The 285,951-nt window shown below is 38.2% G+C and overlaps 13 protein-coding genes and 1 long non-coding RNA gene across 23 annotated transcripts; 9 read left to right on the top strand and 5 right to left on the bottom strand.

The window, feature by feature from the left end:
• The first annotated feature begins 4,860 nt into the window (after window positions 1–4,860).
• On the top strand, window positions 4,861–7,312 carry LOC129351571 (tubulin beta-1 chain). The gene is made up of 4 exons (XM_055020490.1): window positions 4,861–4,994; window positions 5,784–5,892; window positions 5,970–6,080; window positions 6,161–7,312. The coding sequence occupies exons 1-4, from the start codon at window positions 4,938–4,940 to the stop codon at window positions 7,219–7,221; spliced, it is 1,338 nt and encodes a 445-aa protein (XP_054876465.1). The 5' UTR covers window positions 4,861–4,937; the 3' UTR covers window positions 7,222–7,312.
• A 24,425-nt stretch (window positions 7,313–31,737) lies between these two features.
• On the bottom strand, window positions 31,738–36,843 carry si:dkey-90l8.3 (LIM domain transcription factor LMO4). The gene is made up of 5 exons (XM_055020493.1): window positions 36,472–36,843; window positions 35,739–35,974; window positions 35,541–35,628; window positions 35,090–35,248; window positions 31,738–34,202 (listed from the first exon to the last, which is right to left on the bottom strand). The coding sequence occupies exons 2-5, from the start codon at window positions 35,951–35,953 to the stop codon at window positions 34,194–34,196; spliced, it is 471 nt and encodes a 156-aa protein (XP_054876468.1). The 5' UTR covers window positions 35,954–35,974; window positions 36,472–36,843; the 3' UTR covers window positions 31,738–34,193.
• Window positions 36,844–40,977: 4,134 nt separating this feature from the next.
• On the bottom strand, window positions 40,978–58,973 carry fkbp15b (FKBP prolyl isomerase family member 15b). 2 transcript variants are annotated; one of them, XM_055020478.1, is made up of 28 exons: window positions 58,841–58,973; window positions 57,037–57,140; window positions 56,898–56,964; window positions 56,689–56,758; window positions 56,541–56,615; window positions 56,334–56,432; window positions 55,201–55,350; window positions 55,054–55,122; window positions 54,175–54,318; window positions 53,937–54,076; window positions 53,796–53,844; window positions 53,594–53,713; window positions 52,172–52,283; window positions 51,983–52,083; window positions 51,826–51,895; window positions 51,512–51,621; window positions 51,322–51,420; window positions 51,140–51,234; window positions 50,918–51,020; window positions 47,918–48,089; window positions 46,940–47,076; window positions 46,153–46,308; window positions 45,871–46,023; window positions 45,642–45,755; window positions 44,476–44,583; window positions 43,058–43,680; window positions 41,647–41,749; window positions 40,978–41,563 (listed from the first exon to the last, which is right to left on the bottom strand). In XM_055020478.1, exons 1-28 carry the CDS (start codon window positions 58,888–58,890, stop codon window positions 41,486–41,488), a joined length of 3,471 nt encoding a protein of 1,156 aa, XP_054876453.1. In that variant the 5' UTR covers window positions 58,891–58,973; the 3' UTR covers window positions 40,978–41,485. The 2 variants fall into 2 exon arrangements, with proteins under 2 accessions (XP_054876453.1, XP_054876454.1); XM_055020479.1 differs by having other exon boundaries at window positions 53,594–53,710.
• A 678-nt stretch (window positions 58,974–59,651) lies between these two features.
• Window positions 59,652–63,774, bottom strand: fgf17 (fibroblast growth factor 17). The gene is made up of 5 exons (XM_055020492.1): window positions 63,743–63,774; window positions 63,624–63,660; window positions 63,248–63,425; window positions 61,753–61,859; window positions 59,652–60,016 (listed from the first exon to the last, which is right to left on the bottom strand). Exons 1-5 carry the CDS (start codon window positions 63,772–63,774, stop codon window positions 59,729–59,731), a joined length of 642 nt encoding a protein of 213 aa, XP_054876467.1. The 3' UTR covers window positions 59,652–59,728.
• A 21,657-nt stretch (window positions 63,775–85,431) lies between these two features.
• On the top strand, window positions 85,432–93,600 carry LOC129351569 (ectonucleoside triphosphate diphosphohydrolase 2-like). Its single transcript, XM_055020487.1, has 9 exons — window positions 85,432–85,593; window positions 88,126–88,243; window positions 88,840–88,990; window positions 89,132–89,291; window positions 89,557–89,784; window positions 91,125–91,397; window positions 92,340–92,459; window positions 92,799–92,942; window positions 93,026–93,600. The coding sequence occupies exons 1-9, from the start codon at window positions 85,477–85,479 to the stop codon at window positions 93,206–93,208; spliced, it is 1,494 nt and encodes a 497-aa protein (XP_054876462.1). The 5' UTR covers window positions 85,432–85,476; the 3' UTR covers window positions 93,209–93,600.
• Window positions 93,601–93,785: 185 nt separating this feature from the next.
• Window positions 93,786–102,910, top strand: nelfb (negative elongation factor complex member B). Its single transcript, XM_055020486.1, is given in 14 exon segments — window positions 93,786–94,041; window positions 94,916–95,076; window positions 95,179–95,278; window positions 95,860–96,090; window positions 96,331–96,516; window positions 96,601–96,683; window positions 96,685–96,711; window positions 96,789–96,891; window positions 97,845–97,940; window positions 98,804–98,946; window positions 99,116–99,222; window positions 99,365–99,506; window positions 100,614–100,722; window positions 102,461–102,910. Coding segments are annotated over 14 exon segments (1,752 nt in total). The 5' UTR covers window positions 93,786–93,939; the 3' UTR covers window positions 102,623–102,910.
• Window positions 102,911–103,032: 122 nt separating this feature from the next.
• Window positions 103,033–106,848, top strand: LOC129351572 (P2Y purinoceptor 4). The gene is made up of 2 exons (XM_055020491.1): window positions 103,033–103,090; window positions 105,803–106,848. The coding sequence occupies exons 1-2, from the start codon at window positions 103,033–103,035 to the stop codon at window positions 106,846–106,848; spliced, it is 1,104 nt and encodes a 367-aa protein (XP_054876466.1).
• A 5,396-nt stretch (window positions 106,849–112,244) lies between these two features.
• arrdc1a (arrestin domain containing 1a) lies at window positions 112,245–125,178 on the top strand. Its single transcript, XM_055020488.1, has 8 exons — window positions 112,245–112,405; window positions 115,308–115,418; window positions 115,656–115,706; window positions 119,049–119,203; window positions 119,842–120,024; window positions 121,287–121,463; window positions 121,553–122,090; window positions 124,448–125,178. The coding sequence occupies exons 1-8, from the start codon at window positions 112,288–112,290 to the stop codon at window positions 124,483–124,485; spliced, it is 1,371 nt and encodes a 456-aa protein (XP_054876463.1). The 5' UTR covers window positions 112,245–112,287; the 3' UTR covers window positions 124,486–125,178.
• A 775-nt stretch (window positions 125,179–125,953) lies between these two features.
• On the top strand, window positions 125,954–143,993 carry ehmt1a (euchromatic histone-lysine N-methyltransferase 1a). 6 transcript variants are annotated; one of them, XM_055020484.1, is made up of 23 exons: window positions 125,954–126,172; window positions 127,643–128,025; window positions 128,226–128,361; window positions 129,243–129,325; window positions 129,900–130,110; window positions 130,189–130,325; window positions 132,426–132,569; window positions 132,897–133,195; window positions 133,298–133,366; window positions 133,454–133,542; window positions 133,850–133,956; window positions 134,576–134,698; window positions 135,812–135,913; window positions 136,014–136,118; window positions 137,289–137,443; window positions 138,994–139,161; window positions 139,602–139,746; window positions 139,836–139,913; window positions 140,987–141,102; window positions 141,517–141,603; window positions 141,707–141,785; window positions 142,633–142,808; window positions 142,879–143,993. In XM_055020484.1, exons 2-23 carry the CDS (start codon window positions 127,645–127,647, stop codon window positions 142,973–142,975), a joined length of 3,087 nt encoding a protein of 1,028 aa, XP_054876459.1. In that variant the 5' UTR covers window positions 125,954–126,172; window positions 127,643–127,644; the 3' UTR covers window positions 142,976–143,993. The 6 variants fall into 6 exon arrangements, 5 of the variants coding, with proteins under 5 accessions (XP_054876459.1, XP_054876457.1, XP_054876458.1 ...); XM_055020482.1 differs by lacking the exon at window positions 125,954–126,172 and adding an exon at window positions 126,602–126,629; XM_055020483.1 differs by lacking the exon at window positions 125,954–126,172 and adding an exon at window positions 126,695–126,924.
• Window positions 136,793–168,078, bottom strand: LOC129351575 (uncharacterized). Its single transcript, XR_008604752.1, has 3 exons — window positions 168,016–168,078; window positions 160,710–160,828; window positions 136,793–136,863 (listed from the first exon to the last, which is right to left on the bottom strand). It is a non-coding gene; the product is annotated as an uncharacterized LOC129351575 (long non-coding RNA).
• On the top strand, window positions 145,098–231,818 carry cacna1ba (calcium channel, voltage-dependent, N type, alpha 1B subunit, a). Its single transcript, XM_055020477.1, has 47 exons — window positions 145,098–145,996; window positions 154,204–154,309; window positions 156,589–156,728; window positions 170,071–170,162; window positions 171,643–171,795; window positions 172,203–172,390; window positions 173,463–173,566; window positions 179,005–179,120; window positions 179,235–179,324; window positions 179,579–179,662; window positions 180,755–180,961; window positions 181,962–182,074; window positions 182,193–182,305; window positions 182,386–182,517; window positions 182,812–182,884; window positions 182,995–183,112; window positions 183,276–183,343; window positions 184,688–184,794; window positions 186,550–186,585; window positions 187,266–188,009; window positions 189,214–189,377; window positions 189,553–189,673; window positions 190,429–190,558; window positions 191,065–191,124; window positions 192,139–192,245; window positions 197,992–198,088; window positions 198,858–199,018; window positions 199,117–199,254; window positions 199,825–200,026; window positions 201,195–201,359; window positions 201,457–201,567; window positions 201,647–201,730; window positions 204,127–204,243; window positions 204,402–204,467; window positions 204,598–204,689; window positions 206,122–206,272; window positions 206,796–206,923; window positions 208,032–208,128; window positions 211,709–211,814; window positions 213,294–213,401; window positions 215,740–215,846; window positions 216,346–216,485; window positions 216,675–216,807; window positions 218,360–218,473; window positions 221,787–222,009; window positions 223,685–223,887; window positions 224,894–231,818. Exons 1-47 carry the CDS (start codon window positions 145,761–145,763, stop codon window positions 225,422–225,424), a joined length of 6,876 nt encoding a protein of 2,291 aa, XP_054876452.1. The 5' UTR covers window positions 145,098–145,760; the 3' UTR covers window positions 225,425–231,818.
• Window positions 231,819–234,020: 2,202 nt separating this feature from the next.
• man1b1b (mannosidase, alpha, class 1B, member 1b) lies at window positions 234,021–250,057 on the top strand. Of its 2 annotated transcripts, XM_055020519.1 has the most exons (15): window positions 234,021–234,253; window positions 234,800–234,912; window positions 235,555–235,588; window positions 235,766–235,874; window positions 236,034–236,152; window positions 237,223–237,356; window positions 238,088–238,197; window positions 238,833–239,012; window positions 240,997–241,145; window positions 242,241–242,429; window positions 243,232–243,422; window positions 244,387–244,507; window positions 246,171–246,365; window positions 247,225–247,356; window positions 248,000–250,057. In XM_055020519.1, the coding sequence occupies exons 2-15, from the start codon at window positions 234,878–234,880 to the stop codon at window positions 248,216–248,218; spliced, it is 1,917 nt and encodes a 638-aa protein (XP_054876494.1). In that variant the 5' UTR covers window positions 234,021–234,253; window positions 234,800–234,877; the 3' UTR covers window positions 248,219–250,057. The 2 variants fall into 2 exon arrangements, with proteins under 2 accessions (XP_054876494.1, XP_054876493.1); XM_055020518.1 differs by lacking the exon at window positions 235,555–235,588.
• Window positions 250,058–253,458: 3,401 nt separating this feature from the next.
• On the bottom strand, window positions 253,459–262,246 carry dpp7 (dipeptidyl-peptidase 7). Its single transcript, XM_055020572.1, has 13 exons — window positions 262,070–262,246; window positions 261,761–261,884; window positions 261,543–261,682; window positions 259,916–260,079; window positions 259,697–259,832; window positions 257,894–257,975; window positions 257,578–257,744; window positions 256,384–256,444; window positions 255,888–256,006; window positions 255,066–255,222; window positions 253,920–253,984; window positions 253,778–253,848; window positions 253,459–253,694 (listed from the first exon to the last, which is right to left on the bottom strand). The coding sequence occupies exons 1-13, from the start codon at window positions 262,154–262,156 to the stop codon at window positions 253,550–253,552; spliced, it is 1,518 nt and encodes a 505-aa protein (XP_054876547.1). The 5' UTR covers window positions 262,157–262,246; the 3' UTR covers window positions 253,459–253,549.
• Window positions 262,247–264,908: 2,662 nt separating this feature from the next.
• On the top strand, window positions 264,909–283,834 carry noxa1 (NADPH oxidase activator 1). Of its 3 annotated transcripts, none has more exons than XM_055020513.1 (16): window positions 264,909–264,983; window positions 267,004–267,192; window positions 267,958–268,040; window positions 269,463–269,571; window positions 270,784–270,918; window positions 271,942–272,049; window positions 272,564–272,623; window positions 272,986–273,023; window positions 273,127–273,265; window positions 274,082–274,141; window positions 274,302–274,389; window positions 276,048–276,154; window positions 277,099–277,256; window positions 277,379–277,487; window positions 282,450–282,573; window positions 282,687–283,834. In XM_055020513.1, the coding sequence occupies exons 2-16, from the start codon at window positions 267,019–267,021 to the stop codon at window positions 282,788–282,790; spliced, it is 1,596 nt and encodes a 531-aa protein (XP_054876488.1). In that variant the 5' UTR covers window positions 264,909–264,983; window positions 267,004–267,018; the 3' UTR covers window positions 282,791–283,834. The 3 variants fall into 3 exon arrangements, with proteins under 3 accessions (XP_054876488.1, XP_054876487.1, XP_054876489.1); XM_055020512.1 differs by having other exon boundaries at window positions 277,096–277,256; XM_055020514.1 differs by having other exon boundaries at window positions 264,923–264,983; window positions 267,064–267,192; window positions 277,096–277,256.
• Window positions 283,835–285,951: the final 2,117 nt, after the last annotated feature.

Below are 285,951 nucleotides of genomic sequence, written 5' to 3'. Positions count from 1 at the left end.
ATGCAAAGTGACTTTGATGGTGTAGTGGATAGCAATCTTGTCTTTAAATGCAGGAATCTGAGTTCAATTCTTAGTAGGACCTTCTGGTGTTGTACCTCATCTTTTGCATGAAGCAGCATTTTCCATTCTGAACTTGTTCTCGGGTTTAGTTTGTGGACTCTAGTTTGAACTCAGGAAGGATTGACAATTTTTTCATCTCCAAGTTTCTGTGCTCTGTGAGAGAATCGCATGCCATCACTAAAATTTGCTTTCGACAAAATGTCTTCTAGTTTCCTAGGAGCTACCCATAAAAGATCAATTTCTATATTGTAGTGGTTATCTTTGCTTAATATGCAAAATGTCTCTGGTTTGCAACCAGACAGAAAAGTTTTGGGGTTTTCTTTCCCAAGTTATGTTTATCACAGGGTGTTAAATGTAACACCCCTGTGATACACATGTGTGATCTGATACATGCCAAGAGACTTCTATGGTTAACACTCTGGCCTTTGAATCCAACCCCCAGGAGGATGTCCTGCTATTGTACCTACAAATTTGCACAAAGCAACACTTTCAGTTCAGTATCTGCTCTCACTCTTCACTTATTGACTAACATTAATCAGGTAGAAATAGAGGTTTTGACAGTTTGTCCACCTACTTACTCTCAAATTAATATTTGGCATAGTCTACAGCCCGTCATTAAAATTAACCTTTTACAATTTTTCTGTCTTCTACCTAGAAGATCGAAAGATCAGTTTTTGTATTACAGTGGCCAGCATGTTTAATTATTTTATCTTAACTGTTTCTAAATCAAAATATTAGCATGAACTCTGGGCTCTTGGAGGGAAGTTATGCTTCTTTGAAGATTACACTTTGCTTTTCTCCAGATGAGCTGTTGTGTTTCTCATTGGGGTTTGATGAAGCTCCCAGGGTGTGACCAGCAGTCAGACAAAACACATTGTCTCATGTGTGTCTTGAGTGAATTCTGGTCTGAAAGCATTAGGCAGACCGTTTTTTTTTTTTCTGGATGCAATGGCTCAGAGGTTTTCATTACCGACATTGAACCAGCAGTTCCCATCTAAGTGTGCTTTCACAACAGTACTCACTGGTTATAACCGGACCTTACTTTTTTAAATTTGTTCGGCATCCCAAGTTTCATAAAAGTTTTTGTTCATTACTCTTTTTAGAAAATTACAAATATAATGGTAATTAATGTAATTCATGCATTTGAAATGTAATCAATTACGAATTCAATGACAGCACTTACATAATGTAATGTTTTGATTGTTGATTCTATATTGCATGACTTTGTTTTTGTGCTTTTTATGATGTAAAGCACTTTGAAATGCCTTGCTGCCAAAATGTTCTATACAACTAAAATTTGATTGATTGATTGATTGATTGATTGATTGATAATTGTGTTCAATATAATTTGAATAGAACAACATGGGCAGCCTGCAGACTAGGACATAACTAGCAGTAAAGCAATACGTTCAGCTCATGATAACATACTATCCATAATGTAAATTCACAAGTTGAGACATCACGCTGAATTTCTGTTCAGTGTAGAATAATCTAGACCAGGTTTGACCTGTCAAAGTATTTTCGATCTAGAACAAGAGATGGTGAAATTGTAAATAGACAAAATTTTAGTTTTTAGTCATACTGACCCCTCAAAGCATTTTAGACTTCAGCCACATTCACCTAAAAGTGCTCACTCAACACGGCACATACTCATACACAAATCAGTAGTCAACTTAGGGTTAATGCTCTCTCAACATGTGGCAGGGAGAAGCTGGAATAAAACCAACAACCTTCTGATGGGAAGAAAACTCCTCCACCCACTGAGTCACAGTTACCCTGTGATGAGCCAATATGGCCCAGATTCTTTATAAAATGTTCAACAGGGCTAATGGACAGTGCATGTGTGAATTCTCTCCAGATACTGCGATATGAGGTTGTCTGGAAATCTGTCCAGCGTCCACCCTGCCTTTGGCGAAATGAGCATTGGAGAAGGCACAAGCTCCCATCGAGAGCATGGCCCTGCATGGAAAAGCAAATTGTATACAATCGATGGATGAATGAACTGAATCTTTCGAATAATTTTTACCAAAACTATTCACATTAAATTTAATTAGTCTGTTTTGTTCGATATGTACCATGTTGGACCAAAATCCAAAATTTGTCCCATGTTTTATGGTGACATTAGACTTGACTTTTAAACCAAATTTTTATAATAGCTTAGAAGAAGCAAAAGGGAATTCCAATTTGTCCAACAGACTTCACAAAAGTACAATCAATCAATCAATCAATCAAATTTTATTTGTATAGCACATTTCAGCTACAAGGCATTTCAAAGTGCTTTACATCATAAACACAAAACACAAAGGCATGCAACATAGAATAAAATACCAAGGTTTTTTTTTTTTTTTTTTTTTTTTTAAGAAGCAACACAAAGCTTCTTGCAGCTTCATACACTTATCTATTCATTTTATGTTTCTCTCCTATTTGACAATTGTGTTTTTTTTTGTTTTTTTAAAGTAGCCATACTACTTTAAAAAAAGTAGTATTTCTGCATGTTCAGAAAATGTCTGCATTCTCTTGTAATAGCATTATGACTTCAATGTTTGTCCAATCCTCTTTTGTAATATTTATTTTATGTGTTGTCAGAGTGGGAGTGCTGGATGCTGCAGTGCTCTGAAAGATGCTGAATCATGACAAGTATAGCTTGCAGTAGATCAATGCAGTTTCACACTGCACACACCCTACACTGGACATGCTCTATTGTCACAACGTAGCACTGTACTTAGGATCAAAAGGGAAAATTAGCTGATTGTATTGGAATCAGATATTTTTGCTTCTCAGAAGGATGTTTCCTCTGATTAACTTCCTGCTGACCTGGTTCAAAGTGTCACTGTAAGCCCAAACCACACACCAACATGTCCTTCCCAAAGAAAGAGATCAATGAATAATTGATTAGGTTCTGCTAAAAGGATATAGACTGCAAGAAAGCAGAAAGAACAGAGATTATTAAAAAATCCACAATTTCCAGAAACTCCCACTGAAATAACATAAGTAAAGATTTTATAGGAAAGTGCAGTGAGATTATCTGGTAAGTGTTGTAACAATTGTAACATGAAACTTGATACTTCCAGTAAATTTTACAATCCACCTCTTCTAATATGCAGGTATTTAATTTGAATGATGAGTCCAAACAGTAGTGTCAGTCAACCAAAAGTTTGAAATCCAGGTGGTATGTGTTGGGTTTCCACCTATACAGATTAGTGATTGTCCCTCTCAAATGTCTTAGTATGGATAGGTTTTAGCATACATCCATAAATAGATAAAGCGAGAGAGAAACTAGTTGCTCATTTGCTTAAGTTTTGCCTCATCTTCTCTGCAACAGCTATTACACAGAATTAAAAGAGAGGGCCTTTGTAGATGACCTTACAATGCAAACCGTGTTATGTCCTGATATCAAACCTAGGCATTTTCTGATAGAACAATGAATCACATTTAATGAGATTTAACATGCTTATATAAGAAATCATGAACATAAAAATTATGGTCTGAATTGTTACTGTGTTACTGGATGTGCAGGTTCCATGGAAAACCTACACTAGGTTCAGCCATACTCAACAAAGTAAAAAAAAAAAAAAGCAGGAATATGTAGGGAGAAACAATAAATGTTCAAAATTATGCACTGGAAATGCCTTACTGATGCAGCAACAATCACCCAGGGACATGTCTGTATTCACAAACGCGTGAGGAACTGTACCATTCAAAATACTTTGAACAACTTGTGACCCATGTACGTCCACTATAACAGCAAAAATGTGTCCCTTGAACAATGTGCTTAAGTTCGTTCATGGTCAGAAATTAGCTTAGCCCATACATGTGTGGAATACTTTAAGAGCAGTATGGGACAGAAAAACAAACTGGTTTCTTAATTAAATTGACCACAGCAACAAATGAATTCAAATTTACACACACATCTTCCACCTTAAAGTCTATTTTTTTTCACTTTTTCTTCTAACTCAGGTTTGCATCAGTATGTTAAAGAGGTCAAACCAAACTTGAAGCTCATCATTATCATAGGTAAATGTTTAATACTGTAAAAATATACAGAAAGATGCTCACTAATTATTTTTTGTCCATATAACATCTTAAATATTTTTTGACATACTACAAACATTTCTATTTGAAATTTGGTTATAAAATAAAGATTTTATAATATGGTCAAATATTAAGTTTGATTTTTGCAGGTGAATCACATGAAAAAAACGATCCTTTTATTTTTAATCTTTTCAAAGACAGACGGCAGTCCTAATGTGATTTGGTCGTTTGAAACACCTTTTCAGCCGCCCACACAAATCTCCAGATTACAGTTAAATATCTGCTAAAACAGATACTTTGTTACAGTCTGGATTAAGGCGGAAGCTGTGCCACTCCCTTTGCTCCATTCTGTTACAACAGCTTCCGCTAAGACGTGCTTTTTGACCCACGTGGTGTGGGAAAATGAAGTATCATCTGACTTTTTCTTGAGTTAAACTGTAGTTTACCAGGCTATTCTGTCTTCGGTTGCAATATAGACACTTAACGTAATCAAATGTGTACCATGACATACAAAAGCGCGGTTGTGAAGAACCGGGTAAAAGCTGTTCGCCGAGGTGCATTTTTGTTCTGCAGTCGTTGGATAAAAGGGGCGGGAATGGAGGGTGAGGCCTAACGTCTCCAAAATGAATTTGATTGACAGCTTATCGGTCCAATCGCACATAAGCAGGTTAAAAATAATTGGCAGAAATCTACATCTGTAAAAACCCCGTACATAAGATAGCCAATGGAAACGTGAGGTGGGAGGCTCTATCGTTCTATAAAGGAGAAAAGCGACACAGTTAGTACGCATTTACAGGCAAACCATAGCATATTCAGTTGACGTGGTACACCGAGTTATCAGCAAAATGAGGGAAATTGTGCATCTTCAAGCTGGCCAGTGCGGAAACCAAATTGGTGCCAAGGTAAGCAAACCTGTGATGCAAATTGATTTTTTTTTTCATCAAATGTTTTTGTTCTTTGTCAAATAACCGGCTCTTTGTGCTTCCTGCGCCTCCGCAACCACACCCTGGGAATATCACTGTGGCCTACTTTCTCGACTCGACCATTAACTTGCTCTAAAACATAAATAGATGTGGGTTAAGCCGTAGAAAAAAATATTTTTTTGCCACAGTAACTGCAGATGTATCCATTTTAAGGATTTTTTTTCCCCTGTTTTTTTTTTTTTATTTTCTTTTTTTTCCGTTTTTCGATTTTTGTTTTTCAATGTTTAAAACTGTTCAATAGGAAATGTATCTTGCGGGTTCAGATTGAAACTGCACAAATGGCACTTGAAACGCCATTCTTTATTCCTTAGTCGTTTGAAAATGTCATGGTGGGGAAAAAAGGAAGTAGTCAGTAAGATGTAGACAAAAAAAAAGCTCATCACATTGTGGTGCGTAATGGCCGATTATGTAACTTCAAGAACATTTAAGGCCTATCTTAGATCTTTCTTTTTTATTATTTGAGGCGACTGAGGCCTACTATTTGCTCGCTTTGAATGGCGCCCGGCATCTGAGAGAACGGTTAGTGACGTAGCTGGGAGGTTTGAAATTCATAACCTCCTCAACCAATAGGGGCGCGAAGCTGCGCGCTGCGGCGGGAAGGCACGTCAATGTTGAAATGGCGCCGTAATTGTTTCTTTTTTTTTGTTTGTTTGTTTTTCCAAGCTGATTTTACTTCTTTGTATATACATAAATTTTTTTCTGTTCTAGTTCTGGGAAGTCATCAGTGACGAACATGGCATTGACCCAACTGGTACTTATCATGGAGACAGTGACCTGCAGTTGGACAGGATCAATGTCTACTACAATGAAGCTTCTGGTAAATATGACTTTTTATTTGGCTCAATAGACCAGTGTTTGATTCTAGCCTAATGTTGTGCTGCCTCTACTGTAAAGGTGGAAAGTATGTGCCACGTGCCGTGCTTGTGGATCTGGAGCCAGGAACCATGGACTCTGTGAGGTCTGGACCCTTCGGCCAGGTCTTCAGGCCAGACAACTTTGTTTTTGGTACGTTGCTTACAATTAAATAAAAACTTGTGCGACCTGTGAAGATGTCTTGAGTAAAAATTGTGGCCCTTTGTTTGCAGGTCAGAGTGGTGCTGGCAACAACTGGGCCAAAGGCCACTATACAGAAGGTGCTGAGCTGGTGGACTCCGTCCTGGATGTGGTCAGGAAGGAGGCCGAAAGCTGTGACTGCCTGCAGGGATTCCAGCTGACACACTCTCTCGGTGGCGGTACAGGCTCTGGCATGGGTACCCTTCTGATCAGCAAGATCCGTGAAGAGTACCCTGACCGCATCATGAACACCTTTAGTGTAGTTCCTTCCCCTAAAGTGTCCGACACAGTCGTTGAGCCCTACAACGCCACATTGTCAGTCCATCAGCTTGTAGAGAACACAGATGAAACCTATTGCATTGACAATGAGGCCTTGTATGATATCTGTTTCCGCACACTTAAACTCACAACCCCCTCATACGGTGACCTTAACCACTTGGTCTCTGCCACCATGAGTGGTGTCACAACCTGCCTGAGGTTCCCTGGACAGCTCAATGCTGACCTGCGCAAGCTGGCTGTGAACATGGTGCCATTCCCACGTCTGCACTTCTTCATGCCAGGTTTTGCTCCCCTTACCAGCAGAGGCAGCCAGCAGTACAGATCACTCACAGTACCTGAGCTCACTCAGCAGATGTTCGACGCAAAGAACATGATGGCTGCCTGCGACCCGCGCCACGGCCGCTACTTGACTGTAGCTGCCATCTTCCGCGGCCGCATGTCCATGAAGGAGGTGGACGAGCAGATGCTCAATGTCCAAAACAAGAACAGCAGCTACTTTGTAGAATGGATCCCAAACAATGTCAAGACTGCAGTCTGTGACATTCCTCCTCGTGGGCTCAAAATGGCTGCCACGTTCATCGGCAACAGCACAGCCATCCAAGAGCTGTTCAAGCGCATCTCTGAGCAGTTCACAGCTATGTTCAGGCGCAAAGCTTTCCTCCACTGGTACACCGGTGAGGGTATGGATGAGATGGAGTTCACTGAGGCAGAGAGCAACATGAATGACCTGGTGTCTGAGTATCAGCAGTACCAGGATGCCACTGCTGAGGAGGAGGGAGAGTTTGAGGAAGAGGGTGAAGAGGATTTGGCCTAGCTTCTTCTATCAATGTTGTTCCTGTTTGTCCTGTTAACTTGTGACCTCTTGCAATTTTCTGTGTTCTAAATAAATGAGTTCTCAACACAAATATTTTTATGTTCTGCACTTATTGGTTGGATTAAGTCAGACCATTTTCTTTTCAGGTATAATGCATGAAGGATTGAGACATTATAAGGGGCATGGTGGAGAAACCCTATAAGCCAGTTAAATGAAGGTTTGTTATTCCAGTTAAGACTTTAGGGTGCCTTGCAGCTTAAGACTTTTCAAAGAGGATAGAAGACCTACAACAAATATTCTAAAAGGACAGTTCTACAAGTATTTATAGCTAGTTTGTACTGAAGTGGAATTTTTCTCCCTTAAAAACCGAAAAGGTGCATATGTGAAAACTTGCCAGTCTTTTGACAAAACACCAAAATATGCAAATTTCTTTGTCAACAATTTAGAATCGACTTTACGACTCAAGTTTCCCTTCTAAGCCCGTTAAGATGTAAAATGAGTCCACTAGATGGCAGTGTTGGTCATGCTTTAGTCAGAAGTAATGTGTCCTCAAAGGCCTGATGAAGTCCCCTCCCATTGCAGTGGAAAACCATCAACATCACTGGTGGGGGACGGTTCCCTGTAGGGAATTTCAGGGAATGACTGTGAATTGGGATGAAGTGCAACCAGCAAATAGGAAGTTGAGTAGGATTGCTTGTAGAAAACCTTTAATCTTAAAATCTTCCTACTATCTTTGATATTCCAATGAATGAAAAATTCAAATAAAGTTTAAGCAAAACCTACAAAATTTTCTCATAGAGTCAAGTAGGGATATTGGGTAAGACCACATAGTTATTGTAAAACAAATTTGTTTCAGTAACAATATTGCATAAGATCTTCCTGCCAGTAAGATTGTCTTGCAAATGGCTGCCATTTCAAAAGGCTGAGACTTGTCACTTTAATTTTCTTGAAGCGATAAAGCGGGTCTCAGTTGGATCCTATAGCCTGCACATGGCAGAACGTAACCCTCCAACCTATTAGTTTATTCTTGAATATCCTGCTTAGCATGAGATTGTACAACATTCAACCTGCAGAAAAGCATACAACAGTCTCTTAACAGAAACTCATTGTTACTTGCATGGTTTCAGTGGCTTGGAATGAAATGTGACTGAATTGAAATGATTTTTTTTTTTTTTTAATTTTACAAAATGGCATGAGACAACAATTGTTCTGAATTGATTCTACATAACTATACCAAATTAAATTGTATTAATAGAATTATTGTGGCTGTTAACATTTACACTTATGTTTTTTTACAACTAAAAACTTGTTTTAATTGGGATTTTATGTGACAGACAAAAATCAAAGTGTATATTTGTAAAATGGAAAAAAAAAAGACAGCTTCCAATACTTTACTAATTCAAATCTGAAAAGGGATTGTGAATTTGTATTCAGCTGCCGTGTCCCTGCAGGTCTTGGACAGCCTTCCACGTTTACAAAAAATACGATTTGTAGATGTGCAGGTAAGGTCAAATACAGTCAGACTGTGTGGAGAGCAGCTGTGAACATCATTTTTCATATTCTCCCACAAGTCCTCAACAGTCCATAGCAGCACCCTGGAACTATAGAATAACTGGAATTATTCATGAATAGGATTTTAATCTTTGTGTCTCCATCTCATCTTTAGAAAGAAACCATTATGGCTCAGAACTTGTGAAAAAATAAATATATATATTTTTTCTGATCTTACTTCATGCATCCTCACATAAGAAACGTTTCACAACAGGGGGGCGCTACAGAGGTGTGTTTCAAAACAGCTATTACAAAACTTTTTTTCTTATATATTTTGACACTTGTCTTCTTGTGGGTTGACTTTAAAACATCTTGTTTGTTCTACTCTAAATGAAAATATGGAGACTTGTTTTAAATGGGGTTCAATAAATGAGACATTTCTGAAGATTTTCTGTGAAATCTCTTTTCCTGTAAAATCTACACTGCTAAGTCTTTACAGCTTTTATTGACAGGCCTTCTGTAATACAGAGGAACTATTCTAATTACCTGTAGCACAAAATATTTTCAGTTCATAACAAACATTTTTATTTAATTTTTTTACTACAGCCGCAAACTTAAATGTATCTTATTAAAATGTTATGCTAAATATAATTACAAAGTAGTGTATGATAGTAAAGTTGCAGAAAAATTAAACCAAATTTTACATTTTTTAGTCATACCTGAAATGTGTTCAGGCTCCCTTAGTCAATACCTTGTAGAATCACATTCAGCTGAAAGCCCAGCCCCACGTCTTTAGGGTTATGTTGCTGCCAGAACTGAAGTTCTACAGACTGACAAGGTCTACTATTCCTCTTCGCAAAATAGTTCAAACTCCGACAAATTAAAAAAGAGCATATGTGAACATAACATTTCAAGAATTGCCATTGATTCTCAGTTGGATTTAGGTCTTGACTTTGACTGGGCTAGTCCAGTATAACCCTAACCCCTAACCCCATGAAAATGCTTTGATATGTTCTAGTTGTATGTTTCAGTTGTTTGGTTGAGAGGGAGACTCCAATGCAGTCTCAAGTTTTTTGCGTCCTTTGAGAGATTGTCTTTCAGGATTCTACTACATTTAGATCCATCCATTTTCCCATCAATTAAGACAAGTTCACCTGTCTTACTGAATCAATGATCCCCACAGTATGATGCTGCCACCATGATCTTTCATCATGGGAATGCTGTGTTCTGATCTGCTCTACAAGTTTTCTGCTGAATATATCCATCAGCTTTCTCAGTGCCTTATCGGCCATGTTCCTTGTTGTTTGTTCATTAATGTTCTCTAAGAAATTTTTGAGGCCTTCAAGGAATGCCTGGATTTGTATTGAGATTATGCAGTTAAAGCCACAGGTGGGAAGGTGGCCATTTTCTAAGCATGCATGTTTTGGTTTTAGCTTTAGCTTGTTAGGTTGCATGGTTTTGAGTATTTGTTTTTACCCATGTCTAGTCTCCTTCCCAGCTCGAGTCAGAGGCTGCACTGACTACTTACCCAGGTATCTTCCAGCTGATGTAATGGAAGATGCAAATAAAAGAGCAGCTGGAGAGAGAGAGCTGTAAAGAGAAAGAGAGTGATTGGAAGTTCGACTCTTTGGCCCCACCCATCTAGGTACCGGATCTATGCGATAGACTGTGGAAGGACACTGGGCCGGAGCGGCAGGCCCTCACCACACCTTTACAATTAAGACTGTTGAACATCTAGAGTTTTTAGGGCGCTTCTGCATTTTTAATAAAGATTTTATACATGTTTCACTCGTTGTTTACTATGATATGTTCATAAATATCCGCAATTTTTTAATCTTGTCTGGTTTTGAATTTGTATTTTTTTGCATTTCCTACTTTTACCATGATGTTGCTGGAACAACAAAAATTAACTTTCATTTTCTGTTTACTTAAAACAGTAGCACGACTGCCTAACCACACATACACTGAATAAAAAGACATATTTTTAGAGTCCAGAAGAGCAAAGCGCTGCCTAAGTCTGTTGTAATCATTATGTCATTATACTTCCATTGGCTCCAGAGCTCACCATAAAAAACAAAACTTTTTTACCTCCAACACGAAAACTCACCAGGACACCAAACCTCTGACACTCTATTATGATGTCATCATGTTTGGCTTTTTGTAGTTCTTACCATATTTAACATTACCACCTCTGCTCCAGTTCGGTTCGTCCTTAGGAACAGGCATCACGTCCTTAGGACGCGATGCCTGAAGGCGTCGCGTCCGTCAGTTCAAAAAGTTATATGAAAGTATATCTAGAAACAAAAGTCACTGACTCTGCAGTAATCGCCCCTCCTATGCAAACATGCATTGACAGGTTGTTTAATAGATCTTGACAAATTTCCAGCTATGGTCAAACATGTTTTTCAAATTAACCTGAAATGGAAAACCAATTTGGTTTTGTGTAATGTTTTGTGCATTTTCTTTAACTCACCTGCAGGCCTGTTGGATCCTGACTCAGGTGAACACACACTGACAATCAAAAAAATGTTTCACCCAACCCTTATATTGAATTCCCTCGTTGCTCCTACAATAGTTTAACTTGCCAGGAGGGGCAGGTACTTTCATCAAAATGCTGAGGGGCTTTCAGAGCAATGTAGCAACACAAAGTTTCTGCCGTAAGTTTGAGTTTTTGATTTTTTAGCTTTTTTTTTTATTTAAAGGCAATCAAAATCATTGAGATTAGAAGTTCTATGCTGCTGTCAGACTAAATTTAAACACTGTAATTCAGAAGCAGTCTGTTTCCTACTGAATGAGGTAAGCCTCTGCTTGTGTGTGTGTGTGTGTGTGTGTGTGTGTGTGTGTGTGTGTGTGTGTGTGTGTGTGTGTGTGTGTGTGTGTGTGTGTGTGTGTGTGTGTGTGTGTGTGTGCGGAAGTTTTAGGCTGCACAAGAGTATCTCTTGCTCTCAGGAAGCAGCTTATCAACATCCAGACACAAGTTGAATTGCTGTCTGAAGTTTCTGTCTGTTGCAAAAGAAAAAAGAGAGAGACAGAGAAAGAGAAAGGGAACCAGTGCAGAAGATGCAAGGTGACAGAGAAAGGTTGAACAAAGCATCCAGATGAAAACTGACCTCCTTCTGCTTCTCCCCTCCAACCTGCAGTCAAACAATTGCGATCTCCACACCCCTTTGTTCAGGACTCTCATCAGTCTCGCAGTGGGAGGTGCAGTCAGAAAGAGGAGGAAATTGCTCTGAATTTGGAGGTAATTGAAAACACCTATATCCCCCCTGCGTCTCCATCTTTATCTGCTTTATAAACCTTCACACCCTTTCTTTCTCTGTGGCGCCCACTTTCTACACCAATACTGTTCTAATGGCACCCCATACCTATCCTGCCCTCCATCTCCTATTGGACTGAATTGATGCAAACGATTGTGTGTCCATTTGGCGTCTGAAGGAGAGGTTACCCACTTGTGTGCTATGCCCACTGTTTTCTGCCCTTCTTTCCCCAATTGCAGGTATTGATGCCCTGCTATTGTTCCCCACTGCCCAGGGGGTGGAGTGGTTTGTGGGAAAATTGGGGTCCCCTCAGGTGTTTGATGGCTTTTATTGATTCACACCAGACTCTCTATCTCTTATTTACCGAGCGCTACGCTGTGCAAGCTTTACAGATAGCAGCTAAACCGCAGAGATGGTTATTGTTAAACGGCATTATTCTGTTTTAAAAGGTAGAGGAGCACTTTTTGGCTTTGTGGGTGTGTAAGTGTGCATGCTGTTGATCGATGCTGTGTCAAATTAAAGATGTTCTGATTTCTAATGTCTAATTAATGTAACTCCTGGTCACTCAGAACTCCTTTTCAGCAACAAATCAAGCACTTTAAACTTTTCATCCATGAAAAATAGAGCTCTAATAATCCCAGCCGTTTTCATTCCTTGTTCATGCTGTTCTTTTCTCTGATGTTACAGTTGGGTGCAATGTAATTATGTTTGTGAAAAGTCTTCTGTTTTTTTTTTTTTTTTTTTTTTTGGGGGGGGGGGGAGGTTGGTCTTTTTTTGTACTCTTGAGTGTCTTAGATTATTAAACCAATTTCAATATCAGACAAAAAAACCCAGAAAAAATTAAATAAGCATTATTCTATCTGGTGCCATTAGTAAAGTTATACAGCAATAATGAACACTTTATTGCTGTTAATTAAGGCTATTTAAGCTGTTGCAAAACAAATGTCCAGTTAAGCTAAATATTTAGCTAGCATGGTTAGCACATTTCTTAACCAATTGAATATTTAACTCACTAGCTAAATTAACTTCAAACCAAATCATTAGCTTTAATCTCAATATTTATCTTGCTAGCTAAATATTTAGTTTAGTTTGCTAAATATTTAGTTAGCAAACTAAATATTAAGTTTAAATTTATTGCTGTGTAATTGTATTATTTAGTTTTAAAAAAAGCTTTCTAATCCAGTCTGAGTCAATATCAAAAATAATTGCTCTCCTTGGTAAATTATGAATTAATTTCTTTTAAAAAACTTACTTTAAATTTTTCACCAATTTTTGATTTATTGTCTTTATCAAAGAATCAAGAAAGCACTTCCAATAGAACTTATGTAAGTGAAGAAGGCAAATAGATCTAACTAGAAATTAATTATGCCCCAATCTAAACAAATTCAAGAACAAATGAGAAACAAAGTCATCAAAATCTAAAAGGGCTTCACAGGCATTCCCAGGGCCAGTCCAAGCCTCCATGGGGCCCAAGGTGAAATGTGTTTTTGGGGCCCTCTATTTCTGCTGATTAATGTGAACTGTTTGAAATCAACAGTCAGGCGATTAGATCATTCACACACCTGCTACATTTATTGTACTGTTTACATTACATACTATATGCACATATAATATAGGATACATTTATCGTCCAGTCAATTTATTGCCCTTCAAGGAGGCTTTACAATAAAATCAGTCATTCCCCACACATTCACACTGATGATGGCTAGCTATAAAAGTGCAGCCACAGCTGCCCTGGGGAGTCCCACAAACTACAGGGCAAAGTCCTACCTCTGTCGCCACCATCACTCCAAAAGATAAACTGAGTAAATGCAAAATGTAAAAAAATAAATAAATCCCTAACATTGAAATGGCCCCTGAATCTTATAAATGCATGTACCATCCATGTGTTAACTGTGAAAGAATTTTGTTCCATCCGTCTTCTCACACAACGGTTTAAATTCAGTCACACTGCAATGTTTATGACAATGATCAGTCTGTTTCAGGTCACACCACAGTATCATATTTAGGTTTAAGTCAAGCCTTTGGCTAGGCCACTCATTCCATAATCTTCATTTTAGTTTGAGATTTTTGTTCTTGTCTTTGAAGGTTGGACATGCCACAGAGCTTTGAATCATTGTTCTACTGTGTAATCTAAATGTGCTTCATCTTAAGGTCCCACTCTGTTTCAGGGTCTTCTGGTAGAACAGAGTCTTCTAGGCCAAGTAAATGACTGACATTCTTTATGCAAACTGGGGACAACATTCCTCTAGTCAGTTGGTGGTGATGGACATTACCCAGAGATTTGGCCTTTTTATTTTTTTTCTGACATCAATAAATCTCTCTTTTATGTATTTGTTGTTTTCTCATTTTAAATTGTTGCTGTCAATGATGCTCGATCATCAAGCTCTGTTCATGACAGGGTAACATGTAACTACTGAGTTAAAGGCTGTGGAACATCTGAGGTTCTTCCATTTGTATTTCCCATCATGTTGACATTGTTTCTGCCTGCTTGTAAGTTTGATAATGACTTCATCATCTCATCTACACAGCATCTTTGTGTTCAGTCTGTTTCTACAGAGTAATTATTGTCATAATGACTTAGACTTCTGACTTTCTTCTGTCTCAGAGTTTCTGCTCTGCCTGAAACTCAAACTAGTGTGAGAAACAGTATCTACATGGTTGAAGACACAAAGACTTGCCAGGGAGAGAACTCCGACTTCAGAAATAAATGTAAAAAGACTCATGGGTGCGAGACTCAGTCACTGATCTCAGGGGGAGTGTGGAGCAGAAACCGGATTAATGAGCACTTAGCAGCAAACATGTAGACAATGTCAGACAGGGAAATAACAAAGATCCTGCAGATTACCACTTTAGCAGGCTTTTCAAATGTAGAACGATAAGCAGCAGCGTGATCCAATTGGTGGGTACAGAAATAGAACAGTTAGAGACGCTTGTGTTCAGCAGCGTGAAGAAGAGGTGAGGTGAGGATTCACAGAGTGCAGGCTCTCCATGCCGATAACCAGCTCTTCATCAGCACCCTTTTGACACCAGCATTCACCCACTGGAACATATCATTTTCAAAATGCATGATGTATGCTCTCCTGCTATTACATTTTCAAATTGAGCTGCACTTGTTTATATAACAAACCCCTCAACTCAATTAGGGTGCCCTGGGGTGGGAGGAAGTACGGCTGCATATCTATGATCTCTCTCACTTTTTCTTGCCTCTCAAACACACTGATGTTTGCACTGTCACACACTCTGAATCTTTATCAACCTGCAGAACAGTTTTGGAAATGATTGGAGTAAAAACATGTTCCATCTATCAATCAAAAATCTGAACATGTTTATTTTATCGGGGTGATGAGGGGGGCTGGTGCCTCTATCCAGTCGTCATCAGGCAAGAGAATATGTGTAAAATAGTAAAAATGATTTCATAGAAGAACTTTTAGACAAAGAAGATGAACATTTTTGCTTTATTGAATGTCATACTTGCTTGGCAAGGCCTTTTTGCTTCAGCCCAAGTGTCCTTTTCTTTTCAAACTGCCCATAATGATGATGTGATGCCACACCCCTTCCCTCTTCTGTACTAAGGTTTACAGCCTGGGTAGTTTTCTATCTTATCAGGCCACATCAATCATAATCCCACAATCCAAAAATGAAAAATAAAAATAACTAGTCACCCAGGTTAAATTGTTCAAGAATAAAAATATACATCCCATATTCTACACTGTCATTGTTTATTACTCTTTTTCTGGTTCTTTTGGATTTAGCAGGGGACATAACAGGTTCATCAAATTATAGTTCCAACTTGACAGTTTCCAGTTTTCCTAGGACTAAACATCCCAGCAGGATAAGACAGTACAGTGCTGTTCAAATACAAGTCCTGCAGCATACAGTCTTGTTCAAGGTGGGAGAAATGTTGAGCTTCTATTATCTTTGGATTATGGAATCAAGAATTTTTAGATATTTACAAATCAGATTTGCTTGGCAAAAAAGAAAAAAAAACTTTTTAGGGCCAAGAAAGAAATTCTTGATATTTTTGAAAATAACTCTAAAGCTACACCATATCAGATAAATATCTCTCTTAACTATGTAAATCACTCCACTATTTACAAGCAGGAGCATAACATACTGATGGAAAATAGAGGGCAATCTGATGTTGGAATGGATGAATGGCAGGGCAGTTTGCTGCCCTCAATAGGGGGCAAGAAGCACCCCCTACTGGAGGGAATTCAGCTGGAAGAATATAATTTGTTATATTTGCACACGATCCAAAAGACTGAGGCTCAGCCCTGATAGTCGCAGAGCTGCACCCGACGCCCCTGGGGACTCATAGTGAACAAGGATTCACATGTTTTGGTTACAAGCATGCAAAAAATTGAGAACTGGGACAGCACGCCTCTGCATCTCAACTTTGACATCTAGAACAGCGGACCTGGTCAGGTATTTGTCCTGCTAAAGCAGGAGTGTCCAAAGTTGGTCCTCGAAGGCCAGCATCCTGCATGTTTAAGTTCTCTCCCTGGTTTAACTCACCTGGATCAAATGATGGCTCATTTGAGTCATTAGGAGACATGCTGAGAAGGTCGTTACTACCACCAGGGAGGGAACTTAAACATGCAGGATGCCGGCCTTCGAGGACCGACTTTGGAAACCCCTATGCTAAAGAGTACAACTACAATAAAGAAATTGATTTTAAATGTACTTTATGGGTATTTTTGCTTTCCAAAATCACTGCTGGAGATATTTGACTGGTCCAATGTGTTTTACTATGATTTGTTGAATAAAGAGCAAAATGTATTCACATATGTTCAGTAGAGTAGTACAAAAATAATTTCATTACTTTACATTTCAAAACTGTTGCCTTATCAAACAATATAAAAAAATGAAAGAATTAATAAAAACAAAAATAATCTACATTTCCACATTTATAATTCAAAATGTCACATGCATTTAGTGAATTGTAGTGAATTGTGGGCAATACACTTCACCAAAGTCTGCGGGTATAGCAGAGGTGCTAAAATAAGACACAAAAGCCGGATGTGGAGAATTGGGACACACAGCACACTCAAACCATCCAACGTGAGCGAGCATTTGAAGGACACAAGGGCAAAGCAAGGGTGGAGGTGAAATTATCAATGTTGATGATCAGTTGAGACCAGTTGCATGGCAGGAACCTGCTGGCAAAGAACCATTTAGTTTTTCACGCATAACCTCACAGACTTTTTTTTTTATGAATACTTACAGTGTAGAAACTGTTGAACACTAATTCAAAAGTTAGAACACAAATGTCTATTAAATTCATTTTAGCTTCTAGTGATGCTAATAAAGTCCTCTGCTACAAATGAGCTGAAGCACTGAGCTGAAGTTCTCTGGAGCTTTGAAAAAAGTTGTAAAGTGCGTGGAATACATTAAATGTGTCCAGTTCATCCTACACATAACTTCATCTAAGAAATGACATAACTTCATCTAAGAAATGACATAACTTCATCTAAGAAATGACATAACTTCATCTAAGAAATGACATAACTTCATCTAAGAAATTACATAATTTCATCTAAGAAATGACACATAATGCATGCAATTAGTTTGGTTTGACACAAACCAAACAAATGTAACCATTCTGCAAGAAAAAGCTGTCAACATAGGTGTTTCCATTTAATATATAGCATGTTGTGAATAAAGAAAAATAAGCTTGGGAGGTCGGTGGCACATATACTTATTCTTTGGGAAAAATATGTCTACAATAATAATGCTTATATTAAAAATAATACAAATGAAAAACTGTGGAAATCAAAAAATACAATAGGTGTTCAGTTTTTTGTAATTAACTGATTTTATCAGGTCCAGTTCTGAGCATCACAGATCTGGCAGCTTGACCTCTTTGACGATCCAGCAGCATTCACCTCACATTACAACACACTGCAATCATTTGCTCTGCTTGGAGGTAATGTACTATATTAGTACGAGCATTGGGTATCAAGCTGTGCAAACACAGCCGACAGGATGTGGAGGGATTGATCTGAGGCTAAAGGTGAGGAAGTGGTGCCAACAGGTCTGGACCCCACAGAGTGGAACCAGTCAAATTGACTAATATTTGAGTTTAAACTAAGCAAAGATTAGCACAGTTTGTGACCTTGGGAATGATACTTTATTGTTGATTTTTTTTTCATGAAATAGAGACACTTACTGATGGAAAAATATGCGTTGCGAAGCTTTCTCCATGTTCAGATGGAGACATTTGAAGGTTTCTTCCTGCTTTTGCTTCACATATGCACTCACACTTTTCATCTACTGTCGGCAGGCAAATGTGAAAACACTATATAATAATATAAACATATGAAGTTTTTGTCCTGTTCAAATTATCTTCACATTTAAATTTGTTCATATCCCAAACCAATGCCATATCTCGGAGGAAATACCAAAATGTGTTCAAAATAATCTTTATTGTCTGCTGAAGAGTTTTTAGGATGTAAATAATACAAAGGCATTACTGTGCAAAAGTCTTCAGCAAACATAATGCTGGAATCAAAAATAGTAGGCTGCCAATGTTCAAATGTTTACTTTTTATATTTTCTCATGATTTAGTCTGATAAGACAAAGTACATCAACTAGAAAGAAAGTGAAGTTTTTCTTACATACATTTTCTAATATTAGAAACTTGTAAACTCTGAGTGGGTGAATTTGATAAGTACTATTAAAGTATCTGAAGAATCCAGCATGAGTAAAAATGTGCTACATAGCTTCAGTTTGTTTACTTCCTTCCACTGCAGTGCTAGTTGCAAGTCTATTGGGGGTATTTTAGGATCTACATTCTAGCTCAGGGTAGAACAAAAAATATGATTATCTACCATAAATACAAAAATGATACACAGCTCTACATTACAATGTCCCCAGTTAATTCCCATTTGCGCACTGTACAGATGCTTAGAGCAGATAAATGTGTGGATGTGCCATAATTTTCTCCAGCTAAACAAAACAAAACTGAAGTTATCATCTTTGGACCTAAAGTGGAATGATCTAGAGCAGGATTCTGCAACATGTGGCTCTGGAGCTGCATGCAGCTCTGCGTACTGTTTGACACACAAACAGTCCGCAGTCCTAATTTTATTTTATTTTTTTAAGAAAGACCAACTTCCCAGAAGAAATGTATCAAGACAACATAACATTTGTGCCTCTAAGTGAAAATATTATCCAGACTGAGGTCAAGAATGGCTCTCTGTGCTGCAAAGGCTGAAGACGCACGGCTTAATTTATGACAGCTGGAAACTAAAGATCAGTCAGAAATGCGGGTGTAGTGATAGACTCTGACCTGAACCTTCATGTTCACATAAAAATAGTTCAGTGATTCTTGAGAAGAGGGACAAAACAGGTCCTAAGAATAAAGCACACAATTTCAATAAACTATACACAAAATGCAATGCAGATATTTTTCTGATATCTGACTAAACTAACCTGGGCCATGTGAGCCCAACAATGTATTTTTCTCGTGCTTGCTGAATTCTTTTAATTTTAAACATTTTAGGAGATCTTTAAAATCCTTTTAAATTCCTGGAGCAGAACTCAACAAATTATAATAGTATAAAACATTTAAAGGAATACTAAGTTGACATATTATGATAATTAAGTATAAGTATTCAAATGAATAATAAAAAAAATATCAATAAATTGAATTAAAAATCATTTTTTATATATTTTCCAACTCCATTGAAATTTGTCCCATGTTTTTGTCAACTCCATCAGATGGACTTTTTTTTGTTTGTTTTACATATTCCTTTTGTTCCTAGAAAAGCATTTGTCTGTAAAACAGTAAAAATATCACTAATGGGGTCATTAAGAATAATTTTATATTTATTTTTGTCAGGTGATGTTGACAAAGTTCTAAGTCAGACCCATTAAAATTATAACTTTCAAAAAAAATGTTGCAACTGGGAGCCTGTGCCCTAGCATCTTTACATTTCCAAAACATTTGTCATATTTGTATACATTCGCTTGAGGAATGATTAAAAAATTTGGGGGGAATATTTAAACCGATTTTGTCCCAGTTCTCAAGAACTAAATGTTGTCACATTATAACCACAAACATCTTCTGGAATGAAAGGCCAATATAAAGTAGAGCAACATGTAAAGCGCTAAATAAAATCCAGGGCAGCCCTTCAGAAGTCAACCAAACACAGGCTACCTGTGTGTAATTTATTCCCATCTGCTCTGTGAAGGCCTCAAAGATTTGTCAGAGAACATTACTGAAAAAAACAGCATCATAAAGACCAAGAAACACTACAGACAGATCAGGGAGAAAGCTTTAGAGAATGTAAGAGAATATTCAGAGCAGAAAAGTAATAACCTTAGTTAGAAATCAGCAAAGAGTCTTTCTCTGACCCGCCACAGCGGCAAACTTACTTAATGTTGCTGTGCCAAATGTAAACTTCTTCCACTTTTCCAATAATTCATTCTTTCCTATCTAAGGAATTACTTATCTACCCTCCTGAGTCAGAATTAACTTATAATAAAGCCTTTAGGGGATGGCTTAAGTGTTATTATTTACAGCTGTAGGTGGAAGCAGAACGAGTTGCATATTATGAGTTCATCCTTGGTGGTCTCTGTGGTTAGCAGAGGCCTGAGGCTGAGCCGAGTGCTTCAGGGAGGTGTTCTCCTGCTGCCTCGACCAGCATCAAACACAACCAGATGTGTTGAATTATGGATAATTAGCAGTGTGATGTAAATGGAGCGCCACTCACACACCTCTCTGTGTTATTATTGCAGCTTTATCTAAGCTGAACTCAGACTTGATGCCTACCAAGTTGGGCTTTTTTAACACTTGTTTGACCACAGATGCATGAACAAATTGTAAAACTAGATCTGAGAGCTGTAACAAAGACTGAACTGAATAAATTGTTCAAACTCTGTGGCTCAGGTCAGGAAACAAGACTAAGAGAAGGCTCTTTACCTCCAACTGGATAAAGACAACATGCAGAGACAAGCGTGTCCTGTAGCTGAAAAGTGGGATCAAGTCCTGCACAAGAATGTTGCTCTTGCCCTCCCACCTTCATTTACTCTCCAACTTTCTCCCATCTAATCGTTCTCTGCATTACTTCCTTGGCCTTTTCTTGACTCCGTCTGTGATGGTCCACTTCACCCTGCTCATAAACAATGCCCACAGTTCCTTCCACACCTTCATTCTTCCTGCCTGACTATCAGTGCCGACCTTGCAATGCCGTGGAAAACTATTTGTCTTTTGTTTTGGTTCAGCTATTTTTCGGCACACATATTTCAGACTAAATACATTTTAATACCAAATAAAAAAACAACTATCAGACAATGACTTTTGTATTTCCTTCAAGGACCTCATGAATTAACCATGAAAGATCACTTCCACTATAGGCGATCCACCAAAAAATCCACCAAGTCCAGAGCAAATGATCATTTCTTCTGGCCTAAAAGATCTCCAGTCGGGTTCAGTAACCATAAAGAAATCAATTATTTTTGCATTGAGGCCTGGTTACTTTAAAATTAAGAAATGACTTAAGCAAAACCTGGAGAAAATTCCCTCTGTGATCATTCTGAGGAGTGGCCAGCCTCACAAAATTAGCACATCATCTGGAGATCACCAAAGGACCTAGAACAACACCTTAAGCATTCCATGTGCAATGTGTCTTAATAAAGGTCAGTGTCTTTCAATAAGAAGAAAGAGACTGAGCAAACATTGCTGCCATGGGAGAACTCCAAGGCCTGAGCGTCCAGGTCTTGGGTTCTTTAAGTTGTTTTGGGGTTTTCTTATTGTTCTATGTTCCTTAATTCCTTTCTTTAACTAAATAAAAATTATTTCTGTTTTACCTTGGATCAGTTCTTAGTTATACTAGCATATTATTATTATGTTTATTTCTTCTTTATTACTCTTGGATTCATTTTGTTAATTTCCTTATTTGCTCTTCCTGCAAGCTGTTAGCAGTCCAGATATATTTGTCCAACATTCACCCCAACATGATTTAAAAAAAATCTCCTGTTCTCACTCTTTGCTGGTTCTTCCTGTTACTTCCCTTTGAATTCTTACTATCTTTTGCGCTGGGTTCCTGTTTTTTTGTTGGTGTTGATCTGCTGTGGTTCCCTGTGCTCCTCGTCTTTTCGTTTCATAAAATGTTCATGACAGAAGGAGCCCATCAACAGAACTCAGCTGGTTGGCACAATTCCCAGGCAGGATCTTGTCACTGTCAGACACAGTGAAAAAGACCCTGCAGTGCCTACGATGTGTGTGATAACAATGCAGGACTGGACTCCTCTTCTCCTTTCCCTGGGCTTGATGGAGTTGATGGAGGAGGCAGAAATGGCTATTAAACGACCTTCACCTATGCCAGCACTCCCAGCTTATTACCCTTCACCCTCCTCCACAACCCCTGCAGCTCCTTCCTGGCCTCTGCCTCCAGTGTTTGCATTTTCAACCTCTGCTTTTCCGATTCCATCATCCTCCCAATGCAGACATGCTGCCACCACTGCACGCATGCCTCCACAGCTTCTTCAGTGAGGCTGCAAGCTGCCCCCACTGCCTCTTGTTGTGTCTCTCACTTTGGGGCAAGGTTTTAGCTAGCTCCAAAGCTAAAACCTTTAAAACCTGTTTCTTGCTGGTTTCTGAGGAAAGAAACCAGCAACATATCCAGCAGCTGCAGTCACACCAGTCGCCGACTCTCAGCCTGCTGCTGCAAAAACAACAGCAGCTTCTCCATTGCACGTAGTCACAACCGAAGCTCCAGATTCCTCTTTGTGGGTCACTCCATCAGTGCTGGCACCCTCCAGAGTTCAGAGTCCTCCTTCGTCAGGGTTCTCCACAGTTCCTGCTCCTGCACATTAATATAAAATTGACTGGCATTTGTCCCAAACACTTGATTTGTTGCAAGCAGTTATGTTTAGAGGGTGATTACTTTTCACAGAGGATCAAGTTGGAAATTTTTTTCCATTAAGAAAAATGTAATCTGAAAACTGCCTTTTGTATTTATTTAGGATGTTACTCTGGAAAAAAATGCTAGATAATCTGAACCATCTGTCTGACAAAGCATAGCAAAATACGTTAAATGTTAAAAATGTTAACGGGTGCAAATACCTTTGCCACCTTTAATAAAAAGAACCACAGTAAATCATGACAAACTTTTCAACAGTTTTCAGTCAGGACTCATCAATCTATAGCAATCTCTGGAAGATGGAAAAGGTCAAGGTAAAGCTGCAGTTCTTAGGCCATGCTGAGATAATGAGAGATCATCCAGTTTTAAACAAAGCTCAGGCTGGGTGGCAAAAATAATCACTGGTGCAACCAAAATTGCAAGAGAACTGAAAAGAAACAGAAAAGGCAGCAGCTGTTGTACCAGTCAATTGTCTGAGTAGAAACTGATGGGGAATTATGTTTAGATCAATGCAATTACAAGTATGAAAATAAGGTTTTCCTGCAAGGTTGTTGCTACACCCAGGCTATACACTATTTTTCTGTGTTTTCAAACTGCAGAGGGAATCGTTTTCAGCTCACTGCTCTGTCCCAGAGGGCACCAGCCGCCAACAACGCTTCAACAACGTTCAAAAGCCTCTCATCGAGAACTCCTTCCCCTAATTGTCCCTACAATGCTTATCAACGCTGCCAATCCCAACTTGAGCGGAAAGAGAGAGCAATTTCCCCATTACGGCGGGAGCAGAAAATGGAGGGGAGACAGGGGAGCCCGGTGTCTCCAGAGAGCAGCACAGATGGCTTCATCTCCAAGTTCAAAAACAGACAGGAGGGATGGGGCCGAGGGACGCCACACACACTCACTTTTAATGTCCTTGTGTGCAGATATGCTGCAAAGGCAGAGCTGGAATTTATGCACTCTGATAACATGAAATCAATTAGAGTCTAACCTTCTTTTTGCATCCGGTTTCTTTAATGGCTGTAGCAAATGCAGAAGTAAAGGGTTCAGTGAGAACGCTGCTGTGAGCTGATCGACCTTGTGCCGCAGCAGCACTGTCTGTCTGAGTTCTATCTGCTCCATTCCAGCGGTGCTTCTGAAATGTTCAGAGCTCCTCTCACTCGAAATCTGAAATTAATTTGATCCAGGAACTCCACTTCTTCTGTAGGCAGAAGTCTGTCCAGGAATCTAGTATCACTGTGGAGGCCTGGTTGGAGCAACAAATGATGTCCGGAAAACATCATAGCATCAGGATTCAATGATCTGCAGCAGCTCTGACCAGATTCAGGTTTAACGGCTCAGACAGACAGAAATTATGGGACAAATTCTCCAGGTGATGCTTAACAGGTCCTGGAGCTTAACGAGGACTTATGCTAAGTTAGATTTATTCTTTGATTGACTTTCGATTTGTTTAGTTGTAATGTATGTATGTAAATATTTATTGGTACTACTTAATGCTTTGGTGTTATGTTTGTGTAAATAATCTTTTTTTATTATTATTACTAATACTCTTTTTCTTGTTTGGTCAAGCTGGCTTTTGACCAGGGTATAAAAACCAGCGACTTGCTGTCATTGTGTAATGATGTTGGTGGAAATGTGAAGTGCAGTTCTTAAATAAATCCATCTTAAGTTCTTTTTGTAATGCCTCCTCTTAAACATTGAGCCTCAACGTGACACCAAGCTTTTGAGGAACTCCTCATCAGAAAAGGAATTGAACTCAGATTTAAAATTTTTATTCGCCTAAAGAAATCTCCATCATCACTTCAGTATATCTGCTTTTTTGTGGCAAAAGACAAGGATATTGGTAAACTGAAGCAAAATAGTTATGAGTTTCTCTCTGCTTGACTTGATGGGCAACTTTGCATTTGGATGTTTCTGGGTTTTGTTGATGTGGTGCAGAAATAAATCAGTTAGTGTAAAACAGTTACAGTTCTAGACTAGATTGCCCTGTTTAGTGAATTCCCCTCTCAGTGTTTGTGTGTCTTTGGAGGAGGAGAGGCAGCCAACACTGAACCCTCCCTTTATTATCAATGCAGTCATCTTTAAGAGTCTGCCGTCTGGCTCCACAAGGCTTATCATATCCTCATTGGCTTACACAATTACAGAAGACACACAAACATGCCTAGCCTCACATATAACCAATCTTATGGCTCTGCACTTGCAGGCACATAGGTGTCAGGAGGCATTAAGAACTCCAGAGACCAACTGAATCTTCTTGAAGTAGCAGAGTGGTTTCCCAGACCACTATAGCACAAGCATGCAGGCCTCTCAGACAAATACTTGACAAAAAAGCATCAACTGCTGACACAAACAGGATTAACCTTCTACTCTCTCTCCTTTTTGAGGTCAGGGCCAAAGATGTAACCACAGATGAGCTGTTGGCCTAATTTTTTTTTAATTTTACTTTTATCTGAATGTAACTTTGCATAAATTCAACTCTACAAAGAAAGCTCCATGGTCAGAAGTGATAAACGTTAAAACTTTAAGAGCTGCTGTATTTGTTGATATTATTTATCAAAGACATCCTTCAACTGGAACAACTTCACCGCATTGTCTGCTAGGCCTGTCTTTCTGTTAGCCTCTTCACCAACCACACACACAGAGAACACACACATCCTGCAGGTGTTTGGATGCAGATAAGAGTCAGAACTGCCCCATGGTTCATGGAGGTGAAGCAGTGTTCTGCTGAGCTCTGCCCTCACCTCCTTTCTGGCATTTCCAAGTTGAGACTGTTCCACTGAGGACAGCAGAAGTGACAGCGCTTATCTGTCCAGTAGCTGAAGACCAGTCACAAAGCAGAGCCAGGGGGACTTGAACTTCTGGCCTGCATCCCAGTGACTTGGCTGCCTCTGTCTAGAAGCAGGGTCACATTTAAGCCAGTGGAACCACAAGTCTATCACTCCAATAGTAAGACTCAACACCCACCCCTGCTCTGAAACCATGCTCTGTCCTCCAAACCCCGCTCAGCTATGATATCTCTGTCTGAAATGCCAAACCTCACACCTCTCACTCCCCACCCCAACATGCACACTCATAATCACATGAACAACACACTGACATTTCAGACTCTCTTCCTGCCATCAACACAACTGTTCTAGCAGTTGGTTCTTCCCAATAACACACTGCAGAGTAACTAGAGGGTGTGGATGAGGTAATGCTATGGTAAGACTATTTTGGGGTGAGTAATAATGTTGCCTCATCAACCAGAAGAATGGTCAAAATAAATGAATGAGTATATTAAACTTTTCAAGCTTCGAAATCACTGGCAAACAGTGATTATGATATGTTTTATTGGAGAAGTAAGATGCCTCAACATCCACACAGCCAAAATGATACAAACATGTTCAAATAAATACATCCATAAAGAGGTTATCAAGTGTCCAGGGAAGTTCTAAGTACTCACTTATTTACCAAGACTATAACATACAAAGCTGTCACATTCCTAGGATGACTGGATTTTGGCTTTTACCTTGATCATTTTCTGTGACTGATATATGTTGCATAGATCATCATATTATCAGTGTTCAAACCCATTGCTCAATATTTTGCTGAAACACCATTAGCACCAATCAGAGACGTAAGTATTTTTAATATTTCCCCCTTCTGCTCTTCAGATCCTGGTGGAGTGTTGGTGGGCAGCCTTTTGTTGGTTCTTCTCTGAAGGTTGAATGACGATCAAACAGTTTACTGAAGTCTCCATCTGGCTGCTGTCATCTTATGTCCTGCCACAAAATATCATCCCATACCATGATAGTGCCACCACTTTGTTTTACATCAGGGAAGGTTGTTAGCCAGTTGTATGCAGTGTCTTTTTTTCTCTCTCTGACAAGATAGTTGGAATTCAGGCTTTTAAAATGTTCAAATACTAAGGCAACGGCAAGAGACCTTCCGAACTCAAAGACATGCAGCTTGTAACCAAAGATCAATGACCAAAACACCAGTAGAAACATGTTGACACTGAGGCTGGTTCATGTAAAGCAATGAAATACTTCATTACTTTAGAAATAACTGCTGAAATCTTTCAATAAATATAATCTCTGTTTAAAATTGATACTTAATTTTAGTTTGTCATATTTGTCAAATGCATGTTTCGTTTAACAGACTTATTGTTCCAAGGAAATTCATTTTAAATCTTAAAAATTTGGTTTGACTGTTTGAGTAGTCACGGTTCTTCTTTTAGCCCCTGTTATAGAAAGACCTTGGATGTATTGAAACTATACATCTTAAGCCCTGAGAGACAAGCTGTCTTGTGATTATTGACATGTGGGGAAACATGTCAACCTAAACAAATTTCCTGCAACTAATTGTGTTTGAATGAAGTTTATGTGTATTTAGAGATTCAACTGTAGCTGACAGGTGAATGTAGCACCTCCAGGCATCGGGAAATGTGACCCAGTGATGAACCAGACTTATCGAGATACCACAATTCCTGGTGTTTTGAATCTTGTCTATTGATTTTAGTCTCACTAAATATCAGACAGTTAACACTGTCTTTTTAAAAAGCATTCAACAAACTGTTTTGTAATATTCTGGCCAGTGCACTGGCCTGAATATAAATAGACATAAACATGAACTTTTCTGGGACATGAATTTGCTTTAAAGCATGTGACTATTTTTTTTCCTGAAGCACAGTGTATAAAAGCAGGGGAGTCACAGGCACTTTTTTTTCTTTGCATCTGCTCCTCATTAAAGCTTGCTAATAAACAGACCTGTGGTTCCACCTGGTCTGGTGGGGTGAGGAATGGAGAACATTAGGAGGATTTGGCCTTTTCTAGTTCACCTATCATACCAACTGTCTCTAGACAAACAACCCAGTTTGATCCCCAGACATTAATATGACACAATTTTTCCTGATCCTCATAAAGGTTTTGCATCGAGTCTTGCTGTTGACGACTGTGACTTTAGAATACAGAAGATTTCACCTGCAGATGAGGATCTAAATACATCGAGAAATGTTGATGCATTGCTTAAGTGTGCTAAGTTTATCAGTGAAACAGTAATTTAAGACAAAAGTTAGTAGATGATGCATTTGTTTGGACTGTTGTTTTGCAGCAGAAAAGTAATTTTATTGAATCCCGGCTTGAGGTCTTTCTGTGTGGAGATTGCACATTCTTCCAGTTGATCCATGGGTTCTATTGGGTTCTATGCACAGCTCAAAGACATGCATGTGAGGTTAGCTGGCCTCTCAAACATTCTGAGAGTACTTAGAGAACATCAATGAACAAAACAGGATCATAAAGTAACACACCAAGAAGGTCAGGGAAATGTTATCAGCTATGTTATGATGAAGTCCACCCACCATACTGAAATATGGTGGTGGCAGCATCATGTCAGCAAGGACTGTGGAACCAATTTGAGTTCATCGGAGGTTGGATTGAGTTAAATACAGAGTTTACTGACCAAAATGTTGTGACATGTTTAAAATGCATTCCTCCTTAATGATGCTTAAGGAAGAATGCCTGCTAACAGATGAATATACTTAAAACCTGACATTATAGAGGTTTTTCTGAGTAATTCTTTCTAGGTCCAATTCCAGGTTATTCATCCCAACCAATCTCAAAACAAAGTGAGTTGAGGGATTTGGATTTGGGATCAATTTGAATGTGATTTCTTTTTGAAGAGGTTTGTGTCTCTACAAAGGAGAGTGACTGAGATTGCAACAGACTACAATCTCTCCACACTAAAAAGACCAGCAGGACGGCTCAGAAGTGTGATGTACGCTGCATGGAAAACAGAAGCTCAAATGGCAGCAGATGTCCAGGTGGACATGTGCAGCCCAGAAAGTTAAAAGTGCTTTGCATCCACATGGACTCCAATAGATGTAGTAAAGCAAGTACCATATTTCCAGACTAAAAGTCGCAATTTTGTTTCATAGTTTGGCCGGGTGTGCGACTTATACTCCGGAGCGACTTGTATGTGGAAATTAACACATTATGTCATATCACATGTTATTTTAACACTAAACCGCAAGAGGGCGCTCCAGGCCTGTGTTATTCTACTTCCGGAGTTAGCGGAGTTGTTTACAAGTGACACCAACGACGAAGATTTCATTGTGTTCAGAGATTTGGTTTGGTAAACTTAGCATGTTATTTATGCTATAGTTATCTGAATAACTCTTAATATGTTATGCTAACATACCAGGCACATGTTTGTCATGTAACGTTATCATGCCGTACAATTCTTCAGCCTGTTGTTGCCTCTGTTCTATTTTTATTGCCTTTCAAGATGACATGTCTGTTCTTCCAGAACAGACATGTCCAGATTAGCAAAAATCAGTGTGTGCTGTTTCTGGGTTGGATTCAGTAAGAAGAGGCTGATTGGTGTTTGATGTTCCCAATCTTTGGTTCAATGAAACCATTTTAAAGTTGCAGTATGTAACTTTTACAAAAAAGATGTATATTTGGGTGTTGGGTGTTGGATAAAATTCAACGCCCAAATGGTGTTGGATTTTATCAAATAAATTTCCCTCAAAAATGCGACTTATACTCCGGTGCGACTTAAAGTCCGGAAAATACGGTACAAGTGTCACACCGTACAGACAGAACACACTGTCTCTCTATCCAGACGTCTTTGTTAATATCAGACTTTAGCTCTGGTTTTGACTCCATGTGAGTGGCGTTGTGCACTCAAACTAAGGTGAGTGTGTTATTGGGAGGGCGGGGAGGTGGGTAGCAGGCGGTGTTAAGTCAAGCAGGAACCCTCAATGTTGCTAATTTATTTACAGATTTAATTAGATGGATAGAGCCCTCACTGATATAAGAAAGAGAGGAGAGATGTTGCCAGCGTTACAGCACTTTAATTATGGTAGCAGGCTCCTGATCCCTGCGCTCTGCTGTCTGGGGAGCCAGTTAATTAAAATCCTCATTATTTTACTTTTAATTAGTTCCCCCCTCTTTTGTTTCCTTTCACCATATGGCCATGTTCCGTGGTCAAATTAACGTAATTGAGCTAATTAAGCCGATCACTTTAATTATTCAAAGCGTTCCGATTGGCCAGGAGAACTTTTCTCTCTCCCCTCACTGACATTCCTGAATGAGGCTTTGAGTTGAAAAGTCGCCCTCTTTGTCATCGTGCTCCTCTGCTGTGAATTATTGCTGCAATAGCTCAGTTCCTCCATGTTCCTAGTCTGTCTCATGTTTCACTACCACACAATAAGGGGTATGCAATGCAGCTTTGTGGCTCTCAGGGTGTTCAAAGAAGATTCTGAAATATCTGGAACATTTAACACATTACACTGTTTGCTTCAGCAGTCATCTGGCGCTTTAGAATTTTAAGTTTCAAAAAGCTGTTAGCAGCTTAAGAAGCTTTTTGAAGGGTTGTCAACACAGTAAAGATCTTTCAGCAGCATGCTACCAGCCGGATGGTGTTTTTAGAGGATGTTAGGGAGAGTGCAGTGCCTGAGGGTGGATGATGCCTGTCTGTCAGCATTCTTCTAGGGCTAAAAAAACACTTGTGAAGTGTTCTTTAATTTCATCATTTCTTCTCAACCTGCTTCCTTGCTTTGTTTTAAGGGATGTATCTGACTGCAGGGCCCATTAGCTCTTCATTCATTCCTTTCTCTCTTTTCCCAATACCTAAACCTAATTTTAAACTTGACACCTACTTCTAATAATAACAGTTAAATTCTATATTTCTTATTAAGCTCCGTACAGCTATGAACTGCAACAGATAATGGATAGGAAGGAATGCCATGCTTGAGCCAGAAGAGACCGTGAAGACTCTGGTAAGAAGGCGTTCACTGCAGATTCTGCATTCATTCTCAGACTCTCTTTCCCAAAAGAAGGGATGTGATCCTCCAGTTTAGGGATGATAACTGTGATTTGCTCCAGTGTAATTACACAAAGTATTTACCACCAAAATATTAATGAGGGAGATCCTCAGACAACAAGCTTTGGACTTCTAGCATCTCTGGATTGTTCACAGGATGAAGCTGGAAAGAATCGTTCATCATCAAATATATCTTGTTGATTTAACTCTGCAGAATTTGCTGTGCAACATAACTGCTATGTGGACATTCAGAGGGTCAGTCTATCAAAATCTGATTAAAGGTTCCCCAAATCTAGTCATGTTTTTTCTTAAAGCGGTAGTATCATGTAAAATTGACTTTTGTGAGCTTTATGTTATGTTCTTCCCTCATCCTTTTATCTCCCAGCAGCCATGTGGGGCGCCTAAGAGCTTGCTCGCACCATGCATCACTTTTTCCATACCGCTCCTTCTCAGAGCTGCTACCTCAAGCCGAGTTTCCGCTCTACAAAGGTTTTCCCACATAGCTCCTTCAGACTAGCCAGCAGCAATTGGTAACACCTGGTGGAGCTGCTGAGCTCATAACATAAACTACTTCTAAAAAATGTTGTCTTCAAGAGACAAGGAAAATAAGTCATTTTCACCTGCTCAACAATAAACTTAGCATGCAATATTTTATTAAATCAAAGTAGTCCCAATTTTTGGGAGGAAATCAGTTGGTAATCTTGGACCAAAACCTGAAAATGAGATTTGCATGTTTGTCTCATTAAAAGAAACAGATTCATCTTGAATTTTTTTTTAGAATTTCTGTATAAAAAATATTGTGAATTCTCATCACAAGATTTGGATAAAAATGTCTTTGCTCAAGTTTAGTAAAATAATTGAACACAGATTTGGGTGAATTAAAATCTAATTAAGAGTAAAAATCACTGGTTAAATGTGGACAGATTTATTATGAACAGATGAATATTGTGTTGTACCTAATTGTTATTTGTCTCTTATAATTTTGTCCTAATAAAATAATTACTACCTTTATCAACCATCAATTTATTCCATTCTTAAATTGCACTCAGGGGCCATACAAAATCAGCCCTGGGGCCACACTGTGGACACCCCTGATGTAGACTAACCAAACTGGCTGCCCTCTAATAGTTTGTTCTTGACCTCTGAATCTTTACCGTTTCCCAAAAGAAGAATAATAATGTAAAACAAATCTGGAAGGAATTTGTTTACTTGCAGTAACATTTCTCAGTCTCTGCTACCTCAGTGGTGACCTCTTGGTGACCTCAGTGGTGATCTGTGAGTCTTACATTGAGAAGTTAGCATTCCAGCTAGTTTACCTTTTATACAAGATGGCACAATAAAACTTACAGACCACTGATTTTAATTATATAAACACAACAAACATTCAGATTAAAGACCTTATGTTGAAAATTTCACTTGGGGATTTTTTTTCCTTGGTACATTTGTTAGTCAAAGTTTCTTTTTTACAATTTAATTTACGCTTAGTGACAAACCAATCACAGAGGTGCTGTCATCTCCTGCTTCACCAAAACTACTCTTCCACTCACACAAAGGAAGGCAAAGATGTTGGCTCTTCATCTCAGGAAGGTTGGATGGTATGCATAAAAAAGGAAGCTTCGTTGGTCTTCATCTTCTTCATCATAAGCACATAAAAATACCCCGGCATCTTCTCGAGTCTTCACACAGTGTGAGGTGAAGGAGCTTCGGCAATTACACTCGTGCATGTGTTAATATGATTAATTAGCATGAATAAACACTTTCCTATGACACAGGCTACATGGTGAACCACACACCTGCAGAAGCTCTGATAAAAGATAACGCCTCATGGCAGAGAGCTTTTTCTTGAGACCTGCTAATTGGCATGTGAAAACGGTCGGGCTAATTAGGAGAAGGCAGATGATGCTTGATTAGTTTGAATGCAAAGTGCAACTTGTGGTGCGTTGGGACTCAGGAGTGTGCCGAGGTTGTATTTTTTTTACCGTCGCGATACAAAGATAATTGTAATTGTGATCATTTGCATACGTTAATGAATTTGCGTGACGCTTCTTGATCAGACGTGGAATAAATAATTGATGCAGCATCAGCCTAGACCATGACAAGTGGGACGGTTTGAAATAGCTAAGCGCATTAAAAGGGAAGTTTGATGGCAAGCCGCACACCCAGGCAAGGTGTGAAAGTAGAGCAGATGCTATCGCTTGGTTTCCTGCACGCAGCGTGCTCTACCGCCGCTATCACAAAGATTAAGGCGCCACCTTGGATGGTATGCTGGGGCTTTAACATTTGCACGCAGCATAAGAAAGGCATGAAGCCGAATTAGGTGCAGTTCTTGGAAATCATTTTCAGAAGCCATGCAGAGTGGCACAAACCAAAAGGCGCTGTGTGACCAACCAAACCGGGCTGTGTGGGAGCTCTAATTGAAACAAGATAAAAAGTAAATACATCAGATTGTTTAAAATGCCCTGGCTGTTGGGGATGGGGGCAGGGCTGGGGGCCCTCCCCTTTAATTAGCCCCTTTCAGATTAGGCTTTATTAGAGGCAGCCATCCAGTCAGCCACACAGCATATGCCCTAAGATCAAGCTCCCAGGAGCTCCAGTAGCACAGATACAGGGCTCATGCTTAATTGTTTCTGTAAATGGTCAGAGCTCAAGCCCCCTAAATCCATTCCTCGGGGTAATCAGGCATGTTTTCACCATACAGGGCTAAAGAGGGCGAGAGAGAGAGCGGGAAAGAAACATCCACCATGCCAGGTACCAAGCAACACAATGGCGCACTAATGCCGCAATGACCTCAGGTCGCTTCGTGACATGTTACAGGAAAATTGTTTTAATAGGATTTTTGTTTTCATACCCACAGACCCCACCTCACCACCCATAAACACATTACACAGGCATCTGATAGAGAAACTGTACAGAAGGAAAACAGTAAAACCATTACAGGAATATTGCACATCTTTGTGCAGTCTGAGGCATGGATGAGCCGTTTATGGCGCATACAGCCATGGATTACATCATTTAATGGCTCCCTACAATTGATCACTGTCAGTTACACAAATCATTCTCAGTGCTTGGATCTCATGACCAGCTAAAAAGATTAAAAAAAAAAAAAAAAAACAAAGGAGGAATAATATGACATGGCAAATGTAGTTCCATCACTTTCTGTAAGTTCACAGCAGCCAATCACACTTCTACAGTGATGTTTTTTGTTCCCTCTGCAGTTTTATACAGCTTTTCTGAGTCACAATTTTCCTCCAGCTTTGTTCAGTCTTGAAGGAGACTTTTTGCCACTGCAGCCCCCACATAGTCTCAAGTCTTTACACAGACCACTTTGCCATTGAGTGTTAACAGAATGGAGATGCTGTTCTATACAAAACCTCTGAAATAGTGAGGGAGAAGACCTCTTACAGGAGAAAGTGGAGCCTTGCTGGGAAAAGTGAGACTGGAGGCTCCCCAACAACAAGTACAACAGCGACAGTCGCAGTGGACGAAGGAATACATGGAGGGAAGGAGAAGGCTGAGAAGGGAAGGAGATGAGGTCGCTCTGGATTCTTCCCACTTAGCATACCTGGACATGGGACAGGACAAGGAGGAATGGGTCACAAAACACATCAGCTCTCTGATTGGATAGTCATCTTTACTTAAGCAAGATGAATTAAATCACACATTACAGAAAAAGTAAAAATGTGATCCACAACTATTTAAAGCTTAAGATGGCAATAAACAAACATTTTTTTCCCCAAAAGCAGCTTCCAAGAACATCCATACAAAAGGGTTTCATAGCAAACTAATGTTATAAATTGAATATTACTTCTGACTTTAAAGGTCAAGTAGTTGCTTCACCAGTTTGGACCCTCAGCAACAATTTCATCCCTCCATTTTTTGACTTGATAAACAAACCATTTGGTATCCATTTGTTTCAACAAAAGTCACCGCTGATTAAACCCAAATGAGGGGCACATGATTGATACGAAAGTCATATGGTAGTTTTTAATACAAGAAAGAGGCCAGTGCTCCATAACCAAACCTGCAAAGGAGCAAAATGGCAACAAGGACAAAATGCAGCCTAGTGATCCACATAAACACCTTGCTTTAGATGAATGGCTCCTGCCAGAATGCAGCAACATTGGGAGATCAGTACTGCAACACTGCATCAGGTCAGGATGGAGCACTATCTTTTGTTGTGTTAACATGTTTTATAGTGTTAGAGGTTAGGGATGACGTTTCTTTGTAAAATATAAAGAATGAATGTGTGAAAAAACTATTCATTCAGTGCCAAACTATGTTCCTTGATGTATTTTCCAAACTCATGTAAAAGTTATTTTTTCCTTTTATGGTCAGTGTTAAAACTTGCATCTGACAGACTTTTCTTTCCCACCGGCGTTAACTTAATGTCGGTTAGTTTTCTCTTGCTGCATGACTCTGAACAATCATCTCAGTAACCCTTTTATTTACCTTCTGGTCCGTCAGCACTGAGCTGCTCTGAAGTGGGGCCAGGTGGCTGTTGTGCAAAGCAGCACCGGGCCTGTCATGTTCACAGAAGATTGTACCGTTGATGTAATGGAAGCGATCCCCGGGAATTAGTCGGTTTCTACAGGTGGCACAGCTGAAACACTGCAAGGGTGTATGGGGGGAAAGGAACAGAGTCTGAATGAATAATAATAAAGTCAATAAAAGAATCAGAAAAGATGCAGATTAGGAAAAAAAAAGAAACAGCTGGTCTGCAAAGTCAGCCAAGGTGAAGCAGAATAAACCAGAAGGCTCAACATCACGTAAAATATAACAATAAGTACAACCGTTGGAAGGACTAAGGGAAGGAAAAAAGAAATACCGTTCCTTCTGTGTTCACACTAAACGTGTCTTCCACGTAACAGGAATCAGAGTGAGATGCAGATTAGGGATTTACCTTGATGTGATAAACATTCCCCTGTGCCCTCATCACCATCTCGTTTGCTGGGATGGACTGACCACAGGCACTGCACGCCCCAAACAGCCTGGAAACACACACACACACACACACCACTTTGCTTCACTGTACGACTACTGAAACAATCTACATCGGGCAGCACTGTCTCCTCTGCCTCCTTCTCCTCCTTCTTCTCACTTGATGTAGTCAGTGCGACACAGAATCATGCCCCCTTTGCTGTAGCAGGTGGTGCCGATGTCCCCCAGCTGGGCCTGGCAGCAGGAACATTTAAGGCAGCGTGTGTGCCAGTAGCGCTCCATGGAGAAAAGCAGGAAGCGGTCTGCGATTTTCCCCCCGCATCCAGCACATGACCTGGGAGCTGGTGGGACACTTGACGCTTGGCTGTTCACCATCTTGATGGGGCCCTTGGGCTCCTGGAAGAGTTCAGATAGGTTGATGACTCTGTTAGGTTTACTTTACAAAGATTAAACTGAAAATACATACAGTAAGCTCACCTTCCTGTGAGAACTGTTTTATTACAAGTTATCATAACTTGCAAGGATGACTGGTAGGGATTTCTTAACCTTTAACCTTAAAAACATTCCAAATGACTGATGTTGCTCCAGTGAGAGGCTGATTTAAACTTCACAAACTGATACAGCTTTTAATACTTAACATAGTGCCAATCAGTGAATGGACAAATGCAACACAAGAAAAAGCTGTGAACCAAAAAATTATTATTATTAACAAACCAAACCGGAGAGGCGGGTTTTGCCCATGTTTATGACCAGATAATGGAGGGTTTTCTTCCCAACAGTATGTAGCTTTGAAATGTATGGACATTTCAAAGTTTAGAAGGAGCGCGAGCTCGTAGAAGAAGCTGCACGCTGGAATGCGCGCGAGGACTGAAAACAAGAAAGAGCCGCGTTACCTTATTAGGACAAAGCGTTTCCTTCTTCCGTCACAACTTTACAGAAACTGGAAAAGTGTTGAGAGAACCTTTGGCACGGTCACGGGGGAGTTGCTTTAAGTTTCCACGTCCACAACTGTACCCACAGACTTCCATATAAAAAATGAAAAAAGAACAAAATATATCAAGGAAAACCACGACAGCGTTGAGAACAGGATGACGCGGTGGTGGTTCTGCTGCTTCTCCGTGGCATCCGGCTCTGCGGATTCAGAAGTGGATGGAACTTGGCGGAGGAGCCATGCTGCGGCTGCTCTCCTCTCTTCTTCTCTTGCAGCTGCCTGTCTTCAACAAGCCGTCCTCTTTCCACGCATCTGACAGCGACTCTATTCATCAAATTGCGCAAGGGGCCTTAAATGACCAGAAAGGAGAGGACAGCCTACAGAATGAAAGCTGCAGCCAATCAGAAAGCAAGAGGCGTGTCTCCAATCAAGATGATTTGTAGGTTTATAGTAGCCGTTTAAAATGAACTTTATATCTCTTAAACTTGGCTACATGACTTTAGTGAGACTCAGTAAACATCTATTAAATATTATCTAAAAGAGAAACTTTTGACAATAGTCAAAAACACGATGGAAAGTTGTTTGAATCGTTCCAGTTTAAAACATCTATTACATCAGTGAAACATTTAGTTCTAATGTTATTGCAATTGTTTTAACGGGAGAAGGAAATGTTATTTTTCCACCACACTCAGCAGCACTTATCTGACCTTTATCCTTTGTTTGACTACAAAGCTAATATAAAGAGAACAATCACTAGTTACTTGCAATGCATTGTTTACAAATACAATTTCTTTCTTTTCTTTGACTTGCTGGGTTTTGTGAGGCACCCAGTGCAATGCATCTGGAACACATCAAATTGTCTTTTCATGTCTATTTCATGAAACATGTAAATTGTTATGGCATTTATGGGGCTTAATGCCTCTTTTAATAGATAAGCATTTTTAAGTGTCTTCTTCTTGAGGTCTAACTGTGCTTTTGGTTTTCAGTTTCCTCAGCTCTGGAATCAACTCCCTGAAAACACAATGCAAGCAAACTGTTCATTCCTTACCAGCAGAACTGAAAACATTGCTTCCTGCAGCTTTCCAGTAAATGTCAAATATAATTTTAGCAGTTTATTTTTATCATATTGTACATTTTAATTTCAAAGCCACACTGACTGCTTTGAAAAAAATTTATATCACTTTTCATAAAAATTAGCTGCAAAACAACCAAATTTGGCTGGCTTATTATTATAAAAACTTGTGCATTTGTCTTAAATGAGTATATGGAACAGATTTGAACACTTTTATCTCCTAATTTTTAAAAGTTTCTTGAATGCGTGGGTGTATTCTGAAATAGGGATGGGGCAGAAGTCCACTTTAATAAGTGATCAGTGTTGGAAGAAGCTGAAGCTGGTCCACACAGTTTGGCTGTCAGAAGGGGCCAAAAACCACACAAATAGCCATTCATCCTGCAAAGCCAAGTATAGACTCACTAAACAAGCTACCATCCATTTTTTGCAATACAGAGAAAATCCACAAATGTAATTCTGGCTTCTTTACAGCAGTGTTAACTAACAAACATTTTTATTTCAATAATTTCTTCTATAATATGTATGAAGGCATATTAAGGCCAGGTTGTGGGAATTTTTGTTTAATTATGAGAACATAGTCTATTGGCAAAATAAAGAAAATTTTACCTAATATTATGATTTTATTCTCATGTTTTTCACAGCAATAACAGCCAAGCCTGGCCCTAATATTTTGTCAGAGTAAACCTGAATTCAGAGTCCAAATAAATGGAAGTAAAACATGCTTGTCAAACCAGATGGTGCACTGGTTTGACAATAGAAGGGAAACACGATGCACGCAAACTGTTCATTCCTTATCAGCAGAACTGAAGTGATACAGTTCCCCATTGTTTCCTCTAGATGGGAGTGAACATTCCCAATAAAACAATCCCACATCCAGAGTATCATAATGACAAAGGCATGCTGAGTGAAAGAAAAACTCCCTGTTAATACCTAGAAACCTTCAACAGAACCAGAACAATGGTGCTTATCTGTGTCAACCTGGTAGACTGTATCAGTGTCTTATGTATGATATGTAGGCCAAAGTGCCAAATCACAAAAAAAATAAATGCCTTTTATTTGTGTATTTACGTTATTCAGCACTTTTCACACTCTTTACTATGATTCCACCTGAATTCGTGGTTTATGTGTCAGCGTAATGAGGAGTCAGAACTTCAGGCCCCTGACTGTGTGGCTGCTTATGGTACTGGCTACAGTCGTCACTGCCAGTCTGCATTTCTGTTTGACTCTCCCATTAACGAACGTCATGAGTTCAAATGTTAGTTTAAATGTACTCAACTAAAAAGTGAATATGATTTTCATCTTAATTGTGCTATTTATTAAACTCATGGTGAGATTTGTGAACATGTATAGGATTTTGTGGCTTTTGGACTTACTCTCAATGTTGATTGTCAACCAAACATGTTTTCTTAACAGACAATAATGTTTAGGCTGGATCAAATAAGTAAACATGAAGAGTACATAATAAATAAATAGCCATAAATTGGAAAATATTCAAGAAAAGCCCATTGCTATTCAATATGGAAACTGGATAAAAAAGTTACTGTAATAATTAATAGTCGTTTGATTTTCATGCAGATATGTTTGCTATGTGGTTAGTTGACTGTTCACTGGGTGAGAAGTTCCGGCTCAAACAATTCTGAAATGTTTGTTTGGCTTTGGCTGAGGTCAAACTCAGTGAACTCCTGTCTCACTTGCTGACTTCAGTCTTCATCCACTTTCAGTCTACCAGATTGTATCCAGGGGAAATTTTAAACAGTGTCCCTATAACTTCCAGCCATGTTTTATTGAGCTGTGAGAGGAACTTGTATAGAAAGACCCCAATCCGAAAGCCTAGTCAAAGTCAGGACTTTTCTGCAACAGGTCAACTGGTGCACTGCCTCCACATTTCTCCCTACTTAAAGGGGCAGAACTTTGTGACTTCCAAGCACACAGAGATATTTAATGGCACATTCAAGTAACTATGTTGCATTCATTCTGTGGAGAAGCTAGGTCCATCCTGTCGTTTTAAGTTGAATGGTTGCGATGGGGATTAAAAGCCTTCTCAGATATGCATGAAAGAATCAAGGCAACACTCCAGGCTTATTTTTTATGGGGGAAAAACATGAAACGATGTAAAGGTAAATATATATATATATATATATATATATATATATATACATAACATTTGCCCTTTACATGGCTAAAATCACACACAATGGTTACGTCGATGAGAAACAAATCTTCTATATGCTATATGCCAGACTGCAAAATTATATTCCTTTTGTTTACATCAGACATGCAGTTTAAAAATGAATGTAAATATTTATTTTTCCTAGCATCTGCTGTTTCTGTCCTCAGGAGACAATGACTTGGTCTTCCTATCATCATGCCCAGAGTATCAGTGAAATTAACTTAGTCCTGGTCTCTGATGACTATTTCTCTTTGATTTTTTTCTTCCATGTGTTGCTATCTGAAACTTATAGACATCTCCCTGTAGCAGAGATGCTGTAGAGTAACAGCTTTAGATGTGGCAAAGTTAGTTTAGTAAGACCAAATTGAAGTATTGTGACTTAAGAGTTCAGGACTGATTGCTGTGAAATTATTGGGGAAAAAGAAAAAGGATGATGCAAGTCACAGCTCTCTGGCTGAGATGAACTTCACTGAACTGAAACCAACACGGCATCAGCTTAGTCTCTACTTCAGAAATTAGGGCTACAGAAAAACACAAAACAAAAAAAAACATACCCTTGAATTCACCAAACTCCTGGAGAACTAGTCTCAACCAAGCCGTTTCACAATTTAGCTATTTTGGTCAGGCACAGAGAAATTAATAATTTGATAAAAAAATTAATAATTACTTCAGATCCCAAAATACAAGTAATGAGAAACAACTACAGTAATAAACAGAGTAGATTGTTTTGGTATTTTCTCCCAACAGAACCTAAAAGTCTTGGGCACAGAGAAAATACACATCTAAAGATTTCTGAGTTAACTGGATCCATCTATGGATGGTATGCAAACCCATCCATGAAGATAGAAAGAAAAACAGCTGGTTTTGACTCCAGTCATACAAGAACTGTTTTGTGCTTTTACTATGGTATTCTTAGATATAGGCTACTTGAGAATTAAGCTGAGATGGAGAAACTCTACAGAAACCTTTGGTTCTTCACTGGTCAGAGCTTTGTGGGATCGAGGCAATGAGAAAAGTTGTTGAAGAAAACTAAGATCAAGGGTGGACTAGAGCTTCCCTTAAAGCCATCTGGGAGACTCCAAAGTCAAGAGGAACAGATTTAATGATGAGGATGGGAGAGTCAGTAATTGTTTAAACATAGTACTGTATACTCAGTCGCATTTGACTAAATGTTATTTTGGACTCATAACATTTCACAAAAGCTGTTGGAAAAAAACATGAAAAACTTGTATTGTAGGAATCATTTAATGACATTTTGGAAAGACAGGCTTACCAAATTATCAGAAGGGTGACATCCAGTAGTTACATTTCTGAAGTCTCCATTATGAAAATGCTCACAAGGAAAAGTTTAACATTCAAAAACAATCCAAGGTCGGGGCAATTACTTCTGACATGAAACCGTTGTTAGTAAAACTGTAAAAGTTCTGTTCTTAAAAACTGTATTGTCACTGTTGTTTAAAACCCTGGGAAGGTCAATGATGCTGATTAAAAAAACTAATCTGATCTGCTAAGTGCTATGTAAAAAAGAAGATATTCAACAATTTCTGTAAGAATTAAATAAAGAGATTCGATTGTTTTCTGAAGTGTTTTGTGGACCAGAACCAGGGCTTTCTGAGGCAGCAGCTGAACCAAGGAGACGCACCGCCTGCTCTGCTCTGTCCATCGGTACAGCGTCTCATCACATCTACAATCACGGCTGATTCTGGCTTTGGGAACAAGAACAGGACTGTGAAGTCAGCTCAGCCAGTCCAGATCATCATCTTCATCATCTTCACCGAACAGAGGCGCCGGCGGCGGACGGCCCTTTAAGCTCTAGACAAAATAAAGAAGAAAACACTCCTGTGAGTCTTAGAGACATTAAAGACAAAAGGTTGAGAAGATATGTCCTTCCTGACCATGTCATCCTCCTCTTCCTCTGCAGAAGCAGGGGGCTTGGCAGGAGGCGTGCTCTGGATAAAGGATTCTTCTCCATTTTCTTGTCCTGATCCTACAGTCAAACTGAGAGAACAGCAGAGAGAGGGTGAGACAGAACACTTCACCTGGATAAAAGGAACTTTGAGAACAATTAGCTCTGTGAGAGTCAGTTAACAAGTTAAGAGGAGGAAAGACAGAACCAGCTGAAGTTAGAGGATTCCCTCAATCAGGGCATGAATATCACTCAATATTTGGGCTTTTAATGATTTGTGTGGAAAATTCTTCTTCCAAATTGGAATGCTTAGAGGAAACAAGAGTTGCAATGAATTTTAGAATCACAAAAATGAATAGACAGACATTTATATCCAGAAATAATCAATTTTCTTTTGTTCCAGCTTTAATTCAAATTGTTTTAAATCTTTCCTCAAATTTTTCCATACATTTACCCTGCTAAGACAATGTGCTTATGGCAGAATTTGTAGTTTTTGGCAAGTTTATTAAAAATAGAAAGCCAAGGCATCCCATTTGTAGAGGTAATTTAGTCATTTCCACTGATCATGTCTCTGTAGCTTAAATGGACTCCACCTCTGGTTAATTTGAATGACTCAGACAAGGCCATATGAAGTCCCACAGTTAACAGTGCAGATCAGAGGTCAAACACCTAGCATAAAGTCAGAGGAACTATCTCTAGATCTCAGAGACAAGATGGTCTTGAGGCACAAATCTCAAGACTCAGAAACATTTCTGCTGCTCTGGACGCAATGATGGAGGCTCAGCGGCCTCCACCATTGGTCAGTTGAAGATGTTTGGAAGCAGCAGGAATCTTGGAGCTGACCGAACTGAATGATTGGGGGGTAGGGCTCTCTTTCTCCGGGAAAGAGAGGAGAACTTTCCAGAAGGAAAACCAGGTGAATTAAAGTACTAAGGTTAATAAGTGATCATAGACAGCTTTTATCAGAGGCCTCAGATGAGGTAAAGATATTTATGACCCTTGACCTATAGGTTACTTCAGGATAAGTAATCTAACTTTGCTGTTTATTCAGGAAGTCACTGGACTGTAAATGAGTACATGTCATGATCTTTTCGGTGTTATGGCTGATGAAGGTTTTCGGAGAAGACCCATACAAACACATTCCCTCTAGTTTAGTAGAAAGGTTTTCTGATTTCACTTTTATTACAGCATTGTAAATCTAGACCTAAAAGAATTATAGCTTTACTATACGTCTCAGCTACATAGTGTCTGTGTGTGTGTGTTTATTATCTCCATCTCTATCTTAGTGAGACCCAGGCATCCTCTCACTAGTCTGTGGTTTTCCATAAATAGCTTAGTCTAGGACTGTGGTAATGTAGGACTTCTGGGCGTAGAGATCAGACAATGCCACCAAAACTCACCTTGTGTCGTTTGCAGAGCTGTTCTGTTTAACAGCTGGAGGTGGAGGTGGGTTAGTTGGGGGTCCGAATGCTTTCGGAGGAGCAGCAGGTGTTTCTCTGACCTGATCTTTGTCTTCCACCTCACTGCTCCCTGCAGCCTCCTCATCTTCCTCAGGTTGAGGGCTCTCACCAGGTCTAGTATCAGCACCCACACACTGGTTCACCTCTGATTCTTTAGTACATGACTCAGAGGCAGCCGGCTGCTCCTGGTGCTGCAGGGCTGCAGGTTCAGCTGGTTCCGGACACTGGGATGCAGGCTCAGCACTGGAAGCGAGTTGGAGGTCAGGAATGTCCAGAGTCTCTGAGTCCTCCGCCTGGCTGGACATCTCAGATGTAAATACTGGCTCTGGTTTCACCTTCTGAACCATCTGGGCCTCGTTGACTTGGTCATGAGCTGCATCGTCCACATGTTCCTCCTCTACAGTCTCTGCCTCTTTCACTTCCTGTTCCCCGTTCACATGGACATGAGATCTGTGCTCCAGTTGCTTTCCATCCTCCCCTTCACCGCCTTTATCGTCCTCTTCCTTGTTATCTAGTTTCAGAGAGGAGCGATCCGCGCCACTGAGCAGCTGCAGCGTTACATTCTGAAAAAAAACATCCATCAGCCATTATGAAGGAAAGGTTTCACTCATACAATAAGTATATTTGGTTATCCCTCGAGTCTTTATGAGTTGACAGATTAGGTCAACATGACAGCATGTTAGGACACTACCGCTTTAGGCAGTCTGAAATATGAGACATCTCTATGGATCGTTTTGTTCTTAAATTTGTTAAGCGGTCATAGCTTGACCCCATTAGGTCTGACGCTGTGATTTGTTCTTCTTCTACTTCTTGTTTAATGGCGGTTGGCAAACAACTTAATAGAGTATTACTGCCACCAACTGGTAAGGATTGTGAACTGGGGGTGGGGATTTTCACGTTATTTATCATTTGTTGTGAAAACCTTTATAACAATTCAAAGTTTTACTTTCAATAATTTTTCATAAATGCTGCAGTATGTAACATTTATAAAAAATATTTTGTTACATATTAGCTGAACCTTTCACTATGATATGATAGTACAAGCATGAAACAGTCAAACAACATTGTCATGACATGGTGACCGTTTTAACAAATATGTAAAAGAAACCTTTATAAAAGTTACATTCTGCAGTTTTAATGTTTAAAAAAATATACATCAAAAACGTTTTTTTTTTACTTTTTTTTCCATTGTTTGTTCCACAAGAGCATCAGTAAATAGTGAATCTGAAAATATGATTCAATGTAGTTTAGTGATATGACACTTCTTTAACTGGCTTCATGAAGAAGCCAGTTTAAAATGGGAATGTTTCATTCCACCATCACTTTACACCAACAGAAAATCTTTGTTGAAGGTTTACCTTAATAGTGGTGACGATGACCCCCAGCACAGCCTGTCCACTGTAGGACTCACTGAGGTCAAACTCTGCTCTGAGGGAGTGAAACACTCCATTCATCACTCGCTTGACCTGCAGCAACACAAACCTCATGCTCAGGTCCAGAACCTGACAATTCAACATACTTCAACTCACAGGCCTTCATCTAAATATATAAAGTATGCTTTATATAGCTGTGTTCCCGTTGACCACACAATTGCACAAACTGGAATTACGGAACTGAGTTTGCTTAATAGGAAACATGCCAATTTCAAGAAAACAAAAATTTTAATTCTATGTTTTTGCGCCAACAAGGGGCGGTTTCTCCAGCTTGTGTGCTTCACAAAACTGCAATTAGAGCATTTTTTTTCTATCCAGAAGCAATGCACTTATTTACAGGAACTTGCTTATTTGTCTCCATAAGAAAGCTCACTACAGAAGTGCTTAACTGACACAACTTGGAAATAAATTTCGGAGGAGCATTTCCCTATAATCAGGCAAGTTTAACATCACTTTCCAACACAAAGTTTCTCTTGCTTAAACAAGAACTTATTTCTAAGTTAAACTCTTCTCTCAGCATTGCACAGTTCAACAAATATTAATGAACTGTCATTCATTTTTGATCCATAGCTCTTCTGTGAAATCAGATGCTATAATTTGCCCAAGACGCAGGATATGCATGTGGCCACATATATATGTTGTCACTCCAACACCTGGATAAGAAGCCTGATCTTCTCTGACGAGATCTAATGTCATGGCTGAAATATAGATATACATCTCATGAGAGTTTTCATCAGTCTGGTTAATAATTTTTAATGATGCATCACATGAACAGACTTATTCACATGTGATTTTCATTGCATTTCATGTGTAATGGAAATGCTACATTTCTATTACACATAAAACGGAAAACAAAAAAGCAAAATTGTGGTTTTTGAACACACAAATTTTTAATGGAATCGGCTGGAGGTGATCTGGAGCAGCAATAGTCAGTGAATCTTCTGAATCCAGTAGGATTTTCATTTGTGGGCGGTCCTCCAGAGAACTGGTTGTGATAACCTTTATGGACATCTCATCAGAAGTCAGAGCAGCTGTAAACCTACAGGACACTCTGGTTTGCCTAGATTGTTTTGTCGTTTAGGACTCCTTACCTCTGCTGCTGTGTCCTTTGAACTCTGCTGTTCTTCCACAGTCCTCTCCAGGTCAGCCACTTGTCTTTCCAGCTGTTCTTTCACAGCGCCTCCATGCCGTTCCAAGGCTGAGAACTTCATGAGAACACACAGAAATGAAAGATAATCAGGAACTGCCAAGTTTCAGAAATTTAACAGCAAAGCCAACCATCTGTTAACAGCATTGCTACATCAAAGATATGAAGTGCACCTTTTCTTGGAGTCGAGTTAGCTGATCCTGAAGCACTTCCCTGCTCTCTGCTAACTCAGACAGCTCCCTGCGGTGCTGCTCTTTAGCTATGGCCACCATCTGCTCACTCTTCTTCCTCCATTCTTCCTCCAGCTCTGCCTGCAGCTGTGACAGCTGTGACATAAATCAGGACATCTTAGTGGAACAATGTAGTGGAAGCATTTTGGTCACCTGAAAGCATTGGTCTCGCCAACAGTTCCTCTCAGGCTCAATATTCGTCTGGATCCCTCCTCCAGGATGTACCTGCTCAGAGGCTGCCGAATCGCTGCAGGTCCTGGCTTTACGCAGCTGAGCTCGCAGGCTGTCCAGCTCCTGCTGGCTGCTCCTCCGGAGCTCCTCCACCTCCTCATCCCGATGCTGACGCTCTGCCTGCCACTTCTTCTTTCGCTCAGCTAGAGCCTGAACATGGAGGAAGCAAAGCACTTACCAGAATGGCCCATCTCCAAAACTCCAGCCTGAAACAAGTTGGTATTAAAGGGCTGGGTGATGAGTCCATGCTTTTGAATCTTTTGGGAAAAATCTGGATTTCTTTTTACCAATGCACAATTTTATTGTGATATAAGAAGTAAAAAGTAATTTTATGATAACTCCAAAATAAATTAGGATGATGAATGTTGAGAATTTTGTGAAGGTATACTTTGGTATAAGTTTTACAGATGATACTTATTCATTAAATTGTTGTAAGTAGCAGAACTTTGAGACGATCATACAAAGAAAGAACTTCATAAACTGAGCCGCTCACATCAATCCTGGAAACTATAAATAAAAGTCACTTTTTGACAATATGTTCAGTCACTTCTAAAAAAATGTTTCAAGAAAAGAAAGTAAGGGGAAAAACCAATAAAATCACATCTGGTATGAAAAATAATCTGAAATATTATTTTGAAGACATATTGCCTAGCCAAAGTACTAACTTCTACTTGGGAAGATATTGACTATACATTAGGACAATTACTGGAAGCTTATGGCATTAATTGAAGGATTGTTATTCATGTCTGCGTTCACTGAGATAAACATGAGCTGCACATACTCTTCCTAAGTTCTCTTTATCAGACTTCAGGTCCTGTAGCTCCTCTTCTACAGCACTGACTCTCAGCTCCATCTCTTTGCGTCGTTGCTTCTCTGCGCGGTACTGGCTCTGAACCCGCTCTGCCGCCTCCTTCAGTTCTGAAAGTCCACAACACAAAGAGAATCCATTGGATCTGGAACATGTAGTTGTGTATGATCTGTAGTCATCAGCAGAACACACTCAGAAGTCCTGAATAAAAGCAGAACTCCCCAGTCAGCTGTGTGTGACTTTTACTCAAACTACACATGACATTTCCCATGCTCATGAACTCATTTCATACTTTCTTCCAGATTCTGATTTAATCCTATCAGCATGGTAACCCTCCTCCAACTGTGAAATTATTCAAGTCTGGCAAGAAAAGTAAAAGAATGTAAAAAAAAAAAAACACACAATTGTGTCCTTTTAAATTCTGCGGATTGGAATTTGTGGTGCTGTCCGGCCACTCTGCCTGGTTTCTGTTGCTCCTTTTGCCCTGATCTCATGATGCAGCTTTTTTTAAGCTTAATTAAATTTCAATGGAATTTTTGAGACTGTTTGGAATAAGCTCTATTGGGAAAAATGTGAATATGCAGAAATGATGAACAGAATTTAAGCAGCCATTTTCTGGTTGTGCCCTCCAAGCCCTGTCTCATGAGGCGTTTCTTTCAGATAAACATTGGCAGTATAGTTAATGTTTAGTTCAGGTATTATGTTCTGAAACACAACACCTGTTTTAAAAGTGCATTTAATTTCATCTTTCCTCTGAATAAATTGTGCAAAACAGTGAAATTCTCTTGCAGGTATTTTTCTTAGCTTTGTGTACCATCTGAGACTGTATCTGACTGCTCCCTCCACTAGAACTAGCAACACTGAGTGCAACTAATCAACAGTAAAGCCTTAACAGATGCAATGAAAACTAAAAGTGAGGCTTGAAATGCCATTCTTTCCAGTTTTCCATGCCTTCCAGCTGGGCTTCCAGGGCAGCGATGCGCTGGCAGCGGCTCTCTCTGTCCTCCAGTGCTGAGCTGAGTTCACCCTGCAGCTTTGAAGCCTTCTGCTGGTGAGCCGTAGCTTCCAGCTGCAGCTGGGAAACCCGAGCTGTGGAGGAAGCCAGCTCCTCTGTCAGTCGGACCTAGTTCAGATGGAGAAAGTGGAGGAGGAAGGTGAGCTGTCTGAATGAAGGAAAACTTCCAGAGACAACAGACTGGTGTGAAACCTGGGTGAGTGGCAACTGGCGATCATTCCTGCGAGAGGAAAATAGCCAATGGCTGAACTGATGGAAAATGAGAAACCAGAAGAAAAACTTGTTAAAATGAGTATGATATGAGGAGGATGATCCAGTGACAGCAAAAAGACTGGGGTCAAATAGTCTGAACCACCAATTAGATTGTTCTTTACAGCTGGAGTCAAGATAAATAACTCACCAAAGCAAATGATGGTGTCTCTAAATCTCTGAAATGATTTTAGAGAACATGCATTATGCATTTTCCAGGCACATACCACAAATAACAATGTTACTTTCAGTTGCTATAAAAATGCTATGTACATTAATATGACTTACTTTATTCACCCAGATGTTTTGTATAGCTGTATGGTTACCATGGAGATTAAATCATTTCTCAAACATGCATAAAAGAATGAAGGAAACACTCCTTCTATTCTTTAATGAGGGAATAACATAAAATGAAGTAAAGCTGAAAAAGGTAATTTTTCATAATACTGCACCTTTAGTAGAAACTTATTATATTCAGAGTTAAACTGTCACATTTGGTTGTTCTTTTGGTTTATTTTCTAAGTGCTAGATGACCCCAGTCTGGTGGCAGAACACCGAGAAGCGGCCTCACCTGGCTGGAGCCACAGTCCAGTGGCCAAGCACGCTGCTGGGAAGAGAGAGCAGTGAATGCTAAACAGTAGCATCAGCATGGCTAGCACTTTACTAAAGTGCACTTTGATTAAAACTTCAGATTTTATCACATTATACCAACAAACTTCTATGAATTTTAATATTTTTTGTGACAGATCAACAAAGTCGTGCCAATTGTCAAGTAGAAGGAAAAGACATGGTTTTCCCATTTGTCTTGTGAGTTCTGCATGCATCAGTTTTCAACTAATGCAACAGATGACAGATAATCATATGTATGAAGCATTTCCCTGTTAGAAGTCTTTCCACAACGAGAAAGGAAAATTTCACCCACGGTTCATTGCTCTCGAACAGAGACTGACTGGACAGAGTGTGTCAGTGAGTATTAAACTGCAAGTCTTTCAATATGATTTCAATCGTATCAGTCTGGACTTTGACTGGACCATTATCAATGTGTTTCCGTCTAAACCATTTCATTGTAGTTCTGCTTGGATATTTTGCAGGTAGGCACAGTCACAAGTTCCTGCCACAGTCACAGGTTGCTTTAGCAGCTTTTCTTGGCCCACATTCTTAATGGTGGAGTTAGCATGTCATGGCAGTGGTCCTCAAAGTGGACTCCCTTACTCTTGACTGGGTAAGGGGGTTGCAAGGACCTTCTAATACATTTAAATAAAGGGGATTTATAAAATTACACTTTTCAGACTTCACAGTTCTGTGCTACTTTGGTTGATAAATCACATAAAACCCCAATAAAAAACACAGACGTTTGTGGCTGTAACATGACAAATGTGAAAAGGTTAAAATATTATGAATATTTTTGTAAGGCACTGTAAATACTGTAGATGTAAAAAATACTGAAGGATGTCAGCACAGTTCCCTCTGAGAGTGGCAGACTAAGTATGCACAGGATTTGAATATTTTTTGAATAGTGTTAAAACCACTGTTCTGAAATGTCAGCTTCTTTTGAGCGAAGCCAGTCTTTCAGCTTTTTATCAGAAAAACTTCAACAATTCCATAAACCCAGTTTATTTAAAGCTAGTCCTATCCTTGGCAATAGATAAACAAACAACAGCCCTCTGTTCAAATTTTCATCAAGTCTTTGGAGCTGTGTAAGATTCCGTTCAGCTCCAAACACTCCACCATCGTCCTGCTCCCCAACAGATGCTTCATTATGGGCTTAGAAGACTACAGACCTGTTGCCATGACGTCTGTGGTTATGAAATCCTCTGAGCAACTGGTGTTCTGCATTTGAATTAGAAATGGGTTTACAGACGATGCAGTCAACTCCCGGGGACATACTCCAAGATGGTGTTTGTGGAATTCAGTTTGGCCTTCACTCCTATCAAACCCATTAACACAGAATCATCAGCAATGGCGCACCCCGGTGGTGTATCCTTGCCCTCTCCCTTTTCTCACCTCAGCAGACTCAGCAGACTCTGCTGTGAAATCCTGTTTCAGAGAACACCATTGGAGGACAACAACAAGTGTAACTGCTAACATGATGTGGATCTGAGGATCTGCTGGTGTGGTCAGAATCTTGACTATCCTTAAATCATTTTTTGGCAGCATTTTGGAGTTGATGAATGGCAACAAAGTGATAAAGACACGAACAACATGCAAGAACTACAAATTCTTCTGGTGCTGAAAGCATCGCACTAACAACCAATGGGTAGACATATGTTGGGCTACATCACAATAACACGAGTACACCATATCAGCAGCAACAAGGAAATGGTAAATGTACGGCCTACCGTACATTTACCATTTCCTTGGTAAATGTACTAATTTTGCATTTTTCAATGCAAAATGAGAAACATCACTTTGTGATAAATGTAAAACAAAAATAGAAAAAACTAATTTCAGGATAAACTTGATTTTAAAATGTTCTTCAAAGTAATATTACAATCTTGTCTGTGTGAACTTTATTCACACGAACAAGATTATACATATTATGACATGTCCCTTTTCATACACAGAACATGTACAGTTTGAGCTGCAGCAGAGAAAGTTTGTTCCTCAGGCTGTCTGAAAACACCAACAACTCCCACAGATATTAGGCATATTTGCACCAATAATACAGGAGGAGCACTGACTCTCACCTTGTCCTGCTCAGCCTGCAGTAGCCGGGCCTGGTTATGTTCACTGGAGGACTTGAGGGAGTCGTTCCTCTGCTCCAGCAGCTGGTGGCTCTGCTCCATGTATCTGGCAAACCAAACATCAGGTTTGATCACACAAACCATAATCTTTCCCTGGAAATTCTTTGAGCAACATAACACCCCTTCTCCGCCAAACTTGACTCTATTTCACCCTCTGAGACTCACTTCTGGTTCTGGTTGATGAGATCTCCGATCTTACGGTTCTGCTCCTCAATACGAGAGCTCTTCTCAAACATTTCCTTTTTCAAAGATTCATTTTCCTAAAACCAAAATGTGAGCTATCGGAGCAAGTCAAGATAATATGAAGCATAGTCAAATAAAAACAAAAGACCTCTGCATGTGTGTACCTGAACAATTCGGTTAATATTGTGCACAATCATAGAGGTTTCCATCGTCATACCAGAAACACCAACAGACTGAGTTCCCTGCTTTTCCAGATTACTAATCTGTTAGAGTGAGAAAAGAAAAAGCCAAATATTAACTTGATAAAAAATAAAAATAAAACAGATGTTTACTATAATTATAACCAGTTCACACCTTGGAGGCCAGTTGATCCACCTTATCTGCTACTTTTCCTATGGATAACCTGATCTCGGTGTTGTGCTGCCGAGCCTCCGTCATCAAGAAGTTAGTCAACTCCCCAGAACCTGGAAATCAAACTAATCAGTTGCATCAAAGTGGTTTTGTCTGACTTGCTGAAATTATATCAATAAACCTCAGAAATCTATTTTCTTCAAGAAACACAAACCTGCTCCTGAAATGTTAAGATCCTTTAAAGCCAGAGAGTTAGCTACAAGCAGCACTTTGTTCCAGTCTGAATCAGTCCATATAAACATGGTGAGCTCTCTTACCCATGTATGGGACAGTCTGAGGCGCATAGACCTGGCCGATGGCCTGCATCTGAGATGGAGCTGCAGAGGTCTGTGAGTGGGAGGTTTTCAAACATTATTATCGGACTTGTTTCTGTTTAATTATAGAATTTTGTCAACAGATGTAAGCAAGCATCACCTGGAAAGAATGGCTGCTAGCTGGCAGCCCAGGATAAGGGCCGACTGAAGGAATGACGGGAAGTAAGGCAGAAGACGAAGCTGTGTGAGGAAGAGGATGGGCTGCAGGAGAAATGCTACTGTTAGATGATTCTGATGAGCAGGGAGATGAAACTGGGCCACCTGGAAAGAAAAGACGAAGGAAGCTCACCGTGTGCAGAACCTGGAGCGGCAGAACCTGGAGCGGCAGAAGCTGGAGCGGCAGCCGCGATGGGCCCCTGAGGCAGAGCTGCAGGATCATCCTTCACTCTGATGCTGGTATCCTGAAGATGAAGATACAAAGAAAAACACAGCTGAGACTGAAACTGATTTATTGTTCTGAATTGATTAATCGCCAGCTACTTCAATAAACCACTAATCATTGAGTGCTGAAGTCCCTTTTTAAAATTACCTTTTAAAAAGGAACATTTGTTGAAAGAAAAACACACTCAGAGCAAATAAATGAATTTCTTCCCCAAAAAATACACATTTTGTACATAAGGTAATAAAAAAAAACTTTCTATAAATAAGTTCTACTCAGAACTCTTCAAGAGGCATAGTGTTAATTTAATTATAAATTATTAATTAGTGAATCCAAAAATAGTCAACAGATTAGCTCTCTACCTATCTGATGTTAGGTCAACCAATAAGGGCTTTTTATACTGATGTTAGAAATGTTTTTAGCTGCAGATGCAGCCTATGCTACACATTACTAATCATTTACTGAAGGAATGCTGTTACTGTATTTCAGGCAATAAAATGCTTATTTTATTAATTAAAAGAAGAATTGAAGTGTTTATTTACATTTTTAATACATATGAAAAAGGCTTAAGTGATGTGCAAAAGAAAAATTTGCAGAATGTGCCAATTTTTTGATCCAATTAATTAAATATTTTGATGATGAACCAATAGAATAATTGATTAATAAAATAGTTGTTGATTGCTGCCCTAAGCATCACAGAACATTACAATGGATTTGATGATCCAGTGAGATCAGAGCTGGGGTGTTGTCATAGCTCAGCTGAGGTGATGGTGGGTTCCCCTCATGTCTGTCTGAGCCCTGTGTCATCTAAAAGCATGTCATGGTGTAAACAGAAACAGAGCTGCTGCTCACCATCCTCAGGGTGTTACTTGCATCACATAGCAGAATGTGATGCAGGTAATGCAGTTCTCACATTAGAATGTGGAGGATCAGAAAGCTGTGCTGCTCTCTAGGAACACAGAGAGCAGCTACTCTCCCAACTTTAGATGATGCTGCTACTCTCCCAACTTTACATCACTTGATTCCATCCCACTGGGTAAAGTGTCTGAAGTGCATGTTCCCTACAGACAACGTTTAACTGCTTCTCCTGATACACCAAATCTCTATGACCACAGCGCTTTAGTTGTAACAATAAACTCTGACAGCTTTGTCAGAGGCTCAGTTCCTGCAGGTAAAGGGCGTTTGTTTCAGTACAAATTGTGACTGGTGATTGGTCAGCTGCTGATAAACCCACTGGATTGATTGCAAGGTGGCGTCATGCTAGCCTATTGTCCCTTAAAGGTTGCTATGGTGATGGGTGTAACCACCACCAGGATGGCCGTAAGTACCAACCTCCAGCTCAGAGTCACTAGATTCAGGCTGGCCTGCAGCTCCGGTCAGAAAGGGCAGCATGGGCTGCCCCATCTTCGCCATGCGGGAAATCAGCTTGGCTTTAGTGGCATCTGGGTTCTGCTGTTCAAACAGAACAATTTTTATCCATCAAACCTCCACAGTAATTAAAGATTCTAAAAGTTGAATGCAGTGAGATTTTTACCCCCAGCTGCTCGGTCATAGAGTTCGACTTGGATCTCAGTGGCGGCTCCCTTGGGAGAAAACAAACCAAGGATAAAATCAGTTACAACAAAGTAATATAAAAGTTGATGTTGACGCCTCGTTCTCTGCAGCCAAGTCTCACCCTGGTTTCCCCGAAGCTGATGAAGGTTCTGAGATCAGACTTTCTACACTGAGGGCTGCAGACGGTGCTGGGGAGGGAGCAGCAGATTCTCTGGAGCTGGTGCTGGCCTGATCAGAACCACTATCTTTGGAAAACTTCACCTGCAAGACGAGCTTGATAAGCTTCTTCACAGTTCAACATGAGGGACCAACCAGAGAGGCTGTGGAGGTACTGAAACAAGTGAGGCATAACGCAATACCCGCCGCAGCTCCACTTCAAAGATTAGCGTGCTGTTAGCTGGAACTCGATTGGGAACACCCTTGGCTCCATAAGCCAGGTTGGGTGGGATGATGATGAGACGACGGCCAGCTTTCTTCATCCCCAGCATTCCTTCCTCCCATCCCTGTCCACACATTCACCACAGGAAGAGAACAAATCAGCTGGAAAAACATGACATGTTGATGAACACTTAGGTTGGTTGGGGCCGATCTCCAGTGACCAACCTACATGCACTGTGGAATCCTTCATGACTTCATTTTATATAGATTTTAATGATTTCTCTCTTCAGTTTTTAGGATTCTGGATTTGTAACCTTAAATTCAGCATTAGGACTATTCACCATCAAAGCCACCTGAACTACATAAATGGCGTCTTCCAGTTATTAAAAGTGGCCTCACTGGAATCAGAACCCTGTAAATGGTGATGTTAAAAGTCAGATGACAGAACTGCTGCTTTATGTCTTCTTTAAGCAGCTCCTGCCTTCATTAGTTGGTCAGGAGCTGCAGCTCCCTTTGCTACAAGGGAGTTGTCTTTAGTGTGGGAGTTTTACTGAGTGGGGAAGGCTTAATGTTAGCCATTTGATATACTTGCGAGGTATTAAAAGTCAGAGAAAGGCCAACAGGCAACCAAGTAGGAATGGAATAGAATTATGTATCAATCTGTCTGTAACAACAGTATTTGTGTTTGTGGTGCTATGATTCATACAGTTGATCAAAAATATAGTTCTTAAATTCACTTGTTATCACAATATACATTATCGTCCTAAAACTTTAATCCATATCACGCACACGTAATTCCTCACATTGCATGGTTTAATACAACTATTATTACTATTTCACTTGACTTTGTGTCGACTCACCTTGATGACTTTCCCAGCTCCAATTTTTAGTCGCAGCAGCTTGTCTTTGTTCTGGTTGGAATCAAACATCTGAAAGAAGACACCGATGCCGGTCAGTTCCATCAAGCCACTGCACCAGTGCGTGCTGAAAAGGTTTTAGAGTGCCACCTGTCCGATGGCGTGGTTCTGCAGCAGCCAGCCCGTGTATACCACCTCCATGGAGTCTCCAGTCTCCACTGCTTGACCCTCACCGACAATCACATCCTGAGTCACCACAGATTCTAGAGAGGATGAACTGTTTGCTTTGGCCAGACACACCTAGGAATCAAAAACAAACACTGAATCATTTTATACAGTGAAGACTGTAAAGTGTGAAAAAAACGACCTTGAGCTGCCAGTATAAACAGCTAGCTTACTTGTTGTGTTGATCAAAGCAGTGGCGGACTGTACTGTTTATGATTTGTAATATTTTACACATAAACCATCATGTCCTATAATCCATAGTGAAAATAGCTTTAGAACAGATATGCTCACGTCCTTCTACAGCAAAGCTTGTACACAATGGCAGCTTTCTGCTAGTGGCCGAAAAACAACACGAGGCTACAGAAAAACCATTTATGCATGGCCAGGTGGCTAGGTTAACTAGCCTGAGCATTCACAGCAGACTCTGATGTGAAGAAAGGAGCCATAATGGAGTAGAAAGCAAGGGGCAGGGTGTCAGCATGAGATTGATTGACAGAGCCAAGACCCTCCTCCTGGCTCTGATTGGTTGTTTCAACAGAGCTGAGTATTTCTACAGATTTCTGTAAGGCCACAAGGAGGAGGTAGAGGAGTTGGATTTTATTCACAGATTATTTGTCGCATATTAAACTGTCAGGACATGGTGACAGTTTTAACAAACATGTAAAACAAAAACAAAAAACAAAAAAATAAAAGAAACATTTTCATAAAATGTACTTCCTGCAGGTTTAAGCTCAGTGAGAACCTTGAGTAAAGGTCTGAGAGGCTGTGGGCTTGTCTCTCTTGGAAAAACCAGGAGACTTGAAATGACAGTTTAGTACAGTAATCTTCCCTGGTGCTCAAGACACACTGCCCTGCATGTTTCATAAGTTTCCCTGCTGTAACACACTTGATCCAGATAATTCCAGTTCGGCAAAGCCTGTTATCAGTCACCAATTGAAATCAGGTGAACTGACCTAGGAAAACGTCTAAAACATGGGAGGTGGTGTGTCTGAAGGATCGGTGTTGGGAAACACTGCTCTACAGGAACTGAGGATGGGCGCGCACTCTGTGTTGCTCACCTCTTTGCAGAAGGCTGATGCATTTTTCTCTGAATCGAACATCAGTGACCAGTTCTGCCTCTGGTCATCATAAAAAGTGCAGTAGTTGTTTAGCTGTACCTACAAAACAAGAACAATATTTGAAACCAAGTTTACGTCTTTCTGAAAGAAAACCACAGAAGTTTGTAACCGATTCTATGCTTGTTCGTCTTTCATGATGCTACCAACCGTAAAAATAAAGCCCATGTGAATCCTGGCAGCAGTCACTTGTTTCTGTTGGCTCAAATATAGCAGAAGCTTGTACTAAAAAAAAAAAAATCATTAAAACAAGAAGTCCCATCAATAATCTCAAAGGAGTGACGAGATCAAGGCCAACCTCTTTTGTAGCGTGGTTGGCCAGCACGGCTGCCCCCAGCTTGCCCTGTTTCATGTATTGTCCATTAATACTGGATGAGACAGAAGCAGCAGAAAAGAACTTAGAGAGAGGATTTGGTGAGCTGCCACTTTAATTTGAGAATGAAACATTTCTACTATTTCAAAGCAGACTTAAGAAAGAATGAGCTACATAGAGATGATTAAACTGACTATTTAAAGGCCTGAACTGCCGAGGCCAGTAGGACTGCAGGACCTGCAGGCTGCTTCTGGTTCTCTGCTGCAAGGATGAAAAGGACCGCGTCAGTGCAACTTCCACATCACAATGAGGTATTTCTTCCTCTGGTCTTACCCTGAGTAGTGGTCTTCCTGGGCTGTTTAGGGGCTGTGTACTGGAAGGATTCATTTCCTTGACTGGATTCCTGGTCTAGTCCAAAAAGGGAAGCCAGCTTAGCTCTATGAAAACAAAAATGTGAGAAATTTCTAACTATGCATACTTTTATTAAGAAATGCATAAACTGCTGTGGGCTGTTCTTTCTATTCTTCACTGTAATGGTCAGAGGATGAAAACCCAACCTCTGACACACTGAAACACTGGAAAGTCGAATGTCTAAAACAGATTAAAAAGTACAAATATCTTTGTTGTTGAACTGCTATTTATTCAATAATTTACCAGCAAAATGGGTTTTTGAATTGAAAATCTTGCTTATTTTGCTAATATACAGTTTGATGAAATTGCAATTAATTGAACATACACAGACCCTCACAATGAATTTGATTTCAAAAAATGTATTGAGTCCCACCACTAAAACTATATTTCATCTGTGCTCTTCTGCCCGATTACCCAGCAAATCGTGAACGCCTCATACTAACCCCTGGAACTCCTTCCAATGGTAGTCATTGGTGTCTCCCAGAACAGACATGTTGAATGTCCTGAGGGCCTCATCCCCAGTAGTAAAGAAGACAAGGGGTGAGGAGGGACAACCCGTTTGCATGTGTGAGCCAGAATCTTCGGGCTGTTCTGTTCCAGTGCTTTGGTCCAGGGCTGCCACCGCAGTGGGAGATTCAACAGCATCGCAGGAAAGGAGTGGACCGTTGCAGCTTTACAGCCAAGTCTAAACTGAGCAGACTTGGGCTACAGCACAGGCTTTCTCCTTTATTCTACTAACAAGTCGCATGTGAAAGGAATTAGTTTGGGAAAAAACACTCCCCCTTCTTCAGAGCTGGAAATCCACTGGCTGACAGTGGTCATGCTCAAAGCACTATGCATGTCTGAGAATGTTGCAAAGTTGTAACAGAGTGTCTCATGGCTGAAAGGGGAGGTGTATTTATAGCAAGTTGGCCTGTCTCATAACAAAAGGATTGTAGCACTTATTATCTGTGACCTGAGGGCCACAGTAAAGCTGAAAGGCCCTCAGTCATGATCACTATATAGCAGATAACAGTCACTGAGGCCATGTGATCACTCATCTACCACAGAGGATCCTCACTTTAGCATCCAATTCCATTCACTTTCTCACTTTGCACTTGAGTAAAGGGCTGTTTCACAGAAGCCTGGGCCACCTCTGATCAGCTCCAGTGGTGAATCTACTTAACTTAAAATAGTTTAATCTGAACTGGAATAACTATAGAAACTTTAAAACTGGTTGTGATCAAGGAAACCTTTGATCCATTTGCAAAAACAAAGACACAAAAGGCATATTTTAATGTTTTTATGGGGTAGTAGTTAAACGACTCAAACCTGCACTGATTTCATATTCTATAAACCCAGTTTTTCATAAACCTCTACATTACGCATGTAAGGCAATTTTGGCGTTCAAGATTCCTAAATTAATCTAAAACTATACTACACTGCACAGAAATTTATGAAAATATTTCATCACTTTCTCAGGCAAAAAAGTTCAATGTTTTTTGTTTTTTTAAATCATTTTCACAAATTTAAATAAAGTCCATCTTAATGATTACTTGAAATCTTTTAGCTGTCTCGGTGTGAGGCAGTTAAGGTGTCACAAAAAAAGCAGACCTTTAAAGATTAATAAACCTGTCTAAGACCTGCGGTTTAAAATTAGCTTGAAAAACAGTAAGTCACCAAGTGATGCTAAGCTAACTAGCTCCCAGGCTACAGAGAGACAGCAGGATTCATGGAACAAACTCACCCTCCTGTGGGGGACAGAAAGTCTTCGTCTTCATCTTCCCCGCCAAACATATTTTAACTTTGAACTTTTCTCTTATTAAGAAAAACAAACGACTTCGCTATATTACCATGACTGGTTGGTCACTTCCCCTTCCTGTTTGGGGTGAAGTCAGCTGACTTTCCACCTGACCCCTCTTCAAATACCGCCTAACAGGGGCTCTCGCAAGAGGGCGCCATAGACCTTCAAGCTCCCGAGGCTGTGCTTTTCAGAACGATTTAGTCAACAAAGAAAAGACTAAATAAGGTCCCTTTGTGTGAATCTACATACTTTGATGCTGCTGTTGCACCAGAATTTTCCCTCTGTGGGACAGTAAAGGATATGTCTTTAATATTGACTCAGACCTTGGGCATGGTAAATACAATGAATTAACCTTAGTAAATAATCTGGTTCAATACACCAGTGTCAAGCTAAAAATAACAGAATTGTCAAATCATTATAAAGTCTCCTAAACAGTACAGAAATTCTGTCTATGATTTAAACTTCATTCAAGCAAAACAAATTGAGCATGTAGTAATAATAAATTAAATAATTTATGATGATTTATTTTCTGTCCACTGATTAATTGCTGACTCATCATTTGTGTGTAGCGTTTTTAACTAGAAGCTGATAAACTGATGAACATTTGAAATGAAAGTCAGCAAAACAATATCTCAGCCGTCCCCAGTGGCCAACATCCATAAATATATTTCATTAGCTTTATTCTCTGTCAATATTTACACAATCATTTTACAGAATTATTATTTTACTTTTATAACATTTAAGCCACAAATATCAAAAATATACAAAATAAAACTGCATCTGTCTGTTCCTTTCTCACAGCTTAAGCCAGTCCATTGCTTTGGCTGATTGTTACTCAGAGGTACGTGATTTACGGTTCCGCTTTGCTCGACCAGTGGGCTGAAATCGGATGAACTCAAATTTGCTTTGGTCCGTGTTGGGGAAGTGAGGCGGGCCCATGTGGAGCCTCTTGATGAAATGGACCTCTCTCTGGTTCTCCCTTGTCCTGCAGGCTTTGATGGGTCTTCCCTTTCTGGTAAAAGCCACGTACCAGCCTTCGTACTTTGCATTCTGCAAGGCCGTGTAATTGTTCTCCAGGACAATCTCAGTGAAGATACAATCTCTGCTGCGGCCGTTGGGCTGTGTGTGAGAGAGAAGAGAATATTTTTGTGACTGTTGTGTTAGAATGATCTCTTATAAACATATTCCAGTAAATAAACATCAAAGGACACTTTAGGAATTTCCCAGAGCTACAAGCAGCTTTGGCACCAATGCAAAACAGAAATCGATGATGAGATGATCTTTGTGTCTTATGTGATAGAACAATAAAAAGTAGAACAAAATTGTAATAGAAAAATAACACGGTTCATGGTTTCATTTATGGTGGCAAACGACTCTAATCAAAATCTAAAAATTATGGCTTTCACTGCAAATACAGCTGCAGGTCATCTGGTGTGAATCTACCAACTTTTCACATCGAGAAAACAGACTTCTTTGTTTGTCGTTTTTCTTTTGCTAACAGGTATTTCTGGGCTTTGACTGAGCCAGTCCAACATGGCATGTTTTCGTCATCCCATCATGTCTGTAGCTAAATGATTAGCTCTGTTGTGGTGCTGGAAGGTGAACCTCTCTCCCAGTCTAAAGACTCTTGCCGTGTTTAAAATGTTTTCCAGAATTTCCATGCCTTTAGTTCTATCTATCATACCATCAACTCTGACCAACTTGTCTGGTCTTGATAAAGATAAGCACCACACAGCATCACACCACCACCATGTGTTACATTGAAGATGATGTGTCCAAGGCCCGTGACAAACTGGTGACCTGTCCAGGGTGACCCTGCCTCTTCCCTGGAACATTAGCGGGAGATAGGCACCAACACCTCATGATCCCACTGGGGACAAAGTGTTAGAAAATGGATGGATGGACAGATGGATGGACGGACGGAATGTTTGTTGTGTCAGCTACCAAGTTTGTGGCGAACTGCACATAGCGATTCGAGCTTTCTTTCTATGACGGTCAAGTCACAGTCAAGTCAAAGTGTATTTATATAGCTCATTTACAACAACCTCAGCTGAACAAAGTGCTCAGGTAGAGAAAGGATAAAACAGAAAATAAAATTATGTTTGGTAAGAATAGAAGGACAGATATAAATTTGGCAGAAAATACCAAAATCTAAAGGTACTTTTCTTGTTATAATACCATATCAACTAGACTTAAAAAATAGATTAGTTATGCAATAGATAGCATAACTAATAGATGTTCTGTCCACAGGCATTAAAGTACATTTCAGCACAATAAGTTGGGATTGTTGCTGTAACATCAGATTCATCTTAACTGTGTTCTGGCTGCATGTTAGAAAACCAGTGAGGTTTAAAATGGATGTACTCATAGTCCATATTGACTAATGGACTATAAGTACAACCACAGTTCACAAGTCAAATACGATTATGGTTATTATTGTTGATATTGAAAATAATATGTCAATAATAACCATACTCAATGAAGAACTGTCCTCATAACTCACAATTATGACACTGAAAGTGTTAGAGGTTTCCAACTAAACCTCTAACACCTAAACCTTCACATATAACCACTAGTGATAACTGTCTCATAGAAGTGTTTTTATTTTTTATTTTATTAGTACTATATTTCAGGTGGAACCTGAAATATAATAATATTTCAGGTTCAGATGAATTGTTCAGATGAATTGTTGTTTGCTTAGTGTGATAAATATAAAAACATAAAGAAACAATGACTAATTTAATATTGGAAGACAATAAATGGAAGCATTGTTCTACATTATTTGATGTTTCCATCAAAATCAGCTTTAGTAAAATAATTTATAAAAAGCCAGAGACCAGAAACTTATTCTGTACCTTTCCAACAAGTTTTCCCTTCCGGTTCATGCAGAGGTATAGCCCACTCTCTGCACCTCGTATCCTCACTCGACTGCCAAAGGTGTCAGTCTCCACAAACAGGCGAGCTGCAAGGAAAGACGGACAGAGCTGAAGAAATAACATAAAAGTTTTATTATTCTCTGCGTGATTAATGTACAAAGTCCCTGTCAAATGAGCTATTTATTTGCCCTATGATATTGTTTTTTTCTATAGTATTGTGTCTTCTTGCATTATTAAAAAAATGCATGTTGACTGAGGTTTTAAGTTCAGATATAAAAAGCTAAAAATAAAAAGCTTCAAGGAGTACTGAAATATATTGTTACATGTTCCAACTGTTCATCCAGTTTTTCCTCTTTTATCTAGGATAACTATGTTGGCAGTGTCTAGTGCTAGATGAGTTACTGAATGGAAAGCTACTTCCATGTCTTTCCCTGTCATGATTCTGACCATCCCAGTCAAAGACAATGAGAAGACAAACAGAAAAAAGTCATCCCACCAGTTGATTAAACAAATGTTATCTCTGCCCATTAACCTGGAAGCAGAATATACACTCTCAATTGACTTTATCCTGCTGTTAATTATGCCTTTTGAGCATAACAACAGACGTGTGTATTGGGACAAGGGAAACAAAGGAGTTTTCCTTATCAGCTGTTAATTTACCAGACTATGGCCTTATGGATACAGCAGGGAAGCTACATTAACATACAGTCCTGAAAAGCTTCCTCTAACGAGAGGGACAGGCAAGACTGGGCGTGAAACTGCTAGTTTGGTCAGAGGACATTAGTCCAGTACAGTCTCTTACCACTTCAGTCTTCAGACATTCCCTGATATTATTATGGTTCAGTGTCAGCTATAAAACTTGAAAGCTGAGTTGCTGTCACTGTGCTGTCTCAGATGTTTTATCCTCATCCTAAACTAAATAGCAGGTGAGAGTTCTGCATACATCAGTGTTTAGATGATGTAGCTATGTTAAACACTGATGTATTTAGCATAGAACAGCCCATTGCTTTTATCTGTTTCCAAGTGCTGTTTGTTGTCCTTTCTTATTTTTACAGCATAATTACACCAGTATATTTATTATTATTTTATTTCCTTTCTAAAGACCAACCCTTGATGATTTGGTTCCCCTCAGTTGGTTCCCTTAGATGATGTTGGATGTTTTAAATATTCATACTGACCGTGAATCAAACTGGGATCTTTGACATATTCTGGTCGCTGTTTCCTCTGATTTGGGTCATTCACATGATTTCACACGATTTCACATGATTTCATACAAATGTCATCAGTATTTAAAATAATAATAATAACAGTTTAATCTTTACAAAAAGAGAACATTCCTAACTCGATGGCAAAAAAAAAAGAAAAAAAGAAAAATGGAAAAAGAAAATGTAGAACTCAGTCTGACGATCCGGGCCTGCAGCCTGCGGTGTGTTAGGAGTGTGAGGACGTCAGCAGGTCCCGGCTCACTTCTTACCGTACAGGTTCCCATCTTCAGCAGTGGCGCTGACTCTCTTCCCCTGGATCTGGACGTGTTTCCCGCTGGTTCGGCTGTAGAGCTGGTAAACCCGGACCTGCCTGCGGCTGAGCTGGTCCGTCGTTGCGCCCTGCGTCCTCACATACTGGTTAAAATTAGGAGACGAGTGATTCTCCCCCTTTTTTATGCAAAGGGAAAAATAAAATCCATAATTGTGTCTGTCTCTAATCTGGGATGTATCAGTGCATCGTTCATTTCAAGAACCAATTTATGGCCGTTGGCTTTTTTAATTAAACATCTAACTACTGAAATCTGTCCAGCTGTTATTACTCTGACGACTTTGTATTCATTTTTCAAACGTTTGAAGCTTTCTCACCTGAGCGTGACACCACAGAACAAAAAAATTAAATGATCTGCAAAAAAGGTATAAAATATAAGTAAGAGACAAAGCGACCCTGCGGCATCAAATTACATTTAGAAAGCCAAGAGTCTTACATGTAGAAATAGCGCTGGTTTATTCCATACATCCTCAATTCTTATTTCATCCGATTAATCGAGAGATTCCTGAGGCCGATAAAAGCCACAAGGATGAAGCAAATAAATCCAATGGCTTCCCAAAAGTGGCATGTGCACTTTTGATGTCCATCCACACCGACAAAGTATTCCCAAGGCAAGAAAACAGCATGGACTACCCAAAAACTTGACCCAGCACAAGTCCATCGATAGATCCAAACAGCGCATCAAAATGAGTCAATTCCATGATGTGAAGCCGGATGGAGCGGTGTCTGCATCTGGAGAGGGATGTTCAGCTGCAAACAGTGGTGCGTCTGCCTGGACCGGGTCCAGCTTCTGCCTCCCCGGGATCCGGCTCCCCACTGGTGGAATGGTGCAGAAGTCCCTCCCTGAAATCTCTCTGCTAAAGGTGGGCACACCACTAGGACCCCAATGATCATTTATTGCAACTGCAAACACGTCCACAAAACAAATCAAAGTGACACAAGTTGTCAGCGTTTCAACCATAGGGTCAATGTTATCTATCTATCTAGTCCAGTCCACCCCCCTCTATCTGATCTGAGCTCATGACTGATGAATTATATGTAAAAGTGGAGAAGCTAATGGGTGTGGCAGCTAGGTGCAAGCCCAAAACAAATTCTCTCTTATCTCTCAACTCTTGTAAAATTCATCAAAAGAAATCACCATCAAAAAAATGACAAAAAGAGCATAACACTGTCATTCCCCGTCTCAGATTGGAGTCATTATGCATAGAAGAGAAGAAGAGATGAGAGCTGGTTTACTTTTTAAAAAGAAACCAGGTGAGGCAAAGTTTGCAATATGGAGAGCTTCATCAGGACACTGGGTCTGGTTTGATACCAAACAAAGTGTTATAAAGATCAGTGCATAACGGCTAGACAAGGAATTACCACAATAGACAAGTAGTATTTGTGTTAAAACTCATTATTTCTATTCATCCATCCATCCATCTTCTATGCTTTATTGTATTAGTCCTCCATCACTAACATTCCTCTTTTTGGTTTGTGGAAGGAAGAGTTGATATCAGGAAATACTCACCCTCATCCAGAGCATGAATGTAGCAATAGTGGAGAGGAAAAACTTCCTTATAACAAGAGGAAACTTCCAGCAGAACCAGAACCTGGCTCACTACAAGCTTGCATCTATGTTTGAGAAGACAAAGCAGAACGCATTAGAAACAGATGAACTGATTTAGGATTATTTTATATGTTCAGAAAAAGTAAATAGTTAATATATAAGGGAGAATGATTAGTTGATGTCCTTCAACAGGAATCTATAGCAGCCAAATGAAATGTCCAACAACATGTAGCGTTGATCACCTGAGTGAAAAACACACTGAGAAAAAAACATAAAGTTCATAGTTGAAACAACAGCAAAAATACTACATAGCAAACTACCCAGCTCCATTCCCTTTAATTTCCTTTTATTTATTTCTTTTTTATTTTTTGTTTAAAATTTTGTGTAGTTATTTTGACAGAAAATGGCATAAAATCTCTGTGATCTGGATGGATTCTATTTCTCATAATTTTTCATTCTTCCTACTAAAACTAACAAAGCTGTTTGTCCCAATGAGATTCATTTGTTTGAACAAAGTAAAATGTCGCTCATTAGTCTGGAGTTCAGTAAACAGACTTTCTCTTTGTAATTTGAACTGACCTCAAACAAGAAATGTTGATGTTTCACACTGTGGCAACAGCTTGTGTTTGAGAATTGATCAGGGAGCTGAGTCAGAGCTGTAAGGGCTGTGGTGTGTGAACGAGGCTGGCTTCAGGTTGAGCCAGGGCAGTGGTGGTTGCTTTGAAGCAAAGGTTTAATGACAACTTTAAAACGTGTGTTTTTAAAAAGTCTTCTAGAGTCACTGAATATTGACGACTCTGGTCTGGCTAAGGCCATAAGTTTAAGTTCATGGTTCATTCATATAGCCTGGTTTTAATATTTTTCTAAAATGTTAAAAACAAATTGGTTTTAATGGAAGCCGTGACAAATTTTTTCTTTAAAATATATTTTTTTAAGACATTATGCCCCTTCTATATAAGCAAGAAAAATGTGTATAGAGACAAATGATCTCAGTTCATGCTATAACCTTTTATACATGTTTTATATATTACAAGACTGTGCCACCTCTTCTCCTAAATTCACATAATTGACATAAAAAGTTAAAGGGCCGGTGATAGTTCTACTAATGTTGATGATACCAAGTGCTTAAATTGCAGCTCAAGGTCCCATGTGTTCTACTTTCAGCTGCTTCACTGTTCTACTTTTATTAAGTAGAACAGTGAAGCAGCAAAATGACTTAAAATGAAAAAAGAAGCTTCTTTGCATGTTCAATCCTCAATGGGACTGCAGACAGTTGTTCTTTTTAAAAGGATTAGTAAGACTGACCTGATCAGAATGATGTTCATAATTTAAATCATTGACGAAACCAAAAAATAATTTAAAGTAATTAAAATATGTGCAATTATTGATTTTGTGGAATAAGTGCAGATCTCATGATGCAGCAGAACTCTGTCTTTCTCCAGGTGTGTCTTCTTTAAGTCATTCTTTCATCTGAATGAGTCTGACAGGAATCGGTTTGATGTCTGGCCTAGATGCCAAGTTGATGGCAGCATTATCGCTGCTGATGTCTTTCAACAGGAGACAAACCAAGCTGGAGTTTGTCTTCTTGTTTGGTTGGTGGTATAAAATAATCTTAAAGCGAGACAAGCAGACTTAAATTGATCTAAGTCCAAATAATCTGCCTAATAGGTTGCCTACAAATTAAATGTTCAGTCTGTGGCTGCAGAAGCCAACTGGGATCATTCTTTTAACCTGATGCTGTGGCGCACAGTTGGAAAGTCTTTGCATAACCTGCTGTCATCACCGTGGGTGCCTCTGAGCTGCAGTTATGCAGTGTTGTCAGCAAGATGTTAAGGTAACATGATCCAAAGGGAGGAAAAGGACAGCATAGTTAGAGTTCATGCCATGCTGCCTACTTAACTCCACTATGTCACCAGCTTCTCACATGTCTTACATACCAACACTATCAGACAGCTTGACATGAGCAATACACTGAGCAGTTGACACTTCATACCTTTACATTTTAATGAGATAACAAATAGACAAGAACATAATTTGCCATTTGAAAATGACTCCTGTGTGCAGAAACACAGAAACTCTTGACTTCAGTCTTATTAGACAAGATGATTAGTTTGCCAGGAACAGCCTGTAAAGGTTTAGCTGTTTAATCATCCATCCATCCATCCATCCATCCATCCATCCATCCATCCATCCATCCATCCATCCATCCATCCATCCATCCATCCATCCATCCATCCATCCATCCATCCATCCATCCATCCATCCATCCATCCATCCATCCATCCATCCATCCATCCAAATTGGGCTTCTGAGAAATACTTTTGGAAAAACATAAAAAGCCATGACATCATCATCATAGAAAGTTTAATAAACTGACCATAGGTAATCAGAGAAATAACTCTGGTGAAATTCTATTTATTTTTTATACTGTAAGATGTCACTTTGATAAAGAGCTCTTTATTTTACATGGATCCCAATATGGGCATATCTATGAGTTTATATAAACAGTATGTTCCATATAACAAATTGCAAAAAAAGGTGTATGTGTCTTTCTTTAGTGTATGCAAGCTTCTGGTTTTAATGGTATTTACGATAAAATCTTCTTGGGGAATATGCCAACCAAACAACAAACTGGGACACATCTTCAAAATATTTTTTAGTTGACCAAAGTTGGGTCTATAGTCAGTGAAGTTATTCTGTCTTCAAATGACTCTACTTATTGGCTAAAATCTAATAGTAAAGGAATAACAAAATTGTGATGGACACAAACAAATGCAACTTGTTAATATTAGAAGGACAATTCCACTATATTTACTCATGAGCAGACTTCAAAGGAGTAAAGTTGACTTCTGATGTCCCCGGGACTACAGTAGCCGTGACAAGTGAAAGGAGAACTGGTGGTCTCCAAACAGCTATGACCACATCGTAAAAATCTCTGCCATAAAGACCAACTGGCCCCTCACACTGACCCTCCAAAAATAAAGGCAAAGGTTCAGAAGCTGGGTGGTCCCTTTTATGGACAATCAAAAGACAAGAATAGTTTTTTACAAAGGGAAATAAAAAGAAGAGTCTCTTAAAAAACCACACTGTTCTTCAGCAGCTGGGCTAATGTGCTTCCACCTCCATCAATGTGCTGCCATGTTCACCATTTCAGCTTTCAGATTGCTGATGGAGCACTGTCTGTGCAAGGAAGTCATTCCTGACTGTATGTTGGTCCTTTTAGTCCTAGAAACTTTCCATTTTATACAAAGAGATGTGAAAATATACAACTTTTTGTTACAAAGGCTGCTGACCCTGAGGTATTGCCCTGCCATTTGCAGCCTGACCATTTGAGCTTGCCAAATTTGACACAGCTGACTCAGGCAATAAATTTGAACTAGTTTCTCCACCCCCTTTATCCATGATGGGAACTGCCCTTCCAAGCTTCTGAACACAAACACACACACGCCCACACACACATGTTTATGGGAGAACATCAGCAATTTTAGCTTAAGAATCATCTGATGTGGTTGTTTTCCACAGAACACCAAGGGAATCAGGAAAATAACAAATCTGAAGATGAGTTAAACAGTGTAATTAAATCTCAACATGGAGGAGTAGGTTAGATTTATGTAAGATAAATTATTGGCTATGCAAAGTGCTAATGAATGATGTCCAAATTTACAAGGGTAACCAAACAAATCAATGTGTGGCAGGTGAAACTCAATATGCTAATTCATGATCAACACTGAAGAGCTGCAGACGACTGCTTTATTTCAGGGAAAAGACGTAGCAACATTTGTGACCACAGACTTAGTGAGTCCCCTGGTTGTGATTCTTACTGTAACAAACACTGGTTGTGTTTGGGTGGTGGTGCCTGTGGAGTGGGGAAACAGTCCTAGCATTTGTGTTATGTTTAAGGAGTAAAATGTCAATGAGCAAAGAGCATGCTCAAGGCACAGCATGCTCTTTGCAATGGAAGGTCGTGCCACTGTCACTTTGGTACACCAAACAGCCATTGTTGTTTTGCTGATGAAAGCTTTTGAGTTTTTTTCCAAGTTCTTTTCTTTGGATGAAAACTAAACAAAAACTCACTCAAAGGATGACAGTCATATAAAAAATAAATATTTTTTTTGTTGATGAATAGAAATGAAAATCTTAGTGGGATAATGAATCCAGTCATATATAGTAAAATAAAAGACCGGACTAAATCAGAAAAAAAAAGCTAATGATACTCAATCTTGGGTTGTAGAAGTTAATATTATGGTTATTGAGGTGGTGGTAAATGTTGAGTTTTTGTGGTTAAATAATGCTAGACAGATGCAAAAACTGACTGAATAAATTCTGAAAATAGCAAGAACGTAAAATGATAAATATAAAACAAGAGTTACATGATCATGTTGTTTGAACGTGTTAATAACCCAACCTCAGAATTTTGTTAGAACAAGTTGAACAGGAAATCCACATCTCTGAAACATCTAGAAACTGGCAAAAGTCATAATATTAAATCATTGAGCAGTAAACACTGTTACTATGCATCAAGTAGGTTCTTTGAATCCTAGCCCAGTGTATTTCTGCTTAGAGTTTGCATCTTCTCCTTTTACATACATGGTTTTTCTCTGGGTACTCCGGCTTCCTCCAACAGAGATTTATTGGTATCTCTGTATGGTTCTCGGTGTGTGTGTATGTATTGTTGCTTGTCTTGTGTGTCTCCAGTTGTCCTATTATGGCCTGACAGGTCTGTCCTGCCTCTAGCCCAATGACTGCAGAATACATGAGTTTAGATGAAAATTACTTTTGATTTATGTTTCAAAAGAATCATTTAAAAAAGAATTATGAAACAGACCAAGACATAAATGCTGGTACCTGTAACTTAATATATTGTTTCTCAACCTTTTGAGGCAATCACTACCACCAAACAAATTCTAGTCAGAGACTTCTTCACCTGTCCATATGTGCTCTGATCCACTCCTCATGGACAAACTGCTCCAGGTGTCTCCAGTTAAAGGGTGCCTTTTCCAGATGCTTCAGCTCCTTCCACAGATATTCAACAGGATTTAGATCAGGACTGTCAGTTGGCCTGTTCAGAATAGTGAAATGTTTTTCTCTTAGCCATTCTTTGGTGTTTTCAGTTGTGTTCTGGGTCGAGACCCATGACCTGCAACTGATACCAAGCTTTCTGACTGTAGGCAGCACATTTTTCTGTGCTTGTATAGCCTTGAGATTTCATCACCTGCTCCACACTTTCAAGGCACCCTGTGCCTGATGCAGCAAAACTTCAGAGCATAACTGAGCCTCCTCCATGCTTCACAGTGGGCACAGTGTTCTTTTAAAGCTATGCTTCGTTTTTGTATCTGTGAACATAGAGCTGATGTGCCTCGTCAAAAAACTTCAGTTATGTCATAACTGTCCAAAGGATATTCTACAACAATGCTTTGTGGCTCGTCACTACGCATTATGCCAAACTCCAATCTCACTTATTTCAACCTTACTCTCTTGAAGTCCAATTTAGCTCAAACAAACTGGACTTTGAGCAAAACTAACAAGACGACAGCAATTTGTTACCCTTGTAATAGTGCAATCTGACGCTGATGTACTTTGACCTTGGATTTCACCTTAATTTCTTTGAAGGCTGGACTCATTGGTTACCATTCATATTATCCTTCTCTTTAGTTTGTCATCAGTTTTCCTGCTGTGGCCTCACTAGTTGACCTTAAACTTCTGAATAATATGTGCAGCTGTGGTCACTGAAACATCAAGCTGCTTGGAAATGGTCTAGTAGCCTTTACCTTTAACATGCTGGTATATCATTTTCTCTCCAATATCCAACAACTCTCTTCCCCACTTGTGGTGGTTCATGTTCAGAGTGGACCACACCATGACAAGAAGCAACTCAGTGTCGTTTTGCCTTTAAATAGGGCTGATTAGAAGCTTAATGATACCTGTGATACTAATTTGAGGACACACCTTAGTCTAACATGTCCCTGTGTCTTTACTAGGAGTGCCATCACATTTGTCCGTTTGTTCAGATTAAATGATTCCATTCAACCACATTTCAGAAGCAATATCTAATTTTTATTGTGTCATATTAGTATACCTTTCGTTTTATTACTACTTTTGTCAGTTTTACATTATTTAATTTACTATTGTGAGCTTGTGGTCATTAACTGAGGGGTACCAAGCATTTTGTCCATGTGTGTAAATGCCAGGTCTTCTAAAAATATCTTAACTTTGTTCATTAATGTATTACAATTAACACTACTGTCCTTTCACAGTAGCTCATGTTTAGATAGACAAGGTATATTTACATGAGAAGTGAGAGATTTATCAAAACATTTTGAAGTCTGATAACCAGATATGTTTGTATTTGAAGATTCTGTCAACTTTGCTGTCCTCTAAATCTATTTCTTTCATATATTGGAAAGATATCCATCCATCCATCCATCCATCCATCCATCCATCCATCCATCCATCCATCCATCCATCCATCCATCCATCCATCCATCCATCCATCCATCCATCCATCCATCCATCCATCCATCCATCCATCCATCCATCCATCCATCATCTGTTCACCTTTGTCCCTAGTCGAGAGTTGCTGGTGCCTTTCTCCAGCTGCGTTCCGGGCGAGAGGCGGGGACATCCTTGACAGGTCGCCAGTCTGTAGGTTGGAACCAGTTTTTTAAAAATTAAGTAGTTTTCTCAAACCCCATTTTAGCAAATGGGGTTTGAGAAAGTGGTTAGGAGATACTAACTGGATGCACAGGGTGGGTTCTAGAACATCACGTGGAGAACAATACCAGGATTGAAGTATTGGAGTGAGAGAAAAAAAGCTGCCTTGTTAGCCCAATTTGGAGCATTCTCAGAAAAAAAGTACACTATGACTCTAGGTAATTGAAATGGTTCTCTGTCTCGGGTTTCCATTGTCTTACTGTGAGGAGACTTCAGTTCCCAGTCATGTACAGAAGAGTGTGACTGAAAGGACTAACTTCCCACATGTAAACTGAAGTGGTGTTCTGTTGTAGGATTTCTGTACCGAATAGTGTTTGCCAGTAACAAACACAATGCATAATTTCAGGGATGTTCAGAAGTGCAAGAAGCAAAATGGCACCTCTGGTTACAGGAAAATAGTTAGTCTGGTAATTGTCATCACATTTGTGACTGTAAGTCTGAAAGAATGTGGGTGAAAAGAGTTTACTTTTGATTGTCAGCTCCATTTCTTGTTGAGAAGAACGATGGAAAGAGCAGTTCTGAACTTGTTCGTTTTTGTTTAATGAGACAGACATCACCCACACCTGGATAACCACTTCTGGGTATATTCTTCACTCACCATGTACCTTACCCCAGCAGAACAAACATTCCCAGTTTTAGGAAAACAAGGAGGAAGCCAGTGTTTCCTCTTTGCCAGTCTGAGCAAAGGAAAGGACGAAGCTCTCCTGTCTGTCTATTTCTAAAATTTTGTTTAAAATTTTCGTTTAAACATGTTTCTTAGTAATGACTGGCTGACATTAAATGTACAAAAATCAGTTTGAGCAGCTCTCAGAAATGCCAAAATGTTTTCTTCACAATGTGTGGCAAGGGGCAAAAAAAGAGAAAAAAGCATGCAAACAATTTGACCTCTGAACACCAATGGGAAAGGGCTCATTTATTAGAAATTAGTTATGGTTTGAAAAAACATTTGACCTTCTGCTCCCCATGGACACATCAGACCATTATATCTGACTGGCTTGGGAATTCAGTGACTTATTGGTAGCCATTTTCAAGATTAATTCACTAATCAGATGAAAGCTCACCAGTGAAGACACACTGACCCCCAGCAATCCCCTAGGGAATTCCTCAGTGAAATGCTTCCAAAACAAAATATGTCTGGGATAGAGCCTAAGGAAGATGCTTTGTTTTCTCCTCAGAACAGATTACAAACTTTGCTAATTGTCTTGTACCTGTAAGTCAAATAGACATTCAACCAGAGAGGAATATGTCCAGTCACTTTTGGTCATCAAAGTATAAACTTTGCATCTTCCCTTATACAAACAGTCTCTTAAGGTCATATGTGCTTGGGACCAATCAGTGCCAAACTGGAAAAGGTTTACATGAAAATCTAAAAACATCCCATTGTGGCTAATAAAATGGATAAAGGGCATATGTGACCACTGCTGTAAAAACAGGAGTTTTGGCAGATTACTAATATGGAGCATGTAGGTGTGTACTGTCCAGTTTATTTGTTAACATGTTTGTTTTCATTAGATGCAAAACACACCAATTAAAATCCAAGCAATAACATGACTTACCAATTACTTGTTTCTGTTACATTATCTTTTTAGTTACAAAGGGCTTGTTCTGCTTTTAGAATTGATTTAATTTATTTCAGCTCTAAGTATTTAATATATCTGTGTTTTTATGGGAATGTGATTCTTTCAGATCAATTTGATTAGCAATTTTGATCATATTTCACATTTTATTGTGTCATGTAGCACAGCGTGCTACATGACACAATGCACAAGGTGGGTTCTAGAACATCAGGTGGAGAACAATACCAGGGTTGAAGTATTGGAGTGAGAGGAAAAAAGCTGCCTTGTTTGCCCAATTTGGAGCTTTCTCAGAAAAAAAGTACATTAAGACTTGGTCTTGGTCTTGACTTGGTGTCAGACCCTAAAAGTCTCTGTCTCATCGAGGTATTTCATTACCTCGATGAGTCATAAAATACTCATTGTTTCCATCTGTATACCAGCTGTTAAAGTAATTTACAATAAAGTGTACCTTTCAATTATTATTCTTTAAAAATCAGAAGTGTTTTGTACTGTAGCTTGGCATTTTGAAACAACGACGAAAAAAAAAATCCTGCTGGATTTTTTGGTTTGTTTTTTTTTTTTTTGGTCTTGGTCTTGATAGAACAATAGATGTTCTATTGTTCAGCAATAGAAGGAAGACAACAAGTTACACTCAGAATGGTGTCGGAGATGAACAAGAAATCACAAATGAAACGTTAATAAACCCTAAGAAAAAAGGTTTTGAACTGAAGTTTTTTTAACTTGGTTTTGACTAATAAAACCAGTGTCACACATCAGAAGTTTTAGTTTAATAATTCAAATTATTTAAAGTCCATCACTCTATAGAGGAGATTATTTATGAACAGAAAACATCTACTATTATTATTTTTGCTGTAATAATACCAAAGTGTGGCTATGGACTCTAGTTATGTTCATTCTTAATTAATTTATTTATTTTAATTAAAGTTGAGAAAACACTGTAAACACTGCAAACTTTCCAGAGGTGTTCAACAAGATTATACAGACATCTTTAAATGGTCGCTGAACAATGGAGGAAAATTTATCTCTTCTAACCCATCCTACTGGACTTCAAAGTTTCTATTGGTATTAAATGTTCATTGCTCTCATGCCTCCTCTCTCCACACGTCCTTAGTTGAGGCCTCTATGAGTTATTACCCTCCTGCTTTTTTAGTGAGGGGACCTAGCATCAGCAGGCTAATGCTAGGTGCGTAATAACCGACTTAAAAAGTTAAATTTTTGTCTGAATTAAACTCGTGAGCTATCAGTCACGAGTTTCTCACACTTAATGAAATCATTACAGTAAGACAGTAAATGTTGTAATTATTAAATACCTCACTTTTTCTGTTTGTTGATTTAACTATATTATTTATACTTTAGGCAGTTTTGCACTGTCCTTGGTTGTCTGACATACTGGTGCCAACAAAAATAAAAGATGAAAGAAATGCAGAAATATAAACAAATTATAACTTGGTGTAATTTCCTTCTTTTTGTGCCAAATTTCCTTTGATAACTGGTGCAAAAATGATGAAGCAGGTTTTGGTGGTCAGAGTGTGGGCTACCCGTTACCAGCCTTGGGCCCGAGTCTCAGTTGGGGTGCCACAGTGGAGGCGCTACAGCTGCACCAGCAGCTGCTTTGCACTTCACACCTGATCAACTACAACGACTGCACTTCAAACAGGAATTTTCCATTTTCTATTTTCTGTCACACAGCATGTCTCACTTCCTCCCCCACCTCTACCTCACAAGAGCTACCAGACCAATAGACAAGTGGTACTTTACAAATGAGTGAATGGTGTCAACAACACCCACAACAGACAGAGATACAGGACTGCTGCCAATTCAGCTGCTTTTGCTGCTCTCTTCTTTTGCTAATGTAAGAGAAACTGCAAAGCTGGGATGAAGAGTCAGTGTAGGAACACCATGCAAATCTGAGAACTGTCAAATATATGTGGGAAATTATGACAGTATGCTACTTCAAGAAGTAGGCATTATATTTCAGATATAAAGAATTTTTTGAGCACACATTCAAAAGTTGAAAATGTTTTCTTTAGTTTATTAATGTTGCTTTTACCTCAGACTTCCTGGCCCTTGTGTAATTGCTATTCTATTTACTTGTTTCTATTTTATTTCAATTGATATCAGCTGTCAAGCGTTTAATAACTGCAATTATCTGAATCAGGTGTGTTGAAGCACAGAAATTTCTACAAAATGGAGGGCAGTGATTGTTGAGGACCATGGTTGCGAAACACCAGTCAGAAGAATGGCAGCAGATTGCATGGATTTGCCATGGAAGTTGGATCTTGGTCTGCTAGGAATATCACAGCCATAATGATGAAGGATGAAGTGTTCTTTTTTTTTTTTTTTTTTTTGGCTTAATCAAAATTTGTGTATTCTGCAAAAGTCCAATGTAAACACTTGTTTTCAAATGATCATATGATTAATTTGATCAACAACTGCATTTTACTACAGGTGAAAAAGATGACAGGAAGTAGCTGGAGGAGAATGACTCAGCAGGTTTTTCAGTTACTTAAGGTATGATTAAACTTATCACCTGTGACATGTAACATGTTTGATTAGGCTGCGTATGTAATGAAAACACTACAATTATAAAATTGTGTTTTTTCAACACTGGAATATTGACAAAGTTTTGAGCACATATAACTGTCAAACCCAAATTGAATAAGAGAAGCTTTGCAGTAAGGAGAGTGTGGTGTGTGTCTAATCTCCAGCTTTCTTGGTCTTTCTGTGGCTCCTTCCCTGCAAAATAAAGTCCCAGACTCAGTTACCTTGTTAACTATTGAGAGTCATCCAGTCAGCTATTAGTCACGAGTTTCTCACACACTGACAAAAACAAACATGGCCTGGTGTTTCTTCAAGTGAGAGGAGGGAAAACTGCCAGTGTGTGGTGATAGCAGTGACGAGGAGATCAATACATGCAAATGACTCATTATTCTCATTGGCATCATTAGACACTGATGATTGGAGCCTAGGCTATTTCCTAAAATATAATCCCATGACTGAACACAATCTACAAATAATGTTCAATCGACAAATAAACAATAAAAAGTGACCTTTTTCCGAGAAAAAAGATTTTATATGATGACTGAAAAGTAAAAAAAAAAAAAACTAAAACTAAATTCTTAGTTTTTAGTTTGCCAAATTACCACATGATCAATAATGATTTTCTTCTCTTTCCCTTTAAATTTCAATTCATAACACAGTAAAGAAAAGAAAGCGTGCCAATGGCTACTGAGCAGCGTGCAAGCAGCAACTCCACGTATGGACCCAACAAGGTCACTATAATTCTGCTAGCTTTGCTGGATCTTTAGCAATAGTAAGGAACGGAAAACCATTCACAGATGACGAGTATGCTAAAATGTTCATGCTGGATGTAGCCAATGAACTTTTTGATGATCTTCCAAACAGAGACAAGATAATCAAACGTATAAAAGACATGCCTCTGTCGGCAAGAACTGTTCATGATCTCACCATCATGATGGCAAACCAAGAGGAGGAAAAGCAGGTGAAGGACATAAATGCAGTGCCTTCCTTTTCCCTGGCTTTGGATGAGTCAACAGACGCAAGCCATTTCTCACAGTTCAGTGTGATGGCAAGATATCCTGTTGGTGACCCACTTCGTGAAGAAAGTCTTGCTGTTCTGTCAATTAAAAGGGTCCACAAGAGTTGAGGATTTATTCAAATCTTTCATGGAGTTCGCACAAGAAAAGAATCTACCTATGGATAAACTTCCTTCAATGTGTACTGATGGTGCTCCGTGTATGGTGGGAAAAAACAAAGGATTTGTGGCGCTTCTCCATGAATATAAAAATAGAGCCAACATAAGTTTCCATTGCATTCTACACCAGGAGGCACTTTGTGCTCAGATGTGTGATGGGCAGCTTGGTGAAGTGATGTCGCTGGTCATTTGTGCGATTAACTTTATTGTTGCCCAACCACTGGGCTTCACTCAGCTCACCTGACGGGTGACACCAAGTGAAACAAAGATTCAAGATACAGCAGCCTCAAGATACAGTTGCATACAAATCTAAATATATTTTCACTGAGCTAAACTCTGAGTGTTTCATAATTCTGAAAAAGAGTCTTCTCTGACTTTTGGAAACCCAAGAAGCAGTTGGGATGGGATGGGGTCAGGTGGTCAAAAAGGGAGCAATTGAAAGACACTTCTACAGATCACGCTTCAACACTCAATCCTCTGACTGCACCCCAACACTGATGCTCTTCTTTCTGCTCAATCAAGCTGTAAACACCTTGCTTGAGGTGTTTGCAGCTTCTTTACTGAATCTTGTCAATGAAGAAAGGACTTTGCCAATCCACAATTTTTGATAGTTAATGGGGGACAATTCATCACTAATAGATTTTAACAGACTTTCTGAACTCTCTGTTTGAAATGGACATGTGTAAGCCTGCTCTGATGACAGCATTTGATCTTATTTGGTTGAAGGTAAAGCAAACTCCTGGCGGTGGGGTGCGGGGTGGCTGGGTTGAATGCATTTGGAGTACTAACACATTTGTTACTAATGTGGAGATTTCAGAGGGGCCTCAACCAGACATTTGCATATAAATATTAAGCAGATAACTGACTGGATTATAACTTGCTGTATATTTAAGCTGCTGTTCTGATGACTGGGTTGACATAGCTAAATCATAGAATAATTCTTCTTTAAAATTATAGAAGAATAAGATTAATTTCCTGAACCATGCATGATAGGAAAACAGAGTGAGACACTATGGGGGAATAACAAAAGGGAAGGTTCCTACATGAGGAAGGCAGGAAGAAACAAAGGATAAAAAGAAGGGAAAAAGCGAGGACATATATATTCTTTCATTTTTTTAAATACTATCCAGAAGTGAAAAATACAGAAATTTAATTCTAAACTTCTCCAGAGTAGAAGGGACAGGTGACAAGTAGAGAGAGTGAATAAATTGGGATTAAAAGGACGATGAATATTGCTTATTTAACAATCAGAAAACTCACAGGAGAACACAGAGAGCACAAGTTGGATGTGCAAAAGGAGGAAACTGGCTTGGACAGAGGAGAGAACGGAGGGAAGTGACAACTTCTCCATGGTCAGGTCTTGCTGTCTGGTTTGCTTCTGGCCAAATTTGTGTGTCTCCATTGACAGTGTATTCCTCACTAAGTGGTCATGAATATGAACAGGAATGTGTGTGAAAGTGGATGGGCCAGGGGATGCTCCATTGATGTCATTTGAACTCTTGAGGCGACCATTTTATCTGAAATCTCTGTGGTTTGGGCTGTATGGTGGATTCACACATTCACCGCTCTTACACCACAACTGATAGAAAGGTTTGGGCATCAACATTTGACACAAATGTGAGGCCAAAATGGCCCACATTCTGTCTTTAGTACAAGGGGGAGCAAACAACTCAAAAACCCAAAAAATAATTAACCATAAAAAAAAGGGATCATATTTCCCCCTGTACAACCTGAGCGCTGACTTCAGTCAAGTTGGAAACAACAACATAGAAAACTGGGGCTAGGAAAGGTGACCAAAGAAATGATGCTGTACATGTATAAAAAAAAACATGTTACACTTTAACAGGTGGGGTCCACTCTCACAGCAAAACTACACATGTAGAAATAAAATGTGTAGTATTTTTTTTATCATTTCCAGTTTGTGTGGCTAACATTTTCAGGAAACTATCCAAAAAGTCAGATCCAAACAGTAAAGTTCTGTAGTTTAATCATTTAAAAATGCTAATTTGAAAAATATGTACCAAGGGAAATTAAGGTATAATGAATTTAAAAATAACTAATACATTTGACAATTAACCAGTTTATTTTATTTTATTTTATACTTGTTCATGACAATTGTCTTTTTGTTTCTGACAAATGTTTATTCATCCATGTGTTCAACATGTTCCTGAGGGTTGTAGGCCGGGGCATCAGCTTCCAGCCGGGCTCTTAGGCTCAGACAGGAGACATCAGCAGGAGCATTCAACAGCAGAGCTGAGATAAAGCCAGAGATCTGACAGCGGATACGGTTACATGTCACTTCTGATAGCTTCAAGCATTCCTGAGAAAATCTCAACCAGTATCTCACTTCAGCTCTTGCAGGTCTACACACTGAGCAGGGATGCACAGTTTGTTTGTGTGTGTGAGTGAGTGGTAGTGGAGGGGTGGAAGTTTGGTTTGGGTGATGGACTAGCATAAAACCACTCCCTATCAGGCTTCAATTAAAACAGGAGCTGCTATTTTTTTCTCAGGGCTAACAGAGTGAAGAAAACACTCGGTAAGCTCCTGGTTTGGTTCTGCCTTGTTGACTAAGAAGGAGCAAATCCTCAAAATTAAATCAAATTAAAAAATAATAAAAACAAACATAGATTAATTAATTTTCCATTTTATATGGGTTTACATACAGTATGTCTAAATATATACATCCATACATTCATACCCACACATTCATATTAGTTAGCCTCAATTTACATATGCACATTTGTGCTAACTCGCCCATATTTCTATATCTTGTGAATGTTGCCTCCTTAAATTTCCATTTAAAATGTATTAAATTTTGACTTTGTTTTAATGTGTTACATAATTTTACCCCATGAATTTAAATACAGAAGCTCTTTCTTGTTGTGTGTAAACTATGAATCCTTAAGTTTGAGAAACCCCTTAAATTACATCCTCCTTCTCCTTCAAAAAACATGCTCTGTTTTAACATAATTTGAGCAATTTTAAATTCCACCAGATCTTCAAATTTAAGAATTCTAGAACAAGTGAATTCCCTCATGTATTGGGAGACTGGCACAGCCTCTGTCCAGTTTGAGGGTCAGTCTAGTTAATGTCAGTGTCCATGATTATTTCTGAGGACTTTTGGTATGATTACTGTCAACATTTTAGAAGGTTAGCTCTCTCAAAAAAAAAAAAAAACTCCTCTTCACTGCTTTTTAAAAGTTAAACAAAAGCACAAAATTAAAATTGTCCTGTGTAACTATTTTAATGCTACACAGTTATAACTCTCATAACTGTTTGGATAGTTATATCCAAATAACTATATGTACATAATTCTACATAATGTAAGTTATATCCAAATATAACTATCCAAACAGTTATGTTTGGATAGAGATTAATTTTTCAAATTGTTACTGATATCACACTGCTTTATTAAAATACACACTGTTCATACTTCCAACTGTTTTTCACTTGTGGAAGAGGCTTTATCTCCTTATGTAAAAGATGCACAAATATCTACTACAAGACAAATTTGAACTTAATTTAGAATGAATGTACATGAATTATTTAGAATCAGTTTGTATGACTGATTTATTTTGTGAAGTGTGTTAAGATGGCAGTTGTTTTGAATTGGTGCTAAATCAAGAAAATTAATTAAACTGAACTGAACTGCAACTGTTGAATTTTTATGTAACCAACAATTTTGCAATCTGCGAACTGAGATTGCAAATCTCAGTTTTTCAAAATTGTTTGAAAGCAAAAATGTTTGTTGTGTTTTTTCCTGCAAACACCACAGAGGTAGGGTGAAAGCCTGCTAACCCTTCAATTCCAGGCTGACATTCTTTTACTGTTGAGTTTTTACAGGTGCTAAAATAACCAAGATCTTTGTCCAGACTTAAGTATGTGAGAGTGATTAGTGACTGACAAAAATAACAGAAGACCATGCATGCAAAACAATGACACAGCAGTTTCTCCAACTGGGCTGTTAGAGCCTCACTTTTCTATGCACAATTGTACTTTCACCACTCACATACCGACTCACCTCTTCTCCCTCAACCCCCAAATATCACCTCCACTCTACTCCTTTAATCACCTCTCTCTACATTCCTTTTGTAGCTAACAGCAGTTTTTCATGCGCAGCAAAAAAGGGGAAACATCTTTCAAAACAAAAGTGAAGCAATCCATGCAAGCTGTAACTGCATCCACATGCTAGGAACACAGAGTCACTTTTAAAAGCAGATGTCAAATGACAAAAATGAAACTTTTTTTCTTGTTAACTTTCATGCTGTTTCCAGCATGAAAAAGCTAATTGGGATTAAATGCTATACAGTGTTGAGAATGCGCTTATCCCACTGCTCTTTTCTCTCTTTTTTGCTTGTCTGTTACACTCTGTCAAACTCAACAGGATGTCTAAGGCCAGATGTTACCAGCCTGACTGGTAGAATGCTTCACATCACTGATCACAAACTGATGGTCTTATGTTGCCTTACAAGACCTTCTGCCAAAGAGCATTCTATTTTTGCTCAGTAAAGGCAGATACTTTCTTTTCTCTGCTCTGTTCTTTCCCACCGTTTCCCTTCTTTTTGCTCTGTCTTTTGTGCTTGTTCTTGGAGCTTCTCTTTAATATTTTTCAAACTACAAAGCATGGCTTTCGTCAGCTGATCTCTCAGCACAATTGATTAAGTTTTCTAGACAAGAAGACTGGGCACGCGAGAGAGAGAGTGGTGTGTAAGAGCAGGTGTTTAGGCTTCACTAAATGGTTGGTGCCTAACCTGGACTTGAAAGAACAAAATCCAGGTATGTTTTTGATGAGAAAATAGCATTGTGTCATAATATAAAGCTATAAAAAAGCCTAAATTTTACAATCCTCCCCCACTCCAAAAAAGAAAAACACCTTCCATTTCCACAGAGGTTTGTATAATGTTTTTTTTTATCTATTCCAAACTGGTGTTGTGTATGTGCAGGTAGATATCCTTAATTCACCTTTATCAGAGAAAACTCTGAATGTTTTCTAATACCTCAGTTGATAGGGAAGGTCACTTCAAAGGGGAAGAAAAAAGAGAGGGGTCTGGGGCCGACAAATGCATGTTGTAAAAGTTAATAAGGTGTGAACACCCTGTTTGTGCCCTGGGTCTGCAGGACAACCTGGAGAATTTTCAGTGTCATAAGGAACACTGCAAAAAGTGCATGTTGTGTTTGGCCTAATATGCACCGCACCAATCAGGACTGAAGGTGTGTTTAAGAGTCAGATTTCAGCTAATCTGCATGCAGAGGGCCAGTTTACGTCAGTGAGTCAAGGCTGGTTTCTACATAATGTAAGAGATTATCCCTGAAATTGAACTTCTCTTAATTTTAATATTGTTACTATTCTCTTTTTTTTTTATAAACTTGCTAAATTGCACTCTAATCTGTTGTATTTATATTGTTTGCATCGGGAGGCACTACAGATGAAAACTAGCCTCTGTTATGTGCATTGCTCCTTTTTAAATTAAAAAAACAACAATCATTATTTAAACTTTCATTCATGAAAGAATGCAGTTACAATGCAACAATACCAATACCTTGGCAACATTGCAAAAATGTAAACGTAAATGCAACATCATTTACTTAGTTTTATCCACCAATAGCTCATTGCTCTGAGTATCAATTCTCCTCTCTTCACAGTTAACATTGGCCAATGGAGGTCCATTGGCCAATGAGGAGCAGCTGTACAGAGCCCAGAACAAAGGCTACACACCAATCCCTAAAATACTCAATAAATACAATTAAAACTTCCTGAGTGCAAAATGTTATTAATTTATAGATCTATTTAAAAGTGCAGTGCTAAATAAAGTGCATAGTGAGAAAGTGCAAATGTTTTTACAGTGCTATCAATACATTGAATAAATTAATTCAGTAATGAAGGCCTCTTCATTACAGAAGGCTACCAGGATGTTAGCTGGAAGTCACCCTCAAACCAAAACTCACTCACGCACTGTTCTGACACAGTTCACTTGTTGTGAAACTTCTCTAAATTCTTGAATAAATTTTACTTGACAGTTCTTGCAAGACTGTGGTTTTCCTTGTTGATGGTGCTCCTTTTCCTACCACACAGTTTAATAGAATACTATAAAGGATTCTATAAGGTTGTTATAATGTTCCAATTTTCTGAGACACTGAATTTTGGAGTTTCATTATCTGTAATCCATAACCATCAAACTACAGGATATAAAGGCTAATAATTTTTTAATATGTAATTATATAATTTTTGATATGAGTTTTGCTTTCTACACTCAGTGAATAAATAGATTGAAATTTTTTTCTGATAGTCAAATTATTCAAGCTGTTTTTGTGTAATTTTCAAGTTTCAGCTAGAAAACAAATAGGATGTCCATTTCTATTAGAATCAGTTTTTTGGTGTTTGGGTTCAGGCGTTCACAGATTTACTATCTTGGGCTGCTGGTGCCAATGGAAATATCTTATAAAATCTGGCTGCTTTTCAGTCATGTTGTTATTATATATGCAACAACTTTGTGATTTCTTGGTTCCCTGTTTTGCTGAGAATACAAAGTCTTGTTGCTTTGTATTCTTTTTTCCTACAGGCAGAAGTGTAGGGTGTCATCTTGGATTTTCTTGGCTTCCTTTATGTCCAACAGGTGGAATGTACTGCCATCTTCAGGTACAATAGGATTTTAGTTGTAGATACATGTGGTGAATAAGAAGAGATAAATGACATGCTGACATTCTTAGATTTTTTTTTTTTACAGTGTGGAATTGTTTAGGGGGAGGAGCCAGCATTTGGAAAACAAACATCAGGCAGTCAGTTGGGCGGCTTCAACCTGGACACTGCTGATTAATCTTTGTAGAATTATGTTGCTGACCTCTTAACCACTCTGCCATTTGTGTATTAACCCCTCTAGCTCCCCTCACCCAACCAACATGTCAATGTCAATGTCAAATTTATTTATATAGCACTTTAAAACAGGTATAAAACTGCACCAAAGTGCTGCACAGGAACGACAGTAACACAAGTAGATAAAACAGAATATCAAAAAATTGCTTCAGTTAAAAGCCAACGAATAAAAATGAGTTTTGAGAAGCGATTTAAAATGATCCAGGCTGCTAGCAGATCTAATCTGAAAAGGCAAATTGTTCCATAAATTAGGAGCAACAACAGAAAAAGCCCGATCTCCTTTCCTTAGTCGGGTCCGAGGGACTGGAAGTAAAAGCTGATTGTTTGATCTGAGGGTTCTGAACACAGGCTGAAATTTTAAAAGATCCTGAAGATAAGGGGGAGCTAACCCATTTAAAACTTTATAAGTTAATAAAAGAATCTTAAAATCTATTCTATACATAACAGGCAGCCAGTGTAAATTGACCAGCGTAGGCCTTATATGGTCATGCTTCCTGGTTCCTGTAAGAAGCCGTGCCGCTGCATTCTGGATCATTTGAAGTCGATGAATCTGTGATTTAACCATGCCACTATATAAAGAATTATAATAATCCAGACGAGTGGTAATGAAGGCATGGATCAGTCCTTCAAAGTCCTTAAAACAAAAATAACATTCTGTTCAGGCAATCACCAGTGCCACCTCGACACTCGCAGCCCCTCAGGCTGCAGTGTTGGATGCTGTGTGATCTGAGAGCAATTTAAACAAAGAGTGAAAGTTGACTGAAAAAATTATAAAGTATAGTGTTATGAAGTATAGTGTAAAATGTATTGTACTGGTCTCCAATACATTTTAGCTTGTGGGGATGAAAGTTGCAATTCACTCAGTTAATCAGGCCTCAGAGTTTTTCTTGGACATTAATTTTAAGGAGATTTTAAAAGACTGTAAACTCTTAACAGTCTCAGCTCTCCCTGTTTGTCAGACAGGCTTCAGTCCGACAGCTCAGCTCCCCTCAGTCTCCTGTTGGTGCCTAGACTAAGAACTAACACATACAGTGAAACCAAAAAGTATTCACAGTACTTCACTATTGCCGCATTGTGTTACAGTCGTATTCTTTATACCACAGTATGACAATGCGGAAAAAAGTATTTACAATTTTTGTAAATTTATTAAAAATAACAAAACAAGTGATCACATTGAGTTAAGCATCTTTCTCATTTTGCTCCTCAGGCATTGTGCAGCTTTCATAAAAACATGAAAATTTGCCTAAACTTTAGGCCAAATGAAAGCATGTAATTACACAGTCATTCAGCTGTAACACAACCACAGTTTTTTTCAATGTTCTAGTTGCCAAGTTGAAGCAGCATGGCCTGGTTTTCAGTCATGACTGGACTGTTGATTACTGAACAATTAAACAGACTTAAACAGACTTGGTTTGGTGTACCTCAAACAACACCATGTTGGACGTCAAAACAAAATCCTGCCCTAAACTGTTTCAGAAAGCAGGCCCTCCCTCACGATGCCCACAGCTTTTCTTAACATTTAGCCATTTCTTCTGAAAAAAAATGTCTTTGGTCTTTCCGGGAGAGCTTTGATGACTAGTCAATAGCATGCATGCAACCTAATTGTGAGAGCAGGTTGTGGGTGGAAAGAGGAAGCACAATGTTTCACAGTGCAAAGAACGCATCAAAAAGCCACAGAAATGAATGTGCACAGTTAGTTTTTCCTGCAGAGCCTTGAGCCACACAGAGCCTGCAGCAGCGTTCAGCTATGAGTCGTTATCGCGCCCAAATCATCGGCGCTGCTGTGCTGTTGATTCTGGCACTAATTGGGATTTTACTGGTGGTCCTTCCAGCTAAAGAGCTGACGATGCCTCCAGACAACATGGTGGGGTTTCTTTCAATATTATTGATTAATCTCTGTTGCAACTGTTATTTTAAATCTGTATTATAGTATTATTTACAAAAAATATATAAATTATTTTGGGTTAAATAAGTGAAGAAGAGTATTTATTTAAGTCTGATAACATCTCAATTGGTTGCAAATGTTTTCCTATCTAGGTGTCACTTTACAACAGCAAACTTGATTTTAAACTTTGCAGATGTTTGAATTTTAATTTGTCTTTCTGCTTTCATTTTTTTGTTGTTGCCATTTTAGTTTTTTCTTTATTTTTGTCAATTTATTGTCATCATTTGAATTCTGGCTTTGTTTCTTTAGATTAGTGTTGCTTTCTGTTTATCATTTCTGTTAGTTTCAGCTTTTTTCATTTCCTATGTGGCCTCTGTGTCTCAATTGTGTTTCCTTCTTCCTTTCTTGGAACTCAGCTTTGTTGTTTTCTCTCCTCGCTTTCTCCTCTTCCCACGTGTTTTCTATTGCCTCATTTCCTCAGCTGTCCCCACTCACCTGTGATTAGGCTCTTTGAATTGTGTTGATCCTCGTTGGCTCCTTGTTATTGAGGCCTGCCCCCAGCAATGCATAGGGAGAGCAGTAACTGACTTGCAAAGCATTAACATTAGCACAAACATTAGCATTTCACTGCTCCCCATTAGTGAACCACCTTAGGCAGTGCAATAAGATTAGCCTGCATTATCTTTTTCTCTCTGGTTAGGGCTCTGCTTTGCGCAGCAAGGCAGAGCATTAGGATTAGCCTTCTCCCAAAAATAAGCTTTTAGCTATTTTTCTTCCTTATTAGCCATGCTTAGGACACTGAATATAGCAAGTCAATCTAAGATAACGTTCTAATGATATCCCACATGCCACTGATAGCATTTGAGCTGACATTAGCATGTTAGCTAATCTTAGCTTATACACTAATTTTAACATCCTGAATGATTCAAGTCCATGTTAGTGAACATGCTTGCGATTCTCCACAGGCTATTGACTACATTTTAGTTAAGCTTAGCATTGATGCTAATTTTTAGCATTAGAACGCTGGGTCCAAACCAACGCGCACACTTTGGCAGGTCCTGGTTAAATTTATTCTAGAATTTTCTAGTTTTAAACAGGTTTAAAACTAGAAAATTTGTTTTAAACCCTGTTACATGTTACAAATGGCCAGTAACATGTAACAGACACCATGTGTCTGTTTGCCTATATTACACTATTAACTACATTTTTGCACTGATTTATTCATTAAAATGTCAACAAATAAACATTTATATTCACTGCTGTTATCTGAAAAAGTATGAAAATGATGAAAGTGTGAATATCTTAGCAAGACGCTGTAGATCGAGGGTGTCAAAATCATTTTCGTTTTGAACCAAATCAAGCCCATGAATGCCTTCAAAGGGCCTGTGGTGGTAGATTACATTAATAAAACTAATTACCAAAATGTTAACACGTTATAGCTTTCTCTGCATTCGATAAGTTTTTCTGAAAATTAAGAACATTTTAACATTGAAACTACTCTGATGTACTTCCCAAGGTAATTTAGCACTATGGTATTAGACAAAAACTGATGTCATTTCACTGGTAAAATAGTATCGAAGCACACAACTGTTATCTTGAAATAGTCCTGGGAGGCCGAATTGGGCCCATGGGTCTTGAGTTTGACACTGTAGATGCTATACATATTTTAAAAGTCAAAAGTCTTCTGCAAGGAAGTTAAAGAGAGTTGACAAGGAGCAAAGACAAACTGAAGTAAAACAACAAACAGTTGCTAAGCTTTTGCTCTCCATTGTTTGGGTAATCAGATCTTTAATCTTTTTTTCCATCTCAGAGACAACTTGTACATATTTGTTGCAGAGAATCAAATTTATACATTTGTCCCATTTTTACATTGTTAACCCTGGTAATGAGCGGAACCCCGACTAAAAATAACTGGTTGACATTGCAAAATAAGTAAATGAGACATTTGGCTTTTTTTTTTCATTTTTTTCATGAGGTTCACAATTTTTACTTGCAAGGTCAATTGAAAACTAACTGAAACAGCACAACTAACCCACATCCTGCATCACCCCACCTAAGTGTCAAAAGCTGAGGAGGAGTTTCAGAGCATGGACGCAATCTTGTGCTGCAAATCAGATGTTATGTCACTTACATATGTTGCCTTGTTATCAAATGCTTTTTTCTCTGACTTGTATGGCTAATTTTTTTACATTCTAACGTTGGTGTAAAATAAACTAATGCTACTATTACGCAAGTACACATTTTGGTTACCCACGTTGGCCAGTAATTCAAATTAAATGTGGACGTGGAACATTTAACATTGTACCGTAAATTAAAGTGCACTTAAAAGGCCTTCATGAACAAGATGCTTCACAGAGCAAGATATATATTTAAAATGAACTCAATGTTTATGAACGTAAAATAACAATTTAAAATAAATTAAATGAAATTATAGCTGTCAAAAGACCTCATTCAGTCTTTGTTTGACCTCTTACTAAATGCTTCTGACACTAAATGATTTGGCTCTTTCAGTATGGGATTGTACTGGATGCCGGCTCATCCCACACCTCCATGTTCATCTACAAATGGCCAGCTGACAAGCAAAATGGCACTGGTATTGTTACCCAGCACAGTGAATGTGACGCAAAAGGTGAGCACATCATGCTGAAACAGCTAACCAAAACTGAACGACTGAAAGTTTATGTTTGGACATAATGTTTGACCACTGCCACTTTTTGTTCAATACCAACTGTACTATGTCACGTCCTCTCAGTGAGTGCTTGGTAGGGCTTTCTCAGGGTCAATGCTGCCTGCAGACAAAAGCTGGTACTCACTGTGAATGTCTTGCATCAACATCATAAAGTCAGAGACCTCGCGTCAAAGCACAACCGATGTATGGAGAGAGGTCTTAGTCCTTGTCACAGGTTCGAGTCCCAGCCTGATGACCTTTGCCTTATGTCTTCCCCTTCTATCATGGGGAAGGAAGAGCTGCTTTCACTTCCATGGTGTCATCAGATCAAAATGATCAAGTCAATCTTTGCATATACACTTGTGCAATGTCTTGTGAAAGACTTGACTTCCTAAAGGTCCACTTCAGCTATGGGCACTTTAGTCACTCTCAGTTCTTCTCCTTCTCGTTCAAGTTAATTTCTGATTTCCTTGGAAACCACATGTTATCCTTTATAATACAGAAGTGCAAACTTTCACTCTGAGTTTGTCTCTAACTGCTGTCTTGATCTTGCCCAGGTGGCGGGATATCCAGCTATGCAGGAAAACCAGGTGATGCTGCCAAGAGTTTGGAGGAGTGTTTGAATCACGCCCTGAAGGAAATTCCCAAATCTAGACAACATCAGACTCCCCTGTGCCTGGGTGCCACAGCAGGGATGAGACTCCTCAAGTTAGTGTGTTGTTCCTTAAATACAACATATAATTTCTTTCTGCTGTTTGAATTACTCCATTGGTTACACATTCAAGTGTACATCAAAAAGCATCTTTAAAGATTTATTATTCTTTCCTCATTGCGCTCCATTTTTCATAGAGAGATCAATCAGACAGAGTCTGAGCAGGTCCTGAAAGAAGTCAGAGACAAACTGAGCTCCTACCCTTTCCAGTTTAAGGAGGCCAAAATTCTGAGTGGGCAAGAAGAGGGCGCCTATGGCTGGGTCACCGTCAACTACTTACTTGAAAACTTCATTAAGGTAACCAGGATGAATTAAGAGAGTGTCAAATTGGAAAATTCTAATGCAAAATCACTGTATCTACTGTACTAACTTGCATTATGCTATCATGATTGCTTCAGCTTATTTTTAGTCAAAGGAACGAAATAATTCAATTCAGAATCATTTTTCTTGCAGCAATATTTTCTTAACATAATCTTTTCTTTGTGCTTATTTATTTGTAATGCTTATGACAGAAACTAACTGTCATCAAGGATTTTTAATACAATGCTTTCTGTCTTTTTAGTATGGTTTTGTAGGACATTGGCTGAATCCAGGAAGAAACACAATTGGAGCAATGGATTTAGGTGGAGCTTCCACTCAGATTACATTCGAGACCTCGCAAAAGTTGGAGGACCTAAAGGATCAAATGAAGCTGACCCTTTATGGAAATACCTACACTTTGTACACACACAGCTTCCTGTGCTATGGTCAAGACCAGTTTCTCAAGAGACTATTGGCTCATCTTATCCAGGTATCACTGTTGTAAAGTTAAATCTTCCACACTTACAGTCCTGATGAGTAGATAGAACACTCTTATTCTAATTGTGTCCATTTATCCGTATAAAGACAATTCTCTGGTTTTCAAAAGGTTCTAAAATGATTTTAAACTGACTTTAACTGTACAAAATCACACAACACTCCACCATTTAAGGAGGTCTAAAACAAAGATATGATGTGTGACACACAGAGTACACCTAGAAGTATGCTAGTTTGGAGAGCTACTTTTAGCAGTTTATGAACTAATGGTTTTCTGTGTAGCCTCATAATACTAACATTGTTTTAAAAGGAAAGGCCCACTTTTTCAGGCAACATTGCTTCATTGCCTGCAGAAAATACAGTCAAGTCTCAGCTGTCAGACAGATGGTCTCACATATTGGAGAAAAAATACAGTGGCTCCTTTCATATCATGCTTTTGTTCCATGCTGCACATGGGTTCTTTAAGTGTAACATAGTATTGGAGTTTGAAGTCCCCAATCCACTATGGGAGTCAGTAACAAACCCATAACTATAAATGGCAGAATTTTAGCACAACTGCTACATTGTGCAGAACAGAAACTGTACAGGCTGTGCAGATTGTGCTGCAGCTTCAGAGAGCAGAGAAAACCAGTTATCCTCCGGGATCTGCCTGGTCTAAGAAATTAGTGCTTTAAGATAATAGTTGAGTGCTTTTGCATATTCTGTATGAGGATCTTGCTTTGAATCAAAGATCATGCCACTACTATAAAGTCTGACAGCACACTTGTCAAGGCCAAAGTGATGTTTATGGAGGGTTTGTGGCTGCATGTTCAATGCAGAACTGTGATCTGATAGGACATGCAGGTCTGGTGCCTGAAAAACCAGCTGAGATCATTGTCCCTCCATTAAAGGAGGTCTAATGTGATGTGCTTAGTATTCAAGGAACTGAGTGCTTTGAATTATAACCAAACATTTCCACTTCGGTTTCATCTGTCTGAAAGACATTTGCTTTTGTCCAAGTGTCATAAAGTTCCTTCAGATGCACCTTCAAAGCTAAGCTAGCATATTGTTAATTTGTTTCTCTTCTTTTCTCTTGGCAGACCTACAAAATATGCTATAGATATTTAGTGTTTTTCTAATTTCACACTTATAAACCTTAACAATGATGTGTTAAGTGAGAGATGTAGAGTCTGTTGAATCTGCATTTCCCACAAAGCTTTGCTATTCCGTGTATGCTTCACAATTTTATAAGACTGTAGCCGAGAAAACAGCTGTAAAAAGAGTTGTTTAAAAAAACTAACCATTTTTGTTTGTTGATTCATATTTTATTATGTTGATCTTTGTTTCCCCTTTCAGACTCAAGGTGTGCCGGATCAAGTAATCAACCCCTGCTACCCACCAAAATTTAATATTTCTATAAATCTTGGGAAAGATGTCTTTGATTCTGTTTGCACAAAGAAATACAAACCAGCCAGTTTGGATGCTAAGAGGAATGTAACAGTGGTGGGCTCAGGAAATTATCAGCAGTGTGTCAACAATGTAACAGAGATCTTCACGTTTAGCAACTGCTCCTACTCAATGTGTTCCTTTGACGGAGTGTTTCAGCCCAGAGTGACTGGAAGCTTCATGGTGAGATATAAACAAAAGCAAATATGTCAGTGTTCATCAACAATCTGAAAGTGTTGCTTTTTTATCTTTACTGCACCTACAAAAATGGACACCTGGACACAGTTTGGTGATTGATGCTTTAAAGTCTCTGCTCTCATTAATCATGTGAACCCTGACAGATAGACAGCAGAATAATGCCATTAGAGTAATTCTAACTTGACATGTTGCTTGAACGCTGGTAGCAACATTTACAGATTGATTCAAACAAATGTTTCAGTTTGAACAACATTAACATTAATGGAAAAATAAACTGTTAAGTTTGTGTTAACAGCCACTTCCTGTTGACTTATCTGATGATGCTTTTAGAAAGCGTCTCCTTCTTGACATCAAAACTAGAACTCGCTATGGCTACAAAGTTGTTGTCATTACAAGTTTTCATAACTTCACTTGTGGCAAAATCAAACCACTGAACAAAGAATAAACCTGCAACCTCTTCCATTTATGTATGTATAAACTAATTTCTTAATTGGTTCTTAGAAATTTATCATTTAAGCACATCTGTTTGTGAAGATCTGTGGCTTTACTTATCTATCTCATGTGGCAAAAAAAATGTATAACCAGAATATGACTGACTAATCAAATCATCAGCATTCATTAAATGATTAACAAGAACATCAACCACCACAACCAGTCTTACAATATTTGAGTTTGACATAAAGATCACTGTGAGTGACTCCATTGGACACAGAAAAGAGTTCAGATCCCTCATTTCCACTCTATCTGAAGTCTGTTCCTTTTACTGCTTAAATTCTGTTGCTCATGGTTATTTTTATTGTTCTCATTTTCTGTTTTTCTCTTTTCCCTTGTTAGTTTGCACAGCCTTTTTGTCCATGTGGGCCTTATTGAGCAGGCTTTAGAAGATAAATGGTTTGATTAGATGGAGTTCTGGTTGTTTCTCCACAGGCTTTCTCAGCTTTCTACCACACACAGAAATACATCAAAGATATCACCAACATAGACCTCACATCTCCCAACCATGCAGTGGAAGCAGCCAAGCTCATCTGCAATATGACCGTGACTGAGGTACTGATCTTCAGCCATGAGCGAAATCATTAAAAAAAAAAAAGTTACATCTTAGGCTTCAACTAAGTTACAGACTACTCAGGTCCTCTGGTTTCTGACTTTTTATTTTTGTGTTTTTATGATGTCAAGTACTTTGAACTGCCTTGTTGCTGAAATGTGCTATACAAATAAATGTGATTGATTGATTGGTTGATTGATTGATTGATTGATTGACTGAGTGATTGATTGATTGATTGATTGATTGATTGATTGATTGATTGATTGATTGATTGATTGATTGATTGATTGATTGATTGATTGATTGATTGAAACTAAAAACTCTGGTATTTTTATTTACAGCTTCTTCACAAGGCAAATTTAACAGCGAAATACACAAAATACATGAGGAATCTCTGCTCCATGTCTAATTTTGTCCAAGTCCTCTTAACCAAAGGGTACCATTTTGATGAAGTTTCATTTCCTCGCATCTCTTTTGAGCAAAATGTAAGAAGTAAACAGAATAAACAGCATGATATTGCAACTCTCAGCTCTGATTTCACTGAGACTGAAATGTTGTGTCTCTACAGGCAGCAGGAGCTTCAGTAGGCTGGGCGTTGGGATACATGCTGAATGTGAGCAATGAAGTGCCTGCAGAGAGTCTTAGTGTGATGAAGGCCCTCCCCCCATGGTCATGGTGGACCGTCATTGCCGTCTTTATTGTATGTGGTTTGCTGTCAGCAGGATATTGCATTCTGCAGAAATGCAAATGACTAGAACAATTCTGGAGGCTTATCAATATGTTGTTTTAGAATTAAGAGACAGGTATTTGTGTTTTCTTGTGTGTGTGTTGTGTGGGGGGGGCTTGACAACAGACTAAAATGTATTTTCTGGTTGAGTCTTTAAAATGAATGGCATCCTACTTTTTCTTAAATCCAAACCCCACGTTATGCTAAGTTCCATTTAAAGTCTGTCCAAATCAATCTGTGCAATGCGATTTTAGATTTGATTAAAATCAGGATCCGATTTGATTATATTAGTTTTTTCTTTCTTTCTTTAATGGTAATGGTTGCTTTGCAAACCTAGAATATGTTTACATGAATACAACGATTAATTGTAATTCTACAAATTATACACAGCATTTCATTAAAATCTGAAATAAAAAGAAGATATAGAGAAAAACACGTCTCTGCCTGTTTCCTTTCATGCTTTAGGGGCCCCAAGTGAGCTCTGTAAGGTGCTCTAGTGTGCCTCTAGCGGACTAAACAGGTAGTGAACTAAGACCCAAACAGAAAAAAAAATAAAAAATACCGGAACCTTTGCTTAGTAAGTGTTTTCGACGGAGTGTTTTCGTGTTACCATAAGGGAAGTTATGTCTGTTAGTGGAGCTCAATACTGTTTTGTGCAGTTTTTAGGGATCGTTTAACCGTTTTGCTCCAGGAATTCTACCCGGAAAGCTCATTGCTGCATCAGCTCCAGCCTGAGAGATCCAAGCGGAGCCAGGATGTTCGCGGGCCTGCCGGAGCTCGGGATAGCCAACGGCGAGGACTTAAAGGAAACTCTAACTAACTGCACAGAGCCTCTCAAAGCCATTGATCAGTTCCAGGTGACCACAACAGCTCAGCGGGTCTTATGTTGTGCATCTGGTGCATTTCAGAGAGAATTCTAGAAAGTTATGAATTTTCAAAATCCACAAATTATTCTGAGCAGATTTTGTGGTAACCGCTGGTGTTTGCAGTTTGCTGGTTTAGATGACTTCCTGAGATAGAAAGGATCAGTTTTTATTCAACTAGAGAAGTATTAATAGTATTAATATTAGTAATTAGTCCAACGTCTAATATGCAGCTGTACAACTGTATTGTAATGTTTTTTTTTTTCCTTCAAAGCAAGTAGATCCCATGTGTATACTTAAAATCAAACAGTTAAAACAAGATTTTGTTGTTTATGTTCCAAGTCTTACGTTAGGACATAACTTATTTGAAAAATGTTATAATAATGAGTAGATTTACATTTCACGGTGTGCAAAATTATTATTATTATTATTTTGTTGTTTGCCAATATTCTGGCCCAGAAAGGTTTGGAGATATACTGTAATTAATTTTAGGTTTGATATTTGATGGTCAAATTTTCTTTGACCAAAGTACAAATAAGTTCTATTTGTAGATTTCCAGGCATTGGCAGAGAAAGTTCTCATTTGCAGAAAAGATAGAAAACAACATTAAAACAACAAAGCTGGTGTGGAAAGAAGAATAATTTTCACCTCAACATAAACTTTAGATTTTTGTCTGGTGTGTATTTGCTTGAAACAAGCTTGTATTTCATGCACTGGAGTTATTCCAGTTGCGTAGAGTGGTCAGAGTAGCGATAGCTCATAATATTACTCAATTAAAAGTGAAAAATGTTCCAGAAAGGAGGTGATTGCGTTAAACTTTCTCATACAGTTCAGATATATGAGTTCTTGTTGCCTTTCTTGACTACAGATGGAGAATGGCATCCTGCTGCCGACGCTGCAGTCCGCTCTGCCCTTCCTCGACCTTCATGGGACCCCACGGCTGGAGTTTCACCAGTCTGTCTTTGACGAGCTTCGAGAGAAGCTGATGGAGCAAGTCGCTGTCATTGCAGAGGGCAAAGATGAAGACCGGTGAGTCCTGCTGTGGTTCTGATGCTTCCTGAGCAGAGCGCTGTGAGAGCTAACAGAAAGCTTGAGTCGATGATTGTATTGTGTTCTTCCATTTGCTTCCAGATATGGGAAGCTTGAAGAGCTGCTGGAGAAGAGCTTTCCTCTGGTGAAAATGCCTTCCATACAGCCAGTCGTGATGCAGGTGCTGAAGCATCTACCCAAAGTAAGCTCTCGTAGGAAAGTGCTGCTTAGAGACATCCAAGCTAACATCCTTCCACCAGGTAACAGTAAGGTTTCCCTAACAGTTTGTTCCCTTCAGTCAGGTGAAGAAACCAGACATCAACTTCCTGCTGACGCTGGCAATGCAAAACTGTCTAACAGATGTTCCTTAAAATCCACTGAACTTTAGGCTTTTAGTTTATATTAGATTGTACAATAAACCAGCTGCAAAGGCGCAGTATACCATCAGTTTTTCACTGGATATTAAAGTCTGTCAATATTCAGTTTTTAGCTGATACTAATTGTTTTGTCTTTAATTATGCTGGGTGGGTTTCACTGTCCAATTTTGCTCTGCCATGAGAGAAGGCCAGGAACTGGAGGGTGGGTTCCTGGTGGTGTGACCTCCTCAGTTCTGAGAAACGACTTCTATTCACTCCTTACTGTTTGCTCCAGGTCTCCATAAATTAAATGGAGGTCTTGAATCTCTCTGATAAATATAAGCCTACTAGCAACATGCAGCTTTTGCAACAGAAAGCTGAAAAGAAAAGATCAAGACCCAATTTTTATCCTCATCCCACTCTGCAGGTACCAGAGAAGAAGCTGAAGATGGTCATGGCTGACAAAGAGCTGTACAAGGTGTGTGCTGTGGAGGTGAAGAGGCAAATCTGGCAGGACAACCAGGCTCTGTTCGGAGACGAAGTGTCCCCCCTTCTGAAGCAGTACATCGTGGAGAAGGAAGCAGCCCTGTTCAGCAGTGACCTCTCCATCCTTCACAACTTCTTCAGTCCCACGCCCAAAACCCGGCGCCAGGGCGAGGTGAGTTGGCCAGACCTGCCTTCAGGCTGCACTCTGCTCCCTGCATTAAGCTGTCAAATGTTAAGTTTGTAATAAATAATTAATATCAATGATCTAACCAAAAGAATTATCAGGAACAGTGCTTCTAAATCAAAAACTAAACATAGAAGATTAAAAGTGTCCCGCTGTTCCACAGAGAGAAAATTCAAGATCCAAGGAGGTTTTCAGCAGTTCTATGAACTGCTTCTCTTTGGCCTACAGGTGGTGCTAAAGCTGACCCAGATGATCGGGAAGAACGTGAAGCTGTATGACATGGTGCTGCAGTTCCTCCGGACGCTCTTCCTGCGGACGCGGAACGTCCACTACTGCACACTGAGAGCCGAGCTGTTGATGTCTCTGCACGACCTGGATATCAGTGAGATCTGCTCCGTGGACCCCTGCCACAAGGCGAGCTCCCACCCATGAACCCCCATGCCCAAATAGTGCCAGGCCTGTCCTTGCTGCTAAATCCATTGGTGTTTGTTGTCGCAGTTCACCTGGTGTCTGGACGCCTGCATCCGAGAAAAGTTTGTGGACAGCAAACGAGCCAGAGAGCTGCAGGGTTTCCTGGACGGTGAAGAAGGGCCAGGAGCAGGTCCTCGGGTAGCCAAGAGCTTCAGCACACAAGCAGGGTCTGCTCTGGGATGTTTCTGTCACTAAAGAGTTTCTGTGTGTTCCAGAGATCTGTCCATGATCCTGTGTGACCCGTTTGCATGCAACACCCTGGTCCTGAGTATAATCAGGAACGTACAGGAGCTGCTGAGTCAGGACGCTTTGCCCAGGGTGAGGCAATCTGAAAGTCAACGGCGTCTTTATGTAGGATGACTAACAAAGAACAACCGGCTGTGCAACATCTTAAAACTTTTCCCTGAAGTTGCATCTAAAGCATGCAAGAACAGCTCAAAAAATCTGAATATTTTTTAATGCTTCCTGATATTTGGATTATACTCATACATATAGTGAAATATGTCAAGATTTTATTCCTTGTAATTTTGATGGTAATAATTTCAAGATAATAAAAACCCAAAGTTCAGTGTCTCAGAAGATGAGAATACTTAAAACCAAAAAGAAAAAACTAAAATATCAACTGATGAACTCCAAACAGCTGCAGAGGGGCTGAATTTATTTCCCAGCAGGATGAGGTGCTGACCCACTCTCCCAAAGGCACCAAAAGCTAAATATACAGCTTCACTGAAATGATTGTGATTTCCTGTGGTTTTCTGTTTTTAGAAAAAATATCCCAATATGACAATGTGGAAAAATGCTTTTAAGAACTTTAGGTCATAATGCTGTATTTTTGATGATTTAGAGAAAATTAATTCACTTAATACAATTTGGAACAGCCCAGAATGTGAAATGTGGATAAGTGTGTAAATACTTCCCAGATACTCAATATCTGGACATTTTTTCTCCAAAAGACAGAAATTGTAAAAACTGATGCCATTCAGTGACATTAGGGCTAGTCACCACAGGCAAGAGACTTAACCAAAGTAAAAAATAATTCAATTCATTTAGATAATGGAAAGGATTATTTTCTAAACTGTGGAACAAAATGAGTTGAGGAATATTTCAGGTGGTCAAATCATCACTACACCGGCTGGTTGTTAAAGTGTGTGTGTATAGAGTGTGAATGGATGTCATTAGTTGTTGTGCTTTTAGGCAACACACTGTATAGATATTTTTCAGTTTCTAACTTTATTGTTTTTCTTCAATGTGTGGGTGTGTCTTGTAAACAGGACAGCCCAGACCTGCTGCTGCTCCTCAGGATGCTGTCTCTGGGTCAGGGAGCGTGGGACATGATCGACAGCCAGGTTTTTAAGGAGCCTCGCTTGGTGCGTATTCACAGGAATGTTTACAAAAACATCCAACATGTCGGAATATGTTTAGAGGAACGGTCCAATGTTGGTCCAGTTCCTGTAGCCTGAGTTCTCTATCTATTTAATTGTGAATTTTTGAATGTATACTTGTTTGGGAAAAGTATGGAGTTCTGACAGGAAAAATCTTTTGGAAACCTGCAGATGACAAGGATTGACAGATACTGCTTGGGATGTGTACAGTTGATCCTTTGCTGGCTGATAATAAAAGAATAAACAGCCTATAATTGTTCATGTGGTTGTATCATAACATAGATATACTACTGTCTTACAAACATAGAAAGGAAAGACAGAATTATTTATTACTGCTGAATTTTATGCATGTTTTAAATCTCTTAGTCTCCCTGTTGTTAGTTAGCTTTTGATCAGGAGAACATGCAGCATGCTCAAAAAAAGGACCAAATGGAGGCCCACTCCTTGACAGTTTTGTTTTCTAACCATTAGGACCTTTTAGAAAACATTAAAATGTCTGACCTCAGCAGTGATGGCACAATGCAGGCATGCAGAGCAACAATCCAGCCGCATTAAGATGAAGATAACATCTTTCTGTGTTTGCCTTCGGACAGTATGGATGCCTGGTAGAGAATCATAAAAGATTCACTTTTCAGTTTTAAAGGTTAATTATGTTAACCAGCCTGTTGGAGTTAAAATACCTGCTTTGCTTGTCTGCTTACAGTCTGGTTCTGATAATCTTCCAGGACTCTGACATTAAATAAGGACTAAATGATATAAGAAAGACAAAAAAATGTCAATGAAACGTGTTAGCAGGTTTTCCTTTCACTCAACTATTTGTTCATGTTTTTGTTTCTTGTTTTGATCAGGATTTAGAGGTGGTGACCCGCTTCCTGCCTGCTATGATGTCTGTGGTTGTTGATGATCACACCTTCATAGTGGAGCAGAAGCTTCCCAGTGAGGAGAAAAGCTCCCTGACGTACCCCACCAACCTGCCAGACGCATTCATCAGGTAAAGCCCGGAGGCAGAGGGCTGATGAAACCTCATCTGTGGAAGTTATTTTTCTATTTCAGCCTTTGCTGAAATGTGCATCGAGCCAACACATGGAATCATTAGTCTTTGTGATGTTGGACAGAAACATAAAGCAGAGTAAGGAGGGTGTGTGTATGTCCTGCCTCAGATACCTGCTGGACAACAGAGTGGCCTGTGAAATGGGGCTCTATTATGTTCTGCATATCGCCAAGTTGAGGAACAGGAATGCCCTGCAGCGGTTGCTGCCTGCTTTGGGTGAGCGTCACTCATTCCCTAAAGCTTGTAGGTGGTGAATAACCATCCCAATCAGTTCTCTGTTTAATTCATGATTAGAGATCTGGACGGTGCATGGGTCTGCCCATATCTGAGGGTATATGTGTGTGTGTTTGGCCTGTAGTGGAGACCTACAATGACATGGCTTTCGGTGACATCTTCCTGCACCTGCTGACTGCTCACCTCACCCTGCTCTCTGATGAGTTTGGATCAGAGGAGTTCTGCTCCGTTGTCTTCGACAGCTTCCTCCTCACTTCCTTCTCCAGGTAGGTTCCCTCTCGCTGCTGCCATGATCACTTCCACTCCTTAAAGCAATAATTTTGAAACTGGATTTAGAAGAATACTTTTATTTCATTTTCTTATTCAGCACATGGTCAAAGTCGTAGATACATACTCAAATATCCAGTCATGTTCTCATTAGTTGTGGGACGTGATTAAAATGTTTTCTCAAGGTAATTGCAGGGTCTGTGACATCATCAGCAACCGTCATGAAGTCTACACTGTATTTGAGTGCACTGAAGCGAGGGACCAACGATATAAACCATACTGTTTAGTTTTCTATCAGTTGGTGTTGAGCAAATTCATGATGATTTTAGTCTTGATGTATCAGTTGGTCTGTTCCTCCTGCAGCTCCTCCTCACACTGCAGAAACAGACTTACCAACAGGAAACATGAGGCGTGTCTTTCACCTCAAGTTCCATATAGATATGGTTCTTCCTCTTCATCACTTCCTGTTTTCAGTACAGAGTTTACAATCCTGAAGAGTGATTAGTTTTTCCATCATTAATGTTGTTAAAAGTTGGTCATAAGCTCGTTTGCTGTGTATTTTGAGGTCATTTTCAACTATTATTGTTATAATGGCCTAATAATGCAAGCGCTGCCTCATTCAACCTTCAGCTGAAGGAAAGAGGGGGCGAGACATTTTGTCATCCAGGCTGGAAGAAAGAGAGACAGGAGGAAAAAAAAACAAATAATCACTCAAAGGGAAATTATTGAGCTAATTTTAATTTTATCTCATTGTGATAGGCTTATTTATAAAGTCACAGATGAGTGAGAAATATTTCCATCTATCTGTAAACTTTCCAGACATTTTTCAACTTATTTTCAGGTTTGCCATTTTCTTTTAAAGAAATTTAAGTTTAATGCACATGTTAATAAAACGATTGTATTCTATAATTGAGAGGTTACACATGCTTTAGTCATTACTATTTAAGACTGCTTTCACTAAAATATTCAGAAGGACTGGAATGGTTTAGTAGGAAATTAAATGATTTTGGTTGTTCGATACAGGAAGAAGGCTTCGTTCTCACTCATGGCTTCCTACCTGGGAGCACATGTGACCCTTTCTGTGTGTGTGTGTGTTTATTTCACAGTAAAGAAAATGTCCACAGACACATTCTCCGCATGTTGCTGCATCTCCACCACAAAGTGCTGCCTTCATATTTGGAAACGCTGATGCAAACACTGGAGCCCCCAAAACAGGTAGGCATGGTTTCCACGGTTTCCACTTCCAGCTCATTTGGGGTAAACAGAAAGTCTCAGCATGCTTAGGGCTCGACATGAAGGTAGGGCTGATCAGGCGCAGCTGCTGCAGACACACTGAGAAAGTTGTGTATTTTTACCTTGTTAGATCTATAATGGCTAACACTTTTTCTTTTTACAACTTTAATGAAAATCCTCCGTCATGTTTGTCCTGAGTTCTTCTCATCCCAGAGATGTGCAGTAGCTCCGACTCAGACTGTCTCAGGCCCTCAGTAACACCTACATGATCTTATGAACCTGTGCAAAGTTCCTGTTTTGAGAATTCACACCAGCAGCCCCACACTCACAGCTCCACATCTGACTCACAGTCTTAATGTCACACTTGCTTTTCTCTCATTTGCTGAGTGACTGTAGATTCCTAGAATCATGTCTTGCTCTTGATCAGGTTAAAGTTAAATGATTGAAAAATGTGGGCCATGATGCAATGAGGAATGGGTCAGAGTCCTGGTCAGTGCTGACCTGATGATGAGATGGCTTAGATCCTGGCTGATGAGAGACAGGTAATTCTGTCTATCTTTATGTCAGAGTTGCTTTGCAGCTCAAACATGCTATCAGGCCTTGTTTCCATAGTTCAGCCTTTGTACCATAAATCTAAATGTAAATGACTGATTAGAGCCACAGAAATGGTAATGACCTGCACCTGAATAGTTATCAAGTCCAGAGGACCCCAAAGCGTTTCACACTCCATTCAGTCATTCACCCGTCCACACACACATTCACACACTGATGGTGGAAAGCTACTAGATAGTAGCAACAGCTGTCCTGAGGCAGTTTGGCAGAGGAGGAGCTGCCATGCACCAGTGCCACTGGCAGGGAAAAGTGGAATTGTGACCTTAGTTGTATAGGAACCAATGGTTCCAATGGTCTGATTACAAATGTGTGCAAATCTGTGTCCACATTCTGCTAATGCAAAAAAACACAAATTAGCAATTTTGATGTTCCCATTAAATAAGAAATCAAATTAAAGTTTATTTACATAATCATTAAAAATTATGGCAGCAACGAACGTCAACAGTTAAATGAGATTATATACACAATTTAGCCATGGAACTAGTGCTCAACATTTATCAGAGATGTCTACATCTTATTCAAGTGTCGGAGTGGCTACATCTATTAAACCTTATTTTACATAAGGTTTAATATGTAAGAATGCCTCACAATCTTGGATAAACTGTGTTTGGTGGAGCCAGCTGCACATTGTCCAGAAACGAATCATCATCCTCCTGCTACTTTCTGTCATCGTCTTTGTGGGTTTCACCTGTTGATGACGTGACTTGTGATGCAAAAAAAGTGTTTCCTTTCCAGTTTTGTGAAGTACATCTATTTTGATATGACTGAAAAATTGTAGCGCTAAAACCTTTTGTAATGAAATATGAGATTTTCTAAAATTGGCAAGTTTCCATTAAACAAATATATTTTCGTAATTTCAGTTTACACAATTGTATGGTTAATGGAAACGCAGTGTGTCAGATGGTCAACCTTCTGTCATGTTCCTTTAAAATCTGTCACTTCAGAAAGTTCTGAATGGTTCTAAAAGGTTTCTTAATATAAACCCTAAGAACTCCCTGTATCATAAAGTAATGGAGATATTTAATGATTAGGGTCCTTGTAGCTGTTTTGAGCTCAGCTCTCTTGCGTTCCCCTGCATGCTGACTCATTCTGCTATGCTGTGTGACAGTGCAGTGAGCCACTGAAGGAGCTGCACAGTCAGCTGACGGAGAAGCTGGAGGCCCATAAGAAGAGTCCGACGCCCCCAGACGAGCCTACGTCTCTGGACCTGGGGCTGCATCCTGTGTCGGTGCCCACCACCTCCTCCTCCGCCCCAACCACCCCGGTCTGAGGGCGGCCGCCAGCCGAGGCGGCTGTGGAGGAAGTACTGTTACTGGCTGCTGGCCAGATGGACGTTGTGCGTTTCTGTGCTGGATGACTTCTTCTTTCTGTCACCTTTGATAGACGTTAGGTGTTTCCCTCTTGCATTGCATTCAGCATCTGATTATTTTCCTTTTGGATGTTTTTTTTTCTACAATTGTTTCATTTTTGTGTAGAAATATTGTATTTTCATACATGACTCAGTTATTTGTGTGGAATATTTGATCTGTGGTGTAAATAAAGTTATTTACAAAATAAATTGTTAATATTCTTTCCTATGATTCTGGTTCAGCTCTTGAGCAGCGCTGCATCACATTATTTTACAAACCACTGGCACTTACAATATGAAAAAAAAAAGAACACTCATTTTGGTAACTTCCCATGCAGCTACTGACACATGTGACAGATGAGATGGTTTTCACCCTGACAACAGGTCCTGGTAAGCTCTTGCTCAACTACTATTTATAAAGAACCAGCTGCAGTTAGAAGTTAAACAATGTTTGTTCAAATGATCTGTAAAACATTTTAGCTCAAAAGATGTTTAGTGAACTGAATTAAATCGGGATGGAGTGAAATACATGTGGGGACTTTTAGTGTTGTCTGTGGGAGTCTCCCAGAATACTGACATGAGTTTTATTTGATTCTGTGAAATGAATGGTATTTTTCTAATAAGTGGGATGATGCTATTTACCATTTACATATGCTAAATAAATTTTTAAAATGAGTGAAAGTGAAAACCTCATTAAATGCAATTGCTGCTGTTGCAGAACTCTTTCCTCTCAGCCGGTGTTTCAGCATTTATAGAATATCCAACTGTGTACTGATGAGATCATTGCATTATCAGGTACATCTACTTAAGACACCAGGTTTAAAAAATGTATTCATGTGTCATAAAGCAACACCTTAATAATACGAATGCACTAAATATTACCTTAATAATAACATAAAGATGTGATGAAAATAGGCAGATTCCATATTTACATGATGGGAAATGGTACCAATTATATTTTAGTTCAAATTTGAATTGACTTTGTTCTGGTCAACTTTTGTACTATAACTTTAAATCCTTGTTTACAGTTGAAATCATACACTAAAATAAAAAGACATTTTCTTCTCACTTAAGTTAAATCAGAGCAAACATCTATTGTTTTAGATCCCTTACTATTACATAAAGTATTTCTATTGGTCAAATGCCAGAAAACTAAGTGAAAACATTTTTCAGACATTTATTTTCTAGCTTTCTTCAAACTTATAAGTTGACATGCATTTAGTCAGTATCTAAACTGTGTAACTGGGTGTATTTTGAGGCCACACCTGGAACACCCTGCTTTCTAGTTTGACAAGTTTAAAATTTCAACAAATATCAGGAGGATTGTGCAGCAACACAAGTCTGGTTCATCCTGGGATCAATTTCCAAATGCTTGAGTGTCACATTCCTCTGTCCAAATTGCTATGCACAAGTATGAACAATTTCTCATGCAATAACTCAGTCATAAAATTTTAGATAATTTTCCTTAAGAAGACAAGAAACCACCAACAAAATCCTTTGTCTTATGTGTTTAACTGGTTGTATGCAAAACAATTTAATATTGATAGAAGTCTTTCTTGTTGTTTGAAAACCTGGATTTACTGAAATGAACCCCCTGAGTGGCCACACGATTCCACCACAGTGAAATGTCAGAACTTTGCTTTGAGGAAGTGTGATGGGATCAGCTGGGTTTAGGTGTAAATGTATTGTTTCTCAGTTCTGTAAGAATACTAAAATCAGAAAAAATGTGGTGCTTAATTCATGGTGTTTTTTGACTCACTTCAATAAATAAAACAAAAGAAAGAACGAAAAATGTACAACTTTACGCCCTACTCACCAGTTGTGCTTTAGTTCAGATGAGCAGAGGAAATGATGGGGGCTCATGAAAAAATAAAGTTATCATATCCAAATGCTTGAGCATCGCATTCATCTGTTGAAAAATAGTTTATGTATTTTTGAAAAATATATATGTAATTGTAACATTCAAGCATGTCTCCTTTCTAGAAAGGAGAAAAATATACAATTTCTGTGCTGCCACAGATCGTATTGAAGAATTGAAGGATTTTAAATATTATTTTTGATTAGGATTTTTAAATAATGCAAGTCTGCCTTCTCAGAGATCAATACATTTTACAGCACTTTACTCTGGAACAGGAGGATACTTTAAATATTTAGAGAAAGGAAACTACCAAAAACAATCAATAAAACCTCACACAACCAAAACTACAAATAAAAGAGATTATGAAGTCTCTGTAAACAAAGAATCTTAATAATCAGAATAAAAATTACTGAGGTCCTGTTAATTCATCATGCAATTAAGTTGCTTATTGCAATAGGCTTACACGTACATAAAATTTTATTGATAAATAGTAAAGTATTGTGGTTTTAAATGTGGTTTCAGTTCTCCTATTTTATAAGGATCTTCTGAGACTTCGTTCATTGATATTTGAGTATTGTCACATTTATTTAGTTCTTTAATTCCAAAAATATCAAACTATAAAGAGAGATAGGAAACTGCTGGTCAAAGGTTAAGTACATGGAAAAACCTTCATATAAACTCAAATTTCCTGTGCATCAACTGATCAAAAGTTTCAAACTATTGGCTTAAAAAATCGAAATCTGCACATAAATCTGACTTTCATGCATTGTTTGAACATAGCAGGATTGTTGAGCTGCACAAGCAAAGCCTCTCACAATGTTAAATCACAGAAGTGAGGCAGTCATTGAGAATTTCAGTAAAAATCCTCAAATGCATTGAACAAAAAATTTATGGTTTAAATTTCACTGAATGGGACATTATGTCTCCACCAGCCTACTGCAAAGCATGCAGAATTGATGCCCACGTTTTGAATGCCTTAAGATAATCAACACTGCAAACCACTTTTTGACACTTTCATTTCTATTTTTGAAGTATAAAAAGAAAATGGTTCTCAACTTTTGCAAACAGCATATTTGAGTTTAAAAGCAGGTTTCAATGTTTTGTCTCCTCTGCATATTTTCTGTCTGCCTTAGTTTGTTTTTGTATTTATGAGCTTAGCCTACAACCTTATTATGATCCAGATATTAATATTTTAATCAGGAGAGTACATCATACTAAAACACTAACCTGCTTTTTGCTCACAGGTGTTGCAACAAAAAACATGGTGGAAGTGACCACTGCTGGGAATTTCACAACACCACTAATCACCAACAACTCCTCATCTCATTGCCAGGGAGAGAACCAGCATTTTGCTCTCACCTTCTTCCTGTGTCTGGTCTTCTTCATTGGATTCCTCTTAAATATGTTCAGCTTGTGGGTGTTCTGTTGTCGTTTTCCATGCTGGACGTCCGGAACCACCCTGCAGTTCCACCTGGCCCTGAGTGACGCCATCGCCACGCCGGTGACCCCCATGATGGCTGTGTACTTTGCCATGGGTAACAACTGGCCTTTCGGCCATTTCCTCTGCCAGCTCAAGATCGCCCTGCTGAGCTCACATTTTTACGGCAGCACTATATTTCTGACTCTCATCAGCATCCATCGCTACATTACTGTGGTGCACTTCAACAAAAGCTGCTGCTTCAAACGTAAGAATTTTGTTCGAAAACTCTGTGCATGTGTGTGGTGTTTGATGGCGATCCAGGCTGTGATTTATGCAATCCTTCTCCCTCCCAGCAAAGAGAAAGGGAGCAGTCAATGTCTCTCCATCCATCAGAGACATCTGACCAATTTCTACTTCATCATTAACTTCTTCCTGTTTATCTTTGGATTCCTGCTTCCTTTCTCTGTCTCTGCTATTTGCTATGGCCGCTTGGCAAACACATTGACTAACCTTAACAGCAGCACAGCCAAAGGTCTGAAAGTCAAGCTGAAATCTCAGAGGATGATAGGTGTGTGCCTGCTTATATTTGGCGTGTGCTTCCTGCCTTTGAATATTGTACGAACTCTGGGAGTCGTGTTGAAGAAATTCTATCCAGAAGAGTGCAGTGTTCTCCAGCAGATTGAGACGGCCTACTACACCACCTGGATCTTAGCCGGTGTGAACAGTTGTCTGGACCCTGTGCTGTATTGTTTTGGTTCTCAGAATTTTCGAGATGCATTTCAGTCTCTCCGGGCTGGGAAGGTGGATGTTCCAAACAGACCGAACAGAAGTGAATCAGAAATGACTGCAAATCAGAGAGAGATGGATTAACTGAAGCCCAAAGCATAGCTTGAGTAATTTTCCACTTGTTGGAAAATTATGAAGTTTTAAACGTATATATTAAATTTAACATAAGCTAATGTGTGTAATAAAATGAATTGTAAAATGTGTTTAAAAGAAGCCTTGCCTATGTTCTGTCCTGAGGAGTGACTAATGGGTTCCTTTGCAGGGTTCTTTTATAGCCAAAAGGTGGCGCTAGTAAGTCAACAACAAAATCAGCCACCTTCCTTCACTAGAGACGAAGGAAGTAGAAAAAAATGGAAGCAGTACAGTTTCTGCAAAATCAAATGAATGAAGCCTTGTGGCAGATGGAAAGAGAACCTCGATGCGTTGAACCAGAGACATGGGAAGCCTGGATTTGAGGATGAGGACAGTGAAGCTACAGTAGATCAAATAGATAATAATCCATGTGTGATCATACTGAGAAATGCAACATCAAATCAGTCCAGTTTTTAAAGTTCAGTTTCTTTTGTTCCTTATTCTGCCAATTTTTTAAAACTATTATTCTTCATTAAAATGCTATAATTGCTTAAATTAGTCATTTAAGAATCTCAATATAGAACTTGGCATATTTCTTATCCTAATAGTTGTATTTCCTAACTTGGGATTTCAGTTAGAAAATACTTGAAGTATTTGTTGACTTGGGGGAGGATAACTTGATCCCCCCTTGCAAAAAGAAAAATTGGTAATTATAAGAATATGATGTCTAGTCCTGGAGACAAAAGTTGCCCAAAATTACCTTGGAGAGGGAGGAGCCAGCAAGATGGTGGAGTGAGTGGTTGTTCTTTACAGCTCTCTGGGATTGTCTGAATAGGTAGCTGTTATTGCTACTTTAATAACAGAATAAATACTGCCAGCCATGACGGGTCAGGGAATTTATTATTACTTCTACTACTGATGCATCAGTACAAAATCAAAAGTCTTTCCCCAAAATCTTCCCGTATTCTTGACCACAACATCTTTTATACTTCCCGGTATCCCATTAGTGGGTGTTGGGAAGTCTTGACCAATCATGTATTGCTTTTAGTTTTTACGTCAAAACTAAAAGCAATAGTTTTGATCTCGTGATTTAAAATCATGAGGTCGATTTTAGACCAATCGACCTTGTAAACTTGAAGACATCCGGTCCATTTCAGATTTGCAAAACAAGTTAATTAATCACAAATTGTTGTTCTTATCTATCTCAACAGCTTACTTACCAAATCATACTTTGGTCCAACTTTGTTCTTCGCATGCAAGGGAGGAAAGTTATAAGGTCATTATGACCCAGCTAGGCACCAGAATCTTTCTGCAAAAACAAGTCCATAAAAAGTACTTCTACTCTCGTACTACATCAGTCCCAGAGCCTTTGTTATCAACAGAGGAGGAAAGAGGAAAGAACTTGAACCTGCTAATGAGTAGAAGACATCTTGAGAATCAGAACTAACACTTAAATAATGACATTTAAATATTGTAAAATCCCCATTTATTATATAATTTCTTTGTTGGGAGAGTTTCAGGGTAAGAAGCTGCAACTCTTAGTAGCATTTCTCTGTTTAAAGTTATTTCACTCAATGGTCGAGGGTTAAGGAATAACACAAAAAGAATGGCCATTTTTTAAATATTAAAAATTTTAAAGCTGATTTCTGTTTTATCCAAGAAACTCATTCAACTGCAAATGATACTAAATTCTGAAAAAATCAGTGGGGGTACACACTATGGCTGGCATATGACACCACTCAATCAGCAGGAGTGGCAACATTACAAAATAACTTCAACGGATATGTATTATGTTCACTCTTAGATACATATGGACATTTCATTTTATTAGTTGTATCAATAAATACAATAAATATTGTAAATATTGTATTTATTACCCAACAAAATTATTTTGTTGGGTTCTATATATTGGTATATACCAAAGCAGAAAATATGCAACTTTATGATACATTAAGTATCAGGGTGACTTACCTATGTGGAAAATATCACAATATTAATATTATTATTAGTAGGGACTTCAAGTCAACTCTTAATGATACATTAGATAGATTTCCTCCAAAGGCTAATACAAATTCAAACACAGTTCTAGAAAACTTTATATCAACATTTGGCCTGACTGATTTATGGAGACAAAATAATAGCTCCAAAGTTAAATTTACGTGGCAAAACAAAACAGGCTTCTTTAAATCAAGAATTGATTTCTGGCTGGTATCTGATTTAATAACTGATGAAATTAAGTCGAATATTCTTCCAGCTCTATTATCAGATCACAAGCTTTTTTTAATTGAAAAAATTAAATTAAACCAGTATGGAAAAAATAAAATTACAGCTTACTGTAAACTCAACACTTCACTGTTAGAAAATAAGACAGGAGAAGGAAACATTAAACAAATAATTATAAAGTATCGGAATAGAGCTTGCAGTCAGAAGGAATTTAGTAAAAATTGGGAACTCCTAAAATATGAACTGCGGAAAATGTTTATGGAAACTGGAGCTGAAATTGCTAAAAGAAAAAGAAAAATTGAATCAGAAGTAATAAAAGAAATTATCTCATTTAAAAATGTTCTCCCAGAAAATATATCTAAAGAACAAAAGATTAGATTAAACCATTTGCAACTGAATCTGGATAATATTTACATTTCTAAAGCTAAAGGAGGGTACATCAGAACGAGACAGAAATGGTTAGAGAAAGGAGAAAAAAACTCTTCTTATTTTTTTAGATTAGAAAAAAAAAATCTAATAGTATTATGAAACTTTAAATCAATAATAATATCTATGAAGACCCTATTCAAATATTTTCTTACTGTGAAACTTTTTCCAAGAACTTTATCAGTCAAGATGTTCTGATGAAACTATTACACAATTTATTAACTCTGAATAAAATGCTACAAATTAGTGAAAATAATAAAGAACTATGTGATTCCTTGATTACACTGGAAGACAACCAAAAGTCCATCAATAAATTAAAACAAAATAAATCACCAGGAACTGATGGCCTCAATGCAGAATTTAATGAAAAAAAATTCAGAATAGCTATCGCCATTTTTACATCAAGTATGTCTTGAAAGTTTGGATTCTGGATCAATTCCACCAACAATGACCCAAGGTCCGATTACATTGATCCCTAAACCACAAAAAGACAAGCGTCTTCTGGATAATTGGAGACCAATTACATTTCTACAAAATGACTGTAAAATTATTATTGCTACAAAAATTATGAATACTCTAGAAGAAGTGGTTGATGAAATATCAGGTAGACATATAACTAATAATATTAGGCTTATATTGGATTTGATAGATTACTCAGTTTTAATAGAGGGGGATGGTCTTTCTAGATTTTTTTAAAACCTTTGACACAGTTGAACATACATTTTTGTTTCAAGCAATACAAGTATTCGGATACGAACAAAACTTATTTAAAAGTTGCCAAATGTAATGCATCTGTAAAATTGTCACATGGCTGCTCTAAAAGATTTTATTTGAAAAAAGGTCTCAGACAAGGGTGTCCAGTCTCCCCATATTTATTTATTCTGGCCTTGTGAATTCTTTCAGTTAAAATCAAGGAAAAAAATAATAGGGATTAATGATGCAAACAGAAACTCGCTGATGACACTGCTCTTCTTTCAAAGAATACATGTGAAATAAAAAACTGTCTTGAAATCATCAACACTTTCTCCAAAGCTTCTGGTTTGACTCTAAATCTAAACAAATGTGAAATACTTTCCATTAAATCTCGTTTAAAAGATATATTCCTCAACAGTCCCATAAAAGACAAAGTTAAATTTCTTGGAATCACAATAATTAAAGATCAAAATATAAGATCAATAGAAAATTTTAATCCTATAATTAAAATAGCTGAACAAAGATTTCATCTATAGCTCCAGCAAGATCTCTCTCTTAGGACATTCATTATTAGTCAAAGCTGAAGGGTTATCTAGACTCGTTTATCCGGCCAGTGCTCTTGGTGTTCCCAAACAAATCAGTACCGACGTTAATAAAATAAACTTTAATTTTATATGGAAAAAGAAATGCCATCTCATCAAGAAAAATATTCTAATCAATAAAGTTGAAAAAGGGGGAATTTAAGCCCTTGATTTCACATCTTTAAACAATTCATTCAAAATTAAATATTAAAAAAATCTAAAAAATACCCAAACTCGAATTGGAACAACTTTGACAAAATTGGAGCATTACCCTTTCTTCTTAGATGCAATTACAGTATACCCAAAATACCCTTAAAATGACCTACATTTCATAAACAAGTGCTGTTAAGCTGGTCACTTTTGTAATTATATCTGGAATAATGAAAACATTAAATACAGAAATAAGACAATCTCTTGTAGAAAATGGGTTGATAGAGGAATATTACTTGTAAGCCAGTTACTAAATCCAAATAGTAATTTATTGTCTTATTCTGACTTTATGTTACTTTTCCAAATTCCTGTTACTCCTAAAGAATATGCAGTGGTATTTGACGCAATCCCTAGTGGGTCATTAAAGCTTTTATCATCTTTACCTCCAGGTCAAATTCACTCAATGCCAAATTTTGATCCAAATTCCATTTATATTCATTATGATTGTGATTACAATCAGAAAACAAACAACAAAATGTTAAGAAATATTCTATTAAGAGATGTTGTTTTTTCACCAGAATGTATATTTTATTTGTCCAACATTTTTGAAAATATAAATTGGAAGTGGACTTGGTTGCTACAAAAAAATACTTAATAAACAAAGTAAGATAAGTTTCTTATCAAATTGTCCATAATGTTCATCCTGTTAAAACATTTTTGATAAAAAATATATATAAATGGGATTTGGACCCTATGTGTACGTTCTGTAAAAATAATGAAGAAAAGCTTGTTCATCTCTTTTGGCATTGTAATTACACCAAAATATTCTGGAGAGATATGTCAAATTATTTTCATCAAAGAAATTTCAATATTACTTTAACATATAAGGATGTTTTGTTTGGAATGGAGAAATGTAAACTTGTCAAAACAGAATTTTTATATGTTGTTAATTGTTTTATTAGTTATGGTAAATATCATGCTCACACCTCCAAGTGTTTACAACAAAAACCAAATTTTCAGATTTTTTTTTTTTTATCTTGTGTTAACATCTATGTGGAATCCTTAAAAAATAGCTCAAATTCTAAAGCCAATAACTGCCCTCACAAAACTGCAACCCTCGAGCACCGATTTGATTTTGACATTGTAAAATAATTGTTCTACGTTATGTAAAGCCCTTTGTTGTTGTATTTGTTTGTAATTATTAGACAGTTATTATTGTCTAATAATAGATCTTGTATGCTCTATTTTGCAATAAAAAAAATTAAAAAGATTACCTTGGAACCGCTGCTGACGTCAAAAAGGGGCGGAGGTAGAGAGCCAGGTACTGAGCTCAGCTCTCGTGCGCTGCTCAGGTGATTGTTGGTTTCGGTGCGATAACATGGGGAAACTGGAGGCCTTCGAGGTCGAGTTTAACGAGAACAAAGTTGTGTACACTCCAGGAGAGTCCATTTCTGGGAAGGTGACAGTCAAACTGAACCAGCCGATTCAATGCAAAGGTAGGAAACCTCGGCTGAACGTCTCCGTCCCCGTCCTGGTGGGAAATGCTCGTGTCGCTGAACAAGGAAGTGGGGAAATGATTTAGGATCAAGGACAGTCGCGCAGTTCCGTTTCACTTCGAGACCTGCTGGATTTAGGAAAACACCTTGTAGTCTGTGGGACTTTTTGAACCACCTGTATGACTGGGCGGTTCGGAGAGGATGAAGGGGTGAAATGGAGGTTGAAATGTTTTTAGAAGCCAAAATATTGAAGAATAACTGTTGTTTAAAGTCAAAGTTGCATCTTTTATATTTGTAATTAACTTCTGATAATATGTTTTATATTGTTTATTTATTTATGTAGTCAGGTTGAGCTGCATCATTTATCATATGAGGCACTGGAAAGGCCTCAAACAACAAGAAAAAACATGAGCAGACTTGATTGGCAGCGTTTCAGTGAATTAATTAAGCTTTTATAGTTTTCTTGACTGAGCATTAAATACCAAATAGAAGAAAAATAAATTGTGTAACTTTTGGTTGACTGCACTGGAAATTCTTCTTATAAAAGCGTAAAACCTTTGGATGATGAGAATTCACTCTTCTAAACTCTTGTGTCATCAGGAGAAGGGAAAAGGGTCACACAGATACTTTTAAATCTGGTTTTTCTACAGCCCACAGACCTCTTCACTGAGATTGGACCAAAACCTTCAGACAGTCATGTTTCTGAGCTGATTCTCACAGGCTGAAGCTGGCTGAAATTCTGCTACCTTCCCACTGAGAGCTGGTTCCCATGTTGGGAGTGGCACTGTGTTTATGGTCCTTCCAGTTAGTTGACATTCCTGTTCACGCTGTTCTGTTTGTCCTCTAACCTCAAGGCTCAATCATTTGGACATTCTCATTCAGGGTTTGAGATCAATGGATTTGGTCCAAAGGTGTTCGATTTTCACTCGGTGGATCTTCTCAAGTCATTGAAGAATTGTTTAGTCCCTTAACTGTCACTCTCAAAATACTTTTAGATAAGTCGGTGGATCTATCAGGTCACCGATGTTGTCAGGACAGTTAAGAATTTATAGAATTTTTCAAAGCTATATTTTTTAACTTGTCAGGAATAATTGTAGAAATATGAGCATCATTTTCTAAACTTTTTGGAAGTTATTTCTGTCTTTATTATCCTGCCACCCCTGAGGCATTCTGCTGCACACTGACACCACACCAGAACCTGGGATGATTCTATTGGACCATATCAGGTTTCTATAGAAGGTCCTGCAACTATTAGAAGACTTGTATTAAATTGATATGCCAGTATATGATGAGTACAGTGACTGATTCTATTTTTCTTCCATTTAATTTTGTTGTAGTCATTTAATCATTTTCTCTACAGATGCACTGATGAGGCTGATCAGGCACATACCGAGGTCCGGCCATGCCAAATTCAGATTTTTTTTTTTTTTTTTTTTTTTTTTTTGGCTCTAGTGGCTTTTATTTAACTTTATTGGGTGGAGAGAGAAGGGGGTGAAGGAATGCAGCTAATGAGCCAAGACTGGGTATTAAACCCAGACCTCTGCCAGGACTGCAGCCTGTGCACATGGTGCACTGCTCGACCTAGGGTTTTCTTCTATAACTACAGAACATACAACTAGATAAATATAAATGTAGAAATCATTGACCATGAAATGAAAAAATGCAATAGTTTCTGAAACTGTAAAAGTAATTTTGAATCTCTTACAAGATCACTAGTATTCATGTATCATATTCATGTATCCACATACCTCACCTTTCTTTAATTATCACTAAAATAAAATTTAATCACTAAAAAAAATTGTGATAAAATTTTTTAGTGATAATAAAGGACAGGAGTTATATTAAAAACTTCTGTTAGTGATTTTAGTCTTTGGTCTCTGAAATGAACCAATATCCAGACTGGTGAGCCAACAGGAAACTCTAATTTCCAAAATTCTCATGAGAAATTAAAAGTAACATGCTGTGGCATCTTTACTGACTACAAAGAGAGAAATGGTTTCTGTTCTAATAGACTTTATATTAACTAGCATTTTTTTATTTTTCAGTAATGAAAAACTTTCCTGATTTGTTGGTGCATCACTTCACAGTTATTTGTACTGTAGAGAGTGAGTCTATTGTCAGTTATAGAAGGAATGATAAGAACTGCGGTCTCAGTATGAAACATGTAATATGTAATGCAATCAACCGATGTGAAAACATTAATCAGCAGTTCTGTTAGCACTGGTAGTTGCTGCAAAAAGGTTCCAGGCTCAAAAAATGGTCTTGAGTATATTATAAAGCAGTTTACATATTCTCCTCATACATGTGTGGATTGCCTCCAGGTGCTCCAGCATGTATTTTAACAGTATTTTCATAACTGTGATTAACAGTTCTGCCACATTATGACATTTCTCCCTGCCTCTACTCATCACTGCACTTCAGTCTGACAAACTGAGGATCCATGTTTGTCAGACTGATACTCTTAATACAGTAGTTGCTGTGGTTATATAGTATAAAGCTGTATATGTCTTGCTGTAAACATCCTGTCTCCTGTTACATTAGTGTGATGAAGTGTTAACATCAAACACTTCTCATAGAGTAAAAATGTAGCAAATGATAATTTGTAAATAGTCATTGTTCAGTAACATAGTTTTGCTTTATTGTACAACATCTAAATGAATAAATATAGGCTTCAAGGCCCAGCAAAGCAATGAAGTGGAACACAGTTCTTCCTGTTTTGTTTGTTTGTTTTCTAGATTCACAGATGCTTATGCTCATGATTTTCATTTCAACAGTAGAGATTCCAGAGTATTTTTTTCTTTGATAATTTAACATTTACTGAAAGCTGCTTAAGCTATTAGCACTCAGACCCTGCTTAATTTTTAAAACTATTTCCTGTCTGTGTTTTTTATTTCATCCTCAGCCATCAAAGTGATCTGCAATGGTTTCTGTGGCATCACCAGTAAGATAAATGACACTGCCTGGACAACAGAGGAGCAGTACTTTAACAACACCATCTCTGTTGCCGACAAAGGTACAGTCCAGCAATGATGGCACTGTTCCCTTTAGCAAGTGGGCTTGTCAGGATTATTTTTGACATGTTTCGTAAGTAAATATCGGTGTGACTTCTTTATCATCCAAACGATAATAAGGTGTGTGTAACTGAAGTGTAAAAACTGCACAAATGAAAGCTGCATATGCCAACCACTGCAGCCCTGGGTGAAAAACAGGAGGCTGATTGTTTTCTGTGCTCTCTTTGTGTCCCATACAGGAACCCTGAAGCAGGGCGACCACCAGTTTCCCTTCAAGTTTCTCATACCAGGTAGGATTGATGAGTGACGGGATGAACGCATGCCGCTTTGCATTCTTTCCCATGATAGTGGGTTTTTCCCCTCGCAATTTCAGTCAGGCTGCAATGTTTTGCATGTGAATTTATGCCGTCATAGTAGCCTGGACTGGCAACAGTTACCTGAGACTCAGGACACTGATTTTTCTTTTTAGTGAGAGAAAATCTTCCTAGATTTTCATTTTGGACCACAGAGCAATCAACAATCAGGACTTCTTTTAGGAATTCTTCTAAAAAACTTATCCTTGAGCCAGGGTCCTCAGGGTGCCGGGCTGTTATGGCAGCTGGAGAACTCGGCACATCTTTCCTAGCTTTTTTTCTTCTTGGTATCACAATGTGGATTAATTAATTCTTATGGTGTTCAAGCAGATGGTTCTATTAGTCAGATATAACCTTGAATTTGGAGCCTTCTGGGTATTTTTAATTTCTTAAGATGGACTAATTATGCTCCCATATTACTATAAATAATCTTACATAAAGCTTGACTCATCCTGGAATAAGTTACATGTTAGCTGTTTCAATATCACTTGTAATGTTCTAAATGTCTGTTGGCTTGGTTCTAGTGCAAACTTTTGTCTTTAATAATGAAAGGGGTTGTTGAAACAGCAAGACTGATACACTTCAGGTTGTGCATCAGTGAAGAGATTATCTCTAGTTTCTTATAGTTCATCATTATTGCACTATACTGTCAGCGATCAGAGAGAAAACTGCCAATCCCAGCTTTGTCACTACTGCCAACTGGGCCTTTTTTTCTGAGTGACAGTGAAGAAATGAGCCCAATGCGTCTGCAGAGGACTTCATAAATACTGACTGATGGTTGAAAACACTGTTAGCATTTGTGTTCAAAATCAGAGTAAAACCATATTTGGAAATTGGACTCATAATTTTAAGGATCACGTGACAAATTATGTGATTTCATAAAGAAAAAAAATCACAGTTTTCAGAAATTCATAATCCAACAAAAGGAGGATTTTCCATGTTAAATTTGAGACTCTGGAGTTCTGTTTCAAATCCCTTGCCATAGTAATTTATTGAAAACACTCCTTTACAAGTAAAGAGTTACAACTAACTCCTTAATTAAATGTAAAAACTTTAACAGAATTTTTAACATAAAAATTATGTTAAAGATAACATAATCTGTTATTTCTGCATAAAATTTGCATTTTTATTCAGAATTTTGTAAAAATAAGTGTTTATGTTTTTATGCTTTTCAGCAGCTGTCGGGCTACTAAGACTCATTTGGAAATATTTATCTTGCTATGAGAAGATTTGCTGATTGCATGGTTATGTGGTTAGCATGGCTAAAAAGGCCTCATGTAAATTCAGTCCACTTACAGATCAATATGATACAGCAAATAATGGGAATTTACACATAGATTTAATCTTATACTAAATACAACATTCAAAATATACTTATTAGTTTCATAAATTTTTTGAATGACACAATAACCCAAAAAGACAAGGGCCAACTTTGACTTTGACTGTTCCTTCCTAAAGTACCATAGATCTGAGAAAATAACGGTAGAAATTCATAGCTGTCTCCATGTAAAGTGGTCAAACATGCAGATACAGAATTGGAATTTAATTAATCGGGCAGAAAAGTAAAGCTGGATTGTTGGATTTGGTTGTCTGGTGTACTGGACTGTCTTTATGTATGCCATCATATTTTCTTATTGAGAGACATGAATAATTTTTGCATTCCATTTTGAATTCCAAATGATGTGGTTGGCAAGTTACTGTTGTTTTTCACTCCACACTCATTTTCAGACTGTTATTGTCTATAATCATTTGACAGCGATGCCTGTAAACTGTCTGCATATTAGCCAGAACAGGTTCAAACAAAACATTTTTCTGCTGAGAAAGTATATTAGTAGTGTTGATTACTTATCTGATTTCAAAGACTTTAATTAAGTGAAACTCGCTGACTCCTAAACTTTGGTTTAATTTAATTTGATCACACAGCTTGTTATGGTGTTGTAGTGTGACCCACGTAAATGATAAAAACAGGTCATAGAAGGCTTGTGCGGGGTTCATTTGGATTATCTCAACACTGGAACAGTCAGTCAAGTATTTTGTCAAGTGAAATCAATAGGTCTCCTTCCGATAGAAGTGTTTGGCTGTCAGTTCTTGGTACCAGTTTTCTGGTGCCAGAGTCAGGCATTAACTCTGTTCTGACAGAGTCCTTTCCTTAAAGAACAGGCAAAGTTTCTCTGATGGACAACTTGAATTATCAAAAGTCTGAAGTCAAGCTAAAGGCAAGCAATATTAAAGGAGTGAAGTGAACTTCACTTTTGTGAAACAAACGCCTATCACTTTGTTTTCAAGTTGTTGAGCTTTATGTCCTCAGTTCCCATTGAGGACATAAAGTTCCTACAGAGCACTTGTGCCTGAAATGACAAGCCTTCTCACCTTCATTCTGAGTCATCAGCAAAGAGATGTCTCATGTCTCCAGGAAATTGTTACAAACAAATCTTGAATTATCAAAGAATGTTTTGTTGAACTCCAAAGAGAATGACCAAATGGAACATTTATCTCAGATGACATGTTCAGTCCTGGTCAGAGGTATTTAGACTCGAGGTGTGTTTTTATGTGGGTTCTGACGCGATAAGCAGTTTCTCCTTTTAAACTGGGTCGCTCCACGGTGACACATGGCAGTTTCTGACATGAGACTGAACTGAGAATATGAAGATATTTCTGGATAAACATCTTGACTTAGATGATTTATTTGTTGACGTGGACTTTGTAGTCATTTACTTCCTGCCATGCTTTGACTTCATAGACTCTGACGCAACACAGCGCTATATCTTTGTATTTTAGACTTGGATAAACCACTTTCTTTTTGAGATTATTGTTCTTTCTAGGTAAAGCTGCCTCTGCATTGCAAGATGTAAAAACAATAAACCAGCCCGACCAGACTTTTACATTGTTCCACAACATTGTGTGGGTGTGTGTATGGGTGTGTGTGTGCCTGTTTATCTATTTAAGACCCTTTTTGGTAAAAGGGCCAATAAGCCTGGCCCTAATGTGACAGACTGCCGAGTTATTAAAATAAATCCTAATATAACTGGATAGACAAATGTGTCTTGTTCTTATCTTTTTCACTTTGTTTTCAGGTTGTTTATGTGATCTAATAATGTTTCAAGATTTGGAAGTAACAAGAACTCTTTTTTCTATTATGTTTAATAAATGATCAAATTGAATCTGAATTTTAAAGTAAAAGCCATGTCACGATGAACTGTGTTTTAGAGTGAAATTGATCAGATTTTGAGCATTTCATAAAAGAAAACATGATGGTTCTGTTATGCTCATCTCCCACAGCCTCTTCCCCAACCTCTTTTGAAGGCAGTTATGGCAAAATCATTTACAGAGTGAGGGCTTTTATCGAAACTCCTCGATTTGCCAAGGACTACAGCACAGAAAAGCCTTTCTACCTGCTGAGTCTTCTTAACCTGAATGAACTGCCAGACATATGGGTGAGCTATTCTGGATTTTTCTACATATTAGTCCTGGCACATCAGGTTGGTGGTGGATGTGAGTGTTTAATTAAAGATCCAGGTGGTAAAATGGAACATTTCTTTCGTAGGGAAGAAAATAAACTGGATATTCATAAATGTAGAACAGAGATAGGCAAGCTAAGCTGTTTGGAGGTCGTTGTGTAGAGAGGATGTTGAATTTATTGAACAAGGGATCTTTACACTCCAGAGTGCCAGATTAGAGTATAAGTGATGAGACTTGTGTATCTCCCAAACACTTTCAGGCCTGGTTTTGACATTCATCTTGATTTAGTCACACTGGAACAATGCTAAATACCAGTAAAAACACACAGGAAACATATTGAAGAGAAGACTTTCACTGGCATTAGCAGCACATTAATGCTACTCTCGGATACATTTTTTCAATTCATCAATCAAGAGAGGTTTTAGCCAAAGTCTTAAGTAGATCACAAAATACAGAAATAAGAGAAAAAAGATACAATGTGAATGTTTAATTGTGGGTAGTTTTTTTTTTTTTTCCTGTGTCAGACTTTGAGAGAAAAGAAAAGACCAGTAAAAGATTCAATGGAACATATTTACAAACCAACTGATCATTTTGCCCTTGTTCTTCTTTACAGGGACCATCCACTTCTGAAGTAACTCAACAGTTTACCTATATGCTTCTAAAAACGGGGACAATTGTTCTGAAGGCCGAAACAGATTTGAAAGGTTACACACCAGGCCAGATCATCAAGGTGTCGGCCTACATCCATAACCAGTCCTCAAAGCCCACAGGCCACATAGCTGCCAGCCTCATGCAGGTAAAAGCTTTTCGATGCACAAAAAATATGTCTGAAAGAATGTTTTATGTCACCTATTGCTATATACATAGTTAATGAGGCCTTACCTTGAGAAGGCATTCACTGCAGTTCTTTCTTTGAGGTGCATCAGGATTGATTTGAGAATACAACAGGAGGTGTGACTTGCAGATTGAGTTGCTTTAAAAAAAAAAAGGTTGTTATAAAGAAGCAGGAGCACTGTATGGTATTTCTGTGCCACTGTCTCTACAACCTCTGTTCCCGAACAGAAAAAAAAGAAACAAAACAGTGACTCTGACTCCCAAGCAGGAATTCCTTCACTCCAGAAACCAGCTTCACTGATGCATCCCTTCAAGACGTCAAAAATCAAGCTTTGCTTGAACTAGTTGAGTTTAGGCATGGCTCCACCATTGCTCCTGACAATGGATTATTCTCAGGAGGTTTATTTATTTATTTAAAAGCAATAATATCTGAGGGGACAAAACTTTATTTAAAATGGGCTCATTTCCAGCTTCTATAGTCCACATTTCTATAGATATATGGACTGTAGATATTGTCCACACAGATTTGGACGATATAGATGTATGGATCAGTCATCTCTATCCGAATGATCAGGTCTTCCCAAGGCACATAAAAGCTGAATGGGTATAATGGCATTTCTACAAATTTGATGGTTGAATAATAGACTATAAACATTTTATATTTTTGTTGGTGAGGTAGCACCAAAAATAATTTTTGAATTGAAAATTACTATTTTGCTGATATATGGTTTTATATTTGAACTCAATTAATTTCAGTTAGTGAATTATAGACCCTGAAATTAACTATTACAATTGGTGCAGGCTCACCACTAGAACAAAGAGAATGCCCTTCATCCAAAGCAATATTGTAAGGTTTTTACGGTGGCCCTGAGGTGCAAACCACTTCAGCAAATTGAAAGCACAATTACAATAATCATAATGTTCTTTGATCAGCATTTGACCCTGTTTTGGACCCACAGTTGAAATGTTCATAGAAAAACGACCAAAGCTAAAGAACACTCAGAGAAACAAAAAGATAGGGATCTTGAAGTCAAAATGGGTGATGAATAGGCAAAGATTCTAAATCAACTGCTCTTCTCCTATTTTAAATATTTAATAATTCACAACACCTAGCTTTGCCCTTGTGGTTTTTTGTTCTTTGTGCTTTTCTGTGAAAACCTACTTTTTAACACCATGTCACATTCAGCTTTCCTTTAGTAATTTCCATATTGTTACTGTTTTCAGAGGGTGACCTATGAGACGAAGAAGCCCACCCTTGATCTGAAGTCCATAGTTGAGGCAGAAGGCGGTGAGGTAAAGAGTGGTAGAGAGATGAAGTGGGAGGAGCAGATCATTGTTCCTTCCCTCCCTCAGTCCTCACTGAATGGCTGTGAACTTATAAAGATTGAGTATTATGTCAAGGTAATATAAGACACTTCATGTCTTTCAAAGTTTATTATGTTGTTATTAGAGAATGATTGACTTAGTGAATCAGTTTATTCTGTTTTCAGGTTAGCCTGAAGTCTCCCGATGTCTCGCTGACATTACCGATCCAAATTGGAAATGTCTCACTTGACAAAAAACGCTGTCATTCCAAAAAAGAAAGTCCTCCTTCCAAGAAAGAGCTAATAGCCCCTGAATCGGAAGCAGACCCCCCGACATCTTCCTCCATGAACACACCACCAGCTAAACCTGGTCCTAGACCTGCTCCCCGTCCCACACCCCGCTCCAGGATGTCCTCCCACAGCTCCCCCAGTGCCCCTCCTGCTGAGTACCACCATGGAGCAGAAGGTGGGAACTTGATGACTGGCAACTTTCCCAACAAGCGTCAGTCTCAGGCAGTATCCCCCAATGCCTTCAGCTATGCTCCAGGCCTCTTCTTTCCCCAGAACGAACTACCCAATGCGTCTGCCCCTGCTCCAAGTGGACCTTCATCTAGAGGGTCGATAGGGGCCACGGCTCCTTACCCCTCTGGTATTGGTGCCCACCCAATAACAGCACCACTCAGTCACCCTCTTCCAGACTATGGAACCTCAGCCTACCCACAAGGTGAGTTTTTATGTATGCTAGCTTTATGGGAGAATTCTACTGCCATAAAGGGTGAAGCTTACATTTTCAGTTTGAATATAGGATTTCATCTCTTCGTTCACAAAACTTGCAGTGCTTGCACTCAAAACTTTGATATCTTTCAAATATTTTTTCAAATCTTTATGCTCCTGCTCAGACTTTGTCCTCATGCACAGATTATATATCTGGCTCTGGTACCCTAGTGGCTGGAACCTGCCACTACTAAGCTGACTCAGCTTAGTAGTGGCAGGAACGGCACATCAAGTGCGGTTACTACTTGCCACTGTGACGATTTGAACTTGCTGTTGCTCTTCTTTTGAAAGAATGTCATGACTCTGAAAGTTGTAGCAAGGAGCTAAAAGCTGAAGTTGCTTTTTCCTACACCCAGTGGGCAGTGTAGAAAGACCAGGTGTTTCAATTGATTGTGGCAACAGAGGAACACCCAGTAGAAGGAAACAAATGCACCCAGTAGAAGGAAACCGTGGGAGGAGGCTCCCACTGCCCACGATTGAACCTTTGCAACTACCTTATGTCATTTAATCATTCAAGGTGCCATGATGTATGTTGGAAGTGAGGGATGGCAGTATTAAACAGAGCAACTAAAATAATTTTCCAAAGTTGTTTTTGTCAGTTTACTCATGGCTTCTACTTTTCGAGTCAAGATAATTTATCTGTGAACATTACACACCTGGTTGGGGCTCGACTCGTAAATAGCGACTCGCTTGACTCTACTTTTCAAATCAAGCTAATTTCTCTGTGAACGTTACACACCTGGTTGGGGCTTGTAGTCGGTGGATTTTCAAAAGTTGGAAATGGCTAGCTTAGACACCCACCCATTCCTCATTCCTTCTGATGCAGACCTTCTCAATAAAACAAAATTTGATATCTTTCAAATCATACTTGCACTGATACAGTATATGAACGTTAATCTTCTTGCTTTTTAAAAAGTGTTCACTGCAAATCAGCAATTACACCGAGGGCTTACAGACACGATGAATGACAGCTGCTCTCCATCATCGCCAAATCTTTCATTAAAAGTTACATTAAAATTACAAGTTGGGTTTGAGTCCTTGTTTGTTTCTGCAGCCAACCTTGCAGCACCCTATGACCATTTTTAAAGTGAAATAAACTAAATAAAAGCAATATAAGGTTACAGATGTCTGTTTTGAGACAGATGTGGAAGCACATTGGTTGTTTTGGCAGAGTGGGTGGAGTTCTGGAGAGTGTGACATCACCTGCAAAGGCTTAATAAAACTTTATTTATAGCCTGGCTAGACTGGTTGCCAGGCAATGGTTCTGCTTGTTCCATGACAGAGCAGAAAACTATTTGCAAGCAAGCAGAAAGGTTTGTGAGTGAAGATTTAATCTGTACAGAGAGAAGTTTTAAAGTGAGGAGAAAATCTGACCAGATGAGAGGGCACAAAGAATATTTGAAAGAGAGCAGAGGTTTTGGGTGAAGCATTACAAGTTTTGAGAACAAATGGATGAATTCCTGCATTCAAACTGAAAATGTAAGCACAAATATTACAAGTTCAGAGAACAGCTTTCAAACTGAGAATGTTTGACGTATATCGGTAAGATCCACGCATATTACATCTGTCACTGCAATGCAAAGATTCACTGACTTTATTCATAAGTTAGCACTTAATCATATAAATTAGTAATTACTTTTGGTCAAGCGCTTTTAAAAACGCTTTTTTCATTGGTGTTCAAATTTTTTTTAAAGGGCTAGAACATTTGAAAGCTTCTGGCATTTTTTTCAGAAACTAATATTCTAACTTGCAGCAGTTAGTCATTTCTGTTTGTAGTTTCTTCTTCAGATTGTGGGGTTTCTGAGACAACAGGTGGACATCAATGTCTGAGCAGGTATAATGGGTCCAGCTATGACCCATCATAGCTGGACAAACTTGTTGTTTAAAGAGATTGATTCCATCTAATTATGTCAGAATATTGTTCAGTCATTAGAAATTCAATATGTTTTGTTAAAATTATTTTGTAATATATTTCAGCACAGGGACATGAAACAAATTATTATATAATTTAAAAAATTACATCTAGTTTTTAAAATAAAACCGATAAATTTGATTGAGGTATATATATCATTAACTCTCTCTCTCTCTCTCTCTGTCTCTCTCTCTCTCTCTCTCTCTCTCTCTCTCTCTCTCTCTCTCTCTCTCTCTATATATATATATATATATATATATATATATATTATTTCAGTTTTAAAAAATGGACACATTTCCTAAGTTATTTATTTGATGCAATTTGGCACTCTTTACTCTTCATAATACAATAACATTGTGCTTTTGTGTGATGGAGTTTGTGTTTGTGTTTTCCAGAAGCTCCTCCTTCCTACAGTGAGACCTGGAACACATGAAGTTCATCAAAAAACCAATACCAGGACAGAAACAATGTGGGAATTATTAAACGAGGACAATGTGGGCATATTTCCAGGATTACTTTTTTTTTTTTTTAAATAAACCCAGAATACACAGAGCAGACCAGGAGGAAACCTGGAGCAAATTGGGTTCCGTTTGGACTCTATACCTGGATTTTCTGCAGTTTTGAAACTCTTTTAAAAGTATGTTTAATGTCTTGCATTTGATTAATACAAATAGAAAATAATTTTATTTTCATGTGTTTGAAATAAATTTTTAGTTGTTGGTGGTTTTATTTCCTTTTCTAGCCTCAGTGATGTACTACTAAATAGTTTAACACAGAAACTGAATCAGCAAGATTAATTTTGAGTGTTTTGACAGCTGTAAGGATATAAGTGATCATTGCTAGTTTTGTGCCTTTGCTCTTTTCATGTCCAATTTCGTTCTCATTGAAATCTTCACATCAGTGATGTGTACTGATTTTGCTTGTACCTCTTATGTTGCTGTTAAATTAATGCTATATCACTGTGATTTGAGCTTTTATTTGGCCATTTATTATGTGTTTTATATTCAGTCATGTAGAGTAGTGGAGATATATAGCCTAGTCTGTAAAATCAAGGAGGATTTTATGTTTATTTATTGTGTTGAATGTCTTCCTGCTGCCATTTTTAATAAATTGAATTACAACGAGAGGGATGCTGCTTATGTATTAATCAGCTGCTGATCCTCAGCAAGCTCTGCTCTGGAGACACTGTCATTGTACGGGTGGGGCCGCCTTGGTTTAAACCATTTTGACTTGAAGCATTAAGGCTACTTCAGGTGTAACAATGAAGGCTACATTCTAACTCCAATCCATTACATTGTCTTTAAGTAGAATGTAGCTCATACTGGTATAGATGTCAAGTTAAAAATATTTTATTGTTCCCAAAAGGAAATTAAATGTTAATATTCTTCAGTTATTGTAGATAGGGATTATGTTGGCAGGGAAAACCTTTTGTAGCTGTCTGTATTACAGAAAATTTGAAGAAGATTCAGACTGAAGATACACTGTTTTCCCAAAACAGCCCCATGATGAGGATGGTCAGGATTGTCCAATCATCTTTATTTTTATGAAGAATCCTTCTGTGCTTAACAATCTCCAGAAGTTCCACAGTTGTCCCCAGAACAGATCCAGCCTCCTTTATCAGGCTGTTGAGCCTTTTTAGGTCCCTGGTTCTGATGCTGCTTCCCCAACAAATGACAGCAGAAGAGCTCTTAACAACAGACTTCTAGATATTCTGCAGCATTTTGCTGCAAAACATTGAAAGATCTTAGCTTCAGCTTCCTCAAGAAGTACATTCTGCTTATGCGCTTCTAATAAACACAGTTGCATCTGCAGTCCAGTTTGTTGTCCACACGAACACAGGTATTTGTATTCCTCAATCACCTCCACTTCTTCTCCCATGTTAGAAATAAGGTTTAATTAACCCTGTGTCTCCTGAAATCAACAAACATCTATTTTGTTTACATTCAAAATGAGATGACTATTTCCACACCATGCCACAAAGCGGTCCACCAGCTCTCCATACTCAGCCTCTTGTCCATTTTTGATACACCTGACAACTACGGAGTCATCTGAGTATTTATGTAGATGACAGAAGTCGGACTTGTGGTGGAAGTTTGAAGTGCAGAAAGTGAAAAGAAACGGTGAGAGTACAGTTCCCCATGTAGCTCATGTGTTGTTGACCACCTGGTTAGACACACAGTTCTTCAGTCTCACAAAATATGGTATGTTTGTGAAGTAGTCACAGGTCCAGGCGATTGTTGAGGCCTCCTTCTGTAACTTTTGGTGTAAAAGATTACACAAAGTGTTATAAACTTTGAAGTTTTTGCATTGGTACAGTACTATAAAGAAGACAAATACAAAGTCGCATGGTCAAGAAAGCAATTTAACGAAAATTTAACGAAAAAAAACAAACAAAAAAAAAAACATCCATAATATGGTTTTAGAGTTAAACCATATGCCAATTTTAAGTTTTCTTTTTATAAAGAAAAAGAATGTGTAAACATTCTGTCTAAGATTTTCTGGGGAAATTGCGCGAATTATGACCCTTCAGGCATTCCATACCTGGTGTGGGCCCATCGCTGCTTCTCTCTTCGCACTGTAAGTTGGAACTTTTGCTGCTTGAACTTTTCATGTGAAACAGCTGCTGATATGTTTTATGTACTTTTTTTTTTTTTTTGTAGTTTTCTACCGGGGACTTCTGCTTAGAGTAGAGCCCCTTCAGCGAGAGTTTCGCCTGGTTCCTCTCTGCATGCCTTTACGGAGCGAAGCGCACATTATTTAGTGTTTTAGAACGAAGCGGTTTAAAAACACTGAGAGTTTTCAAAGTATCAACGGAGACCGTTCTCGTCCTCTCGCTGTACGGATGGAAAACCAACTCGTTCAATATAACAAGGTTATTTGTTAACTGCTTCCCGAAGTTTCTCCCCTGCTTCCTACTGAATCAAAACAAAGATGGCAGCCATTGTTTGGTTGCCTCTCTCAAACTTGTGACCGCTGCATCTCATCCTTCGTATTAACTAGTCTTTTGTGAAAACAGGGGTCGCAGTAACATGTGGGACTGGTTAAGTTAACGCGGGGTTGAATGGGAATAATGTGCAACTAACTAGGCGAGTGAAAAGAGATTAGCATCGGTACAAACATGATAAACTGGTGAAAACAGGGTATGTACTGGTACCGCTAGAATTTTCCGAGCGATACTGACCTCCCTCAAAAAGAGCAATGATTTCAATTTTAATATCAACAAAGCTTTTCTTTATTGATATTAAAAAATTACGTTGTAATTTTCGATCCCACAGAAAATGATTCCGATCAGATTAGTGTAACTCCCAAAGAAATTAATAAAGTTAATTTAATAAAGTTTAAAGCACTTCTTGAAGTTGGTTTATTTAATGGTCTTATTTTACAGTGCTGAGCCACTAATTAAAATGTAAAATCCGCGAATGTATGTTTGCTGTAAATCCAAGAAAAAATAAAAATGATCATCTAAATGTGATCATTTTATATTTGGATTGATTAATTTCTCTCTCCTTGAAATAGATTATTGTCTGTGACCTGTCATGTCCGACACCAACTACACTGTTGAATAGAATAAATGTGCTTTGTCTTCACAGCAATGGAGCCAGATAGAAAACATGTGTCCCCGGGACCAGCGGGATCCTCTAGTCCTGCTTCTAGAACAACCAAAGCTACTAAAGTACAAGAAGCTAAAAGCAATCAAAGGACTGGTTTCACAGTGACTCCTTTCCACATGTCACCCATAATCAGTAATGATGCTGCTTTGCAGAGAAAAACTATGGGCTCAGCAGTGGGGAAAGCGCCTCCACCTCGTAGCAGCCTGTTTCTGGCCACAGCTGGACGGCTGACTGCTGAAACTGTTGGAGAAGGGTTTCCTCCAGCTGCTACTGCTGAAAACTCAGAGCAGCTGATTCCATCTGCATGTTCAGCACAGGCTCAGCAAGTGGAAAAGGCACAGCAGTCAGGTTCTCTTAGCAAGGCAAGACATTGTTACTATGATGTTCAAAAGTATGCAGCTGTGAATTAGTGTGTGTGTGTGTCTCTTTGTGTATTTGTATATATCTATATAAATATATACACCACTTCACAATGGTATTATAGAAAATGACTGTATGTCCATTTGTTCTTGCGTTATTTATCTCCTTCTGTTAATGGAAGGTCATGCCTGTTTTCTCTTAGCCTCCAAAGACTTCTGGCCAAAAGACACCAAAGCCTGTTGCTAAGGACTCCATGTCATCTCAACCAGCATCTACTGCTGAGCAAAACCACACAGCCAAAGGGAGGGGTGTGTCCACTGTGGTCAAAGCTCAGATGGGTTAGTTGATCTGTTTGTCTGTGACTTAGAAAGTTTGCAGGGTTTTTTTTTTCTTTTTTTTTCCCCAAGAATCTTTATTGATATTGATTGCTGCATACAGAGGATAAAAATAAATAGGGACTGCTAATTGAAATTTTGCTTCAGAATTCAATTCATAGTGAGGTGGTGAGCACCAAGGGGTAAATGAATTCCTACAGTCCACAAACACACACTTTTGATTTCAGTATTTTTTTTATCTTTCAATAAGTTTAGGGAAAAATCATCTTATAGTGATCCTCGAGTGAAAAGAAATTTGCATCGGTACAAACATGATACCAATGCTAGTATGTATGGATGTATGTACATATGGATGGATGGATCGATCGATCACTATCATGTCCGTCCATCCAGGGTGAGAGGCAGGGTCACCAATTCTTTCAGTGATAAATACATTTTATTTATAAAGTGCTTTTCAAGACACTGAACAATAGAAAGATCTAAAACAACAAGCAATTGTGGAAATATTAAAAAAGATGGGTCTCTTTATAAATTTAATATTTTGGTTCTGTCTCCCAAACAAAGATTGTTGGAAACTGCTGCAGTGTGTAACACATTTTGATCTCATTACAAACAGAATTTGTTCTGTAATGTTTTGAGTACATACATATAGACAGTATCCAAACATTATGTCATTTGATTTTTGTTTGAATTTTTAAAAACAAAAAACTTCTGGTCTGTAGTGAAGCTTGTTTGTAGAATTTCTCTTGCAGTGTAAAAGTTCAGTGACCAGTAATGTGTAAAGCTGTCATCTCATCTTCGTTACAAAATAAAATTAAACTGTTGCAGTTGTGGTTTTATTTTTCTAAAAATAATAATGCCAGACCTTATATTTGTTCTTCTAGCTGTGAAGAAGAAGAAGAGGAGGATGGGAACATACAGCCTTGTCCCAAAGAAGAAAGCAAAGGCAGTTAAACGATTGGAGAAGGCAGGTTCACTTGTTGCTAACTTAGGGGACATATGCAACATCCCTGTGTCGATTAACACACCTTACTTGCCTCCTTTAACATGCTGAGGCCCATGAGAGCTCTGGACTCCAGGCTTGGGCAGCTTTATCTGAAGTGTTAGTGCTTTTGAATAGAACTGCATTTTACCTTAAAACACACACACAACTCAACAGACTGAGCCTGAGAGAGCTGTTGGATAGAAAATAACATGGGTGTGTTTATCTAACATAGTGCTATCTAACATAGGATGGAGGCTGCTGATGTGTGCTGGAATCCATAGAATCAAAACTATAGAGTGTGATGTCCTGACATCTGAAGGAATATAGTGGCTCATTTAGATAGGAGAAAATTATTTTGTTTCATTATTGATGGGGATGTTACATAATAATCATTGGTGGACAGTTAATTGGGCCTAAATTAAATGTTAGAAAACAGAGTTAAATGTCTAAATATGTGGGGAGTTGCTTGTCTGTTGATATAAAGTGGATGCAGGTGTCTTTCAAGATGCAGTGTTTGGTGATTAGATGAATGAGTTTTATTTCTGTTTTCCCATAGAAAGAAAAGCCAAAAGCAGGTGTGAAGAAGTATTTGCCTGTAACAGATGACAAGTCAGTAACAGAGCCCAAGACTGTAAATGCAGGAGAACAGACAGCTACAGAGAAGAGGAAAATATCTTTAGAAGATGGCCATGTTGAATACACGGAGCTGGCTCTGGACTGTCTGGACCTGAAAGCTCAGGAAGAGCTACTCTCCCCTTTTCTTTCAGGTAGACACGTAATGATTTTCTGGAATGAGCCTCACGCCCTGAACTTTAGTGAATTGATAATGTCCTGTGGTGCTGTAGGAGAGACTGAGGAGAAGGAAACAGACCTGGCAGAGGAGCTACCACTGTGCTGTTGTCGTATGGAGACGCCCAGCAGCGGAGGGAGCTTTTCTACACGCGGTCAGACCTGCATGGCCATGGAGAGCTCAGATGGAATGGTAATCCTATAATTCTAAATGACCATTCATTGTTTGTTTCACTAAAATCCCATCTTGGGCTCATGGGAATCAAACATATGGTTCCATCTGTTTACATTTGTGATGGTGGGATTCATATAGATAACTCTCAAACTAACAGTTAAATAATCTAATGCAGGGATGCTCAATATATCGATTGCAATCTACCAGTTGATCGCAAAGGTGGTGCGGGTACACTGCATGACATTAAAGAAAAATAGACATCATCCTGTCACTTGATTGATATACAGAGAACCCTTACTATTTTTTGGTGGTAATGTTTCCTTTAGTTGTTTGCTTTCCGTGATTATAATAAAAAAGAGGAAGGGACTTGTTCTGGCGCCTTGTTCCCCATGAATGTACAAATAACAGTGTTAAGTGGAGCAAACTGTCTAGAGCAAACTGAGTTACCTACAGTTTTTAGCCTTCATTTTTTCTCTTACACTTTAGAAAGAGAATACAAACAAGTAGGGGACCTGTACCAAATAAGAAGGCATAAACTTATCACTTTTATATATAATGAAACATATAAAGAAGTCTCATATATATTTATGAATAAATATATGTTTTGCATTTTTGTAGTAGGTAAGTCATTTTGACTTGGGTCTTTTTATAAGTAACAGAAAAAGTCCCTGATTTAAGGTTTTTTATGGAGACTTGGTGACCCTACAAAGCCACTTTATGCTGCGGGCCTCAGTTTTATTTTTCATCTGAGTTTGGGTCCTACTTAAAGCTGGTTGCCAGTGCTTTAAAGAAACTTGTCTCATGTATATACTTCTGGGAAATGGATGGCTGTAGATGGGTTCAATTAAATCTTTTATCAACTTACAGTTAATTTCACTTTAATATAACAAAAGCTTTTTTAATCTATACTTTGCTTTTCTAGCCAGTATTTCTTCATCAAAAACAAACCTGGAGTGTGTCTTTGATCCTTCCATACATTTTTTGAGGAATCCTTTAATATCTCGTGGCAACCATTTAGGTGCGCCTGAGCACCTGCTGTCACAGAGCACAGCTCCTCCCCAGAGCTCCAGGTTCCAAGCTGAACCTCTGCCCACAGATCACCATTACCCCGCAACTCTCCCTCTTAACACTATTAATATTGTATATATTTGACTTTTTGCACGGGAGTTGCAATAGAAATTTTGTTGAATCCTGTTCAATGACAATAAATGCTATTCTATTCTATTCTATTCTTCAGACTAGCAGTAACAGCAATTAGCAAACACCTGGTGGAACTGTGAGTCTGCTAAACTCATAAGAGCGTCTTCTCTGTCCAACATTCCCAAGAACAGTCGTAAACTGCTTAATAGAGAAACGTTTCTTTTAAAGCATCATCATCACCTAGAACATGCAGAAAGTGGGAATGTTGGAAAGAGCAGAATCCCAATTTCAAATGCTTAAAATCCAATTTTGTTTAAGTCATGTTTAATATGTGCAGCATTTAACAACTGAAGGTAACATAGTTACTGGACTGAGCCATGAAATGGCCTGGAAAACACATAATACTGCTCCTTTAAATTCGGACGAATGGCTGACAGACAGAGGGTTTTACATATCATGTTCTAAGTGCTTCTCACTGATCCTCTGCGGCTCAGGGTGTTCAGATTTGTTGCTGCAAAGAACTTTCATTTGGTTTAAATCTGCAGAGGAGTTGCCGTCAGTGTGAGAGAGAACTTCATGTTTCTTTGCAGTTGATTTGATTTATGTGAGCAATATAGGATCAACTGAAGTCAGAGTGTTTAATTAAAAGCTATAGTGAGTTGTTTCATGGAGGAACATGTGGTACATGTAGAATATTTGTCATATTTACAGAATTGCACCCTGCAGGTGAAAATATGTATTAGAATTCTCAAACAGAAAAGTCAGCTTTGTGGATTAATTGTTTCTTTACGAAAATACCACATCCCAGAATCTGGAGAGAACCTGTTCATCTGAATACCTTGAACTAGTCATTCCTCTCCTCACAGGTGCAATCCTGGTAATTGCACCTGTCAGGTGCCATGTAAAGGTTACGGCTTGCTGGAAGTCACATGGTGCTTTGGGGTGCTGCAGACCTGTTGTTTGATTGTTTCTTCCCAGGTGAGTCGCTGCCAGAGGCCTGTGGTGAAGCCAGAGTTAATGCGACCCTCCAACACCGTCCACCTGCTGGTTTTGTGTGAGGACCACCGAGCCGGAATGGTCAAGCATCAGTGCTGCCCTGGCTGTGGGCTGTTCTGCAGGCTGGTAGGAAGAAATAAAATTTGCTAGTTCATAAATAAATGTTTCTCATTATCTTATAAAAGTAGCAGACCATATTATCTCCTGATAATAAGCTGCTGACCTGAAGACCTGCTATAATTTTTCTCTGCCATCAAAGTCTCAGTGGCGTACATTCCTATCAGACATGTTCATAAAGTAGACACAACTAACTCATGATTAGAAGTTAATGAAATGTCTAGTGTCTAGTGACTCGTGCCCCAACAAGTATAAAATGTGGCATAAGTATGAAAACCTGAAGTAATTAGAGATTAAAACTTGACTACGTTTCCATGGTTTCTGCTCACTTCTCAGGGCTCCTTCATGGAGTGCCGTCCATACAGCAGCATTTCCCACCGCTTCCACTGGGACTGTGCCTCCATCCTGAACGAGCGTAGGTTTTGCCCCCACTGCGGAGAAGACGCCAGTGGGGCGACGGAGGTCATGTTTCCAAAGCCAGATCTGTCACCCTCAATACCCAGATCAAAGCCTGGACCTTTACTTCCTGCTGTCGCCACTCTGCCTTCTGTCCCGACTTCCCCTGCTGTCCCTCAGATCCTCAGGGCGAAGAAGAGCAGCCAGCCACAGAAGAGTAGGGAGGAGAGTCAGATGAGGTAATGCTGTCCTCTCGTGTCTGTGATATACAGAATGAGTAATGTAAAGGGCTGTTCCACTCTTTTACAACACAGACCCAGAGCTAATGTTTGTTGTTCAAGGTTCAAGGGAGAAGCTGTACATCGTAAAGAGTCACTGGAGACCATCCTCATGTCACTGGATGACGAGAAGTAAGATTGCAAAGAAATGCTAAACTGAAGACCTTACAGGTTTTGCCTTTGCATGAATGACTGTTCAAGACTTTGTTTTTCTTTTAGCTTAAAACGGAAGAAAGCGAAGGGTCCTGCCAGGCAGCTGTATGTCTCTGCAAAGCAAGGGGACCTACAGATGGTCATTCAGCTTCTCGGTAACTCCAGTTTGCTATACATCCACTTTGGCACCTTACATTTCCTAAATCTTAAGAAATATTAGGATGCAGGAGTGGAACAGTTCTTTTATGGAACAGTTCAGCTTCCTGCTTAGCTTAGGATATTTTTGATAACTTATGAGCAGGTGGTATTATAAGTTCACATTCACACTTTCCCAATATGCCAGGCTGTCTGCACAGTTCCTAGGTGTTACTTTGTACAAGTGGTTTCTGACTTTAGCACTTACATGGACTTTAGGCTTACATGGATGAACGTTCATGTAAGCCTAAAGATAGTTTTCTGTAGTTGATGGAAAGGACCCGAACTTCTTGATGGAGGGACACCATAAGCGCACCGCTCTTCATGCAGCAGCTGCTGAGGGTCACCAGGAGATCTGCCACATGCTGGTCCAGGTAAAATAAAACAGGCCTCAATGCAGAACCAAACTGTTAAAAATATGGGAAGTCTTAACATTGTGTCTTACCAATCAGGACAACTCCTCTGTTGTATTTTGGCACTGGTTTTTCTATATTCCAGATTTAGTAAGTTCTGTTTCCAGATCCAGTTTAACACTTCACAACAGAGCTACTGTGGTTTAAAGTTAATTTAATTATATACTGGAGAAAGTTCAAAGTGACCTACTTTGTCTCATTATTCCCTCACTGATGACGTTACAGCAGATCCTACCACCAGAGTGATGTTGAGCAGCAGGTTTCCAAATACAGAGGATCCTGTATTCTGAAAACTATTTATTTCAGATCCTTTATTACTTTATGGCTGACATAAAGCTGGTATTTCTATTCAAATTCATCATAGAATCTCTTTCCTAACCACTGCCTAATTATATCACAAAATGCTTAGAATCATATCTTGTAAAGTTTTTTATGCTTTTTAAACTATTCCCAGATCATGTTGGGAGTTTTATGTCGCATAAAACTTTCCTGAGTCCATAGGTGTTGAGAGCTGAGAACCCAGAGCTGTTGCCTCTCAGGGAGAGATGATGATTGATTCCATGTTCCTGTCTGGTTAAAGGCTGGGGCCAACCTGGAGATGTTCGATGAGGAGCACAGAACAGCTCTCATGGCGGCCTGCGAAAACAACCATCTGGACACAGTGAAGTACCTGGTCAGAGCCGGAGCTACAGTTGGCCACAAGGTGGGACATTGGGCAACCACTTACTGCCTGCCTGCAGTCTTCATCTGTTGTGTTTCTAATTTTCATTTTTGTTGTTTCCCAATAATCCCAGAAAAAGATACTAAGAGGCTAAAACCTCATTTTTACAATTTAACTCAGTAAAGCAACAGGGTGTTTAGTTTTTCAGAAATATTCTTTTTTAACACAATGCTAAAGTCAGAAAGTGCCAACTACTGGGGAAAGTTAAGATGAGTTTCTTTTAAAGCATCATCATCACCTAGAGCTGCAGACTGCCTATCAAAGGCCTCACTGAAGGTGTTCTGACCACTAAACTCTGATTACTACATCTTTATGTGCCACAAGAACCCCAGTGTTCACAGTCCTCTTCATAATTCACATTTCTTGCTCCATCTATGTTTTAGCTTAGTGTTCTTAATATGTCTGCTCTAGTTTCCATGCTTTTTCTCTTAACTTCAGCAACTCCTGCAGAAGAACTGACCTAGGTTCTAGTATTAGTGTTCTTGTATTTTTTGCTTCGTTTGAGCAAAGGTGCAGTTAAACTGAGGTAAGCATGCAAAGGGAATATGGAAAAGGTGTGTGCGTGTGTTTATCAGTGATTAGTTAAATATATAAATTAGTTGTTTTCCAAATCTGGCTGAAAACTGTAAAAGTCTAAAAGTATTTAATACTTTAGTGAGTTGATAATGAGGATGACTGTGGCTGTATGGTAGCGATCGGAGGGTTGTAGGTGTGATTCCAGCACCCTCCTGCCACATGTCGACGTGCCTCTGGGCAAGGCACTTAACCCCAAATTGCGTATCTGCGTATCGGTGTATGAATGTGTGTGCGTTTATGAGTGCGAATGTGACTCTAATGTAAAGCGCTTTGAGTGGTCAAAATGACTGGAAAACCGCTACATAAGTTCAGTCCATTTACCATTTTTTGAAATGCCATTTGTAAAAGACAAGATTAGACAGCAAACATTTTCAAACAGATGATTATATTTCATTAGGTCCCATCTGACGTAACATAGTTTTAAGTGAGGAAGAGTAGAAACAAATACAACAAAAAGTCTTTCAGACCATGATGGTGTCCATGTTGTTTTGTTCAATGTGAATCATAATGTTATCCCAGGATATCAGGGGTTTCACCTGCCTGCATCTGGCTGCTAAACTGGGACATTATGATGTTGTTGATCATCTGCTTAACAAGGCATCCAAATACATCAACTGTCAGGTAAAAGCGCATATAATTTTCATATGCTAAGCACTGGGATCACATACACACATGTGTGTGAAAAATCTTGGCATGAGTTTGTTAGCTTCTGTCTGTTCAGGATAATGGGGGGTGGACGGCCATCACCTGGGCAATTGAACACAAGCACAAAGAACTGGTGCATTTGTTTCTGAGAAAAGGAGCTGATGTGAACATCAGAGACAAGGTGAGTCATTAACTTAACACTACTGTGTTAGTGTTAGCAGAGTCCCTTACATCATCTCTCTGCAAGGGTCCTCGTAGAGAGATGTTACAAACTGGCTTTTGATGTTGAAATGTTAGGTACTACAACACTGGTGCACAGGTGTGTATGTAATTTAACTACATTTAATTAATGTAAATGTAATAGTTATTGTGAATTATGCATTAAGGTCAGTTAATGATGACATAAAGCAATGCACAAGTACTGCTAATGATGACCTGAGTATGCCAGCAACCTTTACCATCCAAATAATGCTGAAATCTTTTTTTTTTTTTGTCATCAGCTGAAATTATTTCTTTACTCAATGTCATATAATGCAAATAAATGCACATAATTGATTATTTCTACAATTTTCCCTTAATTATATACATTACTAATTAATGATATAAAGTCTGCCCATTCCTTCGTTGAATAATGTTGCTGAAAACTTTAGACCCCAAATCAGAACAAATTGCTTAGAATTATAATCACACATCATCTATTCTTATATATCAGTTGTGGAAGACATTAGTAAGTCTTTATATATTTCAACAATTGCACAACAAAGCTAAGAATCAGAATTTACTGAGTTTTCAGCTAGTTTTAATGAAGTCAACCTGGTGTATGCCTGTACTTACGTGAAGCAGGTGTTGTTCACAGTGTGACCACTAAATGGTATCAAAGCACTTGTGGTACAGCAGTTGTGGTACAAGCCTTGACTGTATTCATCCTAGAACAGAAAGAAGGTTAATCAGTGTTACCTGCCATAAGAACAGCAGTGACACTCACTGTCTCTGTAGACATGGAGTCATTTAAAACCAGTTTTGGTTGATAGTGAAAGTTTGTCTGCAGAGTTCAGCTGGTGCAGTGGTTCTCAAATCCAAGCCTTGAGGGCCAGTGTCCTGCAACTTTTAGATGTGTCCCTGCTTACACACATTTCAATCAAATATCTGAATTATTTTCTCAGTGGAGTCAAGCTCTCCAGAGTCCTGCTAATGACCACCTTATTTGACTCAGATGTGTTGAAGCAGAGATACATCTTAAACCTTCTGGAAAAGGCCTGGATTTGAGGATCCCTGGTCTAGTGTACTGGTTAGTGGCAGTGTTTCATTTATAAACTTTCCCATGCTGACGTCTAACTTGGGCTGTGTGCAGGAGGAAAACGTCTGTCTGCACTGGGCAGCTCTGTCAGGCTGCGACGACGTCGCCCAGGCACTGCTGGAGGCTGGCTGCGACCTGAACGCCACGAGCATTCACGGTGACACACCACTTCACATCGCTGCCAGAGAGAATCACCTACAGTGTGTTATGTAAGTGCTACAGTAAAATGTCTGCTAGATTCTGTAGTTCTTCATAGGGCGAAAGGATCAGTAATGAGGTTGTTATGGACACAGTCTATGTCTGGACCATGTCTGTGGAGCTCTCTCTCACTTTCAAGGAAATTATACAATTAGGTAAATGTAGAAATGCTCCTATGGTTACCAAACATCAAATAAAATATCAAATTATCTTGCATTTGAAACACAAAAAGGTATTTTGTATTAAATTTATATGCTTTCCTTATAGTTTACTTATTTTATAATACTGGAAAAGCCTAAATTCAATTTTAGTTCATTAAGACCTTTAGAATAAATTTGGTTTAGATCTCTTGTGATAATTTAAGTTTATTTGGATCAAATTATTGTTTACCAGTAAAAAAAACTCATGCATAAGAATTTGTTAAAAGCAGTTTAGGTTGTGGCTAGACCTTGAGTGAATTGGAGTGTATTATAAGACTGGCAGGCCACCAGGCTTTACTTGTGTCCCCACCAGGCTTAGCATTGTTTATTTATTTATTTATAATCATTCCCTTTTTTAAGACTTTATAGTTGTTGTTTAGGCATTAATCTTCCAGTTGTCCAATAACGCATCACTATCAAGTGATAATTTCAAATTTTCTGTCAACTTTAAACATTTTTTAAATCAAAAACATTGCGGCTGGCTGGATGACTGCCCTAGCACCCTGGGCACTGGGCTTAGAAAGGTTTTTGGGGGATACCGTGGATAGTTGGAGGGGAATCACAGTTTTTACTCGTTTGCTCTTTATTGTATTGGTGGACAAGTTACATCTATCGTTTTTATCTTTGAAGTAAACAATTTAACTTTATCAAGAGGATGTAGTCTAGTTTTTTAGTTTGTTTTGTGGACTGAAGGGGGTAATACTGAGAATGTCAAGTTCATGGCTTCATTAATTGGGAAGTCTCCTTTAAGCTTTATGTTGCATTTCTTAAAGGGTCAGTATTATGTAAAATCAGCTATTTAGAGTTTTACATCATATTATGATGTTATTCCCTCACCAGAAACATGCCTGGAGTGTTGCCTTGATTCTTTCACGCATGTTTGAGAAATCCTGTAATCTCCATATCAACGAATGGATGTTGTGTGGAGATCGCCTCAGTAGACCTAGCTTCGAGATACAGCTCTTCTTGGAGCCGCCAAGCTTTTGCTTCACAGAGTATCCAACCCTACTCAGCTCCTTCAGGCTAGCCAGCAGCAATTAGCAAATACCTGGTGGAATTGCAGATCTGCTGAGCTCATTATACGAGCCACTTCTAAGTGAAACCTCAGTGAAAAAGGTTGAAGGGTTAAGGAATGATGTTCTGATAACATCAAGAAGGCTCTTAAGATTATCATGTCCATTTTATAATCATAATTATAAAATGTACACACATCTTTATGTGTGTATATGTGTATAACAGAGATATAGAAAGGTTCATTTTGTTCTTGAAAAGAAAATAAAGTAAGTGCTGCAACATTTACAGTCTATATTGTTAAAAGAGCCAGCAGAGTTACAATATGACTTTTATTATACGGACTGCAGGTTGTTTTTGTGTCATGGGGCGGATGTTTCTCAGAAGAACAAGGAAGGTGACACAGCGTTGGCCCTGAGTGTGAGCGGCTCTAAGGTGTGGACGGCTCTCAACACCAGCAAAAGACTTACTGATGCCAGGAGAGAACGGGACTGTCAAGGAGAGAGGCAGCTCAGCAGGTAGGCACCAAAACTGAATCCATAACAAGACCTAAATTGGCTTGAATTTCTAAGCCCGGAAAGTATGAAAATGAGGTTAATATATTTCCCAACATTGAAGATTTCCAAGCCTTATTTTGTTTTTTATTCAGTAGTTTTTCTACTTGTAGTTTTTGAGCTTGAAAGATGATAGTAGAACTTCCTTTTTGCACAACCAGGTTTCCACTTCCTTCCTTTTTGCTGAGCTCGGTTACCAGCATGAGAGCGCTATTGACTGTTTATTGATTTGTCTCTACTTAGCTAATTAGATATCTCTTTATGCTGTGTGCCTTAGCTGTCCATGTAGCTTAGGAGAATGACTGTAGTTTTTGAGGACAGGGAACCTTTGTGAATCCGTTTCCTGAATTGTTTTGTTTTACCTCTGATGTCAACAAGGTCCAACATTTATTTTCTTCTTGTAGGGACATATCCCGGGGATATGAGGCAGTCCCTATCAGCTGTGTTAATGGTGTTGATAGTGAACCATGTCCTGATAACTTTAAATATATACCAGACAGCTGCCTCAGCTCATCACTGAACATAGACAAGGACATTACCCATCTCCAGGTGAGTCTATATCTCTACCTGTGAAGTCTAAGCTTATGGCTGACTGCTTATGGAGCTCCTCATGGCTATGAATGTATTTTGTCACTAAGCACTGCAGCTGCACAGATGACTGCTCATCCAGCTCCTGCATGTGTGGCCAGCTCAGTCTGCGATGTTGGTATGACAGTGTAAGTCCAAACACACACATCAGATATTCCATATCAAAAGTCTTGCTGTTTTCTACCATTTGCAGATGAGGAAAAACAATTTCTGTATTTTCTTTTTGTTTCAAATTGTTAGCTGATAGAATTTGCGAGGGCAGTTTGTCTCACTACATCTATTAAGTCAAGTCTAAGTCTATTCTCAACCTACAATGTAGAAAGACCACAAAAAATATCTTTTATCTATAAATGTCAAATATTTATAGAATCCTAGGAAAAAAAGGATTTGTTTAATTTTCCATTCAAAAGTAATTTCCATTTTGATGCAGCTCAGAACAAGTTCTGAGCTGTTAAACTTGTTCTATTTCTGCAAACAGAATAATAATAATGAAGTGTTTTTAAAAGTTTAATTATGTAATAAAGATTCAGAAAAAACATTAGGGTACCAATGGAAACATTATAAGTGAAAATCATCCTTCCATCCATTTTCTGTATACCGTTGTCCCTAGTGGGTCAGGAGGAGTGCTATAGTGCCCATCTCCAACGAACTGTTGCAGGGCAACACAGAGACAGACAGCACACACAACCATACACACACACTCACACCTAGGGAGAAATTAGAAAAACTAATTAACCTGACAGTCTTGTTTTTGAAGTGAAAATCATATAAAATCTATTATATAAAAATTATTTTCCATTGAAATGTGTTCAGTGAGTAAATTTGTCTGATGTGTCAGACAGGCAGCGGTCCTTGTTTTCCAATTTATTAGAATTGTTTTGTAATGGTTACAGCTATAAAGCATGAAAATATTTATCTGGATTGTTTTGTAAAGTGTTTTCACATATTCAGACTAATCTAGACCCATTTTATGCATTCTTTGAATTCACATAGCGAATTCAGTGAAATATTTTGTATTCAATTGAATAACCTGAAAATGATCATTTCTCATATGAGATATTATTGCAAGTTTTTTTTTTCCAGAAGTCATAATCCAGGTTTATAAATTATTTGAATGTGATCTGTGGCTTCACTGTGAAAATGCACATATTTATTTAGCTTTCTTTCAGTCACTTTTAGTAAATATTGTGTGTTTTTACAGGAGGGTCGGCTGCCTCTGGACTTCTGTCAGTGGGAGCCTCCCGTGCTGTTTGAGTGTAACCATGCCTGCTCCTGCTGGAGGACGTGTCGGAACCGTGTGGTGCAGAATGGACTCAGGTGGGACTGTCCTCTCAGAAAATCTGCTCCATCTAGATTTTCCTAACAGCTCAGTGTAGTTTGCCTCCATCCTGGTGTTTCAAATGCATGTTGACTGAGTTCTTCAGAAACGTTTGAAATGTTTCTAAGGAGCAGAAGTGGGAAGTTTTCGTAAATAAGACAAAAATTGTTGTTTCATTTAGATAACATTTTTAAATAACAGAAAACTTAGTTAACAATCAGGTGTGTGCAGAAACAGTTGTATTTTTGTGCTGTGCTATTTCTGTATGATTTACAAAGATCAGGTATGTTACTTTAAAAAAAAAAAAAACAGATTGAAAGCTTTGACCAAGTGAGGAGGCAGATTAGAATCCTGATATCCGCCTCCTTCCACCAACATGATGACATGAAATGTGTTGATATTGTTTGTTCCAGAGTCCGCCTGAAGCTCTACAAGACAGAGAAGATGGGCTGGGGAGTGAGGACCGTTCAAGATGTCCCACAAGGAACATTCATTTGCGAGTGAGGAGATGCTGACAGAAGAGACATAATTAAATCCATTACTATAGTGCTCACAACACAAAAGCTGTAGCATGCTAAGCTCTGCTTCTGAATACTTTAACAGGTACGTTGGCGAGATCATCAGTAATTCCGAGGCTGACAAAAGAGAGAATGACTCTTTCCTCTTCACCTTGGACAATAAGGTGAACTACATGCAGACATGTTGTTAGGAAGCCCACAACTTAGGGATGTTGAGCCCTGGAAACATTTCCTGCTTCCATGCGTCTTTTGCCTAAAGACGCATATTTTTAGTGGAACCATGCTCCTTCCACTATAATGGGTTAAATGACAGAACAAATGTGCATGCTCTAATACAAGTTTTTCTAATTCAGAACATAAAAGAATAATCTGTTTCTAACCAAAGGAGAACTGAGGTGTGTGTAACTTTTTCTGAAGTAAAAACATTAGCTAACACGTGTTGCTTTCGTAGCTTAACCAAGTAACTATACTGAATGGTTGCCATGGAGATTATATGATTTCTCAGACATGTATGAAAGAAACAAGGTAACACTCCAGGAATGTTTTGATGAGGGAATAACATCATAACATATAAAGCTCAAAAAGGTTTAACCAGATCCATTGATTGATTGATCATCAAAGTGTGATTGAACATTTCCTATTAATGCAAAGGAGGAATTACAACAGGTAGTTCCTAGCCTACCCTAGTTTTCCAGAAAGAGTAGTTTCCAGAACTGAGACTGGAAAGTAGTTGAAGTAGAGAAACATGTAGCAAAGGCAGCTTTGCTACATGTTTCTCTACTTCAACTACTTTCCAGTAGTTCCTCCTCAGACCATCAATATGGTCACAAGGTCAGCATGTTTTATGACCATACAGCTCATGAGCTGACCTTTGGACAGATCAGACCAACATAATATTTGTCCATTGTTTGCAGTTCTTTGTCTAGAGAACACCACTCTCCACAATAATTCTCCATTTAGAACAAGGAAAATCATGTGACTGTGATGTTGTTGGGTCATGGTCTTATTTAGGTAGGGGAGCCATACTGCATCGATGCCAGGCTCTACGGCAACATCGGCCGCTTCATCAACCACATGTGTGAGCCCAACCTGATAGCTGTGAGGGTTTTCACTGTGCACCAAGACCAGCGCTTCCCAAGAATAGCCTTCTTCTCATGTAGACCCATCAAAGCTGGAGAACAGATCGGGTGAGTTTCTGCTAAAATCCTTTCAGTGGCTCTCTCCGGCATTCTTGGATAATAATGATTTTGTCTGTAGGATTGACTATGGCGACAACTACTGGAGGGTGAAAAGCAAGTTCTTCAGCTGTCTGTGTGGTTCTCCCCAATGCCATCACTCATCTGCGGGCAGATAGAGGCTGATCCATTTCACCTCCATCAGCAAATGATGGAGCAATCAGAACTACATAATCATGGACCATCCTTGGTTTGGCTTGGAAAATGAGTTGGTGTTGTTTTAGGATTCGTCTTAGTTCCCTGTCCATACATCCATCTCAGCACAAATCACTCAATTGTGCTGAGTGTGTGCTCTTCCTGTAGTGATTGTATTCTGGTTTGCACTAAAGTTCTGTGCTGTTGCTTTTTTTTTTTTACATTTATCTTATTGATAAATATGATGGTTGTGTTTCTACTTTATTGCTCTTTGTGCTTCATTTAAATTGCAGTGAAACATAATTTTTTCAGCTTTCGTACAATAAAATTTATTATTTTTTTGTCTTGACACATCAATGTTAAAACGATGAAATTGTCACCTCCCATCCACTGTGAAAGTCTCTGGGCAGGAGTTATCAAATCTTGGTTCTTTGGTGTCTGCTGTTTTAACATTTTTAGATGTGCACGTGCTTCAGAACTTTTGATTTGAATGCACAGGCTAAGTGCGCCAATGTCGAATGAGTCATCAGTATGTAAGAAAGTACCAGGGAAATTTTAACTTGTTCAAGGTCTTTCAGTTGTGAAGTTTTTAAAATATTTGTCATACTAACTTTCCAAAACTGCTGTCTGTAATTTATTTTGATTATAACTGCATCCTTATTGTGGGAGATTTCAGCATTTAATAATTAATGTTCAAGTTAGAATTACAGAAGCACTGAAACATTGTAGACCAACTTCTAACAAGGAGATATTCTGAGTCTGGTCATTTCCAAAGGTCTGGATGTTACTCATATGACTGCAGCTGATTTTGTTCTGTTTAATATGAATAATGGTGAGAAATGTAGCAGAAGTCTGAGGTGAAAGCATAATGTAGGTGAACTCAAGGCAGGGAGAGTAAATGAAATTTATTTTCATGTTTATAAATAGTTGTCATATTGTTACTTTGAGGAAAAAAGTCAGATATTTCTCATTTTCTGACTGCAATAAAAACAATCCTGATGATCCCACTGTGTTTACTGTTTACTGATCCCAATGACTTGCCTTTTTTTTAAAATAAAATTCAGAGAACAAGAGAAGCAGTAGTTATTTCCAGCACTGGCAAACGAATGATGTTTTTAGATTACTTTAATCCACAGAATTATGAATAAGATATTAAACACTGGACGTTTTGTTGTTTGTTTGTTTTTACCCTTTATGACTTTTACAAATCGATTGTGATAAAAAAAATTTGGGTCAAATTTCAAACTGATTTCTTTATATAAAAAAGACAAATATGTGACATAAAATATGTGATTGCATAAATATTCACCCCTTTAAATCCATATGCACCTTTGGCTGCAATCACAACATGGCGTCTGTGTGGTCTCTCTACACTGGACAGTTCCTTGTAAAACTGTCCAGTCTTTTCAGGAGGGATTTTCAAGTCAGTCGCTCCAGAAAATCCAGCTTGTTGGTTTTAAACATCTGAGATTGATTCGTTGGTTTCGTCCCTTAAAAGCCCAATCCTAAACTGACACTACAGGTTGGTGCTCTGCTCAAATGTCTAATTTGCAATGCAGTTTTTTGTACAACTGGATATGAATTTAGGCATTAAGGGGTTAACTATTTTTTTTTTGTTGATTTGCTCATTTATGTAATCCATTGTTGCTAAGAAAACAGGATGGCCACATGTGCTATAAGAGGTTTTGAAATGTAGTTTGTCCACAGGAACCGGATGTGTCCTAAAGCAGAACCCTGAGGGACTTAAACTTTTTACAACCTCATCAAGTCCTTGACCTTTCTGTTGCTCGGCTGTTTCTCCTGTGAACCAGCTGTTCTTACCTGCATCACTTTATAAAATGTGGGATTATTTACCTAATCTATTAATTTGTTGTTGGAAAATAAAGATGTAAACTTGACTCATTTATGACTTAATGATTTATGAATGCATTAATCCAGTATGTGTGACATTCTTTTTATTTAGATTCTATTTATTTCATAAAACTCAAGTATGAAAATATAAGTAAACAAAAAGGAACAGCTCCTGTTCTGATAGTTGATGATGGGTTAGGATTTTATACGATGTGCTGTCTCTCTTCCGTGTTGCTATGGAAACAGGGCCGATCCAGGTGGAGTCTGGCTGTCGTTCGTCAGCCACATGGGGGGATGGATGAGCGGTGCTGGGGAAAGTGGAGTCTATACTCTTCTTAAAGGAGGTTTCGTGGAATCGAGCGGCCGAGCCGTGATTTCTCTGCGGACGACGGATCGTCTGAAGGCGGCGTGTTTTTTCAGCTTCCGTGGGGAGCGGCAGCTCCGAGAAACACGCACTCCTCAGTCAACTCGGCGCGGACAGGAGCCTCCCGGAGGAGGAAATGCGGCTGTTTCTGGGGGTTCTTCTGAGGCTGGGGATCACAGATTGACTGAAGCCCGTCTCTGCAGTCAAACAGTGGGGAAGTTGTTTCCACTGGATGGATGGATCTGTCGCCTCTGAGGAGCGGGGCGGGCAGCCGGAGGAGCAACACCCAGGAAAATGATGCATCGTGGAGGGGCAGCCGCTGAACTTTGAGCAACAAATTCACCTCGGAGCTGCCGGCGGCATGGGGAGCCACAGAGACCAGGAGCTGTCGGAGCGACCCTGAGGAGCCACTCATTGTTTTTGCTGGATCTTCTTCCTGACTCTGTCAGTGAGGACCTGCCGGGGGACGGTGCAGCAGGCTCTGCTGTGATGCTTCATCTCCATTTCTGTTCTGTCAGTGTCGGTGTCTCCAGCAAGACTTTCGCAGTCTCAGAATGGCTCGTTTTGAAGACGATGCTTCCAGCCGGTTCAGAGGCGGCGGCCTCACGGGGCCAAGCAGAGGGGCCAATAGGCAGCCGTACAAACAGACCATGGCTCAGAGAGCCAGAACCATGGCTATTTACAACCCCATTCCAGTCAAACAGAACTGCCTCACCGTCAACCGCTCCCTGTTTATCTTTAGCGAGGATAATATTATCCGGAAATACGCCAAAAAGATCACAGAATGGCCATATCCTTATTGTGTGCAGCGCGGATCACTGCGCAGACCTCAGTCAGAAACATACTTATTAGGAGCATTCATTTTACAGTGAGGTGTCATGATGTCTGCAGCCTTATTCAGTATAAATTATAAAGGAACAGGTAGCTGCTGCTGCTGCTGCTGCTAGGGGTTAGTTGGCTTTCTGCCACAGAAATACATTTGCTGTTAACATTTCTGCGCATATTATTCACATAATCTTTTACGGATAAAACACCTGCAGTCCATCAGTATGGGCCGTTCTGGATGCCAGACTGTGCTGCAGTGTTTTATTCTGTGAAGATGTGTTGTTTGTTTGACTGTGTTTGATGTTTCATGAGACATGCATTTATTTGGCTTCAGAACTGAGGATAAAGGCTGATGGTGGTGAGTTTCTTGGTGAGGCTGAAGGATCTTGGCCCCTCTGGCCAAGTCCTGTTGGCTGCCTTCAAACAGCAGCTCTCCTCATGGGTGTGACCCAAACAAACAAGCTGCACTCACAGAATTCATTTGTCAGGCTGTCTCAACAAGATGCTGCTGACATGGAGTGGTTGCTATCTGCTGTGATCCAACAGCCAGGCTTCAAATCTCACTGAAAAAACTGATTGATCATTTACAGTACTGTGAAGAAGTGCTTCCCCCCATGCCTCCTTTTAGGTTTGATTTTCCTCAGATAAATTCTGCTGTCAGACTCTGTCAATATAGGTCAATCCAAAAGAGAGTTTTCAAAAATTATTCAATCATTAATGATGGGGGGGAAAGTGATCTAAACCAACCCCAGCCCGATCTGACATTATAATTCCCCCTTGTGAAATGAGGAAGTGAACACAACGTAGTGGAAGGACTTTTGATTCATTTTTATTGAGGAAGTGGATCTTAAAGGAACAATCATAACATGCAGATAAGGCTTAGAGTTAACATTCTGCTACATACAGTATTCTCTCTTTCTCTTATATATATATATATATATATATATATATAAAAAATTCCCTTCTCACCCACCGCGGGTGGTTCTTATCCTCTGAGCTCGGGTCCTCTACCAGAGGCCTGGGAGCTTGAGGGTTCTGCGCAGTATCTTGGCTGTGCCAAGGACTGCACATTTCTGGACTGAGATGTCTGATGTTGTTCCTGGGATTGTTGTAGCCATTGCTCCAGTTTGGGGGTTACTGCCCCGAGGGCCCCAATGACCACAGGCACCACTGTGGTCTTCACCTTCCAGGCCCTCTCCAGTTCCTCCCTGAGGCCCTGGTATTTCTCCAGTTTCTCGTGCTCCTTTTTCCTGATGTTGCAATCACTTGGTATCGCTACATCTACCACAACGGCTTTCCTCTGATGTTTATCCACTACGACAATGTCTGGTTGGTTCGCCATTACCATTTTGTCTGTCTGGATCTGGAAGTCCCACAGGATCTTAGCTCTGGCGTTCTCCACCACCTTTGGGGGTGTTTCCCACTTTGATCTCGGGGTTTCCAGTCCATATTCTGCACAGATGTTTCTGTACACTATGCCTGCCACTTGGTTACGTCGCTCCATGTACGCTTTCCCTGCCAGTATCTTGCACCCTGCTGTTATGTGCTGGACTGTCTCAGGGGCCTCCTTGCACAACCTACACCTTGGGTCTTGTCTGGTGTGGTAGATCTGGGCCTCTATTGCTCTGGTGTTTAGGGCCTGTTCCTGGGCGGCCAGGATGAGGGCCTCTGTGCTGTCCTTGAGTCCAGCTTTTTCAAGTCATTGGTAGGATTTACTGATATCAGCCACTTGGGTTATTTGCTGGTGGTACATCCCATGTAGTGGCTTGTCCTCCCATGATGGTATCTCTGGCACCTCAACCTCCGTTCCCTGTTGTCTGAGACATTCACTGAGCACATTGTCTGTTGAGGCTTTGTCCCTGATGTATTTATGGATCTTAGTTGTTTCGTCCTGGACAGTGGTTCTCACACTCACTAGTCCTCTGCCTCCGTCCTTGCGGCTCGTGTACAGTCTCAGGGGTGCTGGATTTGGGATGGAACCCTCCATGCATGGTTAGTAGCTTTCTGGTCTTAATATCTGTGGCTTTTATCTCCTCCTTTGGCCAGCTGATTATTCCAGCAGGGTATCTGATTACTGGCAGGGCATAGCTGTTTATCGCACGGATTTTGTTCTTGCCATTGAGCTGGCTTCTGATATATATATATATATATATATATATATATATATATATATATATATATATATATATATATATATATATACACAGTTATGGCCAGAAATATTTGGACAGTAACACAATTTTCGTGAGTTGGGCTCTGCATGCCACCGCATTGGATTTGAAATGAAACCTCTACAACAGAATTCAAGTGCAGATTGTAACGTTTAATTTAAAGGGTTGAACAAAAATATCTGATAGAAAATGTAGGAATTGTACACATTTGTTTACAAACACTCCACATTTTAGGAGCTCAAAAGTAATTGGACATATAAACATAACCCAAACAAAAAAGTTTTTTCTCAATATTTTGTTGCGAATCCTTCGGAGGCAATCACTGCCTTAAGTCTGGAACCCATGGACATCACCAAATGCTGGTTCCTCCTTCTTAATGCTTTCCCAGGCCTTTACAGCCGCAGCCTTCAGGTCTTGCTTGTTAGTGGGTCTTTCCGTCTGAAGTCTGGATTTGAGCAAGTGAAATGCATGCTCAATTGGGTTAAGATCTGGTGATTGACTTGGCCATTGCAGAATATTCCACCTTTTTGCTCTCATGAACTCCTGGGTAGCTTTGGCTGTATGCTTGGGTCATTATCCATCTGTACTGTGAAGCGCCGTCCGATCAACTTTGCAGCATTTGGCTGAATCTGGGCTGACAGTATATCCCGGTACACTTCAGAATTCATCCGGCTACTCTTGTCTGCTGTTATGTCATCAATAAACACAAGTGACCCAGTGCCATTGAAAGCCATGCATGCCCATGCCATCACGTTGCCTCCACCATGTTTTACAGAGGATGTGGTGTGCCTTGGATCATGTGCCGTTCCCTTTCTTCTCCAAACTTTTTTCTTCCATCATTCTGGTACAGGTTGATCTTTGTCTCATCTGTCCATAGAATACTTTTCCAGAACTGGGCTGGCTTCTTGAGGTGTTTTTGGGCAAATTTAACTCTGGTCTGTCTACTTTTGGAATTGATGAATGGTTGCATCTATAGTGAACCCTTTGTATTTGCTTTCATGGAGTCTTCTCTTTACTGTTGACTTAGAGACAGATACACCTACTTCTCTGAGAGTGTTCTGGACCTCAGTTGATGTTGTGAACGGGTTCTTCTTCACCAAAGAAAGTATGCGGTGTTAATCCACCACCGTTGTCTTCCGTGGACGCCCAGGCCTTTTTGAGATCCCAAGCTTACCAGTCAATTCCTTTTTCCTCAGAATGTACCAGACTGTTGATTTTGCTACTCCAAGCATGTCTGCTATCTCTGTGATGGATTTTTTCCTATTTTTCAGCCTCAGGATGTTCTGCTTCACCTCAATGAGAGCTCCTTTGACCGCATGTTGTCTGGTCACAGCAACAGCTTCCAAATGCAAAACCACACACCTGGAAACAACCCCAGACTTTTAACTACTTACTTGATTACAGGTTAACGAGGGAAAGGCCTTCTGAGTTACTTGCAGCCTTTAGAGTCCATTGTCCAATTACTTTTGGTCCCTTGAAAAGAGGAGGCTCTGCATTACAGCTATGATTCCTAAACCCTTTCTCCGATTTGGATGTGGAAACTCTCATATTGCAGCTGTGTGCACTTTCAGCCCATATTATAATTGTATTTCTGAACATATTTTGCCAACTAAAATAACAAAACCTGTGTCACTGTCCAAATATTTCTGGCCCTAACTGTGTGTATATATATATATATATATATATATATAAACTTTTGGTCTTTTAGTACAGACCAACAGTTTGGACACACCTTTTATTAAATGAGTTTCCTTTATATTTATGACTATTGATATTGTAGATTCACACTGAAGGCATCAAACTATGAATTAACCCATGTGGAAATATGTACTAAAGAAAAAAGTGTAAAACATCTGAAAATATGCCTTATATTGTAGTTTCTTCAAAGTCGCAACCTTTTGCTGTGATTACTGCTTTGCACACACTCTGCATTCTCTTGATGAGCTTCAAGAGGTAGTCACCTGAAATGGTTTTCACTTCACAGGTGTGCCCTGTTAGATTAATAAATGGGCTTTCTTGCCTTACAAATAGTCATGAAAATAAAGGAAACCCATTGAATAAGAAGGTTGTGTCCAATCTTTTAGTCTGTACTGTATAAATATATAAAAATATATATAAATATACATAAATTTTTAACAATAGTTTCCACAATTGCTTTGGGTTCACATTGCATTCTGGTTCAGTGATGACCAGTGCAGAGGAGAGGTTTTCATATTGGCACAACTTTTACCAGATTGAGCAAAACATCTGCTTCCTTCACAGTGGATTCCAGTCAAAAGGCATCAGGAGAAGCAGTACAGTGACATGCAGTCAACACAGCTTACCAAAGTTACACAGGGAGCAACGGCATCTTCCTGACAGACACTGCTGTGCCTTCAAATATTCATATGATCCCTCTACTGTTAACTAATGCTGTCAGTAAAGAGTTTATTTGTTATTTTTTATAGTATATTATAGTATTTATTTATAACAGCAAATATATATATATATATATATATATATATATATATATATATATATATATATATATATATATATATATATATATATATATATATATATATATATATATATATATATACAGTTAGGGCCAGAAATATTTGGACAGTGACACAGGTTTTGTTATTTTAGCTGTTGGCAAAAATATGTTCAGAAATACAATTTATATATAATATGGGCTGAAAGTGCACACTCCCAGCTGCAATATGAGAGTTTCCACATCCAAATCGGAGAAAGGGTTTAGGAATCATAGCTCTGTAATGCAGAGCCTCCTCTTTTTCAAGGGACCAAAAGTAATTGGACAATGGACTCCAAAGGCTGCAAGTAACTCAAAAGGCCTTTCCCTCGTTAACCTGTAATCAAGTAAGTAGTTAAAAGGTCTGGGGTTGTTTCCAGGTGTGTGGTTTTGCATTTGGAAGCTGTTGCTGTGACCAGACAACATGCGGTCAAAGGAGCTCTCAATTGAGGTGAAGCAGAACATCCTGAGGCTGAAAAATAGGAAAAAATCCATCACAGAGATAGCAGACATGCTTGGAGTAGCAAAATCAACAGTCGGGTACATTCTGAGGAAAAAGGAATTGACTGGTGAGCTTGGGAACTCAAAAAGGCCTGGCGTCCACTGAAGACAAAGTGGTGGATGATCGCCGCATACTTTCTTTGGTGAAGAAGAACCCGTTCACAACATCAACTGAGGTCCAGAACACTCTCAGAGAAGTAGGTGTATCTGTCTCTAAGTAAACAGTAAAGAGAAGACTCCATGAAAGCAAATACAAAGGGTTCACATATAGATGCAAACCATTCATCAATTCCAAAAGTAGACAGACCAGAGTTAAATTTGCCCAAAAACACCTCAAGAAGCCAGCCCAGTTCTGGAAAAGTATTCTATGGACAGATGAGACAAAGATCAACCTGTACCAGAATGATGGGAAGAAAAAAGTTTCGAGAAGAAAGGGAACGGCACATGATCCAAGGCACACCACATCCTCTGTAAAACATGGTGGAGGCAACGTGATGGCATGGGCATGCATGGCTTTCAATGGCACTGGGTCACTTGTGTTTATTGATGACATAACAGCAGACAAGAGTAGCCGGATGAATTCTGAAGTGTACCGGGATATACTGTCAGCCCAGATTCAGCCAAATGCTGCAAAGTTGATCGGACGGCGCTTCACAGTACAGATGGATAATGACCCCAAGCATACAGCCAAAGCTACCCAGGAGTTCATGAGAGCAAAAAGGTGGAATATTCTGCAATGGCCAAGTCAATCACCAGATCTTAACCCAATTGAGCATGCATTTCACTTGCTCAAATCCAGACTTCAGACGGAAAGACCCACTAACAAGCAAGACCTGAAGGCTGCGGCTGTAAAGGCCTGGCAAAGCATTAAGAAGGAGGAAACCCAGCGTTTGGTGATGTCCATGGGTTCCAGACTTAAGGCAGTGATTGCCTCCAAAGGATTCGCAGCAAAATATTGAGAAAAAATTTTTTGTTTGGGTTATGTTTATATGTCCAATTACTTTTGAGCTCCTAAAATGTGGAGTGTTTGTAAACAAATGTGTACAATTCCTACATTTTCTATCAGATTTTTGTTCAACCCTTTAAATTAAACGTTACAATCTGCACTTGAATTCTGTTGTAGAGGTTTCATTTCAAATCCAATGCGGTGGCATGCAGAGCCCAACTCACAAATATTGTGTTACTGTCCAAATATTTCTGGCCCTAACTGTATATATATATATATATATATATATATATATATATATATATATATATATATATATATATATATATATATATATATATATATATATATATATATATATATATATATATATATATATATATTTATATAGTTTTATAAAAGTTAAAAATTGCTTACGTGTTGGCAATAGCAAATAAAAAAAATTATATATATAATATATATATATATATATATATAATTTTTTTATTTTTTATAGATTTTATATCTGTCTTTGGTTCACCTACATTGTCATACTTACAGTTTCTGTGGCTGGACTTATTCCCTCTGGACTGATTCCCACAAAGGCACAATCAGTGCTCCTCTAATCTGTGTTCAGATGAAGAATCTTGGCACAGATTGTCAAGATTGTTCAGTCTTGACAATTCTTGACTAACACGAGCATTACATGCACATAAATGAAAGAGTCTCATGAGCTTTTTGACTGAAGGCTGCTTGTGAAAAAAAAACAGATTCTAAGACTGCATCTGTTTGCATAACGTTTTAGGTCACTGTAATCAGAAAAACTTTTTGTAGTCAAAATATATGATATGGGTCTATTGGAAAATGCTTAAAGTATTCAAAACCAATTTCTATCTGATATGCCACAGAAGTTTGGGTTCTGTTCAGTATGAAGATGGTAATCATGAAGGAAAGGTAACTTCATTTAGCACCTTTCAGCCAAGGGCAACCCAAAGTGTTTGTAGACAGAAGTTAAAACCAACATACTTCCAGAGAAACACATTAAACATATAAGGACTTACCCTTTATAAATAAAAAAAAAAAGTTAAAAATTGCTTACGTGTTGGCAATAGCAAATAAAAACGTTTTATATTCATGGTGGGAGCATGGTGGGAGCATTCCTATTTCAAAAAGTTTCTTCAGCTTTGGTCTGATTCAGATTATCTTAAAGGTTGTGATTGTTCATTGTGTTGTAGAAGATTAGAGATGTAGTCCGGGATTTTACTAATAAGTGCTTTATAAACCATCAGTGAGGTTTTAAATTCTATTCTTTGAGTAACAGGTAGCCAGAGCAAGGACCTGAGAACTGGACTGAAGAAGCAGAAGCTGTCTTATTGATTTTTTCTTTTTATTTTATTTTGGTAGTCCAGTGAAAATATCGTTGCAATAATCGAGCATGCTAATCTTGGCACAGATTGTCAAGATTGCTTCAAAGGCATAAATAAATTTTTCTGAATCTTCAATTAGGTGAGTCATCTAATTCTGGCAATGTTCTTTTTGAGGGTCATATGTTGTATTTATGATAAATGTGATGTATTTATTGAGTTTCAGTGCAGAATCCATAGTCACTCCCAGATTTCTGCTTTGTCAGAGGAATTTAAACCAACAGACTGAAGGTGGAAGCTGACTTATAAATGAAATGGAAAAGATGAATTAGATATTTGACACAGTGATGTTAGTGGATTTACATCATAACGTCAAGATATAAATTGTTCCGCTGGTAATCCAGAGAGGATGCTGAATAATGCTCTTGCCATGTGATGCAGATGAAGACATGTTGCTTCTTACAGCAGCCGTTTGCTCTGCTTTGTTGACTCATGCTGTTGTTACCTTCTAGTTTGATACTAGCTCATATTTCATCAATAAAAAGTCAGTTTAGTGAGAAACTGAACCAAAAGCTCCCTTTTAGAAGCTAACTGAAAGTGATGTTCTAGTTGAATGTGACGTAGCTTCAGCTGCAGAGAGATTATTTCCAGCTGTGTGATGTTCATCCTTTCACCAAATATCCTTAACACTGCTACTCCGTTTGAATACATGATCCTGGCCACCATCATAGCAAACTGCATCGTTCTGGCCTTGGAGCAACACCTGCCAGCTTTGGACAAAACCCCGCTGTCAGAACGTTTGGTGAGTATTACTCTTCTCCCATTGCAGCACGCAAAACTTCTCTAAGTGGAACAGATCCTGACTAGAGCCCTGTTTTTGTTTTGTTAGCTTGATGTATGTCTGCAAGTTCTTTCACTGCCAGGGATCCTCGTTCCTAGTCTCACCAGCAGCATCACACCGCCTCCTTACACAGTGTTCCAAATTATTATGCAAATTGGATTTAAGTGTCATAAAGATAACATTTTTTGCTGTGCTATTAAATTTATAGATGGTATTGTGTGTCAGGGCTCTTTGAATCACTATAATTACTTTAAGAGAGCTGGTTGACTAGTTTGTCTGATGAGCTCAATTAAAGGAAATCTACTTAAGAAGGATGTTCCACATTATTAAGCAGGCCACAGGTTTCAAGCAATGTGGAAAAGAGAAAGGATCTCTGCTGACAAAAATGATCAAATAGTGTAGTGCCACATGACAAGATATAAAACATTAGATATTTAACCAAAACTGAAGTGTTATTATCATACTGTGAAGAGATTTGTGGCTGATTCAAAACATAGGTGGTTTGTACAGACAAAGGCACAATGAGGAAGATTTCTATTAGACAAAAATTCATTGGATTAAGAGAGCAGCTGTTAAAATGCTCTTACAAAGCAGCAAACAGTTATTTGAAGCTGCTGGTCCCAGAGGCTTCCGGTGCATGAATCTACTATTTGGCCATCCTAACCAGAAGCAGATCAAAGAAGGGGTCCTTTGTTAACATGTAACTCGGTCTGTTAAGATGTTTTTATTGAAATAGCTTTTGATTCTAGTACATTCAAAGAATGACCGTTTGCAGTTCTTTACAATCCATACAATGTTAGAAAATCTGCTGCGCATGATTATTTAGAACAATGCATTTTGAGTTTTTATTTTTGAAAGAAATACTGTTCTCATGGGGAGCTTTGTTCAGTAATATTTGATTTGTACTGTAATAGTTCATGACTTGAAAATTATACTGACCATCATTTGTATTGACCATTTAAGAAAATCTGAGAATATATCACTTGCATAATAATTTGGAACACAGTGTAATGCTGCAGGTGAAGCTGAACCCTGCAGAGCTACTTCTGATCTCCCCTGTGTGCCATTATGCCAGGCTACCCCTGCTGTACCCTAATCCCCCCAACAGCCCTCTGGTTAAAGCTTTCCATTAAAGAGGCTAGTGCTGTGAGTCCTCCTGTGCAGGCAAAGAGCTGCACAGGAGGGCAATGATAGAACCGACTGTCCCTCAGCAGGATGGGCCCAAGCCCTGATATCAGACTTTTTCTTTCCAGATCGGTTCTCATACAAAACAATTTGGACGAGTAAACATTGTGGAGACAAAAACAGAGGATGCTGTGTTTCTGCTTCTGTTTCACAAGTAGATAGATGTAAAAGGACAGCTTTAATGGGTATTCAAACTCAATATCTGGTACAAAATTTAAATGTTTCTTTTTTGTCTTCAAAGACTAATTTATTAAACTGCTGGAAGTTTAATAATTCTTATTTAAGGTATTATTTATATTACTTGAAATTAGTACTTTGCTATTTTAAAGTCAAAATGGCACCACTGGTCTCAATTGCAATGAGAGTTACAAGAGATCCAGCATGAGAGGTTTCCCACAAACTGGTTCTGGTGCTACTCAGAACCAGTTCTTCCTGTTTCCACCAGATTGGATCTGAAGATTTTCTACAGATCCAATCAGCAAGCAGAAGAAGTTGGGAAGATAATGTCAATGTTCTGTGCTGTTCTAGAATTGTAGTCGACTTGTAGTTTTGGCAGTGGCAGCAGAAGAAGTGACTGAAGTCGTTCAGTCCATGTTGGCCACGTTTCCAAACATTGATCTAACATCAACAGCCGCCTCATTCAGACCGGCTCTTCTCTCTTAGCAGTGGAGGGCTGTTGTTTACAACACAGGCAGTTTCTGATAAGCATCTAGCATCAGAATAGTGGATTTCGCATATGATACGCAAATGTTAGCAATTGGATAAGATTTAAAACCTCAACTGGAGGAAACAGGGGTTGGTTTTTAGCAGGCCATGAAAAACCCAAACTGAATGTTTTTGATATTTAGTGCAGCACTTTGACACCCAAACATTGTGAGAAGTTCTGAAATACTGGGACTATGTCAATGCGCTATGTTTCATTTTTCTAACTGTAGCACATGTTCTGATGAGTTTTGTGCTACTGAAAGTGGAAGATAAACTGATTCTAGAATGTGCTCTTGTTAAAGATAACATCTGTAGTTTACTAACTCCAATTCTCCTTGTTTCTATTCCAGGATGACACAGAGCCCTACTTTATTGGAATATTTTGCTTTGAGGCAGGCATCAAGATTATTGCTTTGGGTTTTGCTTTTCACAAAGGCTCCTACCTACGTAATGGCTGGAATGTAATGGACTTTGTGGTGGTCCTAACAGGGTAAGTAGCACTGGCCTAATGGCTTCCACAGCTGGTAACTGACAGTGCTGATGGGCAGCAGTGGTTAACAACGGGAGGGGCAGCTTCGCTCTGTGTATGGGTGTGTGTTGCCTTTGTAATGATTGGTAAAGCCAAGCTGTTCCAGATGAAAGGATGTTTTCTTCCGGTCTGAAAAAGATGGTATTATCTGCATTAGATGTTCAGCCCTCCAGAGGAAACACTGTGCTCATATCGCAGAAATGATCATGATGCATATGTTTCCAAGTTTATGATGATTCCTGACATTTTTCAGAGGAAACAATGTTGTGTTATTGAGAATTCCTGTCAGTTATTAAGTAGCATTCAGGGTTCAAGTCTCTGCTTCCTGCAAACGTTGCAGGAAACACTAGAACTGTGTTTAGTCACTATTCTGCACATAGAACCTTCTTGCCGAGAGACCCAGTGCAATCAATCCACGAGGATTAACATTGTTATAACGATGTGCATAATAATATGCACATAGTAATGCATAGTAATATCTACATTATTTTCCATAATGGTTCATTTTATTTTTGTTATTGCTACACTGTTGCTGAAAGAATTACTGGGGCAGCAAAATATTATGAAAACATAATATCTCCCATATTATTTCTGAAGTTTCCAGTAATGTTATTGATTTTGATAAAATCAAATTTTCCTCATTCGTCTGTCTCATCCGTCATCACCTTGTTGCATCTATGTGGGTTTTAGAATCTCAGCTGCCAGGAGCTCTGAGCTCATCTAACAGTCCCGATATGTTACCGACATGCAGACAGCTTCAATAACCTACCCAATATGTCTGTCTGCCTTTGTGATTTAGGAGTGGCACACATTATTATAACGAGAAATAAATTAATAAGTAAATCAATAAATAAATACAGTTTGAACTTAGATATCTTATTTTATAAATTGTCATCTCTTTTTTCTTTCATTGTTTTTATGCAACTATTTGCCCACTCATTTTTACTTCTTTAAAGGCTAATATTATTAATATAAATTTTCTGTGGTGCTGGAGTAGATTTTCTGCACACAATCACTGCTGTTCAAGACCTTCTTGTCTGTTCCCTTGATGCGTCTCTTTGAAATGTATTTCTACATGTATTGGATTCATTTCCTTGATTCTACGTTTAAACTCCACATACAGCTTCAAAAATATTTAAACCACATGTGCAGTTTCATGCTAACTGTTTTTTGTTGCTTTGTTTGCTTCCCAATCAAGTAAGATAATAAATAGACTATACTGGCTTTTATTCCATGATGTAGACACTGACAAATATGTTTTACTCATTCTTTATTTTTCTGGTAAGAAATCCTAGAAATAAATCATGCCATGTTCTATTTTTACTAACAATATTTAATCTTTAATCTTTAAGTAAGTAAAGCTTACTCGTGCTTTCAGTGTTGTAAACAAACTTCCTCCCCTGGGGCTGGATGAGAAAACTGCAGGAGTAGTGTTGTGTGTGAGGAGAGACAGAGCAGAAAGGGCTGTGGCGTTGGTGTGTGTGTGTGTGTGTGTGTGGAGGGGAGGGGGCAGTGACATAGGATACTGTTATGCTGTAAAAAGTCCCAGAGAGACAGCTGGACTCAGCGGGGAATTGCTCAGTTTTTCTTACATGATGCTTTTGGATTTATATGGACTATCCTGGGTTTGTACTAAGAGCCTCGCTGCAGAGCAGCAGGCCAATTCCCAAACACCTCATTACACCTTCTGCTCCTCCTACTGCAAGTCAACTGAGTTTTCATTTCCACTAGCTGAACACAAAGGGAGGCACTTGCTGGAAAATGCTAGAAACACACAAGATTCACAATAATGTCTGCTTCTGCAGTCATGTAGAAGCAGTTATGTTTCTGTTTGAAGAAACTGTTTTTCACAGGTCTGGAGGTCTGATTGAAATGTTTGTGATATACTTTATTAAAATAACGACAACAGGGAAGCAGCTTCTTTATGAATAAATAATGAAAGTAGCATACTGGCTTTTGAGGGCGGTCAGCACTGAGCCTCTTGATTCAACTCTGCCCATCTGGCTCACCATGTCTGTCTCTTTTGAGACATTCAGTACTCACCAATCTTTAATCTGCATTATTACAATAAAAGAGAGCAAAATGCATTTGGCCTTTGAGTTCAAAGGGGCACACATTCACTTTTCCCTGCAGATCGACCACAAACAGCTGGCTATCATCCATTTGGCAGAACCTTATAACACACTATATGTCCAAATGGATGGCTGTTAAAACATTGACCTGCAGACATAAATGCTTCTGTAGCTGATGGAATGGTTTGTTCTATGGTTAAGCCCAAAATTATTCATATTTTAGGCTGACAAATATTTTCAGTCAACCAAGAAGGAAATAACCAGCATTTCCCAAAAGATAATCACAATGTTCAAGTTCTGGTTGAAACACCTCTGAATATGAAATGAGGAAAAATGAATGAACGTGCAAATCATCCATGTACATCACTTATGGACATGTGCACAAATGAAGACTTTCATCTCTCTAATCAAAGATTAAACTTATTAACAACAAATAGCTGTTGAATGTTTTGTTTTGCATTTTTGTCTTGATAAATTGTGACATTTTAACAACTGTAAACACAGGAGTGAAGCAGGACCACTGTTTGTCCAAAAGCTTATTAGGATCCAACCTGTTTGAAAGCCTCAGTCTATCCTGATCGCGGGTAGTAGATTCCCTCGCTAATACAACCGTGTTTCATTGTAAATGAAATGCAGAATGATGTCGGTGCTCTTTCCCAGTAGAACATTTAAACAAAGTAAAAGTGCAAATGAGAATGAAATTCTGTAACTAGACAGCCAGCAGATGGTCAGACTGCGGCCATACGGAGTTCATACAAGCTGATTTTAAATCTACCTGAATTCAGCACTTAGTAGAAGAAGAAACTATAGAGAGAGTCCACTGATAATGTACAACATTATAGAGTTTGACCTTGATAATGTTTAGCATTTAAAATTGTTTAGTGTTTATATTCAACTTTGCATCAACTAAATATTCTTTTAGAATAGCATGCTGCACATTCTGTTTTCTGACTTGTATTATTTCAAATCTTGTAAAGGTCTGATCTAACAATACTCCTTAAATAATTATAAAAAGTAGATTTTTTAATATTTTCTGTTCAATCTTAAAATGTGTCTGACTGTACAACAAAATCCATGCAAGTTTATTAAGACCAACCAATCAAGCTTTTTGGACTGTGGCAAAAAGCTTGAGTACCCAGAGTACCCAGAGAGAACCCACACATGCAGGGGAAGAATATGTGAGCTCCCCGCAGAAAGACTCCATACTGATCTAAACTCCGAACCTTCTCGTTGCCAGGCAACGATGCTACCAACTGCACCAATGTGCAGCTTGTACAACAAAATTTTTAAGGTAAGACATAACTCAAAGTTGTAGTGCTGGGTAGAAAATATGACAGTGAGCCAAATCACAATATTTTCTCTTTCTTTACTAACCCATGATGTCTGCTGTGTGCAAATAGAAAACCCCCTACTAATTTTCTAAGACGTTTTAGCTGCATCGTCTGTTCAGTTATTGTAAGCAGCCTTTATCCCTTGAATAATTAGTAATTGTTTACTTTATTTACTATCTCTTCACATGACTTCTACAGACATGTGGAAGGCACAGGGAGCAGCAGCATCTTTTAATTTGGTCAAAGACAAAAATATAGAAGCAACTTCTCCCAGTTGCAAATAACCTTGTTCTTGTTGCTGATTACCAAACTGAGAGTGGGTAGTCAACCTAACAAATGTCTAAAAATAAAAAGTATAAAAATTCTTCCAAATGCACAGCAAGAAGAATGAGTCTTCAAGGGACAGTGTTATGTGATAAGAACTATTTTCAGCTTTATATAATTTTATGTTATTCCCTCATCAAAATCATACCTGGAGTGTTTCCTTGATTTTTTATGTATTTTTAATCGCCACAAGCAACAGAAACATTTAATCTCACCAAGCACTGCCTTTTCCACAAAGCTCCTCCTCAGAGCTGCAGTCTCCAGCTGAGCCTTCCTCCTCTGCCTCTTCCCCACGGAGCTCCTCAGACTAGCATTAGCTTCAACTAGCAAACACCTGGTGGAACAATGTTAGAAACACACAGGATTCACAATAATGTCTGCTCAGTTCTCAGTTCAATGCTTATAAAACTGTTGCAATGAAGGCAGACTGTCAGAAAGAGCAGGAGCTTCTTCACGAGACAGAGGCCCAATTTCAATGCATCAATTACGAAGACAAATTTGTTTTAAGGCATGTTTGTTATTTGCTTGATTATGATATAAAATATCGCTATGTGACTGGAAAAAAAAGATTCAAGAATATACCAGAGTTTTTATTTTAAAATGTCTTCAGAAGATTATGTTTTTCAGGGTTCTTTGAGTTTGGTTTTGGGTTTTCTGTACTCCGTAGCTCATTTTCTTTGATTAAATCAGTAATATTTCTGTTTTACTTTAGTTCAGTTGTTTCTTAGGGTTTGCAATTTATTATTTTTCTTTCTTGTGTCTAGTTCTCCCGTGTTTCTCTCGTTTAATTATGTTTCTTAGTTCTTCAGTGTTAGATTTATTTTCTACTCCCCGGTTGTGTACTCTCCCTCGCCCCCTGTGCCTCTTCCTCTCTCTCTTCAGCCTGCAACCCCTTAACTCATCATCCCAGGTCCATTGTTCCATATTCACTGTCCCAGTACTTAAATACGTCTACTCTTCCTCCTGTTATCTCCCTATAGTTTGTATACTGGTCTTTATTTCCTGGATTCTTGTGTTTTGATACTCTGACTCGCTGTGTCTCCATGGGGTTCTGTGGCAAATTTTTGTTCTTCTTTTTCTTTTATTAAATCCTTCAACAACCAGTCTGCATTTCTACCTGTAATCTCTCAATTTATGATAATATTAGAAATTAGCTTGACTAACTACAAGCATCTTTTATATTCCTTGGCAGAATGAACTGAATCTTTAAATGGGTGAAATGGAGCAACTTTGCTGTGATCAAGATTCCCTTCCTTAGTAAAAGTAGCTGCCGACATGCTTCTGCAGAAAACTGTTTCCTCTTAAATGCAATTAACTTTTGCGTGGGAAATGCCTGGAAGTGATGGCTATATGAAATTGTTTAGGCAGGCTTGAGAAAACAATAGAATGGTTAGTTCCCATAGAACTGAGCTCCACATTACTTAACCCTCCACAAAGCAGATTCTCAACTAGTTGTCCCGACCTAGTGCCCAGCTTACAGACAGTTACTCTGTTTAGTTTTATCTTTAAAAGGTTGTTATTCCTCAGCGTAAAAACATTTTATCTGGCTGCAAATGCTTCCTCTTTATGGTCTACTCTGTTTTCTGTCTTTGTTGGGCATCACACCAGCAGATGGACCTCAACAGCCAAATCAAGACAGTGTGCACCTTTCTACGTTCTTTTAGTTTCTGAAACAGTCACTGGTCAGAGGTAGCCAAACGCGAAGCCAACTGATTCTGGTTATTTTCGACACAGTTTCAGGGTATATCCAAATCTGTATCAGCTGAGATTCTAGGTTCCTTTCCTTCATAAACTCTGGCATTATGATTTTCCTTCGTCTTACAAAGCCAAGAACAATCCTAAAACATAATCAGAAAGTTTGCCCAACTCCTTCCAAAGTTGCATTATGTTTTAGGATGAGTCTCTTCAGGTAGACAGAACCAAAGTCAGTGGCAGTTGTTAGATTAACAGCTGCTTTAGTTTTTTCTGATCTCAAACAATCTTGTTTTATGTAAAAATTCCAAAGAATGCAAAATTTATCAATATTTATTATATGCAATTCTCAATACACAATGCAATATGAGAGTTCCAGGGAAATTTTCTGAACTGTAGTATTTATGAACTGTGGGAGAAAATGTGTGGCTATATGCGTGCGTGCATGTGTTTGTGTGTATGTGTGTGATATTGGGAGCAGCCCAAGCAGGCCTTTATTGAATTGGTGTTCAGCAGACTCATATGATAACCATAATTGAAGGGCTGGGCTGTGGATGGAGGCCATTACAGCAGCGGTCTGGACATCTTATCAGGGCTGCACTACACTGATAGCTTCTGCAGTGTGGTCAGGGGAGGGAGCTGATCCTCATGGAGACTGTCAAGAGCTCCACATTCATATACACTGAAACATGCATCAATACACATACCAACATTAACAAATCACTATTTCAAGCCTCATGGCAATTAGAGAACAACAATAGCTCACTAAGTACTGAGTTCTTTAGAAGTGACAGGTAGACCAGTTTGTGTTATAAGTTGCTAAGTTTCAAATTTAGCAATAAAGAACACCTACTTTACCATTTGTCCAAGTGTGTGTGCAATATTATTAAAAATTAGCTTCAGATCACTACCCTCAGCTTCATACTGTTTTCATATTAGAAACCAAAGGGTTGAAGACAACCATGTCAGTTAATTATTGTTAATGTTAAGAATCTACAACAATTGCCAGAAAATTTGTGTGGAATTTTCAGAGTTATACATGTTTTATATCTAGTACATATAATTTTCTATATGTATAATTATGTATGATTAAATAAAGTTCACTCTGAGTTACAGCAACAATGCAAAGGAAAAGCACCACCTGCATATGGAGACTTTGTCCTCAACTCGGATGTCACAGGTTGGAGTTCTGCTCTCATGACCTTTACTGCATGTCTTCCCTCTCCCTCTCATTGTCTACTTTCCTGTCAATTCACTAACAAATCAAAAAATAAACATTCCTAATATCAGGCTGCGCAAGAATCTAATGGAGGATCTTTGTTTTACATCGTCATATTTTCTGGTTCAGTTCAATAGTCCTCACACTGTGAGTTTCAGTTGAAAATGTTGGAGACTTTCAATATAACCTTGTAACTTGTCATATGACTCCTGACAAGTTGTGTGACGCGTTACATGACTTGCCACTGAACCAGGTTCTGGTTCTGCAGGAGGTTTCTTCCTGTTAAAGGGGAGTTTTTTCTCTCTGTCACTGCATACTGTCACTGCATGCATGCTCGGTATAATAGACCCCTGAAAATCAACTCCATGTAGAGTGGCTGATGGATTCATTGTTTTGACTGATTTAAAACATAGCTTGATAAAGAGGGAATCTTCTTTATTTTGTAACTCTCTTGTGTCATTGATCAGCTACAGTTAATTAGATTTACTAACTTTAAGTAACTTACAAATGTCCAGCAACACACACCAGTCCAGATTCATACATAAACATTATGTTAAGTACTGCATTGATCCTCCTGACAAATTCTAAGTTCATCTAATGGGTTTGAATAAAAGTATAGTGAACTTTAAATTTCATAAAACATCTGTGTATTACAGAAGGCACAACTAAGATATTATGTTGTACAGTTCAAATATCATCTGGATTATTTTGTTTGCGTTCTATATGTGAAGATTTTGTTCGCTATATGTCCTTAATGGTCAAAAAAAAAAAGAAAAAAAAAAAAAGCACATTAACTAACTTACAAATAATTGTGTTTTTGATCATGTTCTTATAGTATGTGTTTTACTGGTGACCAAAGTGAACCCTTTTCTGTCCCAAAGATCTTTTTCTATGACTATAATAGCATTTTAACTGAAGAAATTTCCCAATCATTTATTGATCCCCTATTGAGTAGTTTATCACTTGCTCATTTAAATTGAAAATGGATTGAATTTATGTAGCACTTTTCTAGTCAGACTGACCACTTAAAGCACTATAGTTACACATTCACACACACTCATGGGCATGCATAGACCAATAGGTAGCTAAATTGATACTAAGTGCATTGCAGTGGGGCACATCAGAGGGAATCAAACCCACAACCTTCTGTTGCATTTCAACTACTCCACTCATTGAGCTACTGTGCTATTCCTGGTTCTGAAGCTGTACTTTGCAGAGAGGACACATGGAAAAAGATCTCATTGTACAACAGTATAAGAAGAAATATATGTGAAGGTGCTCTTGTACTGAGTTCAGTTCTTGTTCTGCTGGAGGTTTCTTCCTGTTAAAGGTGAGTTTTTCCTCTCCACTATTGTTATACGCTACATGATTGCTGTAAAGTCAATGACATAACACAGACATTTTCACTATCTGTTTGTGCCAGAGCAGTGAATGATGGAAGTCAATGAGTCAATGCAATTGGTTGGGTTTCCTTGGAAACTTTAACGACTTTGGATACTTATTTGAGGATGCTGTGGTGTTTTATCACTCAGGGTCCACTGGAATTTTTTTATTTTATTTTTATTTTTCATAAAGTGCCTTGACATTTCTTGTGAATTAGCACTATACAAATAAACTGAACTGAATTGAGTTGCTCTGGAAGTCAGTTAGAGCCACAGTGAAACATTTTGCTTGGGCTGAGATGGTTGTTTTACAGTTTTAATTGGGCTGTCGGCTGCTTCATCTCTAGAGGGTTGAGGCAAAACCTAGGCTTTAAGGCTCTGGGGAGAGGAGGGTGCTGTGGAGACGACAGCCAGACCCCATATGACCACAGCAGTGTTACAGGTGGCCCATACTGAACCAGTTCAGCATGGGATTTTGTGGTGAAGAGGAGTGACGTTCTCCATTTCTTCTAGCAGCAGTGGACACAGAAGGATTTCCACACCGTTCTACAAGGAATGCTGTTAAATCCATTTTCTGGGCTGTTGGATCCTTCCTTTGGTCAGAGCATTTTGTTGAGGAAGAAGAGAACCATAGGCTCATTTGATGATGAACTGATCATCAAATGAGCCTACTGTTCTCTTTGGATCATTGGATCCTTAACTCAAACAGGCTCACAAAGACATGGAAGGATCTGGACAATACAGGCAAGAATAAAACCATGCTGAAACCATGTGCAAGGTAACATAAGGACAGACAATCAGGTTGCAGGAAATAGACATCAGAAGGATTTAATCAGAAGTAAAAAAAACAAAAAAAAAACTGATGAACTTCAAACTGCAGAGAACATGTATCGACTATGATTTCTTTGTAGACGTGGGTTACTTGGGTTGTTGCCAGCACATGTCATACTTAATTTTGTCCTAATAAAATGCATAGAAAAGCAGAATAATGTGGGGAATTTCACTTTTGTGTAATGGGAAGTTTAGGCATCATTCATAGATCAGTCCCAACCTTGAGCAGAAAAGTCAGGAGCTCCAGACTGAGATGAAGGCAAAAGAAAGAGCTTTGTGTTCTTGAATTTATGTTCCTTGTATATGAGTCTGCTGATTAATGACCTTAGTTCAAGATTCTTCTTCTCCTCTTACAGGAGTTAAATGACCTGTGAGCTGTGTTTTAGCTGGTGGTGGATGGGGGTGGGGAAATTGGACTCTGCAGGGCTTGAGGCAGTTGTGTTGCTTTCCGTTAATAATAATGAATACTTGCACTCTTCCTTGCTTAAACTTTATGGGGGGAATCAAAAGCTGGCATGTAGGAAAATGCAGCTTGTGACTGCAAAGCTGAGAGAGCTGTGTCTATGAACCAGCATTTCATATGCACTTTTGCTGAACACCACACCCAGTTTATAAATGTTGGCGACTGTTTTTTTTTTTTTTTTGGATTTATGTAATATGTTAAGTGTGCTCTTACCTTACTGTATGATAGCTGAACTTAGTATGTCATTGTGGGTTCTTTTGACACTTCCTGAATTATGGAGTTGTCAGTGTACTTGAGGAGTACTCTTACTGTGCAGTCTGTGTAAGGCTCCACGTTTTCTTTATTTGTGAATAATACTTTCCTGTGGAGTTCTGGAGTGCTGGTTTTGGAATTTTTTTTAACCTTTTAATCTTTTAGACAGTCACTATTTAAGAGGAATTTTGCTTATAAATGTGAGGGAGTAATCAAGGATAAAACTGAGGGGTCAAATGATTAAAGGGCCACAATTAGAGAAAAACAACGCCCCAAAAAACACACATCCATTTTTTGGAAACAAGTAAATGTTTTGATTGTGTTTATAAAACAGCCTGTTTCAAAATTTCAGTGGCAGTGAAGACAAGAGAAAAGGCTCCATTCCCTTAACTTTAGAAATAACAGAAACACAGAGGGCATGATTGATATTGATTAATGTTGGTATTTTTTGCTTATTTGTTTATTTTTTTGAATTATTTTTCAACAATCAAAATGATCAAAAGTTGACCCAGCTCGCCCTTTTATACCTAAAACACCAATGCTTTTAATGCTCGGTTTTGCTTGCACAGCTTTTTCTTGGAAATCTTTTGGTGTAAAAACACCTCTGATTGTGTTGCTATATCAAAGATCTGTTAGCTTTAGCATGACTTCCAGCACTTTGACTGCTTCTGCTGCACTTGCTTAGCTATTCTTCTGCCTTCTGTAGTGATAATTACTCATGCAATAAGCTGAGACTTTCTGCAGCATTGGAGGCAGGAATCTTGGAACTAGGATGGCTTTTGAAAACAAACTAATTAAATAGACAAGTCTCATCAGATCCACCCATAATCTTTATCTTTACCGATCCCAGATACTTGGACCTAAGTGAGTGTGTCATAGAAAGAATTGTTTCGTCCCATCCAGTGTTTCTAACAGTTTCCGCCTGCTCAGTGGTCTGAGAAGCACACAATGAGATTTAGCAGCTCCATGTTTAGCAACATGAAACAGAGAACCTTAGTTTGTCTTCCTTTATCCAGGACACACAACATTAAGTCACATCTGAAACCGTTATAATAGCTAAGTGTAAAAATGATTAAGATTTCTGTTCATGTTGATGGCGTTTTACTTATGATACAACACCATCAACATTTCCAATTCCAATTACTTCAATGTATATTTTCTCATAAGTACAAAACAGTTATACGGAAAATAGTTCAAGTTAGAGCAATAGAAAATGTTAAAAGGATACTCAAGTACTGACTGACTGGTTGTTGTTAACAACCGATTAAATTTGTGAAAATGATATACCGGTAACCACAAGCCAGAATAATGTGCAAATTCTAGTGTTAAAAAATGAATAAAATGGCATTATTACAAAATAACTGTTTAATTCAGAAGAACCATGTTAGACAATATTTATAATAAATCCACTGTGCCTGCATAAAGCACAGCAGGCTCAGAAAAATCATGTTAAAACAAAGAAACTTGTGTGCAAACAAGATTTGAATATAAACTATAGGCGTGTTTCTGTTTGCAACATTTTTTATCAAAATGTGCTTGACCTTCATTTAGTGAATCCACTGGAGCTTCACTAAGCAGCCTGAAATTGTATCCCAGTAAGAGAAGCATTACATCCAAATAATATGACTAAAGTACAAGTAAAACTACTCCTACCAGCCTTGAGTTCTTCAGTTACTACCCACCTCTACTGAAGGGATATTTGTGAGAAAGTATTGTGTTCTCCCTCTTCTCCTGTGTTTCTCCTGTGGCTGTTAGTTTCTAATGAGATTACCCTCCTCTGTTTCCATGGCAACACTCTAAATGGTCTCTGCCTTGGATTCCCCTCCCTAAGTATCTCTCTGTTTTGTTCCTTCTCTTGCTCCTTTTGCTGTCCGTCTGGTTTGGTCCATAACGCATCGTTCTCTACCCTGCTGCTCCAGCAGTCTGCCTTGTGTTGCACCAACACAATCACACTGTGCGACAAACTCCCATGGCCAGCAGTCTGTGTTATAGTGTTGAAGAAACGGCTCTATGGAGTAATATTATTATGCAACATCAGTCTGATGAGAAAACATTAATTATAAGTTCAAGGAGTAATTAAAAAGGGTTATACTGCCACCTATTGAGTGAAACAAATAGAACATGTTGGCTTTGTTGGTCCAAAACAATTTTTCAGCCTTTAGTGCTACAAGCTGAAGAGCAGTCAAAGAACAGAACCGTGGAATGTTCAAACGCCTTGGTGTGCAGAACCTGTGTGGTGGCATCATCTGTGGATTAGCTGAAATAATAACCAAACTGAGAGGTCGGATGGTGGCTCTGCTTATCCCAAGATTCAATGTTCTAACTCTTTTTCTTCCCTGAAAACCTCTCATTTACGCCTGTGTGTGTAAACTAGAGGTGATCACATTCACACTTTCTTAATATAGTTTGCAAAACTATGACATCACTCACTGCCACAGCTTGCCACATCATATAACATTATTCATTGAAAACATATAAAAGCAAAGAGCAAATGTTATGTCTTATGACTGCTGACACAGTTGCTCACAAATTAATGTATGAACGGTGTGGTGAGTTCTGATGTGTGTGTTGTTTTGTTCAAAACAAACAAAAGGAAAAGAGGGGTCCTGTGGTCTGAACAATGGCATACCTCTAAATAAAGTCAAAATCTGAATATATTAATGAAGGCCAAGAAATGGTTCATACACACAACCCTTTACACACTGGATTCCCAAGGTCTCCAATTTGACATGGTTCAACAGCTCCACCTTCTGTCCTGCTACATTCTTTTACAGATCAGTGTAACTGCTCTTTTTTGGAGCAAACATCAGAAAATGTACAGTTATAGTTTCCTGAGAATCTGTGGCAATCGGTGTTGTCAAGGAAATAAATAAGTCTTACCCAAAATGAAACACTGAGTCAATCAAGAACAAATCAAAATGCATTTTGATTATTGTTATTTTTAAAGAAATTAAGCGAACAATATAGCAATGACTCCCCTGGCCAGTCCAGGGAAGTGAAGAAATGATTAAAGTACATCACTTTTAATATCCACCAGCCCTCTTACAAAGATGGGAGAAATGTTTCAGTTTACTTCACAACTCTGGTATTTGCACCTGCAGACTGTGACCCCAGATGATTCAAACCCAGTTCAGATATAATCTTTATTACGTGTTTCCAGCGAGCTAGCTCCAACACAAAGGGTGCTTTAAAGCTAAAATTGATGACTTGATTGATTGATTGATTGATTGATTGATTGATTGATTGATTGATTAAAATAAAAGAAAGTTTGACATAACAATGTCCAGACATCAGGTAAGAGTGATCAGACCAGATGTTACATCTAATGACACTGCATAAAACATTCTTAAAGCTCTGCTTTGCAATCTCAGATCTATCTACTAGGATTATCTCACCTTTTCAACATTAGGTGGAAACTTTAACTTCAGGTCACCGTGCCTGTAGTTGATGGCAGTAAGCTATGGAGCTATGTGAAATGATTCTTGATGTCTGTTGTCTTTAAAAGTCTCCTGTAATTTAAATGCCCATTTTTGGTTTTGTAAATATCATAAAAAATGATTATGTGGTTGTGGTGATTATTTATTCTCTTTCATTGTTATTTATGATGCAGTGGTTGGTGTAAATGTATAACAGTCTTTGTGATATTAATGTGTCAGTCATTTATTTTGGGAACTATAATGGAGTCAGGGGAATATGAAACATCTGGTTGTGAATATGTCTGTTTGTTGTGTATGTAGGATCCTGGCCACTGTAGGGGCTGATTTTGATCTGAGAACACTGAGAGCAGTCAGAGTCCTGCGGCCCCTCAAACTCGTCTCTGGAATTCCAAGTAAGTTTTCAAATACTGAGGCTGATGATGACAACAACTAATAAAGATTTCAGCTTACCATTGTATGCAGAGATATTGGTGTAACCTTGTTTAGGAAACATTACAGTAATATGTTCCCCCCCCAAAAAAACAGATATATATATATATATATATATATATATATATATATATATATATATATATATATATATATATATATATATATATATATATATATATATATATATATATATATATATATATGACTGATCTCTTTCTAAATTCTCCTTAGGTGTGAATGTGTGAGTGAGTGTGTGTGTGTGGGTTGTTTGTCCTGTCTGTCTCTGTGTTCCTGGGCATTGGTCGTGTCACCTGTCCAGGGTGACCCCACCTCTCGCCTGGAACGTTGGCTGGAGACCAGCACCCCTCCCAACCCACTAGGGACAAGAGTGTATAGAAAATGAATGGATGGATGGATGGATGGATGGATGGATGGATGGATGGATGGATGGATGGATGGATGGATGGATGGATGGATGGATGGATGGATGGATGGATGGATGGATGGATGGATGGATGGATGGATGGATGGATGGATGGATAGATGGATGTCAGTATTTTACTGAGGAAGATAATTTCTAAGTTCTCCCACTTAGAAATCATGGAGGGGTCAGAAATTTCCACTGTGAAATTTCTGACAATAAGAATAAAATAAGAAAATAAGAATAAAAATCCAGAAATCACAATGTATTATTTTTTAACAGTCTATTTTAATTGGATTCATAAGCACTCATAAATGCAATTAGCAGAGTTTCAAACCATCCCATCTGGGTGTAAGTGACAGGTTTAAAAATTAAATGATAAAAACACATATCAGTTTACACAGTTTAGTCTGGTGAGATGCCAGCTGACAAAAGATTTTGTCTGGTTGGATGGAATCTCTAAAGCACTTTCCTATATCCTACAAAAGGCCAACTCATTTCACAAAGTGTCTCCTCCATTGCCTTGAAAATACTTATTGCAGCTGAGCAAAAATCACTTACTTTTGTTACAAAAGATCACATATTACAGCTGTACCCATGAACCAACTTATAATCCTAACTACTAAACTGAAAATTCTTGTTTATTTGCCAATTTCTAATAAGCTTTTGTCCATCACCTGGAATTGAAAGTGAAAGTCTCAGCCTGTAATATGAGCAGGAGAGATCCTTGCACAGAACCGGCATGTTTTATTCATGCTTCATTCATGTAGTTGCCTCTTACACCTCCTGCTTTTCCTCTGATTTAAATTTTTAACACCTTATAGATAGGCTATAAATGGCAAACTTCATCAAATAATAAAAATATCTACACGTAAATCAGAATATTTCTAGTTTGTATTAGCCGGCTTCCTATTATGGTTAGCTTTTATCTCTCTGACATTAGAGCACAAAATATCCTAAATGTGTTTTTAAGCTTTGAATGTTCTTTGCTTTAAGGTGTTTCTCACATTTGTCCTTAGGCCTTCAAGTGGTGTTGAAGTCCATTATGAAAGCTATGGTACCACTGCTCCAGATTGGAATGCTGCTTTTCTTCGCCATTCTCATGTTTGCTATTATTGGGCTGGACTTCTATATTGGCAAATTTCATCGAACATGCTTCAAGAATGGAACAAGTAAGCAAGATCAACACAAATAGGGTTTTATCTAAATTTATGACCCTCTTGAACACATATCATTTTAGAAGGAGAAATGTTTCAAGTGATGGATTTTCTACTTGACATATTTTGATCTGTAGCTTTTCCAGCTATAATGCTTGTTTGTTTAAAGGCACCCCTACACTTCTTATGCATATCAGTGTGTCACATTTAGTGAATTGTGGGACCTGAAGACAGATAATATCCCAAATGATCTGTGGTTTTTGAATTTGACAGCTTTTTAGTCATCATAAGTTGATCTGCCTCAAAGCTGCATGATATTTGCAAATAATTTCTTTAATTTAGACCCAATATAAAAATCAGGATTTTTTTTTCTTTGGTGTGTTTAACTGTGTATAAATGTGTGTGTGTGTTTGTGGTTATAGAAGAGCAGGTGGCAGATTTCCCTTGTGGACCTGAACCCCCAGCAAGGACTTGTGGCAAAGACAATATTTGTGAAGAGTACTGGCTTGGACCTAACTTTGGGATCACAAACTTTGACAACATCCTCTTTGCCATTCTCACTGTTTTCCAGTGTATCACCATGGAAGGATGGGTGGACATCCTGTACAACGTGAGTTTTACTACAGAAAACATCTGTGTGGAGATAAATAGATCCAGATGTGTGATTTGATGTCCTTGCATCTGGTCACATCAGGTCGTTTTATTTAGAGCTCAGGCTATGTCGTCTTTAACAGTGTTATCTGCATGGCATTTTTGGCAAATCAGGTTGGATGACATGCAAGGATACTACTTTTTTAAATTCAAGAGATGTAAATATGTACAGTGAAACTGGAGTGATTATCAAAGATTTATCTGAATAATACCGATGTGCGGATAATGAATCCCAGTCTAATACATTATTGAGAGCAATAGCATGCATGTCCTGAAATCTCTCTCCAAAAAAGCTTGAGTGTTTTATGTTCTACATTACTAAGTGATTGTTTCCTGCTTAACTCGCTTATAAATGATGTTCAGGTCCTGCAGTATCTATTTTCCTAGCAGGTTTCTACAGGAAAGTCTTTATATCTTTGACAGATACACACTTTATATAAAAAGCACACATACTGATTTCCCTTCTGTCTGACAGCAAATCAAACTAAGGCTTTGATATTTTATGTCATTTATGATTTAGTCAAGCACATGTATTTTCCATCCTTCAGACTTCAGGGCATGACTAAGGGTTTTGTGCTTAAACCAGCAATGTCAGAAAGTGTATTGCTTTTGTTGGCGGATACTTTTACAGAATTCTCACCAAATCTTTGAATTCGTCTTCCTGCTGAACAGCATGATGGCTGGACACACCCATGGAGTTAGTTCTTACCTATTATTGCATCTTCTGCATCCTATCCATTGTCTGGGCCCTGGGGGGAAGACGTCTCTAATCTTCAGAAACAGTGGGTCATTCTCTTGGTTTCCATCGCCATGTCTTCCTCCTGGGTTCGAGCAACAAAAACTTTGATTTGTCAAATAAACTTTCTAATACCCACTCTCTTTGTGTGTGAGACTTTCCAGCAACAGACAAATAGACTATCATGGTTTTAAGATAGTTAATATATGTATATGTAAATACAGATAGAAAATGGTTCTAAGTATAATGATAGGGATGAGTCATTAAACCTCTGTGTCTGTGTGTTCGCGTTCAGGCCAATGATGCCTCTGGGAACATGTGGAACTGGCTCTACTTCATCCCTCTCATCATCATTGGGTCGTTCTTCATGCTCAACCTGGTGCTGGGCGTGCTGTCAGGGTGAGTATAGACTGAGCAGAGGGCCCTAAAGGTTCTTCTGTACAATACAAACAGGTTTCAAAAAATCTCTTAACCAGGCATGCTTGTCTTTTTCTGAGGTAGTTGAAAACACATTAGTTACATGTTCTCTGCTTTTTCTCATCACTGTCTGCAAGAATAACATCTGCGGATGAGCAGTGCAAACCTTTCACTGCATGCACTGCTCATTTTTCATTTGTCAAACTACTTGACCTTTACACCAATCAAAATCAATTTTATTTGAATCCCCTTTAAAAGAAATCCCATGAAGCAAGGCAATCTTCACACAATTCATTCAAACTTGAGCTCATCAGCTCATCTAAGGATTTTGGACTGGAAGACTGTTGTTTTAACTTGTGTGTATAGCAACATAAACATGACAAACTATTTTCCTCAATAAATAGGAATTGATGTTCCACAAAATCTTCTTTGTTGCCTCATGATAGGCCCCATGTAACATGTCTAAATCACAGCATACACAGCAGGAAAGAATGTGATGGCAGCTGAAACTTTTGCACTTAGAAATGTTTCTGTTCTGTAGCTTTTTTGACATCCAACATGTATAACTGTCTCCTCCAGGGTGTACACTTTTCTTGCACTTACTAATTTAGGTGAATTCCACATATGTGGCAGAACCAGTAAAATATTAATACTTTATTGAAATGTTAATTTAATGATTATTTTATGAGACCTGTGTCTGACTGCATAAAGTGTAGTTCAGAGCTGTTCAGTGTGATTCTCCTCCTTTATCAAATCAACAAAGGTAGATAACACTGTCAGAACCGTTAGAACCACTAGCATCATAGACATGAGACATCTACATTTTTATTCTGTCCTATGTAACAGGACAGTTCACACTGTTCATAAAAAGTAACATAAAAGTGATATTTTATAATGTTCATGAAACGCAATGTTTTATCAACGTTAAACAATATGAACATAATGTTTTACAAACATAATCTTCAGCAGGTTTGTGTTCTTTAGCAGGAAACATCTTTTATCTATTACAGCTATTATTTTATTTTAGTTCTTAGAGAACTAAAACTGTTTATAATACTTGAAGAATTTAACACTTAATTATTTTCAGTTTGAATTTAATTTTGCCAAGAAAAGGTCCTGAACACTTGAAGTTAAAGCCATCAATTTAATGAACAGGGAATTAAACTCAACTCTCATTAAAATCAAACAAAAATTATACTGATTAAGTGTATTTTAAGATCCAAAAATGTCACATGTAAAATCTGTTGTCCAACATCATCTGTATTAATTCCTTTTGTCAGGGTTATGCAGGAAACAAGTTAAAACAGATAAAGTTTAATCCATTACTCAAACTTTAAATTTATAACCTGGTTTGGAACACATTGATAAATTAGATCAAGTGTTTGAAAAGCATTGCATTTTTGCTGTCTAAGCATTCTTTTATTTAGTTTTTTTTTGTTGTTGTTTTTTTTGCTGAGACTTGCTTTAAAGACAAAGAAGAGCTTTTCACTTGGTTACATTTGAAATTGTTCGTATTAATCTTTTAATAGAAATGTGAAGAGCAGATTTATGTTAATTCAGTTGCTCCCAACAGAGATAAAATATAAATATTTTGCTGTTCAGTTTTATGCACTCTTTTGTTTACACAGAGTGAGACTAAGAGGGAGACGAGACGATCTGATTTGTCCATCTTCCTCCGTCCTTGAATGTGTGAAAAACAAAAGTGTAGTTATCGGAAAATTCAAAATAAAGTTTGGAAATGTTTACACACTTAACTGGTTGAATTATTCTTACTCAGTCATTTGATATACAGACATATATTGTTTATTGTACTTCATCAACAGGTAGAAAGACTGTCAGAAGGCAGTTGGTCTTCACATGCCTCCTCTTCTCTGTTGTTGCTCAGATCTCCCGTTCTCTCAGTGGACGTTGTCAGAAGGATTTACACTGAACTGGTGACGTGAAGGTCACCGATGCTGTCCGACTGAGCCCTGCAGGGGCCGTGTCTCTGTTGAAAGGCCATGATCTGATCTTTATAGGTCGAGGGCTGTGGGAGCGTAGACATGCTGGTTTCAGAGGCCTCAGACCCCCAGGGTCCTCAGGGACATTTGCCAGGCTATAATCCCAATGGTGTGTGCAGGCCAAGGACTGATGGGAAATGTAATTCCACTCACATCCACGTCTGTACAGATTAGAACTATGTTTAGTTTATGAAACTGATGCTTGGGACTGGAACAAACACATTTCAAGCATACTTGGTGAAAAATGAATCATACGGCTTAATCAGTTTCTTATTTTGTCTTTTTGTTGTTTTGTATCGTTTTCTACAGTTCTGGTCCTTAAGACAGTAGAATCCGGCTCTCAAATATGTGACCTGCCTGATAAAGTTGAACTGAAACATTTTTAGCGCTCCTTATGAAATGATTGCAACAATATGATTTATTCTTGATCTTTTGATATGATATACATTTTATTAGTCTAGTTCTATCACAGTGAAAAATATTGAGTTCCTGGGCAGCAGTGAATATGATTGTTTCCTGCTTCCAGGAATAGGAACTCTCTGCTCGAGTTCTGTAAAACTCAGTATTTGTGGGGTTATATTAACTTAACAAGAGTATTACAGTGTCTGCTTGTGTGAACATAGCACAAGAAACCATTGCGAGTGATATAAATATTTTTACATATATAAGGAGTACATATGAAAGTAGCAGTCATATGTGCGGAGCAATCCAATGTTCGGCAAACCATGACACATGTTGTTACCTGTTTTCTTTCTCTGGGGAAGCAGGTGAGCAGACCAGGCTGTTCATGTGATGTAACAGAAAGCATGACTCATCAGACCAGACCTTCTGTGTCCTGGTCTGATCCTCTACCATGGTAACATTCCTTTCCCATTTCTATCCTTACATGCACTTATGTGTCAGCACAACAGACATTTCAGTCAGTATAGCGCCAGAGAAAGGAAACATTGTGGGCTGTGTGTAAGTGGAAGTGTTGAAGTGTCCCATTTGTTGTGAAGGCAGTGCAATGTGCTCACTCTGAGGAATATCTGTCAGGAAGTGGAAGAGTGTGGTACTGGAAACTATCTTCCTAGAAATACACACAAACTCCTGCATCCACACATGAAGATAGTGCCCATAAAATTAGATTGAGAATGGCCCACACACATAGACACAAACAGACACACAAAGTGAGGCAGAAATCCACTACAATGCAGAATAGAGGTTTCCCCTGGATGCACCAATCAGAGAGCGGGGATTGACTAGAGAGGACTGGCTTCCTCTCTCTCTTCCCTTCTACATGATCCGTCTCTCAGTCTGTCTTCTCCATCTTGAACTTTTTTCAATTTCCTCCTGTCTCTATAATCGCCTTCATATTTCAGTTCAATTCCTCTTCATTGAACATGAAAATACACAACTTCTATTGTAAGTTCAGTTCCGGTCTCTTTATTTATATAGCTTCAAGACAAAGATTGTTTATGTAGAATCCATACAGGTCAAAATTGAGTTCAAATCGGTTCAGTTTATTGCAGTGAAATTCTTTAATTGTAGTGTGATGTTGTCTTATTCCATATTGAAATATAATGCAATCAATTTCAGTTAGCTATAAAATCCCCAATCAGTTACCTATCGAAGAAAACCAACCCTTGTTCCTCAGTAAGCATGTGGACACAGTGGGAAGAAAATACTCACAGAACTACTTGAAGAAATAAACCTCCAACAGAACCAGGCTCAGTCACTAATGGCTGGAGGTTAGGTGAGCAGAACTGGAAAAACTTTTCTCCACTGTAGGAATTGAGAAATAAAAATTAACACAATTGGAACAGTAAAATAAAGAGTAGATGAAAAGATAGCATATCTCTATGAAAGTATGATTCAGGTATGTTTATGAACAGACACATAAAGCTGGAACTATGTGGTTTATTCATCTTGACATCAAGTCTTCTAGTTTTCCTGCATGTAGTTTCAGTTTGTTGTTACCTCACTAACACAGATGTCTCGGCTGCTGAAGGTGCTGCACTTCATACCTTTGATGTCCTCTTGGTTTTAAACTGAGCAGATTTCAGACTGTCAGAGACGACTTTATAAGGTGACACCAAAACAAAATCTAGTCCAGCTATTACTGGCATATTTTGGAGCATTAAGGTTTATTAGTCAGACACACTGATGAAGAAGAAAGAAAGGTGGACAGAACTTTGCATCAGTTTTTTTTTTTTTCAAACAATATTAAGGCACAGCACTTGCAGCATGTGTAACACTGGCACATAGAGAAATCAGCTGAAGTCTAATATGACAATAAATCCTATTTAAGATTAGACACCTGAGACAAGTAAGAATGAGAAAACACATTTTGTCATTGTATTTATTCAAAAAGCCAAAACAGGGTTTTGAAGACCAAAGAGTATACAAGACCAAAGAGTATAGACGCAGTTTCACAACGTTAACAACATATTCAGAGGGAAATCTGATTTAATTTCCCCTTTCAGTGAGCAAGGTACAGACTGTCCTAAAAGCTACAGAAACTTTTATATTCATGAACACATGCTGCAGTGTGAAAGGGACCACTAGTTGTGCTTCTGTGGAGAATTCAAGTACAATTCCTACACTGGATTGTCTGTATATAACAAAACAACTCAAAAAGAATACAAATAGTTTTTTATTCTCAAACGTCATCACACTTCTTTAACAATATTGACCATTGGGAGGATAAGACAGTGCAGTGAAGGCCCATTGAGCAACTGAATCTACTAATGAATTTCGTATACCTTTGTTTATTGATAAAAGCAAGCCAAATAATAAGTCAGTTCTATTTTGACCACTGATTGAAGTACTAAAACATACAGTTAAAGTCAAATCATTGATAGTTATTGATAAGTATTGATAATTTAACATCCTATGTTCACTGCTGATTAAAGTAAAAAATATGTATATATCATAATTTGTTTCTCTTTATTGAAACTTACAAAAAATAATTTTGAAACCAAATCCTGTCACACCTCCCCCATTGACCCAAGTTGAATTGGATTGGCTGTTTTTCTTTGATAAATTAAAGGTACTGCATTCATTGGAAAAGTGCAGGTACCTTTATATAATATTAAAACCAGTTTGATGTCAAAGATTTAAATTTGACAAAAAAAAAATCCAACAATTGAAGTCAGCTAATGCTCATTTGGTTTGCGCTTCACAAGTCAATCCACAGGCCAGTGCTAACTGAATGAAGAGAAAAAAAATCTCCATGAGTTGTGTAGCTTGTTGTTTAACCCAACCAGTTCAGCTGCTAACAGTTGGAGGACATTAAATGCCTTCACTTCTGGCCTCTTTGTCAACAGTTAAGAACTCCAGGATCCATAGTTTGTTTGTTTTATTTTATTTTATTTTTTTTTTCAAAATTTAATAACCATTCTCTTCTGTGTTTTTTCTCATTTTCTGGAATTTCAAAAGAGAGTTTGCAAAGGAAAGGGAGCGTGTGGAGAAGAGGCAAGAATTCCTGAAGCTTCGTCGACAGCAACAAATTGAAAGAGAGCTGACTGGTTATTTGGAATGGATCTGTAAAGCAGGTTGGTTACTCACAAATGCACACACACATACGGAGTCAGCCACAGATACACAATAAAGTCAGTATACAGGAAAGTATTTTATTGAAAACTGTATGAAGTGTAAATGTGTTACAGAAGAGGTGATGCTGGCTGAGGAAGACAAGAACGCTGAGGAGAAGTCTCTGGATGGAGCGTGGTACAAAAGGAAACATAACCCCAACTCTGGTGAGGGCTGCCATCAGCACAGGCCTCACATCAAATCAAAATTCAACAAAGCTGACCAAAGCATTCATTTAAAAATGGAGGAGCTAAAGTATAATTACTTTAGTCATATAGTAATTATATTGCAATGGTTAGTAAATGAATGAAAAGAGTTTTTTTTAATTGGATGAGGAGAAAAAAACATGCAAAAAGCTTTGTAAGTGAGACATATCAAATATCATAGCAGGAAATTATCACTTGGTAAAAATTTTTTGCAGTGCTGAAAAGACCAAAGAAGCATAAGAATGACCTGATCAATGCAGAAGAAGGGGAGGACCATTTCACTGACATTTCATCAGTTGGTGAGCAGAATATATATAATCTTCTGAATGCCATAGAGAATAAAAGACAGAAATGAAACTTTACTGTCACATTGAATGCTCCTAGAATATTGCTGGACTTTTACATGAGATCCCTTAAAGGTGAAAATATATATTTGAATGATCTCATTTCTTTTCTGAGACATTTTTATGGCTTCCAGTACTTTCTTTAGATTCTGTGGCACTAGTGGTATGCTTAACAATTGCTTTACATTAAAGAGAACACAAAGAGAAGGATTAGATATGCAGTAAATAACCTCAAACTTGTACAGCTTTGTTGAGGACTGACATCCTTAGTACAAGGATTTACCAAAACATAATCTAAAAAGTACAATATTGATCCAAATAGTAAGTACTCCACAGTTTCTCTAAAGTAATAAGTACTCTAGGATTTCTAAAACTAATAAACTAGTAATTTATTAGTAAGTCAATACTAAAAAGTATTGAATTGGTCGAAATAGTGATTCTCTGGATTCTAAGTTTGTTATAATTCCTTTTCTGGGTTAAGCAGTAAGTAAGTATTCCACAGTTTCCAACAAGTAATGAAATACAAAAGAGGAAAGAGCATATTTCCCTAAGAATGCTATCAATCAATCAATCAATCAAATTTTATTTGTATAGCACATTTCAGCAAGGCATTTCAAAGTGCTTTAGATCATAAACACAAGAACACAAAGTAATGCAACATATATTGCTATGCAACATATACCTAGCAATATATAATATTGCTATGTGCATACTTCACTAACTATGTGCATACTTAGTGAAGTATGCACATAGCAATATTCAGATAAAATCAAAACATGAGTAAAAGGCGGTTACATCACGAGACCATGAACCACATTGCGAGGTGTCCCAGCAGAAGTCCGATATGATGGTGTTATCGAGGTGCACAAGTAGAAATTTCCTCTTTGCAGAACTATGCTAGATAGTATGAACTTCAAGCACATTAGTGAGTCATTCAGAAAAGTAACTATCACAGTTTTCTACAGTTCTGATAAGACTCAGCTAGGTTGGTGTGAGACATGTGAACTTTATAGGCATCTTTGTGTTTCATTCCTACTGCCCCCCCAGGGTCACCATTTGCACGAGCGAGTGCGAAGAGCAAGAATGAGAGCTCGTCTTACTTGAGGAGGAAGGAGAAGAGAATTCGCTTCACTATCCGCCACCTGGTCAAATCCCAGACATTTTATTGGACTGTATTATGTCTTGTTGGCCTCAACACTCTGTGTGTAGCTATAGTACACTATGAGCAGCCAGAGTGGCTTACGTATGCATTATGTGAGTAGCAGCTAACATGTTTAATGAGTCAGTTAAGTCTTTTTGAATGACTGGTGTTAGATTCTATTGACTCTACTAACCACACATTATGTGAAATTGTTTATAAAAGGATACTTTTCTCATCACCAGAATATTTTCAAAACAAACTACAAATAAAACTCCTATAGTTCAAACTTGTTAGAAGATCTTTAGATCTTATATTTGTATAATGGTTTGAATATTGTGACAAACTTTTTCAGTGTGTACCACAGAATGTAACCATTAATCTCGTACTCAATAGTAATAAACCATTATCTATTAGCAGCCAAATAGTAAAAATTGTGCCTTAATTGGCTCTAAATGGTGAATAGTATTAATGACATGATGCATATGAATTGGCTTTCACTAAAAATTGTTAGAAAGAAATGCTTTGATTGATAAAAAAAAGGCGATAATTTTGTCAGTCTAACAAACAATTATTCTGATCAAGTGCATATTTTTCCTCTAAGGTCAAAAGTGTTTTGTTTTGGATTAGTTTCTTGAATTAAAAAAATGCCATATAGATCAACTTGTATGAGTTTGCCTCTTGAAAGAAAATCAATCTCAGCAGGTCAGACTGAAACCAGTCAGTAAATTCTTGATTTTTACATTTCTTTTATTTTGTCTTTTATTGCAAATTCCAGAATGCTTTTCATCTCCCTAAGTCAGTCAGACATGGTGGAAGGTTTTTTAATTAAGGTTCATTCTGAAACATAATGTAGCACATCATGTCTGAGAAATTCGCACTGATCAAGCAGGGATACAACCAAGGTTTTTTTTGTACATAAGTGGATGAGACAGAACTATATATGTATTTATATTAGAACCATGTCTATGCTGAAGCAAATCTTGTGTAATATTGCTTAGAGAACATAAGTATATTAAATCAGTTCCAGGCCAATTCACACTCGGTTCAAGTATTTAAATCCCACAAAGACCAGATATAATACTAATGTATGCTTTTGCTCATTTTCATGGAAAGACCTGGCCGAGTTTGTGTTTCTGGGCTTGTTCCTGGCTGAGATGACCATGAAAATGTATGGCCTTGGACCCCAGAGCTACTTCCACTCTTCTTTTAACTGTTTTGATTTTGGGGTGAGGCATACTGCACTGCTGGGAACTTTGTCACTGCATGTGAAAATGACTTGTCGCCTCAGTGGTTTTTACCCAATATATGTGTATGCCTGTGGCATTTATTTGCTTGTGTTTGTAGGTCATTATTGGGAGTATTTTTGAGGTGGTCTGGGCTGCGATCAAACCTGGTGCTTCATTTGGTATCAGTGTCCTGAGAGCACTGCGACTTCTCCGGATCTTCAAAGTTACCAAGTCAGTCACTGGGACTGTGTGACTGTTTCAGACTGATTAGATTTTATAAATGCTGTGCATTCATGTGCTTCTGTGTGTAGGTACTGGAACTCTTTGAGGAACCTGGTGGTATCCCTACTCAACTCTATGAAGTCCATCATCAGTCTGTTGTTCCTGCTCTTCCTCTTCATCGTGGTCTTTGCTCTGCTGGGAATGCAGTTGTTTGGTGGACAGTGAGTCTTTTTTGGACATGTTTCTAAGTAGTTTGTTGTAATCGGTTGCTTTAAAGATGGATTACTGTCGAATGTGACTTTTAGATAAACTACAAAATATTGTAACTCACACAGGACTGGGATAATGTTTTTAGTATTAATTTAAAAGGATCCTAATTTCTCCTTACTTTTGACATTTAATGTGTTTAATGTGTTTTAAAGAACACAGCAGAGACTTTTCTGGAACAGTAATGAAACTGAACCCAGAGAGAGATCATCTTTCATCTGAAGAAGAATCTTATGTCCTCTCTCCAGGTTTAACTTTGAGGATGAAACTCCGACAACCAACTTTGACACATTCCCAGCTGCTATTCTCACTGTGTTTCAGGTAAAAAGTTCCCAAAAGTTCCCAAATCCTCTATTTTTTATTTGTTTATTTACATTTTAAATCTTCTCTTGTGAACTGGACTCTATTAGCAGGTTTTGTCTCTCTTTCAGATTCTAACTGGGGAGGACTGGAATGCTGTCATGTACCATGGGATAGAGTCTCAGGGTGGTGTGCATGGAGGGATGTTCTCCTCCATTTATTTCATCATTCTCACTCTTTTTGGAAACTGTATCCTGCTTTGATGACACAATTCTAATTTTTCAACTCCTAGTCTCATGCAGATGGATTCCACTGAAATATTATTTATTTTGACGTAAAGAAAATATGCAGCTGTTAGTACAGTTTTTTTTCCTGCTCTTCCACATTCTTTTCCCTGAGCCATATTAACCAGACACACTGCTCAACGTATTCTTGGCCATTGCTGTTGATAACCTTGCAAATGCCCAGGAGCTTACAAAGGTATTCATTAGATGTTGAGGGGAGATCCCAGATTGCATCTTTGGACTTCTGTACCTTTTGCTATATAAACTATGTAAAAGTGAGCATTGCACTTTTCCAAGGTGGCTCACAAACTCAAATTGGATATGTGGCAAAATGTAAACACTGTGGGGAAGAAGAGGGTGCTGATGTACCCACAGTTATGAGATTGGAAGACGTTTTTTTGTGCCAACAATACAGCCAAAACTTAAACATGAATGCCATAATATTATTCAGTAAATTAGGATATACATCCTGATTATGCTTGTCAGATTAACAGTACCTTTAGAAAATAATACAAATCTTTTAGAAGCTATTGAATATACTAAGAGATATAAAAAAGTTTGAACATTAGTCCTCTAATTTATTTTCAAGTGCTAAACAACTTCAGCACTTGATGCAAGAGAGGACAGTTTGAGTGTAGAATGAGCGTGGACGTTGACTTGCAGCTGCTACAGCTAGTGACGTGAACCTGGTAGATGCCATTATTTTGCATTGAGCGATATCCACAAAACAATACTATTTTAATGACAAATGAACAGGAATCTGTCACAAAAAAAATGGTTGCAGGCCCCATTTTTCTTATCCAATTTCTATAAAATGTTTCTTATTGTTTTAGAATGATACATAGCATAGCACTGGGACGCAGTGGTATGCCCAGCCTGGAGCTGCAGCCATACTGAGTTCCAAATGATGGTCATGAGGCGGTGCACCTCACAGAATAACTTTACCTAGTAGCCTATCTGTAACACCTAAAATACAATACTTATTTACATCAGACTTTCTTTGAGCTGAAAGAAAACATTGTCTATTATGTTCTATTTATTTTTTTCCTGGCTTATTTTTTTATATTATATTTAGAATTCCTAATTGCACTTTCTGAAACATTTGATAGAATGTTTGTTGTTGTTTTTGTCAATTTCTTTGTTATTTATTAAACAACTATTTTTCAATAATTGACTGTTACTCCTAGTTGCGCTGAGTGAACAGATTAAAATTGTGTTGTTTTTACTTTCCTGATGAATCTCGTGAAGTTATTGTGTTTAAGTGTGATGTACCGGTGAAGGGGTATAAGCAAATTTGCAATTAAGTACATTTATGTTTGTGTTTTCAAAAAGAAATTTAAAATGAATAAATGAAATCAAGCTTTCTTTATCATATTGGTATCAGCCGACACCAAACCTCAGATACATGTATCAATGTCGAAAGTGGAAAAAGTGGTTCAGTCCGCTCTTTATGAATAGTTTGCATGTGTAGGGCAACGTTTTCACAGGTAGATTGGTAATCTCTTCCATTCTCTTTCCTTACATTTAACCTATTATTCAGGATGAAGAGGAGCAGGAGGAGGCCATCAGCAAAAAGCTGGCTCTTCAGAAGGCTAAAGAGGTACAGGAAGTCAGCCCTATGTTGGCTGCTAACATTTCAATCACAACGTAAGTGAGCCTTTCCTTATTTTTTCAATGCTTTAAGTTTCTTCTTTCATTCCTAATTTCAGAGGAAAGGAAGTCTTGTTGGCCTGCTGCTTCCCTGTTGCTTCAGCATAAACACAAGCATACTAAAGGGCTTGACAGGATTTCAATGTCTTACTGTAATATTTACCCAAAAACTCAGAACAGCATTTACAGAGGAATATTTTGTTTGTTTAGTGAAAATATATAAAAAAGGACATCTCTCAACAATTTTGTAGAAAACAAAATTTAAGAAAAAATATATGTTTTAGACACCAGTACAATTTAGCTGCCTCACTGGGTTGAAGCAACAATCTCCTGGCCTATCAACTATTCTAACTGTGAAGTAACACCAACCTTGTACTAAGTATTCCAGTGCCAGCTCATTGAAACACAAAACTCAACTTCTGTATTTGTCATATTAACTTTGAATGTTGAATGCTTTTGATTAAAATAACATTTGACTTTGATCCAAAATTTCTAGTCATTGGTTTGTGAAGTTTCTACTTAGCATGATGGTTTTAGATGACCGGACCTGTACTGGATACAGAAAACCCTAAAAGGAAGCACCTTGATCAGATGTCCAGACAACCTCTACTGACAGCTTATTGTTTTCAAAGTTATGACTGAAGGCAGCTGGACTTCTCCTGTTATCTTGAAGACATTTCAGTGTTCTTCCAAAAAGCTTCTTCAGTTCTTAAACTTAGGTTGGAAGTCCCAGGCTTATGCTTTTTAATCAGAAACAGTCACAGTGACAGAGTGACGTGTGTTAATCGCGTCTCAAGGTGTGAGTTTCTGTGAAGCTGCCTGAGGAGACCAGGCAATAAGATGGAACTTTACACCTTAAACATCTTTGTTGTTGTTGGGTTTTCACATTTCACTTAGATGGTTTCTTTCGCTACTCTCTCAAGGCATGTTGTGACATTGTTGTCTTCAAAGAAGTGTTTAGACTTTGAGATATATTTAAACTGCTGAGTCTTGACTTGGTGAGTTGGTTCGGATGTGTTGTGCCATCCTCTTGTGTAGCTGATGCTTTGTTTCTACAATGCAGAGGAGTGATCAGTCCGCTGCAAAGGGTTGCATATAACACCACAGTGAGCATGTATTTGAGATTTTTGGCCTTGTGTCATTTTACAGATGATTACGTGATACATATCTTGTTTAAATGTGATATGTTTTAACAAGATACATATCACGTCATAGCGCTCTAATTTTGTTTTTCCTGCATGATTGCAATACGCTTCCGTAGATGGCAGCTTCTATCTTGTCACAATCAAAAAGTAAAAAAGAAAAAAAAACAAAGGCCATCACCTTAACAACAGAAATGTATTTTAAATTAACAGATATGTAAGACGAATTGGTCCAAACCCTGAGGTACTCCATAACAAACATAAAGAAGGTTCATTATTACCATGAACTAGCTGTTCACTATTTTATACTATTTAAACCAGATTAAGGTAATTCCCTGGATGCCTACAATATAATCAAGCATCTGAGGAAGAACATTAATGAATGTTAAAGTAGGAGCAAGAAAAAAAGCATCTTTTCTGTTTTATTTTATTTTTTTTTTATTTTTTTTTTGCTATATGCTGCTCATTCTATTTTTAGTTTTCAGAAATAGATCCCCTCCCTGTCTTCTTCTTTTGTGCTTTTATGTATAATCTATGTTTTCCCTTTCAAGTCTCCCTCTCCCCCCTCTGTATTTCAGTACCGCTTCCTTTTTATGTGTTTGTGCTGTAGGAGTTATGTCTGCACCCCAGTCCATCACTACCTGAGGTAAAAACCCAGCTGTCTCCACACAAGGTGGCCAAAACATAAATATCCATGTTGTCACAGACTATGTGATTAAATCAGAACTACCTTTTAATCATAACACATTTCAGGCTTTTCTGTTCATCTTGTTTTCCATTTGAAATCTCCTGGATTTTAACCTTTTTCAGTTACCATTACAAACTGTGTTGTGAACAGATTGACATCTGCTCCATTACTGGCATATTAACCTGGAATTATATCTGTAAAGTCTGGGGAAAATGGAACTAACTACACAAGGTGCATGCATACAGCTTCCTCACTTTATTGTAATCTGAAAATACATGTCAAATGGTTGTGTATCAAAGCATGGTAATGGAGCCATGCTTGAACTTCAGTCATGAGCACGAGCAGATCTCTCCACAGCAGACTGGGATCTCTGGTACCAGTTTCCACTGTGCTCAAAGCACAGTGGAAACTTGCATATATTATCAGTCATTCAGCATCAAAATACAATTTGTGTCATCGTGGGATTACAAAATGTTGTACTTTTGAGTTTATACACCATAAAGATTTATCCTTGTATTCAAAAAAACAAGAACATAATTTAAATTAAATTGTGCATTACTACATAACATCAGTGTTTCAGTGTTCATGTTTTTTTTTGTTGTTGTTTTTTTTTGGTCTTTGGTTTCTTCTTTACTCAGCAATGAGCAGCAGAGGTCAGTCAAGACGATGTCTGTCTGGGAGCAGAAAGCCAGCCAGCTGAGGAGGCAAAATCAGGCGAGCTGTGAGGTCTTATATGATCCAGAGGAGTGTGTCCACCTTCCCTCTGGCCTTCAGATGCGGCCTGACATGAAGACCCACCTTGACCGGCCCCTGGTTGTTGGGCATTCCGATGGGCTGTTGATGAGAGGCCATCAACATCACCATCACAAGCCGGGCACGCCGGAGGAAGCAGAGAGTGCTGCTGATCCACCATCCGCTCCGCCTCATTTTCAACACCGTCACCACCGCCACAGAGACAGAGCGCGGGGAAAGATGCAAGAAGAGCCCAATGACAGCGGTGGTGACAGTGGGAAAGACGGGAGGCAACACATCCATCACAGCCACTCCAAAAACCATGACTGTAGACAAGAAGGGAAGAGCGGGAAAGACAGGAGTAGAAAGCATCACCATCACAGTTCATTGGATGAGAGCGCAGGTGGGGGGGCCACAAGGGAGAGAGACCATCGGCATCATCATTCACATCGACAGTCCAGAGGGGGGAATGGGACAGTGAATGGTGGGGGTCGAGGTGAGCGCAGGCTTCACCATAAAGATGGTCGATCATCTAACAAGGATGGGGATAGGGAGAGCAAGAGGAGGAGGCATCACACACACGGGTCGAGGAGTCGGTCCAGGGCTGAAGGAGAGGAGTCAAACAAGAGAGAAGAGCCAAATACTAACAGGTACAACTATTCATTAACAGGTATTCTTCACTTCTGTCTTCTATTTCATGTACTCTCAACACACTAATTTAGTATACTGTCAGTGGCAGGAGATCGACACAAAATTAAAATTCAGACACATTCAACTTCCCTAAACCGCAGAAAGAAATGATATATATACAATTTGTTAAAAACCTTAACAGAGGTCATCAAAAGTATTAACCAAAGCAGTGTTAAAACTGTTATGTGGCTCTCGCAGCTTGATCTGAAACACAAACTCACCAATCACCTTGTCAGTACAGGATCAGATCCATGTTTGTCATCAGAACCACTGTAACTCTCCATGGCATCAAATTACATGAGTCTCCTTTCCTCCTCGTTCTGATGCTTGTTTTGAACATAAGAAAATCATCTTCACCAAACCATCATAACAATTTAATGGCTAAATGTATTAAGTTACTGTCATGGTTTGTCAAGTGAGGATATTTCAAATAAGTGGTGAATGTAACTATCTGGAAGTGGAGTTAAAATTAAATCTGTAATGTCATCCATCAAACATAGCAGATATATCACTAAAATCTTTGCAACTACTCCCTAGGGACAAGGCAGTAATCATTATTCTATATGACGATGACATTTTGCCTATATTGAAGGTGATGTCATTTTCAGACATCAATATTATGCATTCAGATTTAGTTGTAAAGCAAGCTCGATATGAGTGGAATGTTTTCTTTCCTGTTTTGGAATGCATTGGAAGCCTAACAGTAGGACATCATTTGTCATTTCACAGTTCACAGCATTGTCTTGTAGCAACAAGTTAGAGAGGGGGATCACTAGTCTACTTACCATTCAATTGGAGAAAGTCTAACATTGACTGTGGAATTGGACCTCTACTCAGTATATTTAGAAAACCTTGATGCAAGAATTATTAAACAGTGAATGACTTTTCTGTAGATGATTTTATGTCAGTAATGAGAAAAACAATGCATTATGACAGCTCAAAGCACCTACAATGTATGTTGGAAGTTATATAGATGGAAGCTTGACCCTTGACACTTTTTTGTCTCCTATTTTTACCCACAACTTGTGTATGTCACTAATTGCTGTAGTGGTGAGCTGAAAATGATCTTTAACAGAGGTCATCAAAAGATCAACTCTTAGTCAGGTTTCAGGTGACCAGGGTTATGACAATCCTGGAAGATAAACACGATTCTCTTTGGAACAGGTTTGGTGACTCAGATGACATTTCCCAGCAGCCAGGCTCTCTGGAAACGTCTGGCCAGCCAGAGGACTCAGACAACCAGAAGAATGTCAGAAGAATAGGCCAGAGCTCCATCCACATTCCCCCTGTGACTATCACCACACCTGGAGAGATCACTATGATACAAAGTTAGTACCCTATGGCTTCAGAATGCAGATTTATTTCCCAAGTTCATTGATTTATTTCTCCAAAGACTCCTAGTTATTCCACAGTGGTTGTTTGGACATTTTATTTTGTCTTGTAAAATGTTGGCTAATGTTGAACTAACTGCTATGTGTCAATCATTATTATCTGTCTTCACAGTGAACAGTACTGACAATGAATCAATGCCTATGAATGAGAAAAACCTGAAGGATCAATGCCACTCTGGACCAAGACCCATCTTACCTTACAGCTCAATGTTTATCTTTGGACAGACCAACCCGTGAGTCACCTCAGTCTGCTCTGTCCATCTCTTCATCCATCGCCCCTTCTTTCTTCACTTCCTCTGTTCTTTCCTTCAATTCCCTCCATTAGTGACTCTGTGAGAGAGAAACACATCCAAACATAGAAGCCGATGGTTCAATCTACGGAAAGAAAGGAGATAGTCAAAAATCCATCCAGCTGCCATGAATGATTTTAGCAATGACTGTCAGCAAATGATTTTACTTGTGTTCACATTAAAATTGCTGTCATTATTAATACAAATATATCAGTATTTTTTCCTATTTATTTATTATCACATTTCTCTCACCAACACCCACAGAATGTCTTCAGTAATATATTCAATCTATTTGGTTATAAAGGTCAGTCTGGGAAGTAAAACCTTGTATCTCAATGAGTTCAAATGTCAAAAAGATTTTAAACTTAAAAAAAGTAAAACATTGTAAAAGTGGAAGAGGTTCATACAGTGACTCTCAAGCACAAACCATTTTAACAGATCACAAACACAGTAACATATTCAAAAACACATTCACTTAGCGCAATAACAAATTAATAAAACACAACATTCTCTACTCAAACTGTTCAAATTTCCCCTCTTTTTTTTCATTGTTTTATTGTCTTTGAAGATAAACACGATTCTCTTTGGAACAGGTTTGGTGACTCAGAACCAAACTTGGTTGAATGACAGTGATCTAAACAGAATTTGAAGCAGTTGCTGCAGCTGTTTGCTGTGTCTCTCTGTCTCGCTCCTTTTAGGGTGAGGCGGTTATGTCACTACATTGTGACCCTGAGGTATTTTGAGATGTCCATCCTGGTTGTTATCGCAATGAGCAGCATTGCACTGGCAGCTGAGGATCCAGTCTGGACAAATGCGCCTCGCAACAATGTAAGAGACCTAATCAACTGCTCCTTTTAGTTGATTTTGTTTTGTTGGTGGGAGGTTTACCTTGTGACTGAAGTGAAAGAGTTAAAAAATGAAGAACTCTTTTTTAGCATCTTCTGATCTCACATCTGTACTCTATGCCTGGTGGCTGTTGCAGGATACGTCAATTTAAAGATTGATATGCATGACATATAGAATAGTCTATTTGCCCTCCAGTGTTGTCAGCATGCACAAAATGTCTTTACGTAAACAATTACATGCAGAGGGTCTATATCAGTAAATATGATTATGATTATGTCAGTGCCTCACCAGCAATGAACCTCACTGCACGTCACTGATGAAATCACTGCTGACCAAAGGAACAGTGTTCTTCAAGGACAGTGGGGCTGAGATGCTGTACACTAATTTCTGATCCAAATGTTCTACAATTTGTATTTTAATTCACACTGTACTAACTATAATTTTGACACATCTGTTGACACTTATGCAACATGGTCTGTTTTTTTTAGGTGCTCAAATATCTGGACTATGCCTTTACTGGTGTTTTCACGTTCGAAATGGTGATCAAAGTAAGATGCCACCACTGACTTCCTCATTTTCTAGTCTGTTTTCAAAGATACAACAGTTATTTGCAAGAGGATGCATAACTGTTTTATGTGCATTGTGGTATATTTAAGATCTTATGGATCTTATGTGTGAGTCCAAAGCAAAATATCACGACTGTAAAGTGGAAATAACATGATTCACAATTTTCAAAGTGTTCTCTTAGTTTTATCCAACTCTCTTTATTCTGATACCATTATGTCAAGATACACATAAACAGAATCAATAATCACAACATGAAATCCACATCTTGTGGTGGCACCATGTTGGAGTATACCTCTTATGTTGGTTCTGGTTTGTTCTTTTTGTAGACCTTCATTCTTTCTTTATTTGTTTGTTGGTAGTTGATAGTTTCATTGTTTGGACAATTGGTGCCTCTGGTTTTGGATGCTGTGAAACTGTAAGAATTTTGGTGGTTGTTACTTTTTTACTTTCAGACAGTTGTTATAATACTAACTAGGAGAACAAATGGAAACAAGTGATTAGCATCTCAAAAGCTCAGATAACGCCTGAACTTTTGCACACAAAGAGAAATTTAAAGAAGTTACAAAAGCAAATGAGATGGATTAACAGTGCTTGTGAACAATTGACAGGATTATCCCGGACATGCTAATATGGAATATTTTCTCTGCTGCCTGGATACTGAGCTGTTATCATAATATGGTGGTCATGGGTACCAGTCTTCAGTCAGAGGCTCCTTTAGATTTGTTGCCAATCTGTAGAGGTTCGTTTAGATTGGCTGATGCTGTGCTTCTTGTTCACAGCACCAGCACCCACTACTACTGTAAAGATACTTTGCCCATATGACATACATCACTATTTAATTTCACTTTGGAATAATCAAGTATTTTTGTAATTGAGTTGAAATACAGAATAAGCACAGATTTCTACAAAGCTGAAAAAAGTAATAAAGTCATTTGAAACCATCTGAATTTATTAGAACCAGACTGATTAAACACCATTTTTTGTCAACTCTTTAGATGGTGGATCTTGGACTGCTTCTCCATCCTGGATCTTACTTTAGAGACCTGTGGAACATTCTGGACTTCATAGTGGTCAGTGGGGCTCTGGTGGCATTTGCATTTTCGTAAGTTCAGCACCTTCTTCCTATTTGACGTGAAATAAGGAAATGAACATGTACACTACAACATAAACAGTTATTTTTTTTAAACCTGTAGATTATACAGAATTTAAGAGGTGTAAATATTTTAAACCAAACACTATCACTTACTGTGATTTCACACTAAAAATCCAATAATGCCTTCGTGTTATCTTGGCTTTTGTTTTTGTTTTTTTTGGGGGGGAGAGGAGGGAGTTGAGAATGCACTGGGTTTTCCAGTCTCTGATAGTTGTAAGAGTTTTCTGAGGATTTTCAATAAACACAGACACTCAAGGTCCTTTGTAATTGAATTGAAATTAATTGGAATACAGCACTATCACTGTATTATAAGAACGCAGACATGACTACATATCTGAGTTGTTGGTAGTGAAAGGTTGTCTATAATATATTGCTCAAGTGCAGACAAAGTGCTAGTGATGTGTGATCTTCTAGTTTGTAGATTACTGTATAGTACCTGGTATGATCACCATGAACTGCTGGCATAGAATGTATTTAGAAATGGCACAGGACAGCATCTTGAAAATCTAAGAACAAGGCAGAGAAAACACTGTTAGGTGAGAACTATGACCTTGTTACACCTGACATTAACATCAGTGCAATCTGTCCTCACACACGTTGAAGGGCAACTCATTCACCTGAAGTGACTTTCTATATGCAGCAGCATTATCACCTGCATATGTGCAGTGTTAAAAAAAAGTTGTTTTTTTATGAAACACTGCTACTGCATTATTTAGATGATTAAACAGTTAGGTCTTAACGTTTTGTTTGGTCACAATGCACAAAAGCATCTTCCTGCCGTAGTGTTCACAGATGAACCTTTTTGGTGTCTGTTTGTGGCACTGACCACTAAGAAGTCCCATAATCAATTTCTTTATATCTCTTACTGACATGAGGAGCTGGAACTCTCTGAGAGTTTTTAAATCTAATTTGAAAATATTGTTAAAAACTGCTTGGGTATGTAAACATGAAACCATTTGATGTTTACATTTGAGTTCAACTTTTATGTACTAAAAATTTTATGAACTTCTGATAAACCTATACTTACATTTATAGTAAATAAATAAAGACAAGATGTATCTTTTATCTGACTTGATTGTGATTGGAACTGACAGATGTGTATGTGTGTGTGTGGGGGGGAGTTGTGCGTGGGTGTGTGTGCGTGTGTCAGCGTGTGTCAGCGTGTGTCAGCGTGTGTACCAAATTTGACATGAACCTTTGTCCTGTTTCTGTCATGGGATCTCTTTGAAGGAGTTTCATGGGGTAATGTCTCCTCTACTTCTCTCACTCTGCCTGTTTGTCATTATGTATGTGAGAAGGAAGCATACATGACCAACACTGCAAAAGCAAGAAGTTTCCTCATATGTTGCGTCTTCCATAAACAAAACAGTCTTTTAGAAGGAAGATATCATCCTCTATAGATGTTGAACATCTAAGTTAAAGTGATAAAAATTTGTTTTAAAACAAGAACATGTTATTCACTTTGCCTTTACAGTGCTCAACCAAGATTTGAATGATAAAGCTTCGGGTGATGAACAAAAACAGGACTCAGAAAATATTTTTAAAAAACTGTCAGGTTAACTTTCATTTTTGATTGATTCGGACTTTTCATGTCTATATATCCTGAGTGCTACTGACTGTTTTATCATCAGTCTTTTACATAGTTTTTATTGTTAGAACAGTTCTGGAATACAGTCTTTGTGCTGCTAGTGATGTCTCTATTTTTTTTTTTTTTTTTTTTTTTTTTGTAAATGAAACATTTCATGCCTCCCATCCAGGTTACACATTGTTCCACTCCACCCTGACGGACATTTTTGTAGTTTGATAGCAGCGATACAGTTATCTACCCACAGAGAAGCTTTTCATACATAGTTTATTAATAATGTCAACAACAAGAAAAACAAACAACAAGATGTTATTGAGACACAAAGTTCTCAATAACATCTTGCAGTCATTTTAGCATTATTTGTAGCTTACTGCTTTGGAGTGTCCCTCGTTTCACTACAGAGAAGGAACTGATGCTTCAATCAGATGAAGGCTTTCAGAAAATCCCTCTTGATACTGGTGGAGGTTGCTGAAGCAGTTCCATAAGTGCTCCAAGGAATCTTGTGCGTTAATACACGCTAGAACATTTTGACTTGTCAACTTCTAACTTCAGTCTGACTGAACATGAACTACAAACTTGTTGCAAGAAAAAAATGGCGGCTCGACAAAACTAATGAACTAAAAATCATTACCTTGTTTAGCATTTGCACAGCAAATGTAGAGATGTCTTAAACAAGAAAATGTTATAGCAAATAGAGACAGATGAACAAACTGAAAAATATACCCCAAAAAGAATCTAAAGATATCTGCCTGGCACCAGGAGAGGATAAATAAAAAGAAAAAAAAAATCTGCCCTGTTTTGTAAGACGTTGCATATGAAGTGAAATTACTTGTGAATTCTTGCAAGGGTGTTTTGCAGTATGTGCTGTGTTGTTGGGGAGGTACTCTCATCACATTCTCCATCAAATATCTCCTTTTACTGAGCTGCCATGTTGCATTTTTCCATACTGCACCTGACGCTACAGAAGGACGCCTCACCTGCTTGCTGGTTACATGTTGCAGCTGCTCTTGAAATAACTGTTTTCATCAGCATGTCCCTTCACTGCAGTTACACTTCAATGAAAACATAAGTTAATTTTCAGTGTGTCTGTAATAATGTGAATAGACTTCTATATTCACACAGATCTTTTGTAAGTACATAGCAATTATTTTCTCATCTAATTTGACCTCACTGCATTTATATTACAGTTCCATGAAAACATATTTCAAGCCCTTACATATGAACTTTTTTTTTATGTTTCAGATCATCAAGCACATTTTAATGTCAAAGATAATTTCAATAAATATAAAATGTAGTTTTCAAATGTTGGCTTCATTTATGAAAGGACAAAAGCCTTCATAACCTAAGTGACCCTATGTGATAACACTTTTGGTGACCTCATTACTGCCTCAGACTAGAATCAAGAAATCACCAAGATAAAACTGAAGTAGACTTAAAGAAAACTAGACAAATTGCTATTTGCCAAAATACATCTTGATGATTCCAAAGATTCCAGAGAAGTGTTCTGCAGAACATTTTTGAAGGTGTCTAGGCTGAATTTGAGCCAAAGTTTCAGAAAACATTTGTTCTGACAGTCAAGCATGGTGTGATGGCCTTCAGATTGATGGAATTCTAGATCCTGCTGTCTAGGAGAAAATCACCTAGAAAATAAATAAATTGTAGCCTGGCTCTAATATTCAAAATGCAAATAAATAGAAGCAGTAAAACACAAGATCTGACCAGCCATCAGTTTGTGATCTTATCCCTTGACACATTTGGATTCCAAAGTAGGTAATGGTCCAGAACACAATAAATTTACCTCTGAATTACTCAACAAAAGAGACTTTAGAAGGGTCAACTCAAAGCTGATTAAAATGTTTTGGTATGATACTAAACAATCAGTTTGTTCTTGAAACCCCATGAAATTGTGTTTAATTAAAAAACGTCTGCTCAGAAGAGTGTCACAATTCCTGTTCTTGTTAGGTTCAGGGGGCAATTACTTTTTCACAGTGTGTCAAGTGGATTTGTTGCATGTACTAAAAACGTGCAACAACTACCTTCCCTTTTAAGTAGTAAAGCCTTTATTTTTTAAACAAATAAAAAGGATTTTGTATTTACTTAGGTTATTATTGTCTGCTATAAAAATTTGTTTTATGATTTGAAAAATCTGAAAATGGCGCAGACGCAGGAGGAATCTCTAAGAAGGGAATACAATTCCATCAGACATAAAAGCACATGGACCTGAGATAAAATGTCCAGCTGATTAGTTTAAAAGCTAACATAAAACAGAAAAGTCAACATTAAATCATACAGTCTTTTGCTTTCTGGTCATCTCCATGCCTGCAAAAATCTTTTGACCGAGGCCTGTCATTCCTTGACAATGCATGTTGTCAGGAAATGTCATGCAGTTCTTCTCCTCTAAAAAATGCAAATGTAAATAAAAAGTGTGTCTCTTGCCTGCTGCAGCCAATGGTGCAGCACACACACTTCTGCTTTTTAGTGCATGCATCAGGCTGAAGAGCTGTCTCTGACTTTGGGTGATGTTTGTTGACAACTTACTGATGTTTGTGATATTTATACATTTAATTACTCTTATTTAGAGCCTTGGAGAACTAATTTTTTCTTCTGTTAGTTAACCTTTTGCTTAGTGTAAAAGCATTCATAGCCGTATGTATTTACAAAACACTGCCTGAGTAGAGTAATTGCTTCTGATTAGTATTTTTGGTAATAAGCTGCTTCTAAAGATTGTGTTTTTATCTGGATCTTGTCATTTTGTATATTATTACTTGGATGTACTCAACCAGCAGTCTGTTAAAAACCAAACTATAAAATGATTTGCTTTTCTGTAGAAAATAGACTATATGTAGTGTTGTCATTTGATTCAAATGTGTGCTTTATTTTGTGTGTGTAAAGCATCCATAAATGTGCTGTACCTTGTTTTACTACTATTTTCCCCCAAGTAGATCGCAGCAAGCTGTGACCAGGTGGGGACCCCCCCTATGCCAGCCCATCATTCATTCTGACTCCACCCCCACCCTATCCCTGTTCCCCCTGAACATACTATTGCTCAGATCAGCTCCATGAAATCAATGTAAAGCTTGTTTTCGTGGGAAACAAAGCTTTGGATTGAAACATGCCTCTGTTGACCAAAGTCATTACAGAAGTTATTTTGTCAAACCACAAAAGCAATACAATGTGAGAGCTTCATTTGAGAAGAAGAAATAGGACTCCTACATCTGCTTTTTGGAGTTTTGGTTGTAAATTGAAGTTTGTTGAAGTGCTTCAGCTATGATCTGACCTGAGAACTTTGGAAGATTGATCCAACAACATTCCACAGAGTACTGTTCTATCCATTATTAAAAATAGAAATAAATACAAAGACATGGCTGTTCACCTAATCTGACAGGCAGGCAGGAAGAACATTTAAAACCCATGGTACCTCTGGGGGAGCTGCAGAGACCCACAGCTTAGGAGAGACAATCCATCAGCAGGACAATTATTAGTTTTGCATTCTGAGAATCTGGACTTTATTGCAACAATCAAGTCATTTGATCTGTTGCTATGCAGAATTAGCTAGAGTGGTACCAAGTGAAGTAAGACATATGTTGAGCTGAGATATTGTTCATGTTTTCATTGCTTGTCATGATGAAACAGGAACTTATTTGGAAACGTTGGTGATTCTCACCATTGCAAAAACACACAATCTGTCACATTTATCATGTTCTTAAACCTAATGTTTTGAATTCAGTTTGTTTTTGAAATTCATTAAAAATATTTATCATGAGCTCAATCCACATATTAAAAAAACACTTCAAGAGATGTTAGTCAAAAACGTCATAAATGTACATTTCAGACCATGTGAGAATCTCCTAATATTTAGTGTTTTGTGTGTTTACAAAGTGTCTTGCATTGTATGCTAAAAAGTTTTTACCATCTGCTTCTCAGTTGATCTGCAAACATTTCACACTCCTCCACATTTCAAATCTCTCTAAGCTCTTAATTTAATATGCTTCAGAGCGGATTATTTTTGTACAGTGTTTTTTTAAGAATAATAAATAAATAAATAAATAATTTGATTAACTGGATCTAATTTGTTTATGATAAGTGTATAACAGAGTCTGCTGTCTACAGGGGGACTAAAGGCAAAGACATCAGCACCATTAAGTCACTGAGGGTTCTCAGGGTTCTCAGGCCTCTCAAGACCATCAAACGTCTACCAAAACTCAAGGTTCTAAAGTGTTTCTGTTTCATTACCTGTGCCTGCAGAAATATGTCAGCTTGTGTAACAAATATGTGTGGATGAAATTCAGCAGTTTATTCCAAAATAAACAAGTATAATTTATATAATACTTTTTAATATAAAAACATATACTTTAAGTATATATATATAGTAACTGTTACTGCAGTGAAAAGGTTTGATGTATTTATCTTTATGTGATGTGATCTGGATTTGCTTCACTTTGTTGAATATTAACTAAACTGCATAAAAATTAAATGCAACTGAATAGCCTATGTCAATATCATTTAAAAATTGGCAGATAAAAATGGAACTTGATGGATTCTTTTTTGACGCTCTCAGTCAAAATAACGGACATCAAAAAAGTCTAGCACGACCGCTGATCAAGCCATCCATCATTTGTTGATTTGTTGAATGTTAATTTTTCAAACACTAGTTTATATGCAGAAATCATCTGTCTGCCTGCTGAGAAGTTTCAGTGGTTAGAGCTCTCAGACTTTCCTCTTGACACTGCATCAGTTAGCAAATAAAAATACTTTGGTAATCCTTGTTGGCTTTAGTCTGGTTTCATTTCAGACAGTAGTAAAGATGGTTGCGTGTATTAATATAGAATCTTTAAATATCTGGTTTAACTGTAAATTTTGTATTCCTATTTTATGAGGTCATTAACAGCCACAAGGACACTGTTTGCTTTCATGTGTACTGTAAGCAGAATTTCAGGATTATGCAGACTTTAAACGTGTGTTTTCTTTGTTCCCAGGCCGTGTTTGACTGTGTGGTCAACTCTTTGAAGAACGTACTGAACATCCTCATTGTTTACATCCTCTTCATGTTCATTTTTGCTGTTATTGCGGTTCAGCTCTTCAAGGGAAAATTCTTCTATTGCACTGATGAGTCCAAAGCCCTGGAGAAAGATTGCAAGTCAGTCTGAAACACCTAAACGTTCTTGTAGCTTGTGCCAGATCCTATACATTTGGTGTATGTTTGCCTAATGTGTGTCACCACTTTCCATCTTCCAGAGGACAGTTTCTTGATTACGACAAAGAAACAGTGGCAGCAATGCCAAGAGAGTGGAAAAAATATGAATTCCATTATGACAATGTCCTCTGGGCCTTCCTCACTCTCTTCACAGTCTCAACCGGGGAAGGCTGGCCAACGTAAGTGCAACTGATTTGTCTTCTTTAAGTTATACTGACCTCCAATCTAACATGTTCAGAAGTGAAAACTAATTTTTACATTTTGCATTTAATGCAAAATTAAATGCAAGAGGTTCAATTTTACCTACTCTAACTGGAACCTTTTTAGACTTTAGACATTTTTTTTTTTGACTGATTTTTGACTGATAATGACTACAAATAACCTAAATTGCTCTTTTGGTAACTGATGCTATCATGAAGCCAGAAAAATATTGTCAAATTTCAAAAATGTCAAACCGATTAAGTTTTTTTCACAATAATCCTGAACATCTTAAAAGTGCAATTAAGCATCCTTGACAAAAAAATAAATAAATAAACAATCTCCGAAACCTGTCATTTTAATTAGTGACATATTATCTTGATGCAAAATTAGAAAAAATTATGAAAAGTGTCCAAAGTGTTCAATTTCCTTTAAGATGCTTGACATCACTTGCCTTATGTTAATAGAATAGGTTGCAATATTCTCTTCTTTACATGGCAGCCACTGTCAGGAGGTGTATTACTGTGTCCTAAATTTTTTTCTTTTCCTAGTGTTCTGAAACATTCTGTTGATGCTACCTTTGAAGATCAAGGTCCTAGCCCTGGCTACCGCATAGAGATGTCCATCTTCTATGTGGTCTACTTTGTGGTCTTTCCATTTTTCTTTGTCAACATCTTTGTTGCTCTGATAATTATCACCTTCCAAGAACAGGGAGACAAGGCCTTGTCCGAGTGCAGTTTGGAAAAGAATGAGGTATTGTGATTTTCTCTTATATAATCATGTCAAAGTTAGTTTCACCAATGCACAAGTGTATATAAGAGATGTTCTGGAATGCAGAAGGAGGAATATGAGAAAACTTTGCAAATAAAAAATTAAAAACATAAATGAGTCAAATTCAGGTAAAAACCAAAAAAAGTAAACACAACCCTATTCAATTCAAGCATAATTTATAGATTTATTTAAAACCAATTCTCTACAATGCAACTAAATGTTCTTTTAAACGTAATTTGTAGAAGCACATCTTGCTAACTGTTTTGACAACAGCAGTAAAGTATTGTTCTGATTCAGCTTGCCTTCAGGGAGCAGGTAGTCCAAGTCTAAAACCTCAGCTGACTAAAAACACAATGACAATGACCACACACACTGTCCAAGGTTAATATTTCAAGCTCACCAACAAGCCCACCTTTGAAAGAAGGTTTTGGATTGGCCCAGTCAAAGTCTGGAAATCAAATTGAGATACTGTTGCATGACATTATACTGATCACTCTAATATTTTCATAGTGATGTACAAAACTCATTGCCATTTATCACAAGTGGCACAAGACATTTGTTAATTTGTTTTAGGGAGAAACCCTGAGCGTCCTCTTCATGAGTCTGTTATACAACAATGGATTTAATTTAGTAAAAGTCTTCATCAACATTTAATTTCCCTTTGGGGTTATTAATAAATTTGAATATGGTCCGTGATGGACTGGCGACCTGTCTAGAGTGACCCCGCCTCTCGCCTGTTGACCGCCGGAGACCACCACCCCTCGCAATCCCAGGAGGGGTTAGGGTGTATAATAATGGGTGGATGAATTTGAATTGAATTTGAATTACTTTTTCATAAAGGGCGATATTCTCCAACAACACTATTGGTTTCAATAAATTATTAGTGAAAACTTTTTTCCCTCTTATCTTAGTTTGTTAAAAAGGGTTACCTAAAAAATTTCAGTTGACAAAGGGGTGAAAACAGAAGAAATATGCAAGGAGGTAAATACTTTTACATAGAACTGGCCTTTGTCTATATTAGCAAGTTCTACAGCTTAGCAGTTGAAATCAGTTCAATCAGGGATGAATGTTTACTGTTGTTGTTCATGCCCTGTGAGTTTGAACAAATCTATGGAAAGATTAATATAAAGAGGGTTTTTGTGCTTTGCAGAGGGCTTGTATTGACTTTGCCATAAATGCGAAACCTTTGACACGCTACATGCCAGAGGACACACAGTCCTTTCAGTACAGGATGTGGAAGTTTGTTGTTTCAGCTCCATTTGAATACTCCATTATGATCATGATTGCTCTCAACACTGTGGTACTCATGATGAAGGTAAGGTGCATATTTTTTCCAATGTCAAGCTATGTCAATCTGGAATAAGTTCATGGAGAAAAGTATTTATGCTGCTCCCCTTGTCCTGCTTTCTCAGTTTTATGGAGCACCAGACTTTTATGAAGCGATGCTGAAGTACCTCAACATAGTGTTCACCACTCTTTTCTCTCTGGAGTGCATTCTCAAGATCATCGCCTTTGGTCCCCTGGTGTGTATTTATTAAAGGGAGGCTCTCAGATCATTGGGAAATAATTTGAGCCTTATAATTTCCACCTTTTGTTCCTCAGAGCTACTTAAAAGATGCCTGGAATGTATTTGACTTTGTGACAGTCTTGGGAAGCATCACTGACATCCTGGTGACTGAAATCAAAGTAAGAGCACAACGCTCCACATTCTTAGTACCACATGTCAAAATTACAACACTTTAATCAGAGAATATTACAACAGCAGCCAGTGAAATTAACCAGATCTGTACATGAAGCTCTCTACAAAGACAGCACATTAGCAAAGACAGCTCTGTGACTAAAGAGAACCTGACTGGTAAAGCAGAAGAGGAAGGGGATGTTTGTGTGGTGGTAGGAGGAAACTTACTATAAAATATGTTAGCTATTTTACCTTTGGTTGAGCTCTATCTGACCTGCTTTCAGCAGTGGAGTTACTCATTACAAACTGTTCATCTTATGACACCAAACTCTTTATATTAGTATACTGATGATTAAAACGTGTATTTGTTGAGTAGTATCTGTTGTGATTGTATGATATGACAGCTCCTGTCTGCTGCATCTTATTGTTTCTCTGAATGTCTCTCTCTCTCTGTATCTTTTTTTCTTTCTCTTTTTATTTTGCTGTCATTTGGTTTGTCCACCAATTTCTTCCCACCGCCACTACTTCTTCCAACGTTTGATGTTGCTTGTTGTCACTGATGTTGCCATGACGTGATCTCGAACATGTCCAGACTACGGTGAGTGACTTCATGATGCTGACTCTACCGGCATAGTGTTTTGGTAGACACATGAGCTCTTTTCTCTCCAGCAATTTAATACTCAAGTTTAATGTTGACTTCTACTAGACCAAAGGTAGAAGCTGGTCTTTCATGCCCATCTCGAGTGTGTCTTGTGTCTTGCAGATTGTCACTTTTATTTAGACACACATCATACTGGAGTTTGCGTTTGTGTTTTGCGAATTACAATTAGACTTATAGACATAGTATCACAAACCATGTTACCCAACTTGGTTTTAATTCAGATCATATGAACTGTTATATAGTTCATATGTAAGCCACCAATTCACAGCTATCATCTAAACTTGTGTACAATCCACAACCTAATTAGTTCCAAAACAGTCTAAAATAATACAGATTGAGATTAAAGTACTTTTTTATATAGTCAGTGTTAGTTAATTAGAAAAGGCTGATTAACTAGTAGTAATACATTGTTTTGCTGATACACAAGCAGTCTGCATCGAGTCCTGTAGCTACCTTTCCAGAAAAGGTTCAGGTTAACAGCAGAGGGAAGAAGTCCCCTTTGTCAAAAAGAAGAAACTTGACAAGACTCAGCAACAATGTTGCAAAAGGTTGTGTGGACTGAACAGTTTTTTCTAAGTCTAATTATGACTCTACTCAACACACCTTTCACAAAACTCTCTGTCCACTCTCTACAGCAGAAATTGGGTCAGACATACAGATAAAGTTCCAGAAAAATATTTTGAGCACACGACTTCATAGCTGCTGATCTCTTGAATCCTGTTTTCCTCACTGATAAATGTTTCATTAAAGTTTAATTTCTGACAGTCAGACAGACACAGACCAGGTCCTGCATTGAAGCCCAGCACGGAAACTACTACTGTCTTAATATCCTGTTAGCTTTCTTATGTATGTCCTGCGAATATGACATGAGAACACTATGCGTTAAATGTTTTTATTTTGCACCCTTTCCATGTTTATATATACATTATTGGGAAGATTCTTGAAATTCCAATGATGTATGCAAATGAAAGATACAATCATATCTGTAGACACAGTAAACACTTGTCAAACCACTTGGAAATTCAAAATAATGTCTATGGTAACTCATTGTCTGAAGCCTCATATTATTGACTGAACAGAGCCATCTTGAACAAAAACAGCTTATTACATCAAACACAATCTGCCACTGAAAACATTAAAAATGTCTTTCACACAATTCAATTTCTCTCAAAATATTTATTGTAACTTAATTTAGCATGGCCTTTTTTTTAAATAAAGAAAGAATATTAGGTGATTGCAGAAATTGCAGAAAATTGAAGGTGATCAGATATATGTCCAGCTAATCCTCGACATCCTTTCTCTTGATTTTAGAGATTTTTGTTGACAGTCACCATGTCAGACTGAAAATGTTTTGTTTTCCTTACAATGAAACTCTCTGCCCCGTTAAATGAGACAAAGTGTTTCTGATGTGCTGTTTAATTTGCTATCACTCCAGGGATTCTAGCCACATGCATTATTGTAAGCCTCACAGATGAAGTCATAATGCCTGAACTATTGAACTGATTGATTCTGAAGACAGTAGGATTTTTCTCCTCTCAGGGTACAAGCTGAGGGACATCAGAAATATCTAATTGTGACAGGAAAATAAGAATGCAGAATTGCCATACAAAATAAAATAATCCAATGAATTTGATTATGCTGCTGGGAATCACACAATAACATTTTAGTTTTAACTGTTTTGACCAGTTTTGCTTGGAGTGTTTATAAAATTAAAGACATTAGATGTGCTTTTGTGTATTACAGGATAGACTATTGAACCTAAGCTTTCTGAGGCTCTTCAGAGCAGCTCGGCTCATCAAGTTGCTGAGGCAGGGCTACACCATCCGCATCCTGCTCTGGACTTTTGTGCAGTCTTTCAAGGTGCTTCCACATAGCATAAGATGGTCAGACTTTGTCTGCATTGTACCTTCCAAACTACTTCCTGATGTCACAAAGTCATAAACAACTACTTCTTGCTAAGACAAATCAAGAAGGGATAATTCAGAGGGAACATGAGTAACTGTGTGTTCTGCCTTTAGGCCCTGCCATATGTGTGCCTGCTTATTGCAATGCTGTTCTTCATTTATGCCATTATTGGAATGCAGGTTTGTGTAGCTGCTTTGCAGTGATCTATGAAGATAATTATTTTTTTTTAAGTTATTCTGAGTGAAATATTGACATATGACTTTTTCAAACATGATATTGTTAATACATTCTTGAGTGTCTCTGCTGCAGGTGTTTGGGAACATTGAGCTGAACGAAGACACAGCTATCAACCACCATAACAATTTCCGCACTTTTCTCCAGGCTCTTATGCTGCTGTTCAGGTAGAAAGCGCCTTATCAGTTATCCTCTTACATATCTATGAACAATAGCTTATCTTCCAGACAGATGGATGAAACAAGAATGTTAGAACTGTGGGCTGATCACAGTTTTCTCGAGATCACTGCTCTGATCATGAAGGGTTCATGTCACTGTTGTTGCTGGCTTCACCAAAGCTAGTTTCACACTTTTTGACTGTAAATAGTTTCCAATAACATAAAAAGTAATTTAGGCCTAAATTAATAGCAGATTTTATGGAAATATCATAAACTTAACTGTTGTTAAATGATTAATGTGAGAAAACAGAAAGATGTTGAATAAAGTTGAGGAATTTTACAAGATTACGGACATGGGATTTAAAGAAAGTTCGAAACAACTATTATGATTATTAAATGATACTAGGTTGATCTTGTTGATCATTTTGAGGTCAGCTTCCTTTTTTCAAAGATCAACCCTTCCCTAATAGAAAATGAAAAATACTGGTTCATCATCTGCCTGTATGTTGGGCTATTAGAACCACATCTAGTGAGAATCCAAATATAAAGAAATGTGAATCATTAATGTTCTGATCAAATTTTATTCATATCCACACAGTAACTCATTCACATGTGAATATTTCTCTATTATGTGCCCTCAACAGGAACAAATGGAAAGCCAGAACCTACTTTGTTGTGCAGTTCTCATTATGTTGAACACAACAAGCTTTATCTGAATTATTATTTATTTGAATTATTTGAAAAGGACTTGCATTCAAGTAGTTATAAATCCTTAAGTGTTTTCACATCAGTGTTTGACTTTTTAAAACTCTCTTGTTGTATAGTGAATGTTTATTGGTATGGAGAGTATGGAATGCATAAAGTTCTAAGTGCATTAAGGAGTAACTTTTATGACTTTATTAAAAAATTTTATGGTTTATTGCCATCCAGACTGAGTGATTGACTAGGTAGAGTAATTGAAAAGTAGCATGAGTTCATATTTTTTTAGCATGTCATTTCAGTGGAATATAAGATTAGAATAATTATGCTTTGAGATTAAACTTTTGAAAAAAAAAAAAAAAGGTCAGGATCAAATTTTCTTTAGTCTTTGGAATATGCATTTTTTGTTTTGGCACTTAGTTAAAATAAAATATATCATTATAGAGAAATTATAATTATCAAAAAAAAATTATGTATAGGCTATATACAGTATATATATATATATATATATATATATATATATATATATATATATATATATATATATATATATATATATATATATATATATATATATATTATATATATATATATATATTATATATATATATTATAATTACAATTTCTCTGTAATGATATTTTTATTTTAGCAACTGAACTGTTCGTCCAGGAAGCAATCATAAGTCAGAGGTGAATGTTGGTTAGTCTTTGTCTTCCCATGTTTTTTTTTTCTGAATATCAGGAGTGCAACTGGAGAAGCCTGGCATGAAATCATGTTGTCGTGCCTAAGTCATCGACCCTGTGATGAGCTCTCAGGGACTAGTGGGAAAGACTGTGGCAGTGATTTTGCCTACTTCTACTTTGTCTCCTTCATCTTCCTCTGCTCCTTCCTGGTCAGCGTCTAACTGTCATCACTTTATCAAACTGGTCATTTGAACTTCTATAGATGATACTATTAGTAGTTTTATTTTTGTTTTTTGTTTTATTTTAATGTTTATTACTTTAGATATATTTTTCAGATTTGTGTTGTTTAACATTTTGAGTTTAAGGGAGTTAAAAGATGAAAAACTGACCTTGTTCAGTTCTGCAACAAATAACATATCATTTAAGAGCATAAAATAATTTAAAACAATTTAAATTAAATGCAAATAAATATGTCATAAGCATGACCATGTATCTTGAATAAGCATGTAGTTTTCAGGGTTTGAAGTCTTTTGTTTAGATTGAAAATCTCCATCTACACTATGTGACATTAGTGACCTACTCAATACTAATCACTCCAACCACAAAATTTGTTGCTGTGAGGTTTTAAGTCCTGAAAATCTAGCAAGACTTTCCTTCTAATCAACATTCATGGCAGTAGTTTTGAAATTACTGCAAAACAGAAGTGTTTGAGCAGTGCTGTGTGTGTTCCAGATGCTGAATCTCTTTGTGGCTGTCATAATGGATAACTTTGAGTACCTCACCAGAGACTCCTCCATCCTGGGGCCTCATCATCTTGATGAATTTATTCGAGTTTGGGCCGAGTATGACCCAGCTGCTTGGTATGTTATTGACTTCTTCTGATATGCAGCACATAGTTTTCAAAGTACCAGTGGAGAGAATCACCCTAATCTCATTTCTCATCTCTATTGGTGGCATTGGGGTCTATTGAAGCTCCATTCTCAGTCCTCGTTCCTCATTGCATTCAATGAGCCCACTGATGACTGATTAAGTTGAAGGTATCCTGAAAGTTATGTATGTGCTTGTTCTTTTCCGCAGCGGACGGATTTCCTATATGGATATGTACAATTTGTTGCGCGTTATCTCACCCCCCCTTGGCTTAGGGAAGAACTGCCCTAATAGGGTAGCATACAAGGTTTGCAAATACCGGACATTTTCATCACTAGGGTGCTTTGTGTACCTCTATGCCAAGAGACTTTTAATTGAATGGCTGTGCACCGATGAAATCACCTTTACACAAGCACTCACCTCTTCGAACTGTCTGGCTTTGATTGATGATGCCAAAGAGGAAACAAAGCTTTCATAGTTGTGGCATTGTCTCAACATGCCGCCTGCCAGCTTTCTTGTCTGTAAACTTTTATGTATTAGAATTTTTTTCATTTCAATCATGCCAGATAGGTAAATCCTGAAAGTCTTCATCTTTTTTCAAATCAGAAACCTTTTGAAGAAGCTTTATTGAGGTGTTTTAGGAAACCATATTCATGATGAAAATAACATTAGAAACAGAACAAGTCAGGCTGGCACTGAAACCTTTGTCTCCATGCACCCTGATTGAAACCAGTGGAATGTCTGCAAGCATGCCAGAGCAGACATTCTCATTACAATGCTGTCATTTCTCTTCCAACCATGCATTTTTTGCATGGTGCGTGGTGGGTTGACCCATTCTTCCCTTTTCTCTCCTCCCCCTTCCTTCTCTGACCAGACTCACTCTTTACCATTCCATGTTTCCTCTCAGGATCCCTGAGTTCTACAGTGATGCATCCTTGTGCCCCAACACATTGGCCAAGGATGGCATCCATCCTACATCTCACTTGAGGAAATCTATTGACAACAGATTTCTGTTTCTCCTCTCCATTGTTCTCCTGTTGATTTTTCTTCCCGATCCTTCTCTGGTTGCATTCTGTTATTTTTTTTCCCAACCCTGTGAAGTGGCCGTATCAAGTACTCCGATATGTATCAGATGCTGCTACACATGCCCCCGCCCTTAGGTTTGGGAAAGAAATGTCCACCAAGAGTCGCCTATAAGGTAGACCCTACTCCTCTTTCCACTTTCTTCCCTGTGCAAAAACAACGTTTCTCCTAGTGACGTGTTCTGCAGTGTTCCTTGTTTGTTCTTTGTTTTGCTACTGCACTAATACCTTTTTGGTGTAAGCCCCAGTCTTATGTTCCCTGTCTTTACTGTTTTGTTCAGCCAGCTGTCTGTGTGAGCTGATGTTGTTCTGTAGTGGTTTAACTAAGTAAATTTCAGTTATTTTTAATGTTTCTGGTAAAAATTTGCTCCAATATCTGAATATTGTATATTGATGGACTACTGTAGGTTTGTTTGTGTGTGTGTCCATATGTGTATGTTCAGATAGGCTGTTTGGGTGTGTATGCCTGTGTGTGTGCAGTTATCCTGTTTGTCTGGGCTCTTCTACACTCTTTGTAGTTCTGTCTTTCTACTCATTCTCTTCCATTTATTTTTTTTTTGCTCCTTTTGTTTTTTATTTATTTCTTATGATAATACACTGCTAAATTAAATTAGGTTCCTATATGAATATTACATTTAGTCAAAGGAACCCCAAGAAATGTCCAGGGTACAGATTAAGTCCTTTGTTGTTTTTCGCTCCGGCTCTCACAGTGCGCTCTTCTTTCTTTCATGTGAAAAATTGTCCAGATTCGCCTCAATTTTTATTTATATTTTTTTAAATTAGAGCCAATAGTGACAGAGTGTGGCATTATCTAAAATTACACCAGTCAAATGCAATATGATAAAGTTAGCCTTCGGTGTTTTCTCAGTAGGTTGCAGTACAATATGGATCATTAGTGTCATCAACCCATAGGTGAAAAAATGGCGACCTCTATGGGTGAAAAATATAACAAAAGATGTACATTTTTAAAGTAATTGTGAGTTTGTCATATCTCAAACAGCAATTTTTTAGGTAATAGGAAAATTGCAACGTATTTAGGTCAACATGTTCAAGTAGTCCTAGATCCTTTTTAACAGCTGTTTACAAGAGTAAAACCAAATAATATTATGTATCTACATGCCAGGGAGTTTGGTCACATATTGTAGATAGTTTTGATATTTTCCCAAACAAAGACTGATGATCTAAAGCACATGTGTCAAACTCAAGGCCTGGGGGCCAAATCCGGCCCGCGTAGCTTTTTATGTGGCCCTCCACAGACTAGACTAAACACTAAGTGTGATTAAATATTATATTATCAATCATATCAATGCGGTTTTTATCTGTTTACTGCCAATTTACATCAATCAGTCCTTCCAATTTCTTGAGAATTTAGTTGATGTATGATTATAATCCATACATCAACTTATACAATGAGTAAATAAACAGTCGCATTTATTGTTAGTTCCTGAAGGGACTGAAAAGAGCTTCAATAATATTATTTAATTTTAAGAATTTATTGACATATTGACAGTTTGTGAACAGGTTTTATCAACACATTCTGGCACAACCGGCCCTTTAAGAGCCTTCATGATCTTGATTTGGCCCAAAACGAAAATGAGTTTGACACACCTGATCTAAAGTGTCTCATTCTGTGTATTGTACTAATGTTGATGTAAAATGTCTGGAAATATTGATTTGGTGAGCTGGTGCTCTAAGGTCCTTTGTAATATCTGGACTCTGGAAGATGTGTGCTACCTGGCCAGCAGGAATGAGACTGGCTTTGAAACATCCCATTATGGCTCGAAGAACTGTAATCTCTCAGTGAAGGAGGATGGTGATGTCAGCATATTGTTGAGCAAATGGTTTTCCTTCACATGGTTTGTTGTAATGGTGAAATCTGGATTTGAACCCAATATACATACGCTAAGGCAGGGTAAAGGTCTTTATTTACATGAATATTCTCAGGGAATAGTAAATCCAGATTTCAATGTGAGGCACATTTTTTCCTTGAATTTTCACAGTTGGACAAATTATATAGTCCTGTTTTTTATGTATTACTGGGTGAGTGCTTCCTCCTTGTCTAATTTATTGAGAAGTAGTCCTACATTTTGCCTCAGCATAGATGGGATAAAGAAGCAGTCTCTTCTCCCTGAATCTTTTTCTTTAGTATACAAGGAACACACTGTCTTTAATACAGAGCTGGCAACTAGATTAAGAAATCCAAACCATGAAAAAGTTTGAAATGGATGTTGTACAGTAGTCTAAAAGTTTAAGGAGTCAGATGTCGCTGTCCCTCAGTGTGCCAACTTATAATTTATTGATTCTGTTTTGCTTTTTTCCCCCTCCTCACTGCAGCAACAGTGCAGCCACCAATTTAAGTAAGCTATGTTATTCTTTCTGTTGGGATAGAGGTAACTAGTGTGACAGTGGTCTCTGTTGTTTGATCTTCATCTCACATATTGTTTCTCAGTATTATTATTTTTGAACAATGAAAAAATCTAGGTTGAAATAGTGCTGACTCCACATTTTAACTTTTGTTAAAGTTTGTCATTAGTACTTGCTACAATCTGCTTATTATTAATAATATTTTGACTTCTGACTGTAAAAATCAAGAAGGTAAAGCCTTTGCTCATTTGTACATGTTTTCTCCTCCATCTACCTAAAAAAATAAGCTCTTCCTGATCTATGTTTTATTAAAAAGATTTAATGCTGCTTTGTTTTCTAAACTTACATTTCATTATTTTCCCATTAGTCGTTTAGTGTGCCTGTATAATGGGCATAAACATGGTTAATATTTTTAGCTCTATTCTAAATCAAAAAAAATATTGGCTATATTGTGTGGCGTTGAGTTTAAATAAATAATCTGCTAACATCTTTATGGACATTACAAGAGCAGAACTGAGGTACCTGACACCCTTCACAGCAAATTTGTATTCAAATGTGTCATATTTGCATTCTGTAACTCCTATTCTTTGAAATCTTCTCTGTGCTTGGTGATCTTCTGATCATGTCTATGCGTGCGTGCACTTGTGTGTGTATGTGTGCGTATCGGTCCCTCAGCTCCTCATTCCTGCCTCATTCTCTGGTCTTCTTCTCTCTGCCACTGTTAGAACATGTAGATAAATGCTTTTTGTGTTCAGTGGCAAACAACTCTTACAACGTTTGTTTTCTGCATCTAGTGATGCCAGTAGTGTCGTACAAAACTACCTCTGAATCTCTCTGCTAAGGTTGACCCAGCTTGGTGGAATGGACAGTGTTTAGTGGTAGCTGCCACTTTACATCTGCAGCATGTTCAGTCTCTTCAACTCCTAAGTTGTCGATTGCTAGGGTGGTAAGCACAGAGTCGAGCTCCTGCAACTGTCCAGGCACCTTCATGGTTATGCGTTACATGCCTTCTCTCACCTTTTTTTTGGTCAATGTCGGTCTTGCACCAGTGCACTTCGACTTGCAAAATAGTGCATAATGTAGCCAATAGCAATGAATGTGAATGTCTTGTTTGTCTTTACATTTACATGGAGAAGACTTTTTGTGTGCTAAATTGAGTCTAGGTAAAATTGTATAATTAAAAAAAAAAAGAGAAAGCAATAGTAACAAAATCGGTCAATAAATAATAAATACAGTAGCACACAGATTGATTTCTCTGAGTGGATTGGGTATTTTGATGTGGAAGTTACAGCACGTCATAATGTTACTTGTGTCACCTGATTCTCTGCACAGCGTCTTGTCAAAATGAACATGCCCATCGCTGATGACAACACAGTTCACTTTACCTCCACATTGATGGGCCTGATTCGCACTGCGCTGGAGATAAAGTTGGCCTCAGGTCAGATAAACTCAAACATACATATAAAAAGTGGCACAAACAAAAAGGTATTATATAAAATGAGCTGTAAAAGGCACTGAAGCACTGCCTTAAAACCTATAAGATGACATTTTCAAAAATAAAATCTAATTGGTAATGTTTAAATGGTGGAGAAAGCTAATGCCTTCTGACTGGCATCATGCATTTACTGCAAATTTCTAAAAACTATTCATTAAAGAAAGCTGCATGTGATCTTTGGAGATTTCGAGTTAATCTCCAAAGATTAACTCAGTTTAAATCATTTGTATTGACAAATGATTTAAAAGGTATCAGTGTAGAACAGAGAACATCTATCAACTTTGATTGGTGATCAACAGGCCAGATAAAAAAAAGTGTCAGATTTTTTATTTCTCCACTCATTAAATCGATCAAAATTATGTCCCTGCTATTTTAAATACGTAGAAACGACTTGCAATTTCATGTACTTTAATGTTATTTCTTCAGTCTATTCAAAATCAGATTGATGTCTGTGAAAAGGTAATAGTCTTGTGTTTTTATTTATTTATTTTGCTTCAGTTAGACTTAAAACTTATCAAACAGTGTTTTCTCCTTTCTGTGTTATAATTCATAAGAAAAAGTGCAAATCAGCCAAAACAAGAATTGGCAAATATACGGTACTAAAAATCAGTAGGCTATTGGCTAAAAAAAATTGACTTAGTTTATTTAAAAACAAAAAACAAACAAACAAAAAAACATAAAACTTCAGTATGTTCTAATATAAGACAGATGATCTCTGGGGGGAAAAATTGATCTTCTCTGCCTCCTGGCATTCTGCAGAATTTCTACGCTCAGTCAGAAACAGCCAATCAGAGCCAGCATCAATCAGCTAGTTATGCTCTCATGAAGTTTTGATTCAGTAACTCAGGATTGTTTATTTTGATGCAATCTGCATTTAACTTTGAATGAATGTTTCCTTTTTTTACTTGACATTATTTAATAAAGGCAGTGTTATGAGATTCATTTGACTCATGTATAATTTAGGGTACAGAGAGCCTTATTGTTAAATATTGTTTTACTGATTGCAGGTTTTTCAGTTGTCCTTTTGACTGAGTAGCTGGTGTATTGTCCCTGCAAGTATTTTGCATGATTTATGTCTAAATTAGGTGAGTTTATTTCAGATAATTTTTCCATTTTGCCAGATCACATAGTATCATTTATACCTAAAGACAAAAATTAACAGCCAACCCAGGTGAATGGCAATGATTGGTGATCGGCAGTGATCGGCCCTCCTGGGTGATCAGAATCGGAATCAGCAGCAAAAAACCTGATCGGAACAGCCCCAGATATTACATATCAATAAAGCCTGGTGAACTAGATGTTTTAATAGTCCCTGCCCATAATAGTGTCTACCATTTGTTAATATAATATTTTTGTTATTTTATTCTCCTTTCCTATGTTATTCTACAAGGTTGAATTATATATTTATTGTTTATTTTCCAGGTATGGTGCTGCAGCGATTAATGGATGCTGAGTTAAAGAAAGAAATGTCCACAGTTTGGCCGAGCCTCTCTCAGAAGACCATGGATTTGTTGGTGACGCCACACAAACGTAAATTCTTGCTTCATTTTTAACTATCAAGTTCAGCTTTGACCTGAAAACAACCATTTTATCTAAAGAATTGCTTCACAATGTGAGAGCATGCATACTCTTGTTCATGTGCACAATTATGCAGAAATGACAAAGCAATTGGATTTTGACTCTGTTTTTGTGCAGTACTGCATAAAAACACTTAAAATATGTATGTAATAATGAATGTGTTGCCTTCGTTGCTAGCTAAGATTAAATATGGTCTGCACATCTTTCAAGAGGGAACATAGATATTCTGCAGCAATATAGGAAAGCTTCCTTTCAAAGAAACAATGGTGATTGTTAATGTCAAGCAACAAGCTTTGATTATTGACTTTAACCCTTAAACTAGCTTTCCTCAGTATCTAGTTCAAATACTTGTTCACACTTTTTTTTTTTAAAATATAGGACAGATTGGGTAGAGGTATAAATGATTAGAACTCCTGAATTGGAAACAAGATTTTAGGTAAAAGTTTTTCAGGCACCTGGGAGTGTTCTCAATGAGAAGAAGCTCATTGAGTGGTCAGGACCAAGTATAGAGTTGATAGTTTAAGTGAAGATGGTATTGTTTAATCTGGTAGTTAAAAAGACACCAAAAGATCTGGCTTAGTGTTACTCTACTTTCAGAGTGCTGGTTATAACAGTGATGATCCACTGTACTTCATCCCTCTGTCCAAGTCAGATCAAGAATACGCATCAGCTGGTACAGAGTCCCAGTCTTAATAAGTGATTAAAATTAATGCCATGTATGTCAAATAAGCTTCGTTGTATCCCAAAGAAGGTGAATGCCTGCAAACAGTCCTTAAGCCATTCTCCTGACTGTCCAATGAGTTATTTTTCATACTCTGCACAATCTTTTCACACTACAGCTTCAGTTCATAGTTCAAGAATAGCAGAACCTGATTTGTAGTTCATCAGATTCACCATAATTGATGGAAGGTGGGACTGCATAGTGGAGTAGTTAGCAGCATTATTCTAATGTGGCCTGGTGACTTTCTGTATGTCCTGTGCATGCATAGATTCTCTCTGATTACTCCAGCTTCCTCCCACAAAGCAAAAACATGCCTTTTTGGTTAAGTGATAACTCAAAATTGTTCTTGGGTTTGCGTGTGTGCGTGGGTGTGAGTATGTGTGCCTGTGTATTAAATACCAATGTGAGCCACCTTCTCACCAAATGACTGCTGTAGATGGACACCAGCCCCCTCCCAGCAACACTGCAAAGATCAGTGGGTATAGACAATTGATAACTGGATGGATGATGGAAAGTGGGAATCAAAATTTTCTTCAAGTATTAGGTTAAGAGTGAGCACATTTATGCAACATGCATACTGTAACTTTTTTTTTTTTTTTGTAGATTTTTCCCTAAGAAATCTGTTTTTCATATGAACTGCTCGTAGTGGTAATGGTAATATGAGTTTGTCAAGCAGTGGGTGATGATTCAGTTCCTGCTCCATCTGTCGTTTTGTCGACAAAGACAGATGGGCAAGATGTTTTACCTGCCTTGCCTGAAAGGGGTGACCTACCGGTGGCATCAGTGCATGGCAGCCTCGCCTCTGTCAGACAAAGACTGCCCCAGCGCAGGTGTGGCTACAAACCAGTAGCTCACAACCATCAGTGTTTCAATGTTTGTGTTGTAATTGATGAATGACTGAGTGTAGTGTAAAGGATTTTAGGATACTCTGGACCTGATAAAGCAATATACAAGTATAAGCCATTTACTATTTGTGCTAAACAAAGAAAGGTTTGAAGTGAGTCATCAGAGTCCACATCATTATTAAAATTTCCTTTACATTAAATGTATTCAAGGAGGTCTAAGCCTTATGTCAGATTGCTTTATAGGTGCCCAGAGCTCTTTTGAAAGATTCATGTTTCCTGTCAATCTGTTAACAACTTAAGAATATGATTATATTTTTATTTTAGATTTGTTCCAGATAATTCATTTGTTTTATTTTTATTTTCGACCTGAATAACATCTGAAGGAAATCAGTTCAATCAAGTCAATTTCTCCCTAAAAATAGACCAGTCATTGACTACAGTCGGTGAGTCGCCTTCCACCAGATGTACTTCTGATTTGCTCAAGACCTTATATAAATCTGTACTGGATGTTGCTTTAGCTACCTGATACTTATAAGCAATATTCATTTCATATATGTATTCTGACTGAAAAGTCTATTTTAATAACTTGTTATGAATCTCACAAAAAGCTTTCTTTCTTGAACTACTAATTAACTGCGCTAAGATCAAAAAGAGAAGCACTATGTATATTGAGTTGCCTCTTCTTTCTCTTCTCACATTATTTCCTGTCTTCTCACATCCTCAGCCAATGAGCTAACGGTAGGAAAGGTTTACGCAGCGCTGATGATCTTTGACTACTTAAAACAGAATCGAGCAAGGAGGCTGCAGCAGATGGCCAACTCTGACCCCCAGGTAAAATGTCTGCACAACTTCTACATGGATTAGATACACACACAAACACATAAATGCACAGAGAAATGCACTGCAGTACGCTCACATCGGATGCTACAATATAAACCTGAGTGCATGTGCCCTCATGTTCTTGCATAGGAAATACACAGATTCACTGAAGATCTGCATGACTGGAGACATGAAAAGAAAGTTCTTGTGCTTCACAGGTTGCTCATTGGGTTTTTACAAAAGAATAGCTGACATTTCTAAAGCACAAATCAAGCTTGAACGGTTCAAACAAGACAGACAGTGAACTTGCACATCCACAGATGCATGCTTGTTTCTGGATTCACAAATTATCACACACAATATCTGAATGCATGACTCTAAAGACAATATTCTGCCCCTCGTGTCCATTTTTAGGTGACACAAAGAAATATTGTTTTCCCTGGGTCCAACAATATTTTGCCTGCTGCTTCTGAATGTCCTCAGCATGTCGCCATTCATTTCTACTCCACAGTGCAAGGTCGAAGCTCTGTTTAAGCCATTGCTGCCTCTGACTCACATGCAGGGCTCACACAGTGCTCCTCAATCTCAGCAAAGCCAGGAGTCATTCCATCAAGTGGTCAGCTCTAACTCCATCAACAATGGAGGGATGCTGTAAGTTCCACACCTCACAGATTCCTTCTGAAAGCTTGCATCAGTTGATTAAATAAATACCTGTTAAAACAATCAATGTGATTTTTTTGTCTAGATATGATGGGAACCTAAAATTATTTTGGAATATTCTTTTGCTAAAAATTTCTAAAATATAATGTAATTTGAAGCTGTGGCCGTTGTATCGTTCAGGCCAGGTTATGACCCCAGAAATAAATCAGTCCCTTCCACTGGGATGGAGAGGCCCACCGAGGGGGTCTATCCCAGACCAAAGAAAACCATATCCAAAGGCCCATCAGTGGACACATCAAACGCTGTCAATCAGGTAATGAAGAGACAAACACGTGCAGCCATCAGGCTAATCCCATTATGAAAGATATAAAAACATGTATGTCCTAAAGAGTCCATAAAAACTATAAATCATGAAAAGTCTGGTTCCCTTACACATAGCTACATTCAGTAAATACAAGGCACAGATTTTTTCAATTTTAGGCTTAATGTATCAGACTATAATAAAAAATATATTTCATTTTTAGCAAGTTCTAGAATGACCTACCAAAACACACACTACATTTTATTTGTTGAATAAAAGTTTATAGAACCACCAGTGATCCCTTGCAGTTGCTTTCTGCATGACTTCATTACTTTCTGACATCATTGGGGATTACTGAACTAATGTAGTTATATAAAGATCTGCGTGGAAACTAGTTTTATGGTTAGAAACAACCGACCTCTGACACCTGTGAAAAAAGATTCCCAGGATGATTGGAGCTCAGTCCACTGTTCATCTGTAGTTTTTGGTCCAGGAACTGCATGTTGACACCACCTCACATGTTTCTGTTGGTCCAACGCCTGCTGTTTGTGCTGGTCACTTTATAACATCACTTCTGTTGATCTTAACCAAAACACTGCATGCTTACTGGTTTCATTGGCATATTTTCTTGTTGAAACATCTTTCCTCTTGAGCAAAAGACAACACCTCCTAAAGTAGTTTGATCAGTTCAAAAGGATCTATGATTGTTGGTATGGGATAAATATACCCACGCCCAAAATCATAGAAAGCATGAGTACAAGCAAGGTGTACACTGGCTTGTCCACAAAACGATCCATATCTCAATAGACCAGATAATTTACTCTTAATCACAATGTCACCTGCTTCAAACATTGTTTTCCAACAAAGCAATTTTGCTGGGGCTCCTTGTCAATAACTTGACTTCTCAGAGTTCACACTAAAACTTCTTATCTCACCCTGGAGCTGATTAATGACTGAGCCTGTCCCATTTTGGTATGTCTTTGACTCATTCTCTCACTTCTTTCTGGTTTTTATTTTGATTTTAAAATCATTGTAGCAAATCCTTTCTGCGCTTATATGTTCTTACCTCTACGTTTAACTGTTCAATCAAAGTACACTGTTCTTCCAAACAATGTCTGAAATTAGTCTTTTTTTTTTTGTAGTCTCAGAGAAGAATGCACCAAAACCGACATGTGCAACATTTGCTCCTTTCACCTCAATATGGACATCTTGATTTGACACAATAATAGCAATTTTTCAATTAATGATTCTATTACACAAGATCAGCAGCATGCAAACCATGATATTTGGATCTGTTGGTTTTCTATCATTGTAATTAATTTATTGGTGAATTACATGAATAAATTGCCATATAGAAATGTCATTTTTATTAAAAATGGTAATTTATGAAGTTGCGATGCACTCCTGTTATTTTATTTACATTCTAGCAGATTGTCCTACATTGATATCATTTGTAAAATGATAGAGTTTTCCTACACTCTAATGATTATATCCCTAAAGCTTTTCAGCTTGCCAAAAAGAAGTGTTGATGCAGGAAGTAACGTGGAACTTATTTTATATCCAGGAGTCAGTAGGGCTGAACAGTGTCAGCAGCACAGTCCCAGTCCCACTCCCTGGTCCAGGCCTGGAGAGCCAGGGCAGGGCTGCTTCAATGCCTCGCCTCAACGTGGAGCTCCAGGTAACAGCTCTTCCTCATGTTTTCAACTGCAGTGAATGTATATAATTACTCCAGTGGTATTATGATTTGAGCTTACAGTATTCTGTCTCATCTTTGAGACAGAATCTTTAGGAGCATATTTAGGAGCTGATTATTTAGTTATTCAGCTTTTGTTTATCCTCACTGCAAACCAGGTTAACTCTTATCTTTGGAAATATATGGGATTCTTGGTGCAGTCAGCTTTTCTGGGCATTAGGAGAACAACATTAAGCGTAGGGTCTGACACTGGATGTGGAATAGGGGTTAGACGACTTCAACATGATAAGAGTCAAGTTGACTAGTCACTGTTACATCATAGAAATACAAGAGAAAATCCTTCACAGCTTACAGGCTTTATTCATAGCAAATATGAACAAAAGACCACTTATAAGTCTATTATACAGAATGAAAAGAACAGAAAACTGAACACTATACCTCAGCAGCAGTGGAGCAGAGAGGTGATCTTTTTTTCTTGTGGACTGAAAAGATGCATTATGGGGGGTTTTTTAACACCCATTGGTACTGATGATTGGATAACCGCATACATAGGAGTCAAATTATTATGTTGACCGCAATCGTTCATGTTAACATCATAAACTTATTGGGGCCTACCACCGCAATTCATAGGCATAGGAATGCTAATGTTAACCAAAAGGGCGAGAATTAGCTTTATATAATTCTGCATATAATTATATAATGTCACATTATATAATGTTTACATACTGAATGGAATAAGTCCATGTTAGTCAACATGCTTTTGATTCTCCACACGCTATTGACTACATTGTTGCTTACTGTAGCATTGTTGCTAATTTTTAGCATCAGGATGGTGGGTTACAACCAACGGGCACCTGGGTTCAGAAATGTTCTAATTATGAACTGATCCTGATCTGTTCATTTAAGAAGATGGGACAGCCCCATAAAAAATTACGTTATTGCACTAAAGTAAATTTATTTCTAATTGTAAAATGTGCTTTCAAACAAGTTCACAACATTAGCCATCTTACAAAACCTCAGAAGAGTTACCAAAGCAGTGCAGAAAAAGAGCATCTATAGAAGATACAATACAGTATTTCAGCACTGTTCAGGAGTATCAACTCAGTCTTTCATGCCTTCTGTTCTATCATTCAAACTGGTGAACAGAATCCTTCTGAAGCCAAAACATCTAGCTGAAACACACAAGGACTCATATTTAGTCCAAAAATATAGCAAAATCTTTAAAACAACCCCAGATCTCCCGTTCTTATCCTTTAGTCTTTTATTCCAGCAGGACTGGTCTTTATATCTATGTTTTTATATGTAAGAAGTTAGTCATGGTCAAAAGAAAATGTCATGGTGTTCGTGGTACAAGATAATTATTAACATCATTCAACTTGCATGAAGCCACATTTGGACTTCCTCTTTATTCCTGCAGTCATATCTTGTTTCAACTCCCTCAAACTGAAGCATTTGCATTATCATGTTGAGGGGAACACTCACAGTAGTCCGATTGCGGGCTGACCTCAATCAGACTGCTGAAATCCAGCATTCATATGACAGAGGCATTTATATGCCTCTGTCATATGAATGGAAGTGTTTGCTCCTTATAAACTGCCAAATTGGGGTTTGTTCAATGCACAGACATTTGTGTCATGTTTGTGTTTGTTTTAGAAATATTTTTCTTTTTTCTCTCCTTTTTTTATCTCAATTTTTTTTGGGCTTTATTTGTCATGAAACCTGATCTCAATGAACAGGCAGGCCACTGAACCCTTATTTGGATGACAAACTGAATATTTTACTAACCTGTCCTTGAAGCCTCTCAATGTTTGAGTTGGCCTGCATAGAGAACTCCCTGTTCATCAAACTCAGGCTGAAACATCCACTGATATATAAGAAGCAGCTTATTCCTGAGCAAAGTTGATTGATTTGTGCGTTTAAAGTGCTATCTGCAGTTCAAGTATGGAGTGATGTTGTTTGTCCTGCTTTCACAGCAGAGTAGTTTACAATAACGTGATTAAACCCTGGCCAACTGCCAGCCATTGGTTCAGTGATCCTTTCCTCTCCTTCAGCCTAATGAGAAGTTGCTCTAAATGGGTCTGGACTCAACATTCACTGAATGGTAATTGGGTTGCGGAGAGAGGGGAATCTGCAGTGAAGGATTAATGAAAGGATAGAAGATATCAGAGCATGCTGACCTACTGTCTTTGTTTTCTCACCTTTTGGAATGGAGACCAGGAAATCCTTCAGCCAATACAATTAAAGTTGGCCTTTTGGAACCAGCCTGCTAGAGTTTGATGGGAACTCTAGAGTGCAGCCAGAGTCATGGCTCCACACAGCAATTATTTACAATGTCCCATCTTCACTTTTTCTTTTTTTATTTATACTCAACTTTTTCAAATCCTGTTATGACCTCTGCTATGACCTCTACTGTTATCTAACATTTTGTTTAGCAGTGACAGTGTTAGTCTGTCCTTTTCTCATAAAATGTGCTTATTGTGGAGTTTTATCACCTTTTGCTACCAGCACATGCTAAGGTCCATTTCATTTAGCAGGAAATGTGCAGGATGCCCATTGTAGGGCATCCTGCACAAACAAATTCCTTTGTTTTCTGAAGGTCATCTTAGAGCTGCAGATCAAATATCAGTTTTATACATCTCAGTTATTGTCTGTTATGGTGAGTTACATGTTTCAATTTACACAGCTGTAATAAATGTGTTCACAGAGTGTTAGTAAATTTGTTATATGAATAAATTAGGTACAAAGAGAAATATTCTAAGTAGTTTAATGTCAATAATTATGGGTTCCAGTTACTAAAAGCCCAACATTTTACAAAACAAAGTTTCTGTGATAACTTCAATACTACATGAAAATAATACAAGTTCTTTTATTCCAGAAATATCCTTCTACAGGTGACATCCATGTTGTATGTTGACATGATCTTTACTTATTTTTTCTTTTCTGTTTTGTATTATAAAAACCTTTCATTTTCTTAATCGTATTTAATTTTCTCTTTAACTATTTTTTAGGATGGTATTAGCTGTAAGCCATAACCATCAAGTTAATACTTTGAATACATCTCTGATCCTTAAAAAGGTTTGCATGTATGAAAACTGGTGCAAACTTTATAGCATGCTTAGCAGGCTCAATATATTTACTGTCTACCAACATAAATATGCAGAATATATGCTGATCATCAGAAAATGCAAAGTCCTTGGAGCAAGGGATGGAAATGTAATGATGTAGTGAAATGTATATTACCACAGAAATAATTTGTGTAGGATGTGATTCTCATCCTTTTCTTTCTTTGCTCCTTCAGTCTGGTCGTGATGCCAGCTCTATGAGACGCTCTGTTACCACTGTGGATCCACAGCGGCCCCAAGAGGTTAACCTTAGAGACTACACCTTGGAGAAACCTCGTCAGGAGAGAACACATCACCATCACCACCACCATCACTGCCACCACCGCAGAGACCGGGACAAAGACAAGAGACAAGGGTCTTTGGATACTCCTCTTGGGGGCCAACCTCCCAACTCAGCTGGTCAGTCAGCAAACACTACAGAAAGTTGTGTTTCTAAAGATCACTTTGTAAAATAGTGGATTTACCCAATGTGTCAAATACAAAACAGTGTCCTCCTACTTTTAGACTTTTCTTTGATATTTTATTTTTCTATCAGAAAAATACTTCAACAAAAATAATGCCATAAAAATGCTGCCCTTCTATACTAATCCTATGAGTAACAGTGGTTAGGTTAAATCAGTTATATAATGCCCAAAACATTCCGCTGTCTGAATTTCTAACATTCTGCTCAACCTTGAAGTAACTCAGAGATCCACCATCATTGTAGTTCTAAATGGCAGCTCAGCCCTCTCTTTTAACTGAGTGTTCTGTCATAGTTAGAGCTACAGAGATGGCATGTTTGTAGTCCTAAGCAGCAGCTCTGCCCTTTTCTGTGTTCTGTTGCTACGCTAATTAATCCTCTCTGCCAACTGTCAGCTGTAAGTGAGACTCATAGAGAGAGACAGAATTCCATCTGTTTGTGCCAGCCAGTTTCACTAAAAAAAGCAGTCCAAATAATTCCTTCCCGTTCAGGAACCGTGATACGTATTTGAAAACCGTTTGAAATGAATGAGAGGGCCGTTTGTCGTCTCTGCTAGTACTGTGATACTGTGATTTGTAGCTCCCTCAATGTAATAACAGCAATGACAGAAAAATGGTGTGCACTGAGCTCTGAAATTTTTCTGAAAAGTATGACAATGAATGGCTGAGAGCGTGAGTTTACCGTGTTGCATGATATCGCTCTGAAGTACCTTGACAGAAAAACATAATTTCGAAAACATTTTGCTGGAGTAGGCATGCGTTGCGATGTCATGACCGACTTAGATAGCAATAGGGCAATATTTGTGGGTGTGAGGGCGAGTTAAAAAATGTTTTGGGGTCAAAAATTCACTCCATTTCTCATTCTTGCAGAGCAGCAGTTATATTTTAATTTTACAAAAAAATTTAAAACTTTGGTGTCCTAAGAGACAAGTTGTGGACAAACCGTAATTCACATGCTTGACATGCTGTCTTCACTTCTAAACAGAGCTTGGATGTATCTACAAAGTGAAATTTGAATGGCATTTCTACGTGAATTCATAACGGCAGAAATTCCTCAAAAATAGTGTATTTTTAGAATTTTTTTTTTCTCTCTCCTTTGACTTAACATGGGATTTTGGGGTGTCATTCTTCGCAATTTGTCACCATGGTAACTTCGAATTGCAATAAAAGTAATAACTCCCTTATCAAGATTGAGCCGCAGGTTTTGATATAATTTTTGTGCGGGTGCACGCAGCGGTAATAATCCTGCTTCGCAAGTCAGTCACTGCCCATTATGCATTGTTATGACAGGCCCCAATAATGCGTGAAGGGAGAAAAAAACAGAGTGAGAGTAGCCTAAACCTATGACAGCACAACTACAGAGATAGCTCAGGATACCTTAAGCCACTAACTCTAGTCTGAGGAAAGTGCTTCTCCATCATCCGTTCTTGTCAGCTGCAGCCTCGTACCTGCTTTTTGCTTCCTTTGTCTGAGGACAAAGGATGAAATTTAGCTATTGTGCTAATCCTTCATATTTACACTGCTATAAATTGTTGTATTATTGGTTAATATGCACTGTCGTAATCAAATAAATCACTAATACATAAAAATATTCTTCTCATTTGGGGTGGACCAGAAGAACCGGCATCTGAACCTGCTGCCTCCAGAGAGCAAGCCCATAAACGTGGGCGCTCCCATGAAAGGAAACATCATCACTCCTCAACAGACAAGCAACGGTACTACTCCTGTGACCGCTACTGCAGCCGGGAACGCTGCTGTCTCAAATCTGCTACTGCCGCCTGCTCCTACCGAGAGGAGCAGGAAACCAGCAAAAAGCAGGTACGAGGCTGCAGCTGACAAGAACAGATGATGGAGAAGCACTTTCCTATTTTATTTTATATAGCCATTTGTAACATAAACATTGAAATTGATTGATTATCTTTCTAGAATGTACTAACTGCTTGTCGGAGATTATGAATTGTAGTTTCATTAATAATTCTAAATATTGGTCATATATTCACCTAATAAACACTACCTCTATCATTTCTAATGTTTAAAGGTATTGTTTTTACATCAAAAAACAAATAGTTATCAAATAAAGTCTATTGTTACAACTAATCATGGATTCTTTTAACTACAAACATTAGCAACTTTCAGATCAGATTTTCTTTTAAGCATGCACCTACAAATATGTTGTTTAAGATACAGTAGCAGGCCATGCGTGCTTCCTGAGTTTGCAACTGGGATCAAAGAATCAAAGATGTGTGGCACATAATTGGAAGATTGGCCTGTGGCTTTTTCTGCTCCACAGTGAGTGAAAAGGTCCCAGCATGGAATGTTTGATCTTCAGCTGCTTGTAAGGAATAAATTTTCTTTACAAGAAAAATTTTTCACTTATTTTAAATATTTCAGTTTTTATGAAAATAATTTCTGAATGTTCAGAACAGAAAAAATTCTGGTGAGAGATGGAACATTCTGTTTATGACAGAACATGTGTAGAATTTAGAAAGGATATCTGATCTGAAAGGTTTTATTGTCTGAAGACATTTTCTACTCTGTCCTTCTTTAGTACAGTCTCTCATTCGCTTTCACTTTTTTCCCACTTTCTCTTTTCATCCCTTTATAAATTTTTGTCTCGTTCCCATATCATTGGTGTTTGTTCTTTTTTTGTATCTTCTTTGTATTTTCTGTTCAACTTTGTTTCTTATCATTGTTTGTATCTCTCACTTCTTAATGTATGTTTCTTTCTGACCCTGTCCTTGTCTTCTTGTCAATTCTTTTTCTTTTCTTACATATTTTGGTCATTGTTCTGTCATTTCAAATTGCTTGTTCAATTTTCACCTAGGGCAGTGGTTTGGTTAAAGGCAGCCAAGATGTATCAAGATCCGGTTCTAGCACACCAAGCCGTGGACGCCGGCAGCTCCCACAGGTCCCACACACCTTACGGCCTGGGGTGGGATATAAGACTGCATACCCTTCTCAAGTGCACTTTGTGTCTAGTCAGGCTTCTCAGAGTCCTGGCCGACTAAGCCGCGGCCTGTCGGAACACAACACCTTCCGTCATAGTAGTTCCTACTACTTCCCCTGCCCTGTCACTCGTATCAGCTCAGAGCCCTTTCTGGGCCAGGGCCATGGTGAGGCCCTGCGCAGTCCTTACAGCAGCTTCCAGAACCAGCTGGATGTCTTCCAGGATGAGGCATCACTGTCCCCTACCCCTAGTGCTGAACAGTCACCCCGGACCACACTGCCTCGAAGGATGGGAGCCCTACATCCAACTTTTGGTGTAGACCCAAGTGTGCCCAATGGGTACCACTTAAGTTTAGGGGGCAGGACCAGCCCAGGCACTAGATACAGGGCACTGTGGTACAGAAGGTAGATGGGAATGAATGGTGCTACTTTTTTAATGCATTTTTGAGGCATTATGATGGGTTTTATCAGCTTTTCTGAAAGCTTTAGTTTACATGATAATTTTGTGTTTAATACTGTATTCTAGCTCAGAAAGTTAAGGTGATGTTTCACATGGCATTCTAAAATGAAGGAGAAAAGACATTTTCTTTCCAATATAAGACACGTTTGTCTGGCAGTTGTTAGGTGTTTTTTACTTCAGTGTTTTGTCGAAACCACCATATTGAGTTTGAAAGAATAATTTAAATGGGAGAATAATCTTCAATGTTCTAGTAATCATACCCTATAACCTGAACAGATAAGAGTCTTAAGGTTTTAGATAAGACTTATGCAGACCAGCTGTATATTCAAATTCAACCTTTATTTTGTCTTGTTTAAATGTAGCATTCAGTACGGGACATTGATTTTTTTCTCATGATGGCCGTTGTGCTACACATAATGCCTTTTGCCATTGTGGAGGAAATGAGTTGTGGTGTGTGTGTGCAGCTAACATTTTGACCAATAGTTATTTTATTAAAACTTAATAAAAGTCAGGACAAGCTGCACTGGCTTGTCCTTCAATAAGACAGTTATGACAGATTATCCCTTTTCAATGATGATTTAACACGTTCAAATAACAAACAACAATTCTCCATGTTAGTGAAAGTCCTCTTGGTTCTGTTTAATTCTGTTCCCAAGTATACATGCAAAGTGAACTCTTGAAATTCTATGAAGGATGTCTTTGAACATTTTTAGTACAAAAACCACAAAATACCAGTGTGTTATTTTGATAATTTGTTTATTTATTTTTTTTTTTCAGACAGACATTTCACCAAGAAGACATAACAAAGAAAGACTTTCATATTTATAAGGGTAAATACAACACGCTATTACCAAATATACATGCTCAAATACATGTAAATACTCCACTTATTCGGTGACTATGAGCCTGAAAAGGAGCATGATGAAATTTAACTCACATAATCATACTCCGTTTCCATTCAGTAATTCATGACATGAATAATCTTCCCATTTCTGAACCAGATTAAAATAATACACACATTCATATATGCATATATACACAAAAACATCTACTTGTATACATACATATGTAATGTATAACTATATATACAAACACACACATTTATCCACACACCTACACCCGATTGCCCAAGTCATCCACAGTATTGTAATTCCCAGCCAAATTCATCACCCCTGTTCATCCATTTATAATAACCACTTTGAGGCTTTTCTTAAAATACCTCATGCTTGGACTTTGCTTCAACTCTTTGGTAAGATAATTCCAAATCCTCACACCAATGACTGAGATGCTCATTCTTTTCATTGTTCGAACAGTTAAAGTTCTGAAGTTTGAGGTGTTCTCTATAGTCATATCCCCCAACTCTATCAGTAAACAATTTTTGAATATTTTCTGGTAATAGTTTGTCTCGAGCTTTGTATGGAAATTGTGCAGTTTGAAACTCTTCCAAATCTGGGAGTTCTAGCTATTTTAGATTGCAGATATTTAACATGAGGTTTCCAACAGATCTTATTATGAATCAATAGTGGTTATCCCCTTCATAATTTCCGAATAACATAAAAAATTAGCTTTATCTAAATTAATGCTAATTTATTAATATCAAACCACTTTTTCAATTTACATAGCTCTAAATTGATTTCTATCAAGAGCTGTCATAAATTTTCAATTGTACAAAAAATGTTTGTATCGTCGGCAAATAAAACTAAATTAGTATCTTGGAAAACTTACATCTCTAAACAATATAAAATAAACAACGTTGGTCCCAAAACTGAGCTCTGGGGAACACCACAAACAATGTCCAAGCATTAGGACAAGAAATCCCTGAATTTGCACAAATTGTTGCCTGTTGGTGAGACAACTTTTCATTCAGTGCAAAACTACTCGTGTCAGACCATAGCGCTCAAGTTTCTTGATGAGAATTTTATCATTAATTACATCAGATACTTTTTTGAAGTCAATAAATATTCCAACAAGAGGTTTCTTTTTATCGAATGAACTTGTAGCCTCTCCTGTTAACTGAAGAATTTCCATCACTGTGGATCTGTGTGACCTAAATTCATACTGACTCTCAGCAAATAGTTGGTGTTTATTCATAAATCTATTCAATCTGGCAACAAATATTGTTTACAAAATTTGGGAGAACTGCATATTGATAAAATATTTCATCAACATTTCTTTGATGAAATATTGTAGATAATTGTAATTACTAGAAAGTGTTGTTTCAGGTGTGTTTTAAGTGAACTGTTTACAGTTTGCCATTGTTTCAGGTCTATTTCTTACAGATTTTCTTTAGTTTGAAGATTAGCATTGCATGCTGGTCTACAGATGATAACATAATATTTCAGCAGGAGAACACAGTTATTTTCCCAACAACAGAAGACATACAGTGCTTAAAGCAGCTTTGGACCAGTAATGCGAGCTTGACAATTGTGTTTAAAATGAGTCATTGGTCAACATTTCTACTCTAGGTTTCTTTCTCAACCAACAGCACAATCATCACTACCCACTTTGTTTGAGTTAGCTGCAGCGGAAGTATGGTGGTTTCAACAGAATAACTAGTGCTGTAAGTCAGGGAAGAAGACAGAATAGCAGATTGGAGGATCATTGTAGAGAACCTCTGACTATACAACACTGTAAAAAGAAACGATTGCTCTTTAGTTTACAACTCCACCATTCCACAATGACATCTGATCATTTGCAACATTCCCTGTGTTGAACAGATGAATGCTGGCTGACAGTCGGCACTTCTGTTTTTTTTTTCAAATACTTCTTTCTTACAGCCTTTACAAAACAATGCATGGTTAGCTGACCAATGTGTTTTCTATAAAAAGTTCATTGTGAATGATTTTCTTCTGTTGTATCCATTTGTTGAATAATATGTAATAACACTGGTGTGTTTTAAGTGAACTGTTTACAGGTCTATTTCTTACAGATTTTCTTTAGTTTGGAATGTTTTAAGACAAAGTGCCTATCCTTTTAGATTTATATAACATAGAAAATAATGCAACATTAACTTTTTTGTAATGCATCCACACCAGAATAGACAGTTGATTTATTTTGTATGGAGCTCTGCAGGAAAACATGTTGCACAGAACGCCTTATCTGCAAGCAACATTTATACCTACAGTAGGCTTGAAAATCATGATTTGACAAATGACCTTAAAAATAATTTTCTTTTGTTTGTTTTTTTATTTACATTAACAATATTGTGAGCATTTAATTCCTTGTAAAACCATGGACTCTGAGGAGAGTAAAATAGTGTGCATGTTTAGAGTGTAACTCTGGTCAAACACCTGTATTTTTGATAAAGATGTCAGGAAGCTCCTGTCTTATTCTCAATGTAAACCCATGCGGGGTCAGCTAATGTCTGACTGGAAAGCAGAAAGCATGTCTGAGCGAAGGCTCCGAACATAGAGAATGAACGTGGCTTGCTCTGTTAGTGTGTGTGTTGAAGTGCATAAACTGCTAAGCACAGGTTCTTGCATATCTTTTTTTGTAAGTGGAACTTCACTCATTTACCTTGTTCCCCTTGGAGGCAACTAGCAAAAAAATAAATAAATAAATGAATGTGATAATATCATGCAGAGGTACTTGCGGCCACTGCTTTCATTGCTGATTTATTACAGTACAATACGATGGCACTATTAGCTGTGTTCAAATTACCACTCAATATGATGCATGCTTATGTGTGATGCCAGTTACAGTTGAGTCTTGTAGTTGAATAATTTAGCTACAGAGAAAGCTAAAAAGAAAAATAATAATAAAGATGAAGAGGATGAATGCTCTTCATTCTCTGCAGGAGAATTTTTCTGAATAATGTACATTAAAATGAATATAATTGGGCTTTTATTTCAGTTTGACTTTCACCATTATAAATAGTAAAACAAGATTATTGCCTATACTATCAACAAAAGCATGTTATTTTCATGTTGGATTGTATAAAAGTGACCCACAAAAGAAGAACAAAGTAAAACATTTAATCACTTTTAGCTACATCAAAGATCAAATATGATATAAGTCCATATAACATATTTTCTTTAAATGTGGATCAGGCTGCTTAGCTACCTATGTGGTGTAAGGTGACATCCCATTTCACACTTACACCAGCAGGACAAGGAAGTGGAAAAAGTTGATCATATGCAAATAACAGATTTTTCCATTAGTCATGGTGTTTTAATCAATGGAAAAGTGTAAATCATCTGACGTGGTTTTATCAAAACATGAGGAAGTGTCATCAAGGAGTTTGATATTGTTTTACGTTGGTCTTGTCAATTAAATGCAGCAGATAATCATTATTATTGCCATTATTTTTAATATCCTGTTTTTTTTTTATTTCCAAGGTCATAGTTGAAAATAACTATGACCTTTTGATTGTCATTGGCACAAACATTTTGGCCTAAAATGAGTTGAGTTAACCATCTAGAATCTTTATTAGATTTTTCTTTAAAACAATCTTTGAATCCTAAGATGCAAAGTTATTTAAAAAGTAAAATCAAAAATGTAATCATATACTTAATAAAATGATGGAATGTTTTTAAGGCTGCAGCAAGCAAAGTTTTAGGAACAACTGGTTGAACGAAATGTTACAAATATCAAAACATCTTTTTGGAGTCTCTGTTGGAATTTGTCGACATATAAATAGATACTGATAAATCTGTGGCGATCCTTTTTAGCAAAGCTGCTCTATCTTATCAATATGGATTCTAAAATTTGGACACAGCTAATATGTGAACAAAAATAAAGCGGCCAACAGCTTTGATGGAACTTGTCAGAAAGATATGCTGTGCTAATGTGGAAAATCCATTGTGAAGTGATGCAACCCACTGTAGAAGTAGCAGATAAGTTGTGATCCATGAAGGGTCATAATAAATGTGAAAGGACATGTAGAACATATAGATGTCACAGAGAGTCGACTAGTGGATTCGTGTTTCAAGTGTTGTCTTCAAGTGTTCATGTGAGGCCTGTGAACTGAAGTTAAGAGCTGTACTTTGTATTGACCAGGACATTATACGAAGGCTACTCTGCACTTGAACAATAATTGTTTTGTTCAACTCATTGAAAAAGGATCTTGAAAATTCTTGGCAGGTTTATTTGCTTCCCATTGTGGCTGTGCAAGATGGAAGGAATCTGAAACAACAGACTGAATGGATTGCGGGTTCTCTGAAAGCCTGTGTCTTTGGTGGCCTACAAGGAAAAGAAGGGAGAAGAAGGCCAAGAAAAGTAGAGCTATGCAACAAAACCTCCCTAGTTCTCCACCCAGTCCATTCTGTAGCTACTGATTCAGGATTCAGCATGATTGTGACCAAATGTTTTAAAAAACAAAAAAACATGCAAACAAGAAGACTTGAAATGTATTGAGGAACAAAGTGTAAACAAGACAACAATTATTTGGGACTATAGCAACTTTATACATGTATTTGCATGCATAATATTTACCCATGTTAATGTCAAATGGAAAATCGCTTATGGGAGATGTGTCATTCTCTTTGGAAAATATAACAATGTTTTTTAAAACCAACATGTCTCAGCTATTTTCATATTGTTCTGCTGAAACAATTATTTGCTGAGGTCTGTATTGCATCAAAGGATATGTACATCTGTCTAAGATGATCACCTGACTTATACCCATTAGATCCAAACTCCTGGGTTGTGCATATCTTTTGGGGTGTACATTATTTTTTTTTACAAAAATAAATAAAATAAAAATAAAAAACACCAAATGTTTGCATGTTCTAACAGTGTACTGTATGTGCATGGAGGAAATCTGGTGTTTTTTAGAAACACTGTGCTTGTTTTTATCATTTGTAGATTTTGTATGATGGGGTTTAACAATGCTTATTAATATTTAAGTCACTAATTCTATGGGTGTAATCTAATGTCTATTTAAATAGACATTTTCAGTCACGGAGCAGAATTCATTGTTTTCATGCTTTGATTTTGTGCCTTTGAACCTTGCTGTCACATTTCAAAACCTTTCTCGCATCAAACTTTGCTTTGGATGAAAATAATATCTGCTATTATAATTGAATGCTGCTTTTTCCAATGTCATTAAAGTCTTGCTATTATCCTTATGGCACTGAAACACCTATTGAATGTGAAAACACAAAATCCTGCTCTCCCACTGAAAAAACAATTATTTGAATGAAAACAATATATGACCCCCTTTTTAACATTTTAGCACTTCATCCCTTCATCCTTTCATCCTTTGGGTGTGGAAATTTAGTGTAAAATTTGTTTTTCCAAATTTTATGTATACTGACAAAACTTCAATTCTTAAGTTGTTTCTGCATTTTGTATGAAGCCATTCTTCTTGAAATAAACTTTCAATTACATTTAATCCACTGGATGCCTATATGAAGTCTCAGTCATGTTAAAGTGATAAGTGTTAACACAGGCAAATACAGGCATATATAAAATACACTTGGTCCCAATTTGATACATTTTTCCTGTTACAGTAGCTTCACAGATTTTTCTGATGGATACATGCTCACAAGCAGAGATGAGAAATAAGAGCATTAATAGTCCTTGAATTATTTACAGCCCTTCCATGGTTTGTCACATTACAACCACAAACAGAAATATATTTCTTTAGAATTTAATGTGAAAGCCCAACACAAAGTGGTATACAATTGTAAAGTAGAAAAAAAGGTAGACGATTCCAAAAAGTGTTTACAAATAAAAATCTAAAAAGTGTGGTGTGGAAAATATACTCTTTTCTCTGAGTGCAACCAATTGCCTTCAGAAGTTGCCTGATTTCTGCTAATGACTAAATAGAGTCCAGCTGTGTGTAATGTAATGTGAGGGGGAGTCTGTCCACAGCAAAAATGTTGTCTTTATGGAAGAGTGGCAAGAAAAAAGCCATTGTCAAAAGAAAATTATAAGAAGTCCGGTTGGCTGTTTGACAGAAGTCAAGGGAAGAGGGATGGAATAAAAGGCAAAGTCAGAGAAAACCTGTTGGAGTCTGCAAAAGACTTGAGCCTGGGGCAAAGGTTCCAGCAGGACAGCAACCCTAAACATAAAGCCAAGGTTACAACAGAATGGTTTAATAAAAAGATACCCATGTGTTAGAACGGCCCAGTCAAAATCCAAACTACAACCCGATTGAGAATTTCTGGCAACATTTGAAAACTGCTGTTCACAAACTCTTTACATCTAATCTGACTTGAACATTAGCTTGAACTGCTTTACAAAGAAGAATGAACAAACATTCTTTTTATTTTCACTGGATGTGCAAAGCTGGTAGAGACAAACCCTAAAGACTATCTGCTGAAATTGCAGCAAAAAATAGTTCCGCAAAGTATTTGACTTCCATGGGGCGAGGGTGAATACTTTAACACAGCACACTTTTCATTGTTTTATCTGTAAAAAAAAAAAAAAAAAAATGTTTGACTCACATATAAATTACAGTTGTGAAGCATGAGAGATGCACTCTCCTGAAAGCATCACTTTCACATTCCCATTACCAGGTAGAGTACAAGAATAGAAGGAACACATGTCCAGCAGGTGTCAGTATTCAGTAACACAGTATCAACACAGTATCAATACAGTTTTGCTATTAATCGAAACACTTCATGACGCCTCATCTACCCATTACTACTCTGCACTATTGTGAAGGTATGACTTCTAATAGGCGCAAGAAACATAAATACAAAAAAAAATATATATATATATATATATTTATTTATTTTTACTTAAAGGAAAATCTGGAGGTAAGCACTGCAGGCACTATTATGAGTACCATTTCTTTATCCTCAAAAAGGACACCTGGGGCATCAAGAAAGGGGCTGGGGCTCAAGCCTCCTCCACCCCTGCTAAAGAAGAGTAAAGGTTATTCTAGAGCATTATGATTTCATCACTAGCTTTCACTGCTGGTATAGAGTTGTTTTGGTGATGTTTGATTTTGTGCCAAAAGTAAACTACTTGTGATTATGGCCCAAAAGTTACAATTTCTATCAAACAATAAAGTATTCTCCCTCAAGGTTTTGAGAGATTTTCAAAGAAAACATGTCTGTTTTCTTTGAAGGATAAGAACTCCCCCATACTACTCTGACATAATAGAATACATGAGATTTTTGACAATCCAGCACCAAAATGGTAACTCATAGTTTTTGCACTGTTGGCTTCTTAGTAGCCTCCTTCACTAGTTTCAGTATTCTCATCAATTTTGTAGGTACAAATGTCCTGTTCCTGTCTCTCTCGCTGTCATATGGGACAAACAGATATTAATACACACTCATACCTGCAGAACCCACATGCATTGAAAGGACATGCAAACTCCATGCAGAAGATTGCATGTCAGCTTGGATTCAGTAGGTACATCACACAGCCGTCCTGGATTCCTCTTCCTTGCTGAAATGAAACAGCAACAGAAGGGAACAGGAACCTTGCCATACAGCCTGTAAAAAGAAGCGTTTTTCAAGCTGTTATTAACATTGCGATGCTAACTTTAAAGAAATGTGTCTCTTTCAGTGCAGTTAGGTAAGCAACTTGTCCTAGTCATTGAATGTTCCGTTTTACTTATGGGTCTTTGAACGCAGCATGGTAACAATCTACGTGAGCTGCAGCTCATTTACAGCTGGAAGTGGGTGACATGCAGCCAGCATCTTGGTTTGAAATTAAACTTGTTTTTGCACAGCTATTTAGCTTGTGTATTTTCTAAACAGCCTTGGATATGAAAAGACCTCCGAACTTACTTTGTTAACAACGGGATGTTTGCCACTGAAACACCGACTGATGTGACTCTGTTTGTGGTGGATTTGTGAGGGCTGTACGGTTTTAAAAGTAAGTGAACAATAGTTGTACACCTGTTTCTGTGTTGTTAACCTCTAAAGTCTTGAACGGAGTAATGATGTAGGAATGGTCACAGTGCTATACTTACAAAGGGCTCCTTTGTTTACCTTTGGTGTGTGTAGGCCTCGGGTTATGCTCGGACCACAGTTAGTAAGTAAAGTCGAAAAAACTTTAATTGAGAAACTTAAAGGTGTGGCCCTTTCTAGTGTCTAGTGGCCACCTCGTGTCAATGTTAGTCATTCTTACAGTGTTCCTTTCACACAGAGGTAACCCCGAGAAACTAGACTTCTGATATATAGCTGTTTATACTGAGCTAGCTCTGCTATGCTAACTACCAATACATTTAAGCTAAGAGTACGAAGCGTCATATATTGGAGTCATAAAAATTACTAGACTTGGCTCAAATATTTGTATTTTTTGTTCATGACATTTGACGTTGTCGCAGCCGCTCATGCGTCCCATGCCTGATTCTTGATATGAATTTTGTTGCCCTGTTTGGATGAATATTACCGCCACGCCTCTTGTGTCAATGCTTAGTTACAGATATGCACGCGCCCAGCCGACCGGATTACGTGTCTATCCACTTCACTGGACAACAGACTGGGAACTACAAAAATGGCAAGCAGTGGCGGAGACAGTCGTACTGGAGGGTAAGTCGCTTCCTTCTGATGGGAAAGCCATCCGTTCTGTTCTTTGTCTGGTCAAATCAAATGTTGTTCTAACTCATATGATCCAAGGATCTTCAGAGTCCTGGATGGTGAAGGATTAATTTAATTTACCATAGGTCTAAAGAGCCCTCTGACTCTAGACTTGTAAATAGAAGGCATAGGGAAAGCTGGTTCCTGAACATTAATATGTTGGAATACATGCTGAACTATTTTTGAATGAAAGCTGAATATTATATACAAAGAGCTGCTCATTGCCAATCAATGAATTGGTTCAGATTCCCAGCTGCAACCCTTCAAACTAGGACATTTCCTCCCCAGAAACATTAGTCATCATTAGTCATGATGCAGTTCTTCAGTAGTACTAGCTCTCTCTCTTCTTCATCACTCCATCCAGCTTCTTCTTCCAAAACTCCAGATAAATTGCACAAAGTATTTACTGCATTGGCTCACATCTTCCTCTGCTTCTCATCCTCAGTTATTTATGGTTTGACTTACTCGGATTACGTCGCAAGTTTGCACTGGTGTTTCATTTACCACAGACAAAAACAGTGGTGCTCTGAAATGCTTTGGGATTTATAGCTGCCTGAGACAAGTATTTATTATTAAAAACTTTTGTGTCCTCAGAATGAAAGCACAGAAGTTCATCTTTTTAAATCTTGTGAGTAATTTTATCATGATAGTGACACTTTAATCATTGTAAAGTAGTAGATGGATATATTTGCTTATTTTCACAGTGTGAAACTGTTCAGCATGCCAGATTCTATAAGGAGACAGAACATTATGAGTTAGTGCCCATACTCTGTCGCAGTGAGATTCCCTTTCTGTGTGTCTTTAGAAATGGAAGCAGCTGTCCAGGCTACAGCGGAGTCTTTTCCTCTTCATGGTTGTACTGCTTTTCATTTGTGGCTTAGCTTCATATTCTTCTGTTACCAAGCAGCTCCGAGGTAAGTTTTCTTGTACGTTGACAGGATAACCTTTTGCTTTTTAGCTTGTTATTGGTGCTTTTGATGAGCTGTCATTCTTGAATGTTTACTAAACAATAAATTGGGGGTTTTTTTGTATTCTGTACAGTAAAAACTGATTGTTGTTTTGCTTGTTTCAAGGTTTTACGGTAAGAGAGGAGGAGATGGAGAGCAACATTCTTCTGAAACCATTCAAACCTCATGTGCTGCTGGAGCCTGTCAAAAAGGGCCAAGACCCCCTGCCTGAACAGCTCTCTCAGGTTACAGATTTGGCTTAGAATCACCACTGGCATATATGGTGTATCACAGCATACCTAAAGACTTCTACAGCCCTGCAAAATCTGTCTCATTATTTTCTAAGTTTGATTTTATTTTGTCCCAAATTCCACTTTTTCCAGTTCAACCATATTTATTAATCCAAAATGTGAAATTCTGAAGTTTGGGAAAAATAATACTGTTATTCAACTTTTACTAAATATAAGAGGATGCTGAGAGTTCAACAGATCCCTGAGGGTTTTCAAAAATATGTCCTTGTCATGTTTTTGTAGAATGAAAAAAACAATTAGGAGCAAAATAAAGATGTTTAGAGTTTAACTTGGCATCAAAATATGTCTGAAAAGTAAATCTGTAACAATTAAACCTTGTGCATAATGAATAGGACCTATCTTCATTTTTATTTCTTTCATCTTTGACAGGCATCTTCAATATATGGCAGCTAGTCTTCTTAGCCAATGATTCCCCAGCTTTACCACAAATGGTTGAAACTGCTGAGGTGTTTCTCTGTCTTAAACTTTTCTATTAGCTTGTATTTGTTTTTACTTTCATGGATGACTTCAGTGGTTTAGTGAGCCTTTCTGCCACAGCTGACCTTGTTTTCTGTCTGTGTGGCGATGAGAGCCTAGCTGACCCCACCTGATCAGGTCGCAGGAAGCAACGGCCAAAATTCTTCAAAAACTGCTCCATATCTTTTCTTACTCAATGATATAAGGGAATTATGTGAGACTCCATGTTTTGTAAATAATTTTAAAAATGCATAAAAATGTCAACATAAATAAATAACATTTGACATCATGTGTTCAGGGGTCATTTGGTTGATCATGGCAACCACAGTTAGATTACTGGTTATGTTTTGACATATTTAATCCCCTTCAAGTGTTAAGAAATGAATTAAAATGACAAAGCATAATTACAGACTAATGTGTTTGTCAAATTTTTGCTCTGTAACCGCACATATTTCCAGTTTATGTTTCATGAACATGCATTTCTTTAAGCTATAACAAGGTTTAGATATAATTTGCTGATTCTTGTTGCTTGTGATGTCATTTGACAGAGAAAATTATCCAATAAGAGAGGACCGCCTGTGCTTCCAAACCGTCTTCAGAAGAAAGGAAACACATCTAATATCCTTTCTGAAGTCAAGGCAGCTGACAGCAAGAAGGAGGAAGAGGAGGAGAGAGTCATCAGGTAAGAATTACCAGTGTGGTTACAATAGCTGCTATGTCATTCTACAGGTTTCAGGTTCGTAGCACGTTAGGGTTGCCACCCCTCCTGTATGATACTTAATCGTCCCATATTATTTGCTGTTAAATGTAGCGTCTCCTATTGAAACCGTTATGGGATGCAATTTGTTGTACATTTTTATAAATGTCTGATTGACACTCCTATCATACAATGACCAAAATAAAACACAGGAAATATTAAGGTCAGCTAAATTGTCACGGCAGAAACTAAATAGGTAGAAAAAATGTTGCTTACTTTTGGCTGACATGAATTTAAAACATTAAATCATATGTTACAATCAGTTACTCAGTACTTGAGTAGACTTCTTAGCAAATACTTTTTACACTCTTTTACACGTTTAAAGTTCAATCTACTTCTACTCAACATGTTGAAGTTATACTAATCTGATTGGAGTACAATTTTTAGGTACTCTTAACACACCTCTAATGTTTGTACTATTGTTTGTTTTTGTGTTTACAAATAAAATGTACTGCTTCTGTGGGCACCTCCACCATGGTGACCCCAAAGTGGTGAGCATCCCTTATTTTTATTTCTGACAGGTGGCAACCCTAAACTGCATTGTCCTTTGATGTCATTCAGAGAGCATTATATTGTGTTTACCATGTTGAAATACAACTGTTAATTTAGAAGTAGAAATGCATGTTTTGTTTTTTCTAAATTTCTGGTACTTTTAGCTGGCATGGGGCAGTGATCGACACTGTCCAGGCCACAGAAGGTTCCAAAGATGGAGAAAACAAGGAGGACTCTCCTGGCAACCGGAATGTCAACCAGTCAAAAGTTTTAGGTAGTTTTTGGTTTTATAAACCCCTGCAATGTAGAATATTAATTTTTAAGCATTTTTAACAAATAGATGTTAATGGAAATGTAATTTTCTCAATATTATTGAGCACAATATTGATATTTTAAATATCAGTATTGGAAAGCAATAATTGTTGGCTGAAAAATTCCAAGAAAATTATCCTATTATACCAGGAATAAGAATCCAAAACACGGAAAAGTCAGTCTGACTGCCATTCAAATGCAGAAAACATCTAAGCTTGGGTATCAACCAGTGGTTCATTTAGTTCATAAAGGTTTAGAATACAGTCATAACATGACCATCGGATCAATGAAATGTAAATAATATATTACCTCATAATAAAACATTCCATCACATTACAGAGGGATAGAAGCACTGCTGAGAAGGAAGAAAAAAACAGGCATATATCGTACCTAACATCATCTTTACAATATGTACCAATGTTATCACCAGTGCAGGATTTTCTAATGTCGTGCTGCCCTCATATACATGCATGTTTTACATTTTTTTCTATTTATGTCTTTTCCTAGACATTTAAAAAAATACCTTACAAAGTAATGAAAGCATGTTTCTGCTTTGTGATATTTATGCACCAGTGAACAGTGAGTTGTGTGTTCCAGAGACAGAGCGGATGGAGGCAGTGCGGGAAGCTTTCAGACATGCCTGGAAGGGTTACAAAGAATATGCCTGGGGCCACGACGAGCTCCGGCCTGTCTCCAGGTCCTACAGCGAGTGGTTCGGGCTCGGTCTCACGCTGATTGATGCCCTGGACACTATGTGGATTCTGGAGCTCAAGCAGGGTATAATCAAGTTTACCTTTGCTCTGCAACAGAAATCACTCTATTGCAGGGGTGCTCAAACTTTTTGAGGCCAAGATCTACTTTTTCTCTCACCAGCCGGCTGAGATCTACCTCATGACACAAAGACATAAAAATTGTAAATTTAACCCTATTGACTCATTTTCTATACGAATATACATCAGTTATATCAGAAATAATAAAGTGATAGAAAACCTAATGCAGTTTCTTCCTCAGTGAGATTCTCACACTGGGAGTGGGTTACTGGTTTCTCAGTCAGAAGCTGGTTGCAAACCTGAGGCCAGTAGGTGTCAGTCAGTTGTTGTAGATCTGAAATTTGGTTTGATGACATCGATATGAGAAACTACAGACTGATAGGAGTAACCAAAGAGCTCTGTGAAGGTAAAGACAAATCTTCTGAAGTTGGGATATAATTAATTTAATTTCACATAATTATCATGGTAGAAGCCATTTGTTTGTTAAAACTTAATCAAATATATTTGTCTTATTTGATGTTTATTGTGATGTTTACTCCAAACGAACGAGGTAATTAGTCCAAGTTTGTCATTTATTGAACGTTCAGAAACTATAGTGGCTGTGATGAACCACAGCAAAGGTAAACAAAGGTGAAACAACCCAAACAGGTGATCAACTCAAAACCACTCACACCTTTTTACTCTCTTTATCGTGTAAGCCAGTGTTTTTCAACCTTTTTTGAGCTAAGGTACATTGATTTCATTGAAAGAATCACGAGGCACACCACCAACCAAAAATCTAAACAAATGAAAATTTAAAAAAAAATTAATATATAGTAGTTCTTATCAAAGTGCCTTGAATAGGAATCAAAGATGACTAATTCTGTCCACAAGCACTCTCTTAGCCAGAATACAGAAAATAATTCCCTTTCTGAGATAAGCACTAATATTTGGAAAAGAAAAAGCTCACGGTATTTGCCTTCCTTTGATAAAAAATGCTAACTTCGGACCCAGATGAAGGCCCAGATCCCTAACCCAGATGAAGGCCCTAGCCTTCATCTGGGTCCGAAGTTAGCATTTTTTTTTTCAAAAACTTTTCCATCACTGTCATCACAGTCTTGCTAGGTGCAATGCTCTCACCGCTACCTGTCACATTCATTCATCATTAATTCTCTTGTTTTAACATACAATGCTATGTACCTACTGCCATCCTGTCATAAAGAAATTACTAGTCACTACTACAGACACTCGGAAATGGCATATTATTTGCAGTTAATTAATTTGTTTTCAAAAAATCTTTTTAGACCAATTAGGTCCACGGCACACCTGATGATCACCCGCGGCACACTAGTGGCACAGTGGTTGAAAAACATTGGTGTAAGCACACCCGTTGCCGTGGCAACCGCCTGCGCCCCGCAAGCCGAGCAGAGATTACATTAAAAACATTCAGGCGGTTACGATGTCAGGTTTCAAGGACTGATATTTAGTTCTTGATAATTAATAAGCCTCTAATGAACACAGCAGTGGTTGATGAGCTAATTTAAATACCTACTCCGCTAGTCAGTCGGTCTTTGAGTCGCCTTTTTATTTTTGTTGATGGAACTGAAACACACCAAATTGTGCAACACCTTGTTGAAACAATAATTACTGATTTTTAATTTTAATACGTTTTGTTGATTTTTTAAAAAAATGATTATTCTTTAATGGAGCTACAAACGTTTTAGATCTCGGTGAATATTTTGATAAGCTTGTCAGAAGAGGAAGTGCTGGTCTCAGCGTCCTGGCGGCCTTCAGTTTGCCATTTGCTGCTGAGATCGACTCAAAACCTTCCTAAGATCGATTAGTCGATACCGAGCTACGTATTGAGCACCCTTGCTCTATTGGTTTTTAGCTTCTGGTCTTTGAAAACTGCTTTTTAACTGTAAGAAACTGCAGATCAGAAACTTTGTAGTTACATGTAAGGAGGAATGACTTTCATGGAAACCTTTCAAACTACTTTCATAAACTTTCAGAGTTTAAAGAAGCCAGGGAATGGGTTGCCTCAGAGCTCACCTTCAACAAAAATGTTGATGTTAATCTGTTTGAAACTACCATCCGCATCCTGGGAGGCCTCCTGAGCACTTACCACCTGACCGGAGACAGCCTCTTCCTGGACAAAGCTGTGAGTCTCCGGATCTGGAATCCACACTGATTCAGATGCAGTAATCTGTCCATTTCTTTCACTTTCAGATCACTTTTGACATGTTCAGTGTCTTTTACTCACTGAGCATGTCATCTACCTGAAACTAGTGGATTATCTGATTGTTTTTCAAAATAAAGTTGGTTGATGCCTACATAGACAAAAGAGTGGAAACACTTCTTCATTGGAAAATACATTTATCCACAATATATTTACCAGTACTCTGGATAGGCTTTTTGGAAACTTAATCACAATATTTTGTGGTATGTATTGCAATGTTAAAAAGTTGCATTGAAAAGTATGTAACGGTCTTTATGGCTATTAATCTGTCATTATATTGAGTCTATAGTTGCTACTGTACAAATGGCTCTTAAAGAATGCTTACTCTTTATCAGACAGAGTGCTTTAGTCACCGGTTCCATTAAATTGTCCATCTGGTCCTATCAAACAGTACCTGCTAATAATGCATTCTGCCACATTAATTTTGAGGATTTTAGTGAATTCTTTTACTGAAAAAAAAAATTCAGAACCATAATTAAATTAGCAGTAGGACTCAATTTAAAATTGCTTTATGAAGTTATTTGTAGTGTCTATAATTAATTAATCAAAATAAATCGCATTTTAATCTAACTGTAGATTAACATTTTTGAATTCAAAAACCATTTTTCCTGCTAAATTATTGACTAAATGGATATCTCAGTTCAACAACCAAAATATTAGTTTGTAATCTGTGGGCATAAAGTGCTGTTACATGCATTCAGTTAATATGTTTGGTATATTTAAAAGAAAATGCAATTAACATATTAAACTGTAGGTCTCCAATTAAAATTAACGTCTGAAAGTCCTGTAGAAAATCAAATGTACTTGGCATATAGGGTGGCATCACCAACTTCAGAGTGAAAAGCAGTCATAATGATCCTTAGGCATCATGTGCCTATTAACTTTCCACTAGTTACATCACATTGATCTATTCTGCCAGACAAAAAACTAAATTTACCAATCAGTCATCAGTGTTGCTTTAATGTTAACTTGCTGCGATGTTGACAGCTGTTTTTCAAAGCCACTGTACTTCCACAGAAAGACGTTGGCTCTAGGCTGATGCCAGCCTTCAACACACAGTCCAAGATTCCCTACTCTGATGTAAACATCGGGAAAGGCTCTGCCCACCCGCCCCGCTGGACCTCTGACAGCACTGTGGCTGAAGTTACAAGTATTCAGCTGGAGTTCAGGGAGCTCAGCCGGCTCACCCAGGAACCTCAGTACCAGGTAGCCCATCACTATGCTCTGCCTGCCGTCAACACACACGCCCACTGGTTTCCATGGGGAGTGGGGACAAATTTTCTAATTATCTTTTGTGGGGACCACACTTTCAAGTGGTTCTATGAACTCATAAAAATATTGTACAATATTTACAGTTGTATTATCCTATACACAACTTCAAATTGCTCAACTTCAAAAGTAGGGTCATCAACCTGTCTGGAAAATGCTTCATTAACCCATATTCTAAAAAACATGTCAGGTGGGGACCAGATTTGCATATTATCTGCATAAATTACACATACAAACTTGTGGCATATTTATTATGCTCTGATTTGATACATTCCCATTTGTGGATGATCTGAGTATCATCTAGTGTTAGTTTCATTTCATTAGCTTTGTTACAACCATATTTCCTGAAATAAACTGAATAAAACAGAAAATTAGTATTCAGATCCTTAAAGTTTTAGGAGATTCTTCTGCCTAACTGAGTGTTTTTGGATCAGTGTCTTTTACCAGAGAAACAGGACATTATGATAGCATTATTGAAGATTGACATGGATTATCAGCTTTAATTTAAAAGACATGAACTGTAACTGTCCATCTTATATTGTGTCAGAGCATCCTTTGCGATTGTGATATTGCAAAGGATATCACAATTGCAGCTCATGCTCATGTGAATTAGTAGCTCATCAAGATAACTTCCAATTCCAAAACCTGAAAGTGTACTACTACTCTCCACTGTAGACACTGTAGACACTGTAGACACTTCAGCAGTGTCTACAGTTGAACTCTCTTGATGTCTGTACAGGCTGCAGTAGCTGAAGTCATGAATCAGGTCCACAAGCAAGAAGGCAAGCTGGATGGTCTTGTTCCCATGTTCATCAACACTAATAGTGGACAGTTCACTCATCAAGGCATCTATACACTGGGAGCCAGAGCAGACAGCTACTATGAATATCTGCTGAAGCAGTGGATCCAAGGTGGCAAGAAGGAGAAGCAGTAAGTTAAATTTAACATCAGCACATGCATTTATATACAGTCATATTCAATAAATGTGTTCTAATGAGGCTCATTTGTCATGTAAAATCTACGTGCAGAAGGAAAAAGACAAAAAAGACCAGCCGGATTGAACACAAACATTTTTATTTTTCAAACAACTTAAATACCTCAATCTTGTAACTCGCCACATCGATCAGACTGTGACATGAACTAAGACTGAAGCAGCAGTGTAATAGAAGTAAGAAATACTGCCTCCTAAAGGTGGGAATTGGCCCATAAAAATGTGGGGATCTGTAGGTTTTGCATACATTTGCATGATAAAGGAATTGCAAAAAACAGTGAGAGTGGTGTAATATCTGAAACTTAAATGTTATCTTAAGCAGAAAGTCATCAACAGAAGAAAAGATTTGAAAACATTCTTTGTGAATGGAGTTACTGAAAGACATCAACTTGTCATGAATAATCTTATGTATTGAACATGACTGTATGTGCTTATCTGTTATGAGGTTGCTTGTCTGTGCATCATAATTTTAAGTTGGATTTTGTCTGGTTGACTATTAAAACCTGGTCTAGTAACTAGGGGTGCACTGATTTACCATCCAGCTTATTTATCAGCGCTGATTTTCTTAATTTTGGGAGACCTCTGATTAGCCAATGCTTACATGTGAAGCCAATCTTATCCCTCAATCTTCTCTACCTCAGCAAAGGTCCACAAATCAGCTCTCCAGTGAGAGAGATTTGACTGATAGAGAGGCCCACCATGTCATGTCTGCAAGTTGCAGTTAACAATAGTCACCCCACTTTTACCAACAAAGTGACTTTCTTACTATATTTAATGACATTTCACACAAAGAAATCAGAATTGGCTGGTCAGATTCTTTAAAGATCAGCGATCAGCTTGCAGTCGGTGCTATGCTAATTATACAGAACATTGCTGTTTCTGAATACTTTTTTGATCCTTTAGGTTTTTGGAAGACTACCTGCAGGCCATTGAGGGTATAAAGAAGAACTTGCTACAGAAATCTTCACCAAACGGTCTTGTCTTTCTTGGAGAACTCTCCCATGGACAGTTCAGTCCAAAAATGGTTAGTAACAGTTAAACTTGCATTTATTATTACTAAGAAGAATCTGACACTGCAGTATGCTGCTGTTGAGGACAACATATTGGGTTTGGCTCCATCCTGCCTGCTTGATGCAGGCCAGGTCCTTCAAGTGCTGTGAACACCAGAAGTAAGCATTCCTTTGGAAATAATAAAATATTTTTGAATTGAATTGAATTAAATTAATTACTGCCTTTACTTCAATGTATGTCCTGTAGTCTAGCAACTGTGATAGTGCTAAGCACAAGCTGGTAAAAATAGACCTAGTAATGTTGCTGAGTTTTTTTAAATTACTTATTTGATCATTTAGGTTAAATAAGTTGACTGATTAAATCAATTTATTTTTATTTATTTGATTTTTTTTACAAAATTATATAAAAACATATATAACAAATAACAAAAGCCTAACAAAACATGGGTTTTAAGCTTTTATGTTTTGTACAGACAGAATTTAATGTACTTTTATATAACGTTGTAGTCCTCCATCTCTCACTTCTTCCTCTGTTGTTAGAAGAATAATTTCTAATCCAGCCTACAATAAATCTTGGGATAGCTTCGGCTGCCAAGAATACACCAGACACGTCCTTCATATCTAAGGAAAAGGAGAACGCTTTTGGAGGAACCTTCAAATTTGGAAACCCTACAGCACATTTCAAGATTCAGATGCTGCCTTAGAAGGAAGCAACAAACCCATTGCACGCTAAATAAAATGGGCAGAATTATTTTTTTTAAGTAGCAGTATTATGTATTTTTTATGCTTGATAGGTTATTTTATAGCATAACAAGAAACTGTGTTACACTCAGTTGTTATAAAATTGCTATATATTTCAAATATGACTTGAAAGAAATGTTACTTTGTAATTTAACGCCTTGAAATTGACAAAACGCCTTTTTGTCATTTTAAAAACTCCTGGTGTTTCTGAGACTCTGCGTTCAGAAAGTTTTAACTACTCTTCTAAATTAGCCCTTTGACAATGTTTTTACACTGAAAAGTGGCTTGTTGATGAGCTCATCAGGTGTTTGCTAATTGCTGTTGGAGTGCTGAACGGGGCAGCGGTGAGGGAAAGCTGTTCTGTGGGTGGAAGCTCTGAAGTGGTGCTGGTACAACTAGGCATTTTGCACAGCTGAATGGTTGCCACGGGAGATTAAAGAATTTCTAAAACTTGCATGAAACAATCAAAGCAGCACTTAGACTATGTTTTTACTCACGGAATAACATTATGATGTAAACATATTATTATGTATAGCTCAGAAACATTGATTTTTACCTAATACTACTCCTTTAAGTTCTTTTTTTAGTGTCCATTTAATAGAAGTCAAATTAAAAAAGGATTTAAGGGTTAAAGAGTTATAAAAGTAAAGGTTTATTAACATTGACCACAAGGGGGAAGAAGTTAGACCAGTGTCTCAAGTTTCAGTGACTGATACTACTTCTCCAGGTGGGAGGTACTGTGCATCTGTGGCCTTAGTTTAATTTTAAAGACTTCAAAGATCTTCTGATGTTTGAAAGGATGAGGCACCAGTCTCTTCAGTCAGTTATTACAGATGCTTTTTATTTTTGTTTGTTTTACCTTTAAAGTTAAAATAGCATGAAGGTTTCTTGTTGCGTTTAGCTCATTGACTGGCCCTGTGTGATTTGTTGTTGTAGGATCATCTGGTATGTTTCCTCCCTGGCACTTTGGCCCTCGGTGCTCATAATGGCCTCCCTGCTGATCACATGGACCTGGCCAAGGAGCTGATGCACACCTGCTACCAGATGTACGTCCAGATGGAGACTGGTCTCAGTCCTGAGATTGTTCACTTCAACATGCACCAGGGCAGTATCAGAGACATTGATGTGAAGGTCAGTGGTGTATCAGTACACTCCACCTCCTCTTTTCATATACTGAGTAGCAGGACAAAATGTGTCCTAAAATAAGTATATCAGCTTCATTTGTGTGGTGGCTCTGGAAGATCCGACTTCAGTCTACACCTTTTGAGGTGTAGAGAGTTTGACTGTCTACTGCTACCAAAAACAGTTACAGGATCTCTGCTGCTTTTTGAAGCACACTTGTTTCTTTTCAACTTTCCACTGTTGACAGCTAGCTTCATTAACAAAGGCCTTTTGTGTTTTCCTTCCTACGGTTGTTCAGGCCATAACCGTCACAATTATGAACTATTTTAGCATTTATAATGGAGTAACTTTTTAGTTTTTTTTTTTTCTTTTTTACAAAAACAAGGGAAAACAAATTCAAATTAAAAAACACAAATATGAACAGATTTTGTGAGATTGTTTTTAGGTTAATTTTAGAAAATGTGAATATTTAAGATCTGCTCTCAGTTCAAACCTGAGAAAAATGAAAAGTGAATGAAACATGATTTTGACTTCATTGTGTACTATTAATCACTGAATGATCTAAGTTATTACCTTATTACTAAGTTATTACCTTAAGTTATTATCTTAATTCATGAAATGAATTACTGAAATAAAATAGTCTTTGGGTGGTTCTTTTTGCAATTACTTTTTTCTACCAGCCATTTCAGCTGAGATCAGATTTCATCATATAAACCTGAGAGACAATTGGAAAAAGGAGTAAATGTCATTAAACCAGAGTACAAATAAAATAATTCTGCAGAAGTTTCAGGTGAGAGAAATACAAGAACTGCCTCAAGTCATCTGTTTTTTGTTTTTTTTTTGTCCTGTCTGTCTTTCTGTCTGACAGCCTGCAGACAGACATAACCTTCTTCGACCAGAGACTGCAGAGAGTCTCTTCTATTTGTACAGGTACACTAAAGATCGCAAATATCAGGACTGGGGCTGGAAGATTCTACAAAACTTTAACAAATACACCAAGGTTAGTCTGAAAAAATAAACATCAAACAGGAATCGTGATCATCCAGGTGGGTTAAAGTCAGATCTGACCGTGTGCTGTTAGACATTCACACTCACTGCTACAACAATGACAAAACAAATCAGGAAAAACACAAGGCTTGATTGTCTTGTTAGAATGTATGACTGGAGTGCTGGTAGAACATTAGCAAATTCTTTCATATTTCTACTTTCTGATTGCTCTTTATTGTTCCAATCCAACAATTTCATTTTAGAGCTGTGAGTTTAACTCATTAAAACAGCATCTCAATGCTGAACATATAGCAGCAGCACAGACATCAGTGTCCACAGTCCACATTTCTAAAGAAGTTCCTGAAACTTTGGAAAGCTGAATGACTACAGTAACGCTTGCACCAGGCTGATGGTTGAGGAACATGAAAACAGTGAATATTTTATATCTATTTATTTAATGATTTAGCAGCAAAAATGGTTTTTAAATTGAAAATATTTTCGTCAATGCAAAGTTTTTAATTAAAATATGATTTGTTTAAATGTATTAATTGCAGTCATATCACTGCTCATTATACATATTATCTTCTCAGAAGCTTTCCATCCAGTAGCTGAAAGCTTCTGTCTGCAGCGTTGTAAGTCTGTCTGTGGGTCCTCAGGTTTCCTCTGGTGGCTACACATCCATCAACAACGTGTGTGATCCAGATTATCCCAGTCCCAGAGACAAGATGGAGAGCTTCTTCCTGGGAGAGACTCTAAAATATTTCTACCTGCTCTTCTCCGAGGATGCTGACCTCATCAGTCTTGACAAGTATGTCTTCAACACTGAGGCTCACCCACTGCCCATATGGCCTCCAGCTGAGCCACAGCCACTGTGAACCAGAACATTCCTCAGGGTTGATGTGACACCAGAACCTGTGTAACATAATGACATCAGAAGCGTGAACCATGAAAACTGGCTCTTTTATGCTCTCCAGACATCGCAAGTATTGAAAAGTCAAGTCATATTCATGGCTAAACCTTTGTTTATTTGTTGGAGTGCTTGGTTTTGATGATCGAATCCTGACCCTGATCAGGAGGAACTGTGAAGGGTGGCTCCATCACAGCTGGAGCTGGTGGGCCAAGTTCTACAACATCCACTTTGGAACTACCTGGCATTTTTTTTTTATTTTCAGGAATGGTTTCTCGACTGTTTTTTCTACCGTTATTAAAAACAAAGTATCTGCCTTGCAGCTGTGAACAACTGCAGGCTCGTCGTCTCCACATTCCAATTAGGCGGAACAGTTTCTCTCCCAGGAACAGGAAGCAGTTCTCATCATGAACTGCTTCCTGTTTGGTGAGACTGAGCTGTTTTTAGCCGTCCCTAGAGCTTCCTGACAGGCACACAGCTCTGCTGCATTCATGTCATTCAGCTGCAACACCTTTAACACGTGTCCTGATTGTTGAAGAGCTAATAAAAAATAATGAATTTCTCTCTGTATTTGAGCCACCACCTTTTACTTGACTGTTTTTCTACTAATGCAAATTATACAACATTAATACTGAGGACATTTATGAACAGAATTTGTTACAGAAAGGTCCAGATGCCTTATAAATGAGAAATCAAAATGCTCCATTACAAAGCACCAAATTAGTAAGGTGGTTAGTTTGGGTCAAGTCACCCTACGCTAGTTTGCTCCTCCATTTTCTCTCCACAGTGGTCCATTACATCACGCACTACTGTTTCTGTTTCACATCCATGTAGTGTAGTTATCTTGGTAATCTTTACATTTCAGTCTTTCCATTGATTATGGTTCTGACCCCTGAATACTCCAATTGACTTAAAATGTCAGAGGTTATGACTCCTTGATCAGACCACTTTAGCTATGAGTGCCACCCTGCTGAGAAATAGAGCTTATGGTCCCAGAACCACATGACCTCACAACACACAGGACAAGTGGAGAAACTGACCATATATGGTGAATCTGGAGAGGTCATAGCAGAACATCCTGTATTACTGCTTCTTTGATTTGAAAGTCATGGAGAAAAGTTTAGCTGCAAATGTGCAAAATGACCAACATTTAAGAAATGTGTTGATTACCTACAGGGTTTTCTGTAACTCATCTTTACTTCTGTTAAAGAGCTAAATTAGCCATGGGAATGTTTGACCTCTTCCATAAGTTGTTGCAAAGTTTACTAGTTCAGATCAACAGCACCAGTTGGCTTCAGTGGTCTGTGGATATGCCAAACAATAAGCCCAATTTTGTTCATAAACCGTTTTAAAAAGCTGTGCTGCACCAGAAGGATGAAGTGTTGTAGATCTGAGTAGCCAGCTTCTCCTGACACTTCTGCCTATCTTTGGTTGCTCTGATACCTCCATTAAGATGCATTTAAACAGCATGAAGTGGTTGAGCTAATAAAAGTGAAGTCACACTCTTTGTAGGACCCAGAGTGAGTAGTTCTGGCTCCACTTTCCACTGTGGGGACACAACAAACACATTTACCTACTGACTTTTTCACTCCCACTGTCATGAATGCAGCATCTGTGGTTGATGCTTGTTTTAACAAAACTTCAAGAACATTAAATCTCCAAAGTATGTCATCTAGTTTCTAGTGAAATAAGATAAAACTTAAAAAATAACTTTTCAGGAGCTTGTTTGAAGTCCATAATCTTTGAATATTTATAAAACTAACCTCTCTGGCAGATTTTTTTTTTTTTTTTTTTTTTTTTTTTTTTTTTTTTTACATCATGGGAAAATGTTTAGTTAGAAGTGAAAAACTGCCAGTGATACATGTCATTTTTAATGTTTTAATCAAGATTGAAGAATTATTGATTCTAAACTCCTATTTCTTGCAGAAAAGGTATGTCTTAGTTAGTTTTATCCTACTTCTCTAGAAACTAAATAAAATACCTGTTAATATTTTGTGTTTTTTTTAATTGAAGCCAATGTGGGTAACAACAAACCTAAGCTAAAAGACTGAGGTCAACATGGAGGGAGGTGGTTATTGGGATTAGTTTTTTTTTGTATATGTTGCAGGGTAAAAGTACATGTCATTTTTAATATGAGAGCAAATGTGATCTATGAATTTAAAATAATATATTGAATATCTTGTGAATATTTAAAACCTGAATTTCTTCTGAGTACTGAGTTTTCTTAGTTATCTAAGTGGATTTCCTGTAATTTGAGGGTAGATAACCATGTGCAGTGAAGAGCACTCGTTGACGTGCTCCTGATTGTGACTGAGACTAAACTCTTCTGGACTCCATATCTTCGTCATTCTCACATGTGCCTTTAATCTTGCCTCAGACAACTTTCAGTCCATTCAGCTGTTTTCCCATGTGCTTATGTAGCTTTTCACGTTGCTGTGGTTGTTGTCACACATCTAGATTTTTTTTCCGTCAGAGTAGTGACAATTTTCCTCCAATCAGTTCTAAGATTTACATGATGTTAATCCTGCCTACAAGAACTCGGATTTTTCCCTCAGTCGTGTTTCAGCAGAACTCTTAAGCCAGAGATATGCTGAAAATGTTTTGAAATCTTTTAGATTTTCTCTTCAATTGTTTGAGATTTAAATGATGAAAAGCCATTCTTCAAAAAGGTGCCATTCGAGAAAAGTCTATTTTTAGCATTTTCGATGAAGATTTCATCAAATAAAGGTTTTGTATTCCAGCTGACTCTCATTGCATGAAACAGTATAAAGTGACACACAGAGATGGCTCTGCTGTAGAAATATTTCACCTGGGTTTCTGTCTGCGCATGTCTGAGGCAAAGTTGTCTCACAGTACAAATGCCAGCAGCCACACCTTACCCATGTCTTGATCTTTTTCCATATTTAGAAGGAAAATCAGAAATCAAATATGTTTGCAATACAAAGTTCAAATGTGAAATCTTAAGTAGAGCACAATAAAGTAGGGATGGTTGTCAGTTTTTACAGCCCCGATAGGGCAGCACAGTGGTAGGAGTGAAGAATATTAGTAGGACTTCTCCTAATTTGCCTCCTACCTTATGCTGGTGAAGAATACAAAAAGCTGGAAATTTTCTCCATGTTTCCTGAGAAATAAATATACATTTCTTTCTGAATCCTGCCTGAACTTTCCCAGACAAACATCCTGATGGAAAAACTTTGTGTACATGCTGACTTTGGCTCCAGTTCTTGACAAGATTTCCTTCTGCCACCAGTTGACCAATGGAGGCCAGCAAAGGGCTCTGAGGCGGCTATGATTTTGTTGTTGGCTTGATTCCAGATTCTTCTCTACCAAATGGGCACATCGGCCTTGCCTTGCCTTCAAGGCAAGGCACTTGAAGAAAATGAGAAGTGGCTAAAGATTTGACTGTTAATGTAGCTGTTTAATGTTGATTAGACATTGGTTGAAAACAGGAAAGGAGAAATTAAGGAATTTCAAATAGAACAGAAGGAGAAATGTTCAAGATCTTGAAGGTCCTGTTAAGAAATTTAATGCAGCATCTAAATGCAATTGGGTGTGAGGGCTTTAAAGTGGTTAAACCAGAGACTGTTCAATTAGTTCTATGAATTTATTTCCCTCATGCACAATTCATAAATGTCTGGATTCTTATTTGTTTTGAAGGTTCATGGAAAAAAAATATTTTTGAAAGTTCACTGTTTAAATTATCTTTCCTTTCAATATTTCCAAGCATAAGCTGTTTTTGTATTGTCATACATGCTGGATTTTCTTCTTTATTCTTGAATAAAAAAATGAGTTTTGAGACTGGTTTGTATTCATTTGTGTTCAACCTTTTACACTGATACCCCAAAATAAAATCCATTGCAAAGCTTTAGAACAGGGACAACAACTCCAGAACTCGAGGGCCAGTATCCCTGGACCAAATAGCTGCTTGCCTCAGTGCAGTCAGCTTCTCCAGAGTCCTGCTAATGACTCAGGTGATGAAGCAGAGACACGTGTGAAGGAGGCAAGTGATTGCATCCCTAATATCTACAGGACAACCATGCACACTCACACATTCACAGCTAAGAATTTAGACAGAGGTTCAGTTTTGCTGAGGTAAATAAGATTGGGTTCACATGTATTGGCCCATCACTCCTCTCCCAATTTCTTTTTGTTGTTCTGCATGGAGTTTGCATGTTCTCCCTGTGCATGAATGGGTTCTCCGGCTTCCTCCCACAGTCCAAAACACGACAGGTTAATTGGTCTCTGTAAATTCTCCCGACGTGTGAGTGTGTGTGAATGGTTATTTGTCTTGTCTCTGTGTTGCCCTGATGTGGACCAGGGTTACCCCACCTCTTGCCTGAAACATTTGCTGGAGATAGGCACCAGCACCACTCCTGACCCCACTAGGGAGAAGGGTGTAAAGAAAATGGATGGATGGAAGTTACTTTAAGTCACAACTGCTCTCATAATCAATCATACTTATTGGCACAATGTTTCCCCCTCTTTGTCATGTTACAATTTTTCTGCGTTATCCCCTCTGCTTTTCTGTCATATCCTGGCCTTTGTAGCATGCAGCTCAGCGCTAGTAAGGCAAACCAAAAGCAGGATGTTGAGTGATTATACTTTGAAACACAACCACGTAAAGTATATTTTCCATGACTTTACCATTCTGGAATTGCCCTTCCATCTTTATTCCGATATCAAATGGCTCTGTTTCAGGATGACTATCAGCACCCTCTTCTGGATGGCGGCCAAACACTAAAGAAAGATCGAAGTGGATCGATTGGAACTAAATTTAATCCAGTAAACCATTAATTAACTGGAAGTGAATTCATTGTTCACAATCCCAGTCAGAAGACTTGAGGTTATATCACCACATCTACTATCAGCATGCATGTATGTTAAAGTTGAATAAAAACAGTAGATGGGGGAAAAAGTTATGTATTCAACAAAAGGTTTATGGACAATCTCTAATTTCAGCCTTATCTTTATTAGCAAGATTTCACTTCAAGAATTGACTGGAGGGAAGTATTTTAATAAATCAGCAAAAGGCGAGTAGAAATATCAGATAATTTCCATCTGTCCGTATGACAGTTACAGTTACTCTGATGCCATGACTGTGCTCACTGTTTTTTACTGTACCTTTTTATTGTACCTTCTTGGTACAATAAATGTTTAAGTATCAGTGGATGGAAAAAGCTGAAAATCTATAGAATCAGACAAGTTAACTTCAATTTACCATTTATTTGATTCGAATGCTGGGGGAAAAATACAAGACGGGATGCTTTAAATGTGCTCTTTTGTATTTTGTTGGATTCTTTTAAAACAATAGATCAGATGAACCCGACAGCTGTGTGTATGCTGATGTTAGTCTAGCCCTTTCCATCTTCACCCACTGTGCAATGAGCTCTGCTTCAGCCTTTCTGACTCTGATGACTGAGGCTGGATCAGAATCATTAGATCCTCTGCAAGAGAACAAAAATATTTGTTTTCATGCTGAACATTTCAACAAAGCAGAACAAACAGAGGAGCCAGCAGCTTGTGGAACCTCAGGTCCAGGTGATGAGCCCCTCCAGAAATGTTTAGCGCTACCAGCGATGAACTCAGCGACTTGCGCACCTGAACATCAGAGAGTTGATTAACTTCAACGTCAGACTTCACTGAAGGTTTCCTGCCTGAGTCACACTCACCCCTCCATTGGCCCATGGGTCCAGATCCCCATTGGAGAAGATTATGTTGCTTGCGGTGGAGAGGGCTGAACACAAGAGATCTTTAGAACAGGGTTTTACAAAGATGTATCTTTCTGAGGCCCCTGGGGACCAATCAGGGGCCTCAGAAAGATAGAAGGAAAATTAGGAAAAAAATGACATTTTTAATAAAATAAACACTTGTGCAGTTTTTGTGTGAAGGGTTAGTGGGGAGAGGGCTGTTTTATCAGTTTCCAAAACACAAATAACAAAACCTTGGAAAAGTGCACACAAATCAGACCGCAGGAAAGTTAAAATATGAAATAAACACTTTTTTATTTTTTATAAATGCAATATGTTTTTCTGTCATTAGTGTAAAATATAAGTTATTGAATATGGAGATAGAAGATAGAAATAGCCTTTACTGTCCACAGAGGAGAAATTCAGGAAAATGCTATTTGCCATGTTCATCTTTCTGATTGACTGCCAGGCAAATTTATCAAGTTGCTCCTGACAAGAAAAACTGTGGAGATAAAATTTGATGGGGATTAGGATAAAATATTTTCTAATCAAAATAGAAAATTTTGATTAGAAAATTTTGGTGGAAAATTTTATCAGGCAATGTATTCAACATCAGATTAATGATATAATATATCGGCAAACTTTTCCATCTAACAACTCATTGCCAACTAAAATCAGAAGGTACGCAGTAGAATTTATGCAAAATGTATCTAATTTTGCATAAGGAACCACTTAATTAATTTGTTAAATTAATTAAGCATTGAATTAGTAAATAAAAGCAAGAAAATAAATGTAAAATTCACTGTTTCTTTTCATATTTTGGGTTTGCATTAGAAGACGTAGAACTGTACCCAAAAGCTTTGAAAACCAAATTTTGGTAAAAAAAAAAAAATAACAAATAAATAAAAGAAAGAAAATAAATTTTGACTTTCTATTGATTTTGTGAACAAGATTAGAGCTTTTACTCTCTAGACAGAGCTGCATAACCCAAATGGTAGTGTGCATGTATTCTTCAGTCAGTAGAGAACACATGCACACTACCTACCATGTAGTGGAGAATACATACACCTGTGAAACCAAAGTAGAATCGGCTGGGGTCTGCAGGGTCTAAGAGCATCTGAGATTTACCGTCTCCCCAGAACTGGATTTGGAGCCAGCCTGGTCGAGGAACCACAGCCCAGCGCTTGGAGCAGTAGGCCTCTCGGTCCTTCTCAGTGAAGGCCATCGGAGGAAACATGTCTGTCACGTTGTTGCTCTCAAAGCACAGCTCCACCTCTGTGCAGGCCTGAACACAAGCAGGACAATCAAGCAGTGAGATTTATCAAAAAGTGTCACAGAAGCTGATTCTCAAAGTTGGAGCAGACTGTGAGCTGGTGGTGTGTGTGGGATCACTGGGTCATTCTGAACACACTGGAATCTGCAATTTACACCTAAATAAGCACAAGTTATCTGGATCCTGAACATTTTGTTTTTGTCAGTATAGATTTTAAATTTCATGTTTTCAGCAGTTTTAAACCAAGGTTCCTACTTTAGACTTCCAGATCTCTGAGTCCTGTCTGTTAAGAGATGGCTGACATAGAGAAATTGTGACAAATTTGTCACTGTCACTTTTATGTAATTTGTATCTTCTTCAGGAGGTTACAATTTTTTTTTTTTAAATAAACTGCACACAGCAATTACAGTGATCAATATTTATTGATGCTCTTGGAGACCAAGGTGCAGAGAAAAGATCTAAAGTAACAATCCTGACAATATTGTCAATATATCTGTAGATAAACTTTATTCATATCTTTTTAAAATGCCCTGAGACGAGATTTGTTGTGGTTATTTAAATAAACTTGACAGTCACTGAATTCATTCACACCACTAACACGTCTGGCCAACATGGAAGTAAAGGAATTGGTACCACATCTCCTAATATTTTCCATCAGCCCTGGGCTTCTGGTGTACCTGGTAGTCCCAGGCCAGGCTGTCCAAACCCAGTCCACATCCAGTCGGGTCAGCGCACTGCACATAGAGACTGTAGAGGTCAAAACAGGTCAGCGACCCAGTCGAGTTGTACACGATCCCTGCAGGTTGGAAGGCATCGGTTACTGAAGAGACATGGCTTCCTCACCTCCGTGTTCACTTGTTTTCGTTTCATTCCAAATTTTTTCAGAACCATTATGAGAATGTTTACAGACAATGAGAGGCACTATCACTGTTTGCTCCCTTATTTTTTTTTACAAGGTGCATTGTACTGACCATGAAGCTGACCACTACCCTCTAGTGCTTGCACCCAGTAAAGAGTGATGCATCCTTTCACCCATCAGCACTAGTTTCTGGGAAAATCTTTGCTCAAGCAATCGTCCAATCAGCAGCTGATTGGACGGTGCTGAACAGAAAGAGGACGATCAATCTTTGAGATTTATCACAAAGTGTCACAGAAGCAGAATATCTGGCTAACCTGCGGTGTCTCGGAGGTTAGCCAGCAGATCCAATCCTCTGAGCATGGTTCCACAGGCCACCTGGAGGAAAATAGAAAAAAAAAAAAATCACAGTTTCACACCAGTTCTGTAGCTTCACATAAACTAAACATGATGCCAACATCAGATATTCCAACTCACTGACTATTTCAGATATAAAAGACACAAACTACATAGATAGGTTTGCAGCAAATCTGAGACTCTGATTCTCTTCACAAAAAATTTCAGTGTCCATAAAACACAGCAAAACTGAAACCAATGGCAATTTATTTACAAGGCACTTTAAAAACAACTATTAACTGAACCAGAGTGCTGTACAGTATTCATAAAATCACAGATAAAACATAGAAGGTTAATAAGGTTCATTTGTCCAAACAATATAACTTGAATTTTATTTTGATTCAAGTGAAAAAAATAACTTCTGTTAAGCAATCTGTCAAAGACTGTAGGGAATCATCTTTATCATCCATTTCTTTAGGAGCAAGTATATTGTACATCATCTGGAAAGCAGTAAAGAAGACATTGAATTTCTTAAATGTGAGTCCAAAGGGCAGCAAGTATAATATGAACATGAAATACAGCCTAAGGCTGAACCTTAAGGGACCCCATAATTTAGATGTGCCACCACAGAACAGTGAAGGAGATGAACAGAAAAACTTCTGTTTTTCAAATATGATGAGAACAAATTTAACACTGTACCCTAAACACCAAAACAGTGCTGCAGTCAAAATAAAAGTATTGAATGCTCCACTTAAAATATAATAATGTCCCTCCATCCAAGAAGATGATTAAATACTCTAAGTATTTCTGTACTGTGATCACATTTAAAACCAGATTAGAGTTTCTAAGATATGTTTTAGTGGAATAATGTCTTAACTCCTTCTGTTTCAGAAACATTTTCAGATGACAATGAAGCTAAAAATCCTTAGTTGCCATTTGCGTATGAACATAATAAAATTAAATGAACATAAAATAAACACTATGAACATGTAATTATTTTAGGATTCTAGAAAAAAAATATTTTCTTGAATTTTGCAAGCATTTTGTAAAGGAAAACCTTCCAGTTTTCCACGTCTGCAGTTAAAGATACCAGAGTGGCTTCTTCAATCGTCACAATAATAAATATTAGGCATTTGTACCTCCTAAAAGCAGCATGTTGTGCCTGTGAAGCTGACCTTGACAGGGTTGGCGGGCATTTTGCCCATGAAGCTGGTGCTGTAAGGATAGTCCAGCATGGCCATCATGGTGAAGGCGTTCCTCAGCAGGCCGTAGAGCTGCTGGATGTCCTGAGGAGATGCTGGCGGCTTGCAGAGAGCAAATTCTGACTGGATGCCACTGTAATCTGGCACCAGCAGAATAACATGTCTTTATTCCAAATAATGACATGTTTTGTAACAAATAAAACTGTTAATTGTGTGTGTGGATGGGAAGAATTTGCTTTGTAAATTTTTCTGTGATTTTCAGAAAGTTGTTCATGGTGGAGCTCCTCACCTTGGCGATCAGCTAATTGCTTCAACAGATGGAAAGCTCCTCTCACAGCATCTCTGCATTCAGGGCTGATGTTCTCAAAGTCCTGTAAAGGAAAATATTAAATAAATAAAATTCACATTGAGAACCTCAAAGGTTGACATCCCAATTTTTAGTTCCTGGAGAAGAATCTTTGCTGAAATAAAAACTTTCAAAGAAAGAAAAACAAATTACATCAGGTTAAAAAATAAAAGGTTTTATTTTTAAAACGGTTTTAAAAAGGTTGACATTTAGTCTATAAATGTGCAAAGCTGGAAGAAAAGTACCCTCAGATATATATATATATAGAGAGAGAGAGTGAGAGAGAGACAGATATCTATATATATATCTCAGTCCAGAAATGTGAGAAAGATGAGTAACATGCCGGCTCAGACATCGCCCGGCCAAACAAGGTCTGCGTCAGGTGCTGGGGAACCAGAGCACCTTGATGACAAATGGGCTACTGGAACAAGACGGAAATGGGCGAGAGATGAAAATGTGGATCTGTTGGAATGCTACTACTCAAGTAACCCCAATCAGAGAGGTTATATGCAAAGACTGGAAAAGGAATGGTTACTTCGACATCCCCAGTCAACACTAAGTGCTAAACAACTAGTAGCTCAGTGTTCCAACATCCGCAAACGACAATTGCTGTCACAACTTGAGATTGATGAGGTACAACATAAATGCTACAGCAAAAAGGAGGAACCTGGATGTCATTACTGTGGGGACTTAACTACAAGTCCCCACCCAGAGAGGGGACATGCGGCCCTGATGAATGAATCAGAGCTGAGAGAGACTCATAACCCGAATGATAACCAAACCTCCTCAGCACAAATTACAAAATGAAAATGTGAATGCAGCAGAACGATCCCTACCAACACCATAACCATAACAGAAACCAATGAGCTGATCTACAACTCAGCATCAGTGATCCTTGAGATGCTTGGTTATAAGAGCAATACCCACCAAAAGACGGTTAGAGGTAACCAGGAGGGAAGTGAGCAGATGCTGTTGTGGGAGGCGTCTCACACAGTGGCTGATCTCTCTACAAGAGGACCGCAGCAACCTCCCTGAGCAAGTACCGGCAACCATCACTGTGACAGATGTCTAAGAAAGAGTCTCAGGTATGAAAAACTGGACAGCACCAGGGCTTGACATGATCCATGCCTACTGGCTAAAGAAACTCACTGCCCTCCATGAGCGACTGGCAGCCCAAATGAGCCAGCTGCTACAAAGTGGGATTCACCCTGAATGGTTAACTGATAAATACATATACATATATAAATATATATATATGTCTAGAAATGTGCAGTCCTTGGCACAGCCAAGATACTGCGCAGGACCCTCAAGCTCCTAGGTCTCTGGTAGAGGACCCGAGCTCAGAGGATAAGAACCACCCGCGGTGGGTGAGAAGGGAATTATATATATATATATATATATATATATATATATATATATATATATATATATATATATATATATATATATATATATGATATATATATATATATATATATATATATATATAGATATATATATATATAGAGAGAGAGAGAGAGAGAGAGAGAGAGAGAGACAGAGAGAGAGAGATATTATCTGTGGTTTATAGCTAAACTGAATTAAACCTGAACCCTCTGAGACTTAGTACCATTAACAGTAAACTACAACTGTGTAGCTGCAAGCAAAGCACCTCAATAGTTCAAAGCAAAGACTCGCTAGTTCAAAGCAAAGACTCTCCATATAAAATTGGCTGTCCCTGACAGAGAGCTCATGTTGGTGACTCACAGCTGTAACGTCTCTGAAAAACTGTGCACTGTCTCCGAGACCAGCAGTGGACAGGATGGGGGCACTGGCCGCCAAAGCACCAGCCACCATGTTGGGATACTTGAGTCTCATGTAGACGGACAACATTCCACCGTAGCTGCAGCAACAGGGTGAGAGGGGAAGATGTTATCTTCACAGTACCTGGTGAAAACCCCCCACCACTACTGCTATAGGTTTCACCTGCCACCAAACACAATAACAGGACAGTGTGAGGCTGCCAGCTGCTCCTTGAGCTCCCTGATCATGACGGCGTAGTCAGCAAGGGCCTGCTCCACCGTCAGCAGACCCACCTGAGGGATGTTGAAGGACTCTTTCCCAAACGGCAGAGATTGGCCGTAATATCTCTGAAAAAGACAACTACATGAGCATGAGAGAAATATTAAAAAATACATATTAGTTTTAAAAAAATCTTACGTCAGCAATAGAGACTGAAGAAAAAATTTACAGCTTTGATCACATTTACTGAAAACACAGAAAAGGCCTTAAATAAAACATTTTTCATCTGATGTTTAGTTTGAGGTGTGGAAGGTCAAGTTCACAAAGAGCAGACAGAAACAAAAGGATGGAGCACAGACTGCAGCCTCTTTTAGAGCCACTGGATGCATCAAACTCAGTGCTCCAACCCAAACCGCATGCGAACAGACGATATTCTCAGAATATGGCAGTAGTAAGTATTTAAAATGATTTAGACCGAAAGCAGAAATGAATATGACTTGATCAGTGCTGACTGTTTTTTTTTTTCTGTTTGTTGGGAACACTGATTTGTTTGCTTTGAGGTTGTTAATGGGTTTTGTAATTAGTGTTTATGTGGGATTTGTTATTGCCATGATAAACAAACAACACAGAAAAGAGTTTAACAATTATGATTATTAACTTGATCCTTAATTGATCAACATTATTCTTAATGTTGCTGATACCTAACCACCTGATGTTATATGTAAAAGAAAACTTCTCAGTTTACGAACATTTTCACATTTTTATTCAGAAGATGGATCATTTCATTTTTTTTTTTTTTTGTTGAGGCTCTTCATTATTTACTGGTTTTTAGTCTTTAATATCTGAATGTCTCTCTTATTGTTGTTATAACTGCATGATTTTATTTTGACAGCTGGTTTATGCTCACTGGTTAATATTTGGAATGCAGTTAAATAAGCTAAAGTTTTTAGAAAAAAAGGAGAAAAAAAAAAAAAAAAAACATCTGACAGCTGAAGTGTTCCAGCCTCTATCAGCAGCACACTGCTCACAGGGCCTGTCTGCATCCAGATCCTGTGTTTACTTTTGTGATGGTAGGAAAGAAAAAGATAAACAACTGATTATTATGAAGAGTTTCTGACCTCATATCTTCTTACCGTCCTATACACTGTAAATGATAACAAAAATAATCCTAATTGTTTCACCAGGACTTTTGTTCATATTTCTGATGAAAGGGGCTTTGTTCACACTGAATATATGCACTCAAATTAATAGTTAATTTAAACAGATAACCTTCTAAACCACACTGCTAAATGAACAAACCATATTACATAATGGACTTTATTAATCACAATCAATGTGACTACAATTATAAAAAGCAAGAAAACAGATTAGGTGTTTTTACAATTTAGTGTCCTAGCTGCAGGTGTGTGATAAGGTGTGTGAACTAAACTGGCCTGCACAGTTTGACTCATGGCAAATGAAGATCAGCTGACAAACTGACTTAAACTTTAAACATTTACTTCCCCTTTTTTCTCCTCACATGATTCACCAAATCTCCTCAGCCTGGCTGCCTCCACCACATTGGCGGTTCTTTTTGACAGTTTTTTCTTACATGTTCAGCAAATATGACCAATGCCTGCTGCTGAGCTGCCAGCTCTGTGATGAACCCAGAGTTCAGAGCAAACTCCCAGATGTTGCCTTCATTTCCGGTGTAGAAGAAGATGGGACCATAGGCTTTCTTCCAGTACTGGTCTGCAGCAGGGAACAACAGATTCATGTTAATCATCTGCTGATCAGTCCATACTATTTATTATAGGAAAGTCCCTCTACCTGTGATCAGGTATCGCTGGCTGAACGTCCCGTTGCCCATGATGTTAAAGTTGAAATGATCCAAAGTCTGGGTGAAGAACTTCTCAGTGAACTGGGGATCTGATGAACCTGCAGGCTTTGTGTCCTGGAGCAGTGAAATGAGCAGCACAGGTTAGTTAGAAAACCTAACATGATACACGTTAAATAACCCGCAGAGCAATGAATGTTTGGCCCATGAATGACTGATTTACAAAGTCATCGCCGAGATGAGGCGAAGCTGAGATTTCAAAACAGTTTCTTAACGTCACACAGAATGAAATGAAACATTACCTGGAAGTAAGTGTGTGAGAGGCCATGAAGAAGAACGTCAGAAAATATAGATATTGTCACTGTGAAAAGGATTAATCCAGCTCTCATGTTTCAGCGATACAATTACCAAAACACACACCGCGCTCACTTTTGCTTTTAACGTGACACAAGCCTGACCCAAACACTTCAGTCACATGAGTTCTGTCACGTGACTTTTGCGAAACACTGCGGTGCATTCAGGGACAGCTCGGTAGATCTGCTATACACCAGTTGATGGAGCGACTGTAGCCAGTCACACGACTAAATAAATAAATAAATAAATAAATAAATAAATAAATAAATAAGCAGGTCAACGCTCCTTAGAGCGTCCGCAGAATGAGGAGAAGATCAATTCAGAAGCAGCGCCTTGGCTGCATACCTAAAGTGAACAAGTGGCCCAGCGCTGGACGGTGAATTTATCTGTATCTGTTCCGTTTGTATTGTTACATAACATTTGATCATCTTTGGCATTAAAGCCTTGTTTTATACTTAACACGTTATTTCTCACTGTAAAACTGCCAAAGCTGGCAAAACGAACCTGGTTGTTGTATAGACTGATAAAGGGTGCACTACAATACTGTTTAATATGATATCCTTAAATAAAAATTTGCGCAAATGATTTCCTTCAGAAGTCACATATTTATTAAATAACCCTCAGTCAGTTTTCAGTACAAACCCTGCTTCTCTGGGTTTAAATAGTTTAGCACAATAAACTGTATCAGAAAGACCAAACACACACAGAACAGGGAAGTGTTAAACAGCCATCAACATCTGAACATAGGATGATAAGTAGAACATTAATCAGAAAAGCATTCACACAACCTGTTGTCATATAATGTAGCTACAGCTTCATTGGCACAGTTTGACAGAAGTTAGGCAGTCATACCCTGACACCACTGGGTCCTCTGACTCCCACTTGCAGGCATGGCAGGTGAATTGTCCTCTTGATAAATGGCACAGTCGTTGTTTCAGCAGGAACTGGTGAGTTGCCAGTTCCTGCTGGCAACTCACCAGTTACAAGATAAGCTCCAGTCATCCTATTTTCAAGTGCACTTTTGAGATGGCCACCACCACTTCTTGGACCTGATCGTGATTCTGTACCTTGAGGGGTTTAGGTCACAAAGGTCTACACCTCACATGTGCTCACTGATCTCTTTGACATCAGTCTCTGTGTAGTTAATTCTCATCTTTGTTTCTACTGTGAAAGTATTATTGTGTTTCTGGTGGACCAGCAGTTTCTCATCTTGTGTCGGACCATCATTTAGATTCTCCTTAGTTTTGAAGTGCACATCAAAGAAACTTTTCATCATAAACTTTTGCTGGTGGTAAAAGAGTGCTGAGTGAAAGGGAAAATCATCCTCTTTTCTCATTAACTGATCATATGCATTCAAAATCAGGCATGGAAAATGGCCTATCTTTCCCTTATAGTCCATGTCTAAGCCACCACTACAAAAATCAGTAAGTATTCCATCTTTCTCATAACTACATTGTTGTATACTTTGTCTGCCCATCACTAAGTCTAACAAATCTACACTCAAAATTATTATTAAAAACGAAGAAATTTGGAATTGGAAGAATATGGTATGTATTTAAATAAGCATACCTAGGTATTTTACCTAGGTATTGTCCCACCGGTCACTATTGTGACCGTCAACATGTTTACACATCCTGCTCACACACCAAAACAAGTTTTGTAAATACAAAGGTGTATATCATAACTGGATGCTTTAAAGATGATGTGCACCAAAAATCTCTGTTGTATGTTTATTTAAACATACATTGCTAGCCTCTTCTTTGGGAGGTTGGTGGCAGTCTTCTTCTCGCCAAGGTGCAACCAAGATATTAACATCTCTGGTCATGTGATCATTTACTCTAAATATGTGATACTGCTTACATATTATCCAAACATTCTAAACTTTCAACATTTGTTGAACATTAACTGAAAATTTAATCAGTAAGCTTTTTGGTGTCCTTGAAAGTGAAATAAATTTCTTGGTCACTATTGTGATCGGTGAGTTTAAATGGGTTAAATCAAAAGGTTAATATTGTTGAGTGTAAATAAAATATAGCTTGTTCATTGTGTTTCTGTATTCTTTTAAAATTACATTCGACACGTCTGCACTGCCTGGTCTGTTCAACACAAGAATGTGAACACCTGGCTGTGATGCTTGCATTTTCTTTTGATCTCCCTGTGGTGGGCGGAGCCGGTAGCCTGTTGGATATGGCTGGACCAGTGCAACGGGTTGGTTAAGCAGAGAAAGCCCTGATCTGGGAAAAGACACATTCTTTTCCTTGTGTCTGGTGAAGTGTTTGTCTTGATTCAGTTTATGGCTCACTTCTGGAAAGTACACTCATTTTGCTCCTGACTTCCTCCTCAGAGACAATCCCTTTATTGTGAGCTCAAAGGTTTGTCTGAGTCCTCTGAGATTTCCCAGCAGAGCTATGATGTCAACTCACACAGTAATTACAGTCTCTACTGTAATGAAGAATAATATAGTGGCTCTCTGTGATTAGAATGGAAACAAAAACCTCTATTAACCCCAGAGGTTAAGAAAGATGTTCATATGAATCTGTTGCAGAACTGTCATGGCTGCTCAGGTTTACCAGCAGTTTGAATTTGAGGTGAGGCTTATTGTTACAGTAAGTTGATAATGTTGCTCATCAATTTGTTCATTTCTTTGTGTACGTGTGACATAAAGCAGGTGAATTCCACCATTGGTGTGCCTCCCTAGGGAATGTGGATGGATGACTTCCTTCAATGAAGTGGGTGGAGACTAATGATGAGCTCAGTTTCTTTTCCTCACACTTTCATGGGAGCACAGTGTTGTGCGCAGGCACACAACGAGCAGACACCAGGACTGCCAGGACCATTTCAACCCTCATTCTGAAGTGAAAGGTGAGATTCATGGTGTGCTTGAGACTTTTTATTCTTGTATTAACTTAGATGAATGGGAGATTTGCAGACAATGAATGAGTTATTAGAAAATATTCCTTGAACATGAGGTACTTCAGAAAAACTATAAAAAAAACACAAACAGACTGATTTCATTTCTAATTTAAATTTCCTAAATTTGAAGCTGTTCTTGAATGGTTGGTTTTTTCTAAACTCCTTTTTATTACATGCTGATGATAAGCTCTGTTAGTGAACTAATTTGAAGTTTAGCCATGTTTGTGTTGATTCTCAGAATGGGAACCTGGAATCTGAACAGTTGGAACTTATGTTTCTGTTCTGACAATGTCTTTCTCCTCATCTTTAATGCTGCTTTAGTTCTAATACTGTTTGGACTAACCCACAACTTCCTAACGTTTCAAGAAAATAGAAATATGTTCTCAACTACTGTCTTGTTGAAACATGAAACTGGATTGCTTGATTTCACAGAATTTTTGGGGGGAATTAAATTTTTTTTATACCAACTTAGAAACCTGAAACTCCTGACTCAGCTTTCTGTTTGACAGGTGTAACGTCTTTTTAGTGTTTGATAGTGAATGAGACAGGAAAAACCAGCTTAGTTAACTTTGAAGTGCTTAGTATCAAATGGAATCTGGCCGCCACAACCTGGACAGTTTTAGTCCTTCAGCTGTTCCCAGACAAACCCCAGCTGTAACTGTTTCAAACTTACAGCATTTTCCAACTTATTAAATATGCCTTTATTAAATGCTGACCATATGATTTATTAGGTGTTTATAGACAAACACATTTACAAATTCTTATTATAATCACACAGAAACATCCTATTTCTATGGTGGTTCTTTTTTTTATGTTGGGGTTGCAAATAAAATGGAAACATTTTGAGGTGGACAATGTGGCTCTTGAACTACACTGGAGATTTTTTGAACTATTCAAAGTTTAGGATCACATATACATAAAAGAAGGTGGTTATTAGTTCAACTCCTCCTGTTACGCTCTGGGTCAAATTGACCCATTTTAAAGTTTAAGAATTTTCAAAAGATTGATGGAAGTATTTTTTTTTTTTTTGCATGAAACTTTTTCTATTTGTCTTAATAGGTACACTCTACATATAAATTGAACATTTCTTCATTTTACACATTTGTTACCCCCCCTCTACTTTTTACATCGATACTGTTCGGGTCAATTTGACCCGGCAGGAAAGTTGAAGTGCAAAAAAAGATTCAAAAATGTCCAATTCTATATATTTCCTTGCAGCTATGAACCATATTTCACCTCACAAACACAACACATCACACGCATACATGCACACGCGCACACACACAAGCCCATTTTCTCACTATTCTCTTTACTTCACTGGAAAACTGCAAGAAAGCAAGTGTTCATACAACTTTTGACAGGAATCTTTTCTGTTCCTGTGGTCAAACTCCACCCACACTGAGTGACACTCAACAGAAGTGGAGGAAAACATAAATACTCTATGCATGACTCATTTATCTTGATTTTAATCAGCGGGTCAATTTGACCCTGAATAGTATATGTGTCTCAAGTTGAATTATAAAGACCAAAGATCAATTTCAAGAAAATTATTGTTTTTTTGTGTGTCTAGGTTTTTTTCAGTGGACATAACAAATTGTAATTCCATTTTTTATGTCCAAATGAGTAAATGAGTAAGTTGTCATCATTGATCCTTAATTTCTGAGAAATAAAAAAAAAAACACTATTACACAAATATTGATTGAAATGGTTAGTATTGGAGTTAATAATCAAATACAAAATTGTTTGGAGGAATTGCTTCGTTTCTGACACTATTGCATGATTAAACACTCCCTGGGTCAAATTGATCCATGAACATTATTGGCGTACCCCGGAAACGAGCATAACAGGATGGTTAAAATTTCACATGAAAGTTAAATGAAACCTACTTTCATTTAAGTATGTGAAAATCATTTAAAACCAAAAAAAAAACACAAAGGTGTGTATTAATGTGTGTGTTTCCTTGGTCCAGTTTCTGCTGCTCAGAATGCCTTACACCATGTTACTGCGGCTCTGGAATGAATCTGTGCAGGCAGTGGATGCCAACGACTGGGAAGGAGCTCTGGCAAAGCTCCAGCAGGTTCCGGAGCAGACTTCTCGCACACACTTCAACGCCGCCTCAGCCCACCTAGCTCTAGGACAGCTGGACATGGCTCTCAGGGTGTGTGTGAACAGCATTCACAAATATTACCTTAATTGTCAGTCGAACACTACAATATTAACTATTTGGTCAGAATGTGAACCATAGACTATACATTGCAAAGCGACAATGAGGAGCATCAGATGAGAGAATCTCATCAGCAGCTAATGCTGTGCAGGCAGCAAAACACATGTGAAATTCGCCATTGCAATGTTAAAAAATTGGAAACATAAGCAACAGGAGTAACAGAGAATATAAAATTTGTCGAGAAAAACTAGACTTACAAATCTTCATGCAAGATGTTTTTCATGTTCTACAGCTAAATCTCTTCTTTTTAAACTCACTTTTTATTCCTGAGAGCAGGACCATCAGGCCAGTCCTGGTTTCTTCATTTTATTACTAATTATTGTACTATGTATTCTATTTTTGACACTTTAACTAATTTCTACACTTTTGTTTTTTATTACTTGTGCAGCACTTTGGCTGCCTTTTGGTTTTAAAGCAGTATATAGATAAATAGATGACCGTGATGATTTTTTTATTCCCTTATTTTTTTTTTTTCTATAAAAGGAAAGATAATTTGCTGAGCAGATATAAAAAAAGTGTCTGAAAAATGAATTGTATTAATCAAATGTCAAAGGTGAATAAAAATTTTAAAGCAAAGAGGCTAGCAAAAGTTCTAATGAGTGCAAAATCCTCCTGAAATCTAAAGAGGCAGTTGGTGGGTCCTTCTCAGGACCCTGATTAAAAGCATCTAACTTGTTGTATTCCATCTGTTATGGTCAGTGTTTGGACTTCACCATTGCCAAGGATGAGAGGCTTGCTGTTGCCTTCTTCCAGAGAGCGGCTGTGATGCTACAGATGGACAGGTCAGTCTCTTTAGGCGTCAGAAACACCTGCAGCTACTATAAAGCTGCAGGTGAAAAGGAATGAAGCTTCATTAGTGAAAAGGAATGAAAAGGAATGAAACTTCATTAGTGAAAAGGAATGAAAAGGAATGAAACTTCATTAGTGAAAAGGAATGAAAAGGAATGAAACTTCATTAGTGAAAAGGAATGAAAAGGAATGCAGCTTCACTAAATGATGTACTACTGTAGAGGTAGAATGAGAGAAAATAAACCAAGACATTTACAGGAACTCCACTCACTGAAACAAATGACTTAGTTCCTTGTTAAGAACATTTAGTCTGAAAGAATAATATGCACTCAATGTATTCAATAACAGGAGACAGGTAGCAGATTTGCATGAGGCTCAGAAAAACCTGACTGACTTGCAGAGTTATTTGTGTTTTGCAATAGTATTTACTCAACTGAATATTTTTCCATTTTACTACGTTACAATAACAAATTTCAGTGAATTTTACTTTGATTTTATGTTTCAGGAGTAACAAAGCAAACTTCATGAACAAGTTTATGAACAAATGATACATGTTTTTTTTCTTTTTTTGTTGTTACTAATAACATCAGAAAAGTGTGGAGTGTTTATGTTTATATATGGTGCAATAATCTTTGTGAAATGATCAAAGCTCAGTCAAACTGGATGCAGAGCATGGGTGACAATCACATTTCAAATCTTACCATTAATTATCCATAGAATGTAGGTCTGGACTTTGACTGGGATATTCTAAGACATAATTACACTGTGATCTAAATGTTTTCATTGTAGTTCTGGCTGTATGAATGGTGTGTTGTTGGCCCTTGTCAGGTTGATCAAAGTACCTTGTTTTACATAGCTCATGTGTTCTCTACAACAGAGATCCCCAGTCAAGGTTCTCAGGGACCACTGTCTTCTATGTTTTAGGTGTTACCATATTGTTGCACACCTGGCTTAAATGAATGAGTGATTAACAGATTTCTGCAGCACTAGAGGCCTGCTGAGGAGGCAATGTAATCATTGGAATGAGCTGTGCAGGAGTGGGGAAAAATCTAAAAAAGGCAGGACAGCGGGCTCGAATGCATAGGGCTGGGCACCAGTGGCCTAATTTTTCTTTCATGTCACAATTATGCGTCTGGTATATTCCAGAAAATATCTGTAAAATAAAATGAATATGTAAATGTCATGTGACTAAATGCTGAAAAGTCCAAGGGTGATATAAGCCACTGTAACTTGCAGGTTTTCCATACAAGTTGGAATAATTTGTGCTTTACTTAGTTTAATTTTCATACTCAATAAACTTATTGATAGTAATGATTAAGTCTTTATGCTTGCGTTGGCTTCTTTAAAGCCTAGTTTGACCCGTGTATCAAATGACAACATTCATTTATTTCTTCTGCGCATGCTACTCTGTCCAGGTCGGAGGAGGCTCTGTCAGACTGTATCTGGGCACAGAAGCACATGAGAGGGAACGCCGTCATTGACTACAGACAGCTGGGACTCAGATACAAACTCTACTACTGGCAGGTCTGAAATTCAGACTAGTGCATATGCAAAAACACACATTTGTCTCGCCATCCATCGACTTCCATTCAGACAGAGGACAGTCTAACCTTAACCAAAACTCAATTCACACGTCAGTCCTAAACCTAAAAACAGCATTTCCCCTTGTGAGGACCAGGCTATGGTACTCACTAGGAGCAGTGAATCCCCACAACATGTGTGCGCCTGTGCTCATGTGTTAGTCTTTGTAATAGAATTATTGAAATAAGAAGACAGGATGTGCATTTCTTCATCAGATGTCCCTCTCTTGGCACAGAGGGTGCTAGTGGCAGGTTACTGCAGTGAGAAGAAATAACCCTCTGTACTGCTCCTCAGTCATGAAACAGTCTGTGTTACAAGTATGTTTTCTATTTTCTTAAAGTTTGTTGATATAGCACATTTATAACAACCCCAGCAGACCAAACTGCTTCACAGAAATCACAATATCACAGGTAGATAAAAGATAAAACGAGAAACAAAATTAACAGTGATAGTATAATATATTATTATTTTTGGTATTTTACTGGCAATTTCATTATTTTTTTATTATTTATAAGTAAAAACCAATACATGTTTAATTTTAAGCGCAGGGATTTTGCAAAAAAGAAAAAAAGTCAATTACTATTTTTACCCTTTTTTTCTGTGTTTTTGTACATTATGGTAAGCAGTAAGAGAAATATTTTCAAGATTTTATGACAGAATGCTGGGAGATCATTCTAGAGATCAGCCTTGTGCTCCTAGGGGACTATTGCTTTGGATGAAAAAGCAGAGGCTACTTCAAGCGTCCATAGAAAACTCTGCAGAGTCATACATAGTTCTATCCAAGAGTAAAGTCCTCAGTACAATGACATTCAAGTGTAAACTAGTGCAATATTATCATACAGTGTGTATGTAAGTCATTTTTAGGCATAATTATTATTCCAGTAATCTTGATTGCTGCTGGAAAAGTAATGTGTTTTTCTATCACTGTTTGGACAACAGATTTCCTTGTGGAGTAGGAACTGTCATACAAAGCTGTATTTGTTTCAAAATCACAAAGTGAATTTAGCAGGAAAGAAATATTAGAGTAATCACATCAATGATATTTGCTGCAGTGACTTATGCTGAATATCATCTTGGACAGATTTACTCTCCCGGAAAATTAAATCAATATTTAAATGATGGAACTGAAATTTCTTGTTGAAATTTGTTCTCTAGATATTGTATAATACAGCAGCCGCATATTGTCGGATGGGCCAATGGGAGTCAGCCATGGACAAGCTGGTGTCAGCCACTCAAGACAGAGGACAAGGACGAGGGGGAAATATTGAGGTGGCTTTGAAGAGCGTTGAAGTGAGTGCTGCAGTCTTTACTTCAGACCTGAGCATGAAACATTTTACAGATTGGGGAGAAATTTGCAGCGTCAGTCTCAGTGACTCACTAGGTTTATGTTGCATTTTAGCAGCATTGTCTATAGCCTCCATTAGAAGAGAACAATAAGGATTGGTTTCCATTGAAGTTTCCCGCACAGTATTATAAGCCTTATGGCCCGTCAGGCTGGGCATTGCTTGTTTTTGTTTTTAGAAAATAATAATATTAATAATTAAATCACTTAATTCTTTCATTGTATTTATTTTTAAATAAGGTGGGCAGTAAGTCTTGTTGCGCTGAGTGATTCTATGGCAGTGCAGAAGTATTCCAAAAGATGGGTTTATAGTTGATGAATTTAACAGACCACACAGCCGGAAGTGTGGACCGCGGTCACGGTATGTCAGTGGTGAATCGATTGAGTGACCCGTCAGAGGTTCAGTTCCTGAATCCACAAAAAAAAAAAAAAAAGTAAAAGCGCACTAGTAAAAACGCAGCATGGTCAGGGGTTAATGTGATCACTCTCAGAACTGTGTCAGGCTATTTATTTTTAGCTGCAGAGTCACATTTAGTTGCCAAATACACAAAAGAAAACTGACCAATAAAATTCAGGTTTAGGAATTAGGTTAATTGGCCAAGGCAACAGTGCTTGCTTGGTAGCAGGCAAGCACTTCCTACCTTCTTGATGCAAGACCTTCTTCTTGCAGCAAGAAGGTCCTGGGTTCGATTCCCATAGTGGGATCTTTATGCACAGAGTTTGCATAAAAACATGACTGTTAGATTAATCGGTTTCTCCAAATTCTCCCTAGCTGTGAGTATGTGTGTGCATGGTCATTTTTGAGATGTCTAATTTCCAATCAGGCCAAACTTCTTGGTGAAATGAATAAGTCTACGTCTGAAAGAGGTTTAAGTAATTTAGTGCTTAACTGAAGGCTTAAATAACTGTGATTTTTATGTTTGATATTACATATTGACATTAGAATATTGGCACTGATTTGTACTTTCTAGAGGAGGGAGATCCTGGACCCTCTGCTGGTACCAGTGGGGTTGGTGTTTCGTCCCAGAAAACAGGAAATTGAGCAACTGCGCCAAAGAGACTTCCTGGGGAAGGCAAAGGTGATGTGTTCTTCGGGAAGTGCTAGATATTCCAATATTAATCTGACTGGAAAAGAGCAGCTGGGTCAGAATTTATTTGGATCAATTCATTACAGTTAAATCCAAACAGACACATTTAACGTTAAGTCAAATTCAGTTTAGAATGGCAGGTGGTACAAAGTTATATCAAAACATCTAACCACTCAGCTTGGAAGGCAAATATCAATAGATGTCTCCACACTTACAGTGTTAACGGTATATCTATAAAGTACTGAATATCTCAGCAACAGCAAGTTCAGTAGACAGTTCCAATTAACTAGTAGGTCCTAGACTTTTAACTAGACTTTCTCAGTGGCAGAAGGATTTACAGCACGTTCCCTATAGAAAAGCATTTAATAACTATGCAATAATGAAATTATTTCATGTTGATGAAAGTATCAGATATTGATATTCATAGGTAGAAATAAAATTTTGTGGAAGTTTGGATATCCAGAGTCTCCTTCTGAATTTTTAACTTTTATGCTGTAATCTACAGGTGATTTCTTCTATGATTCCTAATGATGATTTTGGAGGCTTTGAACCTCTGAGGCAGCAGGTAAGTGTGATCAAAATATCTTTATATCTGGGGGTGTACTGTTAGCAGGGGGTTAGCACAACCCACTTATGGAGACCTTAGTTCTTGACGCGGCCGCACAGGTTCCCGGCCCCAGCGACATCTGCCGTATGTCTTCCCCTCTCTCTTCATCCCCTCTTTCCTGTCAGCCTACTTTAAAAAAAATACGGGCCACTAGAGCCAACAAAATCCTCAGAGAAAAAACATGACAATATATATATATATATATATATATATATATATATATATATATATATATATATATATATATATATATATATATATAATATGATGAGACTTCAGTCGGTCACTGAGTCCATGTTCCAACTCTGCTTTCTGTGCAGAAGCCTGGTTTCTATGAGCCTAAGACGGATGGTGTCCAGTGAGTTTTCCACAATCCTGCAGGAAATACTGAACATAACTGAACAAAATAACTTAATTTAATAAATAAATCCTTGTCTGTGCGAATTTGTGTTGTGTGTTAGGGAGTCCCGATACATGCGTGTGCGGGCTCCTTACATGGCTCGGGGCCCAGGACAGCTGACTGTCCCCGGAGGCTCCACTGTGTTTTTATTTGGAGAGGAGGACAGAGATGGAATGATCAATGTCATCCATGACGGACAGGTGAGAACACATCCTTTATAGTCTGTAGGGGTACTAGGAGCTTTTGCCCATCCAAAATAAATCCCTGTTCCTTTAGGCAATTCCATTAAATTCATTTAATTGGTATTGCGCTATTTCATAACATACATCATCTCACAGCCTTGTCACTGCAAACTGAAGCTTTCACATGTTCAAAAGATCATCACATTTTATAAAACATTTAGAATTCAAAGTTAAAGCTGATTTTTTTATTGGATATAAAATTAATCAAAAATACCAACACAGATATTGAAATGGAAAAGCATAGAACAATAGAAACAGGTGCATGTTTAACTTATTTTATCTACTGGTTTAACTTGAACCTTTTCTTCAGACATCACAGATTAGAGATAGGTCAAATCCTTCAAATGAAATAACACCATGCAATGAATTAACATGCAGTCAAACCCCTTCAGCTAACATTACTGTCAAACTCCAAAACACAATTAGACAATTTCAGACTGCAACAAAGTAAAACATCCCAGATAAAACATGCAAAAAATTTCTCTGCAAAGGGTTAAAGCCCTTTAACGTCAGTAAAGATTTTTCCAGTACTTATTGAATGTGGTAAAAATAATGTTGGAAATGTCTTTTAATGAAATGTTGATAAATATGCATTTTTCTATTTTTATGTTTTTTTAAACATCGTTTTAGTATCTTTAGAAACAATTTTGCTTTCCTGAATTAAACTAAATAAACTACTAAAACCTTAATCTGCCAGAGGTGTTACTAATTCTGAGCTGAACTAAATTCCTTGATTATTCTGGGCAATTCAGAACTGTGTTCTTTTTCTTTCAGAGAGGACTACTGCCAGTATCGCTCCTTGAACCTGCAAATGTCAAGAAATCTAAGGAGAATGTAAATTTTTCCATCCTATAAATGTCCATTAATACTCCGACTATCATATTTCCTGCTCACTACCCAGTATTTATTGTAAACCTTCCAAGAATGTCTGTCACACAAAATAGTTAAACATACCATAGATTTCCTGTTTTACTTAACTTAGTTTCTCCAACAGCGTGTCCCCACTGGGATCCCCCTCCCTCCAGAACACAAGCCTCCAAGTCGCCCAGAGACTCTGCCAAGATCTAAGGTTCCTCCACATGGTAAAACTCACACTGCTAGTCTTTCAAAGACAAAGTTAATCAAAGAAAAGGAGAATTATCAATGGAGAATTATCTGCATAGAGAGCTACTATAACTCACCTGATGGCCAAATACTGGGAGATGACACAGTGAAACAGACAGATTATTCAACATTATTCAACACCAGTTGTTGATCCACCAATTAACTCCCAGCTTCAGATCCTGCCAACTACAGGATCTGAATATCAACAGTACCTATTACAAAACACCCATCAACCTCAACCACCCCACTGTTCGCAAATGGCACCAAACAGGCTAATACTGACTTTGTCCAGTGGAGTTTGAACTCCTGAGATTTCCAATTCTGCGCTCTTTATCCACAGTCATCCTGCTGTAATTTAACTTTAAGTTGTCTGCAAAAATCTGTTTTATTTTCTCCTCTGGGATGCTGCTCATTAGAATATTCTTTTTTTTTTTTACTGTAATCTTCCACACTGTCTGCTTTTGAATACAAGACCAACATAGATCTGGTTAATATCATTCAAACATATAATTTAGTTGAATCCATTATTTATTTTTGCTTTGTTTATCTTTCAGTTCATCAAAGACATACAAACTTTACTCATTTTACTTCTGAGTAAAGTGAAGTTTGTCTTCACTTCCTGCAGACCTTTCCTTAGCTCATCCACTCATTTGGTAATAGTGCAATGACTTGTGTGAAGTTATTACAACTCTTCTATTGTTGCAGCAACCATTCTTTAAAGTGTAATTACTCTTTGGTTGAGTATTTGGGATTGTATTCCACTTAAATAAACATAGTCATGAAATTCAGACCAATCATACAACAGTGTTGCATGGAGAGTGGGGCAAAATATTCACCAAAGGGTTGTGACAAGAAGTGACACACAACATGAGGCTGAGAACAAAATGATGCAATTTTTGTCACATAGCTATTACAATGAGAACCAATTTTTATGGTTTGACTCAACCATGAAAATGACCCTCTCCAGGCAGATGTTGCAGATTTGCAACAGCTAAATGCTGCTTTGCAAGTAATTTGAGCCTGAGAGGGTTAAAAAGTTCCCTTAAAACTGCCATATCATCTCATAGGAACCTTTAATTTATTACATCACACTTTAACCTGACAAAAGGTCAACTGGCTTCCATCACACATTGCATCAACTACAAAATACTCCGTCTTACCTTTCAAAGTTGTTCACAACCTCATACCTCCACCACATCCCTTATGTTGCTCCACCCAAGTGCACCCTCAGATCTTCTTCCATTTAGATGTGGCTTCAATACTCATATCTCCTGATTGTTCTTATATATAGTTTTATATCATGTTTATGTTTACTGGGACTTTTAATATTTTTTTATTTTTAAGTTTGATGATGCAAGGTGACCTTCGGTGTCAAAAAGGGCGCCCAAAAATAAATTGTATTATAAAGCGGCAGTACAGAGCCTCAGGACTGAACTGTGTTTTGGTTATGTAAGCGTAATGACTGTAACCAAAACATAGAACGGTTAAAAAAAGCTCCGTGTTTCTGATACTTGTATTGGAGCTGCTCCCTGAAGGCGGACCCGACAACAACAATGCTTTGTATTTAGTTTATTTTGACATCCATAGCCATGAACAGACCTGCTATCGGACTAATTTTAACTTGTTTTCTCCCCAGTGAGTCCATCCACAGAAACTCCACCTCCATCCTTCAACAATGCCACCCACACACAATCACCAGTATCAGGGTCCCCCAGGTACACGGCCAATGCAGCAAGCACCAAGGTAGCACACAAACACACACACACACACACACACACACACACACCCACACACACACACACACACACACACACACACACACACACACACACACACACACATCCTCAGATTTATCCTCAGATAAATTGGACTGAGAAGTCCAATTTATCTGCAGATGGATTGGCAGCAAAAAACAACTTATGTTTGTCGTGTTCTACCACTGCGCCGCCACAGCACCCTGGTTGATAAAGAATCTATCCCTGGTGATGTCATGATATCAGACGTAGGCTACAAATGCAGCATTGAACTTAATGGTTTCAATGCCGCCAGTAAAAAGTTCCTTTAAGTTAAAGATTTGAAATTATTAAGTAAATTTAACACAAAAAGTACGCTGTCATCACTAAACCAAAATAATTAAGTGAGATTAATGTAAATAAGTCCATAATATGAACTACAACCCAAATACACCATTTAGAGTGCATCTCTGCTCTTACATGACTAAATCAGACAGCTGTCTGACTTGATTGTTGTCTTCTTCATTTGAAGAAACAAGCATTGGATCGCTGAGCACTGCTTGGAAAACTGGGATAGTTTTTCTTAGTGCATTTAACATCCTGTACCCAAGTGAGGTTTGTCATGGATAGAGAGAGTTATAAGTGGTACATAATAATGCACAAAAATAAACATTTGATATTTTGATGTCTTTAAAATGGGTGTGCAAAGTTCTGGAACTAAGCCAGCTGGATCTAAAGTCAATACTAAAACTCTGATAATCCCCACAGACACGAGGTGAGGCAGACTGATTTGACAGTTTGTGTGCACATCGCATTTTACCAGCTCTGTTTTGATTTTAGCAGATAAAGTGGTTTGGAAATCCTGAGTAAGAAAGTATCACAAAACTATCAGAATAAAACTAGATTGGAGCAGAATCTTCCAGTACTTTGCTTTTCGTCTGTTCCTCTCAGCAGGGTGGCTTCCCTCAGCGAGAAGAGGAGGGATCTGTGGTGGTAAAGGTTCACTACACCTACAACTTAGCTCTGTCCATCCCTCTGGACACACCTTACCATAAGCTGAAGGAGCAAATCGCAGAGAAAGTGGGCCAATCAGCATCTCAGCTGCAGCTCAGGTACAAACATTAAACAAATTTTTTTTTTTTTTTTTTTTTTTTTTTATCATTTATTGTGTTGTTCTCCAGCGTTTTCTCTTCAATTTTCAGCTTCCATGTTTTCCTTTCTTTCTCTTCATCAGACATAAACTGTCTGGGTCCCAAGTTCTCTTGCCTCTGCCTGGAGAGGAGGAGTCAGGGCGCACAGTGCAGGAAGTGGCTGAGGCTGGCAGAGTCACCTTGTGGTGCCAGGTAAAACATGCAGAGGATCGTGAACTTTAGTTTAGTAGTGGAAGTGCTGGTGTTATTTCAAAATGTTATCTGACCTTTTTGTTAATTTATAAAAAATATGAATATTTAAAAATAAGTTTCTAAGTATGTCCTGTGATGTGAATCATTCTCAAGCTAAAGTTCAAATGATTCCGACTCTGATTGTCCTTCAGATGTCTTCTACTACTTGATTTGAGTCCACTGGTGATAAATAAGTTCTGACCTTGAACAGGTTAATCAGAGCAGAAACCAAGTTATCATGTGAACAAAATTATCTTTCAGCCTCTGAGGCCTGGTGTAAACAATTAAAACATTTTTGGCAGCACTGTATGTCAGAAAATGAACTGGGGCAAATCAAAATCAGGCAAATCAGGCCTTGACCAGAGATTTGGAGTCAGTGGTCACCTTGGCAAAGTTCCAGTATTTCCAAGTAGAAGAATCATTAAGAAGGTCAGCTGTTGCTAACCTTCTATACCTGTCCAGTTTTTAGAGTAATTGGATCAAACCCACTCCTCACTAGCAGCTCATTAAACCTGCCGCAATTCAACCCCGATTGTCAGACCAGGAGTTACTATATTCTCCAGTCAGATTATTCAAAAATAGAACCATTTGGTCAAAGCTATCATGCTGACACATGGCGGTGTCAGCATCATGTTCTGGTGATGCTTATCTGAAGCAGGAATTATATTCTAAGTATTTTTAAGGATTAATATTCCTATTAATTATTTATTATGACAATACTATTAAAGTTATTAATATAAATATTACAAATACTGCGACAGACTGGCGACCTGGAGATAAGCTTAGCTGGAGATAAGCACCAGCACCCCTCCTGACCCCGCATGGTAAAAAAAAAAATTCCCTTCTCACCCACCGCGGGTGGTTCTTATCCTCTGAGCTCGGGTCCTCTACCAGAGGCCTGGGAGCTTGAGGGTTCTGCGCAGTATCTTGCTGTGCCAAGGACTGCACATTTCTGGACTGAGATGTCTGATGTTGTTCCTGGGATCTGTTGGAGCCACTGCTCCAGTTTGGGGGTTACTGCCCCGAGGGCCCCGATGACCACAGGCACCACTGTGTTCTTCACCTTCCAGGGCCTCTCCAGTTCTTCCCTGAGGCCTTGGTATTTCTCCAGTTTCTCGTGCTCCATTTTCCTGATGTTGCAATCACTTGGTATTGCTACATCAACCACAACGGCTTTCCTCTGTTGTTTATCCACTACGACAATGTCTGGTTGGTTCGCCATTACCATTTTGTCTGTCTGGATCTGGAAGTCCCACAGGATCTTAGCTCTGGCGTTCTCCACCACCTTTGGGGGTGTTTCCCACTTTGATCTTGGGGTTTCCAGTCCATATTCTGCACAGATGTTTCTGTACACTATGCCTGCCACTTGGTTATGTCGCTCCATGTACGCTTTCCCTGCCAGTATCTTGCACCCTGCTGTTATGTGCTGGACTGTCTCAGGGGCCTCCTTGCACAACCTACACCTTGGTCTTGTCTGGTGTGGTAGATCTGGGCCTCTATTGCTCTGGTGTTTAGGGCCTGTTGGGCGGCCAGGATGAGGGACTCTGTGCTGTCCGTGAGGCCAGCTTTTTCCAGCCATTGGTAGGATTTACTGATATCAGCCACTTGGGTTATTTGCTGGTGGTACATCCCATGTAGGGGCTTGTCCTCCCATGATGGTATCTCTGGCACCTCAACCTCCGTTCCCTGTTGTCTGAGACATTCACTGAGCACATTGTCTGTTGAGGCTTTGTCCCTGATGTATTTGGATCTTAGTTGTTTCGTCCTGGACAGTGGTTCTCACACTCACTAGTCCTCTGCCTCCTTCCTTGCGGCTCGTGTACAGTCTCAGGGTGCTGGATTTGGGGTGGAACCCTCCATGCATGGTTAGTAGCTTTCTAGTCTTAATATCTGTGGCTTTTATCTCCTCCTTTGGCCAGCTAATTATTCCAGCAGGGTATCTGATTACTGGCAGGGCATAGCTGTTTATCGCACGGATTTTGTTCTTGCCATTGAGCTGGCTTCTCAGGACTTGCCTTATTCGTTGGAGGTATTTAGCTGTGGCTCCTTTCCTTGTGGCCTCATCGAGGTTGCCATTTGCTTGTGGTATACCTAGGTACTTGTAACTGTCCTCTATGTCTGTTATTGTTCCTTGTGGGAGTGAGACTCCTTCTGTGATCACCTTCCCCCTCTGTGATCAGCCGACCACACTTCTCTAGTCCGAATGACATCCCAATGTCAGTGCTGTAGATCCTGGTGGTGTGGATCAGTGAGTCGATGTCTCGCTCACTCTTGGCATACAGCTTGATGTCATCCATGTAGAGGAGGTGACTGATGTTGGCCCCATTTTTGAGTCGGTATCCGTAGCCAGTCTTGTTGATAATTTGGCTGAGGGGGTTCAGGCCTATGCAGAACAGTAGCGGGGACAGAGCATCTCCTTGGTATATGCCACATTTGATGGACACTTGTGCAAGTGGTTTGCAGTTGGCTTCAAGGGTGGTTTTCCACAGTTTCATCGAGTTTGCAATGAAGGCTCTCAGAATCCTGTTGATGTTATACATCTCTAGGCATTCAATGATCCAAGTATGCGGCATTGAGTCATAGGCTTTCTTGTAATCGATCCAAGCCATGCACAGGTTGGCGTGTCGGGTTTTGCAGTCTCGGGCAACTGTGCGGTCTACGAGGAGTTGGTGTTTGGCTCCTCTGGTATTTACACCGATACCCTTCTGTGCCGTGCTCATGTGTTTATCCATGTGTTCGCTTATCTTGGCCGCTATGATGCCTGACATGAGCTCCAGGTTGTGGAGAGACAGGTTATTGGTCGGTAGTTGGGTGGGACTGGACCCTTTGATGGATCCTTCTGGATTAGGATTGTCCGCCCTTCAGTTAACCATTCCTGGTTATGTCATTAACATGGATCATGTCAGGCCCTGGTGCTGTCCAGTTTTCATGCCTGAGAGTCTTTCTTGAACATCTGTCACAGTGATGGTTACCGGGGCTTGCTCAGGGAGGTTGCTGTGGTCCTCTCGTAGAGAGATCAGCCACTGTGCATTGCTGTTGTGGGACGCCTCCCTTTCCCATATGCCTTTCCAGTATTGTTCAGTCTCCAGCCTTGGTGGGTCTGCTCTGTTGTTATTACCCTGCCATTGAGAGTACACCTTAGCTGGTTGAGTGGAGAAGAGCCGGTTAATCCTTCTGGATTCATTCTCCCTTGTGTATCTCTTTAGGCGGCTGGCCAAGGCTTGGAGCCTCTGTTTGGCAGTTTCAAGTGCTTCAGGTATGGGCATCTGCCTGTACTTTCTGGTACTGGTCTTTTCATTGTACCCTTGTGGAGCTCTGACAGTTGGCTCACTTCCCTCCTTGTTACCTTGATTTTAGCCTCTAACCGTCTTTTCCATGGTGGGTATTGGGTCTCATGGTTGCTCTTATAGCCAAGTATCTCAAGGATCACTGATGCTGAGTTGTAGATCAGCTCATTGGTTTCTGTTATGGTGTTGGTAGGGATCGTTCTCAATGCTGCATTCACATTCTCAATGAGACTTTCAGATGGTACTTCACTCAGCCGTTGTAATTGGCGCCGGGGAGGCCTGGTTGTCATTCTCGTCATATCTCGTCAATCTCAAGTTGTGATAGCAGTTGCCGTTTGCGGATGTTGGAACACTGAGCTACTAGTTGTTTAGCGCTTAGTGTTGACTGGGGATGTCGAAGTAACCATTCCTTCCCCAGTCTTTGCATGTAACCCCTCTGACTAGGGTTACTTGAGTAGTAGCATTCCAACAGATCAACATTTTTTCATCTCTCGCCCATTTCCGTCTTGTTCCAGTAGCCCATTTGTCATCAAGGTGCTCTGGTTCCCCAACACCTGACGCAGACCTTGTTTGGCCGGGCGACGTCTGAGCCGGCATGTTACGCAACGTAGTATCTCTCATGGTATGAGGTAGGCAGTAGCTTGAAGGGTCTTGCCTAAGGACCCAGACTGGATTCGAACCCTGCCCTCTCGGGTGATATACTGATGCCTTATGTATTGAGCTATCCAGTCAGCTATTGGCGCTGTGAGCAGCGCCAGTCTGTCGCAGTATTACAAATACTGCGACAGACTGGCGACCTGGAGATAAGCTTAGCTGGAGATAAGCACCAGCACCCCTCCTGACCCCGCATGGAATATATATATATATATATATATATATATATATATATATATATATATATATATATATATATATATATATATATAGACAAAATTGTAATGGCGAACCAACCAGACATTGTCGTAGTGGATAAACAACAGAGGAAAGCCGTTGTGGTAGATGTAGCAATACCAAGTGATTGCAACATCAGGAAAAAGGAGCACGAGAAACTGGAGAAATACCAGGGCCTCAGGGAAGAACTGGAAAGGGCCTGGAAGGCGAAGATCACAGTGGTGCCTGTGGTCATCGGGGCCCTCGGGGCAGTAACCCCAAACTGGAGCAGTGGCTACAACAGATCCCAGGAACAACATCAGACATCTCAGTCCAGAAATGTGCAGTCCTTGGCACAGCCAAGATACTGCGCAAAACCCTCAAGCTCCCAGGCCTCTATAAAAAAAAAAATTCCCTTCTCACCCACCGCGGGTGGTTCTTATCCTCTGAGCTCGGGTCCTCTACCAGAGGCCTATATAATATATATATATATATATATATATATATATATATATATATATATATATATTTTTTTTTTTTTTAATACAAGGTCTGGGATGCAATAAAATGTTGAAAAGGTGAAGGGTTGTAAATTGGTATAGTTAGCCCTCCAATTAGCCCAAAACATGAGTTTGATTTTATTTAAATGAAAAATCTGATTTTCATTTACTGTTTTTCTCCATTAAATACTTTCCAGACTTTTATGTTGTCAATTTAACTAAATCTTTCATGTAATACTTTATAAATTTGACATCTTTGCTCTTAGAGGGAAGACCCCCTGGCAAACCGTACTATCCTCTACCAGATGGTGGCGCTATATGACTATGTTGCAGAGGACCCTGAGGACTTAGAATTCAGTGAAGGAGACACGATTGATATCCTGTCTGAAGGTGAGATACACACCAAGATATTCCTGAGGAGTAAAGTTGAATCCTGTTTTTATGGGGGGGTTTTCCTCCTCACGATTCAACAAGCTGTGTTTCTTGTCTTTACTCCCTTGCAGTAAACCAGGAATGGTTGGAGGGACACTGTGCAGGGAACATCGGCATCTTCCCGAGCTCCTTTGCCTACAAGGAGAACAAGAGCATCATTCAAGACAGAAAGTAGATGTTTATCAAGGGAACACATAAACTTGTGAAAAGCAGGCCCCGAGCTAACTTCATGTTCAATTAAATTATTTATGTCAAATAATGTGCAACTTTCTAACTGTGGTGGCCTCTGAGGCTCATTTTGAATCTCTAGATCTTTAATCTCAAGATGATCAATATATCTTTTCATGCTTTGTCTGAAGCAAGAGTGTCACATAGTTGATACTCTGGAAAACAGACAAGTGACGCCACACGTCCATCACTGTTATCCATGACTGATATACAATATTTATATTAAACCTATTGTACAGTTTTCCTTTATTGAAATTACACTGCTGAAAACTCAAATCATTAGGTGTTTTCTCAGTTTTCAGCCATGTGAATCAATGTGTTTGGACGTTTTTTTTTTGTTTTTTTCTGAAAAATATTAAATTAATTCAGAAACTTCACTTTCTTCTGTTTCTTCAGAAGCATGTACATATTTAACACAGGTTGTGGTGCTTTCAGATTCTCCGGTCAAATTTGCTGCTCTAACTGAACATTTATTTTGTATTTTTTTTCTCTCACTGAAGATGGAGAACAATTCCTTTTTTACTTACGAAGGACCCTAGGACCCAGATGAAAAATAAATATACGAAGCATGTTATATTTTAGCATACTTGAAGCCAGACTAATCATCATCAGTATACTGGAAGTGTGTTATTTTGGAACAAAAAATTTTTTAGTTAGTGTATTTTAATTTAATTTAATTAAATTGCAGAAAATCACAATTTAAAGTGTACAAAGTATGCTATTATGTGCTTTTTTGGAACAACTAAAGTTATACTTCATATAAGCATATGGCTTTTTATGTAACATAAATGTACTTGATTGATAAATCCTAACTGTACTATTTTTGTGATTGAATTTACATTTAAAATATATTAGGCATGTTTTTAAGTATATATTTTATATTAGTTGATAGTAAACTGAATGGTTTAAAGGGCCATATCCATGTACAGTTCCATCTCTTCCTTACACAAACAGACATAAACCTGCAGTGAATAAATCGATTTTAAATCAGGTTTTTGCTCCAAAGAGTTTATATTTAAACACATTTTCACTGAGGCTCTATAAATGTGTATATATTTGAAAGTTTAAAGTCACATTTGTGGCTGCATACAAAATATACCATCAAATATTTCATTAAGCAAACAAAATTTATTGCGAGGGAACACAACATAAAAATCCAACTACAGGGTTCCAGGTGTATTTACATTTGGATGTTTTTCCCGATTACCGTATGTCCGGACTGTAAGTCACAGTTTTTTCGTAGTTTGGCCGGGGGTGCGACTTATACTCCGGACCGACTTATGTGTGGAAATTAACACATCATATCACATGTTATTTTCACACTAAACCGCAATAGGGCACTCTAGGCCTGTGTTATTCTACTTTCGGAGTTAGCAGAGTTGTTTACAAGCGACACAGAGGACAAAGATTTAATTGCTTTTAGTGATTTGGACAGACACGGATGGTTTAGTAAACTTTTTAGCATTTTATTTATGCTAAAGTTAATATCTGAATAACTCTTAATATGTTATGCTAACATACCAGGCACATGTTTGTCATGTAACGTTATCAGACCGTACAATTCTTCAGCCTGTTGTTGCCTCTGTTCTATTTTTATTGCCTTTCAAGATGACATGTGTGTTCTTGGTGTTGGATTTTATCAAATAAATTTCCCTCAAAAATGTGACTTATACTCCGGTGATAATGTGGTAATAACAAACGCCTTCCTTTAAAAACTGCTTTTTTGTTTACTTACGTGACTTTGACTAATACACAAACAGACATAAACATGCCTGTTTATAAACTGGTTTGATCCTGATTGGCAATGCTGAAGTGACAAGCATTTACAAAAATTACAAAACAATAGAAAGTCAGAAAAGGGGGAAACACTTTTCACACCACTGTCCATTTGGCAGTGAGTGTATATTCCTTCACTTTCTTGTGCTTATTTGTATGATGGACTATACATATTCCTGACTCTACATGTCAGTATATTCACTGCATGAATATACCTCATGCAGTGAGAAGTTTCCTGGTTATGTCATTAACAGTCTGCAAAGAAAATGTCAGGAGCATTTAGTTGTCATCATAAATGGATACAAAAATGTGCTGGTCAAAGCTGCTGAGAGCTCCACTGAAAAGGCTTATGAAACAGGGGCTTCTAATTACTGCACTTCTCTCCTGGGCGCTGAATCTGAGGCAACAGAATCAGCGCCCACGTTCTCCTGGTGCTGCAGGTAGAGGGGCATATTTCAGTGGGAGTCACATTACCTCATGGAGAGTTAAAGCACCCTGTTAGAAGAAAATTCTGTTCACAAAGAGACAAATAGGTATAGATCTCCTTTAAAGAAATACATTGCTGTAAGTCTGTAAAACCACACACTGCATGTTTTAGGCATGGAGAGTAATTGAATATCTAACAAGACTGATTTGCTCTTTTTCATCAATAAAAGAAAACATTTTAATTGAAGGCATGAAGAATCACATGAATCAGTAGTACAGTAGGACATATAGAATTTTTTTACTACGGTAATACTTTAATATTCAACTGTATTTGGCTGTACTGTTGTGATTGAAATGATTTGATTTGACATGATTTGGGCTGAACTTGGTTTGAAGTGAATGACGTTTGGACCTGTAAGTGCTGCTGCACAGAACGTTCAAGCTATCTGAGACTGAAATTCAATGAAATTCAACTCTCATGTTATATTATAACAAATACGTATGATCTCTATAATACATCCTGGGTGTTTATCATTTTCCTCAGAGTGCTGTATGAAACTCTTTGCCAGCAAAGCTCTAAATCATGTCTGCAAACATTTAATTATTATTCAGTACCTTCACTCGACTCTTTCAAAGGAAGATTTTTCCTCAGTAACTGCATTTTTTCTATACAAGCTTATGTAAACTGTTGCATAAAGAGGAAGTTTTAAGTCTGAGGGGGAGAGGATTAATGACTCCGGATAAAATGAGTCATCCACTTCACTTCATTTAGGTTGTAACTTAACCTGTGCATCACCCCATTTTATCCAGTTATTATGTTTCACTGTTGGGGGAAAGGGTATATCAGAGGTGGACATTTATGGAATGGTTTTCACTCAAAATCCACTCAAGAAAGAAACACATAAC

The sequence above is a fragment of the Poeciliopsis prolifica genome, unplaced genomic scaffold (assembly GCF_027474105.1).
Source record: "Poeciliopsis prolifica strain line A6 unplaced genomic scaffold, Auburn_PproV2 SCAFFOLD068, whole genome shotgun sequence".
Lineage (NCBI taxonomy): Eukaryota > Metazoa > Chordata > Actinopteri > Cyprinodontiformes > Poeciliidae > Poeciliopsis > Poeciliopsis prolifica.
The sequence above is the reverse complement of the archived record's forward strand: the minus strand, read 5'-3'. Positions and strand labels throughout refer to the sequence as shown.

Excerpts from the sequence above, each read along its gene's own strand:
- LOC129351571 (XM_055020490.1), top strand. The coding sequence starts at position 4,938 with ATGAGGGAAATTGTGCATCTTCAAGCTGGCCAGTGCGGAAACCAAATT. Across the intron at positions 4,995-5,783 it reads GAAACCAAATTGGTGCCAAG|TTCTGGGAAGTCATCAGTGA; the intron begins GTAAGCAAACCT and ends TTTCTGTTCTAG. Across the intron at positions 5,893-5,969 it reads CTACTACAATGAAGCTTCTG|GTGGAAAGTATGTGCCACGT; the intron begins GTAAATATGACT and ends TCTACTGTAAAG.
- si:dkey-90l8.3 (XM_055020493.1), bottom strand. The coding sequence starts at position 35,953 with ATGGTGAACAGCCAAGCGTCAAGTGTCCCACCAGCTCCCAGGTCATGT. Across the intron at positions 35,629-35,738 it reads TGTCGCACTGACTACATCAA|GCTGTTTGGGGCGTGCAGTG; the intron begins GTGAGAAGAAGG and ends GTGTGTTTCCAG. Across the intron at positions 35,249-35,540 it reads GGAATGTTTATCACATCAAG|TGTTTCAGCTGTGCCACCTG; the intron begins GTAAATCCCTAA and ends ACACCCTTGCAG.
- fkbp15b (XM_055020478.1), bottom strand. The coding sequence starts at position 58,890 with ATGTTTGGCGGGGAAGATGAAGACGAAGACTTTCTGTCCCCCACAGGA. Across the intron at positions 56,965-57,036 it reads CAGGAAGACCACTACTCAGG|CAGAGAACCAGAAGCAGCCT; the intron begins GTAAGACCAGAG and ends TCATCCTTGCAG. Across the intron at positions 47,077-47,917 it reads CCTGGAAGCCCAGCTGGAAG|AACTGAAGGAGGCGGCAGAG; the intron begins GCATGGAAAACT and ends GTGGACTTTCAG.
- fgf17 (XM_055020492.1), bottom strand. The coding sequence starts at position 63,774 with ATGTATGGAATAAACCAGCGCTATTTCTACAT. Across the intron at positions 63,661-63,742 it reads AACCAGCGCTATTTCTACAT|ATCATTTAATTTTTTTGTTC; the intron begins GTAAGACTCTTG and ends CCTTTTTTGCAG. Across the intron at positions 61,860-63,247 it reads TGAAGATGGGAACCTGTACG|CTCGCCTGTTTGTGGAGACT; the intron begins GTAAGAAGTGAG and ends CTTTCCTTGCAG.
- LOC129351569 (XM_055020487.1), top strand. The coding sequence starts at position 85,477 with ATGAGTCGTTATCGCGCCCAAATCATCGGCGCTGCTGTGCTGTTGATT. Across the intron at positions 88,991-89,131 it reads GCAGGGATGAGACTCCTCAA|AGAGATCAATCAGACAGAGT; the intron begins GTTAGTGTGTTG and ends CATTTTTCATAG. Across the intron at positions 92,460-92,798 it reads GCAATATGACCGTGACTGAG|CTTCTTCACAAGGCAAATTT; the intron begins GTACTGATCTTC and ends TTTTATTTACAG.
- LOC129351572 (XM_055020491.1), top strand. The coding sequence starts at position 103,033 with ATGCAGCTACTGACACATGTGACAGATGAGATGGTTTTCACCCTGACA. Across the intron at positions 103,091-105,802 it reads CACCCTGACAACAGGTCCTG|GTGTTGCAACAAAAAACATG; the intron begins GTAAGCTCTTGC and ends TTTTGCTCACAG.
- arrdc1a (XM_055020488.1), top strand. The coding sequence starts at position 112,288 with ATGGGGAAACTGGAGGCCTTCGAGGTCGAGTTTAACGAGAACAAAGTT. Across the intron at positions 112,406-115,307 it reads CCAGCCGATTCAATGCAAAG|CCATCAAAGTGATCTGCAAT; the intron begins GTAGGAAACCTC and ends TTTCATCCTCAG. Across the intron at positions 120,025-121,286 it reads TAGCTGCCAGCCTCATGCAG|AGGGTGACCTATGAGACGAA; the intron begins GTAAAAGCTTTT and ends TACTGTTTTCAG.
- ehmt1a (XM_055020481.1), top strand. The coding sequence starts at position 127,624 with ATGTGCTTTGTCTTCACAGCAATGGAGCCAGATAGAAAACATGTGTCC. Across the intron at positions 135,914-136,013 it reads CCAAATACATCAACTGTCAG|GATAATGGGGGGTGGACGGC; the intron begins GTAAAAGCGCAT and ends CTGTCTGTTCAG. Across the intron at positions 137,444-138,993 it reads AATCACCTACAGTGTGTTAT|GTTGTTTTTGTGTCATGGGG; the intron begins GTAAGTGCTACA and ends TACGGACTGCAG.
- cacna1ba (XM_055020477.1), top strand. The coding sequence starts at position 145,761 with ATGGCTCGTTTTGAAGACGATGCTTCCAGCCGGTTCAGAGGCGGCGGC. Across the intron at positions 145,997-154,203 it reads AAAAAGATCACAGAATGGCC|TCCGTTTGAATACATGATCC; the intron begins ATATCCTTATTG and ends TAACACTGCTAC. Across the intron at positions 204,468-204,597 it reads ATGCCATTATTGGAATGCAG|GTGTTTGGGAACATTGAGCT; the intron begins GTTTGTGTAGCT and ends TCTCTGCTGCAG.
- man1b1b (XM_055020518.1), top strand. The coding sequence starts at position 234,808 with ATGCACGCGCCCAGCCGACCGGATTACGTGTCTATCCACTTCACTGGA. Across the intron at positions 236,153-237,222 it reads TGCCTGAACAGCTCTCTCAG|AGAAAATTATCCAATAAGAG; the intron begins GTTACAGATTTG and ends GTCATTTGACAG. Across the intron at positions 242,430-243,231 it reads CCCAGGAACCTCAGTACCAG|GCTGCAGTAGCTGAAGTCAT; the intron begins GTAGCCCATCAC and ends ATGTCTGTACAG.
- dpp7 (XM_055020572.1), bottom strand. The coding sequence starts at position 262,156 with ATGAGAGCTGGATTAATCCTTTTCACAGTGACAATATCTATATTTTCT. Across the intron at positions 261,683-261,760 it reads CCAGCGATACCTGATCACAG|ACCAGTACTGGAAGAAAGCC; the intron begins GTAGAGGGACTT and ends TCCCTGCTGCAG. Across the intron at positions 256,445-257,577 it reads TGCCCGCCAACCCTGTCAAG|GTGGCCTGTGGAACCATGCT; the intron begins GTCAGCTTCACA and ends ATTTTCCTCCAG.
- noxa1 (XM_055020512.1), top strand. The coding sequence starts at position 267,019 with ATGCCTTACACCATGTTACTGCGGCTCTGGAATGAATCTGTGCAGGCA. Across the intron at positions 272,624-272,985 it reads TTGAACCTCTGAGGCAGCAG|AAGCCTGGTTTCTATGAGCC; the intron begins GTAAGTGTGATC and ends CTTTCTGTGCAG. Across the intron at positions 274,390-276,047 it reads ATCTAAGGTTCCTCCACATG|TGAGTCCATCCACAGAAACT; the intron begins GTAAAACTCACA and ends TTTTCTCCCCAG.